The following is a 239,490-nucleotide window of genomic DNA, read 5'->3' as shown; positions in this document are numbered from 1 at the left end:
CCAGCAAATTTTCTCCAATTATTCCACAAAAATTTCCCAAACATAATTTTTTATTTTTTCCTACTCAAAATCAAGCAAACATCCTGCAGGGACCAATGTCTGTCACCTATTGTTTGGATATTATCAGTGCCTTACATACTTTATTTATTATTTGTACCTTGAAGTCCAAACTAGGGCACATAATATTGTAATTACACATTTTTTCTGTGTAAATTCTGGGGCCAATTTAGGATCAACTGGTCGGTATTTGGCCCTTTAACTGAAATGTGTTTGACACCCTCATTAATCTATGGGAGCAGAAGCAGTGGATTTTAGGGTCTTTGTTCACAATCTGACTAATGATAATATAGTTTTATTATCATTAATATCAACATCATTGTTATTACCACACACACACACACACACACACACACACACACACACACACACACACACACACACCACACACACACACGTGGCCTGTCTGATAGGTCACAATAGTTGCAGTGTATAATAAAGGCCACTAGGTGTCAGCAAAAACATACCAGTATATATGATACAACAGAGGAGGTGTTCAAAACCTAAAATGACATGCTTTGCAGCACATTTTGGAAATGATAATGTAGTCATGGTTTAGTTTATCTTGATTGGACAAATCATGGCTACAGGAAGTCTTTTGGGCACCCTGCTTAGTGTCCGGAGGTTGTTTTGGCTTCTTGGTCTTTTCAGGTTTTTACTGTTTTTCTGACATACGTGTCGGGAAGACAACGGTTGACTGTAAAGGGTTGTTGGAATTATAGAATAAAATAGAAAATTGGACTGCAGATACTGGAAATAGATTTGTGTTAGTAAGTGTGGGTCTTTGGTGTCTGGTGTTGGTCTCTCTCTAGTAATTCATTAATTCATAAATATTTGTGTTAAAAATGCTTGTTTTAACAAAGAGGGAATTGATATGTAACTAGAATATTTGCATTTCCTCAAGAAAATGCAAGTGAGGATGCAGGTGCTGGCCCGTGTCATTGAACATAGCATTAGCATTAACCTAGCATTAGCCTAGCATTAAACTACCGTCATCATTAGTTAGCATTAGCCTAACATTGGTATAAGCTACCATTAATACTAGCTAGCATTAGCACAAACTAGCATTAGCTAACATTAACATTTGCTACCATTAACCTAACATTAGCTTAGCATTAACCTAATATTAGCATTAGCTAGCATTAGCATTAACCTTGCATCCATCTACCTATAAAAGCAAGGGAGGTATGTGTATGTGTGGATGTGTGTGTGTGTGTGGAGCAAATATCTTCCCGACGCGGTGCGAGTTCGACCTGAAACTTGGTCAATGGTTTCCAAATACCCCTTGTGTGTGTATCTGTTATTTTGGAGTAATTTGATCATTTCAAAATTATTTTAATTTTATTTCATTTCTGGACGGCCCCGAAATGAAACCTATTCAACTTTTGACCTCAGGGTGTGAGGGGGTGCTAGCGCACCATCTATATCTATTTCACTGCACAGCTCACTTCCGGTGCGTGCATGAGCTCCCGTGGACTTCTCTTTTCTCTTTTGAGAAAAAATACTTTAGTGACTGGTGGTGGTAGTGACTGTAGTGTTGAGTCAGATCAGTAAACGGTGCTACATAGTGAAGCCCGCCTGTTGATTACTGCAGCTTCACTCAAGACACATCAGCCACTACACCTAACTACTGAAAATAGATAAGTTTAGTGAAAGTTAGGCAGGCACACACACATTAAACGACAACAAAAAAATATGAAAATGACTCAAAATACACTAAACTAAATAATCCCACATGAATGCATACTTCCGACGGGTACTGTACATTACAGAAAAAAACACCAATCGTTTAAAAAATATATTAAAATGAGTCAAAAAAAAAAACCACATTCATCATGTGCATGTCTCATAGAATTAAACCAGGGAAATTGCACACGATATTTTGCTTTGCACCTGCAAATATACCCCTTTATAATGCTACAGAGTATGTTGTTATTATTATGCCCATAATTGACAACTCTTCTTAAGCTCCCACTATATGAATACATACTTCCGACGGGCACTGTACTGGGCTTCAAAAAAACATACATTTACAGAAAAATACAACAAAAATATGAATATTATTATGTGATATTATTTAGAATTATCCCAGTGATTCCAAACTTCCTTTAAATCATGGGTCATGGAGTCCACTTTCTCCTTCGACTCCATCAGCGCATGCAGGGACATCATATCACAAATTATCTGCTTCGTCAGACAGAGGAATGTAACTTTTTTGTGAGTGAATGGGACCACAACACGACTCCACGATGATTATCATTTGTTCTGCGCAAGGGTGAGTGTTATACTAGCAAAGGTCACAAGTCAGAGTAGGTGTACGCGCACGGCTGATGCGCATGCATGTGAGAGTGCCGGTGTCACGGTCTGAATGTTTTTGAATGCTACGTACTGAGATGTAGCCGTGCTGGATTAGCCATGCTCAGGGATTGCTGTACTGATTTTAAAAAATGCTTAAAACAACATATCAGTCAATCATCGATAAAAAAATCAACCAATAAAAAAAAATATGATTGTCATGATCAGATTTATATGAATACAACAGCTTATTATTGTAAAGTTACATCAGGTTAACTGTTATTTATTGCAATGTATATTATAATCCTGTTTTTTTGGAAAATAAATAATTCCTTTTCAAAATGCTAAATAAATAGTTTCACTTGTACGAATTTATGTCTTTTATCAGACTCTACCTAAACTGCCGCATTGGTACAAACTTTATTTATCAATTCATCATGCACATGTCCCATAGAATTAAACCATTGAAATCACACACGCTATTTTACTTTGCACCTTCAAATATACCCCTTCATAACACTACAGAGTATGTTCACCTCTTTATACATCCAACCTTCAAACACATACTAATTTGGCCATAATTGACAACTCTGCTTAAGCTCACACATGAATACATACTGTCAGGATGGGGTTTTATTTTGGAGGGCAGGCAGGAGATCTTGGCCTCCCTCCCAGCAGCCTTCTCCTGCTGATTGGTCTCCAGCTGCAACTGATTAACTGCTGGGTGTAAATGGGGAGGCTTTGCTTCAGGTCAGTGCTGAGATATTTACTTTCGTTTCATGCTAGCTGATACCACTTGTGAACTGGGCTCCGTTTTCATGCCAGTAACTCCTGGATTGACAAGTGTTTTTTCCCTGCAGTTGGACGTTCTTACCCTTGCTTCGTGTTCTTGGTTTGCCTTTTTGTGTTTTTGATCACCTCTGCGTCCCTGGACTGACTATGCCTCAGAAAACAATAAATATTGGAATTATGCACCTGAGCTCCGCCTCTGTCCCTACATTTGGGTCTGCACCTACACATGCTCATGACACATACTTCTGATGGGCACTGTACTATTACAATAATATTTTATTTGAACATCAGCGCCTTTTAGGTCACCCCAAGGTCAATTAACAGTACATAATAAAACCACAACAGCGGGGGGGGGGGGGCATGTGGGAAATGATATTTTAAATAAGTGGGCTTTCAGTCCGGCTTTGAATTGTGAGAATGAGTCCATGTTCCTGAGATCCAGAGGTAGTGACTTCCAGAGCCAGGGAGCAGAGAAGCTGAAAGCTCTGCTCCCCATGGTGGCAAGGTGGGCTGGGGGAGTGGACAGATGAATAGAGGAAGAGGATCTGAGGGAGCGAGATGGAGTGTGAACGTCATACCTGTCAAGTTTTGGATTTGAAAATAAGGGAAATTTTCTGGCGCCCACTACGAGCCGTCCCACCCGCCCAACCAAGCTCCAGTATCCCTTATATTTTAAGATAGGTGTACAAGGAATCTAAAATAGCCACTTGTCAACCACTTACTAAATACAATTATGTGATTAGAATCTGGTAGGTCAACCTTTATTAACATCGAAATGCTGTGCACATTCCTACTAGGGCAGGGTGATATGAACCAAAACTCATATCTCAATATAATTTCTCAAAATGGTGATATATGATATAAATCTAAATAATTTTATCAAATGAAGTCTGACCAGAAAGACAATTCTAGGTTAAATTTGCCACAAAACGCCACACAGGGACATTTATTAACAAACAGCTGCACAATATGAGCACTCAGAAATTAATCTAACTGAGCTTTACATGTTGTTCTGAGAAGTAAAAGCAGCGACTCCTAAAACTAGTATTTTGATACATAATAAGCTATTATATATATATAGATAAATGAAATATTGTAGTTTTCTATATCACCAAAATTGAAAACTCGATACATCTTGAATCTCGATATATCGGCCAGCTTTAATTCCTAAATTATAAAACAGCCTAAATAAAAACATCAAATGTGTATATGCAGCACATGTGTTTATTTAATATACTTACAGGTTATATGCGAGTCAACACATTTAATATTTACTGTTAATTTCACGTTGCTTGTCTTTAAGTTTGACATTAACATTTTATTTTCATTATATATTTTATTATAATTTTTCATGCTCTCTCATGTGGTTCTCTGGTATTCACTAATGACTTATTAGACACATTTATTACAGACTTTACATTCTTTAACACTTTTTTAAAGCAGTGTATATTTGTGGAGCTTGTGATTGGCTGATTTTTCACGATGACTTACGTCATTCCTTCCCCCCTGGTAGACGTTAAAATCTCAGTTACTAATCTTACAGAACGTGTAACTGTGTCCCATCCTGCTGCTCTTTAGGAAGATAAACTCTCTGTCACATTTTACAACGTATTTACACCAGTTCTTTGTTTTTTTCACCAGAACATCTTCATTCATCATCTCTTTTCTGAGTTGTTTCCAGGTTGGTTGCTGCTGTCGGCACTAATCTTGCGAGAGCTGCCACCAAGCCAGGCCATTTCAGGTGCAGTTCTCGAGAGGCTAGTGATGCCGTTCAGTTCAGTAAGGCATCTTTGAATTATTATTACATTAAAATATGGGATATTTACGGGAAAATAATAATACGGGAAGATGGCGAGAAAGAGGGGTAAAATACGGGAGTTTCCCGGCCAAAACGGGATACTTGACAGGTATGGTGAACGTGGATGAGATCAGGTTGGGGGGGGGGGTCCAGCATTTTGAGAGCGTAGTGTTCTGGGGGGATTGTATGGCACTACAAGCTCCTTGAGATAGACTGGTGCCTGTCCTGATGTGGGAGATAGAGGGGGTTTTGGTGATGATGCGGGCAGCTGAGTTCTCAACTAACTGAAGTTTATGGAGGGATTTACTGGGGAGACCAAAGAGAAGGGAATTGCAGTATCAAGCCAGGAAGTGACGAGACGCTGGACAAGGATTGCAGCTGTGTGAGGGGTGAGGGAGGGGCGGAGGCGATTAATGTTACGGTGGTGAAAATGGCGATATAATTGATGTAGGATTTGTAAGATAGAGTGCTGTCGAGGATGACACCCAGACTCCTAACCTGTGGGGAGGGGGAGACAGAGGAGTTCTCCATTTGGATGGAGAAACTATTGGATTTGGAGAGTGTTGATTTTGTTCCAATGAGGAAAACCTTTGTTTTGTCACTGTTGAGTTTTAGGAGATTATGATTTAACCAATGATTTAACTTCTGTGATACAGTCGGTAAGGGATGGGGGGGTTTACTGGTGAGGTAGGGCTGGGTGTCATCTGCGAAACAGTGAAAATGAATACCACATTTAAGGAAGATATTGCCTACGGGGAGGAGATAAACGATGAAGAGAAGGGGCCCCAGGGCTCAGTCCTGGGGCCCTGTAGTGACGGAGGAGGGGTTTTATTTAAAGGATTTGAGCTGGATGAACTGAGTGCGGTCGGAGAGATAGGATTTAAACCAGTTAAGGGGGGTGTGGATCATGCTGATGGAAGCTAATCTGTCCAGAAGGGTGGTGTGAGAGATGGCGTTGAATGCCGCACTCAGGTCGAGGAGGATGAGGATGGTGAAGAGTCCAGAATCAGCTGCCATGAGGAGGATGTTGGTGATTTTTACAAGTGCTGTTTCAGTGCCAAGGAGGGGCGGATACTGGACTGGAACTGTTCATAGAGGTTATTGTGGGATAGGTGAGAAAGTTGGCTGGTGACTGTTTTTTCAAGAATTTTACTGATGAAGGGGAGATTTGAGATGGGGCAGAAGTTATTGAAATTGGAAGGATCAGCACTGGTTTTTTTTTTCAGGATTGGAGTTTTTGTTGCGGTTTTGAAGGACGAGGGAACAGTTCCAGTGATGAGCGAGGAATGGATGATGGCAGATATGATGGGAATCAGAGAGGGGAGGGAGGCTTTGACCAGTAATGTGGGGAGAGGGTCCAACTGACAGGAGGATGGTTGGGACTGGAGGATGGTTGAGACTGATGGATGGGGTCTGAGATTTCAGAGGGAGTGTGGAGTTGGAAGGTGGAAACGGAATGAGTAAAAGGGAAGAATTCTGGTGAGATAGGGAGAGGAGAGTTCTGACTGAGGTGGTGATGAATGTTCTGGATTTTTGAGGTGAGAAATAACATTAGGGTTTCACAGGATGTGGTGGAGTAGAATTGGGGTGTCAGTGAGTCGGGGGGCAGATGAGTTTATTGAGGAAAGAAAACAGAGACTTGGAGTTACCTTTATTTGAACTGATTAACTGTTGGATTTAGGGGGGGCGGTAAACAATTGCAATGATGGTGGGAGTAGGTCCAGAAAGGTCCCATACTGTGGATTCAAATGACAGACACAGGTGAGACTTTGATGTTCTCACGGTGAATCATCGCGAGACCTCCGCCCCGGCCTGACGTGGTTTGCAGGCGTAAACAAACCCAGGTGGAGTGGATTCAATGAGCTGGGAGAAGTTGTTTCCTTGTTGCCATGTCTCAGTTTCAGTCTCAGCCTTAACATTAGCTTAGCAATACCATTAGCTGACATTAGCCGAGCATTAGCATTAACCTAGCATTAGCGTTTGCCTAGCAATAGCTACCAAACAGCTAAATATTTTAAAAGTTAAATGATTGAAATCCATTTAAGAATGGCTGAACCGCTGATGTTCAAAACTGAATCCGTTAAATCTTAAAACGCTAAAATCAAAATTAATGGGGAAACAAATTATTACAAAATCGACAAAAGTTACAAATCACAAAAGTACAACCACCCTTGTGCTGAATTTTTTGACACGTTTTGATATCTGAAAGGTAGGGTAGGCAATTTTCAAAAGCTAGCATGATTTTGAATGTAGCCTCCCTGATGGCTCCGCCTTTACCCCTCCCCCCTCCCCTCTGTGCTCCATCTCACTCACATGCATGCGTACAGCTGCTGCAGTAAAGGAGCTCAGCTGATCGCTTGTGTTGTGCAGAAACTTTGTTGTCTCATGTCTCATTCAGCAGTAAGTAAACAATAAACTTTACCATTATATATTGTCATGACCTGGCTTGTTGAGCCATGAAAAAGAAAAGGAGGTACACAGTAAAGTAAGTTTAAAGGGTTTAATTACAATAAACCATACAAACTAAACCAAAAGCAGGACAAAGGCCAACCAAGCAAAAACAAGGAGCCACCAGAATGGAGCAGAAAATCAACAACCCCTGAGGACGTGACAGTGAATCTTTAAATAGTCCATCCACTGGTGACTGGCCAGGTGCTCCCAGTCAGTCTAACGAGGCTCCGCCCACCAGTCAGGTACCTGCAAAACAAATCACAACACCACGAAAAAGACAAAACAGGCCCTACAAGGCAGGAGACCGTCACAATATGTTAAAAAACGATTTCAGTGTGAGCTCGTGCATGCGAGGGGTCGAGAATGAGCAGGGATGACGTGATTGGTCAAAACTTTATTTTTTTCCATTGGTCGAAGTTATTACAGATTTACAGCTGATACAGATGATGGATTTTCTTTGTTCATTTTTCAGAGCACATAAGATCTTAATTTCTGTCAGGACATAAAGACAATTTCAACCAAAAACATAAAAAGTGTATCTGGAGAAAATCGGCTACCGTAGCTTTAATTGTCAAAATCGGTCAAACACTGAAGGAGTTGAAACGTGCCAAAATTATGTGACGGAAGGAAAAAATGGATAACAATAGTGAGGAATGAGATGCCTCCTGCATCCTCACTAATTACATAACTCTCTTCTGGTCAAACTGCCCTAAGCAGGCCAGATACCATCGCACACTGACACTCAACAAGGTCTCTGCCTGAGGAGGCTCCACAATGTTATGACTACCGCTATCAGCAGCATACATAACCCTGAGAGCACTGAACAGCAGTAGATTCACTGAGGCACACACACTTAAAGCTTGTTTTACCTCAGACTCCCAGACCGGTCTGTTCCCCAAAACCCTTAGACCAAATAAACCCTGTGTCAACATCTGACCAGCAACCCTAAAGCTTGACTCCGTCTCATTCATCCAAACCACCAACAATCACAATGCAGTGATGTAGTTATAGACAGAATATATAAAATTAAGGATGGATGGATTGTTAAACTGGTCAACTTTCACTATTAGATAATGACATGTCACAGGGTTATAAGAAACAAACACTAATGAAGAATGGTGCATATGGTAATGAAGTACCAATTTAATGTGGAACTAAATTGAAGCTGGATGGTGAGAGCCTCCTTGTACCTCATTCAAGGTTGTTTCTTCTTTACATTGGCTAATTTCAGACAAAGATAGACAAAGAGGTTTTTCGAGGTGTTCCTGAGTCCAGGCAGTCATTTATTAAATATGTGGATCCAAGGATAAACAGCAAATAACAACTTCAACAACTTTATTTTCAATTCAAATGAACAAACAGCACATTCTAACAATGCGGAGAAATAACAATAAAACAAGTTCAGGATGCAGGAAGACAGTGTCCAGACAGTAGAACAGAGGTGTACTGTACTGCATGTGGAGATATAGGAGAATAAAGGGAGAGAAGTAGTAACCCCAGGCCTATAAAGATACACACTGCCATGGCTTTTATATTTCACAACTTCTGGCATTGTTTGGCTTCTGAAATCATTTATGATACAAGATGAGCTCTGATATCATATCTGGAAACAACACACAACAGTAGTCATTCTGCCTCGAGATGGTGATGAACAAAACTACTCAACTACGCACAAAATACTGCTTTTTCTATTAGATTGTATATGTACAGATTTAAAGTGACTTAAAAGAAAAGTGCACAATCATGTGTTCTGCTGCCAAAAGAGGACGAGAATAGTTTGCATTTTCTGTACATATCAACATATTTGCTGGATTTAAAGGTTTTTAAAGTAAAAGCTCACAGGCCAACCTCATCAACCTTTCTTTGACGCACCTTGACCTCTCCAATCAGCAGCGTCGTCTCATTAGCAGAATATACACAAACTGATGATGTTCCTACTGTGAGCAAAACGCAGACAGAGCCTGACCCCACTGTCAACCAGTGAACCAATATTATACCGCATAACTTCAATTCACTGTACAACACTCTTTACACCAGAGATGAGCATTAAACAGTAGAGAACAAAGGGCTTGTGTACTTTTAGATTCATTTTGTGTATTTTTGTTGTTTTGTAATTTTGTGAGTTGATGTTAAATTTGTAGTCCTCTTGTGTGTTTTGGGGGTCATTTTGTGTTTTTTTTTGTTGTTTTGTATATTGTGTATTTTTGTCTATGTTTTAGGGGAACTATGTATATTTCTGTTGTCACTGCGTGTTTTTTGTATTTTTTACAGTCATCTTGTTTGCTTCGGGAGTCATTTTGTGTATTTTTATGTAATAATTTTGAGTCATTTTGTGTGTCTTGTATTTTGAGTCATTTTGTTGTCTTTTTGTGAGTTTTTCTATCCAGTTTTTGATCATTTTTTGTTGTCCCTTTGAGTAATTTCTGTAATTCTTTTGCAGTAGCTTTGTGTATTTTTGTCGTCATTGTGTATATTTTCTTTGCTCAGTTTGTATATTTTTGTGTTTTGGGTGGAATTTCTTTTGTCACTGTGTGTTGTTATTTTTGTGTACATTTGTAGTCATCTTGTTAGCTTTGGGAGTCATTTTGTGTATTTTTCTTTACGTCGTTATATAATTTTGGAGTCAATTTGTGCAACTTCTGTATTTTGAGTCATGTTTGTTGTCTTTTTATCTGCTTTTCTGTTATTTTTGTGTATACTTTGTCATCTTGTGTGTGTTATCGAGATATTGTGTATTTCTGTTGTCCTTTTGTGCAATTTCTCTAAGTCTTTTGGAGTGGTTTTATGTATTTTTGCTGTTGTTTTATGTATTTTTCAAAAATTTTGTGTGTTTTTGGAGTTATTTTGTTTGTTTACTTTGAGGACCACACAAAATCAGACCAAGGGCCGCATGGTGCCCCCGGGCCACCAGTTGGCCATGTCTGCTTTCCAAGCTGTATATTAGCATATTAGCCTGGTGCAGCTTTGAGATACGTAAAACATCAAACTGTGGGGTCTCTCAATAATACTCTTTAAGTTTAGGATCTGAAAATAACTCCTAAAATATACTGTATCTTATCTTTGTATGAAAGATACTGGATCTGTTTGGTGTGAATCTGAAAACACTGTTTATCTGATAAAGCTTTGCACTGACTAGCACGAGCACATGGAGGGAAAGCAGGCTCGCAGCTGCATAGAGGCAACATTAGTATTAATCAAACAATTATAGCAGCGACACATATATAAACACATGATGAACCTTAGTGTGCAGCACTGCAGGGTTAAACATGACATTATCTATAGATATTCTAGCACTTTGGAACATTTCAAGGTGTGATTATCACGTCTGCACATAAACAGCTCTACCTTTATTTGTACCTCTGAAACAAGACACTATGTAGCATACTTCTCTTAGTTTCCCAAACACTCATAAAGTGCTGGCTGTTTTTCAGTGGTTTCAGCTGACTGAGTCCACATTCAGGGCACTTCTCTTCCCTTCAGACATTTCAAATGCTTCCCACGACCACTTTGACTTTAGATCCTGGCATTACTTCTGCTCCATCTGCTGCTTGTTTTCTATATTTCTGATGCCTTTTTGTCACTTTTAACGGGACACGTTGCAGGCACATGTAGGCATCATATGGATTATAAGGAGAGGCCTGAGAATAACAAAAATTCTGTACCTGTATTTACATGTGATGTATCAACTCGGTCTAAAGCAGTGGTTCTCAACTGGTCAGATACTCAATGTCATCCCTTAGACACAAGCCCCAACTAAAATCTACAACATTTTTCAAACTTTTTAATATATTCAATACAAAGATGTTGCAGTTGGAACTAGAAAAGGTATTTACTGTAGTATTTAGTAAATAAATCCAATATGTAAAGCACTGTAAAGTACCCGTTGAAAATGATAGATGGAAAAAATATATATTTTACTATGAATTACCTGCCTTTTATTAAAAAAAGAGATTTTTAATAGTTTTTAATCCAAAATGCAAATAGGAGGAATATAATCTATTTTTTGTCTTAATTTTTGAAATGAAAATCATTGAATAAACAAACTACCAAATGATCTCCGTCTATTGTTAGATATTGGTAGATTTGTTGATTCTCCACTGCATGAATAAATCACCTTCAAAATAAAAGCACATGTCCGTGCAACTGTATATTATGCAGCCAACATGTTGAGAATCCCTGCTCCAATGTATGCATTACATTTGTAATCATCTTGTTTGCTTTGGGAGTCATTTTGTGTATTTTGGTTGTCTTTTTGCATGTTTTTCAGCTATTTTTGTGTATACTTTGTCATCTTGTGTGTTTTTGAAAAAAAAATTATATTTTCTTTGTTCCTTTGTGTAATTTCCGTAATTTTGTAAGTCATTTGGAGTAGTTTTGTGTGTTTTTGCTGTTGTTTTGTATATTTTTCTTTGTCATTCTGTGTGTTTTTGAAGTCGTTTTGTTTGTTCACATTGAAGACCACAAAAAATCAGACCAAAGGCTGCATGTGGCCACCAGTTGCCCATGTCTGGTAGATTTGTTGATTCTTATTTGCAGGAAAATAATAAAAAAAAAGTGCAAGGTCTGTTAAAGGCAACTGTAAATTGGTGCGCAACCCACATGTTGAGAATCCCTGCTCTAATGTAACATTAGCTTGTTCAGTTGTGATGAAACAGGCGTTCGGGGGCCCTAGTGATGTCGTCCCTTTGGTGCGGCAGTACCTCGTGTGTCTGTGGAGTGGGTGAAGAGTGGCAGGTTGATATCCATCACCACTGCAGCCTCACTGGGGCTTCACACAGGAAGGAAAAACAAGCAGAGCACAGAACACAATCAGGTCAAGGGCTCTGATTGGTCGGTGAGGTCGTATTCCTCTGCTTTGATTGGCTCCATGGCTTCTAAGGAGCTGGACAGGCTCTGTGTGTTGTCTTCGTCCTCTGCCATCACGGCCTGTCTCCTCCGCCCCCCTCCCTGCTGCTCCCTGCTCTGTGTCTCCTCCTCCTCCTGCTGCTGACCCTTCCTCTTCCCCCCACCCCCCCTCTTATGTTCCCCCACTGTCCACATGCTCTCCTCTTCATCGTCCCTGCCCTGTGCCTCCCTGTCAAAGTCCAGCAACTCCTCCATCATCTCCTCGATTTCCAGCTCTCCATCAAGCTCCTCCTCCACCTCGGACCTCAGCTCCCCCATGCTCTCGGTTCGGTTGGTGTCATCAGTCTCCTCCTCCTCCCCGAGGACTCTCAGTCTTTCAGGGGGCTCACTGGCCTGACTCTCTCCAAACTCCAGGATGGTGGGCAGGTTTCCCTTCTTGGGACAGCGCTTCCTCAGGCTGAGCAGGAAGGGCTGTGGCAGAGAGAAGATGTCCACGTTGTTACCCAGGTCGATCCATGTCACACTGGGGAAACTTCCTGGGTCCTGTGGTGCAAAACATACATGTTCTAATAATAACAGCACTGTCAGCATCTGTTTTCTAATCCTACTTTAAACAAATCTATATTCTTTCCAATGAATGTCTCCATATGACTAACAGCCCAATTGCACTTCATTTTCGACCCATTGTTTAGGAAAAGTGTAGGTGTACTCATCATATGCTGTCATACTAGTAATGTAACAACATGTGTTTATTTATACACACTAACTCTTCAAGTAATTCTGCAAGTTAAACAATTGCCCTTGTCATCCTTCCACTCTATGGCATCACATTAGTTTAAACTCTAAAAAAAATCCACTGTGGACCAATATTACTCACAATAAGATTCAGAGTTAGAGCCAAACTTGAAACCATGGAAGGAAATAAACTCATAATGAACCCCGAGTTTCCAAAGTGATAATAAGAGGAAACAAAAAGATGTTGTTTTCTCACCATTTGTTAATCATGGCCAGAGAGTTATCTGTAGGTTTTATTTAACTCCCAATTTTGTACTGAATCTTATTTTATCTGAAAAAATATCTGACTTATGACTCAGACATTAAAAAAATGAGTGCTACCAAGAAAGAACCTCTGGTGTTCCTTGAGAACCAGATCAAAATTGTTGTGTGCACCCCTGGTTATGATAAATAAGAGCCTTATTTCATAACCAGGGTGTACACAATGTTCAGAAGTGTGATTTGTTAACCTTAAGTGTACAATACAAATGCCTAAAGGACTATATAGTGAAGTACATTAGATTCTAGTGTTTGTTCAAACAATAACATTACTAAAGCAGATTCCATATACATGATCCTGTGTTTAATAGCTTTGCAGCCAGTGAATCGTGCAACATAAATACTTCTTACTTTTAAAAGTACTTTTGAGTTCATTTCAGAGCCGATCAACTTCCTCTTCCTCCCGGACATGCAGAGTGTCACTGCGTTCCCCATTTTTTTATGGTTTTACCTCACCATCGCTACACTATCCATGAGTTCCACACATGCTCTGGTCGAGTGTGCACTAATGGAAACGTCAACTCTCGTACGTAGCGGCATTTTCTGTCTCGTAAACGCCTTTCATCCTCTCCCTCTGAGCTCTGCTGAGCATGGATGATCTCTCATCCAAAGGTACGCTGCCCACTCCTACATGTCACCTATTATTTTGCTATCTGGCTCACAGGCTGGGGGTATTTTGTGGCCACCATCCGTATTGCCAATTTGGATATTTTGTCAAAACTTTGGTTTTATTTCACATAGAAGCATGATCGGACTAAATGATATCAGCAGAATTAATTTTAATCGACTAAATCATTTACAGATTGAGAAAAATATAATATAAATAATAAAATATGAATATTTCTCCCCAAACACTTTGTCAGAGGGCTAAAATAAATAGTAAATTATGCTTTTAAATGAATGCTAGCTCTGAACGTTATATGTTAGTGGTGTAGACGATGACGTCCTCACCTTCAGGGCGTCAGTCAGCTCCTTCAGTACAGCTCTGGTCAGCCTGTTTCCATTTAGAGCCAGAGTCTCCAGGTGTGGTAGAGAGGCCAGTGTGGGCAACAGGAGGAGGAAGGCCTCATCTGTCAGCTCAGTGAAGCCCAGCTCCATGCTGACCACAGTGGACGCATGGTGCTGTAGGTGTGCACACACACGCTCCATGTCACGAGCTGTCAGAGGGATACCAGAGAGGTCCAAGGCCCCACTGGACGGAGGGGCCGCCAGCACGGCTTTCAGACTGCACACACACACACACACACACACACACAAACAACATGTGGTCAATCTTTCATCTCATAAACCTTTTTCACTCATCTCTGAGGATTATTCTGAAGGAACACACTCATCTGCAGGTTCATGGATGTGTTCCACATTTTGAGAACAACTGATACAGACTAATCTTGCTATTGTGGATCATCTTACACCATGACAATGGAATGAGGTCATCATACATGATCACTATCAGCAGACAGCTGAGTGTTTTTATAAGCAGGAATAGCAGCAGGACTTTATTGGGAATCTAGGCCAGGGTGGTCCAAAGCAAAGCAGAAAGCAAGGGTCAAATCCCCCCCCCACCCCCGAAGTATTTTTAGAACCTGGTGGAAACTGTTGAGTTTGACTTTACAGAAGTACATCACCCAACGACTATTTGGGTTAAGACGGGTGGGACACAGTAATGAAAGTTAATTAATTACATGTAGTTATTTAAGAAAACAGGAATACCATGTTTGTTTAAACAAGTTTTTATGACAGTTCAATGATGTTTGTTTTTTTTTGTTTTTTTTACTTTGCAACATACAGTACATACAAGACAATGATTGTTCACAATAACTGTGGAAGTGAACGTGTGAGTCTGTGATTATCTCAAGCTAATCTAAAAGATCAACGGACATATCTTAGAGGGAAAAAACATCATCATCTTTACTTCATGACAAGTGGAAGGTTAAATTCTTTTCATTAGCCAAAATACAACCGTAAGTGCTATCGGTCAAAAACTGCGTTGGATTCGATCTTTTTGAAGAAAAACGCATTCCATGGTCCATCAAAGCATGGTAAAAAAATAAATAACCTTGATTAAAATCCTGCATTAGGTTTGGTATCCAGAAGATGATTTAGGAAGAAATATGTAAGAAAAATAGATGTTTTAGAGGTTGCACCTGCTGCTCGAAGTTTCCTGGAAATGAACTGATTACATTACACATACTGTATATAACATTATGGAAAAGAAGGGTTCACAGATTTGATGCCCTTAATCAAGCGGATAATGAAGAGAAGCAGATGAGTGATTTTGTCACCAGCAGCACGATGCGTTTTCTTTAAAACCTTTACTCCAAGTTGTCAAAGAGCAAAGGAACAGTTTTGTGACGTGAACAAAGCCACAGTGGTTGCTGGACTTTCTCAGGAACATTTTTAGGCAAGTTTAAGTTTATTGTTGCATCACAAAACCACAAATTATTCCAGAATTCCAGCAAAGTAGCACGCTCAATTTTTTTTGGTAAAACACAAACATTTTGGTTCATATACAGTACACCTATATTTGATTTGTTGTTCCTGTTGATTGAAACTTACACTAGATCAGTGATTCTCAACTGGTGGGTCGGGACCCAAAAGTGGGTCGCAGACATGTACTGGGTGGGTCATGGACAGCTGGTCAAAAATAAATTAATACTTAATATCTCTCATGTTTGACTTGTCTTTTATTTTGAAAGAATCTTTTCTTTTGACAGACATGCTGTGAAATGCATGTTACACAGGAAAATATAGAGATTTATGGTTTAAAAAAGATTATGTACATGTGTTTTCAACAGCTAATTGAGAAAAAATTGATTTTTGAAAGCTAGCATGATTATGAATGTAGCTTCCCCGACAGCTACGCCTTTACCCCCCTCCCCTCTGTGCTCCGTCTCACTCACATGCAGAAGCAGACCTCAGCTCATCGCTTGTATTATGTAGAAACTTTGTCATCTCATTCAGCGATAAGTAAACACTAAACTTTATCAATAAATATGTCAAAAAACATGACTAAAAACTCTGTTTTAAGTCCGTCACCGGTGACAGGGGTCGAGCAGGGAGACAGGGAGACGTGATTGGTTTAAAAAAAAAAAAAACATCTTTTTAAATTGGTTGAAGTTATTAAAGGTTTACAGCTGCTAAAGAATGACAGCTGTTCTTTGTTCCTTTTTCATAGCACAAAATATCTTCAGTTCTGTCAGTACATAAAGAAAATTTCAACCAAAAACTTAAAAAGTGTATTTGGAGAAAATCCCCTACCCTACCTTTAAACTGAAAAAAAATAATTAATTATGCAATTCCTGCTTTTTTTTTTGTAACATGCAATCATCACGTGTCAAAAGTCAAGTAAAATAGTAAAGTGCTTTTAAATCCAATTAAAGCAAACAGAGAACACAGTTCACACTCCTTCACTCCAAATGTAAGTATGTAAGTAAGTATTAAATTTGTATTAATAATGAGTGTAAACAGCTTACCTTCTTTTTTGACATAGTTAAGGCCGACATAAACTTGGTTAAAAAATGTGTTGTGTGTGTGTATTGTATACAGGATGTATTGCTTTGAATTTTCTTTAATTTTATTTAAAAAAAAAAGAAAAAAAGGGGGGTGGGGGGGTCATTAAAAACACCACATCCAGACAGGACACATTGAAAACATATTCATTATGTTCATACATAGAATACATACAATAGACATTAGATTGTTTACTATGCACTTATTACCAAGACAAATTTATTAAATAAATGTCTAACAAAGTCAGAAACATGAATAACTAGTTTGCTGTGCGGATGCTCCACTCGTTCCAAAAAAGGAGTGAAAACGCATTACTCCCCAACCGAACCAGAAAGGAGAAAGAAATGGTTAGCCAAAGTCAGCAGGAGCAATCTAAAAAAAAAAACTAAAATCAGGATTATGACAATAAAAAATCTGTGAGGCAATCATATTCAAACACTTCATTTGCACCTTTGCCACAAATAACACAACTGAAAAGCTTATTGTTTGATAAAAAGAAGATATGTGGCCTATGTGGGTAGATAAACTGTGTGAAGTAAACGCTGTGTATATGCTAATGATCCCTTCATTTTCCAAGAAGAATTTAGATGTTTTTTCTCTTTTTTTTGAACATGAAAACAACATTAGTGTATCTCACAATGAAAAAAAAATAAAAAATTAAAATATAAAAAATTAAAATAAAAATAAAAATTTACTAGTTTAGTGGGGATAATCCACTAACATGCCTTAATGCACACGTTAATGGGTTTAGATACGCTGATAATAATAATAATAATAATAATAATAATAATAATAATAATAATAATAATAATAATAACGTCTTACCCTTCAAAAGTGCATCACATCGCTCTAGCTCCATTGGTTACAATAGTAAACTGATCACTTCCGTGAACAATTGTGAGGCTCCATGAACCGCCGTTGCTGTAAAAAAACTGAACGGAGGTGTCGCACTCTCTCTCTATACGGATCTGAGCTGGGCCGGCCACACTCGCTACAGTATGTTATGGAGCAATTTTCAAGTGTATTGTGCAACCTCTAAATATTAGTTCATTTTCATAAAATTTGGACCCAAATAATCTGTCAGGATAGGGAAACAAATACAGGGTTCTAAGCTAGAGAACCCCCCCCCCCCCAATTTTTTTTGGACCACCCTCCTGTATATGTATTATAAAGGGATTATTGAATATCTGCCGATCCCATTAATTTCTAAATTTGTGTTTTTCCTCTACAGAATGTACATAGATTGTAGAACTTGTTTTTTTTTTTTTAAAGTTATTTAAGTAAGTAAGACAACAATATAGATAGACTAAAGATAGACCTTACCTCATGGAAAATTCCATTAAATGTTTATAGGGGAGAACAATATACTGACAGACATCTTGGTTTGTAAAGACGATCTTTATGAAATTTGACTTGGTTATTTTGAGTTGGTTTATCAATCATCACCCCATCGAGTTTTATCTGGATCGGATCCGGATTCTGCATTTTTCGAAAAAATGGGGGTATCCACACATTTGGACTAACTTTATCGTTATTAATGGGGATAGAAATTTCTTCCAGGCCTTTAAAGTGTGAATAATGATGGCACCATGATCAGGATCACTGATCCAGATAACTGACAATATATGGCTTTTCTTTAAGCTCTCTGAGGGCTCGTTACAGTTATAAAATCACAAATACACTACCGGTCAAAAGTTTTAGAACACCTTCAAATTTTCAGTTATTTATTGCAATTCAAGCCGTGCAAGTCCAATGAATAGCTTGAAATGGTACAAAGGTAAGTATTGAACAGCCAGGAGTAAAAAAAAAAATGGTTTGGTTACCCAAAACTGAAAATTAATGTACATTTTAGAATTATACAAATAGGCCTTTTTCAGGGAACACGAAGTGGGTTAACAATTTAAAACTGTTCTGCAGCAATGAAGGTTGTTGAATCAGCCTTGAAAGCTGGTGCTACTAATTCATACATGTGTTCCAACTTTTCTTGATAACTTCCAACTCCCTCTGTCTGCATAAAAGCAGTGTTGCACTGAGTCAAAAGTTTAGAATACATTTTGGTCTATAAATTGATTCCATTATTTCTTTTTCAACTCAAATTACTCAAATTTGTTCTAAGCTTCCATTTCAGAGTGCAATGACACAATAAACTGAATAATTTTCTGTACAAAACTGTATACTGTAACTATATCCACTTCTTCCTGCCCTCACAGTGGCCACTCTGGAACGAGCAGAGCGTCAAAAATAAACCAACTTCAGCCATGCACATTTTAAATGCACTTTGATAGACAAAAGGGAACAAAAAAGCAGGACCCACATAGAAATGGAGCCATGACATTGTTACATATTCTCAAGGTGAAAATAAAAATAAAACAAAGTTATTTTGGGCATAACAGTACATACTGTACTTAGAATCTCTTAGATGAGCTGAATAACAACATGTCCATTTTGTGGGAATAAGATAAATACATTTATGTATATAGTAATAGTCTGCCAAAGCATATATGAATATATGAATATATACGTATGTACATGTACTGTATGTATATATGTATGTACTTGTACAACCGGACGCATGTGTGTGTATATGGATATATGTATAATTCTCTACATAACCTTTTCACATTTTATCACACTTATAACTTAATGTTAGTTTTGCACATCACAAACGTAGTTATTCTTTAAATATTTATTCGTTTTGTGTGTACATCTTTCTATGTCACACTTGCTTTGGTAATATAAACTTGTTTCTCTGGCCAATGAAGCTGTTTTGAACTGAAGTGAAATTGAATTAATAACAACTTAATTTGGTGAATGAAGAAACACATGCTGGGAGCAGTGAGAAGGAGAATTAGTAAAGTGGGGAAAAGCGATGTACATGGGGGTGGGGGTGATTTGGTCCTAATGGTGACCATTATAACTAATGAATCATCACTACTATTGCTGTTCATTTTGGTGGCTGTGTGTGCTCTTATTTCAATGATTCTTCAGAAATATAGCATGCTGACTGACCCTGTACTTATACAAACCACAAATACATCAGATTATGGACCAATCACAAACAAACACAAAATATGGAGCTAAGAAAGCATGTTGTTCTGCTGATGTACGAGAGATAACGACTTCTGTTTTTCTAAAGCATGAAGAAGCCCCCAATTGGTTTGTAAGTGCTTTACTTGTATGGAATTAAATTAAGATGCCAATCTAGTCAGTGAGACAAAGTTAATGAACTATCTCACTCTGCATTACATCTATCTTGATTTAGCTTGTTGCTGTGGGTGTTTAGAGTCTTGTGGAATAATGAGTGTATTTTGCACTGAGTTTGGGAACAATGTTTAACATATGTGTGTTTTTTTAGTTGTCTACTAAAGACCCTGATAAACCTTAACAGTGTGTACTACCTGTTACTAATGTTTTTCTTTATATTTCCATTCCCTCTTTATTTCAGCTGTCAATGAATATATACTTTTCTTTATTTTTGATTAAATTAATTCCTGCCAACCTGAACCACAGCAGTACTACAGCTGTCACTACTCTGTGGGGTTAATGGTCTCATACAGTGAGCCAGGAGCTTTGTGCAACAACAAAGGCTTTTTAATTCTCTTCCAGTGTAAATGTGATAATTAATTCACAAGCTAGAGAAGCCATGCCATTGGTTGGGATTCAAGAATAATTGGCTGCTTTCACAGTTCATCTTCCCAGTCAAAGCCCTTTCCATCCTTCATCACACGCAGAAAAGTCTCACTTTGACATATTTCAACAATTATTTATGTGGCATTAACAAGGAAAAAGGTTTGTGGCACACAAACATTTACTTTACCCTATTATCACTTTTAATTTAGCACAACCCTTTTACAGCTATGGTTTGTTCCATCCATCCATCCATTTTCAAACCCACTTGCTCCTGTTTTACAGGGTCGCAGGGTCTGCCGGTGCCAACCTCTGGCTCTCATTGGGGGTACACTCTGGACAGGGCGCCAGTCCATCACAGGGCAACACAGACAAACAACCACTCACTCTCATTCACTCTTATGGGCAATTAGAGACTCCAATCAACCTTACAGTCATGTTTTTGGATTGTGGGAGGAAGCCGGAGTACCTGGAGGTAACCCACACAGCACGGGGAGAACATGCAAACTCCACACAGAAAGGACCCAGGTGTCCACCCCAGGGCTTTAACCCAGGACTTTCTTGCTGTGAGGCGGACATATTATTCTACTATGACTATCTGAAATCTGACACTCGTAAACGCCTTTCCTCCTCTCCCTCTGAGCTCTGCTGAGCATGGATGATCTCTCATCCAAAGGTGCACTGCTACCTCCTACATGTCACCTATTATTTTGCTATCTGGCTCACAGGCTGGGGGTATTTTATACCCCCCACCCCACCCCCCTCATCCCGACACGCAGGGTTGTCCCGTTTGGTCCGGTTAGTTGATTGTTTTATCTCACCGTCTCAACATTATCAATAATCCACTCAGGTCCATACATGTTCTGTATTAGTATGTGGAGCTGTGAGCTGCTGGACACGTCACAATATCACTCTGTAGTGCGATAATGGTAAATGGTAAATAGACTAGATTTATATAGCGCCTTAAAACCACACTGAAGCAGTCCCAAAGTGCTTTACATATCAGCTCATTCACCCAATCACTCTCACATTCACACACCAATGGGACAGGACTGCCATGCAAGGCACTAGTCGACCATTGGGAGCAACTTAGGGTTCAGTGTCTTGCCCAAGGACACTTTGACACATAGTCAGGTACTGGGATCAAACCCCCAACCTCTCAATCAGAAGACGACCCTCCACCACCTGAGCCACGGTCGCCCTCCTTTGCTGAGTAGCATCAGTGGCTAATCTCTTATCTGAAGGTGTACTGTTGCCATCTTCAGGGCACAGTTGATCACTACAGCACCCCACAGCTTAGATATTGGTGAAGGACCTCCGCCAGGGTGTTTTCTAGTAATCCCCGTGAAAAAAACGCAAATGACGAGTTATCTCGTCAATGGCACTGAGCGTTTGGATTTGAAATGACGTGTTATCTCGTCGATGGCACTGAGTGAGTTAAAAAGAACTCTTCTTGTGCATGTCTCAGAGTCAGATTGAAAAAAAAAAATACAAACAACAATTACAACAACAAATCAGTCAAGATAGTCAGTGGAGATGACTAGACATGACTCAGAAAATTACTTTACTTGTATATGTGATTTTTAACAACATACAGTTATTAGTCTCTGATTGCTTTACATTTTTAGCCATCTTTCTATTGAGGAAACATGCAACTGTATATCCAGGCCAACCACATGATTAAAGAAGGATAAAGATAAGCATATACTAAACAACCTGCATGAGTTATGATGACCAGTGTTCATTTTGTTGACTAAATATTCTTGTCATAGTTTTTGTCGACTACAGTGATAATAACTATATGATAAAAATGCATACAAAGAAAAACTACATGAAAATACATTTCTGTTTTCATCTACTAAAAAAAGTGAAACTATAATTTCGTCACATGGGATGAAATCCAATCACAAATCATGTGATCATGTGGTCGTACACTTTGATTACATCAAATCTGTCCCATACAAGGCTGTTTAATGGTCATTTTTATGCTTTATATTTTAGTTGACTTTAATTCATAACAGATTTAGTCGACTAAAATCCTAATGCATATGTGTCAAACTCAAGGCCCGGGGCCCAAATCCAGCTCTTTTAGACCTTTCAATTCGGCACGAAGGAGAAAGTATAAAAAAAAGACAGAAAAAACATGAATTATTGTGTAAGTTACCAAATAATTCAGTTATACATATCTCTGCCCTTCTCAATACACTAAATTAATGAAACGCTACAATATTTGGAGGATTGCAATTTTTCCATGATTTTAGCACACGACTGCAGTCATTTTAAATCTCAAATTGTTCAAAGGACTCAATTTTCATGAAAATATTTCACGTAATTTCCCCAAATTATATAAAAATTTGTCACAAAATCAATAAAATTTAAAATAAAATCCTGCAGGGACTGATATCTGTCACTTATTGCTTGGATTTTGTTGGCATTTTACATACTACAGGGCAGATTCACTGAAGGTTTAGGGGTATTAAAACATGTGCAAACCCCAGGGAATCAGGACTGTGCGTCACAATGCGCCCTCAATCCATTTAGTGCGTTTACCTCTGTAGGAACACTGATTGATGGTCAAAAGGTGGTAAAAACACCGTCGCACATTTGGAATTTTATCACACTTTTATGACTCAAAAACAGACAATGGAAAAATGGCCCAAGGAACATTTCTTCAAACCCCAGCCCTTCTTCCTACAGACTCTTTGCTGACACTCATCCTCCCCAAAGAACAGACATTCCACATAGATAACAGGGATGTTACCTGACACCCTACACCAGAGACATCTCTTTCAACATGAAGATTAAAAAGGAAGAAATAAAAATAAAACCTATACACCATTCAACACTTTAAAGGCAGAACTGTGATTTAAACTAATTCCAGACTTTAACCATTTTTCTCTCCAGGAAAGACTCATCGTGTGCCTCCATCTGACATGTTTAATCACTAATGTAATCATCTTTCAAGGGAAATGTTTAAAACCCTTCATATTCCATGATCATTGATCAAAGTTTTTTTGTCTTTTGTCATGCTTAAAGCGAGAAATAATTCAAATCAGTCATTTAAGGGATAATCAATTGAAAGTCCTTTTCAAGGGTTCATATAATCTGCACACACCCATCCTCCATTTTAGCCTGAACATGGTAACACCCTATCTAGTTTTATGACTCTGTGTTTAAAAAGCACATGTGGGATAGCCCCACCATCTTGTCTTCTTTACAGGAAAGTTGAGACTCCCGCTTCTTTCTGCCAACCAATCAGGTCTCATTCACTTCTGTACTGCAGATGTGTTTTAACCAATCAGAAAACCTCTTGATATGTTTATAAAAGGCCTCGCTCCCTCTTATCATGTGCTCTTACCTCTGTCTAGTCCTCCTCTTTGCATCTGACTTACACAGTCAGAAGTTTTTCAGTTTAGTGATGCAGAATTTTTGAGACATTGATTGAACTTCTCTGCAGTCAGGAAGTGGCTACCAGCCACTTCCACAATGACTAACTTTAAGTTTTATCTCCATTTTTTAAATTAACCAAGCAGTTTTTCATTTTTGGAGCCAGTACATTTCTATAGCCTCCCAAGAGTAACCATTAACGAACTCTAGCATTTTTGATTTGAGAACTTGTTAAACTGCCCATCAACGTCCAGGAGTGGTGCCGTGTAGGAGAACCAGAACCCCAGCTAGGCGAATATTAATTACCCCTTGTTCCCCTACACCTCTGATGAAGTAAGTAGGCGGAGCTCATCAGGAGTGGGAAAAAATGGGAGGGGGAAATGCCATTAAAATTAATACAGTGGGCGCAATGCAATTTATCAAGTCTGGAACTGTTTGTGGTGATTGTTTTAGCATCAGAAATTAGTACGACTGACAAGTAGGTGCAAACACACACACAGAGATCCGTTGCAGTAAATGTTGACACAAAACACAGCGAAAATGGAAAAAAGGCTCCAGTTAACCTTTCTAGTATTAGATAATTATTAAATAAAACAATAGCATCAATGGTAGATCCATAGGACTGTTTCTGTCCAAATCTGCCTGTTTTTCATGGAGGGGGGGGAGAACATATAATTAGGTCTTAAAGTAGTTTTAAAAACAAAAAACAAAAGCATTTTTACTTGTTTATTTAGTTTTCTACATTATTAAATGTTTGTGCAGCAGACAGAGAAGTCTATCTGCTAGGGATGGGCGATATTGACTAAAAAATTGTCCTGATAATTTCTGGTATTATCACAATAATAAAAATCAAAATAAATAAAAACTATAAAAAAAAAAAACTAATAAAAAAATTTACAACTTAGTGTAAACAGGTTCCTTACAAATGCAAATAAATGTGAATACATCAACACTAGACAATAGCTGATGACTCGGAGTTCATGAGCTGATATTTTATGGAATATACAGTATTAGTGCATGTAGCTCACTATTACTGTTCTTGTATGTAATTTATATTTCTTTCCTCACTTGAAATGAAATAATTTATCTAAAAAAAATAAAATAAAATAAAGCACATGAAAAGCACAAATAACTCCAATAGTGTTTTTACTGCTGATGAATCTTGTTTATTTCATATTTGATAATGAGTTACATAAACTTATGGTTGATAAATATCTCTGATTTCCTATAATTAAACCAGATCAAGCTGATGATTTAATCATTCAGTATATTTGCTGTAACAACCTCAATAGTTACATTAATCTAATGTGACCAGCTTTGTCTGTGAACATGTGAAATATAATTTTTAAAAATTGTGTTTCATAAGTTTGGACTGATGAATAGTGACATTATTTATGCTAACATTTATTTCACATGACGTGTGACATGTTTAGCTTTTATCCTTCCATAGTAAAGTGCTAAATCTGAGAGGAGAGGTTAGCATTAGCTCTGTGTGTCGGTGTGTTAGCATAGCATAGCATAGCATAGCATAGCATAGCATAGCATAGCATAGCATAGCATAGTTAGCTTTAGTTGAGTTTCCAATTCATAATCGTTGCTACAGGTTCATCTCTGTCCCTGTGTTTGTGGAACTTTGGGTGGACATGACGGAGGAACTTGAATGTGTTCCCTTTGTTGGATGGTTGTCTGGTTTTAACCAAGTAGTGGTCCATGATGTATCGCAGAACGGCAGCTTCAGGTAGCCGTGACGATCACCTCACACACACAGACTGTGGTGTGTGAGGGGGTCGGTGGTGCACACCATGGAGGCTCCGCAGCAGAGTTTCCATCAACGACGTTAAGCTCCAGAGAATAATAATTTGTCAACAAACGGGGTAGTTTTGGCCCGTGGAACAAGGTTTTTTGGGGCATTCTTGGCTAAATTGAGAGACAAACGGCCCATGGCCCTTGCTAGTTTCCGACATGTTAATTTATCGTTTCTATCATGGGATGACATATTCTTACCGGTGAGAATAAATTATAAACGATAAAATATCGCACATTCCTACTATCTGCCTCCTCAAATGTCATTGTGTGTTTCTGTGCACTCACCTCTCCACATTGAATGAGCAAAATGCTCATTTAAATAGAGGCGGTCTCCACCACTTCTGCATGTGTGCTAATCATTGTTGTAATCCTAATGAATTCCTCGCAGCAGGTGAGGAAACTGCATCACCAAAGCATTTAGGGACGCACCTGGTTTACCACTCTTTATTTCAGATCTTAGTGAATCCGCCCCTTTATGTATCATTTATTCATCTAAATGCAAACTTGAGGACAAGCTTTCTCAACTGAAGGTGCCAGACTCCTCCTGCAGGTGGATCACAGACTTCCTGTCTGACAGGAAGCAGCATGTGAAGCTGGGAAAAACCATCTCTGCTTCCCGACCCATCAGCACTGGATCTCCTCAGGGCTGTGTTCTCTCTCCTCTGCTCTTCGCTCTGTACACCAACACCTCCTCTCACCAGTCGGTCAAACTCCTGAAGATGGCGGACGACACGACCATCATCGGACACGTCTCCATCAGAGATGAGTCCGCCTACAGGTCAGTCAGAACAACCTGCAGCTCAGCATCAACTACAAAGTCAAATTCCTTGTGCTGTTTTAAAACTGTACTTGGCAAATAAACCTTTCTGATTCTGATTTAGTTCACTAAAACAAGACTATAACTGAAACAGTCATGAAGATTACAATTTCTGTCAAAATTAGCACAGATGATGACTGTATCCTCATTATTAGCATGAAGGCAATTTGATCCATGCTGTGGGTGAACATACACATTTCCATCGGTTTTAAACTACTTATTCACAGACTCAGCTGCTCAGTTGATTGGATGATGCTTAAGTTAATATACCATTGTACACGAAATAAACATATAACAAAGGGCTGTACAATTTGAAGCTGTTCAATTTAAATAATAAAAAAAGAAAAATACGTAAAGCAAACAGGCTTCTCGCAAGAAGTGCAATCAGCCAAGGAAATAGCCAACATAGAAATAATTGCCAATCATGGCATCATACAGTAGCATGAAATGTGAGCAACTAAATACAGAAATCCAACTTATTGGTAAATTATGCGGGACAGCTCTCAATAACACACACACACACACACACACACACACACACACACACACACACACACACACACACACACACACACACACACACACACACACACACACACACACACACACACACACACACACACACACACACACACACACACACACACACACACAAAAATGTTGTTAAGCTAAGAATTAATCGGCCACAATGATTAAGTCCGTCACACACAGGCGAGCTCCCCATAGTGAAGCTGAGTTTCTGACACATATGTAATGACAATATGATATTAATGCAAGTACACCCTATGTAGCTTTACGGCAGTGAAGCGGGTGCTCATGTGGCTGTGAGCTGACAGGGGAAGCTACAGGAGCACCCCCCCGTCAAACCGTCTGCTCCCACCCGCTGGCTCAGGACGAGGCTGTGGCCAAAGCAGGTGCTATTGCTAAGGGTGTAACAATACATGTATTTGTAATGAACCGTTTCGGTACAGGGCGTTCGGTTCAGGTACAGGGTTATGCACGGGTGAGTTTCCGGAAAGGAAGTAGCCTGTTTACTCGTGATCGACCAGTTCATCGGCTGGCCGATTTAATCGGACGATTTTTGCATGTTTTACGTGTATCAGCATCAGCCGATGCACGCTGCTGCGTTCGCCGATCCACTTTATAAACAGAGCGGCTGCTACAGGGCTCCGTGTTGCTGCAGACAGAGTGCAGAGCCCCTCCCCCCACTAGCAGAGCGTGAAGCAAGCTCTTCAATCCCAACAGGTTTTAAACTAACAAAGCATTTTTTAACTGTTTAACTTAGCAGTTCCGTGGGTCCACGTGTTGTCGCACTTCTAGTTAACAGTAGCTGCTGGAGGTTTGGTGTGTGTGTGTGTGTGTGTGTGTGTGTTTCTTTTCCTCTCTATCTGCTTCTCACTCAGCGCTGCGCTGAGAAGAAGTTTTTAACTTTGAGAAGCAGTTTGTTACGTGTTTGAATATTTATTCCTGTTAATGTTGATGCAACTTAAGAACAGAAACTTGAACAGTTTGTTAACGTGATGTCGAAGCAATTGCTTAATGCTCATCCGACAACACGTTACTTTCCTCTGTTAATTTATGTTCTGGGGTTGTGTTGGAATGGACTATTATTCATGGTTTCTTTTTGTGTTTAATACTATAATTATGTATCTTTATACTCAATAATCCTGTTAATAAAATATATTTGCAGTCAGGCCAACTTATTTGTCAAAGCTATTTTTTGGACAACGACAAACAGTTTTCTTTCATAATATTTCATGAGGTGTCTCACTCTATTTTTTACTTGTTCTTGTTCCACATCCCCTGTTTTTATTATTTGTTAAATATTTTTTACTTGGTGTCGTTCTACCTCACCTTTGTCAATTTCAACAAATGTTCCTTTTTTTATTAAAAAATTGAGACTTGTACCATTTGTCATCATATTTGTGTAATTTTTATGATGTAAATTGAGGGAGAAAATGTACTACAAACTCCAAATATCGGCTCCAGAAAATCGGCAGTCCATATCAGTCATCGGCTTAGGCTGATGTAAAAAAATCGTTATCAGCGTCGGCCCTAAAAAAACCCATATTGGTCGATCCCTAGTGTTTACTTCCTGCAGCTACATCTGCAGCCCGTGTACGTCATGGCTAACGCTAGCAAGAAACCAGAGCTGGAGGACCCTCCCCTGTCACTAAAGTCTCCTGCTTTGGAACACTTCGGGTGAAATACTGCAACAGAGAAAGACAAGTCCTGAACTCAGTTTGGACGAAGAAGGCTTGGTCAAGGTGTTCTGTGAAGCTGAAGCAATTATTAACATCCGACCAATAACAAAGGCATCAACAGATCTCAACGATTTGGAGGCGTTAACTCCCAACCATCTATTGCTACTCAAATCTCAGCCGTCGTTACCACCTGGATTGTTCGAGGGGGCTGACATCTACGCTCGTCGTCGCTGGAAAGAAGTGCAGTACATGTCTAACCTGTTTTGGAAGCGCTGGTTGAAGGAGTATCTTCCAGGATTACAAGAGCAGCGGAAATGGAATTTAACTTAAAGGAACTTTGTACCTGGAGATGTCGTGATGCTCGAGGATGAAATGGCACCGTGCATTTCATGGATTACAGGAAGAGTTTTGGATACTGTTTTGGACAAAAATGAACCAGTGCACACACTAAGAATTAAAACTAAATCGAGCGCTTTAGATCGTCCGATTACGAAGGTCTGTCTTCTGCAGGAAGCAGATGAGCAGTGAAGATTGTTTGGATTATGAACTTTGGTTCAATATGGATTTACCTGAATGAACTGGGACATTTCCTGACTATGACAGTGGACATCTCTACTAATTGGACTCTAACTCTTAATGAGTTATCACTTTTGTGCACCTTGATGGTGATTCTGTCTCCTACAAACTAGTGGTGATGGGTAATTATTACCATGTATTAATTAGGGGCCGGAATGTAGGAGCCGTACGGGGTTTGGTTGTTCCTCACTCGTTTATAAATGAGGTTCATACGTGTGAATGGGTATCGTGCATGCAGTTTGAGTACTCACCCTTTTGCACCACGGTGATTGGGTGTGGCATTGTGGGAGCAGTTTATATTAGTACGTGTGCTCACCTGTAGGTGTGTTTAGTTTTGGCTTACATCATGCTGGTGGGGTGAGCTTGGGAGAGCAACCTTCTGTTGACCGCATCATCCTGTGATCCATCAAAAATCTGCACTGTCATGAGATATCTGTAAGGCAACCAATGCATGCTACTACAGTAAGTGCCTATGTCTCCAACGCGATCTGGAACAATAAACCTCACAACTCTGTGCAATTGTTTGGCGTGCGCGTCATCACTGTTATATCCCTCCTTGCTTAGCCTACCGTGGCATGGAAAAACTGGCTTTTAGTCCATATGCCACAACTGCCGCCATTGGAGTCTTTATAGCAGCGGATAAAAGCTGTTAACAAGCTGTGAGGAGCTTATTTTTTATAATATTTTATGTATTTTTTGTTCGAGATTATTATTATTACCAGGCTGCACTTTACAACAGTATAGTATGTTTTTTCAACTTTATTTTCATAATCTGTATAATGTTAAATACATTGTTGGTTTACTAATGTTTTGAATAAACAAGCAAATTTATGTTTTGCATTTTGTTCCATACTGTACCGAAAATGAACCTAACCGTGACCTCAATACCGAGGTACGTATCGAACCGTGATTTTTGTGTATCGTTACACCCCTAGCTATTGCTGCGGCTGGCGGGAGGACGGTTTTCTGCCACGCCCTCGTTGTACCCGCACCTTCTGGCTCAGGTCGCCACAGCTTCACGGCAGTAGCCAAAGCAGGTGCTCCTGCAGCGAGGCCAATGCTGGCTGTGCAACGTTGGGCTGAGCGGGCTGGGCCCTCGGCCTCATGGGCTTACTTAATTGCTGCAGGGCACAATTACAACAACAGCTCTCTTACCCTTCTTTGTCTTGTCCTCCCCAATTCCTTTACCCTTTTCTTCCCCTCCCTCTGATGTATCACCGCCCTCTCATTTTGCATGTTTCCTCTAAGAAAGTCATGCTTACCCTTGCTAGTGATGATCAAACTTATGCAATGTAATACATTAAAACATTTATTTCTTCCAAAAAACACATGCACAGTGATTGCAAAGAGACGATCAACCTATAATGGAGAATGAGGACATAGTTATCAAAAAGAAAAGAACACATTTCACCCAGCAACATGAGGTCACCCCTCCCATGGGAACATGAGTCACATTCTGATGACAGTTGGTGAAGATGGAAATGGTAAAAGCTCATCCTCTCCAAACACTGTGACATCATGATATTTAGCCACGCAACAACGTGAGTGCTGGAGCTCTATCTGCGATCACACTCATTATGGGGTATATTTGATAAAAAAAAAATAAAAAAAAGTATTCAACTTTACTTTCAATGTCTTTCTACCCTTTCTTGAAAGTCCAGCATTTTATTAAGATAATAAAACCAACAGGGTCATTTATGAATCAGTCCCACATTATGTATGCTTGTAGCATGAGTTAAATCATCTCACCTTTTGGTGTTCATTATGATTTGGAATCTGGTAAATCTTTTTTTTATAACAGGCTTCTCAGAGTTTCTTCTTATGTGGCTCAGTGAACAAAGGCATTGATGAAAAATCAAGAGAAAGGCTCCCTAATGGCTCACAGGCTAAATTGGGTGAGAAATGAGAAAACAAAAGCTTGGTTGGCAGGCTTCGTAATTTTGTGCTTTAATATTTCAAATTTAGAAAAAATGATCATCCGGTAAATTTTGGGGATGTAATAAAAGGACAGTTATCTAAGATGAAGCGGCTGGCTTTAGATGATTCCCCTCAGTGTTTGGAAAACACAACATGTCCAAGGAGAAATGAAGCCAGTACAGGAGGTCAGAGGACGAAGGACGAAAAGGGCTATATCTGTACTGTATCTCTCTTCTTACATTTTTTATTTGATTTCATTTCATTGAACATTTTTATTGCTTTTATGAAGCTGGAAGTGCAGTCATATGCTCAGTAAAAGCTTTTAATACCTGATTATAAGATGTGAAGATCACCCTCTTCTGGCCAGAGACAATTCACAAATATAGAAGATTAAATTATGATTGGCTGAGGAGGATGTCACTCATGTTTATGAGCAACCAGTGAAGTGTTTAAATGTAAAACTAGCAGTATTTGTAGTGATATATATAAATACATATATAAATATAAATTGACTGTGGATATTGCATAAATACAAAAGCGGATTAGGGCCAATCATTTTGGGCAAAATCGAGAATAAAGTCAAAATGTCGAGATTAAAGTTGAAATTTTGAAATTCAAAGGTTTGCTAATTAAGTCAAACCTACAGAAGCTGATGAGGGCCAGTTCAACCTTTTATGACAACAAACAGCAGATCGTGGCCGTTTACAAAATGCTGTGTATCGATGAATGCGCTAAACTATACTTTAAGATTGGGTTTAATAACAAAGAGATTATTTCTCATTTAGCTTATAAATATGGCGTTGTAATCACCTTAAAGACTCTGAAGACTGTGTTTTTGGTTCCGGTACCAACAGCTGCTACGAGTGTTTGTTCTTCTGTGGCTATTGAGGAGCCGTATATACGGAAACACTTTAGGGCCAGTTTGATAGAGACTGTCGTCATATGGTGAATTGGCCCGTAGATTTTACCATATTAGCAAACCTTCAACTTTTATCACGATATTCTATTTTGAGTTTATTCTTGATTTGCCCAAATTTATTTCCTCCATCAAAATTGGCCCAAATCCTCTTCCGTACATAAACAATGTGCAGCTGTTTGCAAACAAAAGTGCCATTGTGTTTTTTTGCACCAGTGACTTTCAACCACAATCATCTTTCTGGTAAAACTTTGAGAAAACAAATATATAGCAATATTGTTATTGCCATGTGTGGGTTAAGACCAATGTGGGTCTTTGGTCTTTGTTTCCAACTCAACATGATCTAATCTTAAAATGTCTGGGAATTTATGTTCACAGCATCTTATTCTATCCCTTCTCCTTTCACACAAACACACACTTAAAGTTAAATATAGCAAGGAACCAATATCACACCCACCTGAATAAAATGAGGCAATAGAAAGAGAAAGAACAAGATAGCACAGGTGGGCAGCTGCCAATAAATCTGTTGTTGGAGCAGCAGCACTCAGCCAGTGAGAGGAGAATGAGACGGAGGCTAGACCACAAACAAGATGTTTACGTCTACGCAGCAAAGTGTCAGCCATGGCCATAGAAGCATTGTTGATCGACAGCAGAATACTAAGTCACCGTAATAATGCTTTAAACCCTAGGTTCCCAAAGTGGGGTCCGCAAAATGTCATGAGTTTACGTGAATAAAAATGTAAAACAACGTGACAACATTGGAAATAGAACAGTGGTCAGGAGCCTCCATGCATTGCCACAAATTACACATTGGCGTCTGTTAGACTGCCCTCTAATGCAGTGGTTCTCAAACTTTTTTAGCTCAAGTACCCCTTACTTTTGAATGCAAGTACCCCCGTATGTCTGACTACAACCATTTGTTAAGAATACTATGAAAAAACATCTACAGAGCATAATGATGGGATGAATGAGTGATAACACGTTTTAAAGAACCTCATTTTGTAAATAATTGGAATCAAATAGTATTTAAAGCTAGGGTAGGTGATTTTCTCCAGATACATTTTTTAAGTTTTTGGTTGAAATTGTCTTTATGTCCTGACAGAAATGAAGAAGTTATGTGCTCTGAAAAAGAAACGAAGAAAATCTGTCAACTGTAGCAGCTGTAAATCTGTAATAACTTTGACCAATGGAAAAAAAATCCCTTTTTTTTAACCAATCACGTCTCCCTGCTCGTTCACGACCCCTCGCATGCACGAGCTCACACTGAAAGCGCGTCACTAATGACAGAGTTAAAACAGAGTCTTTGGTCACGTTTTTTTATATATATGATGGTAAAGTTTAGTGTTTACTTAATACTGAATGAGACATGAGACAACAAAGTTTCTACACAATACAAGCGATGAGCTGAGCTCCTCTTCTGCAGCAGCTGTGCACATGCATGTGAGTGAGGGAGCATAGGGGGAGTGGCGAGGGGGGTAAAGGCGGAGCCATCGGGGAAGCTACATTCAAAATCATGCTAGCTTTCGAAAATCGCCTCCCCTACCTTTAATCAAGATCACTTTATTATTTTGTGTGTTTTCTGTGTCATTTTGTGTGTTTTTGGTGTCCTTTTGTGTATTTTGCTGTTGTTTGTCTGATCTTTTTATTATTCAGTATATTTTTTTTTATTTTGTTCGTTTTTGTTGTTTTTGTGTGATGTTGGTATTGTTTAAATTATTCTCAGTGTGTGTGTTTTTGGTGTCGTTTGGTTGCTTCATTGGTTGTTTTGTATGGTTCTCTGTTATTTTTGTGTATTTTGTTGTGGTCTTGTATATTTTTCTCTCATTTCGTGTGTCTTTGTTGTCGTTTTGTGTATTGCTGGGGGGTATTTCATCAAAGTGTTCTCAGTAGAGCCAGGCTTATGGTTTAAACCTGGTTCAGCTAAGCCGTCCGTGACCATGTCGGTTTTACCCATTTCATCAAACTCTTCTCAGCTTCAATCTCCCTGGCTGAGCCGAGCCAGCTGATAGTGTTTAGCTTAAGTGAACGTCATCATAAGACCCACGAGACCTCACAGATTTAATGATTAGAGAGTGATGGCGCATGCGCTGCAGCTTTTACGATGAATGAGAAGTCATTAGGAACCAATGCTGAGACCAAAAATCATATTAATACATTTACCATGATATTCTGTTTAATTTGCTTTTAAAATACCGTATTAAAGTGGTATTTAAAAAAAAGTATAACAGAAGTCTTTTTGACTTATTTTTCTTTTTGTAGAACTTTGAGTGTTTTAAAGCATCACTAAATGACTTCTTTAATAATGATGACGTGGTTTCATGAGAGTGCGTCAGCAGCTTAAGCCAAGCCTGCTGCTTAACTCTGGTCGGGAGCAGGTTTGACCCACGGACTGCGTTACCATGGTAACTAAGGTGTTTTCTCGTTGATGAAACCGCTGTTCCAGTTAGAACGCGGCTGAACGGAGCCGAACTCTCAGGTTAACCCTGGGTTTAACCCTGAGGTGGGTTTGATGAAATACCCCTCTGGTAATAGTAAATATCTTTTTTTTCTTTTAATGCATGTGTTTTTGGTGTCATTTTGTGGTTGTCTGTCATTTTTATTTTTCTCTTATTTTGTGTGTATTTGATGTTGTTTGGTGAGTTGCTGGTAATATTCAGTGTGATTATCATTTTTAACTAAATATAAACATAAAACCTCATCTTTGTAATGCTTTCATTTGTTAATCTTCTCTCTGTCTCTCTCACTAGCTGGGTTTCCAATACAGATATTCACAAATAAAAGCGATATTTCTAAATGTCGACAAAGTATAGTAGCACTTTGAACGCGTTTCCATTGAAGGTTGTTTTAGGGGAGGATCCTGGTAACTCTGGTGAAATCTCATCCTGTGAGACTTCTCTACAGGAAGATGGACGCTCCAGACCTCATTAGAACACTCTGCATTTCTTTGTTGTTTCACGTCTAATGTGGCACTAATCATGATTAAGTCTAATGATAAGAAATGTCCCGGTCTCCTCCTCTGTCTACGCGCCATGTTTTCTTACAGTGGTCATGTGACCAGGTACGCCACGCTCTGTGACGTGTATTTGTGTAAAAAGTGTTTCCATTGAGCTTTTGCGACACATTTCAATATTGAACAACTGAAATACCTCCTCATAAAAGTGTCAAAACCTTTTAGGATATTTGAGGTTATTTTTTAAATTCAGGTGTTTCCATTACCAGTTTTTATTGCGTTATTTAGATTTTGCTCTCTCTCTCTCTCTCTCTCTCTCTCTCTCTCTCTTCCTCTCTCTCTCTCTCTCTCTCTCTCTCTCTCTCTCTCTCTCTCTCTCTCTCTCTCTCTCTCTCTCTCTCTCTCTCTCTCTCTCTCTCTCTCTCTCTCTCTCTCTCTCCCTCTCCCTCCCCCTGTAGTGCCATACCCCTTGTTGTACACGTACCCCAATTTGAGAAACACTGCTCTAGTGGTGATAGAGAAACAAACTTAAAAGCACAAATATGGCATGAGCTATATTTCTTTGTGCTAGCCAAACATCCATGCCCTTTACAATTTTGTTGCACTGATTGCAAACATGGGTTGGACTAAATGGAAAAATAATGCAATGGTTTAAGTCCTACTTGGAGGACTGAAGTGATTTTGTAAGCATTGGAAACTTTGAATCTGACAGATTACCAATGTCCTGTGGGGTTCCTCAGGGCTCTGTTCTTGGACCTCTTCTGTTTAGCCTTTATATATGTTTCTGTTAGGACACATTTTACAGAACTGTAAGGTTGATTATCAGAGCAATGCAGATGACACACAATTATATCTATCACTGAACCCAGATGACTATGGTCCCATTGAGGTGTTGTGTGACTGCTTAGAAAAAGTAAACTGCTGTATAAGTGAAAACTTCCTTTAACTAAACCATGATAAGATGGAGGTGATTGTCTTTGGTAACAAGGAAAAGAGGACTGCTATCATCAAGTATCTTGAGTCTCGATCTTTAAAAGCTAAAGACCAAGTCAAAAACCTTGGTGTTCTGATTGACTCAGATCTGACATTCAGCAGTCAGATCAAATCAATCACAAAAACAACCTTCTACCACCTAAAGAACATTTCCAGAGTGAAAGGTTTAATGACTTAGAAAGATCAGGAGAAACTGGTCCATGCTTTTATCTCCAGCAGACTGGACTATTGGTCTTCTGACAGGAATCCCCCAAAAGAGCGAGTGGAGTGGAGACCACAGTTCACCCTAAACATGGTAATGCTGCTTTTAGTTGTTATGCTGCAAAGAAGTGGAACAAACTGCCAGCAGAGCTGAAGTCAGCATCACATGTGAACATTTTTAAATCAAAGTTGAAGGCACGTTTTTTCTCTACTGCGTATGATTGAGAGAGAGATTTTTGGTCATGTTGTTGTTGATGATTTTAAATGTTTTTACTGATGATGTTAAATGTTTTGTTGCCGACTTTAATGTTCTTATTGATTTTAAGCTGTTTTCTGTTGCAGTTTTTGATGTAAAGCACATTGAGTTGCCTTGTGTATGAAATGCATCATACAAATAAATTTGCCTTGCCTTTGCCTCCATGTACTAGTGTGAAAGTGGATTGTCAGCTTTACCAAACATAAAAACAAAATACAGAACAAGGCTTTGAGTGAAAAAAGAGTTAAGACTCAAGTCTCTCTTAAATTTAGTCTGACATTGCAGCGTAATGTCTATCTTCTCATTAAAGTTGTAGTGAGTTGTATTTCACACTTTCAGGGTGATGAATATATGTATGTGTGTATTGCATTTTTTTTAATTACATATTCCTCCACGGGATAGGTAAAATTCAGAGACAAATTTTACTGTAGGTGTATATGACCTTACATTATTATGTTTCTTAAGTGTACAGGAGTAGGGGTACATGGCTTCAGGTTAAATGTCTGAAGAGGTACGGGACTGTAAAAAGTTTGGGAACAAACCATATAAATCTATAAATCATATCAATAGATCAACATCTGCTGTGTAGTTTCATCCAGATATGCTAACATTTTGACTTGTTGAATCGAGATACAGTAAGTTCACAAACTGTGTATCATCTGTGAGGAGGAGGATGACAGGTGTGGCCCAGAGAGGGTTAGACACTCATATGTGATGTCATAGAAATTATGGAATAAGCGATGCAAGATGTCAGCTTACTTTTCTTTATTCAATCATACTCGTCGCTCTTTTCCTAGCCTGCACATCTTCTGTTTATTACTTTCTATGAACAACAATAACTGCATTACTCACAACACACACATATAACTACATAGAATCATATTTATACAAACACAGCACCATGAAACTAGACACATCAATAGACCTAGACATAGTAAGAGACCTTAAGCAAAATTAAACTTTCATTTTCATCTCATCTCAACTCAACTCATAAAAATAAAAATCCTACTTCTGTCATCACCAAAAACAAACAAATGAAATGAAAGGGACTATCTTGGATTTACAAGCACACAGCATGAGGAAGAACTGACAGGGAAGCAATAAGAAAAGGGAGGGAAAAGAAAAAAAGGAAAATAAATGAAATCAAATTATAAAAAGAGGGTGAAGAGGGAAAACAATCACAAATATTACAATAAAAGTTGATTAAAAAACATTGTCATGATTTTTTGTTGTTCTCATGATTGTCATCCTTACTATCATAATAATGTTGTTATTGCTGTAATTTTATCATTCATTCATTATAATTTCTGGAAACATTGAACACATTAATGTCATCTCTGATTTGATCTTGTTTAAACTTCTGTTATGGATTTCTTGTTTTGTTGTGTTTTCTACTGTGATGCAAAATAATATAAAATGTATGACACCTGACAACTGGACCACTGCAAAAAGGATGTACGCTGTTGCCATGGTAACAACACAGCGACGAGGGTGCAGGTTAATCATTAATTAAGCTACAAAACATATGCGATTGTTGTTTCTAACTATAATGAGGACGTTGTGATAGTAACTGATGCTGGTTTAGAACAGAAAGCTACAATGAGAGCACATCATTTTCACATCCCGCTCTAATGTGTGTTCCTGATGTTGTTTCTGCATACATGAGGCCACTAGATAGTAGGATTGTGACAATATCTCGATACAGCGATATATCACGATATTTTGTTCGCAAGATTGATTATGGATCGATTTTTTTTTAAATTTTCATTTTTCTTTTTACTAAAATGTACAGATAGGTCTACACAGAAATGTTGTCACTGTTTGTTGAAGGAACCAATATATATATATATATATGTACTGTATGTTTTGTTTACAGAAAGCACTATTGGAGATACTTATTTGTTTATATTGGTATGTTGACACTTATTTACAGAAATGTTGCACTAAAATAGTGTCACTGTTCATAGGACACCTTTTCAATTTATTGTCTTCCACAGATATAAAATAAAAAATTGTATTTTTTCACTAAATCTTTTTTTTTTCTTGTTATGTCAGATTATCGTAGATTGATTTCTGACCAATATATTGATAATCGCAGTATCGTCATACCTTGAGATAATCGTTATCGTGAGCTTTGTATCGCGTATCGTATCGTGAGGTACCCTGAGGTCCCCACCAATTCATTTTTCATTATGTAACAAAAACATGAAAAACAAAAAAAACACTCATTATTTGATATTTGTTTCCAAAACCAAAATGAAAAAACAGAAAACGCCTTGTTTTTCAAATTCCAGCGCTTTTGCTTCGGTACAGAAAATGAAAAACGGAAAACGAACACCTTTATTCATTTTCTCCATTACAGATTGGCCAATGTATGTGACCCTGAAGTGTACTCTCATGCGACGCTAACGGCTATGCTAACGGCAGTTCGGCATGACAATCTCTGCTGCTTCCAACTGTGCATCCGAAACGTGTCCTTTTCGCTTTAGCTGGTGTTGGGCACAGAACCTCCTCACGGAGATTTCGGAGGATTTAGAGACTCCTAAGTGTTGCAGAGATAAAGATATCGCGGAATGTGTAATGCTTCACTACCGGGTCACGTACTTTGGCCAATCGATAATGGAGAAAACAAATAAAGGTGTTCGTTTTCCATTTTTCGTTTTCTGTACCGAAGCAAAAGAGCTTGAATTTGAAAAACGAGGCGTTTTCCGTTTTTTCATTTTGGTTTTGGAAACAAATATCAAATGAGTGTTTTTTTTCATTTCTCATGTTTTTGTTACATAATGAAAACAAATGAACGAATGATACACAGACTAGATAGTGCGGTATAACCCTGTGATTGGAATCGATATACATTATATCCAGCCAAGCATTGTACCTGCAAATGGCTTTGACAGCATGAGGTCATTGAGCACAAGAATCATCATCACTGTCAGATTCACTTCAAGACATGAATGTCAGGCATTACTATACGATTAAATACGACATCTGTCATATTAGATTGTTGCTCAACTGTATTTTAAAGAAAATGTCTAACATACAATCTGATGTTGGACTGTCCACTTATCAAAGGTGGACCAACCTTGGGTCCATCGTAGAATAAGTTCTGTTTACGTGAGTGTAGAAGATGAATGAATGAGATACTGCAACTCAAATCACTTCATTTGAGGTTTCATGATTACTAAGTGTATGAACCATTTGTGAAATGACCCAATAGAATCATCTTCAGGACAGAGAAAACAACAGTTTAAAGTGAAAACATGTACTGTATATAAAGAATAAACAGTACGAGTGTTGTTTTTATGATGCATCTCAATGCTGGGACGTAACATAATAGATTATAGCGTTCTAATGTTACATCCTTATTTGCTGCAGGATAATAAAGTTGTGAAGCTCAAAAAAACTTTTTGTGAGCAACGACCCTTTGAAATGTAGAAGGAGTCCAGCACAGCACGATAAAGAGATGCAAAAAACAAGAAAAAGTGATAAAAGAAATATATTTAGTACCTTAAAAGCGAGAAAATTGGAGAACCCCACATTTCACTTTCTGTTAAAGAAGCTTTGCTATGAGCTAAGCTAGCCAAACTGCACGTACATGTTAACCACAGACTTCTGTCGTTGGACTAGTATCGAACAGTGATGCTACATTAACATAGTGACGGAGTTTGCTGCTCATGAGTCTCACCCCCAATTTCCACCGGATGTTAAATTGCTACGTATCAGCAATGGAGCTGATACAGTATATTTCCACTAAGTCAATGTGTCAATTTCCACTGCATGCATATGCAGTCAAACACAGCTGTTTAACTGCTCCGTCAGTCCCGAATCCTCCACAACAGATACGCAGACCTATTTTTAACGGAGAAAGAATGTACACATTTAGCAAAGATAACCTGCGCGGAACAGGAAAAAGTGCACAGACACAGAATAAAATATTTATATATATATATATATATATTTCCATCCATTTTCTGACCCACTTGCTCCTTTTCATGGTGGCAGGTGTCTGCTGGTGCCTATCCACAGCTTTCTTCATGCACTAGGCGGGGCCAGCAGTGGATTGTATTTTACATATAAATATTGACCTTCTCTATGGTTGAATCACAATAATCTCTACAAAAGTGGAAGATCTACACGGCAGGACTGAGTGGATTTCCTTCTCCTCCTCTCCAAAGACACAATGAACTTGGCTTTGTTGTTCTCTTTGTATTGACTGCAACTCGCTATATCGCAGGATTGCGTGAATAAGCAGGATGTCCTGAGTCTTTGCTGCAACGCATCACAGACGGAGGCGGAGGGGATTGATAGACTGTTTGCGCTGCAGTTATGCAGCAGAGACGTTACGGAGTAGTTAGACATCCAGTGGAAATCTGGTGTCACACACATGTTCAGACTCATTGTCATGTAAGGAACAGAACTACAATATCATACATTACAGCACAGCTGTGTTAAATGATTAATGTTTTGTGTAAAAGACCATTTTCACATCAATAATAAGTGCAGTTGCCTGCACTAGTTTTTATTGTGGTCATTTCATTTATTGTTAAGTGTTTTATAGCTTTCACATAATCTTCTTTTATGAAGATGCAACATTGTATAACGTTCTGAAAGGTGTAATGTAATGTTAGTATTTACTCTTGTAAAGGCTTTTTGCTATCCGTTGTGTTCAGAGAACACACACTAGAAGCAGCAGCTGCAAAAGTGTTGTTTTCATTTGATAGAACATTTTCACACAGATACAGGGAGGCCCAGTTTAATTATTTTCATTTAAAATATAATTGAAGTATGACTATGTTGTTTATTTTTGAAGCACTTTCTAAATAATAAAGAATAAAGATCATACTTATGACTGTTGTATTTACTAATGGAAAAGTAACCTAGGGCAGTAATGTAGGAAATAGAAGATAACAGATCTTTCTGCATCTTGGAATCGAATCGATTTGTGAGACCACTGAAGATGTAGTGCTGGGCAATATATTGAGTTTTCTATTATGGTGATTAAAAAATTACAATACTGCCTATATTGATATGGTTTCTTTTGTATTAAAATACTTACATGAGTCGTTGCTTTTGCTACTTCTCAGAAGAGCATGTAAAGCACAGTTAGATGGATTCCCAGTGTGTCCTAACCCAGACCTTCTCCTTAACAAACCACACTGTAGAACTCACTCACACATGCTGTCCCATAGAGAAAAAGGCAAAAGTGGCACATATTGTGTTAATAAATGTGCCTTTGGCATTTTGTATCAGCAAATTCAACCCAGAATTGTCAGACTTTATTTTAATTAAAAATAGTCAGATTTATATGGTACTGTATATCAACATTTTAAGAGAAAATATTGAGATATGAGTTTTAGTCGACATCACCCAGCGCTATGACGATGCACATCTCTGATTCAAAGCTCTTAATTTAAAAACTATTCCATCCAGGTAATGCAATTTTTAATGCAACAAAGCACACGCATGATGAATGTGTCTAATTTCTAAGTGCACTGACATTCTGTGCGCTCAGACCTGCTGCTCCACCCATTCAGCTGTCACCGCCTCATTTCAAACCAATGACATCACTTATTGAGGACATTCAGGGGAGCTGTTGTCATGCAGCCACGCAGGCTCCAAAGATCAGCTGGTAATCCTGTTTTTCCTGTTCACAAACACAATTACACGTGTGGAATAGACCACAACAAATATCTGTGTCCTTCTATTAAAGCCTGTTTTTCTCTTCATTTATTGAGCCACAGAATCATTTACATTAGTTTCAAACTGAGGAGCTGCCAGATTGGCCTGGATGTGATTATGAACCTTGTGTCCAGGAAACTGTCAGTAACACAGCGACTGAACCTGTCACATCAAAGAAAAAACCACAAGAAATGACCGTAAAGGATCAGCCATCCCAGAGATTATTAAACATTTGCATATGAAGAACTAAACTATTCTCTTTTCCCCTGGGCTCCACGTGAACACAAACATTTAAGCTGTGATAACCAAGGCCCTGTTCATCAGTGATGATCCCATTCATGTACTACATTAGAAAGCTGCTTCACTTCACTTTTTAAATGTTGTTCATTTTCAATTTAATGCTCTAAAAAGCAAGTGTTTTGGTGTGAGTGAAGATGCATGAAAAATCATTCACTTCCACAGAGTCAACAGTGACAGGCCACATCTGGGCTCTAATTCTCTGCCGCTCATACCCATCTGCTGGGTTTTGGTTTCTGCAGCTGGATTTTCAGACACAACATAAAGTAACTCACGGTTCCCAGTGCTTCCATTCCTGCTCTGCTCAAACACTCCAAATGGCTGTGGTGTCGTCAGAGTACTTTTGTAAATGGCAGAGGAACTGAAATCTGAGGCACCCTGAGGTGCTCCTGTTCCACCAGAAGCAGCAACGAATGCAGATCTGAGTTAGTGAGTCAGAGATAAGTATTGATAAATCCAATGCTATGCCTTAGTGGTCCTGCTCGCTGGGTTTTTAAGTGGGTTATTTGTGGCCTCTGAACTAACATGACATAACAGAAAGGCCAGAATCAGTTAAATAAATACCACATTGTTTTATTGTTAGGTTAGAAAGCCTTAGGCTGTGTTCAAAATGGTACACGCCACACCATGTGCTATAAACACAATGACCACGTTTACATGGGAGATCTAATTCCTCTTTAAAATGGACTAAAAGTTAATTTCTCTTTAACTTGACCTTGTAAACATGTAATTCCTAATGCTAATTTAATTACGAATTAAAGTTAATTCTGAATTAGGTGGCTGGTTCATTCCGTTTTTAATTCCGAATTAGATAATTCCTCTTTCTTGTAAACACTTTACTTGCCTATTTACGCTTTAAGTTAATTTCGCGCTTGTGCTAATGACGTGCGGGTTACGACATAATCCAAGATGGCGGCAGCCAGAACTCCAGCCTAGACACTTCATAGAGCCTTAAAAAAATGTATATAATGAAAAGAGTGGATGGACGGAGGCATAAACATGCAGACTTTCACACGGACTTATTAAACACACATGGACCTCAGTAAACATGGTAAACGGAACAGGCTTCACCAGATGGTGTAAATGAGTCCCAGTACTGCATTCACAGGCTGTAATATCACAAAGTTTATCATTTAACCAGTTGTTAGAGCTACTATCTTTACCAGGGAGCAACTGTTTATTCCTGGTGATTGTTTTCCAGACTTTTACTGGGCTTTTATTACCAGTGATTAGTTTTTATCTTCCTTCCACTCCACGGTCCAAACTGAAACCGTATGTTATTGTTGAGCTGCTGCTTCAAAACTACAATAAAAATAAAGGTGAAAACAGTTCTCATGTGTGGTGTTCTGTGTTATTGCCGACATTAAAAAGTGTGTTTTTCCCGATCGACGTGATACGTCACATTCTCCCCCTGACCAATCAGAGCCTTCCCAACCCCCCAGACCTAAAGTGGAATTAACTAAAGCCGAGCAAACCAGTTTTACATGTAAACCTCTTTCGGGAATTACTATTTTCATGTAAACACAAAGCAGAACACTTTAATTCCGAATTAAAAAAAACATCATGTAACCGTGGCCACTGAGTATATACCGTCTACGTCTACTATATGCTATATGGTTAGGATGGTTAAGATGATGAGCACTTTTACTGAAGTATACTCCTAAGTTTCCATAGATGTATTTCAAATTACGACAATAACCTTGATTCTCCACCTTTGAAAGTTCTGTAAACATTTTAATCGAGAAATTGACCAAGTAGAATATCAACATGTGATCATTTGATCCATAAAACTCACAGAAAACACATTTCAGATATTTTTGGAGACTCTCCACTGTGCTACTGACAAAACTTTCGATTAACTTCAAAACAAGTGTCCTATTAACAAAAGTGTTAAAAACTAATGGAAGACAAGAAGAGATACTTCAAAAATATGTATAGTATACATCTGGCTATTTCTCGCATACTCAATCTTTCCATACTATCTAATGTAAATGCACTACGTACTAATTTTGACGTCAGACTTGGTATGAGTAGTACGTTAGGATGACATTTGGAGCAAAGTCTCAGTCCTGACAGAGAAAAGTCTGCACTGTGTGGTCATACTAAATATGTTCCAACAACCTTCAGCTCATGTGATGCATTTGTGAGGAAAAAGCTTCTCTAGCAGAACTGTATGTTCTACACCTGGCACCATCCATCACATGGCCATCTGTACAGCAGCAGAGCACAGCCCTGTCAGCATTATGCTGGGGCCTCGCCTCTGGCATGGAAAACAATGACATCATTTTTCTTTTAAAATAGATGCTTAAAATCATGGTGTTAAAAACTGCCCAAACTCATAAAAACATGAATGTATCCATTTTTAACTGCACATCCTGAACATGGTTATTCTAGACTTTAATAAACCTGAGAGATGTAACAGAAAAGTGGGAGGAAACCCTCAGCACTAGACAAAACATGAACCTAGATTACATAGACCCTGTGCCAAAGTTCAAGCAAATCTGTGAGGTAAGGCAAATTTATTTGTATAGCGCATTTCATAAACAAGGCAATTCAATGTGTTTTACATGATCAAAAAGTACAACAAAAATCATTAAAAAAAAGTTTTATTTTGTATAGTAAAAACATTAAATACACTAAACATTTTTTTTTATCAACTATAAAAGGATTAAAAATCTCCCTCTTAGTCATACACAGCAGAGAAAAAGAAGTGCATCTGACTTGGATTTTAAAGATGTTCACATGTGATGCTGACTTCAGCTCTGATGGCAGTTTGTTCCACTTCTTTGCAGCATAACAACTAAAAGCAGCTTCACCATGTTTACTGTGAACTCTGGTCTCCACTATCTGACCTGTGTCCATAGATCTGAGAGACCTGCTGGGTTCATACCTGACTAACATCTCACTGATGTATTCTGGACCAAATCCAAACCAGCAGCAGAACTTTAAAGTCTATTCTGAGGGTGACTGGGAGCCAGTCTTTAAAACCAAAGTAAATCACACTAAACTGGTAATATCAACAGCAGATAGAACTGAATGTGATTCATAATGCACAATACACTGTATATTTGACTTTTCTATCTTGTACATATAAATCTTTATTACTTTTTAAATTAACATTTGTTATTATACTTTTCTTTTTATTTGTTTGGTTTTGTTCTCTGTTTCAAATCCAGTGTTGACAGCAAAGTAGGAATTTCAGGGAAACTTTACTGTGCAGATGACAAACACTTTGGGGGTATACTACAACGCTAGATAATCATATCCTGGATTTATCTCCATTAGCGGGCTTCACCTAACCAAACATTCCCTGTCAGAGTGAAGTTGTCCTACAAATCTATAAATCTATATCTTTCCTAAAGGATGCCATCAGTAAATGAAAGGATTGCATTTATCCATTAATAATCTTTCTTTCCTGAACACAGCTTTCAGATCTGCACCAACCAGGATCTTCTAAAAATAGGCAGGTTGTTTTCTAAGAAAAATGACTGATCAGGAGGCGGGGCTTTAGCACTCGCTAGGATCCTCGTCAGAACAAAACCTGGCCCCGACCAGGTTAGTCGTTCAGCCTAAGTTACCATGGTGATTTAGTTTTGTAAGATGTGAGCGAGCTTTGTAGGACAGCACACACTGATTTAATCCCGGATATGCGCAATAAGAGGTAATTAGTTTAGTAGCATACTCCCTTTGAAACTTGAAATGCATAGAGTAGAATCAGAATCAGAATCAGAATCAACTTTATTGGCCAGGGGTGAATGAATACACACGAGGAATTTCTTTTGGTGACCTGTGCTCTCTCAGGTAGTGTAACATTAAATAATAACAATCAACTAGAATAAAGAAAAATAAATAAAATAAAGAAAAATAAATGAAAAAAGAAGTATAAACATAAATATAAGAGTAGTTAGACTAATATGTGCAAAGTAAATAAAAATAACAAGATAATAATAATAGTAATAATAATAATAATAATAATAATGAAATAAAATAAAAATACAATAATAATAATAATAAGATAATAGTGCAGTAGTGCATTGATGAGTAGTGCAAATAGGTGAACATTTAAATGAAAAAATTATGTCCATGAACATTTTGCAGTGACAGGTTGTTCCAGGGTTGATATGTTTAGTTCCAGGTTATATCACAGTAACAGAAACAGGTCTGACACTCTTTGACTGTTTAGTGTTGATCAGAGTGACAGCCTGGGGGAAGAAACTGTTTTTATGGCGGGTAGTTTTGGCGTACAGTGATCTGTAGCGTCTGTCGGAGGGGAGGAGTTTAGACAGATTGTGTGCAGGGTGTGAGGGGTCTGCAGTGATGTTACCTGCCCGTTTCCTGACCCTGGACAGGTATAAGTCTTGGATGGAGGGCAGATCAACACCAATGATCTTTTCTGCAGTCCTGACTATCCTTTGTAGTCTGTGTCTGTCTAGTTTGGTTGTAGATCCAAACCAGACAGTGATGGAGGTGCACAGAACAGACTGAATGATGGAGGTGTAGAACATTATCAGCAGCTCCTGGGGCAGGTTGAGCTTCCTCAGCTGACGCAGGAAGTACATCCTCTGCTGTGCCTTTTTCCTGGTTGTGTCTATGTGGGAGGACCACTTCAGGTCCTGAGAGATTGTGGATCCCAGGAACCTGAAGGAGTCCACGGTAGCCACTTTGCTATTCAGAATGGTAAGGGGGGTGAGTGGGGGGGGATTTCTCCTGAAGTCCACTGTCATCTTCACAGTCTTGAGTGGGTTCAGTTCCAGGTGGTTCTGACTGCACTAGAGAGCCAGCTGTTCCACCTCCCGTCTGAAGGCAGACTCGTCCTTATCCCTGATGAGACCGATGACGGTGGTGTCGTCTGCAAACTTCAGGAGTTTCACAGAGGGGTCCCCTGAGGTGCAGTCATTGGTGTAGAGGGAGAATAGCAGTGGGGAGAGAACACACCCCTGAGGGGCGCCAGTGCTGAGTGACCGGGTGCTGGATGTGATGCTTCCCAGCCTTACTTGCTGCTTCCTGTCAGTCAGGAAGTTGGTGATCCACTGACAGGTGGAGGCCGGCACTGTGAGCTGGGTGAGTTTCTGGTGAAGGATGTCCGGGATGATGGTGTTGAACGCAGAGCTGAAATCCACAAACAGGATCCTAGCGTAGGTCCCTGGGGAGTCGAGGTGATGCAGGATGTAGTTCAGTCCCATGTTGACTGCATCCTCGACAGACCTGTTTGCCCAATAAGCAAACTGCAGGGGTCCTGTGATGTCCTTCAGGTGGCTCAATACCAGCCTCTCAAAGGACTTCATGACTACGGACGTCAGGGCAATGGGTCGATAGTCATTAAGTCCTGTGATGGCAGCTTTCTTTGGGACTGGGATGATGCTGGAGCTTTTGAAGCAGGATGGTACTTCACACAGCTCCAGTGATAGTATTGAAGACCCGTGTGAAGATGGGGGCCAGCTGCTCAGCACAGGCTTTCAGGCAGGAGGGAGATACTCCATCTGGTCCTGGAGCCTTTTTGATCTTTTGTCTCTTGAATAGCTGGCACACATCTCTTTCATTGATCTTCAGGGTAGGTGGGGGGTCAGAGGGTGGGGTAGGGGGGGAAGTGGGGGGAGCAGGAAGGGCAGAGTCCAGGTGATGGGCTGATGCTAATGAGCTGGGGGGTGGGTGAGAAAACCTGCAGTAAAAGCTATTCAGGTCTTCAGCCAGTCTTTTGTTACCTGCAGGGTGGGGGGAGGGTTTCCTGTAGTTGGTAACCTTACGCAGGCCTTTCCACACTTCTGAAGGGACTTTGTTTGAGAAGCTTTGTTTTAGCTTCTCAGTGTAGCACCTCTTGGCTACTTTGATCTCCCTGGATAGTGTGTACTTGGCCTGCCTGAACAGGTCCCTGTCCCCACTCCTGTAGGCTTCCTCCTTAGCCTGACGCAGCATCCTGAGTTGAGGTGTGAACCAGGGTTTGTTGTTGTTGTATGTGCAGAAAGTCTTGGTCTGCACACACATGTCCTCACAGAAGCTGATGTAAGATGTCACAGTGTCAGTCAGTTCATCTAGGTTGTCTGATGCAGCTTCAAAAACACTCCAATCAGTGCAGTCAAAGCAGTCCTGTAACTCCTGCTTTGACTCCTCTGTCCATTTCTTTACAGTCCATACTACAGGTTTAGCAGATTTAAACTTATGCCTGTAGGTGGGGATGAGATGAATCAGACAGTGATCAGAGAGCCCCAAAGCTGCACGGGGAACAGAGTGATATGAATCCTTTATTGCAGTGTAGCAGTGGTCCAGTGTGTTAGCACCCCTGGTGGGACACTTTATATGCTGTCTGTATTTAGGGAGTTCGTGGGTTAGATTTGCTCTGTTAAAATCCCCGAGAATGATAAGCAAAGAGTCTGGATGTTTTTTCTCCACGTCTGCTATCTGGTCAGCCAGGTGCTGTAACGCCTCTGTTACACAAGCCTGAGGTGGGATGTAAACACCGACCATGACAAACGAGGAGAACTCCCGCGGAGAATAAAACGGTTTACAGTTTATGAAAAAACTCTCCAGATTAGGGCTACACGTCTGTTTCAACACTGTGACATCTGTACACCAACCTTGGTTAATGTAAAAGCATATTCCGCCTCCCCTCGTCTTCCCACAGAGCTCTTTTACACGGTCCGCTCTGAGGAGCTGAAAGTCCGGTAGATGTAAAGAGCTGTCCGGGATGAGTTCACTGAGCCAGGTTTCAGTAAAACACAGGGCGGCGGATCTGCAAAAGTCCGAGTTTCTAGTCTTTAGGAGCAGCAGTTCATCCATTTTATTTGTCAGAGAGCGGACATTTGCCAGGTGAATGGATGGAAGCGCAGTGCGTAATCCCCGCTGCCTCAGTTTTACGAGCGCGCCTGCTCGTTTACCCCGTCTGCGTCTGCGGCGTCTCCTGCAAATTCCATAGAGAGCTGCTGCTCCACCGGTGAGAATCTCCGCATAACTTTCTGGTTCAATGAGAACCGGTGAAAAAAGATCAGCAGAGGACTGTCCAACGTTTATTAGTTCTTCTCTGGTGAAAGAGACCAGAGAAGGGGAGCAAGAAACTACAAAAAAGAAGAAAAACGCAACAACTCCGAGAGAGCGCAGTACCGAGGCAACCATCCGCGGCGCCATCTTGGTAGAATGCAATACTATTTGCTCCTGTCTCTCCATTTGCACCCTGCTCGCCAGCTGCAGTTGTTGTCTTTGTGTCACTGTGTGATGAAATATCCTGAACTAAAAATTATTGACTTTGTTTAATGAGAGGATATCTTAAACTGCAACTTTATCGCTGAATGTTTTGGTAACAGAGTTAGTTTTATCTTGTTGAGCATAAGGGCAATATTGACCATAAAATAACAGTAATTATGAAAAAGGTAGTGCAGGTACTGAAAGAAATTGTATTTTTTGCCATCCGTTAGGGCTGACAATAAATCAACAAATCATCCAAACAACTTCAGGCAATAAAAAGCAGTGGATTTATTATAGGGTACAGTGGAAGTGGAAGTACCAATTTGACACAATCTCTGACTACTGCAGGTAGTTTTAAGAACCCGTTTCTTCTCCATTTTCCTTCATTTTATAGAAAATGGGTCTGACTTTAGCCCCCACATTTATGTGAGCACACACAAGCCTGAATTAGCTTAGAGGCAGCCCAATGATTATAGGCCCTCTGTTATTACAGGAAAGCTAGTAGCTACACGTATGACCTTGGGACCTTTTTACACAGCATCTTCATTGGCGACAAAAAAGGAAAAAAAAGTCAAACACAAATATGGTTGGAATAAAAGCCAACAAGAAGAAGTAAGATGTAAATATTAGTGTATGTGTGTAGAAATAATTACACTTAGAGGAAATTATGTTCAGTCCCTCGCCTGAGAATCAAACCCAGCATGGACTTTCAAGCTGAAAAAAGCCAAATCTTCTTCTCTGAAAAAGCTTTACAGCATTTATTTGCTTCTATTTGTTGAAATCTGAAGAAACAAGAAGAATTAGTATTATTTAACAAACCATGAGGAAGGACAAGAGGCTGGAGTCTCCTGCTCATGCTGATCACACACTACTGCTGATGGCAAATTAAATCCCAGAGAGGACTTAGCAGCAGTGCTCACTTCACTTCAACACCATCAAACACTTGTGAAATTACTGGGACAAAAAGCACACAATACATGATGAACACACAACCATTAGTGAGGAGGTAGATTCACACGTAATCCTGTCATGTTGATTGGAAAAATTAACTATTGTGTGTGTGTATATATATATATATATATATATATATATATATATATATATATAATATTTCAATGTTCATATTATAATAATGTAGTACCATCCTATTAAATGTGAGCTATTGCTCTCAATACACTATCTGTTCATTCAATATTTCACATCACTTAGTTTAAATGCATATTGACAGTGTGCGTGTGTGTGAGTGTGAGTGTGTGTGTGTGTGTGTGTGTGCGCGTGCGTGTGTGTGCATGAGAATGGCGTGTAAACTGGTGATTTAAACCACAAAGCTTAATGAAGCCTGTCTCTCCTTAGGCTAATCACACTGACTGAGTTCATATCGTGCAGATTCCAATAAAGATGAATCCAATCTAAAAATACACAATACCTTCAGACAACTTCATTATTATTTTCATCATCTTCAACAGCGGTGGATGAAGTGACCCTTTGCTAATCCTGATCCTTCATACTTCATACAATCTTCTCTACATAGCCTGCTCTTTGAATTCTCTTCCAGCAGAACATGTTCTATCAGGTAATCCATCCTGAATGCCAGAGTACACACACTCTGGTACAATATACAATGTATTTTTAATACTACTATATTCATATACTGTACATCTGGTGCACACACACAATCCGTCACAATGTGGAGATACAAACCAGTTAACAGAGAGCCTGAGGTCCATACACATTTAGAGCCCCCCCCCATCATAGATGTTTATGAAGATAGGACTCGTTCAGCCCTTAAAGGAATCAGCCACTGTTTTTATATCAGAAAATGCTTCTTTTAATGTGAAGGATTTGATAGATTTCCTGATTATTTCTATGGACAGAAGCTGTTGTAGTTGTGTGGATTTCTACTCTGTCTTTCTCACTGAATGCAACGTTGTCATCCTCTGCTCCACTGTGTGTACCTAATTTAAACAAACAACATGAATATTATCAGTGTTTTACCATTTTACAACTCAAACTAAGTTACATGTAGACTGTGTAATCAGAGCGAAGGCCAACTGGAATAATGTACTGTTAGCCACTCCCATCAGGTCACATAGAACCTACACATTGAATAAAACCATCACATCCTTTTCTAAGAGTATTGTGTAAAAAAAAAAGGAATTCATGAAAATGTTTAAATTGGTAAACAATTGTGCATTTTTATTCTCTCCATATGATCGAAAAATATTTAGTCTCTTTACTGTAACACAATGTTTGATTTAGGGTTTTGTAGGCTTGAAGGAACAAAACACACAAAAAGAAAAGGTGAACATCTGCAAACACATCTGCTTTCTCCCACGAGACAGCAGTGAATCATTCTTACATTACGTCCACTGTTCCATGACACTGAGCAGAAACCCGCTCACACTCTACTCTTCACTTATCTATACATACATACATACACAGATTGTTCCTGTCCAGTAAAAATGAACACAAATCAACCTAAGTCAGTTAAACCCAGAACACAATGATCATTATTTACTGGGTAATAAACAGCAGACTAAGTTACAAGTAAGAAATTCACAAATAAATGAGTGCCTGACAATATTTTAATTACTAAATAATATATTACTGCAGAGGGGGAAAAAGGCTTATTTTTAATTGCGTTACTCAGAAGAGTAAAGCCAAGAATGTGACTTCATACGCTGCAGTGAAAAAGCATCTCCCCCTTCCTTATTCCTAAATATTTTTGCATATTTATGACACTTAAATGTTTTGCATCATCAAACCAACCAAAATATCTCACAAAGACAACCCAAGTCAATACAAAATGCATTTTCTAAATGATGATTTTATTTATTATTAAAAAATCCAAACCCATCTGACCTGATGTGAAAAAGTAGTTGCCCCCTATTGCTAAAATAAGATTTAACTGTCTGTAAATCTGAGTTTGACTGGTCACTCCCAGGCTTGATTACCGCTATGACTGTTGAATCAAGAAATAACTTAAATAAAACCAGAGACATTGAAGTAAGCAACAAGATCTCAAAAAGAAACAAAAAAGTTTAAGAACAAATCTATCAATTAGAAAAAATGAAATTTCCAAAGCTGTGGGAGTGCGTTTAGAGCCATTATCCACACATGGAGAAAACTGGGAACAGTGGAGAACCTTTCCAGGAGTGGTCGACCATCCAATGTGTGCAATCTTAATTCATCCAGGAGGTCCCAAATAATCCCAGAACGCCATCCAAAGAACGGCAGACCTCACTGTCCTCAGTTTAGATCAGTTATGACTTAACCATAAGCAAAACAATGGGAGAGTTCTACAGTGAAAACCACCGCTGACAAAATAAACACTAAAGCTTGTCTCACATTAGCCAAGAAACACCTCGATGATCCCAAAAACTTTTGGAGAAATATTCTATGGACCGACGGGACAAAAATGAAACTTTTTGGAAGCTGTGCGGCTCGTTACATCTGGAGTAAAAACAACAACATTTGAGAAAAAGGACATCATACCAATAAGCAGAGAACGTTCATATGTTTAAGAACAGGCTTTTCAAATTAGCTTTTAACTAATTATTTATTCATTTTAGGATTATTATCTTTCATGCTTTTGCTGTCTGTTATCTTTTATGTTGTTTTGATAGTTGTGCTATGTTTTAGGATTAATATCCCAGTGTTTCCTCTGCACTGGGGGCTGTGATGGTGAATTGCTTCTGATGTTTTGCTGTGCTGGGCGTTCTGTCTCTGTGCCCTGTACCCACGGTCTGTGTCCTGCTCCTGGTGCAGACGGCTCTGTGTGATGTACCCAGCCATGTGTCATTGTCCTTATTTTAACCTGTGTCTGTGTGTGGTGGACGGGGTTTGTATGGGGTGGGTGTATTTTTAATTATGTAAAAGCACTTTGAGCTGCATCTGTTTCTATGAAAAGCACTTTTTTATAAATGAACATGATTGAACTATTGAGCATGGTGGTGGCAGAGTTATTATCTGGGGCTGCTTCACTGCTTGAGGACTTGATGTGATTGATTAGAGTTTTTGCCCTTTGCTTGAACACGATTCGATTTGAAAAACTTGGTCATTGTGTCAAAACTCTAAACACAAGAAAATAATACACAACACTGGGAAATAAACTATTCACATTTATGTCAAACTAAAACTCTGCGATCATAACCTAACAATCCTTTGTCAAACAGTCACTGTGGCGACAATATGATACACATTTCTATCATATAATTACACTTTCAAATGAGCCTATCTAAGGCCTTTTTGTAGCTGGCTGATTGTTGTTCAATATTGTCACTAAGTATTTTCAGTTGTATACCTAAGTATTTTCAATTACCCAATGTGTGTAGATGTGTTTTGAATAGATGTGTTTTCCCAATGGTACCCTGAGATTTCCTTTTTGTACTAAGAGTCTGTAGTGTTCAGGAGTAAGTGTGTTACAGAATAGCAGCTAAAGTACAAAGCAGCAGTTTTGTTTGAGGCATGGTTACACGTTGTTTAAGGTACGGTAACAACAACTTGAAGTTGTGGTACTTTTTGTTTAACCATTGCTTGAATGGTTTTTACCCATTCAAGCAACGGTTACAAACTGTAAACAATGATTTGTGCCATCCAGCAGACAATCCTGAAGGTGAACATCCAGCCATCAGTTTGTGCCTTAAAGCTCAAGCTCTATTGGGTTTAGCTGCAAGACAACGAACCAAAACATAGCAACAAATCCACCTCTGAATGGCTCAGATGAAACCAAAAGAAGTTTTTGGAGTGGCCAGGTCAAAGTCTGGAATTCTATCCGATGGAGATGCTGTAATGTGACGTAAACAGGAAATTCTTGCTGAAAAACCCTCAAATATGGCTGCGTTAAAACGGTTCTGCAAAAAAGAGTAGGACAAAAGTCCTTCACAAAAAACAAAAAAAACTTCATTATTATAAATTATTAATTAATTCATTATTGTAATTACTTGATTTCAGTTAATGCTGCAAAGGGGGACCCCACCAGCTATTGGGTTCAGGGGGCAATTACTTTTTCACATCTGGTCAGATGGGATGGATTAGTTCCCCCTCCCCCCCCCTTAATAAATAAAATAATCATTTAGAAACTGCATTTTATATTGACTTGGGTTATCTTTGTGAAATATTAAAACTGGTTGATAATCCAAGATTTAAGTGTGATAAAAAATACAAAATAATGAGGAATAATGAACAGAGTTAATGTGTTTTCACAGCACTGTATATATTGGATGATATTCCAGATCAGCAGTGCTGTTCTAACAATATAAGTGAAAAGTACATGAGCATGTTTGGGCATCACATTATATAAACTGTCTACCTCCCATAATATGATGCAATATGATGTAACTAACACAGAACAGACAACTTCACTTAAACTTGTGCTCAAAGTTCCCAAGATCCCATACATTCCTACTGATGAGCCGTAATAACAAGTGTACAGTGTCTCTAGTGGGCATGTGCCAAAAGAAGAAGGGGACAAACAACCATTTACAGTACAGCCATTACACTGTTTGTTTTATTGATTGTTATTTGTTTGTATTAAAAGTGCGTAACCTTTTTCTGGTCCTACTTGTTTTGATACAAGTACATTTTTCTCACACATGGCGACTCCAGCGGTTTTATTTTAAATCTCAGTGGAATTTCTTTATTTAGAGAGCGGTGGCTCAAGGGTTCAGGAAGTCAGCCTATGAGCAGAAGGTCACTGATCAAAGCCCCTAAGTCCAAAATGCTTCCCAGAAGCTGCTCAGAGATCGGTTAAAAGCATGGAAAGAATTCCATTGACACGTCTAAAATGTCAAGTACAAGCGTTTCTCCTCTTTTCCCCCAGGACTGGAACAGCCAATAAGAGCTGATGTTTCCAAAACCCTTTGAAAGATTCATGTGATTGTCATCACTATTGAGTGGATCTCAAATCTGCTTAAACACCTGTCAATTTATCCTAGTCCAAAAATATCCACTTTAAAGATCCAAAGGGGTCAGAACGTGCCACATAAGGAGATAATCAGCATTAATTACTTCCTGACCAGCCTCCGATTTTCCATTTCAAATTTTATTTCATTCCATTTCAGGGTTTACCCATTTCTAGGTCACGCTATTAAACTTCCCGAAATTGTACCAAATATGCTAATCAAGTCAACTACTGTTATTAATTTTAAATTTGATATGCTTCAGATGATTTACAAAAATGAGACGCTGAAATCATGTGGTATTACACTGCAAAAGCGACGTGAGACACCCATTTTCTGAAGGAAAAATAGCACGTAAACATGTGATATTGTCCTAAAACATATATGTGGGTCGGGATTTAAATAAATAGAGAGAAATAAAGAAAAAAAGGTTTGATTGTTTTTTCTGTTTCAGAACGTGAATTCTGTCTTTTTTTTTTAATCTGTTTTTCACAATCTGGAATAATTGGAGGCTCCACCTGTATAAATAATAATATATAGGTGTAAACACACTGGCCCAGTTGTCAGTGTGAAGTTGACACAGAGAAAAGTGAATGCATCTCGTACTGGGTGAGAAAACACACACTGACACATCACCAGATTCAATGGCCTTCCAAAGAGGCAGTGGAAGATAGGAAGTTTATGACACTGAGCTGTCAACATAAACATGGACACGCACGCACACACTCACCAGGCCTGAGGTTTCCTCTTGAGCAAACCCTGTCTCCTCCAGTGAGAGTGGGGGCTGAGATGGTAGGTCAGCTGTCGACACACCTTCTCCATCGCCCCCAGAGAGTCGCCCTCCTATTGGACACACCCACACCCACACCCACACCCACACACACACACACACACACACACACACACACACACACACACACACACACACACACACACCTATCAGTCCTGCTGCTGTATGACAGGAGAAACCCTTCACACAGTTGTAGGAGAACAAGGGTAGTTAATAATGGGTTATATGAATGAGAATATTAATTATGATTATTAATATTAGCTCAATGAATTACTGGGTGCCACCTCTTTAAAAAGAGGAAATATGTCTAAGTTTCTCTTTCGACTAAACAAAGTATTAAATCAGGGAAGTGGATTCTAACAGCAAGTCTACACTATCATCACAGCTTTAATGAATCAGAGGAATCAAAGATCACAGTTTAACCTTTAATTTGCATAATCCAGTAAGAAACGAGAACAATGCGGTAATTAAACCATGATGAAATGCATTTCTAAGTTAATAAAAGTGAGGATTACATGTAGTAAAGTGGATCATTATTCTAAACTAATCTAGACTAACTATTGTAAAATCAAAGAATAAAATCATAAAACAGCGAGGGAAGACAGACGGGGGGAGACGGACAAACACATATGTGGTGGATTGTGAGTGGAGTGTAAGTATGGGGTTGTATTGATGTTTAAGTGAGTCAGTTCTGCTGGTCCATTGTTCACTGGTCCATACTTTGAGATGCAGTCTGGTTGGACCTGGAGACGTTCTGGGTTTGCAGGAACAACGTCTGTGTAGCAGTATAGCTGCGCTGGCGTGCCGCCGTTGAGTTCTGTTTCTTTAAACAGCAGTGATTCTATTGGCCGATCCACAACCCCTTCTGGGATGATCGCAGCCGGTTTCAGACTAAGAGGGACCACGGTTTGGTCCACGATTCAGATGTTGGAAGGTCGGCTTTCAGGCACGTTCTTTTGCGTCTTAGGCTTTCACTGCGAGCAAGGTTCTTAAAAAGTCTAACTGATGCAACTACAAATAAAAGAAAAATGAAATGAAAGACTGGAAACATGAGGGAACACGTGTGAGCTTGAACGCCCGCGTCCAAAACTAAAGTTTCGGGCAGCACATCTTTTTTTAAAAGAATTTGGAGACGCCTTTTGGAGGAGGTGTCTTGGTTGATCATTCTGAGATCATATCGGTGATTGGTCAATGTCTCTGTTTTCAGCTTGTGGGTGTGTCTCAAGTGTGGGTGTGTAGTGGAATGACATAGACAACAGAGGGAGGTCCTAAACATAAAAGAATGCCTAATAATTAATTCCACATATTTCAAAACATCTTTTCAACATCATATCTTAATATATCATCTATAATGAAACAGTTAGATACCAGACACTGAAAAATAGCATAGTTAGTACTTAATAAACCTGAATGTCAAAATTCAGGTTAAGGAATTTTCTTTATCATATGGTTAACATTCAGTACCTTGAACTAAGCTTTGTGATGTTTTCTAGTATTTCAAGCACCTTTTAAATGATAAACATTTTAAAATAACATTCTGTTGGTTATTGAAATACATGAAACGAGTGGCATCGGACAGACAATATTTGCAATTTCAATTTCTGCAGGAACCCGTAACAATAATCCTTTCTTTTGTGACTTTCCAGTCAAGCACATGTTCTTTGTTCTCATTTGAGCAGGAGAGCTAGTGTTATTCCGACGTCCTGTGTGACCAGTGGTTTGGGTTCTGGAGGTGACAACATCTGCAGGGGGTCGGAGCCCAGAGTTTGAAAACTTAGCATGTAAACATTGACTGACTGTTTCCTTTTGATCGTAATGTAGCAGAGAGGTGATATAGGAGGAAAACTGTTCTTGGATTCTCCTGTTCTTTTGTTCGGACAGGACGAGGGAGAAGATCCCCCTGTGGGGCACATTTGCATTTCACAGTAGGAGACAGACTCTCTGACTCCATTGACTGGTGAAACGAGTGTCCTAAGTCAAAGATCAACTTGGAGGGTTTGGTTTCCTACACAGTCTACCAAGTGTCTGTGAGGACGACTGTACTCTGTGGAGAGGTTTTAGTCTAACTATAGTAAAGAAAAAAACACAATTATTTGTTTATTTATTTAATGTGTCACACCTTTTCTTTACTATAGAGAACATACAGTACGTATTGTAAAAGGCATCTTGCCTAAAACATACTCCCTTAGGGCTCTATTACAGGGAAAAGCCACGCAGCCGCACAGATTCTGGCAGAGTGCTATTCTCCACCTCCACAAGTCTGTTACTACATGTCTTCATCTTAGATACACAGTCTGGGTTAAATTCTATTAAATGGCACTGCACTGTGTTGATTTGAAGGATGGCAAGGGAAACAAAAGTTGATCTCATGTAGCTTTTATTTTTGACTCCCGTGCAGGGTGGATACAGTGAGCCTGACAGGACGCAACGGGTCGAGCTGGGTTTGGACACAAATTTAGAAACAATGCTCGGTTTCGGGCTCAATCACATCAGTGCCATAAAGCATTGAATATCCATCCATTTTCTGACCTGTTTGAACCTTTTTTCAGGTACGCAGGGATCTGCTGGTGCCTTTCTCCAACTCTCATTGTGCTCAAGGTGGGGTACACCCTGAACAGGACGACAACACACACACACACACACACACACACACACACACACACACACACACACACACACACACACACACACACACACACACACACACACACACACACACACACACACACACACACACACACACACACACACACACACACACACACACACACACACACACACACACCTCTCCTACGGGCAATTTAGAGACTCCAACCAATCTCAGAATCATGTTTTTGGATCGTGGCCACACAAGCATGGGAGAACATGCAAACTCCACACAGAAAGGACCCAAGTGTCCACCTCAGGGCTTGAACCCAGGACCATCTTGCTTTTAGGCGGACATGCTAACCACTAAGGCCTTTACAAATTAAAAGTGTGATACACGTAAGAGAAACAAGCCTAACTCTATGTGCGTACATAAAAGTGGTTAAGCACAAGCAGGAGAATAGAGCCCTGAGAAAATTAAAAGAAATAATGGGAATAACGGACATTTTCTCAGTCAGTGGTGAATCAAGGTCCACAAATACACACGAGTCAATTTCACTAAACAAGACAAAACCCACTTTCTGGGAGGTTTATTAACACATCTGATGAGGCAGTGCTCGCTCTGTGAGTCGGGTAAGTTAATAAAAGGAGAAAAAGTAGCCCACGGGTGATGCAGCTGTTCATTCATTTTTTTACATTAAAAAAGCAGCTAGTTTTCCTTTATTGTCAGTTATTCACTGACAAGGCTCTATTTCAATTACTTCCTTACCTTTACAAGTAGGAAAATGTTTTTTTCTACTGTACCAGTTTTGAAGCCATACATTTAGAATAGGGTAAATCATTTTAAATAATCCATCTTAAACATAATTAGAAGACCAATAGGTACCGTAAGATTGTAGCGGATCATTTCATACATGGTGGGCATTGAATGTATCGGGTTTGACTTGTTTCCCTGATGGTAAAGGAGAGACATGTGACCAGACTCTCCCCAGAGATACATTTATTTTTTTTATTTATTCAGTTCATTTCGACATGGTTGCAATCACAGAAATTCACTTTGACATTCAGAGCAAAATTACATCATTGGTTTTTTTTTTGTTTTTGGTCCTTTTGCATGCCGGAAAGGGCGACGGAAAAAAGCATTTTGCTTATCCAGGTCCGTCCCCTGAACACATAATTTTACATCAAACCTCGTTTCTTCCCTAGTCAAACATTCTTATCTTCTTCATACCATAATTTCATCTTTTCATTAACGTTTTTTTTTTTTTTTTTTTTTATGTGATGTGTTCTCGTCTGCAGTCATTGTTCCTGTTGTTATTCCTCCTCACTGTCCTTTTTCTCTGTATCTCCTCGAGCTTTCTTTTCCAGTCGTTGTTTACGTTCCTCCAACTCACCAAACGAAAAGTTCTTCTTCTTTCGGAGTAACTTCATATCCTTGGAAAGTCGCCTCAGCATACGATGCATCAGAAAGGCACATGCACATACACATACCCCCATCATTAGCAGGCCAAAGATCATGACCCCTAGCAGATAGATGTCTTCCACATCTTCCACTGTCAGCAGGGAGAGACAGAGCATCTGGCTTCTCCCTCGTGCATCCATGACATATCCACTTGGGTATGTGTCCTTTGGACACGCTGGTTCGTGCTGTAGTAATTGCCTCGTCGTGAAGATTTTGTCGATGGCGCTCAATGACCAGTTGATGAGTTCCATGCCGTCGCTGTAGAGTTCAATGAAGAGTTGACTTGAGATCTGTATGCGTGTAGAAATATCCTCCGTGTTTTCTCCTTAAATCCTTTCAGATTTACGGATTGTTGTGTCTCTGCGTCAAGGCTATTCCAGAGGTTCATGGCTCTATACACAGTACTATGTTTGCCAACGTTCGATTTGACCCTGTCTGGTCTAAACACATTATTATGTCTGAAGTCGTAGGAATTTTGATTGTATGAGAAACGTTTTTGTATTTGACGTGGTAGTTTTTTAGATGAAGCCCTAAATGCGTGTATTTGTGTGTTGTAGTGTATTATTTCTTGCAGTTTTAGGTATTTTGCCTTCTCGCATAATTCGTTTGTGTGTGCGTTGTGTGGTACTTTATGTAAAATTCTTATAGCTTTTTTGGAGTTTAAATAGTGGTTCAAGATACGTTTTGTAGTTATTACCCCATATTTCGGAGCAGTAATTTAAGTGCGATGCTATGAGTGAAGAATAGATTGTTTTAAGTGATTTGGTATGTAGGATTTGTTGAAGCTTCCATAGGATGTAACTGCTTTTGGCAACTTTGTTTTTAACTATTTGTATATGTTTTTTCCAGGTCAGCTTGTCGTCCATCCGAACTCCTAGTACCCTATATTCTTTTACTTCTTCTATTATTTCCATGTTTAGTTTCAGTCTTATATCTGTTATATTGTTATTTTTCTCTTTCCGAAATTGATGAATTTTGTTTTACTGACTTTTAGGGCTAGTTTATTTACATCTAACCATGTCTGAATTTTTGATAGTTCTTCATTTGTTGACTCTATTAAAGTTTTAATGTCTTTACCTGAGCATAGGATGGTTGTGTCATCTGCAAACAACGTCAATTTGAGGCAATTTGAGACTGTCGTTTATGTATAAAATGAACAGTTTTGGCCCTAAAATTGAACCCTGTGGCACACCACATTGTATGGTTTGGCATTTTGATGTGTGTTCTTCAAAGTCAACATATTGTCTCCCATTTGTTATATAGCTTTTAATCCATTTTATGAAACCATGCTGTGAAGGGTTCCTTTATTTACCATCCTGCCAAATACCTTTATTTTCTTATCTTTCAAAATAAATGTCATGATATTGATCCACTAAAATCCCTTGAGAATGTTTCCATGGATGTGTTTTTTCTTATTGTTTCACTTTCTTCTACAGTTATCCAATACCGCTTTGAGTTTTACATTAAAATGCAGACTGCTCAGGTCAGTGTGCATAGTCATTTTGTCAAGTCAAAATGCTAGATTAAGATGTTTTCAAAGACCATCTTTGCCTTTGAAAACTGATCTGCCCCTCCAGGTGGTAAAAACTAAACAGCTCCTATAACGTCTGAACTGAGAGAAATTAAGCTAAAAACCATCATGTCAGACAAACATTATTTATAAATATAATGACCTTTATTTGACTACATAAATACATAAAAAAGAAGATACCTTTAGCTGTATAACAAAAAGTGCCAGGCTCGCCACCACCGCCCTGTGTAATGTCTATTGGTTTTTGCGGACCCAATCTTGTAATGAAATCTAAAATATTTTTGTGTGATCATGCGTTTAAAAAAAAAAAAAGGCTCAATGGTCTCACAATATCACAAAGCCAATATTTTACATTTGAATGTTTTTAACATAAACAGGTGAAATATGTTTTAAAGTATAGTTAAAAAGAAAAGAAAACAAGTAAATCTTGTTTTGTTCCAGTCTAATGATTTTTTTCTTACATTTTTAATCTAAAAATAGGCAAGACCTACGTATTTGGTAATTAAAAACTGAAAGAGTTGGCAAAAATGACAACCTGTTTCTGTATTTCTTGACAAGTTTGTTCTTTTTACTAATGAAATTGAAAGTAATAATGCAGGAAAAACCGAAGACTGACCTTGACCTTAAATATGACCTTGAGCGAAGGTCAAGGTCACACATTGAAAGGAAACGTTGTTCAATGGTACCAATCTGAGCACTGTATCTCAATTTGTGGTCAAGTTATAGGGAAAAAAGTATTTTTTTGTGACGTCATGAACTTTGACCCCAACCAATCTTTTTACTGGCAGGTTGTACAGCTTCGGTCCAAGTAGATAAAATACTCCACTTGAAATGAGCTTTTCATAAATGTAAGCAACAAACTTGTACCATAAATCTTCATAGAGATGTATAAAATTTAGTTTTTTGACACTCGACACGCACTTCACCTTGACCTTGACATTTTGGCTCCAAAAAAGGTCGACTGCACATCATTGACATTGCCCCTATGAGATGAACATTTTCAATCGCTAAATACAATATCATTGTTTCGGAAAAAGTAAAGGCAGATTTATGATGACTCCTCTCAACCTTTTTCGTTCCTTTGGTTTTAATACTAAACACAGTCCGTGGATTAATTTAGTTCTGATTTGTTTTCATAGCATCCTTAAAAACACCATAGCAACAGGAGAAAGTGTATGTTGAAACGAACTTCCACATAAACCAATGTTAGGGTACATTTCTCCCTAGAAATGTTATCAAAATGAAGCTAAAGCCTCAAGCTCTCTTAATAAAAAGCATGTTTTCAGTGAAAGAAACATTTGCCATGTTTTTCCTTTCACAAACAGGACTGACTCTGCGGTCACGTGACCTGATGTATTCTCTATTCTTACACGCCTTGGAGTGAGACTGGGTTTCTAAAACAGAAACATAAGGTAACAGAACAAAGCAATTTTAAGCTGATTAGAAAAGCCTATTAAAACAAAACAAATGATTAACAGTAATTTAAAATGCTGCATAATTCAATGGTGTTTTCAGATCTGATTAAAAGCACTTGAGAGTTTGTGCAGGACTTTGGTAATCAGGAAGTTTGTTCTACAACTGTGGAACTTCCGAAGACAAAACTATTTTAAGGAACACCACTGTGTATTTATACTTGTTCACTTCACTTTCAACCAATGCATTAAGTTTGTATTCATTTTTTTCCCACAAGCATTTTCTAGTTGAACAAGTAATAAAGAAAATACATTGACGAATATAATTAAATCAGGGCTTTCGCCTTTATTGGTTAGATGTTTTTTTGTTACATATATGAAATAAATTTGTCCTCTACATTTAACCAATCCCTGAGGGGCAGTGGACAGCTATGTTGGTATTGGTACTTGTTGGTACTTGCTCAACATCCCACAGAGATGGCTTGGGTGAGATTCAAACCGGCGACCATCCGATTACTCATCAAGTATGAGATTATACTGTAGTTTAGGGCAGACTTCGTGCAGTGACTTATTCAGGATGGCGGCACAGTAAGCATATTGCTGAAACGCGCCGAGGCAGATCTACGTACTCAGATCTATAGTATAAAGATGGTGACAGCAGGCTGAACTATGGCCATCTCCAAAGAGAAGTAAAAGCAGTATTGCTAGAATGATTAACGTTGCCCATCCACCTAAGGGTGAACTCAATACCTAGAGATAAATGGTATTGTTCCTACATAGATGTTCCTTAAAAAGCATTATTGTTTTGCACAAACACCTTAATGGTATGGTACAGTGAACGTGGTCCCATTGTGTCAGTAACGCAGCATGAATTGATTGATTCTGGGAGAAACATGTGAGCTAAGATGATTAGAAGTGGCTGCAGGTTTCTTAGCTTCCATACCCTGTCTTTTCTGTCTGGTGTTATTCTCCATCCTTCTACTGTCGCTCTGCCTCCTTCTGCTTCCCTGCCGTCCTCTGGGTCATTACATTATTGATACAAAACACATCCAGAAGCCTTTTGAGTCTGCAAAGAAAACGTGACCACCTCTTCCACTGTTCCTTGGCACGTCTCCATCTTTCTTCTTCCTTCAATTCATCTATTCAACTTTGTTCTCGACCTCTTCCTTTCAGGCTAGCCTATATAGCCTGGGCAGGAAAAACAGAACTATTACTTTAGTCATTGTCAAAATTATATTTCCTGCATGCTCTGAGAAATTACGGCTCAACTCTTTCACTGTTCTGCAGATGAATCGCTGCTTTAATTTAATTCCATGGCTTTCGTTTCAGCAGTTGTGAACCGATAGAAAAGGCCTGGAGGCAAGGCTTGATTTAAGAAAGGCTTGGTTGTGTGTTTTATTGGGTTTTCATCGAGTAAAATACAAATAACAAATCATAAGGATGTGGTTAAAAAAAGATAATGAAATAGATGCAAAAACATGGACTGGCTGTTTGTTTAAAAGCTGCTCACAAGACCCTATCATAGCTAAAATGTGTTTGGGATTAAATATGGGCAACTGGCGGTCCGGGAGCCCTCCCTCTAAATGTGTGCAGCCCCCAAAGTAAGCACACAAAATAAACACAAAATGAGAACAGTAATGCAAAAACTGACTCCAAAAACTAGCAAAAGGACAACAGAAAACACACCCTCCACAGACAAACATGTAAAAAAATGACAAATGTATAAAAATCAAAATGTAAAAATCAGAAAATTACAAGAAATTTCAAAAAAATATATGCATATAGACACATAATACATACACATACTGTATATATTTTAGGTATGCACCAAAATGAAAACTCTTGGTCGAAAAAGGAAAATGAGAAAATCAAGGCCGAAAACCAACATAAATTATGATGCCAATTATTAGTACCATTACATTTATGGCTGTGAGTGTGTCCTAAACTCACTAAAATTAAAGCATTGCATAAAATAATAAATCAGCTAATGACGACAAAAATACACACAGACAAGATAAAACCAAAATGACAGAAAAATAAACAAAAAGACAAAATAAACGCACAAAATGACAACAACCAGAAAACTAAGAGAGAGTAAAATATACAGTGGGGCAAAAAAGTATTTAGTCAGCCACCAATTGTGCAAGTTCTTCCACTTAAAAAGACGAGACCATACGTACCTCAACTATGGGAGACAAAATGAGAAAAAAAGGCCACTCCAGGACCTTGAAATGCTTCTTACGAAGCCACTCCTTTGTTGCCCTAGTGATGTGTTTGGGATCATTGTCGTGCTGAAAGACCCAGCCAAGTTTCATCTCCAATGCCCTTGCTGATGGAAGGAGGTTTTCACTCAAAATCTCACAATACACGACCCCATTCATTCTTTCCATTACACGGATCAGTTGTCCTGGTCCCTTTGCAGAGAAACAGCCCCAAAGCATGATGTTACCACCCCAATGCTTTACAGTAGGTATGGTGTTCTTTCTTCTCCAAACGTGACGAGTTGAGTTTTTACCAAAAAGTACTATTTTGGTTTCATCTGACCATATGACATTCGCCCAATCCTCTTCTGGATCATCCAAATGCTTTATAGCAAACTTCAGATGGTTCTGACATGTACTGGCTTAAGCAGGAGGACACGTCTGGCACAGCAGGATTTGAGTCCCTGGCGGCGTAGTGTGTTACTGATGGTAGCCTTTGTTACTTTGGTCCCAGCTCTCTGCAGGTTATTCACTAGGTTCCCCCATGTGGTTCTGGGATTTTTGCTCACCGTTCTTGTGATCATTTTGACCCCACGGGGTGAGATCTTGCGTGGAGCCCCAGAACGAGGGAGATTATCAGTGGTCCATTTTCCATTTTCTAATAATTGCTCCCACAGTTGATAATGCAGATTCAGTCTTTCCAGCCTGGTGCAGGTCTACAATTTAGTTTCTGGTGCCTTTGACAGCTCTTTGGTCTTGGCCATAGTGGAGTTTGGAGTGTGACTGTCTGAGGTTGTGGACAGGTGTCTTTTATACTGATAAAGAGTTCAAACAGGTGCCATTAATACGAGTGGAGGACAGACGAGCCTCTTAAAGAAGAAGTTACAGGTGTTTGACAGCCCGAAATCTTGCTCTTTGTAGGTAATTAAATACTTATTTTACAGAGGGATTTACCAATTAATTCATTAAAAATCCTACAATTTGATTTTATGGATGTTTTTTCTCATTTTGTCTCTCATAGTTGAGGTATACCTAAGATGAAAATTACAGGCCTCTCATCTTTTTAAGTGGAAGAACTTGCACAATTGGTGGCTGACTAAATACTTGTTTGCCCCACTGTACAATTTGACAGAGAAATTAGCAAAAGTAGAACATATTAACACAAAATGACAAAAATCTACACAAAAATTACTCTGAAATCACAAAATTACAATAAAAACATACTAAATGACAACAGAAATACACAAGACAAAAGCAAAAATGCACAAATTTAAAGAAAAACACACAAATCGACCAGAAAATAACACAAAAGTACACTAAAAACACACAAAACAACATTGACAACAGAGAACAACAACAAAAAGGCACAAAATTACTACAAAAACCAATGAAAGCTTTTATTCTTTCCTGTATTAATGCTCATATCGATCATTATTCTAAATGCTGACATGAATATTGTTATGGTGGCACTTGGATCACAATCACTTTTTTGTTGTGATAAAAATTGCCCAACTGTGTGAATATATTTAAATAATATTGTGCTAGTTTTATGGATCCAGCTATATAGAAACATATATATATATATATATATATAATACATATAATTTTTTACACCTTTATACTTTGTCATATTGTCTTTTCCTTATAGCCGTAGATCATTTATCCCTCAGTGTTGCCTCTCCAACCAAATGAGAAACAGGGCCAGAGGCCAGGACAAACACACACACATTGTCTCCTGAGGTTTGGTTGAAGACTGCTTGTTACATAAGTTTTAGAGTGAGGGAGGAAACTGGAGATCTCCAACAAACCGGCTGGGAAAGACCAATCTGACATCTCAACCACGCACTGCATTGTGGGATCGCTTGAAGATCACAGTAACCAAAACACGGCTTTTAATAATGACCAACACATGAGTATTGAGGATTTCTAGTGCTAAAAAGTACAGCAGTTAAAAAACTTTAGTAAAGAATTAGGGGTAAACAGCTGGTGTGCAGTCTGTGTCCAAAAGTGTCTGATTGGTCCTTCAAAATAAGAGCAAATGTCAGCTGCTAAAAATGAAGACTGCGTTTACACCTACGGATCCTAGAAGGGTTAAAACGGTCTAGGATTCGCTTGCTCCGATAGTCCGCCTCATTTGGACAGTGTGGACTCAAGAGATGGGGATTGCGAATTCCATCGTGGCCCTCGCTTGGCGGAGGAGGCCGACTCCCTGAGGGGTGCAGGCCGAAGCCATCTGCAGGGGAAACGAGGAAGACCCGGACTCCCCGGAGTGAGCGGAGTGGCCCTTGACCCCACGGTAACGAATGACGCAGTAACACAAATACTTTCAGTTGATTCTTCTTTGTTGGTGTTCGGCGGATTCTTCTTCTGTTTAGTGGACTAGGTATCGAAAGTAGTTTGAAGAAGAGTTTAATTCTGTAAATGGTATCAGAGTGTTAATAGTTAGTACTTGCCGATACCAATACCAACCTTTTACTGCCATATCGGGACCCCTACCGGTATCGATACCAGCCTTCAGCAGATGCTGAGTCACCTCCCCCTATGCTCACGGTCTGTTAACCCATGCACACCATCATCCATTTAATTACATTTTTGTCCACGTTTGATGTTTTTCAGGATGTGGTCTTTTGGTGAATCTCTAAGTACTGTAATTACAGCCGTGTGCAAAGCATTTCTCTTGTTTACATTTACTGAGGTCATAAGTTAAGTACGGTTTGTGCCATCTTTAATGGCAAAATGTGTACCAGGCATAATCACAGGCATGGACCTCGTGAGATACCCTTAGGCCTGTTCTAACAGCAGCACTAGTCACCAATGAGCTCCGTCTAAAATTACTGCCAGGCTTCAAACTCACAAAGATAAATACAGATGTAGTCACTTCTTTAGTAGAGTTTCATACTGCTGCACTTGACACGTTTTTGTATAAAATTAATGAAACGTTGTGACAAATGTTTTATAGTCTCACAGAGAGGATTTTGTAGCAGATTTGCTGTTTGGATTGTGTTAAGATATTTTCATATATTTTAATATGGTATTTTAAGAGTGGACTTTTTTTGGCTTCATTTAATCAAAAAGACATAATGTCCTTTATGCATTATATCATTTCAAAGTGTTCTGAGAGGACACTGGACCTCTGCTGCTTCTCTTGGCTCTGTATTAGAGAATCTCCAGATGCGGGACCCTCTTTTTCAGCCAATTCAATATATATTTACAAACAGTGTGCTCCACGAGCTGTTTTGAGCGTTACTATTGTCTTCCCGACAAAAGACGATACATTTTTGCATCCTATCGTAGTAAAAGTGCAATGGCATCAATTTCCACTGGATGTGTAACTGCTGCACAACAGCAACGGAGCTGATACGTTTCCATTAAAGTCAACATGTCAATTAACACAGGATGAATAAGTGGTCAAAGCTGAGTAATTACGGTCAGTCCGTAGCCTTCGGCAACATATACACAGACCTATTTTATTGGATGCCGGAACAACGCTGCATTAATTCAGCAAAATATGCTTGTGTGGGACAGGAAGTAGTGCACAGACAGAATAAAACATCCATTTCTTTTTTAAACAAAATACTCGTATTTCCATCCATTTTCTGACTTTCCACTTGCTCCTTTTCATGGTGGCAGGGGTCTGCTGGTGTCTATTTCTAGTTTTCTTCAGGCACTAGGCGGGGCTACAGCTTGGACAGGCCAGCAGTGGATTGTGTTTCACTAATAAATATTGACATTATTCATGGTTGAATCACAATGATCTCCACAAAAACAAAAGAGTTACAAGGCAGGACTGAGTGGATTTCCTTTTGCTCCTCCCCAAGGACACAATTAACTCTTTGTATTAAGGATGTGAAGATTAATCGAAACAAATCGATACCTTGATAGTGTTGATCAGTACATATTATGAGTGAAATCGAAACGCATCGATAAAGTCCATGGTTGAAAATCCATTGATTTTTTCATCCATCCATCAATTTTCTGACCCGCTTGTTCCTGTTTTCAAGGTTGTGGGGGCGATTTTTTTCAAGTCGTATTTCATTCTATCCTGTGTTTCCGAGGCACATTGAATGCACCATCACTGCTTTGTGCTTTGTTTTGAACACAGACTGAATCCAGGAAGCACATTTCTATAGGGTCTTTATTGTAACAAAACCATTTGCGTGTGCATAATATAATGTGTGTCTGTACCTTGATCCGTGTGTGTTTTTCAACCCGTGTGTGTAGAATTAGGATTTGTAAACAAAGTTGTCTGTGTGTAATCCATTCTGTGTGTCTCTATTGATATCCGTATGCGTGTGTGATCAAACGGGGACATTCTATTGGCCGTCTCTGTGCACGCAACTTTTGGAACACATTTGGCAAATGCAATCAGTAACTTTTAAACTTGTAAATTCTGCAATACCACTAGAAACCAGCAGTTGTCGCTGGTACCAAGTTACAGACTCTCCAATTGGAGGCAAACTTCCTAATACTTTTACTTCAGAGAAAAGGAGGGTATATGATGCGAGGAAAACTAAATTTCATAATACCGATGGTACACAGTAGGAAACCACTTAAATGAGCAGCTCAGGGAATGTCCAAATAGAAAACAATTTAGGAAAATATTTAAAGAAATTATTAGTTATAAAAATGAAGGAAAATGAGTTGGTTTAGCTGAAAATTTTGTTGCTAACATATTGTTTAAATTTGTGAAGATATATGTGCTTGTGTTATGCAAGAAAGTGGATAAAACCAAAGGAAGTAAGCTATTGTAATAAGACTTTGGGAGAGGAAGTGGGAATTAATAAGTGTTAAACCTCATCCCACTCCTTTTTGAGCAGCGGTGAATTTTCTGTGTTTGACTATCAATGTTTTCTGTTTAACGATCAATGCTCTTTGGATTATTGATTTATGTTGTACATACTGTACACATTTTCAATTTGTGCTAAACAACTATATATATATATATATATGTAGCAACTAGGAGTGTGACGATATCTCGATACGGCGATATATCACGATATTTTTCCGCACGATCGATTATCAATATGCTCACGCTAAGTATCAATTTTTTTTTCCTCCCCAAAACCTTTTCTGCTTTTTCACTAAAATGTGCAGGTACATCTTCACAGAAATGTTGTCACTGTTTGTTGAAAGAACAATATACTGTTTACTGGAATATTGCACTATAATGGTGTCACTGGTAAGAAAGACCATGTTTTGTTTACAGAAAGCACTATTGGAGATACTTATTCATTTACATTGGTATGTTGACACTTATTTACAGAAATATTGCACTAAAATAGTGTCACTGTCATAAGACACTTTTTCAATTTATTGTCTTTCAGAGATATAAAATAAAAATTGTATTTTTTCACTTTTTTTCCTGTTATGTCAGATTATCGAAGATTGATTTCTGACCAATATATCGATAATCTCAGTATCGTCATATCGTGAGATAATCGTTATCGCGAGCTTTATATCGCGAATCGCATCGTATGGTACCCAGAGGTTCCCACCCCTAAGAGCAACAGATATGCATCACAGACTGAGGTGGTGGGGATTAACGGACAGCAGTAGTGCAGTACGCAGCAGAGACGTGGAAATCCCGCGTTTGTCACAACGGTTACACAACAAAGCAAGCCAAAGAAGTAACACTGACGTAGAGAAGCAACAGTTAAAAGGCAGAGCGGGCTCCATGGAGGTCCATGGAGTGACCGCACGCAGTCCGCCCCACCAACTGGTGTCAAAAAAAAAGTTTCTAAAAGCTCTATAGTTTACAAGGATACTGGTGAATTCAAAACAGGGAGGGTAAGGGGGGAGCGTGGTTGATTCCATACAAGTCTCACAATTACAGCAGCCCTAATATGAATGTAGTGCAGACATAGGTCTATTGGCTCACTAAAGGAAAAGTCCCTTAAAATTGTGAGTTTGTGTAAAAGTGTAGCAGTAAAGAGACGCACAGGACTTTGACCAACATGCGCTCTGTGAAGCTGGGAAGATGAGTAAACAGTTAAAATATTGCCACAGCCTCAAAAACACACGAAACATGTTTTACTCACGCCCAAGAATTCACAAAGAAAATCCATATGGTGTGCAAAGACAGAAAAACCAAAAACATTCACATAATAAAGCATTTTGTTTTCCAAATAAAAAACGTACCACCCATGAATATAACTCAATATTTATCCTTATAAATGAAACAATGAAAGATAAACCCTCCATGACAATTATACGACTGTCCAACTACTTATGTTGAAGCACACCTATGAAATAAATTGTGATTCCTATAGTACTCTATGACTTTAAAACTAAAGCACACCCTGATTGTTTCAGCTGTGGTGAGTACAGCAATGAAGTGAAAGTGTGTGACTGCGTAGTAAACATTACTACGAGTCATCATCATCTACAAATACCTTTTTAAGGTAATGTTTGGATTTACTAAAGGCAAAGCTGCCAATCTGGTCAAAATGACTTGAAACAAATTCATTCATCCTCTTACATTTTCACGTGGAACTGTGTTTGATGCATGATTCATGGAGCTCTTAGTGCACGTGGACTGACTAACACTGTACGCCTGACGAATGATTGAAGAGATGAAAAGTTACGTTTGAAATACTGAGGTGTGATAAACATGCTGCATTCTCTCTCTTGTAGCTGTGTTTCCATTTCAGATTCTCTCAAAATGAAAACAACATTTCTAAATTTTGACTAAGTATAATTGCGCTTTGAAAGTGTTTAAATGGGCAGAAGCTTCTTGTGACTCCTGTGAAATCTCATTCCTCGAGACTTTTCTGCAGGAAGATGGACGCTCAAACATTCCTTAAAACACTTTGCATTCCTTTGTTATTTTCTGTCTAATATGGAAGTAATAATTCAAAAGTATAATGCTAAGAAGTGTGTCTGCCTCTTCTTTTGTTCACATGTACTGCACAGAAGTGAAAGTAATGGATTGCAAGTACTCACGTTCCAAGTTCCAATTGTGGTAGATTTGGTCCCTTCCTTTTTAAGTTTATACATGAGATCTTTACTGTATTCAAGGGAACCGCAGCAAGATTTATTACCCAAAAAAATGTGGGGGGTGAAAGTAACTAGTAACTTTTTTGACATGTATTTTTTCTATTTGTGTAACAAAGGTGTGACTGATTGTATTATATAAGCCTGTTCATTTCATTTGTTACACTGATGAAGGTCGTTGATCCAAGTGTGCAGATCTCTTTATCGAAACGTCTGAAAAACCTCCTCATGAAAGTTTCAAACTTTTTTGCAACATTTTTTTTTCTAAAATGTAGGAGTTTCCATTACCAGTTCTTCAGAGGGTAATGGACAATTATCTGCTCTGCATCATCCATACCTCTGACACACATGGCGTTCACCACAGACACATGACGAGTGAGGAATAGCATTAAACAAGCCGCACTTAGGGCCGGATTCACAAAAGGTTTAGAGGTATTAAAACGCGTACAAACGTCACTCCACGGGCTAATAAAGGGTACAAACCCCAGGGAATCAGGAGTGCGCGGCTGTTGCACGTCAAAATGCGCCCTCAATCCATTGAGTGCATTTCCCTGTCATTAATATGTAAAGTAGGCGAATCTCACAAGGGGAGCAAGAATATGGGAGGAGGAAATGCAAATAAATTACTGCAGTAGGCGCAATGCAATTCATCAGAATGTTTTAGCACAAGAAAATAGTACGACTGACAAACAGGTGCAAACAAACATGCAGAGATGAGCTGCAGTAAATGTTGACAGATGAAAATCCAGTGAACCTTTCTCGTATAAGAAAAATATGTAAATAAAAGAATAGTCATTAACAGCCACTGAATAAGAAAATGCAGAGTGTGTGTGTGTGTGTGAGAGAGAGAGAGAGAGAGAGAGAGAGGAACAACTGGATGCGGCGGAGCCCAGTGGCTGGGGTGCAGAGGATGTTGTGCGCGGAGATCCAAAAATGTCGGACGCACCGCTCCAATGAGTTCCTGTGTTTTCATCTCCATGTTCAAATAAAACTCTTGTGTCGCGTTAATGGCAGGAACGTCAGGCCAGAATCAGCTGAGCAGTTGAACATTTGTACTTCTGTGCACTCACCTCTCCACATTGAAGGAGCTAAATGTTCATTTAAACAGGGTGGTCTCAACCTACTAGTGGCACAATGTTAGTGAATTCCCCACAGCAGGTGAGCAAACAGCGCCACCAAAGGAATTAGGGACGCACTTGGTTTACCACCATTAATTTCAGATCTTAGTGACTCCGCGCATTAGGGTCACAGTGTTCGAGCAGAATGAACTGTGCTTCAATGGCACCTCAGGCCTTCAGACTCATCTTCATCACTTCTCCTTCCTTGTGCATTATTCATCCAGTGGAGCTGCAGTCACACTTGCTTTCTTTCTCTTTTATTCAATGACAAACTGGTCAACATGAATGACCAAACACAAAGCTATCATGGCTTCCTCAAGGGCACGCACTGTACGCTACCACTCAGAGTGCACATTAGTGTGACAGCGTGTTTACTGTGCTATTTACTGTCTTCTTCCTATTCTGCTTCCCATTTTGTGTAAACTCTTGAGTGTTTGTGTGTCGCCTACCGTCTTAGGGCAGTGCACATATCTTGCCAAGCTGATAATCAGGTCATGTGTGATGGGATCCACCAGGTTTCTGAAGCTGGCGTAGCGATACAGAACGTCATCCAGAGATGTAGACTCCATGCCCAGGTCCTGAACACACATGCAACAATAATGTCATTATACTCATACATACATACTGTATAGTGGCAGGCATCCTATTTCCAAAGCACATAATAATCACAGAGGAGTGAAATCTAATACCTGCTGACACAGTTTTCTAATACATTAAAGCATAACAACTATCTATGACACAGGTTCACGTTTTTCAACTGTTTCCATGCTGTTATGTTAACCAGTCGACATCCCCTGAAAGCAGTCATTTAAAACATGTTGCACAGCTTGCTGTTGACTGTCTGCCTCAAAGGGAAAAGAAAAACTTGTCAAATTTAAAGCCGTATCAAAGCATTCAGGCATAAACCCGTTGGCAGAACGTCACGCATGAACCACCATGCTTTGATATCTCAAATGTCAACATGAATGACAAATCCAGCAGGAAACACACAGCAGAGGATTAGACAACAGCGGTGTGAGAAATGCTAACAAAGATGGGAAATGACTGTACTTTATTTACAGTGACGGTGCAGTGGCAACTGGTGGCAAAATATTTGAGTGAGTGAGTGAATAAGATCACTGGGATTGTAGTGCTTTACAAAACATTTATTTTCCTTACAATTTTTGTATAATGTATGTAGTGCTGTACAATATGGAGAACATTTTATATCAGGATATATATAGATTTATATCCTGATAACGATATGTATCCAATATAGTATTTCTTCCTTAAAATTACATGAAATGAATGGAAAATTGCTATTCATTATATATTTATTATATGTAAAAGTTTACTCAAAAAAATCCCAAAAAGGTACTTCTTCTTTAAGAATCTTCTCAGTGAAAGAATATTTGTTGCTACTTATAATGTTGTCACGTGTTCTAATTTGTAAGTTTGTATGTGGAAACGCCACCAGGGGCACAAAAACCAACACTAATGACCACTGCTAACATTTTAAATCGTACCTGTAGTGAATTTTAGTTGCAAGATCATATATGACAATAGAGGGTGTTTTTCTTGGAAGATGCATATTGGCTGTAGTGACAGTTTGTAACAAGAATAATTGATGATATATCAGTATATCGCACAGCATTAAATATATGTATGGAATGTAGCCCAATGATCAGAGTTTCTTCCAGTTTTACTTTAGAAAACAGATGAGTCCAAAGAAAAAAAATATTTCAGCACAAAGAAGGAGTAAAAAACTTTGGAAAACTAACAAAATATAAATGTATTCAGGTGTATCAGTATTATGCTTGATATTTGATCATGAAATAATGATCATGACCAATTTTATTTTGGCTTTCCTTTGCGTTCAGAGTAGCAGGGCTCTATAGGCTTGGCTTTATTGTGACAGAGCAGGTAGACAAGCAACAGCCACAATCAGGTTCTGTGGGTTTATCTTCTTATTTCCATGATGTTTATAGTGATGTTAGTTGACATGGTTGTGAGGTCAAGTCCCAGTGGGGCTTTTTTTCCATGTCTGTCCCACATGTCCCTTGTTTTCTCTCTGCCGGTTTTTGTTCTGTTGGTTTCATCACCCCCAGTGTTTATCTTTGATGGAAAACATACATAGGACTCACTCCCGTCCCCACACAGGTGTGCCTAGTTACCTGATTGCCTTCCCTCACTTAGGAAACAAGTAAGCAGACTGCAAAGGTGCAAAGCTAGCATAATTTGAGCTAGCAAGACATGGCCGAGTTCGAAATGTCATATTAACGTACTACTCATGCTAAGTTTGAAGTCAAAATGAGTAATCACATTAGACAGTATGAAAAGATAGAGTATGCAAGAAATACCCAGATGTATAGTATACTACCACCATAGGTGCATGAAGAAAATGTTTCTGCACAAGGCTCAATTAAAGCTTTAGGACAACAAAAGTAAATTTCAAAACACACATTTAAAAAATGCTGATAAAGTGCCATTGATTGTCTGAAAAATTATTGCACAGGATTAGTGTTAGTAATTGCACTGGGTTTGTGATAAATTTTATATTATTGCACAGTAATTGTATTAGACGTATTTAGACAGTTTGAGAGTTTTATAGCCTGAGGAATGAAGCTGTTGCAGAACCGTGTTGTTCTACACTCAAAGCTGCGGTAACTCCTGCCAGAGGCCAGCAAAGAGACATGTCCATGGTGTGGGTGTGTGCAGTCTTTTGGCTCACGACAGACGGCGTTTCGCACCCAGGTATTTGATGGGAGGAGAGAAGTCCTGATGAATTTCTCTGCTATCCTCACCACTCATGGAGGCTCTTCCAGTCTGCAGCTGAGCAGCTGAGATACCATACCCATGATGCATTGCGAGCGGAATGTAAACTCATCCTGGGACAGGCTTCAAGCGAAAACTCAAATATCCCCTTTTCAAAACAAAACCGCTTTGTAAATAGGGCTTTTGTTTTGAAGTTAACCGGAAGTTTTGTCAGTAGCATAATCCAAAATCTTGGGAAATGTGTATCCATTAGTTTTATGAATCAAATGACCACATGTTGATGCTCAACTTGGTCACTTTCTAACTTAAAATGCTTTCAGAATTTTCAAAGGTGGAGAATCAATCGAGATATGTAGCCTAAGTGTGCTTCAGGGTGGTGTCGTTGTAAACATCAGTGGGAGTCATCCTAATCATGGTATATACAGTGTATACTCATTGAGTTTGTAGTGTATAGTACGTTAGTGCCATTTCCAATACAGCTCTTCTCTAAGCTCCACCCCCGTATGCTCCCGTCAGTACTTTGTCCAAAGCCACGCCCCCACAAGCATCTGATTAAACAAATTAACAAAGCAAAACAACTCTTTTTCAGGCCCGAGATGTTTATTTGTACTCGATATTTCCGGGAACGGTGGGGAGTAGGGAGAGACAGAGGGGGCATGAAGGCATCTGATTGGTTCTTTCCATTCAGACCCAAGAGCAGGGATTGGTCAGAATTTTTACAGGATTCCAGCTGCTACTAAGGTCTGATCCTTTTTGTCCCTTTTTCCAAATATTATAATGTAATGACGACTCTCAGGATGGAAGGACAATTTCATCCAGTATAAGAACAAGCGTTTCTGAATAAGATTGTGTACTTCACCTTTAGCGATGTAGTTGAGTACTGAGGAGATGGTTACAGAAATTCTGCTCATGTCTTTGATGTCTTGGGTTCTTTTTTCTTGTGTCTCTTTAAATTATTTTGGTTTCACGAACTTTGTTTTACTAATTAGTCTTGGATTTTCAGTTTCTGTAAACAATATTTTAGTTGCATTGTTTCTTCGTCCTATTCCCTCTGCATTTGCCCACCTCACCTCTCTGACAGCAGCAGAATGGGACACTTAAAGACATATTTCTTCCAGATCATATAAAACTACACTGGTTTAGTCAAGACTTAAGACGGGCCTGTGATACTCTGTTTTTAGCCTTGTCATCTAATAAATGCTACTCAAGGAGATACAATACATCTAGTTAAAAGAACGAAAGAAAGTATGCAACTTCAAATTGTGAAAGCCATGTTCCATGATCACAGAAAACAGAAGTAATACACATAATTCACTTCCTGAAACTGATATGTCCATCCATCCATCCATTTTCAAACCCACTTGCTCCTGTTTTACAGGGTCGCAGGGGTCTGCCGGTGCCAATCTCCGGCTCTCATTGGACGCTGGGGGGGGTACACCCTGGACAGGGCGCCAGTCCATCGCAGGGCAAAAACTGATATGTCAATCAATTTATTTATATTATTTAAAAAAAAAAAAAAAAAAATCGATCAGATATTGCAATATATTGCAATAGGGAATAGACCCTCACATGCATTTTATAGAACAAAATAATGCATTTACACACACATTTCAACCCTAAACACCCACATTAAATGTCAGCTCCCGTGCAAAATATGATGTAATGACGCAATATGACAGAGTTCTCCTCCCAAAATGAAAAGCTGTAAAACATGGACTAAAACCTCACTGACATATTAGAGGAAATATCATGCATTTAGATGCAATTACCCACTATAAAATATCTAGTCATGGAGAAACTTCACGTGAAGTCTTGCATGATTGCAGCGTGTGTAAATGGCACAAATGCAGCAGAGAAATATGAAATTAATATTAACTCATTGGCTGCCAGCCATTTTAAGAACAGATACCCCCCTCACTGCCTGACATTTTAGAGCATTGTGACTGATCTTTTAAGACCCACAGAACATTTTGCACTATGACTGTAAAATCTGAAACCAGATTCTGAAGGAATAAACTCTCTACTTTCATCAGTAAAAAAAAAAATTGTTTATAGATTGTTTCTTTCTTCCGTAGTCAGCAGTTGAGTATAGGTAGGTTTTACACAAACCGCTAGCTTCTGATGGCAGAATTACAATTATTTTACAAATATATAAAAATGTACAACTACAATTGACATTTGACAAAAATATATGAACTTATTTACAGGTATGTATGTGTATCGTGTGTGTGTGTGTGTGTTTACCCCTACACTGAATAGTTCAGCTTACTGTGGTAAGTTGTAAAACACTCCTGTGTGAAAGGGAACAGGCCTTGCTGTACAGTCGTGTCTCACAGGGAACGTGAGCTGGGATTAGACTGTCGTGTGACAGGTTAGTTTTACCCTACTGATGATGTATTTTTGCAATATTAATCCTGCTCGTGAAATGCGGCGAGTCTCACTGCTTGGCCTGGGTTGTTGATCTATCACGATCGCGACACTCTCAACTGTCAACTTAGGTCAACACATGCTCTGCTCTTCTCGGCTATATAAGCTTATCGTGGCTAATCTCTCAACCAAAACTGTAGTACTGCCACCTACAAGGCACCAGTTGGTCTGATATTCATGTGAGAGCTACGCCACAGTGTCTCCTAGCAACCCTCGTTGAAAAACATAATTGACGTACATATACGTCAATGGCAGTGAACGATTGGATTTGAAATGAGGTATATGTACGTCAATGGCAGTCAATGAGTTAATAGTCAACTCAGTTACCGTATTAAGCATGCTTGGCATGATTTCAGGAAATTTAAAAGACAATATTGACATCTGAAAGGGAAAGCAGATGAAACAGAAACAAAACTGTAAACTATAAAATTGGAATAGGGGACATTTTGAAACAGAAAATCTCAGGCTCTAACCATGTGTAGGGATATCAAAAGAAAAGAAAAAAAACAGCAAACTAAAAAAGTTTCTTCTAAAGTAGATCAACATTAGCCTCAGTGAGACTGAGCTGCAGTGCTTGTGGTCTTTGAGTGTCTCTATAGAGCTTTAAATGAAAGAACACTTTAATCACGTGTTGCCTCACCTCTTTATGTCCCTGCAGGAGTTTGGAAGACAAGGTCAAGTGAAAAATCAGAGGTTATGTCACACCTCCCAATCAATGCCACGCACGCACACGCACACACACACACACACACTAATGAGTCCGTATCTCTGGTCATGACACACAAAATGTTTTCTCTTTAAATAAATCTATACTTCATCCCCCTTATTCATCATCTGTGTTTTATTGCATCTATTTTCACGTCCACCGGCCTCGTCATCCATGATTTTGGACCAGAGGAGAGTTAATATCTCCAGCAGAAAAGCAAGAGCGCTGACCCTGTGGGTTCACAGAAAGGATGAGGCTGAGATAGAGGCTCCATCTCCTACAGAGAGCGATGACTCATTCCATGTTGCCTATTGCTCTGCGTAGGAGGGGCAAAAAAAAAAAAAAAAAAAAAAAATGACAACAGCTTCCAATGAATGGCACATCTACATATTAATCAGTCGCTGTATTTTCAGAAAAGGGGGCATTAGGTGCAGTGCATTAGAGAATTCACCTGATCAGTTCAGCAACAGCTGTGTGATGGCTGAGCCAAATATTATGTCCATAAGGTGTTTGTTATAGTCCAAAAGACCAACTATTCCCAGTAAAAAGAACTAGATGAAAAAATAAACTCAAACTGTCTGACAGTTGTACAGTGAATTATTTTTGTGTTTAACCATTATGGCTGAGTGTTTTTCTGCCAAGGACAATAAACAGTTGTTTCAAAACTCCTGCATTAATGTGAGAGATGTGCACCTACTGTACTTTAACTCAAAACGTTGATTGGGGTCCTGTAGGTGATTGTGTTTAGGAAATAAACACTTGTTAGTAACTGTGATACAATGGATGTAAATGTTATCTATTTGAGCCATAGTTGGATAATGCTTATCAGGACAGTGAGTGGTTACATTCTAGTGATTCTGAGGGAAAAAAAATGTGGCTGGAGCTCAAGATGACAGATTCTACCATCACATGGTCCAGATGACAGCTGTGCTCCATCATGAAAAAAACTATTGTATAGAGCACAAACACATTCCGGACCAATTGGAAGGCTGCATTACATCTACATCAAATCTGCACGGATAAGTTTCTCTGAGGACCAGCACCTGATGATGACCAGAGAAACAGGTTGTCCCTTAAATCCTAGTAACTCCACAACACGCTAAAAGATTTTAGATCAATCACAGTTAATCAAATAAAACCCACCATCCTAAGTAACACAATATTTTGATAGGCTCAGCATTTAAAAAGATCCTCCACTGTTTTCACAAATGTGGCTTAAAATCTTTGAAATTAGCTAATTAGATCTATGCCTAACAAAATGCATTACTTTGCACCATAGTCATTTTATTAACTTTTAAAAATGGGACTATTTTTAAAAGTTTTGTGTTCCGCCATCTTGAAATCATGTGATTGATGATGTCACAAGGCTCCACTGCCTGTAAACGTCCCATTGTTTCCTATTAATTGCTCTAAATAAGCAGGAAAATCTAAAGATGCTGATGTAAATCTTTTTTGTTTACCGAAAGAGAATAAAAACAGTTGTGATCCGAAAAAAATCTGTGACCAAAGGGGGGGCGACAGTTCCAACTCTGCGGTTAGGCAGTCGACAATGAAGCAGAGAATAAGAGCTCTCCTAAGGGGCCTTTACTCCCTCTTAAACAGTGTGCGGCTGTTGCTCTGATGACTGAAGTTAGCAAGTAATCACAAACTGCTGAAGACACACAAACCCTGGGTGGGGGTCCTTCAACAGTCCGTGATTTCTTGCTCACTTCCGCCATTAACTTGCAAGCTATATGCTCTGATAAGGGAGTGTAAAGGTCACTAAGGAGAGCTCTTCTTCTCTAATTTAAAGTAAATAAGATGAATATGATGCAATAAAGCATTTTTTTAGACATAGATCTTCTCATAAGTACATTTCAAAGGTTTTAGTAAAAACAGTGGAGGATCCCTTTAATGGTCACTACAGGTAATGATGAAATATAAGCTTTCCAAAGCAAACCGCTCCATTTTCAGTGTGTGTGTGTGTGTGTGTGTGTGTGTGTGTGTGTGTGTGTGTGTGTGCCATCTGAAGTGTTTTCTGATCAGAAGTAGAAAATGACAACAAAGTAATCAAGACTGATTTTATTTAACCTTTCCTATTTTGCATCCGAAAAGACTGCATTAATAAGATGGTGCTTTCACAGGTTATATATGACAAGCACGCACACACACACACACACACACAAAAGGTAAATTGAGCTGCTGACGTCAGAGTGTTGCTGTGAACTCATGTACTCTCCAACAGAGAAGCACACAAACATGGCAGCCACTGCACTGCTATGTCTGCACTGAGTGCTTTAGAGCAAACTCCAATATGAGGCCAATCAATAATATTCATAAGGCTGGGCGATATGGACCAAAATGGCGATGCACAATTTTTAATCTGTGTGTGTTTGTGTTTAAGCAAAAGTTACGGGCAGTGTTTACATTTGGTCCCACCAGATTTCTCTGATTTTCCTTTTTAATAAGGCTTTTGTCGTGCTTTTGTCTTGCAGACAAAGTCAACATTCTGCTTCTTGTGTCCGTTATCTTGTGAGAGTGAGACTAGTGCAGAGCACAGCTTGTGTGAGAGAGGCTGACAGGGTAGAATAAGTAGTAGTAGTGACTCTTAAATCTATTATTTTACGCAAAATACATTTTAAAAATAAAACTGTATCGTTATCTGTGTTATTGTCATTCTCTATATTGCCTAAAATAGATATCTCAATACATCGCCAAATCCAAACATGGAAACTAGGCTTGGGCAATATCCAAATTTTGATACCGGTATACCGCCTCCCTATTTTACCACGGTATACGGTATTACCGTGACTAATGAAAAAATATGACATAAGGCTCAGGGTTACGGTTTAAATGATCAAACTGCAATTAAAAAAAGTGAACCTCCCTTACCGGTATATTTTCTGAACACTCTTAGCAACTTTTTTCTCAATATAGACTAGTGACAAATGTATGGACTTGTGTTATTGGAGATTTTTCTGGTGTTTTGGGTGGATGATTCCCAAAACCTTTGGGAAAATATTCTGTGGACTAACGAGACAAAAGTTGAACGTTTGGAAGGTCCGTGTCCCATTACGTCTGGCGTAAAAGTAACAACATTTCAGAAAAACATCATCATACCGACAGTAAAATATGGTAGTGGCAGTGTGATGGTGTGGGGCTGTTTTGCTGCTTCAAGACCGGGAAGACTTGCTGTCAGGGTTTGGAAAAATTATAATTTTTTAAACGATTAATCTAGCAATTATTTTTTTGATGGATCGATTAATCCAACAATTCAATTTTCCAGTTCGATTAGACTCTATTCGATTATCTCCCATTAATTGACTAAAAGTAATTTATACATGTTGATTTACACATCTAAAATGAAAATAAATAAAAAAAAACATGAATTACTTAACATTGCAATATATGTGTATTGCTCTTCAACTCAAAATTCTAAAATAAAGTTCAAGTAGGAATATAAAAGTACTATAAAATAATGCATTTAGAGTAAGAGGTAGCATTCAATAAAAAATAAAAAGGCAGTGGGAGCCAGCAGCCTGTGATGATGTCCTTCCTGAACCAACAGAATTTAGTAATTATGTTGAAAACACCGAGGCCTACCTTAATGAGAAAAGTACATCTTTTACTTCTTCATTCACATGAAAATAACAAGAACCTAAAGTAATACATTCTGCCACTCACATTTTTCTTGAACTCAAAATTCCAAATGCTAATACAGAAAGAGATTTTCCAATAACTAACTTAAATAAACTTTCCTTTTACCTTAAGAATAGTGTGTGTGTACATATTTTGCATCATTGATTACGGACTTGGGTTCTACAGCAGGACGATGATCCAAAACACACCAGCAAGTCCACCTGAGTGGCTGAAGAAAAACGAAGACTTTGTAGTGGCCGAGTGAAAGTCCTGACCTCAATCCTATTGTGATGCTGTTGCATGACCTTAAAAAGGCGGTTCATGCTCAAAAACCATCCAATGTGGCGGAATTACAACAATTCTGCAAAGATGAGTGGACCAAAGTTCCTCCACAGTGTTGTAAAAGACTCATTGCAAGTTATCGCAAACGCTTGATTGCAGTATTTGCTGCTAAAGGTGGCCCAACCAGTTATTAGGTTGAGGGGCAAACACTTTTTCACACAGGGCCATGTAGCTTTGGATTTTTTTCTTTCTCATTAATAAAACCCTTCATTTAAATACTGCATTTTGTGTTTGTGTTATCTTTGACTAATGTTTAAATTAGTTTGATGATCTGAAACACTGAAGTCTGGAACACATGCAAAGAAGTAAGAGATCAGTTTGGGAGCAAACACTTTTTCACACCACTGTAGAAGGTTGACATTGCCGCTCAAAGTTTGTTTTCATCTCCACCATAAACACTGGCACTACAGGGGGTACTTGAGAGAGAGTGGACATTAAATGATAATCATAATAATGAGGATGGGAATGATCTTGATTAGAACATGAACTAAACAGTCTTGGTCCCAAACCAGGCGGGAAATGATAAAAACTATAGAAATAAACCTAATCCGAAAGCATTAAATACTGATTCATTTCACTCAAATGTGTGTTATCAATCATTAATTCCATCATTATGCTCTATAGTTGATTTTTCACAGTATTCAGAGCAAAATTTTGTAGTTGGACAAATGAGGTACTTGGGTTCAGAAATAAGAAAAAGTGGGTACTTGAGCCAAAACACTGCTGTGGACGGATGCATAGACATGTTTTTACTTCATTCTTACTATGATTTCTTGTGTTTGGCTTCAAAAACTCTACCAGCACATTTCTGGTGTTTTCACTGAAGTTGTGACAAAACAACGCAGATGTTTATTTTGGGGTTTAATGTACATGTGAAGATCTGAATCCGCCCAAAATTGAATGTCTTGCGGAGTGAGATGATATGACTGGGAATGCCAGGAACAAACTAGAACAAAAATATTTGTCAAGCCAATCACCGTCCTCCGTCTGACAGAGAAACACAACAAATCATAATCGTTTGATTCAACTTCAGGAAATTACAATCGTAATAATCATTACGATACGTAGAACATTTTTAAAAGTATAATTCTCTGAGGGCCAAATCTAGTGAAGTGAACCTGAAGTTGGGTTGTTTTTTTTTTTATCTTTGTCCAAGTCTTACTTCAACGCTAAAAGTTATTTGTTGAATTGGTAAAGGGTCATGATGAATGTAGTTATACGGTTACTCATGTTACGTATCCTGTAGGTCCTCCACAAATAAATACTTACAGACTGTATAGACAAGAAATAACATTTTATTCAAAAGACTAATTCTAAGACGTGCTTTTCAATATTAAATGAGGTATTACAGTATGTGGGACCCGCAGTAAAATTGAAACACACACAGACATGCACGCACACGCACGCATGCGCACATTAGAGCTTTAATTGGGCCGACTCGGTCCAAACCTGTCTGGCCTGAATGAAGCCGATGTCTCTTTAAGCCCGAACACGTTTCAACCCAACAGTATTTCCATCCATATGCGCGTGCATGTAGAATGATCTATTGTGAGTTATAAACATGACAAGCAGCTTCATGTGTCGCTACATGCTACGTCTGGGTGAAGCTACACTGTTTATAATGGACAGTGCAAACAGGCAGCATCGGGGCAAAGACGGGAACATCCGAGCAGATTGCCTGTATTAAACAGATGGTACGGCTGATGTATGTGTTTCTCAGTTATGCAGATTAAAAAGAGTTAAAACAACCTGTGCACGCCTGGAAATCCTGTTTGTGTCCAAGTGTGCAACAATAATTATGACGGTACTAGGGATGTAACGATTCACTCAACTCTCGATACGATTCGATTCACGATTCTGGGTTCACGATACGATTCTCTCACAATTTATTTTACAAAATGGGACTGTAGACAGATGATTGAAAAATAGTCCTTTATTTTTATTTGGGAAAAAAACTGTACTATACTGTACTATTTTCCTTTTATTTTTCATTGTCAAAAGAATCCCTTGATAAACTATTCAAAACAATACAGTTTAACTAAAAACAAATCTTGAATGAAATAAATAAAGGAATAATACAAATGAAGAAGCAGCCTATTAATTTAAATTCTGGTTCTATAATAAACAATGCAAAACTGCATAATAGTTCTTTTTCTTTTTAAAAGTGCAACTGATAATGTATTTTGTGCCTTAACAATTGGACTTTCAAAAAAAAAAAAAAACCACTGCCCTGTATTTACGGCAGATATTTGTTTGGACCAGGAGAGGGCGCTGGTAACCCAGTGGTTGGTTGGCATGCAGCTAATCTAGCAGTGAAGAAGAGATGCTATGCTAGCAGACAGAGCTAATAGAAAAATGTGACTCTTACAGATATTCACATAATATTACAGATATTCTTTCTGTGCTAAAGGGGTAAGGAATCATTTATGAACATATTTAAGAGTAGAAGGCGGCCAGAAAGAAAGTAGTTGCAGATTCCGCCCGCCGCCTCAGCGTTTGGACAAATAGGATAAATATGTTTAAAAAAAAGTACTGCGATTCAATTTTCAGAAAATCGATACCAATCGTAATACCTATGAATCGATTTTTAACTGCCTTATGATTAATCGTTACATCTCTAGACGGTACCGATGAACGTTGCTGAAAGCTGGACGTAGAAGGCAGCCTTGGCTCCCCAGGGGAGCAAAATTACAACATCGGGGCCCCCACACTCAACAGCACTGACGAGAACCCTGATATCATCCCTACTTCAGCCATCATTAGGTTGGTTTTATGTTGACTCCTACAGTAGGAGTGATGGTTAGCAGATGGCGCCAAAGATACAAGGTTAATCAGGACCATTTACGGTATTTAAGATGCGTACCAAGTTCCTGTTCTTCCACAATACATTCATGTGTTGTCTTCATCTGTGTATGGGGAACAGAGAAAGCACCATATTTCTGAAGATTTAAGGAAACAACGGGATTTTAAAGACCGGAGTAAAGCTGCTGCTTAGCTTGGCTGAAAGGACAAGCCTTGGCTTTTTATAGTGGTTGGAAACCAAGGTGCAGTTTTAGCTGAATATTGATCCATGAAGCTGAAATAAGACACTTCCAGAGATTAACTCAGAAACATTAGACCTGGGAACCTCTGAAACAGCCAGCTCCAATGCAAAGAAAAGATGTATAGCAAAAAGCATTCTATTCAAAACACCAGATCACAGCAAAAAGAATAAACACAATCGTCTCATTTTGTCTCCGACTGTCAGTAGAATGACGCCACACTGAGAATAGCCCACACATCAGAATCTATGGCTTTGGGATTTAAGTAGGAAGCAGTCTTAAATTGTGACCTTTTTGCTCACAAAAACCAACCGCCTCACAGCTGACATATCTACCCTTATGTAAGAGATAGAATCACTGCTAAAGTCTGAGCTGGCATTAATTAACGTTATGAAAATGGTTTGCATTGTCTGCAGATCAAGGTAGCTGTTTAAAATGCTGACGTTAAAGATAAACAGTTACCAGTCAGTCCAATAGATAAAGGTTGCCGTAAATGGCCAAAATAATGGCCATGAATATAAATACATGTAATTACCATATGACCTCTTACTAGAGAATGTTAGCTTTACTTATTACATGGTCATTGTATCTGTGCTGTTTTCCACTTCAACGTCACCTCTGCTTTCACTGGCTGTCATTTTCTTTGTCCAATTTACTGTGTCGGGTCTTTTTGTACCGAAGCATCCAGACTAAACAATCACACCAATATTCTGTGGCATCATGACTGGACTTTACAACCTCCAATTATGTGCTGTTTGAATGCTAATAGGAAACAATGGCATGTTTTTTTTATTATGCAGCTCATAAAAATTTGACGACCCAGGGTGAACCCTGCACAACAACAACACATGCTAACGAGAGGACCAGTTTACCAGAGCTTTTCAATAAGTCACCAGAAAAAAGAACATGACATTCTGGTTGTGAAATGAAAGAAGCCATTCTGAACCATTTCATTTAGTTTTTTTTTTTTTTAAGATCTTGCCCCAATATGACATGGAATTAAGCACATTTTGGACAATATCACAAATCTACACTATTTTTCTCCTGAGAACAAGTGACTGAATGTCTAACAAGTGTAAAAGACGATTATGTTTTATTCTCTTATTTGTGATGTGGTAACAGAGCTCCAGTGAATAGGCCGAATATTTAGCAGAGTTCACTGAAAATTTGCACAGTTTTCTTTACTTCTACTACTCAACCGAATAAAACATGTTGTCAGGAAGCTTTTTGTTAACTTTGTTACCTCATCTGGCCTAAAAAAACCTTTATCTTCCCAAAGGTTTGTCACGCAACAGATCGTATTAGTTTGTTGGGCGACCAAATTATTAAAGTTTGATTTTCTGTTTTAAATTTAAATATGTTAAAACATTAAAAGGATCCTCCAATGTTTTTACAAGTTTTGCCTAAAATCTTTGAAATGTACTTATTAGAAAATCTATGCCTAACATACTCATTTAATTGCCTTTTAAAAATGGGGATACTTTAAAGTTTAAGCGCCTCTTCCGCCATCTTGAAACCACGTGATTGATGATGTCACATGGCCCCACACCTGTAAACAACCCATTATTTTCTATTGGAGTGAAACATTCAGCCTGGTTTTTACATCATTTAGCAGCTTTATTGGTCAACATGACAATGTGTGCCACTTTTGGTTGCTCTGAAAAAACAGAAACCATTATAATCATGGACCGTTGAATGATTCCCATCCAAAAGGACTTCTATCCTCAGGGTTTGTGTCTTCAACACTCCGTGATTTACTCGCTAACTACAGCCACCAGAGCATCAGCCGTGCACTGTAAAGGTAAAGGTCCCTTAGGTAAGCTCTTCTTCTCTGCTTCATTGTTTACTACAAAACCGCAGAGTTGGAACTGTTGCCCCCTGCAGTCAGTTTTATTTTTCGGGTCACAACAGTTTTAAATTCTCTTGCGGTAAACAAAAGAGGTTTACATCGGCATCTTTAACTTTTCCTGATGAGTTAAAGCAACCAAAAGCAGCACAAGTTGACATTTTGACTGAATAAACTGCTAAATGATCTAAAAAGCAGGCTGAACGCTTCACTCCAATAGGAAACAATGGGATGATTACTGGCAGTGGGGACATGTGACATCATCAATCATGTGATTTTAAGATGGTGGAACACAAGCTCTAAAACTGTAAAGTAATCCCATTTTAAAAAGGAAATAAAATGAATATGGTGCATAATGCATAGATCATCTCATAAGTACATTTCAAAGACTTTAGCTCAAACTTGTTAAAACCGTAAAGGATCCTTTAAGATGCATGTGAATAGGTGAACGCAGCATTTCCATATGTGATCTATTCTCAGTTTACACAAATGCTGATACAAACAAACAGAAAGACACTGATGGAAATCTGCAATTCTAAACTACATGTGTTAAAAACCAAGAAGCATCTGTTGTGAGTCATCGATGGATTAACGACAAAGGCATGAGGGTTCTGTAGAGAACGCTCGATGAGCATGAAGAATCTAAAGTCAGGATCAGCTTTGGAGTTTAAATTTTATAGTATTTTTTTGTTTAGACACTGAAAAATAATTAACTTTTCTTCCACATTTGGCAAAACTGGGTGAATTTCTTAAGGACTTTTCATTTCATTCCAAGGCTGTGTTCTAAATGTCCTACTAACTTATACTAAGTCTGACGTCAAAATGAGTATAATAATAATAATGCATTGGATTTTATATAGCGCTTAATCATAGACACTCACAGCGCTTTACAAAATGAATGCATTATTCATTCACTCCACACTTAGAGGTGGTAAGCTACTATTGTAGCCACAGCGGCCCTGGGGCAGACTGACGAAAGCAAGGCTTCCATAGTGAACCATCAGCCCCTCCGACCACCACCAACACTCACACACACACTACATTCATACTAGGCAATGTGGGTGAAGTGCCTTGCCCAAGGACACAATGACAGATACCACTGAAGCGACTGTCCCCCACTGTGGCCCCTGGAATTCTCAGTGGTCTCCCATCCAATTACTAACCAGGCCTGCTTAGCTTCAGAGATCTAATGGGATCGGGCAATGACAGGCTGGTATGTACTCAACCGTCCCATGATGCATTGCGAGCGGAAGTATATAGTATGTTAGTATATATGTGATTGCAAATCCTGGAGGGCTGCAGTCCTGCAGCTTTAGATATCCTGCCTAAATCTGGTAAATAGAATACATTCCAGCTTTGCAGAAAGGAAGAAATAAAACCAGAGACAGATCCATGTGGTTCCAATTACTCCCCAACATGCCTCCATACCCAGAGCAGCAGATACCTGTCGGAGGGTCTTCAGCATCTCCGTCGCCTCGTCCTGTTTGCCCTGTTTGGCCATCAGCATCATCTCCTGGATCATGCCAATGCGCCGCTGGTACGGAGGAGGCGGTGCACCGCCTCGATTGATCCGGTCCCCTGTCCTCAGCATGAAGGAAGCCAAGATGTCCCCTCGCTCCTTGGAAGGTGTCCGCCTCCAGCTGTGCTGAGGACTGGCCCCTCCAGCATCCTGGCCTTTGGCCTGCTTGGCCCCCATGGTGCTGCTCTAATGAAACCTAGACCATCCCATCCACACATTCATCAATAATCATCTAAAATACTGATGGTGAAGATTAGAGCAGGTGCTCACGAGTCACACCTTTGCTGGATCACGTGGGTTTGAGATGTGAGCATGATGAAAAACACTCAGTAGTACCAGTGTCCACAGGCTCAAAGAAAGCTCCAGAACCATCCACTGATGTGTAGCCTCTCAGCAAGAAGGTTGCTGGTTTGACTCCACCTGGGGCCTGGTGTCTCTGTGTGGAGTTTGCATGTTCTCACAGACCCTGCATTAGTTTGGTTGGATTGTCCACAGTGGGTGAGGCTGATCCGGACTGGTGCTGGCTCAGGTCGGGTCCATGGTGACGGATGCAGTTTGCAGCATTTCTGCACAGTCAGCACTCCTCCAACGGCCCGTGCACAACTTCCCCTGCAGCAGCAGCAGCAACGACGTCTCACTCTGCTCCGTGTTTTGCTTCGTGCAGGACAACGGGCTGCAGCATGGAGGAGGGCATGGCTGTGTTTACGTCTGCTCCCAGTGCTCCCAGTAGTCCAGGCTCTGCCTCGTCCTCACATCAGCCCCTCCACAGCTCACCCTCCTCCCGCAGAAGTTACGTCGGTTGCTGTCAGTCCGGGGCTGTAGCTCTGCGGTGGTGTCCGTGTCGGATGCTGATGATGATGACGATCAGCTGATGACGGACGGGAGCGCGCGGCGCTTGCACGAGTCCTCCCAGGAGGCGCGAAAGGCTGAAGGGCGGAGAGCGCGCGACGCGTCCCGCCTTGTTTACGGTTTTTTTTTTTTTTTTTTTTTAATGAAGTCAAACCAGTACAAACTCATATTCTACATTAAAAAAAACACTACACATTACACTGTGAGCTGTGTTATATGATGACTCATCAAAACACATATTATTAGATCTCTAAAAGACATATTGGGACAAACAAAAAGTGAGCTGGAAGATTTTATGAAGACTTAAAAAGTAAAATAAATGAATAAATACATTTTTTTAATTATTATTACTAGGGGATATTTTTTCAAAATATCTTTCTTCTAATCTTTGAAGCAGGCAGTAATTATCTTTTTAATTTAAATGTTTTGAGCTTCTGGATGTAATTAATTAATTTTCTAAAAAATTTAAAACTAAAAACAACAAACTAGGGTTGGGAGATACATCAAGATATTAAGATATATAAAATTTTCTATTTGGGCGATGTAGAAAATGTCGAAACCCCTAAACAAGCCACACTACACAACTCACTCACACGTGCTGTCCTTTATAGCAGAAAAAGACAAAAGTGCCACATATTGTGCAGCAGCAAATTTATCCCAGAATTATATTTCTGGTCAGACTTTATTTGAATTAATATTAGCAAGATTTATATCATATAGTGCCATTTTGAGAGAAAAACATTCACCCAGCCCTACATTAATTAGCTACTGTCTTATTTGCTAAACTGGAATATTATGTCTATATCTGCAGCTGAAATGATTTCATTATTTGGGTCACAGCTTGTGTGAATAAAAGGCTGATGGTGAATGTCAAAGACCAATGAGTTCAGAATCACTGAGTTAAACAACACCTCATTCATTCATTGTCCTGAAACAAATTAAGGGGTGAATGTAACGTGTACTAAACTGAAAAGTGGGGGACATTTGAGGTTTCACCAATTGTTGAAGAACTCCTGCACAGACCAGAGCGAGTGCTGCCAATACTTTAAGAGAAGTTATAACCCTATGACTTCTGTTTACAGGCCTGAGGGTATGAATCAGTGACATTTCTCTTGTTTTAAGTTAACTTTTGCCAAGTTGTTAGCTGTTGTAGGGGCTCAGTTTCCACTTAAATAAAGATGAAAGATGTCTCTGATAAAAAACAAAACAAAAAAACTTTGCCTGGCAATGGTACGCAACATTTTAAGCCCTGGTCATCAAAACTAACACGAGCAACTGGTGGCATGCCCCAAAACAAACACACATAAAGTGACTCAAAACACACAAAATGAATGACAGAAAAATACTGTACACAAAATTATTCTAAAAAATAGCACGCAATATGACAGAAAAACAAACAAAATGATTGTAAAACATAAAAAATAACACATAAAACGACAGAAAAATACACAAAATGATTCTAAAAATCAAAAAATGTTTCCAAAACACACACGCACACGCACGCGCACACGCACGCGCACACGCACACACGCACACACGCACACACGCACACACACACACACACACACACACACACACACACACACACACCAGACATACAACAAAAACACATAAAATAACAAAAAGTCACACAAGGACAAAAATATACAAATCGTTTGGTGTTTGTGTTTTGTGTGTTCACATTGCTCAGTATTCTAAATGCTGACATTATGGTTGATGATGTGGCCCTTGGGAATCAGACTATCATATTTTTGTGGCCCTCAGTGTGAAGAAAGTTGTGCATCGTTGCCTTAAAACATGTCTTATAAAGCTAATAAAGGATTTTTGATACGCTTTAGAGCAGATAGGAAGGTTCACGTCCTGCAGGCCTGTTTGTTATCTGTCACTATTGTTGTGATCTACTTGTGATCCAAAGCCAGACAGAAACTTGGCAAGTTAGAAAACACAAAATGGCCAGTGTGAAAATATGGACAGGCTGTGAAAACAAGCAGACAGATTTACAGCTGAAATAAAGACTTAAGATGACTCACAAAAACCTTCCACTAAAGTCATGGTGCCATACATCACAATCAGAATGTGGGATGTCTGCTAAAAACCTAGAACATCTTTAACTGAAGGGACGCATTGCTCATCTAAAGTGAGCACAACAGTGACCCCTGGTGGTACTTAGTCTTCTGCACCTAAGAACAATAAGATCTAGTATTGCTTATGGTTCTTTATGGACAGAAGCTGTGCCTAGAGTTCACCTTTCAATGATCACCAACGTTAAATACAGCTCTAATAGATAACTGGAACACTTTCACCCTTTATGAATATTAATTAACCTTTCAACTCTTGGTTGCATGAAGTAGGACTACATTTATTTATTTAAAAAACTTTACATTACACATTTTAATGCAAAGTGGTCCAAAAGACCACAAACACCACTGTAGACCTGCTGTTTAGAGCTTCAGACCCTTTAGTCTATAGCAGTGTTCATTTTAACACCAACTTTTGATGGCAGTGGCTATCCGCACATATATGTGTCAACATACCGACATTCTACCCGTACGTAGCGCCCCTCATTGGCCAGTTTAGGTAACATGATAGGTCACGTGACTAAAACGCTACGTACTTGTACTTCTGTTTGTTATTAAATACGTAGATTTTTAAAGCTCGTTACGGACATGTTGCGTATTTATGAATTGTTGTATTCATACACAGTGCACTCATTGACCAGTACTATTGTTTGCTATTATTACGTAGATTCCTAAACTATGTTACAGACTAACTAACTAACCCAAACCCAAACTCTAATCCTAAACTACGATACGGACTAACCCTAACCCTAAACTAAGTTACGGACTTACTAACCTAACCCTAAACTACGTTACGGACTAACCCTAACCCTAAACTAAGTTACGGACTTACTAACCATAACCCTAAACTACGTTACAAAATAACTAACCCTCACTCTAAAGGCAGTGGCTATCTCCACGTAGACTTATCAATATACCGACATTCTAAACATACGTAGCGCCCCTCATTGGCCAGTTTAGGTAAAGTGATAGGTCACATGACTAAGACGCTACGTACTTGTACTTCTGTTTGCTATTAATACGTAGATTTTTAAAGCGCGTTACGGACATGCTACATATTTATGAATTGTTGCAGTCATACACAGTGCACCTATTGACCAGTACTACTGTTTGCTATTATTACGTAGATTCCTAAACTGTTACCGACTAACTAACCCAAACTCGAACTCTAATCCTAAAGTACGTTACGGACTAACTAACCCTAACCCCTAACCCTAAACTAAGTTACGGACTTACTAACCGTAACCCTAAACTAAGTTATGGATTTACTAACCTTAACCCTAAACTAAGTTACGGAATAACTAACCCTAAACTACGTAACGGAATAACTAACCCTAACCCTAAACTACGTAACGGAATAACTAACCCTAACCCTAAACTAAGTTATGGATTTACTAACCTTAACCCTAAACTACGTTACGGAATATCTAACCCTAACCCTAAACTACATTACGGAATAACTAACCCTAAACTACGTTATGGAATAACTAACCCTAAACTACGTTACGGAATAACTAACCCTAACCCTAAAGGCAGTGACTATCCGCACATAGACGTATCAATATACCGACATTCTATCGTACGTAGTGCCCCTCATTAGTCAGTTTAGGTAACGTGATAGGTCACGTCTACGTACAACTAGCCACTTCAAATTTTGAATTAGAGTCATAGTATCTTGACTTAAATGCAACTAAGCTTTAGACACAATTTAGTCATCAGAACTTTCAGTTATAGTCACCTAAATGACATTAAGATTTTGGTCGACTAAATCTGTTAGAGATATAATCAACTAAACAAAACACGTTAGAGCACTTTTATAAATTATTCAATAACTGTTGATCAACCTGATATTGGATGGTATTGTTTGCAAACACACTGACAAATTTGATGTAATCAACATGTAAGACCACATGATTGAGAGTTCTGATTTAATTTTTTCATATGACAAAAATGTAGTTTAGTTTTTATTAGTTGATGAAAATATCAAGATTTTTGAGTTTTCATTTATGTGTGTTAGTGTGTGTGTATATATATATATATATTTGCCATAGTCTTGTTATTGTCACTTAAAGTTTTGTTAACTAAATTAAAACTGTATTCCAGTCATTACAATAATTTCCCTCAAAAGTCATGATTTCTCAATTTTTCCTGTTTCTAACACGTTTATAGGACTTTTCCTTTAATGCCAACATACCCACAGGAATAATTAAACAGTGATTGATCATTAATGGTTGACAAATGTTTAAAATAAAAATATACATATTTGAATTAATCCTTTTTTTTCTCTGTCACATGAAAATAAACAGTTTGTCTCCTCAACTGACATTAAAGGCCTGTCAGATTCCTCTCTATAGATGAACTATTAAACTGAACGGTTTGGGAAGCAGGATCAATGCAGAGAAATAAATACTGTAGTATTTTATAAAACTAAAACCAAGTCCTTTTTTTCACCGAGGTAAGGAGATTCTTCAGAAGCATGGTTTAAATTTGAATTCTAAAGGCACTCAGAGGTTTTTCAAAAGGTATATTTATTCATTTTTTTTTATTACATCTTTATTTACATTAGAATTCCAACCATGGCAGTTGGATTGAATTATGATAGTATTTTGTCCATATTTAATGTGAGAAACTCAAATGATTCACAGCCTTAGAGAGAGACCCTGGTGTGTCTACATAAAGTAAAGCACAGAGAATGGTTGGTATTTTATCACACCAGTTTACAGTTCTACCACTCAGCTGAGTTTAAACAGTCTTTAGTGAATACGGTTCCTCCTTTGTCTCAAAACTAAAAGAAACCAGGCAACTTTGAAAAGAAGCATCCCTATAAAACAATAAACAAAAAAACAGCTTATATGTGGCACAGATTTAATAATTATTTTGGGTTGAATATGAGAATTAATTGGAATTAATTTAGATTTATTTACCTGACGCTAACGGAAGAGCAAACTTCACCAATTCAAAAAAAGAATGCAGTGAAGCAGGGAACCTGAACATTTTAAGCTTTCATTAACGCCCCACTGAAGTCCTTTTTTCTGTCCAGTAGAAAAAAAAAAACTAATTAAAAACACACGACTGTGCGCCCATTGAACAAACTGGTATTGTCCTGCAGAAGTTTTGATAAGAATCTGGATTCTTATCAAAACTTCTGTTAAAAACTGTAGAAAAGACTAACATTTTGCACAGATTGGAAGATTATATTTTAATAATGATATTTAAGTTTGGCTTTGAGTAGAAAACATGACTGAGACTGGTTTTCCCGGCTCAGGCATCATTAAGGTCACCTTTCTCAGTAGCTCTGAGGTCCTACTTTTCATTACGTTTTGCATGACCAAGTTAAAAATGAACCAAAAGCAGAAATGAGAAGTTAAAAAGGAAGACACGCCACGCAGGACCTGGTTGATTATAGCACACCTGAGGCTTTGGCTTTAAACGCTCTGTATGTGAACCTGGAGCTCTGCACTAAATGCATTTAACTAAAATAAATATACACACAGCCAGGTGACTGATTTTAATCCTGCTTGTCACAACATGATCAGCTGACCTCAGGCACCTACTGAGCATGTGTGAAGGTGCACAGGACTGCTGATTGAAACTCTATGAGCTCACACCAACTGTGGCGTGAACTCTGGCTGAAGTGGAAGGTGTGGATTATAAAGAGAACACTGTAGTTTTTTTCCTCTGCCAAACCAAAGCCATGCTAGCGCTAGCGTGGCGTTCCCTCTGAGGGCGGAGCTGTTGTTACAGAGTCCACAGCAGCAGTACAAAGATGGACTCCAGGGTGAAATAGAAAACTTAAAACGTGTAGCCAGCAGGAGGCGCTTTGTCGTCTTTGTTGCTCTCCAGAGAGAAAGGAGGAATGCGAACGTCAAAGTGTGAGCCGTCAGTCCTTTCAATACGAAACGTCCCCCTGAAGGTTAGGAAATAAGAAACAACGTCAATGTTACCTCAACCACAGGATTTCAACACCCTAAATTGCCAATAGAATTCACTCATCTCCACTGTAAACACTCTCAGGAAAGTTTAGTGAATTGCATTATGGGATATGGAGTCCTGTAGACTTTTGCATAGAAGTGTTTTTACTTCATTCTTAACATGATTTCTTAGCCCTCATTGATCAACCGTTCATACGTTTAGATCCGACTGTACCACATGCGTTTGACCATATTCGCAAAAGCTTCGATATTTATCAATTCTGACGTGATCGTACGCTACGATCAGATCTCGCGTCAGGTCTGACCTCGTGTACACAAACCTGAGTGTGTGGATTTGTGCTGCAGCACAGCAAAATCTGATAAAGTATAAAACAAATCTCAGCTGTCATTGAAGCATAAGCAGACACACATTCAGAACAGATCTAAACGTTTATTAAAGGTCTCATATCTATGTATGATATTTACCAGACTGTTAGCCTCTGAAAAGTCACTTTCTGAGCAAATCTACAACAGGCTGATTTGCGGCCAACTTATGCATATTTATGAGTGGGCGTGTCTATAGACGGGACACTGACTTCCTCTTCCCCGCACGGTGACGTAGGACCAGAGGACGGCCCTCCCTCCTCCCACCCACTCCGTAGCCGAGCTCATGCTGCTTTATAAACACAAGACAGCGTGGGGGCAGGGCGTTCGCCGGTACATACGTAGACTGTAGAAAATACATACATAGCACTGCGCGAAGGACGCTGACATTCTCACCTTCGTGGGCGTGTCTGTTTACATGTCAATCACAGCAGAGAGCTTCCTGGAGGCGCGGCTTCTCCAGCTCAGTGCCGCGTCAAATTCATCATCAAAGTGGGAACGTGTCATCAAATTGGAGCGAGGTGTTTGGACTCGCCCTACAGTAAGAAAGGAGCAAATCACCCTCTAACTAACGATTGAGGGAATCAATGAAAAATTTACTTTGGGCATGTGTGTGAAGCCCTAATAGCACTTTATCATGTTTAAAGCACAGAAAAGTCCATTTAGCTTAACATTTGCCCTTTAAAACAAATTGAACAAAATTTATTTTAAAAAGCCCACGTTATGATTGATAACACTTTTTTGGTTTTCCTTTCACAAAATACTGTATAACCCCGCTGGTAAACTCCCACACACACACACACACCTCTTTTAGCATTAGCTCTTTTAGCATGTCCCGTGTCCCAGGGGCTGGAGGTCTTCCGTCTTTCCCCGTTAACGGAGCCTCCGTCCTGCGTTGCTGGTGTTTCCTGCTTAAAGTATGGTGCTAACCCAAATCTCATGACATGTCCAGTTTTGTCCTTGCCACAGGTGAAAGTCAGTAATGTCCGAATCCGGAATGGAAACATCAACTTAAAAATATCAAAAATGCCTTAGTTTGAGTTGAATGAGCGGTGATTCACTGAGGTGTTGAGACACCAGAAAACTTCTACATACAACGTTGGCGTTTCGCCCATAGCCACCCTTATGTCTGTTTTAGCACCAGAACATTCACTGTAATGTAATGTTGAACCCATACGCGCGCGGTCCCGAGGCAATCTATCTCCGAGTACGCAACAGAGTCAAAGCTTGAATACCAATAAAATTTAACACCTCATGAAATCGCGATTAAGACTTTTTAAGGGTCTTAATTTTCCCTCAATTGATTATCAACTTTTAATACTTTTTAAGTCTGGAATCTGCAGGCCTTGGTGGTATCAACACCTGTATTTAATGATCTGGATGGGCTAGTAAAACACCTCTAGTATCTAATAAGATATGAATATGGTATAAAGCTGCAGTAATGTGTCAGTAAACTCACCACATGTGACCACTGGGGGCTTGTAGAGACACATGGCTGCTGTATTGAAAGGCTGGCTGCTCTTTAGACAACACTGGCTCCTGTTGGACAGAACACACATTACAGTGAGTCAAAGTCATCCTGTATCATTTACAAACAGCTGAACATTCATTTATAATGGCGGCATGTTTACAGTGTTGGTTTAGTGATGAACAATATGATCGGAACATTATAACTAACTGATAATATACGAGGAATCGCTTCTTTGATCAACTCATCTATGTAGACGCCTCATTGCCAGTGGAGAGGCGGGACTAAGCACTGCCATCTTGCGTGTGTGCAACAGCCTGCAGTAGTATTTGAGATCATTGAGTACCTCTTACCTCCATTGATTTATAAAGTAGAATTATTCACTGAATTTACACATTTCCAAACCGTTTGATTTTTTTTCCTCATATGTAGTTACAACAAAGAATGATTAGTTCTTGTAAAAAATGCCACTTTTACCTCTCAAATACAAAATGTAAGTAAAAAGTAGGTGTTGTGAGTAAAAAATGCTGCAACTATACTGTTTTGTTTAAAAAAATTAGTAATCCATAAATATGTGTTTTAAGAACGTAAGTTTAGGTGTTTCTCTTATTCAGCACAAGGAATTAATACTGTTACATTATTTTCAGTTTTGTCTTATTTCTATTAGCCAGCAGGTCAACATAATAAAGACTAATGAAAAAGTACATCTGTTAATTCTACAACAGAAAATAGTGATAATTGCAGAGATAGATGATCTCTGCAATTAGATTTTGGGGATAAAATATGTCCGCTATCGGCCAATATGTTGTAAAATATCTGCCAACAATCCAATATCGTGCATCCCTCATGTTAGTGCAGTGGTTTTGAATCTAAACGAAGGAACTGTTCCCTGAAAGCTTTATCAGTTCATGTTTATACACAATTTATTTGGTTACAAATCTAAGCCTGGGGTGATTTTTTGCTTTGCTCAAAATGCTTTTAGTTTTAATGAATTCATAATTACACTTAAAATTGTCATTGTAATTAACCTTTTAATAAACAAGTTCATCATTGACATGTATTTGGTAGAACACGTTTTTAGTGTGTGTTTTGACCTCTGCTGAACCCCTGGGGTTGTATTGAACCTTTGTGTTAGTGGTACACAATTTACACATAAGAACATCAGAAGAAAGGATTCTAAAGGACTTCTTAATGATGAATAAATATGTATAGGTGACCCTATATGAAACCAACATGGCTAAATGAGTTTGGTCTCTCACCCTGCCAACGACGCCTCGTCCTCGAACCGTCTCCAGCGTTCCTGACAGACTAAAGATCCTCCAGTGTCGCTCCCTGAGCTGCACCACTTCATTGCCCATGTTCTCCAGACGAATACAGTAGCGCCACTGGAGACACACCAACATGTTTTCACGTCACACTTTGTCTCATATCTGGACCAGATTTGATTACTTTCAACTCACCCAATAAACGTGGGAGTTCTGGGCCTCCTAAGACCATGAAGAAAATGTTTAGAAAATAGAATGAAAAAAAATATGAGTTTCAGTTGAGTAACAGAATTAAAATTGAAATCATCAACTCTGTAATATGAAAGATTAAGGTACCCTCATTCCCATGTAGAAAGGGATGACAGTGACACGGATGTTCTCGGTCGTCTCTCTGTGGACGTCTGACAGCTCTAACCAGGGGTGGTTCTTCTCCTGCCACGCCTTCAAAGTGTCTCTGGTTGTGAACGGTGGAGCTGCAAGAGGCAGAAAAGGAACAAAAACACTGAAACTCATGGGGAGGAAAACACAAATATAGTTTTATTCACACATCAATCATAAAGTAGTAAAAGACTGAAAATGTCACTCAAAAGTTGGTTTTTAACTCCACTATTAAGATTCTACGCATCAGTCTAGAGCTGGGCAATATATCGAGATTCACTATATATTGAGTTTTCTATTTTGGGGGGAAAATTACAATATCGCCTATATAGGGTTCCTAAACTTTCAGTCTAATTAAATTCGAGACTAAGACTAATTAATGCCATTTGAAATAAGGATGCACCGAATATTCGGTGCCCGAATATATTCGGCGGAATATTGCAAAAAAAAAAAGCCACATTCGACCTTTGGTTTTGTGAGTTAAAAACAAGGCTGAATAATAGCGTGTGACGCAATCAAACAACGTGCAGTGATTTTGAGTCGGAAGTGTGTGCGCGTCACCGCGTAAAAGTTGGAAACCGTCCAATTCCACAAAAGAGTCCGTTGTTTGCGCTTTAAGCCACAAATCCATAAACATCCCCATCGTTTCCTCCTTACACTACACCGGGTCTCGCTGCAGAAACTGGTGTAGCATTAGCATGGAGTGCTAACAGCTGATGTGTGTAAACAATGGGTCCGTGGCTCCAAGCAGTGACTCCCAACACGATCGGCAGCAGAAAAAGTACTGCAGTTTGGGTGTCCAGTAGTGTAGTTTGTATTTACATATATGGCAATAAAGTATATTATGTATTCTATATTAAACCACAGTGTTTGTTTTAGCTGTAAGATAGTTGGAGAGGGAGGAGCTCACAGTCTAGGAGGAATAACAAAGGAGGGAGGAAACAGAACTTTTTTAACTTTCTCCCTCTGAATGAGGCTAAATGGATGTATATGACTGTAGCAAAACCATTAGAAACCTTTAATGCACTTTAGATTTTTTATTTTAAATGCATGTTTTGTTTTATTTGAAGGGCTAATATAAATGAAAAACTTTATGATTTTTTTTATAAAGCAAACTCTAACCCTATGGAATTTTTTTAACCCCTAATTGTGTTTACTGTGAAGTTCGACTTAAATTTAAGATCAAATGGCAAAAAAAAGTCTCAAAAAGTCTTGAATTTAATTTGACTGAAGCTGTAGGAACCCAAAAATCAATCTATATATTTTCCTGTGCAACATGCATTTCACAGCATGCCTGTCAATAGAAAAGTTTCTTTCAAAATAAGACAAGTCCAATATGAAATATTAAGTATTTATTTATTTTTGGCCAGCTGTCCGCGACCTACCCAGTACAGGTCCGCGACCCACCAGTTGAGAAACGCAGGTATACAGTATAGCATCATTTTGAGAAAAATATATTGAGATATGAATTTTGGTCCATATCGCCCAGACTTAGCGTAGAAGTGCTTTTACTTCGTTCTTAACCTGATTTCTTGTGTTTGCCCCAAAAAAGTCGACCAAAGTAACTTCCCAAACACATTTCTGGTGTTTTCACTGAAAGTTGTAGCAAAACTATGGCTGAAGAGAGATCAGAATGTGACAGAAATTGATTGCCTCACAGTGAGATGAAATCACAGGGAACAAACTAGAACAAAAATGGCACTAAGCCAATCACTGTCCTCCTGGTCTGGCAAAGAATACAAAGCTTGAAACTTTTCCAACAATGTCAGTGTTTATACAAAGACGGTGTTTAAAGTGGAAATCTAAACAAACTTTTGAGCTGCAATTTCAGCTTTTTACCTTTTTTTTTTTTAAATCAGAATCAAAACATAATCTCCAGCAGTTTTAAAAGAATCTACTGCTTGACATGAAATAATTTAGGAATTATAGATTAACATTACGTGTAGATATTGAAAATGAATAAAGTACTGAGAAAAACCTGAGTGGTTTGAATAGAGAACGGTAGTAAAAAGCCTGACTGCATGGATTAAAGGACTTACCTTTAGAAGGGTTGAACATGAGGAAGCGTTCAAACAGTTCGTGCTGGATGGGGATCTGCTCTGTGGAGTTATAGGGTAAGATGTCCTCATGGCTCACATAGTCCAGCCCTGTGGAGGAAACAAGGACAAAGACACATTAAAAGCATTGAATAGGTTACTGTAGGTGCAGGCACAATAACCTCATCAGAACAGTAACAGTTCATGTTCATTTGATTTGCTTGTCTTAAAGCTTTCTTTTATTTTTCTTTTGATCAAACATAAAACATACCTGGGATGGCGTACAGGGCTCTGCTGTCGTCATGGTTAGCCAGAAACGTTACAGCCTCAGTCTGGGACCTCTGAGACTGTCAAACACAGCAAACACTGATTCAACCATATATATATATATATATATATATATATAGTCATCAAAAGTCTGCAGCGTCACTAGACACAGATCTCCAAACTTCATGTGATCCTCAGCTTAGCTCCAGAGCTAATAAAGCTGCAGAGGATGGACTGTCAACACATTAAATCCTATGATTTAATAAAGAGATGTCACCCAAGTTCACATACGTGTGAGTGAATACTTTTTCATTTGTGTATGTCAACCAACATCTAAAGTTACTGAACAGCATGTGAGCAGTATTATATACTGAACAAAAACATGAACACACCTCTTATGTTTTTGCTCCCATTTTTCATCTAGAAAAAATATCTAAAACAGTTTTTATACACAAAAGATCCATTTCTCATAAATACTGTTCACAAATGTGCCCAAATCTGTGTTAGTGAGCACTTCTCATTTACAGAGATGATCCATCCCACCTCACTGGTGTGGCATATCAAGATGCTGATTAGACAGCATGATTATTGCACACTAACACAGATTTAGACAGATTTGTGAACAATATTTGTGAGAAATTGGTCTTGTGTGTATATGGAAAATGTTTTAGATCTTAATTTCTGGGGGCCTCATTTATAAAAGTGTGCCTAGGTAAGCACATTTCAGCTGGTGTACGCTAAAAACCAGGAAGAGAAACTCTCAGACTTATAAACGAAGGCGCACACTCGTCCCACGCCTGTTTCCATTTTAAATCACAATCAACTCGAAAGCTTTCGCACGTGAGGAAACAACTGGCTCCGCCCATACGGTGCCTATAAAAGGTCAGGTAAACACCATAATCAATATTCACAAATACAAATTTCACAGTCGACCAAGGGGGAAAACAAACAAATTAAACTAATTTAACTCAATGCAAGGTGGTGTTATTAATTGTTGAGGTGGACACACGCAGGAAAGCGTAATTTGGTGATGGTGCGCTTTACGAATGATAGAAAAGCAGATTGTGTTGCGTTGCCTCAGAGCGTCAGACTGTAACTGAGGTGAAAAGAAATGGTCAGAAATAAAAGTGGAGGAGAAAATGTGTATCACCCTCCATAGGAAGAACGTCTGTTCAACAGGGTGAACCGGAGCTCAGACAAAAAGCTGGAGGATCACTGAGGAACCTCTCTGTGTTGTAATGGAGGTGGAGGGGACACAGATGCACTATATGTGCCAGAAGTATGGGATTAAATCGTCCTGCCTACAGGTGTTGCTGGTCTCTGAAGATCCGCTCCCTCTGGACATCCCCGTGCTCCTCGTCCTCCAGCAGTGCCAGATAAGCAACTGTCCGTCTTTATGCATTGTGAGTGCGTTCCTTTTTATAACAGCTACAGGCGTTGCAGCCAATTGATCAGCAGTTTTCTGCAATGATGTGATTTCAATTACAATTATTATTAATATACAACTGTATTTGTAAGCGCGTGCACGTCACTCACTCCCTGGGGTGTCAGTATATTTTTTTTCCTCCTTCGTTTTTGCAAATATATCCTTCATATATAATATGTGTTGTGAAATGTGCAATGTTCGATTAAGTCACAGAAAATATCAATTTCACAGAGCTGTTATTAATTTCATCCTTCTCCTGTTGGGGTCGGAGTTCCCCGTTTCTCATGATTTTGTGCGTACGGCAGGGTCAGAGCTGCTGTGGAGGTGCCCACATTATCTCACCAAGGTTGTTTTTTATAAATCCCAAACGTTGCTTACAGGTGGCGTAAGCTTTCTTTTTCACGTACGCAGCGTTTATAAATGAGACCTCTGCTCATGAAAAATGGGAGCAAAAACAAAAGTGTGGCGTTTATGTTTTTGTTCCGCATATACATCAACATCTATATACATGCATCAAGTACGTGACAAGAGGTGGACACATGCACAACTTGCCCTGACATTTAGTGTGAACACCATTTACTTAACTCATTGGCTGCCAGCCATTTTCAGAACAGATACCCCCCTGACTGCCAGCCATTTAGAACATTTTGACTGATCTTTGAGAACCCACAGAATATTTAGACTATGTAAAATCTGAATCCAGATTCGGAAAGAATAGACTCCACTTTCTTTTGTTTTTGTTTCTAGCTTGTTTTGATCTTCCGTAATCAGCACTTGAATACAGGCAAGTTTCACACAAAATGTCAGTTTCTGAACAAAAAGCTGAGAAAACAGTTTTTTTGTGAATAAACCTGTCAGTGACTTTGAGGCCATTTTTTTGCTTTAGTGACACCTCAAACATCTGAACATTGGTTTCCTTCTATAAAACAACAAAAACAACACAGACCAGGCTTTTGATGGCAAAATTATTATCATTTTGCTATCTTGGTCAGATTTTTATGGTGCCCTTATAGTATGTTGGCCTCCCCCCTCCCACCCACGAACGCAACTTCCTCCTCCTCCCAGACATGCTCAGTCGCACCATTCAGCCCAGGTTGTTGATCGTCTTATCTCACAATCGCGACACTTTTAGGACCACACATGCTCTGCTCGAGTGTGCGCTGCTGTGAGCTTCACCCGCTTCTCTCGTAGCGCTATTTTCTCCCCATCAACTCTTTTCCTCGCTCTCTGCCCTCTGTCCATAGCAGCTAATCTCTCATCCAAAGTTGCAGTGCTGCCACCTACATGGCACCAGTTGGTCACTACATTATAGTACAAGGCTGATATTAATGGGAGACCTCCATCAGTGTCTCCTAGCAACCCCTGTTGAAAAATAATTGACGTACATGTACGTCAATGGCAGTGAACGATTGGATTTGAAATGCCGTATATACATACGTCAATGGGAGTCAGTGAGTTAATGATGACTTAAACAAATACCTAGTACTCAATGTTAAAGAATCAGAAGATTTGAATGACGCACCAACTATACCTAATACACAAAATCCAGAAGGTTCACCTGGAATTAAAATGTGACAAAATGCTGAAGCCATTGTTCTTAATGCTGACTTACTATGTGAGGGCAGTCCCTGGTGTCGATAAGGACTTGGTAGTAGGTGTGAGTCTTTCCTTTCACCTCCTTGGAACCATGAGCTCCTGGGGGATCCGGTTTGCTGTAGGGCAGAACCACCACACACTCACTGGCCACGTTGGGAGCTTTAATTCCTCTTTAATTCAGAATAAAAGTTAAATCCTCTTTAAACTGACCTTGTAAACACTTAATTCCAAATGCAAATGTAATTCCGAATTAAAGTTAAATCCGAATTAGGTGGATGGTTTATTCCAATTTAAATTTTGAGTTAATTAATTTCTCTGTCTTGTAAAAGTGTAATTCTGCTTTAAGTTAATTCTGGTTGTTCTGCACATGCTCAGCCAGTCGCGATGATGCGCAGTGATGACATAATCCAAGATGTCGGCCTGGACTGGAGCCGAGACCATTTATTTAATAAGAGCCTTAAAGACATGGATATAATGAAAAAAGTGGATGAATGGAACAATAAACATGAAAACATTCACACAGACATCAACAAACAGAGCAGACTTCAACGGACGGCAGAAACGAAAACCCGGAGACGGAGTAAATGCATTCCTGTACTGCATGCACAGGCTGTAATATCACCATGTTTATCATTGTACCAGTTGTTAGAGCTACTATCTTTACCAGGGAGCAAATATTTATTGTTGGTTATTGTTTTACGGAGTTTTACTGGGATTTATTTACTTTTAGTAGATTAGTTCCTATCTCCTCAGTGGACCAAAGTGAAACAGTATGTTATTGTCGAGCTGCTGCTTTAAAACTACAATAAAAATAAAAGTGAAAATAGTTCTTATTATGTGGTCTTCTATGTATTATTATGTGACTTAAAATGAATGCATGTTTGTAACACATTCGTTAGTTTTCATTGGGAATACATTTTGTTTATATTGTATCGTGAGTACTCTGTATTGTGAGCCCTATATATCGCATTTCACATCGTATAGTGAGAGAACTATTGTTACACCCCTACTATTAAGCATGCTTGATACGAATTAAGGAATCTTAATAGTCAATAAAGTCATCTAAACAGAGAAAGATGATGAAACAGACACAAAACAAAATAGTACAAAATGGCAGAGAACAGTGTAAAGAAATGGGTGAACAGAATTGGGAATGTTTAGAAATGGAAAACTAGAGCCCCTACAAAAGTAGACACAAGTGCAGGGGCGTGTTTATGTGTGTGAGGGTTCACCTGTCTGACATGGGAGGGGTGACGTCTCGGTCATAGAGTCTGGCATGCCAAGGAAACAACACAATCCCTCTGTAGCCAAACACACTGTGGAGGAAGAGCTGACGGCACAGAGACAAGATGAAAACATAAATAAGCAGGAGATTATACAATAGAGCATGTTTTTAACAGCACAAGTTAGATGGGATTACAGTCACTGGACAAGATCACACTATTGTGATCCATCTCAACTTGAATATGGATAAACATCCGTTTATTTACGTCCATAATATACTCAGTATTAGGAAAGTATTATGAAATATGTCATTTCAACACATTTTCAGGACATCCCACACACACTGTAATCTAAAAGAAAATTTTGAGATTTTTCCCAATTGTTCCGTGATTATTCAACAGGCACACTGCACATTTTTAGTGGGATCGGATGAATACTTTTTGAGATATGACTAATTTAGGGGATATGTGTAAATTTTATCTCAATTTTCAGCTTCCAATACCTCAGGAACTACACCACATAGGAAACTGAAATTTGGTAAAATATTACAGCTCCATCTACTCTCTCAGAATACACAAAAATATCTGCTATACGTCCTATGTGGTGGTCATTCCAGCCGGTCAAAATTGGGTAAAAAAACTTAGCATATTCAGTAAACAACATATTCAGTAAACAACTTAGCATATGACTCAGCTCCCTGTAGATTGATCAGCTTTGAGCTATGAACATAGACTGTTCACATCACTAATGATTAGTCACATACCTGCATTGGTTATAGAATGACCATCTCTTAAAATCCAAAAAAAAAAATACCTTTTTTTTTTTTTTTACTGTTTTCATTGGGCCATAACTGCATATGGAATGTAAGAAAAATCTGATCTCTGTTTTAATTTATAGTATAAAGATTACCCTTTCTTAGGATATGAAACTATTTTTCTAAATGCGACTTCTTCATTTTTATTTTGGACCCCAACTTTGAGTTATTTCACCACTCGTGACAAACATGAAGCCCCCGTCCTTTGATAGGCGTGTGTGAACACTTACCTGTCCTGTTTCGTATTTGCCATGCTGCTTCACGGCCTCAAATACTCCCACAGTTTCCAAAATCTTCCCCTCAGGCCTGTTCCTGCCAAACACAGGCAACACCGTTACGCGCCCAACCACATGATGTGAGCAACAAAACATTACAAAGAAGGCATAATAAATAATATCACACAGGGGTTAACACAAACTGCATATACAGTAAAAAACAAGAAGTTTCAACAGGAAATCCTTAAGTTGTGTACAAAAGAGTTTCAGGGATTTTCCCTCCTATAAAATCATTGTGAGGCACTTCTATAGGAAGGAAAATCCTCCACATCTAATCCCAATCACAAGTTTGACACGATTCAATAAAACACCTCCACTTGTCAGATGTTAATAATCCACAGGACCTAATCTCCAAGTATTCACACACACGCGCACACACACACACACGACAGCTGGTCACTTCGAATAAATAACACGCATACTTCAGCTCTCCCTGCAAAGCTAATCTGCACAACAGAGAGATAAAGAGTGGAGATTAATGGGGTGGATATAAAGAGTGAATAATATTACATAGTTATGATTATTAAGGCTTGCATGTAGAAAAACAATCACTCTGTGATGGGCTGGTAGAAAAGTAAATATGCTTGAAAAATATTATATTAAGAGGATCAATCATAGCTCTGCGATGTTGGACAATAAATATTGGTTGTATTTTCACTGTACAACCTGCCAAAAATCATCTTTGCCAGATATTGGCAAATGGCACTTTAAAGAAGGGGCCGGATTCCTGAGCCTTTTAGATGTCTCCCTGCTCCAACACACCTGAATAAACTCAATGCATCGTTATCATGCTTCTGCAGAGCATATGTAGTTTGGAGCTTTACGTTTTGTTTTGCAGTTTTGTTACTTTTCTGATTGGCGCTACAATGTCTATGGAGTTTTGTTATCAGCGTCTCAAATATTTCACGGAAACACACATGGTATTTATTTATTTGATGCACGTGCACGAAGGAGATGGATGTAGACATTTATCAATTTTTGTATCATTTTGTGAGGTTGTTGGTGAGAAACTGCAGTACTTGAGAAAATTGGAGAGTTCTTTCTCGGAGTGTACCGAAAGAAATGTTTCATTCCTGATACGATCGTGATATTGCAGCCTTGTGTGAAGGTCAATATTGACCCAATATCAGCATGAATCATACATACCTTTATTACTTACTGTCATGGGGAATGTTTGAAAAGGTTTGATTAAGTGATATTACTCAAACAGAAAACAATAATCGGCAACAGTAAGTGAAAACTAACCTCAATGAATCCATTAAAAACTATATGTATGACTTTGGAGATTTTAGATGCATATATTCCGATACAAATTTTTTGGTGCTAATATCGGAACAATATCCATCTCAATATTGTTGATCTCTCTATACTTAAACGCACAGGAACATTTCTAGCCTCTGCAAATTTCACAGTATAGTTTAAATAAATTGGTGAATTTGTAAATCTTCATTATTCGGTTATTACCCCAACAACAAAATGTAAAATCTTTGTCACTTCCCAGGCCAAATTGGATGATTTAAGGACCGGATTTGGCCCACGGGCCTTGAGTTTGACAAAAATCTTCGGTTTATGAGGACGAATAGTACTCAGATTAAAGCCATACGTTGACAAAGGACAACTAGGCTTTATTCAGGACTGCATCCTCTTTTGGTCATGGTCCAGGTTTCAGCGCAACTCTCTGGGCTAAAGTGTAGCTAGCCTGTTAGCTTAGACAGGAGGACACTGGCTGTGTCTCTTACCGTGACGACATCAACCTCCTGGGCTGAACCACGTTGGGAAGCCCACAGGCTCTGCATTGTAGCCGTGGTCTAAACGCGTCCAAAATGCAGCTGGTATCAGCGACGCTCAGTATTCTGTGAGCTGGAGGTCGACTGTATTTACTGACACTGCTCAACAAGCCGCGGCGTAGCGCAGCGGCCGCCATGTTTTCCAGGCCTGACGCTGTCCCTCCCCCCCTCACCCCTAAAAAACTTTATTTAAAAACGTGAAAAACAAAACTGGTTAACTTTACCAAAATATGGATAAAAAAAGACACATTTATAGAGAGAAAGGGACATCATAATTTATTTAATTTAATTTTAGCTATTATATTTAGCGGTTTAACTCCACTGTTTAACACAATTTATTTTATTTTATTTATTTATTGTCTCAGTGGCTCACAATAAAATTCACTTATCTATTTTATTTATTTATTTTTTTCTCACTGTATCGTGCACCACGACGCTGTCTCTTAATTTCGTTGTACTTTGTGTATAATGACAAAAATAACTGACACCACGACTCTCGGAAATGGGCAAAATCTAAATAGCGCAATAAAGTTAAAAACTGCTCATGTAAACACCCAAATTTCTGAAAAAACCCCCTCAAATATAGCAAATGTGTTTTTACGCCTTTATGAGGAGGTATGTGACAGAAGAGGAGACAGGTGTCACGTATGAGTTTGCATCGTGCTCTAAATGTATGTGCGCATGCGCACATATTGAAAAATTGTTTATTTAATTTCAAAGTTAATGTTCAAACTTGACACTGACACACTTATTGGCAATACACTTAAAAAAGAATATTACTGCCGTATTAGACAGTAAACAACAATGGAATGCAGAGTGTGGTTGTTTTTTTTAAATTAATTAATGCATTTTTATATTAATTTAAAAATGTATTTATTTAAAAAAAAATCCTTATTTATGTCTGTCCTACAGTCATACTTTTTACACTATTTTCCTATGTTAGTATTTTTTTTTGTTCCGTCTGTATGCTCTTCTATTGTGTTGCTGCAACATGAATCAATAAAGGTCTATTCTATTCTATTCTATTCTATTCTATTCTATTAATATAGCATGGGTTGAGTGATAACATTAATATAACTGATTAAAAGATATATTTAAATGGTGTAGTAAAGGTTTGGAAGTGTATGACACAACCTTTCCATCTACAACAGTGAATATGATTGTAGAATGACTCACCTTTATTTACTAGTAACTCATTCAGTATAACACTCACATAACAAGCAGCTTCTAACTTCAGCTATTAGGACTGAATACCTTGAATTTCCAATCCCCCCAAAATATGAAGAAATACACTTTTAAATATTGAATGAAGTTTACCCTTCAAATGAGTTTATCCAAAATAAACTTAAATTTGATTTAAATGAATGTCACCTTTGTGAAGTCAATATAGAGACAAGAGAGCACACTCATTTTTGAATGCATAACAATCCTTAACCTTTGGAAAGCAATACACCAATGGCTGTCTGTCAAATCTGTGAACATAGATATTATTCTCATTCAGAACCATACAGATTGGAAATTTTCAACGAAAACCAAAAAAATGAATTTTTGGTAAATAGCTTTATCATTATAACCAAATCTAATCGAGCATGGTATCTCAAAATCCCCCCATCACGACCTGGTTTAAAAAAAAAAAACTACTTCATTTTTGTTGTTATAAAGTATGAATGACGTCAACACTACCCACGATTAATATCTTTGTTTGCTTATTTGTTATTTCTGAATATAACTTATTGTAATCGTTATCGTAATATTGTAATCTTTTCTATAATGTTAATATTCTCCTTTGTTTCTGTTATTTCTAGTCTGTATTTCATTTCTTTTTTTTGTATATTTTACCCACATATGCTAATGTACTTTCTGTAATCCTTATTTAGTTGCTAATTCTTGTATTTTTAGGTTTAGAATATTTTACGACATAGTGCAATTTTCACCCAGTTTGGAGGTAGAAATATCACTATATTACATTTTGTTGTGATTACAGATTATATCACTGTATTATTTTTTGGTTTCAAATAAAACCTTTTTATAAAGCAAAAAAAAAAAAAAAAAGCTACACTAAGTCACGTGGAGGCATCTTCATCGTGTCACATGACCTTCAGTATGGCAGCTCACCGCAGTGTTCCTACACACAGCTAAGCTAAAGCTAACGATAAACTCGACATTTGTCTTTTTGAGTAAAGTCAGTGTTTTTCTCAGGATAAATGAGACCTTAATGCGTGCTGGGACAGTTGAATTCATTCTACATGATGGCTGCTGCTTTTGTCGTCGGAGAGAAATTCCGAACAAAGGTTTCAGAGTTGTTAGAAAACACGGAGTGTTCTTTGCCTCCAGCATTGAGAGAACAACTCATGGATTATGTGGAAACATCTGAGAAGAAAATCCTGCCTTTCAGCACTGCGAGGACATTAAAGAAGTATCTGCAGAATGCAGGTAAACACATAGTTATTTAATATTATAAAATATTAAATGTCATGCAGTTGAAATAATCAATAAATTATTATTGCCAATGCAATGTCAATTATTTTGTGCCTCTAACTTTGTGAATGTGAACTTTCCAATAACTAAACTATCAACATGTGCCTATGATGGAGACAATAAAGCCTTTCACATCCTACCTTAATACTAATATTTGTGCTTGATGGGTTTGTCTAGTTATAATGAGTAATATCTAGATAAAACATATATATATATATATATATATAACAAATAGACTATTAACTTTTTTTCTATTCCGGTAAGCATTAGTAGAACATAATCTATAATTTACAATAATAATAATATAGATAAGAGCTATGGGCAGCATTTCTCACAGTGGGGGCTGGGCAAACAATTGTATCATCTGAGGGCCACGTTATCAAAAGGAAGTGTCTCCTAGTACGTAACACGTATCCATATACCAGCATTCTATCCGTACGAAAGATGACGTTACTGGAAGTCACATGACCATTCCGTGCGGTTCAGGTTAGTTAGTCTGTAACGTACTTGACGTATTAATACAAACGGAAGTACAAGTGCGTAGCGTGTCATTGGCCAGTTTAGGTCACGTGGTGCACCTATCATGTTACAAAACTGGCCAATGAGGGGCGTTACATACGGATAGAATGCCGGTATATTGATACGTGTTACGTATTGATAGCCAGTAGGCTTGCACTGTAGCTGTTCCCTATCAACGTTCTTGAAGCCAAAATACAGTGCTTGGGGCGCTTCCATCTTGCAAATTTGACGTTATCTGGAGCCAGAGTTTGCGCAGTAGAGTCCAGCGGGAGGAGCCCTGGTAACACGCCCCGCCCATTTAGCGTACTGCCCTGATGACTTACGCAAGCCCAGCTACACCAGGAACATGAGTATCTTTCCCTGTGGAAATTCTACCAACGGCTTGTTCAGATCATAGAGGTTAATACAAAACCACAATATATCTCAACTCAAATATCTAGTTAAATGGCGTCTCGGCTTTACTGCATGACATAACTGCTATTCACAAAGAGAGCTATGCAAGACCTGCGGCTGTCAATCATCGTCATATATGACGTAAAATCTCGTTTTTGAACTTTAAATAACTTATTTAAAATGAACTTCACAGAGAAATGAGCACTTGAACACAATGATAATAACTAATGATCACAGCACAGTTTAGGTTTGAATTTTTTTTAATTTATTTATAATTATAGTATTTACTTTACAGTTTGACCCACATCCCATCTGTTATCATTGAGGAGGCGGGGTTTATGACCTATACTGCAGCCAGTCAGCAGGGGGAGCTCTAAAAATTAAAGCTTCACTCCACCAGGGAGATTGTCTTGTCCATTCTTTTTACAGTCTATGGCAGGTGTCTGCAACCTGCGGCTCTGGAGCCACATGTGGCTCTTTGACTCGTTTGCAATGGCTCCTTGTAGCGTTTAAAAAAATATGGTATTGATGATTAATGACAATAACTTAAAATAAAATTATGATAAAAGAATTGGTTACCCTAAAAATGAATCACATTGTGCAATAACTTTGCCACCATCCTACTTCACCTCCTGCAACATCTACAGATCATCAACTTTCCTGCACCTGTGGCTAACCTTAAGTTTTAAATCCGTGCTAAGATAACTAAACCAACAAAAACTCTATTTTGGAAGAAAATAGAGATTTTAATTGTGTGGGAAAAGATTTATTTAATTGCCAACATGTCGGCTTAATATGCATAATGCATGCTTGATTTGTTGCAAGAAATTAGCTATTAGCATGTGTTGACCGACATGATCACTCACATGTCATCAAATTCAAGTTATTTTTTGTAGCCCTTCAACTCCATTAACTCATAAAATTATTTTATATTATTTTACTGTATAGAATCTTAACACTGTATTGTCTTTATTGAGAATGTTCTTTTTTTTTTTGGCTCCAGGAGGACTTTAATCCAGGCGAGATTAGGCAAAATGGCTCTTTTGAGAGTAAAGATTGCAGACCCCTGGTCTATGGGATAGATAGATAGATAGATAGATAGATAGATAGATAGATAGATAGATAGATAGATGCTTTATTGTCATTGACGGTGCACTCAGAGAATGTGGAATGTAAACATCACACACAATTAAATAAGATATTGTAAAAAGAAATATTAATATATAATACTCAGCACACTATACGTTGACATCATAGCAGCAATATGAATATAAATGTAAACTGTCCTATTGGATTGTCCAATAATGACTAATTTATTAACACAGGAAAGATTAAAGGCATTTTGTTTGTTTGTTGTTGTTTTTAGTAATTGAGCAAGTTTTACTTTTGAGTGTTGTTGTAATTTTATGTTTTCTGCCTTTTTAAGAAAAGTGTTGCATGTTTTTTTGTAGTAATTTGTGTGTATTTTTGTTGCCATCTTTTGTGCGCTACCAGTTTTATTAGGTGTGATTTAGTGTATTTTTTATTGTCATTTTTTCTTTAAGTCATTTTGTGTTCTTTTTTGTCATTTTTTTATAATTTGATGTTTTTTTACAGTCATTTTGCATGTGTTTGTTTTTGGTGTACTTCTCTGTATCCTTTTTGCCACTTTGTGTGATTAGGTTCTCATTCTGTTTTTTTTTTTTTGTTGTCTTTTATGTATAAACTTCGGTCACATGTGGCCCCTGGGCTGCTAGGTTCCCATGTCTGCAATAGACACTATAAGGAAATTATATTTAATACAAACTAAATAAACTCATTTACAAATAACAGTTAAACACTTGTTGTAATCAAAATGCCAGAATGTAAAATTGCTATTTCGTTTGTTTTGCCTTTTCCTTTGCAATTTTTTTTAGTGTCTACTAAATTTCCTCATTCTAAATGTGAGAAACGTTCCTTCTGTCCTATTAAATACAGAATTCTCACAGTTGTGTTGCTGTGCTTCCTCAGGTCATCCTTTCTACCTACATGAGCTGCTGGAGGACAGCTCGCTGCAGTTGGCTCAAGTTGTGAAACCGCCTAGAGTGAGTGAAGTTATCTTTTTCACATTTTCATTAATTGTGGGAATTGTTCCGACCATATTTTGGCCTGCTACCACTCTGCCAGTTCTTAACCGATCTACACCATTCAAATGTTACGCCGCTGTGCTTAGTGACAATACTGCTCTCAAATTTGTAAAATGTTATCATTTTTACTTTTATTGTAATACTATGTTTTATGCTTTTTACAGTAAGATCAAAATGTTCTTCTCCTTAGTGACAATTATGATATCTAATTTGTAAAATGCTACCTCTCTTACTTTTAATGTAATTTTAGGTTTTATGCAAATTTAGCTGCTTTTGTAATTCTTAAACTCCTTGGTTAGGCCTGTTAGTGTGAGCTGTTTCTCATTAACTTTGAGGGAAACTACTGTTAAAGCTTTAATTCTGCAGGTACAGCTACAATTTATTGCTTAAAATGTTGCTAAAATTTTTCTTATGATTATACTTTTAGTGGGAATGCTTAGCATTTACTCCTTAGTTTGCTTCTGCCTTCCTCGCAGCAATCATCACAAAGAACCTGGTTCAAATCGTGCCCTGCACAATGTCTATAACTTTGACTCTAAATAAATATTTGTTAAATCCTCAGTGATTTAACATAATACTGTTAGTTCTCTGTGAATACAGCCTCCAAATATCTTTTTTTTTTTCTTTTTCTGGGCCCTCCCCTCGGGAGATTGGGTGCGGGGGTGGGAGTGGGGGTGGTGGGGTGGATGTCCGTGGAGGGCCTTGGGGTTGCGGGGGGCGGTGGCGGGGTGCACCGGTTCCTCGGCTCCTAGGTGGTTTCCCGGGTGTGTATGTGGGGGGCAGTGGCTGCCTCTCGGCTTGGTGTCTTGGGGCGTCTGGGGGGCTGCTCGGCCGGGGGGGGTTGCCTGGGCTCCCTGGCCCCCGCTCTTTCTGCTATTCTGGCTGCGTCCTCAAGTCCGGGGCAGCGCTTGGGTTTGCAGTGGCGGTTTCTTACACACATCGGTCTACGATGCACTAGCATGCCTTGGACTGGGGGATAAAACTTGTAGTGGGCTTAACTTTAGATACGTTGATCCCAAATACCTGTTTCAGGTATTACCACTCACTCCTTCCCTCTGTCCACAGCCACCACCATTATAGTTAAGCCTCACGCCTACAACTTCACGTCTCACTCTCACTTTACAGTAATCAACTCTTCCCCACTCTTCCATTTCTCTACCTTGAATCTCTCCTCCCTGCTCTCTTCCCCCTCCACCTCCCTCCCACCCCCTCACCCAGGTGTAACACTGCCCTCTCTTTTTATATTCTCCCTTTAATAAAGCGTTTCTTACCCTTCCTTAGGGAGGGCTGGTGATGGTCACAATTATGCAATAAAATAATGCAATTTATTTAATTGCAATAACAAAAAATGCATTGCTGTCTAAAAAAGATTGCACTTCTTGTAGTGTTGACCTTTGACAGCATGTGCAGACAAGTAGAAAAAAAACAGCCTCCAAATATCTATGCTTTTGGTAATGTGTACAAATTTGTCTTGGCATTGAACACATAAAACCGAAGGAGTTGCCAATTTTGTTTTCTTCGCATTCCCACTTGTTTTGACGCAGCAATGCAAATTTGTCTAGTTTTACACTGGTTTGTGTTTTCATTTCAAACAGTTCTATATTGATACCAACAGACTAGGCTAAGGTTAGTCATTGATTCTGTCTTTGAGCTGTTGAAGATTATCTATTGAATATTGGCTGTACTATGTTTGCTGATCATTGCTGATGTGAGTAAACCTACACAGTGACGTCTCTCTTGTTCTCCCTATAGAACCCAGAGCTGGTCGCACGCCTGGAGAAGATAAAAGCCAAAATAGCCAATGAGGACTACAACAGGATGACGCGCAATGTTAACACTCAGGTACATTATTGGGTGATTCTGTGTTTATTGTCACAACAATTTAGTAAAATGAAATTTAAGATACAGATACTGCACTTTAATTTAATCCATGGGAAATACTCCATATTTAGGTTTAGATGTAAGATTTTTGCACTCATATTAAAGAACAAGATTTTGAGCACATACTGAAAATGTATCTGCATTTGTTCTTAGGAAATGAGCAGAGGTGGAACACTAGCAGACATTGGACGGCAAGGCAAGTGTTTGTGCACGTGTCCCACATGCACGGGACCCCTGAGTAGAAACAGTGGTTTAAATGTTTCCTCCGCTCTGGTCCAACAGTGCGTTCAGTCAAAGCAGTGGTCGTGACTGTGTTCAACTTCCTGGTGACGGTGGTGGCAACCTTTGCCTGTTCCTACATGGGAAGTCAGTACTTGTTCAATGAGATCGCAGCGGTAAGACAATATAATATATATGTATATATATGTATATATATATATATATATATATATATATATATACACACATAACACCAGTTGGGGTCAATTATAATTATAATTGTGATTGCGTTATTGATAAGTAATTACAATTATGGCATAATTGTTCATTTAAAAATCTGTTGCTGTCGTAATCGTAAATAAACTAATTGAGTTCAGATAATTGAGTTTGGAATTGTAATTGACATGAAAATATTATAAAAATTGTCAATTATAATTTAACGTAAAATCTGGGTAACCATGTTACAGTTCTATATGTACAGTTATACTGTACATATAGTAACAATTATTAAAATATGTTTCATATCAAGCTTTCCCACATTTTACCATTTAAAAATGAACATTAAAACCTATATATTCATTGATTAGGAAACCTAACAAGGTAATCAATAGATAGAAAAGAACTTAGATGATAGATATGTTTTTAGTGTATTTTACAGCTGATTTAGAACCTAACAGAAAGCTAACACAAGATAAATTAAAACTTTTACTTTTACCAAAGTCATTCAAGTATCTGTACTTGAAGTACTGAAGATTAGTACTTTTGCCAAAGCTGTTTCTATCCCTTGTACACCATTATGTTTTCCCTACTGAACCCTATGGAAAACCAGGTTCTCCTCTGACATCTGCTTCCAGCGCGTCTTATCAGCTGTGATCGCTGCTTCTGTGGTTGGGCTGGCCGAGCTCTACATCCTGGTGCGGACCATGGAGGGAGACCTTGGGGAGCCCTAGCAGTCGGTATGAGGGCAACAGCAAACTTCACCTGTTTTCAATGAAGAACCATGTCAACCACGTCAGTTATCACATTTGTCCCAGAGCTGTATTTTAAAATTTCCTTCACTTTATTCTCATACAAAAAAGGAAGAATCTATATTATTCTGAAAGCACTTAACAATTCCACATTTTTGGTTTAAAATTATAATTGTTTATGACTCATTTTAGTATAAGGATATATAAGACACTGGTCCCATTAAATGGATGTTGTAGCATTGTGAAAAAGCACCTAATACAGATGATATGGGTCAGTCCACATGGTTACTTGAATGCAACATTGAAACTGTTGTTGTCTCTTACTTATTGTTTGGTATTTATTTAAATTGCTGCCTAACAGTCCTCTTGTGTTGCTTTGTCATATATTAAATTTGTGTTGTGCATTTGTGTTAAAAAGGTAATAAAATAGTAAGAAATGTAAACCTCTCTGGCCTTTATTGTTTTATCCTATAAATAACTGCACCTTTAATTTTATTCACACAGCAACAATCGTGTTGAATGCGAATTTCAAAGTGTTTTCAATGCTTTTACTTATACATGCTAACATGTAGTGTGTAGCATTTCACGTTTTGTTGATTATTTATTCATTAATTTTAGAAAATTAGTTTCTACTTATAATTTACCCTTTTTTTTAGGAGTTTTTCTGTTAATCTTAAGACTTTTTAAACTTTTTAACCAACAATATATGAACAGTTTAGAGCGCAAAAGAAAAGCTTAAAACAAGAATAATGATTAATACTAAAATGTACCAAATCATTTTTAATTTACTATGGGCTAACTATATACAGTATATACGCTGTTACAGAGTGCAACTCCTTGAAAACAATTACAGTGTAGCAAGAACATTAGGCTTACTAACTACCAGGGGTGAGAAAGTGCTTTAATAGATGCAGCAAAGCCTGCATTCTAATTTGAATAATCACCGATGATCAGGTTGATTTAATCATGGAGGCCAAAATCTTAATCGCGAATAAAATTCAGCCTTATTATCAATCAATCAATCAATCTTTATTTGTATAGCGTCAAATCATAACCAATGGTATCTCAAGACACTTTACAGTAGAGCAGTCTTAAGGACGGACTCTTCATTTTATGGATACACACATATGCATATATACGTATATACACATACATATGTTTCCCACACCCAACATGAATTCATCATGGCGGCAAGGAAAACCTTCTGTTAAGCAGCAGGAACCTTGTGTGGATCCCATTCCTATGATGAACAGCCATCCACGTTATGCTGTGTTGGGTGTGTGCAGAGGAAAGGGTGGAGACAGAGTTGTTGAGACTCTGTAACTCCACACTGAGGATCCCACGGACCTGCAAGACAAAAGCCAGAAGGAGTACAGGAGCAAACACACAAGGGAAGAAGCAGACATAGAGGGAGTGTTTGAGAGAGGAATGGGACCCTCTCCGGTCCCTCTCTAACCTAAATGACCTCTCTCTTAACGCCCTCTCCAACCTCTCTCCAACCGAGCATGCCAGACCCCCCCCCGGCAGTCTATGCCTATTGCATCTTAATTATGAGCTATGAGCTGGTTCCTAACTAAAAGCTTTACCAAAGAGGAATGTTTTGAGCCTAACCTTAAAGGTAGAGAGGGTGTCTGCCCCCCGAACCGTGGTTGGTAGATGGTTCCAGAGAAGTGGGGCCTGATAACTGAAAGCTCTTCCTCCTATACTACTTTTAGAGACGAATGGAACAACGAGTAGTCCAGCATTTTGAGAGCGTAGTGTTCTGGGGGGATTGTATGGCACTACAAGCTCCTTGAGATAGACTGGTGCCTGTCCATTTAGGGCTTTATAAGTGAGAAGAAGAATCTTGAATTCTATTCTATATTTTATGGGAAGCCAATGCAGAGAGGCTAATACAGGAATAATGTGATCTCTTCTCCTAGTTTTAGTCAGTACACGTGCTGCAGCATTTTGAACCAGCTGAAGTGTCTTAAGCGACTTGCTCGGGCAGCCTGCTAAAAGAGAGTTACAATAATCCAGTCTAGAGGTAACAAAAGCATGGACTAGTTTTTCGGCGTCGCCCTGAGACAGGATAGATCTGATTTTAGCAATGTTACGGAGATGAAAGAAGGCAGTTCTTGAAGTTTGTTTTATGTGAGAGTTGAAGGATAAATCCTGATCAAATAGAACCCCAAGGTTTCTAACAGTTGTGCTTTGTGCCAGAGTAATGCCATCTAGGGCAGTTAGGCTAGCATAGGTTTCTCTAAGGTGTCGTGGGCCCAGTACAATGACCTCAGTCTTGTCTGAGTTGAGAAGAAGAAAATTTTGGTCCATCCAGGCCCTAATGTCCTTTAGACAGGCCTCAAGTTTAGATAGCTGATTTGTCTCACCTGGCTTCATTGATACATACAGTTGGGTATCATCAGCATAGCAGTGAAAGTTAACAGAGTATTTTCTCATAACATTACCAAGGGGGATCATATAGATACAGAAGAGGATTGGACCTAGCACAGAGCCCTGAGGAACCCCGTAGCTTACTTTAGTGTACACAGAAGACTTATTATTCACGTGTACAAACTGGTACCTATCAGATAGGTAGGACTTAAACCAGTTTAGGGCAGTCCCTGTGATTCCAAGTAATTTCTCTAATCTCTCTAGTAGAATATAATGATCTATAGTGTCAAAAGCTGCACTAAGATCTAATAAAACCAGCACTGAGAGTCGTCCTTCATCTGAAGCCCAGAGTAGATCATTAGTTACTTTAACTAAAGCAGTCTCTGTGCTGTGTTGAGCTCTAAAACCTGACTGGAAGTCCTCGAACAGGCTGTTGTTTTGAAGAAATTCACAGAGCTGAGCTGCCACAACTTTCTCAAGAATCTTTGAAATAAAAGGAAGATTAGATATAGGCCTGTAGTTTGCTAAAGTGCTGGAATCAAGAGTAGGTTTTTTGAGAAGGGGTTATTACATGGACAGTTTGGGAATAAAACATTGCAGATCAGCGTTTCTGTTGTTTACAATGAAAATACTTCTAAATAAAGATGGAAAAAACCAGCCTGTCATTGCCTTAGATCTCTGAAGCTAAGCAGGTCTGGGTCTGGTTAGTAGTTGGATGGAGACCACTGAGAATTCTCGGTGACATCTGTCATTGTGTCCTTGGGCAAGGCACGTCATCCACATTGCCTAGTATGTGTGAGTGAGTGTTGGTGGTAGTCGGAGGTGCCGATGGCGCACTATGGCAGCCTCGCTTCCATCAGTCTGCCCTAGGGCAGCTGTGGCTACAATCATAGTTTACCACCACTAAGTGTGGAGTGAAAGAATAATCCCTTCATTCTGTAAAGTGACTGAGTGTCTATGAGAAAGCGCTACATAAAGTTGATGCATTATTATTATTACGACAATAACTTTGGTTTGTTGTGAATGAAAACAATGTATCTTGTGTCAATTAAGTTGGAGCAATTAAGTTTTTCACTGATCCTTTCTTCAGATATGATTTCATATATTTGTAAAGTATCTCTGGTCAAAACCTGTCATATCATTGGAAGGATTAAAATATGCAACTACATCTGAAATACAAAAAAAAAAAATATCCTCTAAGATCTTAGATGTGACACCCGGATTAAGGGTTTACTGAAAGATTATTTGGTATTAAAGATGATTGTGATATGCTGAGATCTCTGTCCAGTGCTAGATGAACAGGGGACTCTTTTTCTCTATTTTTCATCCTAATGTAATATTTCTAAACTTAAATCCAGGCTGAATTACACGACCAGTAAGCTGATAGACCCTGAGCTCTGGCTTTAATTTAGTTCTTATTTTTCTTTTCCCCTTTCCCTCGATTCATCTAAACCTCCTGATACTTACTGTAGGGAAAGATATTAAGAATATATTTTGACTTAAAAACAATTATTGCTGTCGTGGTATCTGACCACAATGAATCATTTTAATCATGATGTTTGGAAAGATAAGCATTAAATATATCAGAGCTCAGCTCAGAGGAGGAAAACACGAGCTGGCATCTGTGAAGACAAACATGTACGATCAGTTTTTACAGTGAGGAATACACGTTACACGGTGCGGTAGACGTTAGCAACAGTTGGTTTTCTGCATGTAGGGAGATTGTGAATTAAAGTTCAGACCTTTCAAATAGTAAAGACTAAATGTAGAGGCTCTAAATTAAGTTTGACACGTCTATCTGCGCCCAACACTCCTGAATCTAACGATAATGATAATAATCATCATGCAGCGCCACAGAAAACCTGACATCAAGCCACACTTTACAATCAGCTGTAATAATTCCACTAAAGTACAATGGGCCTTATAGTACTACAGTATTTACAGTAATATTCAATCTTTTTCTAAAATCTGGATATTTCTCACAAATTATCTTTCAGAATTCTAGTAAATTAGTAGTAGAAGTTTATTTCTTCCGTCATTATAAACATTTAGAGCACATGTCACATATTTTCAGACATCTTGTACATTACAATAAAAAAACATGTACTTTAAATATTTTAAGAACTAAATGATGCCTGACCGAAGGGGTTTAGGCTGAAGTCATAACTTATACTGCCTAACCCCATTTAGAACTGTGTTACCAAAGTTACATTGCAAACTTCAATAAAATTTGTTGCAAATTCACAGAATTTTGATCAAATGCTTAACATTCAGTGTATTTTAAGTGACTTACAATATTTCTCACACGTGGAGGTTCATTGGGGAAGCACATTTTTCACAAAAACATGGATTTTACTAGTTTGGTTAACAGTATTTTTCAACATCGCGGTCGTGACACCATGTGGGGTCGCCTGAAATATCTAGTAATTGATGAAAAATTATTAATTACAATTATATTTGTAATGAATTATTATTGAATTATTATTCTTGATGAATAGTAATGAAAGAAAAGAAATGGAAAAAAGGGAGACAAAATTGTCCATTATACAAACATGATGAACTCATTCTAGAGAAACAAATGTCTTTGCGGTCACAGAAATTAGTTTGATCCTCAACTTATTCCATGAAATACGTTGGAAAACAAAGTGAAGATCCTGCAGGGACTGATATTTGTCACTTATTGGTTGGATATTGTCAGTGCTTTAAATACTTTACATACATATTTTTATATCAGTGAATGTGTTTTATATTTGGCCCTTGATTTACACACAGGGAGGATGAGAATGTTTGAAAACCTCCAGAAATGGTTGTATTGTGTACATCAGTGGTTCTCAAGCTTTTTAGGCTGAAGTACTCCTTTTGTCTGACTACAACATCTGACTAACACATTTTAAAGAATCTCGCTTTGTAAATAATTGGAAAGAAACAGTATTTAGCGCAGTGTTTCCAGGCTTATATATATATATATATATATATATATATATATATATATATATATATATATATATATATATACTGTATATATATATATATATATAATTTATTTAATATGCATTTTAGTTGAACTGTTGTTGAATGGGGTTGCGAGTCCAAGGTTGAAAAACAAGAGTGATTTAGTGGCTCCTTAATAGATGTATTTCTAGTTTTATATCACGCCTGCGGTGAGACCAAGACTGACACTTCATTGGTTAATTTTCCACTCTCTCTCTCACCGCGTACCCCCATTTGAGAAACACTGGTGTACATGAATCAGTCCTAACAACGTGACTTGGGTCATCATCTCTGTTAGAGGTTCATTTATCTACCTATAACCTTTGTTTTGATAGATATTTTCCCCTCAGAATACCAAAAGGTCAACATTCCAAAATGCAAGTCACAAAAAAAGAACCTTTTTTTTCTAATATCTAATTCACCATTCATTTTTATGTTCAAATCATTTTATTCAGTCTTTTCTAATATTCTTATTTTTCGAGGTGAGATCATGGATTTGGGGTTTTCATCAGCCATTGAAATGAAGATTTAAATCATATCTTGCATGAAGTAGTACATCCTTACTCTAATAGGACTGTAAGATCACTGAGTATTGTTTAAATCAGGATAATCTAAAATCACTGTGTCTAGGTCTCAGTATATGAATATATGACAAGAATGTAAACAAATGTGATGCATGCACAGCTGCTTGGAATAAACATCTGCACTCATGTTACATAACTGATAGATTATTTTTCTGAGTTGCATTTCTCTGATTGTTGTATACAATATTGTGTATACTTCTGAATTATTTATAGAGAAACATTGAGATCTGTATGTATTTCTGAACAACTTATTATTGGAATTGTTTGGCCAAGAAAATAATTTAGTTTTCATCATTTCAGAAGTTAGTAATGCTATGAAAAATTATTGATTCATGATATCTCATGTTTTTTAGTGACAATTTAAAAATTGATATTTCTCCCCAGTCATTCATTTTTTTTTTTTTTTTTACCATGCCTGCATGTTTCCACACTACATGTAGTGTAGTGTACTTTCACGTGCAGTTGAAATGTATTGATTCTAGTGTATGATTCATATTACGAACAAGGAAAATAAGGACATTAAAATCACAATAATTGCACAATATGTAGCATTGCAATAAATTAAAATTGCTATATATTTTTTAAAAAAAAGGTAAGTATTGTGATAAAATTAAATTCCTGCATGAATCTGATCCTCGATTTAATGTTTGCCATTTTAATAAAAAGCTATTTGGTTTATATCAGATTAAAGAAGGTCAGCTCAAGCCTGAGTGAAAAAATTCAAATTATGTTTTACAATTCAAACGTTTTTATGAATATTTGTACATTGATCTATACATTATAAAAAGAACCAAACAACAACAACAACAATGCAACAATTCCTTAAAACAGTTTTATCGTATTGACAGTTCAACAGGTTTAAAAACACAGAATTTATTTTTACAGAAAAAGTATGAACTGAAGCATTCTCTCCAAACATGGAGATGTTTCCAGGACACATTGTTTTTAAAATCCTTTAGAATTCTAGAAAATTGGTGACGATGGCAGCGTTGTAGATCAGGTCTGAGATGTACCCCATGGAGGTCTGGGCTCCCATCTGCTGATGCTGGTGATGATGGTGTCCCTGGCCTGGAGTCACCTCCCAGTACGTGGTCTGATGGTTGGAAGGAACTACCTGGTCCACTGAAATGTGACCTCCCCCCCCAGATCCAGGTCCGTACACAGCTTGATGGGCCCCAAAAGGAGCCAAGTTCTTCAACGCCTGATAGGAGCGGGAAGGGGTCAGGTGCAGAGGCTGCTTGGACTGGTAATAGGATTCAGAAAGAAAACCAGTGAGAGCTGGTCCCAGGTGTTGCTGATGCTGGTGCCGTTGACGATCCTGGTCCCACTGACGAGACTCGGAGGATTTGGAGCAGCTGGGCGCCTGCTGCTGCTGATGCAGGAATGAGGAAGACGGGGGTGATGAAACGGGGTTGCTTAGAATCTGGAACCAGTCGGAGCACATCTGCTGTACGTCTTCAGAGGAGGGGTTCTGATCAGGTCTGAACATGTCAGTCAGGGTGTTTGGGGGAAGGATTGTGGAAGTTACAGACGATGGAGAGGGCTCCATAAAACTTCTGCCCTCTAGGAAATGCTTGGTGGACTTAGGAAGTCGTCCACTCTTCATGCTTCTGGCTCGTCTGTTCTGAAACCAAACCTGAACACAAGGACAAAGAGTTCAGAAATGTTGCAGCTGCTCTTATGATAAATGTTTGGCTTCTAACTTCTATTTGGGTTGTCGCTTAAAGACGCTGGAGACAATCATTTTTCATCAGAAATTATGTGTCGGGGGGATTTTCTGTTGTTTTTTCCTTTTTTAATCGGTACAGTCGTAATAATTGTTGCACACTTGGACTTCCAGGCGTGCATGGGTTGTTTTAACTCTTTTTAATCTGCATAAGAGGAACACAAATGTCAGCCGCACCATCTATTTAATACAGGCGATCAGCTCGGATGCCCGTCTTTACCTGAGGACCCCGAGGACCCCTGCTACCACTTAGCTGCCCTCAATGCTGCCTGTCTGCATCCTCCGCTTGGTAACCGTAATAAACATCCTCTATAAACATTGATCTTCAACCAGACATAGCGTGTAGCGACACATGAAGCTGCTCGTTATGTTCATTACTCACAACGGATCATTCTACATGCACGCGCACAGATGTGAACACTGGTTGAAATGCGTTCAGGCTTAAGGAGACATTGGTTTCATTCCGGTCGGCTATGTTCCGCCGTGTTTTCTTTTTTCGACCTAATTGAAGTTCTAGTCAGGGGATTCACTTCCAATCCTCGAGGTCTTGATTCCTGAGACTTTTATATGTGTCCCTGCTCCAACACACCTGAAACAAACGAATGGCTCATTATCTGCTTCTGTTTCAACCAGGTGTGTTTAATTAAGAAATTTCCCCCTGGGATTAAAAAAGGAATTCTGATTCTGATTCTAAAGGATAACAAATAAATATATACAGATAAATGCAGCAGGTAATATTGTTTTTACGGAGGTGGTGAAGGGGGGGCAGTGGGGGACTAGGACTGTGTTCATGAGCCTGGTGGCAGAAGGAAAGAAACAGTTTTTGTGTTTGGAGGTTCTGGTCCTGATTGCAGCCAATGACCTTCTCTGCAGAGTGGATGATTCGCTGCAGTCTGGCCTTGTCCTTGGCCGTAGCTGCAGCTGCAGCGTACCAGATGTTGATGGAGGAGCAGAGGACGGACTGGATGATGGAGCTGTAGAAGTTCACCATCATCTTTGTTGGCAGGAAGTACATCCTCTGCTGAGCTTTTTTGATGAAGGAGCTGATGTTCAGCTCCCACTTGAGGTCCTGAGTGATGATGGTTTCCAGGAAGCAGAAGTACTCCACAGAGCTCACTGTAGAGTCTCCCAGGGTGAGGGGGGTGAGGGGGGCTGGGTTCTTCCTGAAGTCTGCTATCATCTCCACTGTCTTTAAAGCGTTGAGCCCCAGGTTGCTCTGACTGCACCAGGACATCAGCCGGTTTGTCTCCCACCTGTAGTCAGACTCGTCTCCATCAGAGATGAGACTGATGATGGTCGTGTCGTCCACAAACTTCAGGAGTTTGACCGACTGGTGAGAGGAGGTGTTGGTGTACAGGGAGAAGAGCAGAGGAGAAAGAACACAGCCCTGAGGAGATCCAGTGCTGATGGGTCGGGAAGCAGAGATGGTTTTTCCCAGCTTCACGTGCTGCTTCCTGTCAGACAGGAAGTCTGTGATCCACCTGCAGGAGGAGTCTGGCACCTTCAGCTGGGAAAGCTTGTCCTGAAGGAGAGCTGGGATTACTGTGTTGAAAGCAGAGCTGAAGTCCACAAACAGGGTGCTGGTGTAGGAGCCTGGGGAGTCCAGGTGCTGGAGTCCCACAGAGATAATCTCTATAAATGCAGCTCTAAAATGTGCTCCAAGGTGCAAAATAATAACAGGGTGTAATTGACATGTGGTGAGTTCATCACTCTTTCAATTTGATTTAGTTGGACTTAAAAAAATAAATATTTAACTGAACTAAAATTGGTGTCAACTGCCAAATGTTTTTACATTTTTTCCAGTTATTGTGAATTTACTAAATCAGAAACTAATTGAGGCATTTGATCTACATTAACAGCATTTCAATATATATATATACGTATATATATATATATTTTTTTCTTCTATTTATTTTATTTTTTTTGAACTTTTCTTCAATATACATTTTGTTGTATTATCATACGTATATATAATTTGTTTTCTTTTAATTTTCTTGGATAATTCTCTTTTTCCTTGGTTTTAAAAGTTGCAAATGTGTCACTCTTTATTTCTGAATTGTATAGACTAATGTACTTTTTTTTGAATTACTAAACTAGAAAATCAAATGTTAAAACAAAATTTCTTAAGAAAATACAAAGTTTTTACAGGGAAACTAAATTTTGTCAAGCTTGTTTTATAAGACAATAAACAACAGTAGGCCTATGTGTTAAAAATCTAGCTTAACAAATGGCTACTTTGTATTCGTCACCATAACATGGACAACTGTCGGTCACATGCAGCCCTCAGGCTAATTCTGTGGTTCACCCAAAGTAAACACACAAAATGACTCCAAGAAGACACCAGAACCACAAAAATGCACAAAATAAAGGAAAATATACAAAATTACAACCTAAAACATACAAAACTAACAAAATACACAGCAATATACAAAATCCCGTAGAAATAAAAAGAAAGGCAACAAAAATACACAAATAATTTTGAAAACACAGATAAAGTCATTCAATGGCCACAAAAACACACAGAACACACAAAACAAAGACACAAAACACAGTAAGGACAGAATAATTCTCAAAATTACAGAAAAATACAAAGAATGACAACAAAAATACACAAAATGGCTCCAAACCCACACAAACCAACAACAAAAATACACAAAATGGCTCCAAACACACACAAAACAACAACAAAAATACATTAAAATGACAAAAACAAAATGACAACCAAAACACACAAACCGTTTATTATTTGCTGTATTATTAATAAGATGGGTCATTATTCTCAACGCTGACATGAATGTTGATAATGTGTCCCACTGATCAGACAATCACATTTTAAAAATGATAAAAGTTGACCATCATTGAGACTCAAAGCAAATGAAGAAATTAAAAGCTTCAAGTAAAGCAGGGTTTTTCAACCACTGGGCCGTGGCACATTTGTGTGCCGTGAGAGATCGTCAGTTATGCCGTGGTAAATTATTCAATTTCACCCAATTGTTCTAAAAATCACTTTTGAAAACTAACTAATTATTGTCTGCAAATATGCCATAGTGCTGCTGTAAGCCCCTCCCCATCCAAAAGCGACATAGTAATAAAATACATAATAAGTATAACAAAAATATATTTATATATAAAACATAAAATAATATACATTTTTTTTTTTTTTTACTTACTTTTATCTGTCCCATCACGTGTATCAAGTATGCAAATAATGATAGATGTAATGTATATATATATATATATATATATATATATATATATATATATATATATTTTTTTTTTTTTTTTCATTTGTATTCAAAACACTTTGATAAGAAAGACTGTATATTTTTAATATAGGCTACAAAGTATAGCTGCACAATTAATCACATTTTAATCGTGATCATGATTTTGGTTGAAACGATTAAATTAACCTGATCATCGGTAATATTTACACTTAAAATACAGCTCTGCACTCTGTAATAGTGTATTTATTCAGTTAGCCTTTGGTACATTTTAAATTATTGGGTACATTTAAAAGATTTTTTTTTAAATTAGAATGCCATTTTAAATCTTATTTTTGCACTGTAAACTGTACACATATTGTTTGTTTAAAAGTAGTGCCCTAAAAACACAGATTTTCTCTAATATGATTATTAATTGTGATTATAATCGTAATTACAATATTGATCAAAATAATCGTAATTATCATTTTCGCCATAATCGTGCAGCCCTACTACAAAGTTTTTTTTAATTACATTTTCGGTTGGTGGTGTGTCTTGGGCATTTTTTTCCAATGAAAAGCTGCACAATGGCTCAAAAAAGGTTGAAACCCCCTGAAGCAAAGGACCATAACACCACTATTTATTCAGACTGGTTTTAGTAAAGCCTGCCTGTGGGCAAAACAGAGACAAACCAGTACTTCGGGAATACCTTATAATGAGAGGAAAACCACCTTCGGTCTTTCATGAATAGTGTAATAATGTATGAAGGACTATGCAGAACTTTACACAAGAACCAGGATCTTTTTAAAACAGGAGGTGAATGATTTCCTCACCTGGATCTTACTCTCGGGCAGGTGGGTGTGGACGGCCAGCCGCTCTCTGAGGGTGATGTCCGGGTAGGGCGTCACTGCGAAGGCCTGCTCCAGCTCAGACAGCTGGGCTCTGCTGAAGATGGTTCTCTTCCTCTTCCTCTGACCCTCACACAGGCCGACGGATGCGTCAGGGTCCGGGGTGGACACGGAGCTCTGCCCGGGGACGTCTGACCGCAAGAACACCGACAGACACCAGAATAAGAGGCTTTGTTTTGTTTTTTCACTTTAATTTGTCAAATATTGAATCCAGTTATTATTATGACATGTTAAGGTTTAATTTATGTAGACGACTTTCTTTCTTTTTCTTTTTTTTTCAGGAAATTTGCTTTAAAAGTAAGGCAAAATACAACTTGTTCAGGGATTTTACTTTGAAAATCAATTTACTTTGAAAGTAAAGTAAAAAACAATTTCATTCACTATATGTGCTTTGATATTAACTTTACTTTAAAAGTAATTTATTTTTAAAATACAATACAATTCTTTTTTAGGAAATTAACTAAAAATAATAAATGCACTTTGAAAGTAATTTACTTTGAAAGTAAGAGACTATTTTTTTTTTTTCAGGAAAAAAACTGTCTGAATAAATGAAACCTTAACATATATTTTTTTTTCATTAAAAAGAAAATAAAAGGAACTTGCTGTATTTAAAAAATATTATAATTGTTATTATTATTATTATTAACAATAATAATAATAATAATAATAATAATAATAATAATAATAATAATAATAATAGTAATAATAATTCCTTTTTAATACTTTAAATAGTATTTTGAAATCCCTATGTTAAATATTGTTGTACAAATAATTAAAAATTGCTATATTATTCATCTGTACAGTAATATGGTATTTCTATATTTTATTTACACAAACTATAATCTATGGACACTTTTTAAGTGAAAACAAAATTAAATTAAAATAATATGTTGACACGAGTTAAAAACAGTGTAATAAGCTCACCTTTAATGTGCTGCTGCCCTTGAAACAACATCTTTAAATCCATCATGTCTTTCTGCTGGTTGTGCTTCAGGATGGGGAAATCTGAGTCCATGAAGAGCTGATCCATAACTTCCACTAACATTCACTGCCTGGGCTTCAATAAAGCTGACGGTTGAGGAGTCAGAAGCTTCTTATACAGGGGAGGAATCCACTGGGATCAGATGGGATGGGAAGCACTACAGCGCAGAGCAGCAGCCACAGCAGAAATCCAGGTGTTACACATGGCTCTGATCTTTTGTTACTCCCATTGTTTTCATGCTGGATCATGAGTTCCTCAGCTGCACAGAAAGCCCACAGAGTTTGTTTTCTATGATCAAACTTGTTTTTTTATCTTCTATACATTGATCCTGTACATTAAATATATTAAATTTAGTCACTGGTTTTTCTCCCCAACTGGGTCAGGGAGCTATTTATTTAACTGGACTCATAATGACCCCTTTTTCCACAAAACAACGCGCTGTGAGATTATAACACTTTATAATCTTTGTTATCTGCCTTATTCTCCTGTCCAGCTATTCACTTCAAACCCTACAGTATGTGTAATCAGAGACCATTGACCAACACGAGCCAGGTCTGGGTGGTAAATTCATAACAAATGAAATGATTAGCACATACAGAATACTACCAAATCAAAGTGAAATAACTGCATATATCAGCCATTAATGTAATCCTTGGGTAAGGGATGCAATTAATTTTTATCCATATTGATACTTATTTAAAATGTTAACAAGATAAATATTAGAGAAACATGTTAGTCAGTGTAAAATGTAGATTGATATTAGGGCTGGGCCAATAACAGATTTTGCTGGACTATAAATTGTTCTATGATAAACGATATTATTTAAAAATGTTTTTAGACCAAATTAACCACTAATATAACATATCATAAAAATACAAATACACCCTTTCAAATGCAATTAACTTGTATTTCTCTTTAGTCTTTTTTTTTAACCATTGTAATTGGTTATCCGGGGCTGGGTCGCGGAGGCAGCAGTCTCAGCAGAGATGCCCAGACCTCCCCATCCACGCACACCTCCTCCAGCTGTTCTGGGGGAACCCCGAGGTGACACTAGGCCAGCTCAGAGACATAGTCCCTCCAGCGTGTCCTGGGCCGTCCACGAGGCCTCTTCCCAATAAGACATGCCTGAAACACCTCCCGAGGGAGGCGACCGGGAGGCATCCGAAACAGATGCCTGAGCCACCTCAACTGGCTCCTTTTGACGTGAAGGAGCAGCGACTCTACTCCGTGCTCCTCCCGAGTGACTGGGCTTCTCACCCTATCTCGGAGGGTGCGCCCAGCCACCCTGCAAAGAAAACTCATTTCGGCCGCCTGTATCCGCCATCTTGTCCTTTCGGTCATTACTCAAATCTCATGACCATAGGTGAGTTTAGGAACGTAGATCGATCGGTAAATTGAGAGCTTTGCCCCCCGACTCAGCTCCCTCTTCACCACAACAGTCCGATACAGCGACCGCATCACTGCTGACGCCGCACCGATCCGTCTATCGATCTCACGCTCCATCCGACCCTCACTCATGAACAAGACCCTGAGATACTTGAACTCCTCCACTTGAGGCTAGGACTCTCCACCGACCCAGAGAGGGGAAGCTGCCTTTTTCCGGTGGAGAACCATGGCCTCAGATTTGGAGCAATCAATCAATCAATCAATCAATCAATCAATCAATCAATCAATCAATCAATCAATCAATCAATCAATCAATCAATCAATCAATCAATCAATCAATCAATCAGATTGATGGAGGTGCTGATCCTCATCCCGACCGCTTCACACTCGGCTGCAAACCGCCCCAGTGCACGCTGAAGGTCCTGATTTGATGAAGCCAACAGAACATCATCAACTGCATTAAAATAAAATGGATTCTGTCTATGTTAGCAAAAAAAAATGCACTTTAATAAATATCACAAACAAAAACATTAAAATAGACCCTGTCTCTGTTAAGAAAAAAAACACCTCAAATTCAAAACCACACATAACCAGATCAATAAATAAAATGGTTTATCAAGTCTCCCTCAAAAAACAAAATTGCACTTGTGATAAATATTAAACATTGAGGCACAGAGGTATATAAAATAGTTGTACATTCCTTAAAAGACAACACTTCCAATCCAGTTTGAACCTTTGTTAACAAAAATGCCATCGGCCCCGCCTCCCCGTTTCTTTCTGTTCCCTTTTCTTAAACCGTACAGAGTGGACCAAATAGTTTCTGGTTTACTCCGTTCATTCTGCTATAAAACAAACATGGTCAGGTGTTGATTGTGAACCCCCAGGTCATCCAGCCTGTGTGGAGGAGAAAGACGAGGAAAACAAAATACTTAGACTTAGTTTGGTTGCTAGCCCCGCTCGGCATCCCCGCTTCTGCTTCTGATCACACCGCTTACGTCTCCTCTGCTGGCGGACACCGCTGGTACGAGGCTCCGCTGCTTCACAGGCCACTGGGTGTAGCCGGCGTAGCACTCCAAAGCTACGTAGTAGGTCCAGAGTAACCTAAATCTAAGATTGCCTGGTGGTGGTATACTATTTTAGAGTAATTACGCTGCAGGTTCACTGAGAATTTATTAGAACTGACTGAGTTATCTAATGTTTAATATCCGTTGCTAACACTAGCCTCTGCAGCCAAATATGCAAACATATGGCAATATACTGAGGCCGGCAACTTTACTGAGTTAATTTTATTTTATCGATTATCGGTCCAGGCCTAATTGATATATATTGAGAAGGTTGTGTATTTTCTTCATTGTGGCTCTGTATATCACAACATATAACAGACAGTGTAGAGAATGTGTCAAACTCAAGGCCTGGGGGCCAAATCTGGCCGTCTAGTGCAGTGGTTCTCAAACTTTTTTGGCTCAAGTACCCCCTTTCTCTTATTTCTAATTTAAAGTACCCCTTTTTGTCCGACTGCAACACTTTACTTATTTAAAAACAACTATAGAGCATAATGATAGAATGAACGAGTGATAACACACATTTTAAAGAATCTAATTTTGTAAATATAAGTGGAAATAAACAATATTTAGTGCAGTGGTTCCCAACCTCTTTTGGATCGTGACCCCATTGTGATAACAAGAATTTCTGGTGACCCCAAAGACATTTTTTTCTAGAATTAGTCTTTGATCATGTTTGAGCTCAGATTTAGTATTTTAGTATGAACTAGATTTATATTTCACAAAGTGAAACTATAGAAATACACTTGTTTAAGATTGTGTATTTGTTAAATAAAAAAACAATAATTAAAACATTTCAAAAATCTATTTTCATTTTTTTAGAATTTCAGGAGACCCCATTTAAACTCCAGGCGTCCCCATATGGGGTCCTGACCACAAGGTTGAAAAACACTGATTTAGTGGCTCTTGAATAGATTTATTTCTGTATTTTTTTTTAATCATGTCCAGTCATCTCACACCTGGTGTGGGACTGACACTTTATTTGTTATTAGTCATCTCTTTCTCTCTCATGTTCCCCCCCGCATTATTAATAAATAATTTAGTTGTAGATACCTCAGCTGCTCCAAATTCATACATTCAATGAAACTCCACATTATTTGCAGGCACTCCATATTCTCCCGTCAAAATCTGTCGGAAGAACTCTCACTTTTTCTAAAATGCTGCAATTTTTCACAAGAATCCCACAAAATTCCTCTAAATTACACAAAAACTGTGTCACAAAATGAAGAAGTTTTAAAATTGGAGATGCTGCATGGACTGATGTATTGCTTACTTACTGCATACTGTATATAAGTTATAATAAAAGTGAAAAATAGGCTCCAATGTTGAAATTCCTTCCCCGTGCCCAACATTGATGACCCACGACATGAGACCAAACTGCTCCATATGTCAGAGTTTGACACACCTGGATTAGACTGTAACATAATGATGACTAAAGGGAGTTATGTAGGAAAGGAAATAAACTACTCAAGGTTCCAAACATTCCACACTCGGTCCCTTCAGTGCTCACTGCTGCTGCATTTTCCACAACATTCACTTGATTTAAATCTAAATACTATTAGTTACACCTGCTGCACTTACAGAGCTGGTAGTTTCATTTCAAACTCATTAATATGGTGTGAAGAGCTGAAAAGCAGAAAATCGTTTATTATTTATGAAAGTGCAATATTTCTTCAAATGATTAATAAAAGAAAGTCTCTCTTTGCACAGTTGCCGTACGGACAACCCCCCGTGCTATTGGTACGGTTACCGAAGTATATGTATGTAGTGTCTTAGGTTTAGGTTTAGGTTATAACCCCATCGCAACAATTTTTATGGTTAGGGTTAGGTTTAGTCTTAGTCATGTGACCTAAACTGGCCAAATAGAGGCGCTGCGTACGGATAGAATGTCGGTATATTGATACGGCAACCGTACAGATAGCCACTGGCTTATTAAATGTTGTACTTTGAAATAAAGTTTGTTTAATGTATTCCTGTTTGTGGGAAAGATAAACTATAGAGGTGTTGGTTCCTTTGAGGATTACTGTACTTTACTGTACTGTTATATTTGATCACAAAGAAATCACAAAGTTCCCTGTTTTCCAAGTCACAACCCATAATGTACATTTTAATCTATGCGTTATGTTCTATTATGTATTTGCAATATTGCTTTAGTACAGGATGAAGGTCACGTGCATAAATCAGATCAAGTTTGTAGATCATCTAAAAACAGTGAAGTTTGACTTGTGCCTAATCCAGATAATATATACTGTATATACTGGCCCGTGATAATTCATTCTTCATTTACTGAAATCAATGATGGCATCATAAATTTATAAATGTCCAAACACATTGACTTCTGTAGGTCAGATCAACGCCTTCACCTGCTTGTATTTTATTTTCTTAATCCATATTTCCTGCTTTCAATGCACCAATGTTCACTTTAGTCATTCTTGGACACAACTTTGACTCTATTTGTTGAATTTTTTTTTTTTGAAAACTCAAAAACACACCTGGTTTGCCATTTAAAAACACATCATGCACTTTATTATCTTGTTGTCACTCTTTAATATCCTCATTATTTCTCAATCCTCAGGAACAAATATTTCCTCTTTCGTGCAAAAGATTAACATTGACATACATGTTGTGATGTGAATACAAATGATACAGTTCTCTCCAAATTTATGCTTACTTGTATTTTGTTATAGTGAGACTTTACACACATCAACAGATTCACTGTATAAACACAAATCATTTATCCTTTCATTTGTGTATCGATTTTATACCAGTGTTCATTTAGATGCAGTTTTAGTCGTAGTCTTTTGACTTAGTTTTAGTCCAAATTTCCAATTTATAGTCTATTTTTAGGCAACTAACTGATATTAAGATTTTAGTTGACTAAAGCAGTTACAGATATAGTCGACTAAAATATAAAGCATAAGAGTTTATGCATAAAATAAAACCATTGATCAACCTGATATGGGATAGAATTGGACTTTGGACAAAATAATGGTTGAAGAAAAATCTATATAATTTGACTTGGTTTCTGTTTAGATTTTTTCTTCTTCTAATTATTCATAGTCTAGTTATTGTCACTTAAAAAAAAACAAAAAAAAAACATAGTCGACAAAAACTATGACGGAAAAGGTTTTGTCAACAAAATGAACATTGGTCTCTACTTTTCCACCAACAGTAGGAGACTTCTTCTCAAAGTTCTCTATTGTCCAAGTTGTTCTGCCCTTTAGCTCCAGAGATGCAGCAGTGACAGCAGATGAGACTTTGACTGAGCATCACTCAAACTTGCGTAGATGGTTGTACAGAGACTGGACGTAGGTGAAGACGCACATCGGGTCCGGTTTGTGACCCATGATCATCATGTCCTCCACCTCGATGAGCCGGTCACAGTTTGCCTTCGTCCTAGAGAGAAAAACACACACAGATATGAGACCTTTCTTCATGTCATTAATACCATCTCCATAGTTTCATATGCTTTTTCATTTGTGGAACAGTGGACTCTACTAAACCCTTAACTGTGTCTCAAACATTGGTTCCCCAAGGCTTAATCTACAAATTTAAAATAATGACTTGAATTTAAAGTGCAATTTATTTAAAAAACAAAAAATACCATGCAACTTTTATGTGATTACTTCAATAGTTAGTAAATATGGTCTCTTTTGTTAAAATGTAGCTAATTATTGTCTCCTATTGTGTGAAGTGTGATTAAATGGCCTCTACATAATAATCCTGTTTTAATAAATTACAAGAAAATATAGTATTTTATTGAGTAATAGTAGTTAGTTTGTTGTAAATTTGTCAAAAAAATAGTGTGCTACATTGTGCTCTGTACGCCCAGGGGTACACGTACCCCTGTTTGGGAACCACTGGAATTCAGTAGCTGTAGCAACAATGTGTGGACGGATTGATGTTGTAGAAAAGCTCACTGGCCATTAGGAGCAGTACATAAAGTCACATGACTGGTGAAAAGTTATGAATACAAATCCATCCATCCATCCACCCACCCACCCATCCACCCATCCATCCATCCATCCATCCATCCATCCATCCATCCATCCACCCATCCATCCATCCATCCATCCATCCATCCATTTTCTGACACACTTGCTCCTTTTTCAGGGTCGTGGGGGTCTGCTGGTGCCTATCTCCAGCTTTCTTATTCAACATTAGGCGGGGGTACATCCGGGACAGGGCACCAGTCCATCACAGGGCAACACACAAACAACCATTCACACTCACATTCACTCCTACGTTCCAATCTAGAGACTCCAATACACCTAACAGTCATGTTTTTTGGATTGTCGGAGGAAGCCAGAGTAACCGGAGAAAACTCACGCAAGCACAGGTAGAACATGCCAACTACAGAAAGAACCCCAGTGTCCACCCAAGGGCTTGAACCCAGGACGACATTTATGAATACATAAATGAATAAAAGTAAAATATGGAATCAAGGCAAGGTGTCAAACTCATTTTAGTTCAGGGGCCAGATATGGAGCAGTTTGATTTCAAGTGGGCCAAAGATTTTATGCAGTAAAACGAGTAATTTCAACATTATTCTGCCCTAGTTTAAACTTCTACGTATACATAAAATATCCAACCAATATATGATAGATATCAGTCCCAACAGGATCTTTACTTTACATTTCCTAGATTTTGTGACCAATTTCTATTTAACTAAAGGAAACATTACGTGACAGTTTGAGGAAAATTGAAGGATTTTGTAAGAATTTTGAGTTTTTTCAACAGTTTAACACTAAAAACTAGTGCAATCATGATATAAGCAGCACAAGTGCTGAGTTTCATTTACACAATGATTAATGTTTCTTCTGTAATTTTTAAGTTCTCCTGCGGGACAAACTGGATGCTACAAAGGGCCAGATTTGGCCCTTGAGTTTGACACGTGTATTAAAGGAACCAGAGTTGGTGTTATGTGGTTAGCTGGTGCACCTCGCTTCTTGTGATCAACTTCCGTGTGTGTGTGATGGCTGATGTTGGTAGCGCTAAGCAGTGTTTGGAATAACGCCGTTTAAAATAACGGCGTTCGGTAACAGCGGTTTTTTTACAGTAACGGGGTAATCTAACAAATTACTTTTTACGCTGTTACAACGCCGTTAACGTTACTGAACACACACACACACACACACACACACACACACACACACACACACACACACACACACACACACACACACACACTACAGATTTGATGAAGCAGCAGAGATGGTGAGCGTGGAGCAGTCTGATGAAAAGTTGGCATTTTTAAGGTGACGATACAAACACTACTTTAAATTAATTGTGAAGTGTTCATTATATCCAGGAGTGAAAACTTTGTTGACATCCGTTGTAAGAAACTCAAATTTAATGAAGCACCTCATGACACACGCATCTAAAACATCTGAATTCTTTGACATAAAGCAACTTTTTTTTTTTTTAACAGTAACGTAAATAGTTACTTTCTTTGCTAATGAGTTACTTTTATTATAGAGTAATTCAGTTACTAACTCAGTTACTTTTTGGAACAAGTAGTGAGTAACTATAACTAATTACTTTTTTAAAGTAACATTTCCAAGTATTAAAACATGAAAATCATTTTTTTACTGAACTTAGAAAAGCTGTGTCATTATTTTTGTAAAAGTCTCTAATCATAATTTTTCTAACATCTATTGTTTGACTTGCACCACCAACACAGTCGATAGTCACTTACCAGTTTATTTGGATACTACTGGGACTTTAATGCCACAAAACCAAACTCAAGTGAGCAGCTTTTTACTAAAGACTGATGAAAGGTGCTGTCCCATGATGCCACTTTGTATTATTTTATTATTATATTGTCACACAATGTATCGTCCCACCTTTATTCCTTGGTTATATCTTAAGTAAACATGTGAATGTTTGTTTAAACAATGTTGGTGAAATACTAATATAGTTTTTCTTTTAAAGTTGTACAGTATTAATGTGAAACAGCACAACTAGAGGCAGCCATTACCCGTCTGATGTATTATTCCATCTCTGATAAAAACATGTTTTTCTGTGAACAACTTTTACATGCAGGCCTCTGATGTAAATCTACAGTCTGATATGATTTGTGATCTGATTAAGGAGGTCAAATCTAAAGCTGCCACTGTAGATTGATTCTTTGAGACTTAATCCTGTTTTTAAGTCAAGCCAACTCAAATCTAGTGGACGAGATAACCGCTTCTACATCAAGTAGTTCTGTTAAACTGTTTATGATATATAACGTGAAGGTTTGGCATGTTGTAAATACAGGTTGGTATTTTCCTTTGCTGCGTAAACAAAAACAATTCTTGCTGAAAAACGGCACATTGACACTTATTCAGTCACACCAATTTGGATAGAAGCACATCTGACCATCCATCATCATCCATCCATCCATCATCATCCATCCATCCATCATCATCCATCCATCATCATCCATCCATCCATGCTTATTAAGTTGCAATCCTCTTAATCCTTTCCCATCTTCCTCAGGGCAAAGGTTGTTGTACATTAGATAAATCATTCAGTCCATCCCAGTTGTTCCACAGACAGACCATCACATACATTTACATCTATTGTCAGTTTAACATGCTTTTCAACAGTGGGAGAAACTCAGGCAACATACACATACTTAATGTCTAAAAATGTGATAGAACAGTGTTACCCAGGAGTGAGCAGGGCAGCTATACAAGATCTAAGTTGTATTACAATTCTGACATATTAGCCTGTAGTAGTAGGCCAACAAAAACTAAAAACCTAAAATGTATCACTATTAAAGTGCAAAAGCTGAAGAGAAACCAAAAGGAACTGTTTACAGCTTGTAGGTTGTGCGCCCTCTGGTGGATGCAAGCTCCAATGCATCAGCATTGTCAAAATCTGCTAATGCTAACTTCTACTGCTCCATGAAGCAGCCCCACATCCAGCTGTTGTATAGTCTCTATAGTGTGTTTGTATATGTTATATAGTCTGGAAGCACTCTGAAGTCTATCATGGTAGGTAGACGAGACATTTTATCATTAACTGTGACAGTGTTTGGTGTTTTTTTTTAAAGAAATTCTTCTTCTTGTCCTAATCACTACCTGGCTTTTCTGTCTTTTAGCTTATATATATATATATACAATTTTTTTTAAAGTACATGTTTAAAGCTACAGCTAGCAGCCTACTTGTTACTAAAAGAAGTTATGGGAAAAGGAATAATAACGTCAAAAATGTTAAAAAAGCAATACATCAAAGCTTGTTTACTCCTCCCTGCAAGCTGCAGGTTTAGCAGTAAAATGAAAAGAAAAGTCAACTTAAATTAAACATCTGTGCCTGTTTTAAACTTAGTAGAATATGACCAGAGATTGGCAATTTTTATATGTGTTTGTCAGATCAGAGGGCAACACAAGGCCAGCCCTAGACATCTTGGGGCCCTAAGGGGGATACCTTTTCGGGGCCCCACACTGCTAATTATGGCCAGTAAGGAACACAAATAACTGATTTCTTTAAATCCAGGCTGAGAACACAATTGCTGTCTGAATGTTGTGAGTGTAACTTCTGCTGGTCTCCCTTGAAAAAGAGGTTTTCCTGGATAAATAAAGGTTAAATAAATAAAAAACAAAGGCAGATACCTTATTCTGTTATAAACCAAATTAATATTTTTTTCCCTCTATGAAGATGATGGCCATAGTATAGTAACTGCTCCTCTAATGTCTGAATGATCGTCATTGTTGACATTAACTCTGATGAACCACTTTAACCTTGAGAGTAAATAAAACAGAAAGTTAAACCCTGATTTTAACTGTATTCATAAATGATCATTTTCAATAAGCCAATAATACTTTATTTGCATAAGAAATTCCTTCAAATACACTTCTAACTCTGAACTATTCTACTGAGCAGAAACACAATGACGAAGGTAATAACTGCAAAAAGACTTTTTTTTGTTTGTTAAAAACAAGTAAAGTTAATAATGAATATGGATAGAAAGAATAAAAACAGTCATTGCAACAACATAAATATGAATAGTATTTATAAAGTGGTACATTTAATAGTTTAATAAAAAAAAGTAGCCTCAAAAGAAATGTAAAAAAAAAGTCTAAACACACAAATGAAAACCAACATTAAAATATTGTTTAGAACATTAAATTTTTTTTCATCTCCAACCACTTTTTAAATTATTTTTTCTTCTTCCTAAGAACTAGTTTGTTTTTCTTGTGTTTGAGAGGCAAAGTCGTTTATAATGTAATCACAGGAAATCTGGCTTCCAACCTTATGGTTGATACTGATAGTGACGTTGACTGTGTTTTTTAAGGATGGGGGGTGTTAACAAGTATAGCGGTTTGCTGTAAATAACAGGTTAAAGAAGTGTGATGGACAGCCATTGTGTGGGGGGCCCCTGATGGCCGTGGGGCCCTAAGCAGCCACCTAATCCGCCTAGTGGGGCAACATTTACAAAATTCATGTCAGCATTCAGAAGGACTATACGGAATAGAAAGAAAGGGTTTTGTGTATGTTTGTTGTTTTGTGTATTTTTCGTGTAGATTTCCTTTTATCGCGCTAACTTCCGGGATTTAATCAGCGTGTGCTGTCCTACTGTGCTGGCTAACATCTTACGGGGCTAAATCACCATGGTAACTTAAACTGAACACCTAACCTGGTCAGGACCAGGTTTTGTTCTGGCTAGGATCTGAGCAAGTATGAAAGTCCCGCCTCCTGACCAATCAGTTCTCTTAGAAAATGACCTGCCCCATAAAAGGAGGATCATTGTGTGAATTCGTCGCTGTGTGGATCTGATGTGACGCTGACAGGAGAGAGAATAATTATCCTTTCATTTACCTTTTGTTTTTGTTTGATGGACAGATAAATAAAATAAGTCAGCTGATAAAACGTGCGAGCATCGGGCGCTTTCAGACTGATTAATTAATTAATTAATTAATTAATTAATTAATTCATGTATTCTGTGGTGATGCAGAGAGCCTCAGTCCTGTAAGATAATATAAAATACAAATATTGTCCACCTTATGACGTAGGCTGATCTGTATGAACGCAGCATCAGAGTAAGGGTGCAATGATTAGTCGACAAAAATAGGTAACATAATCTGTCACCGACAAATGTATTTGTCGACAATTGTCGGTTTCGTCGTCGCCGTCTTCTTCAAGCTGTGGGCGGAGCTGAACATTGTTTTTTCATGAGGAGTGACTCATCTCACCTTCTATATATCTGTGGTCAGAGCTGTATGCACGTTACGGACGATATATCGGTAACAATATGTCGCTGTTACCGGGAGCTCAGCGCTGTCGACGCCGCTAACACACGTAGCTCTGCTGGTCACAGTCACAGTCTACCTGAAGCTGTGACGAGCAGCGACACATCACGTACCGCTACTCGGTTCAGACCAGACACTCACCCACCAAAGTCAACCAGTCTAACTTCCTCCATCCAAAGTCTCACAAACACACATGGTGACGGTGCTCTACTAAAGCATGCTAAGCTAACCTACCGACACATAAGACTGGGCTAAGAGCTAACGCTAACCATTGCATTAAAGGAACAGACCAAGTAAAATCTATACAGCTTACTCATTAAGAGCCACCGATTTATTAATGGTCAGATTTAACACTTGTATGGAACGCTAACATGTTACATGTTGTGTGAAATAAATGTTAGCATGAATAATGTTACAATTCATCCGTCCCAACTTGAGAAATGCAATTTATTTAATTATATTTCACATGTTCTCAGCTGGTCCTATTAGACTAATGTAACTATTGTGATTATTACACCAAAATATTCTGAATGATTTAATCGTCAGCTTGATCTGGTTTAATTATAGGAAATCAGAGAGATATTTATCAACCATAACTTTATGTAATTCATTAGTTATAAACTAAACTAGAATCAGCAGCAATGGTTTATATTAAACAGTAAAAACACTAATGTAGTTATTTTTGCTTTTCATGTGCTTTTTATTTATTATTAATGAGGAAATAAATTATATACACAATAACACTAATGGAATGACCAATATTCACAAACTTTTAAATGTGTAAATGCTATTACTGAAGCAGATTCCAGTGCTGATTTATTAAATTTATAGTGTTTGTAAGGAACCTGTTTTATTTATTGTTTTTATTTGTCATAATTTGCCCCAAGCCAAATTTAAAAGATTGTAGCAACATAGAGCAAGTAAAAGTATTTGTCATCCGATTAGTCGACTAATCGTTTCAATAATCGATGACTAGTCGACTATTAAAATAGTCGTTAGTTGCAGCCCTACATCAGAGCCACAGACAAGGTGAAAGTGAAACTGAAACTGATCAGAGTGTCTGTTTATTCTCAGTTTATAATTATAATAAGCATTAAAGGGGACATATCATTTTAGCCCTTAAATGCATTTTGTTGTATATTTAGAGTGCTTAGAAGTACAGAAAAAATCAAATTAGTCTCTTCAGGTGCTCCGTAGATATCTTTATATTCTGTTTTGCTCATATTTTTCAATCTGTTTCGATTTTTCTATTCTCTATTACGTTTTTAAAACTATTACATCACAGTATTTGCAGCGGAACTGCCAAATTAGTACATCAACTCCAGGCCCAACACTTCGAGCAATCCACCATTTTTATTTCTCGCTTTTATTTTGTAGTCCAAGCTCAAGGATGCCGAAGTTACGAGAGGATAAGTCAAAATGTTCGGTTGTTGGATGTAGTAACCCACACGCTTCATTACACCGTCACCCAGCATCAGAACCTTTTTAAAGTGCCTGGTTGAGTTTTATTTTTCACAGAAATGTACCCACATCTGTGGGTAAGGTCATTTTTGTGTGCGCGAAGCACTTCAAGGATGACTGCTTCTGCAACCTCCACCACTATAAAGAAGGATTTGCCGAAAGACTTTGTCTGATTGAGGGTTCAATTCCTTCTATCTTTGGAGATGACAAACAGAGCACTTCGGTAAGCTGTAAATAACGCTAAAAAGTGTGATGATCAGACGTTCCTGTCATTGTTGTTAGCATTAGCAGTTGCACCGTCTTCAGACTTCATATGTTAGCGCTGTGTGCTCGTTTTAGATCCTTGATGATATGGCCTACGTGATTTAATTTAAGTCTAAAGTTTTCATTAGTCATTTTATTTTGCCGTTTTTTTCTCCGAAAAGACTGTATTAAAATGCATTTCGTGACGTTAGCTTGGCGCTAGCGTTAGCTCGGTGCTTGTGTTAGCTCACTTGTTAGGGTTCTGCAGGTTCATCATCTTAATTTTCATCTCGCTCCGCCGGGTCAGACTCTGGCTCAAACATGTAAAGCTGGATGGACAAGTCTTCTGTTGTTGACATTTTGTAAATAACGTGTGAATAAAAAGTTTATGCGCCGCTACATAGTCGTATCTCTTCTATCAAACTACAAAAATGGCCGAGCAGGGTGGAGTTGAACCGAGTGTCACCTGAAGAGGGGGCGGGGTATGAAGTGTGTCATGCCCTCTACCTCTGGCATCTCCTGAATTGGTCCGTTGGCACCATCTGGTGGTCTCCATTCATCACTGTCCGGACTACTCACCTCTGATCATCAGGATTGCTTCCAGCTGCGGCGGGGAGTGGTCTCCCCACCTGCAAGTATTCACACCACTACTTAAGACATCGGCAGACCACAAACCAACGCCAAACCATAAACAGTGTTCACTTTGACCCTCTCTGCCGATGGGATCTCTCCTGCCTCCTTCCCACCTGCAACTACCATCACCTCTGAAATCCCTCAGCTCACTCCACCCTTCAGCTGGTTCTTCCCCACTCCTGTGCCAGGCTCCGTCGTTTCTTCCGTGTTGGCTGCAGCTCGAGCGTCTCCGTGTTCCTGCCCATTTGGGGTTCAGAGGTTTTCTTTGTTAGTTTAGCCCATTCTGAGTTTATGCCTTTAGACCTAGGATTTTGTTTGTTCGTCAGTAGTTTCCTGATCGTTTTTATTTAATCTTAGTATTGGGTCTCCCTCAGTTTGCTCAGCACTTCTTTAGTTTCTCCACCACCCCACTTAGGGCGCTGGTAGGTTTTCTGTTATATTCTGTTTATGGAATAAATCATTTAATTGTATCTGTGCCTCCTGTTGTGTTGTCTGCGCTTGAGCCTCAGTTCAGTCCCGTGACAGTATGGTTTGGCCATAATGAGCTCAGCAGACCGCACTACAGATGAGGCCTCAGCCGCTCATCATGCTGTAGTTAGTCATGAAGCGATTCTAGGCCGGCATGAGGAGCTACTCAAGACTCTCGTGTCTAGCGTTAAAGCTCTAATCAGCCAAATGTCTCACCTGACTGGTCAGCAGTCCGTGTTAGCATCTTCACTAGCTGCGTCAGGTTGCCAGCCTACCCCCATTAATGCCCCCGAGACGACGGTTGTAGGTTCTCCCTCTGCTCTGGCCACAGTAGGCCGTGAACCCACGGTTCCGGTTCCTGAGCGCTATGCTGGAGATCTCGGCTCGTGCCAGGCCTTCCTGACTCAGGTTTCACTCGTCTTTGAGTTACAACCGACCTCCTACGCGTCCGATAGGGCTAAAATCGCATATCTAATTGGCCTTCTACGAGGGCCTGCACGGGACTGGGGAACAGCTGTGTGGGAGAAACAGGGGGAGATCTGCACCTCCTACTCCCGCTTCTCTGCAGACATGAGGCGCGTCTTCGATCACCCAGTTCGGGGGCGAGACGCTGGAGATCGCCTCATGGCCCTGAGGCAGGGGGTCCGCAGTGTTGCAGAGTACTCCGTGGAGTTCCAGGCCCTTGCAGCTACCAGTGGGTTCAACGATCCGGCCCTCCAGAGGTCATTCTATGGGGGACTGTCCGAGGCTCTGAAAGATGAACTCGCCACCAAGGAGGAGGTGGGCAGCCTGGAGGCCCTAATCTCCCTCGCCATCCGGCTTGACAATCGCTTGAGGGAGAGGCGCAGAGAGCGCTCACACTGGAGGGACTCTGCACCCTCCCGCCGACTGAGTCCCACTCTCCAGCCTGCTACGCCCACACCGTGCCCTGAGGCTGCCTCCGAGGTCATGGAGGCACTTCATTGCTTCCTGCCCCAAGGGACCAGCAAAAAAGAGGGCTCACTCGTGACAGGGAGTCTACGAGTGAGTCGGACTGCTTCCACCTCCCCTCATCTGCTACAGCTACCCGCTACACTCAGCTACCAGAACCACTCACTTTCTGTGACCGTGCTGGTGGATTCTGGGGCCGAGGAGAACTTCCTGGACTCGGCCCTCGCCAGGCAGCTCCACATCCCGTCAATGCCACTGGATTCTCCCGTAGAGGCCCGTTCTCTCAACGGCCTCCCCCTGGCCACGATCCGCCGGAAGACAGTTCCTGTTACCCTCCGGTTAGCAGGTAATCATCACGAAACACTAACTTTTCACTTGCTGGAGCATTCTCGCCCACAGTTGGTGCTGGGGCACCCCTGGTTGATTAAACATAACCCCTCTATTGACTGGTGCGGCAGCCAGGTTAAGTCCTGGAGTACTGGGTGTCATGCTAACTGTCTCCGTTCAGCCCCATCCCCTGCTCCTGTAAATCCCAGGCCAGACCCTCGGCCTCCAGACCTGTCCGGCGTTCCTGAGGTTTACCATGACCTAGTTCCAGTCTTCAGTAAGGAGGATGCCCTATCCTTGCCTCCTCACCGGCCCTACGACTGTGCCATTGAGCTCCTGCCTGGAGCCACCTTGCCCTCTGGCCGTCTGTACAACCTCTCTAAACCCGAGCAGGCTGCCATGGAGACATACATCAGGGACGCCCTGGCAGCAGGTATCATTCGGCCCTCCACTTCTCCGGTAGGTGCGGGATTCTTTTTTGTGAATAAGAAGGACGGGTCCCTGCGACCCTGTATTGACTTTCGGGGCCTAAATAATATAACCGTGAAGAACAAGTACCCTCTACCTCTGATAAACTCTGCCTTCACCCTTCTCCACGGGGCCAAAGTGTTCTCCAAACTAGACCTGAGAAATGCTTATCATTTAGTGAGAATAAGAGAGGGAGATGAGTGGAAGACGGGTTTTAATACCCCCCTGGGACACTTTGAGTACTTAGTAATGCCCTTTGGCCTCACGAATGCTCCCGCCGTCTTCCAGAACCTGGTTAACGATGTGCTCCGGGATATGATCAACCGCTTTGTGTTTGTCTACATAGACGATATCCTGATTTATTCCAGAGACCAGGAGGAACACGTCCGCCATGTCCGCTTGGTTTTGGAGCGCCTGTGGAAGAACCGCCTTTTTGCTAAAGCGGAGAAGTGTGAGTTTCACATTACTACTGTATCTTTCTTGGGTTTTGTCATCTCCCCAGGACGTGTGATGATGGACCCGGCCAAGCTATCGGCTGTCTCCGAGTGGCCCCAGCCAGAGACCCGGAAACAGTTACAGCGTTTTTTGGGCTTCGCTAACTTTTACCGCCGCTTCATCCGTGATTATAGTAGGGTGGCAGCCCCTCTCACAGCCCTGACCTCCACCTCAATTCCCTTCCAGTGGACCCCCAAGGCCGAGCAAGCATTCCAGTCCCTCAAGGTACGCTTTACCTCTGCTCCTATCCTTGTTCAGCCAGATCCCCACCTTCAGTTTGTGGTCGAGGTGGATGCATCTGACTCCGGGGTTGGGGCCGTACTCTCCCAGAGGACCCCATCTGACCAAAAGCTGCATCCCTGTGCCTTCTTCTCTCGCCGCCTGACCCCAGCAGAACGGAACTACGATGTGGGGAACCGGGAACTGCTGGCGGTCAAGCTCGCTCTAGAGGAGTGGCGTCACTGGCTGGAGGGGGCAGAGCACCCATTCATTGTCTGGACAGACCATAAGAACTTGGAGTACATTCGTTCAGCCAGGAGATTGAACTCTCGGCAGGCCCGCTGGGCGCTGTTTTTTGGTCGCTTCCAGTTTTCCCTCACGTATCGCCCGGGGTCCCGTAACATCAAGCCGGATGCCCTGTCTCGTCAGTTCTCCTGCGACGAACCCTCTGGTGACCCGGAATCTATCCTTCCCCCTGCTCGTCTTGTCGCCTCTCTAACCTGGCAAGTGGAGGATCAGGTCCGTCAAGCACAGTCCCAACAGCCAATCCCAGGTAACTGCCCGCCTAATGTTCTCTATGTTCCTGAGTCTGTGCGTACCCAGGTGCTCCAGTGGGCTCATACCTCTCGCTTCGCCTGCCACCCTGGGGGCTTCCGGACCACAGCCATCCTTCGGCAGAGGTTTTGGTGGCCCTCTCTCGAAAGGGACACTCGGGACTTTGTCGCCACTTGCCCCACCTGCTCCCGGGGCAAGACCCCTTCCAGACCCAGCTCGGGTCTCCTTCAACCACTCCCGGTGCCCTCTCGGCCTTGGTCACACATCGCTGTGGATTTCGTCACGGGGCTACCCCCCTCTGGAGGTAACACGGTCATCCTCACCATTGTTGATCGTTTTTCCAAAGCAGCACACTTCGTCGCCCTTCCCAAACTCCCCTCAGCCAGGGAGACGGCATCCCTCCTAGTTGACCACGTCTTCCGGTTGCATGGGATACCAGCAGACATTGTCTCGGACCGTGGTCCACAGTTCATCTCCGGAGTCTGGAAGGCCTTCTGCGCTGCCCTGGGGGCCACCCTCAGTCTCACCTCGGGCTTTCACCCCCAGTCTAATGGCCAAGCGGAGCGGGCCAATCAGTCTCTGGAGACGTACCTCCGGTGTCTGGTCTCCTCCAACCCCACTGCCTGGGTTGAGCATCTGGCCTGGGTGGAGTATGCACACAATTCACAAATAAACTCTTCTCTGGGGATGTCTCCTTTTCAGTGCTCCCTCGGCTACCAACCTCCGTTGTTCCCCTCCCAGGAACAAGAACTCTCCGTTCCCTCTGTTCAAGCCTTCGTCAGCCAGATCAAAAGGGTCTGGGACAGGGCCAGGGCCGGACTTATACAATCAACTGAGAGGATGGAGCGGCAGGCCAACCGCCGTCGCTGCCCGGCACCAACCTACTCTGTGGGCCAACGAGTCTGGTTGAGGGCCAAGGACCTCCCTCTGAAGGTCGAATCTAGAAAGCTGGCACCCCGGTTCATCGGTCCCTTCCCCGTGGAGAGGATCATCAGTCCGACAGCGGTACGTCTCACCCTTCCCAGAACTTTGAAAATTCACCCCACGTTCCATGTCTCGCAGGTCAGGCCCGCCAGGGACTCCCCCCTGGCTCCTCCTGTCCCCCCCCCCCCTCCTCCCAGGATGGTGGATGACTCGCCCGCCTACTCGGTTCGGCGCTTGCTGGATGTCCGCCGCAGGGGTCGCGGCCTCCAGTTTCTCGTGGACTGGGAGGGTTACGGGCCTGAGGAGAGGAGCTGGGTCCCCCGCAGTCAGATCCTTTGCCCTGACCTAATCAGGGATCTCAAGCGGCGGCGTCCTGAACGTTTTGGTCGTGCGCCTGGAGGCGCACGTAGGAGGGGGGGTACTGTCATGCCCTCTACCTCTGGCATCTCCTGAATTGGTCCGTTGGCACCATCTGGTGGTCTCCATTCATCACTGTCCGGACTACTCACCTCTGATCATCAGGATTGCTTCCAGCTGCGGCGGGGAGTGGTCTCCCCACCTGCAAGTATTCACACCACTACTTAAGACATCGGCAGACCACAAACCAACGCCAAACCATAAACAGTGTTCACTTTGACCCTCTCTGCCGATGGGATCTCTCCTGCCTCCTTCCCACCTGCAACTACCATCACCTCTGAAATCCCTCAGCTCACTCCACCCTTCAGCTGGTTCTTCCCCACTCCTGTGCCAGGCTCCGTCGTTTCTTCCGTGTTGGCTGCAGCTCGAGCGTCTCCGTGTTCCTGCCCATTTGGGGTTCAGAGGTTTTCTTTGTTAGTTTAGCCCATTCTGAGTTTATGCCTTTAGACCTAGGATTTTGTTTGTTCGTCAGTAGTTTCCTGATCGTTTTTATTTAATCTTAGTATTGGGTCTCCCTCAGTTTGCTCAGCACTTCTTTAGTTTCTCCACCACCCCACTTAGGGCGCTGGTAGGTTTTCTGTTATATTCTGTTTATGGAATAAATCATTTAATTGTATCTGTGCCTCCTGTTGTGTTGTCTGCGCTTGAGCCTCAGTTCAGTCCCGTGACAAAGTGTCTCATTTGCATTTAAAGAGACCGCACCAAAATGAGTTGCTCTTAGAAGCACATCAGAAAAGGGGTAGAAAAGGGGTCTGTGAAGCTATAATAATGAGGAATTCAGACCCAAGCATTGCAGTTCCACTTTATATAGACCACAACTGTATGATTTATATGTAAAAAGGAAGGATTTAAAACCATGATATGTCCCCTTTAACACTCTTTAATCCCTGCATTCATTCCATGCTGTGTTTACTGTAGCAACAGTGTTGTTTTTGGTCTGAATTATGAATTTAAATTCTTCATATTTTTAAAGAATTATTCCTCAATTGTGACGTAAATTGCTCTACACAGTTCCTCTGTGACTGTGATTGGTCTGACGCTGTAATCTCCTCCTCCGTCACAAGAGCGCGCACGTAGCCATGCTGTAATCAACACGCTTAACTTAGCGAGTTGTTGTAAGTTGATTCGTAGGACAGCTTCTCTCTGACGGAGAATGTTTTGATAGGTGAAGCCCGCTAACAGAGATAAATCCAGGATATAATTATCTAGCTTCTTCGTACAGGCCCTTTGTGTGTTTGTTGTTGTTTTGTGTCTTTGTATATTTTGCTGTCATTCTGTGGGCATTGGTGGAGTCATCATGTGTATTTTTATTTCTTTTATGGGTTTTTGGAGTCAGTTAATGTGTTTACTTTGGGGGCCGCACAAAATTAGACTGAGGGCTGCATGTGGCCCTGTTGCCTTTGTTTGATGTCGACCTTTTATTTGGATCTAGTTTCCTTCTGCCATGATCATCATCTGCAGACAGTATATCACTCCTCTTACTTACTCTGCAGTTCCAAAAGCGAGCTCAAAGTTGTGCTTGCGGTTGGCTGGTGAAAGAGAGCTGTAGTCAAACTGGCTTGGGAAGAAGGAGTGGACCAAAGCACAGAAAGCCATCCCATCACTCCAGCTGGATGAGAAGTTCTGAATATCAATGTTCTGCCAAGAAACAAACAAATCATGACAAACAAGTGTTCGCTACAACTTGTAAAGCTACTTCATATTATAGCCCAATTATTACATATCATTACATTATCATGGCTAAAACTTTGATTCCTCTTCCCACTTGCTCTTTGAGTGAGGAATAATCTGATGGCTTTGCAGTTTTGGTTTCATTAGTATTTAATGTAGTCGAGTGGGTCGTTCAATAACCAAAGGGTTGGGGGTTCGAACCCTGCTCTATCCAAGTCTTTATCTGAGTCTCCATTACAGATTTTTGCAAAATAAAAGCAATGTTTCTAAATGTTCAAAAGAGCAGAAATTACATCATAATTTGTAATGTGTATTTGCGGAAAGTGTTCCCATAGCCCTTTTGCGACACATTTCAATATCAAAACGTCTGAAATACCTCATGAAAGCGATATTTGAGTGTTTTTTTTAAAATTCATGTGTTTCCATTACCAGTTTTTATTGCGCTATTTAGATTTTGTGTATTTCCAAAGGTAAAGTAAAGGTAATAGAAACACAGCTATTGTCGTTATGTTTTTTTGGCAAGGCACAACACCCACATTGCCTTGTAAGAATGGGATGATTTGTGCATGAGTGTTGGTGGTGGTCAGAGGGGCTGTAGACGTGAAATGACAGCCACACTTCTGTCAGTATGTCTCAGGGCAGTTGTGGCTACATTGTAGCTTACCACCACCGGTATGACTGATGTGAGTGACTCGTGTGAATGAATAATGGTTTCTGTAAGCGCTTTGAGTCTCCTTGAAGAAAGTGCCATATAAATACAAGCCATTATTATTATTATTATTAATATTATAAATGTGGCTTTTTCCAACATCCCCTCAACATACAGACAATTCTTTTGCAGGTTGACACTGTGCTAACAAACAAAGATGATGCTAACATGCATTATAATATCAGTGTTGTCCTGAACTATTGGAAGTTGGGATGAAACTTTTACCAGGTAGCCAGTAGTCTTGAGGCGGCACCACTCTAGAAGAATCTGCTTGATTGTGCTGGCACTGGAAACCCCAAAACTCTGAGATCGCTTCAACTTGGGTTTGGATTCAACCTGTTTATTTTGACTGAGGAGAAAATACCAAAAAATGACCACTTTTGAAACAATTATTCCCAGATGTGATAAATGGAATCATTAATTCATCTCACCTGTTACTAGTCTCAATGTCCAGTTTTTCTAAGACTGGTCTACGAGACTGAGTGCCGATGTTACGAGGCAAAGTCTGTGACCTCACCAGCTCCCGCCTTCGATCTGATACGCGGCCAAAGGATCTGTTTGGGGTTACGCCGCTGTTGGTCAGAATAATACAGATGTCAGATAAAACAGAGTCATTCCTTTGTGAAGAATCCGTGTACCTTTCGTTCTTTGGTTATGTCATTTCAAAACTAAATTGAAAATTAAAAAAAAAAAAAAAACGGGTTGGTTTTATTAATTTAAAACCAGAAACAGAAAAACCAAAAACCAGACAAGCAGAGTTTTTTTGTTTTTGTTTTTTTTAAAACTTGTTCTGTTTGTGTGATATTTACGGGGACATTAGAGCGAGAACTGAAGTCCGCTGGACCTCACTTCCCAGGTCCTGGACCAGATCTCCTCACACAATAGGACTGTTTAGGATTCATTTCGGCAGTTTTCTGGTCCTGCTCATGTTTTCATTCGGTCTGTGGATGTTTTAGCTCATAAAAAGCTGCTTACGCTATGGTTTTGTTTTGCGGTGTTACGATCCAAAGAGTATCCAAATAAACTGGTGACTGACTATTGACTGTGAGGCTGAGGTGAGGAAAAATAGATGTTAGAACTTCTACCATTTGACACTTTTGCAAAACAAATTACAGCTTTTTTTGAGGGCAGTAAAAATGTTTATTTTGCACATTATAAATATCGCTAACAGCAGTCGTCAACACACAGAAGTTGATCATAAGAAACGAGGAGCACCAGTAGATTCATTACACTACCTCTGGTTCCACATATGTGCATGTTTTACCTGACATCCATTTTTTGGTTTTGATTTAATTATGTATTATGTATTAATAACTTTTCAATTCACCAGTAATGTGACTTATGCGTTGCTTCTATTTATGTCTAGAGTGGGAGCAAAAGTCTGCCCAGTCACCAGTTTATCTGGATACTATTTGGATTGTAACACTGATCGATAAAGTTGGCAGATATTCACAGATTCAGACTTCCAGCATCAATAACTCTTTAACAAAACGTCATCGACACAAATTACACCTCTGCCATCAGTGTGAGGTGAACAACATGATACAAGATCATTTTTATCAAACGCATTAAAAGTCCATCTGTGGGTCCCCTCTGTGTGGTAAGATTAAAACATGAAGCTCTCCTCCTCCTTCCCTTGTAAATCCAAATATCGCACAAACAGAACCAGTTTGCTGCTTGTTTGGTTTTTGGTTTTTCCGTTTCTGGTTTTAAATTAATAAAACCAATTTTTCAATTTGGTTCTGAAATGAAATAACCAAAGAATGATAGGAACAAGGATTGCGAAGGAAGAAATAAATGAGGAATTACATATTTTGTCTTTCACTCACTTATTCTGCTGTGGAAGCCCAGAGTAGCTCACAGACTTCACAGGCACTGAATGGGTCTTGTCTGTAAATGAGGCGAGTCAGTGGTCAACCTGTGATGTATGCTTTTATTCAAAGGTTTGTCAGCACAGAACCTTTAATGCGGGTCTTTCAAATGATCTGGACATCAGTCAATTTCTTTCTTTCCTCACCTCACACAAATACAGACCAGATGTATTAACGTAATCAATAACCCTGATACATGTCATGATCAATAACCCACATACATGTAAAGCTACAAGCTCAATTGAGGTTCTCTGCTTCCTTCTCAGCAGACTGCTTTGGATGCCAAAGACATGTTTCTCTATCTGACTCCCTTGTTCTTCTGGTGGTTTATCATCTACAATTCCACTTCTTGACCATTTGCTGTCTTGTGGTAACCAACATTCTGACTTCCTTGGTCTTTGTTCTCTTCTGATTCCTGTTCCAACAATCATTGTCTTTACCTCTTGTCAACTCCTTTTTACGATGCTGTGTGTGTGTGTGTGTGTGTGTGTTCACACATTTCCTAAGTCTAGTTTCCCAATAATGATTCTACACATTCTACAGGTTACTGTTCTTCTAATGAAAAAGATCTTACCCTGAAGAGCTGTGGCAGGTGTCGTGGTCTTTGTTTCCAGAGAACATTCTGAAAGCACATCAATCAAAGTGAATCTAAGATTGGTATAAAGTATAACAACAATAAATAAAGTTATATCATGATTAAATTGCTAGCTACCTAGCTGAATTGGATACTGCTCTACTGGTTGGGGATGAGGTGCTATCATTGACAAGTATGGAGAGGAGACCTCTGGCATAGGTGAGGAATGGGAACCATTGAGCATCCTTGGAGCCACAGGAAGCTCAGCTGTTTTGGTCACAGCAGTGATGGGAACGTGAGGCATCCTTGTGGCGAAAGGAGCAGCGTGCTCTTGTGGACATTCAGTGGGTGGAGAGATCTTTCCATGCACCAGAACCAAATGCTCTGCTCAGACAAAAAGGAAAACTGATGACGGTTCATAAAGATAAATACAAATACAGGAATTATTACAAGTCACTGTAATCCAGGAGCTACTGGCTACTCTAGTGTATGCTTTCCAACATGTATTTTGTAATAGTTTTAGCATTGAACTGATAGTTAATCCTGACCATTTATTGAACTCAGTGTGATCTGATCACCATATATGACCATGTTTGCTCTCGATCAGGTTTTTTTTTCTTCTTATCTGGAAAGGAAACAGACTAAGATACAGGATGTATGAATCCCTCTCCATACTCAAAAAATTACACTCAGGCAAGAATTAGTGTCTATTGAAAGAGCTCACGTCACAAAACCAGGAGTGAGCGCTTCGTTCTGTAAATACTTCTCAGTGATGTCCCTTTCTGTTGTAATGTTTTCTTCTGTAAAGGCTGTAAATCAAATGAAGCACATCGACAGAGTTGGAAGTTGTGTTGGAAGGAGGAGGAGTGTTTACAAAGTGAGTGTGTACGGTAAAAACCAATGTTTTTGCCTTGCAATTTACACAGTCATCGTGCTCTCTCTCTCTTTTTGCAGCTTGACGACCTATGATTTAACCGTCACTTCCCATTTTTTTGTGTAGTTTACGGCTACTCCAATCGTTCTAATCAAGAAAAGGAAAATAGATTTTATAGAGTACCAAATATTGTCGCTCACAAGGGTAGAAATGTAAAAAGCTCACAGAACAACGCCTAAAAAAGTGGATTTTAAACCTACAACTTCTTTTTACTTTTACTCGAGTCGATTTTTACATCAGTAACTTTACTTTTTACTTTAAGTAAAATGTAGCCAAATTAACAGTACTTTACTTAAGTAGATTTTTTCTGTACTCTTTCCATCCCTGGACAAGATATTGGATATTGCCATTTTAAATAAAATTTAAGACCAACTTCACATTTGGGGGGAAAAAAAGAAACATCAATTAAAAAGGATTTGAGTAAAGTTTTTCCAGTGTCTAGTGCAGACGTGCAAATGGTAGCCCCCAAAGTAAACACACAAAAATACACAAAATGACAGTAAAATACACAAAAAACAGACTAAAATCATCAGAATAACTCTAAAAACACACGATTAAAAAAAACAAAAAAAAAAAAACAAAAAAAAAAAAATAGCCAGAAATCTATAAAACAACAACAAAAATACAAAAAATAAAAACCATTGTCGTAGCAAATTATCTAATAATGTTCAATGATACATTTATATTTGTCATGTGTGTATGATTAAGGGGATAATTTGCTTTTTAACTCTGTGCCTGTTTTCTCTTCTTCTTCTTCTTCGTCTTCTTGGGGGTAGCCATTCTCCTTCACACATCTTATCTTATACATATCAAAAGACTCAAAACACACACACACACACACAACCACACACACAACCACATACACATACAACCACACACACACACACAAACACACACACACACACAACCACACACACGCAACCACACACACACCAACACACACACACACACACACACACACACACACACACACACACACACACACACACACACACACACACACACACACACACACACACACACGCACACGCACACACACACACACACACATCTAACTTTCACTGACCCCCCCCCGGTCCCTTCTTTTGTTGTCTGTGGAAGGAGGAAGGTGGGTGGGACGGTGGGGTATAAATGTGTGGGAAAAGGAACTTTTGGCCTCTTCTTCTTCTCCTGCTCTTCGCGCCCTTTCCCCTGGCCAGGGGAGACCAATGCTTCGTCCATCCCGCTTTGTACCTTTTCATTTAGTTTAGATTAAATCATTTTTTATTACTTTATCATCTCTCCTGTCTGGTCTTCATCATTTATCACCACAGAGTGTGTTTCCAAGTCAAAGATGAGGTAACCGTAAATTTCACCGTAACACCATCAAGAAAAATGTTTGTTGGACAGACAATTTTGGTTAAATTTACATTTTGTTGAAAGTTGCTACATCTGCACAGAGTCCCTCTGCAACCACTTCACTGTTTTGTGTTGGTTCCGCAGTCGTGATTGCAGGATGTTACGGTAAATTATACATTATTTTAAAAACCAATGTTACCATTTATTTTGAAATGTGGAACTACATACAATCATCTAAAATGTAACACTTTTGAAACATGGATTTAAGACATTTAATGACAATGAAGGCCTAATTTTGAAATTCATGAATTTAATGCCTTTTAAGACTTTTTAACGATCCCTGTATTTGTAATATGGTGTTCCCAATGTTATTAACACTGACATGATAAGCATAAAACATTCTGTAACATTCTACATATATCTGACCTAACCTGCCACACCTCTCATCTCTAGTTTCACCCCAAGATGACTGAAATGTAACACCACTAAACTAAAAATAAATGATGAATATGGATGAATGTGAGAGTGTTCTGACACATTTTGCTGCTCAGTGCTCACCTGTCACAGCAACGTGTTTATTCTCTTGTCCAACACTTGCATGGCCTGGGTCCACTTCTGTCAGATCTTCTCTGTCGATGCTCTGAGACACACATGGACATGATTAACAACACGTCATTCATGGTCGTCTCATTTCCATGAAGAGCAACATACTGTATGAAACTAGTCACTGAATGATAATGTTTGTTGACATTTGAATTTCATCAGTTTGTGTATGAAGAGTCAAAAGTGTTGATAAAGAGTGAAGTTATTGTGCTTTTCAAAGACACTCAAATGTTCTCGAAGGGTCTTTCACTTCCTTCTTGACTCCAAAGTCTAAACCAGTGTTTTTCAAATGGGGGAGAATTATTTAAATATTACCAACAACACACAAAAACTACAACAAAACACAAAATAAGAGAAAAATATACGAATAATAAAAAGACAAACTCACTCACACACACACACACACACACACACACACACACACACACACACACACACACACACACACACACACACACACACACACACACACACACACACACACACACACACACACACACACACACACACACACACACACACACAATGATGATAGAAATTATCTTGAACTGAAAATGACTGAAAAATGAAAGTAAATGAAAGAAACTATAGAAATAAATGCATTCCAGAGGCACTCAATACTGTTCCATTCCACTTATTTATAAAAGAGGTTCTTTAAAATGTGTTTATCATTATGCAATAGTGCAGAGATGTTCTGTACACTTTAAAGTTAGCTGTTAACACTGTTGTCCTGGGTGAGAGGGTGGATGGTGCTCTGCTTTGTGTGTCCGTCTCCCTCTCCTGTGATAAGACGATAAAGTGCTTTTTTTTTTAACCAGGCGCTGCTGCCAGTGACACACTTACTGTACATACTGCAATAAGGATCTGTATCCAGACATTATCTTAAGTCTATATGTCCCTGTAGCTCTGACACTCTCTTCAAACACAATCAGCAACATGAAACAGCTAATTACCTTCCCTCCCTATACATGGAGCTGCTGACCAACATAGATTGTAGGTCAGGCTGTGACTTACAGTGAGGCTCCTTTAGACAGACATTCCATGTTCATGTACAACCGTTTGGCTGCGTATCAGCACTACTCAGGATATCACTGAGTTGGTTTTGTTTATTGTTCAGCATCTTTTGTGTTGTCTCTTTGAGTTGATCTCTTCATGGCTTATACTCAGTATAATGCTGTACGATATAACGATATATATCATTGTGCAATAAAGAAAAAAAAAGTCTACCGTACGACATAACCCTCTATCGCAGTGTTGGGGTGGGTACGCGATGGCACTACAGGGGGTAGAGAGAGAGAGAGAGAGAGAGAGAGAGAGAGAGAGAGAGAGAGGGAGAGAGAGAGAGAGAGAGAGAGAGAGAGAGAGAGAGGAGATAGCTAAAGAGATTGGACGATCTGAGCAGTCCTCGCTCTCCTGCCTCTGCTTCGCTACTCTCTTCTCTCTACCGCTCTTCTCTCGTACTCTCCTCACCCCACCTTAAATCATTACGAATCTTGCGTTTTACGTTTATTTTTTAGTGAAAATAGATAATGATGATGGAAATGATCTTGATTAGAACATGAACTGAAAATACAAGTCTTGGTCTCAGACCAGGCGGGAGATGACAGAAAATTATTTTAAATAGTTTGAATATAATTCTTTTTAGGAGGTGCTAAATATTGTTTCATTCCACTTATTTGCAAAACAAGTTTCTTTAAATTGTGTTGTCACTCATTCCTTTGATCATTATTCTTTATCGTTGTTTTTCATAGTATTCATAGTAAATTATGTAGTCGGAGCCAAAAAAGTTTGAGAACCACTATCGTTAGATATACTGTGTGTGGTCTTGGTCCCACTATGTTGCTAAAATATCATCAACCAGATTAATGTAGTTGTAATAATTGTTGGTTTTTGTCCCCCCAGTAGCATTTCCACAAACACATTAAGTACTATTTATTTGGGGATTTTTTTTTTCAGTTTATTTTTGTATATAATAAAATATATATCATGAATATCAATTTCCATTAATTTCATGTAATACTACAGTACATCAGGATGTATATTGTTATCAGGATATTAATCTACCTATTTGCTGATATCAAATGTTTTCCGTATCACACAGCACTACTCAGTAGAGCCAAAAACACAAATCACAACCTGGTTTTAATCTTTTTGACCTCTTGCCCTCCAGGAGGCGCTACAGGTCAATACGAGCCAGGGGAAGCAGGCTGAGGGACAGCTTCTTTCCAAGTCACAATATTGAATTTGAACTGGCGCTAATTTACCACTTCTCGCACTTCTGACCACTTTTATTTTCCCGTGCAATACCAATTTTCATACCATTGCATGAACTTACTCATATCTGTGCAATATTTAACTTTTCATTCAATTCTAATCAGAATTTGTTTTATATTGTTATTTATTTATTGTGTGCTTTTACATACAGTTTTTTTTACATTGTTTTCAGCATTACAAGCTTTTTCTATTTCTACTTTAGGTTTGGTAGTTTAGTCTGAATTTGTGAGAACTGTTTTGGTATTTTTGTGAATCTTTGAGTTTTATTTCTTAGCTGCCTCCATGGAGAGACACAATCATGTGGTTGGGAGAGTGTACTGTAACATCTGTACCCAGTACTGACTGGAAGCTCCCAAATCCCAATGGGACACAGCACCAATGGTCATAGATGTGACGATACCAGAAGGAACACAAGGAACTGGAAAAGTACCAAGGGCTCTCGGAACAACTGGAGCAGATGAGGAAGGTCAAAGTTCATGTGATCCCCATGGAATTAGGATCACTCAGGGCAGTGACCCCCAAACTGGGAGTACTGGTGTCTCTAACAGATTCCAGGAACAACATCTGAAGCTTCGTTCTAGAAGTGTCCAGTGCTCGGAACAGATAAGATACTGAAGAATCCTCAAAGTCTCAGACAAACATACCACCCCAAGAGGGTCCAACCAGCTTCCATCTCACAACCCCAACCTGGCACAGGTCAACAGTGCAAAGCTCCAGGCGCTTTTGTGTTTGTTTTTTTTCAAGGTCAGTCCCAAACTCCATGAGGAGTAGAGAAGATTCCTAAACATAAAGAAATTCTGCTTCTGCCTGCCAAGCCTGGGATTCTCATCTCACAACAAACAGCAGGTGGGACTTCAGAATTGGACAGAGCCTGTAGAGTGGTGTGCCTGTTTGACAAGGCACACGATGAAACAGTTCATAAAGTTGATTTGTTTGTCTGCTGTCTTGATGATGTCAGCTTGTCACAGCATGTGCTTTGCCTTTACACATAAAGAGGAAAAAAAACGAGGAAAGCAGGTGTCTTTTCATTGCAAGTGCTGGAAAATATTCTTGATAACAAAAACATTGATGAACTTCTAATTTTCACTATGGTTGCAGAGATAACATTGTGCATGTAAATGCCACTTTAGAAAGATTATTAATTTTAGATCATTACCACTGTACACCTTTGGCCAAGACCCTAAACTGTAAAATGATCTCACTGGTGGGAGGGTAAAAAGTAAAAACCCCCAAATGACTTTGTTGAAGTTTGACAGTAATCAACACCTGCAATTTTATGTGAGGCAGATAAAACCCACAGCATACAGCGGACATACAGCTAACGCTGATGTTAGCATGTCTGAACTGGTAAAATTGATCTGATTTTGGTACAGTGTGGAATACAAATGACCTTTAGCAGCATCCACACGCTACAATTAGAGACTTAGGGTGTTTTCACACTCGGTCCGAACTCATAATTTTATTACCTATCTCTGGAGAGCAACTTTATTTGACTTTTAGTAGAGATTTCTCTCTGCAGAAAAACTGAAACCTGAAGGATAATGGGCCAAAGCAGTTGTTCTTTGACAACATTAAACAATGGAGCAGCAACAAGTTACCATGTTTTTGCAACGTCGCTAGCTCTCCTGATCACCCACAATACCGCATGCTCTATGTTATCATCGATACTTCCTGTGTTTGATTCGCTTAGAGAGCGGTTACGTTCACTGCACTCCTAATTGCTCTAGACTTTGATTGGAAATGTTCCGAGACCGACAAAAACATCTGCTCTAGACTTTGTTTACATGTTCACACCACCAAAACAAGGCGGACTATCCAAGCAAACAAATCCTAGAGTGTTTCAACCACTCTAGGATCCATCGATGTGAATGCACCCTTAAAGCTGCAGACTGGTAAACCACAGCGATACGCAACCAATTTAGTTGCATCCTCAGCAAGCTCACCCACAGTGAGATCATCAAGCCCCTGGAGCGAGCCTCGACACTTGGTGCTGGGAGGCGACATAAGCGACCCATGGCCGTTTCGGTGTCAGGGCGGGAAACTGTCCGATGATGGGGAATCAGCCCCGAAAGAGTGGGGCAAGAACGTGGCCCGCTGGTCCTCAAACCATCAAAGGCCCTGCTGCCCGTGAGGCAGGAGATGACAACCGGACATTCTTTAATGGTCCTTCAGCAGGTTCACCTCACGGAAACTTTGTTATGACTTTTACTTCCTGTACTTTTTCAGCGCTCCAATCGGAAATCAAATCCAATTGGGAAAATGGGCCGATTAACCACCTCTAATATGCAGCTTCTAAATCTCATTCCTTCTAGTATAGTTCATACATAATAGTCTCTCAGTTGTGCTGTCTATGTATTTTGGGTTGAGTATCCCTTTAAGCAGCAGGACGACAGTTTTGGAGATGAAGCAACACACATGTTGTTGGTGATTTACTCAGATTGCAGCAAAAATTGCTGCATGACACTGAAGTTGAGACTGCCCTGTTTAAAAGAGAATTTTGCTCGTGTTACGTTTTCAACATAAAGAATGTAGGAGAGCTGAGGGGCCTAAAGTACATTATTAAACTGAAGGTGTTAGTGGACAGACCCAAAATAATATTTAAAATATGCAGCAAAAGAAAATCTGATAAAGATGAGCTACTGAAGTTCTAACTCCTCTCAGTTTTGAAATGAGAACTTATTTGTAATGTATTGTTTTTTGGTTCTACTGCTGATCCAAGGATCACTTCCTTTTAGTCATGCTCTTCTACTTTCTTTCCCTCACACAGACACCCATGCTCATACACAAACATACACACATGTCTACTGGTAGAGTGTGTGGCTGAAATCATCCAGTCGGAATGCTGGTGGGTTGGAATCTCAGAGAAAAGGGCTTAACATCAAAAAGTAGATACTTAGTGGAGGGACACTTAATTCCTGCACAGATGTTACTTTAAGGTGAAGAAAGAGTGGAATTGTGGGAAGAAAAACAGAACAAAAAACAAATCTCAATGTGGTCTAAAAGTACAGGCAGAGAATCTGACATAATGATGATGTGACTGAGCTGGATTCAGCACCTCATGTTGCAGAGGATAATGTCAAAATATGCGCATAGTTTCATGATCACTAATAATAACATTTATATGCATATAAAAATAACTTTACATAACAGTTTTTACATGAGAAAATCCTCAAACCTCATCTGAACCTAAATGTGCTCAAGTACAAACCGTACTAATAAAACACACGCACACGCGCACGCACGCACGCACGCACACACACACACACACACACACACACACACACACACACACACACACACACACACACACACACACACACACACACACACACACAACACACACACACACACACACACACACACACACACACACACACAAATATTCAAAAACATGCAGTCAAGCAGACCTGAATGAAATAAAACAAAATAAGAACTTGATACCACTGCCAAACCTTAGCTCATGTAGAAACGAGCTAACGGAATGGACTGCCTAATAGTTACTTCATTTCTCCAAATTTTACAGTTGCTTATGTAGAAAAACATTTTTCCCTTTGCTTGTGTTGTGTGACCCTCTTTGACCCACCGGCATCAGAAAACTTTACATTAAACTGTTTAACCTTCAATACTGTGATAATTTTGGCCCAAGTACCACCTTTCTCTTAATTTTGAATGCAAGTCCCCCTTTGTCCGACTAGAACATTTTGCTCAGAATTCTGTGTGCAACTATAGAGCACAATAATGGAATGAATGAGTGATAACACACATTTTAAAGAATACCATTTTGTAAACAAGTGGAATGAAACGGTATTTAGTGCCTCAATATATTTATTTCTATAGTTTTGAGGAATTTCGGTCATCTTCCACCTGATGTGGAACCAAGACTGACTCACGTATTTTTAGTTCATGTTCTAATCAAAATCATTTCTATCATCGTTTTGTGTTTTTTGTGTCATTTTGTTATCGTTAGTCTGTTCTTTTTATTATTTAGTACATTTGTCTCTTACTTTGTGTGTTTTTGTTCTTGTTTTTGTGTGTTGTTGATATTATTTAATTCTCTCTGGGTGTGTGTGTTTTTGGTGTCGTTTTGTATGTTTTGCTATTTTTGTGTGTGTATTTTCTGTGGTCTTGTGTATTTTTCTCTCATTTAGTGTGTCTTTGTTGTCGTTTTGTGTGTTGCTGGTAACAGAAAGTATTTTTCTCTCTTAGTGCATGTGTTTTTGGTGTCATTTTGTTTATTTTTGTTGTTTGTTCTTTTTATTAGTCAGCATATCTTTTTCTTAATATGTGTGTCTTTTGTTGTTTAATAAGTTGCTGGTAATATTTAGTATAATTATCATTTTTAACTAAAAATAAACATTTTGAAACCCCTTGCTTTTATTTGTTAATTTTCCTCGCTCTCTCTTGAGTACCCCCTGTAGTGTCATTGCGTATCCTTAGGGGTACAGTGTACCCCTAGGAGGGTAGAGAACCCAAATATCCTTTTTTAACAATGAGTTAGCATTTATTAGTTCTGGGCCATGTATATTACATTTTGTACAAGACAAAGCCTGTATATTAGCCAAGGCTTCACTTCAAAACACTGGATCTGACCATCAGCTGGATGACATAGTTGTATTCTCAGAGGGACTTTAGCTGACAGGTCCAACTTAAGTGTTTTCAGAGTAAAGTAAGGTTGAACAGTCTCACCAGCCAGTCAGTTATTAATCTCCACAGAGACGATGACTGGAACACAGCCCATCGTCTGGAAATCATTAAAAAAGGCCAGGGGTAGCCAGGGAACGGCTGCATACCTCTGTTCGACCCCTCCCCACCCTGAGAACACACACACACACACACACACACACACACACACACACACATTCGCCCTTTCTTGTTTTTCCCAAACCTATCAAAACAACAGATAGCTCCCGTGAGCTCTATTTCAAACACTATTGCATGCTCATGCCCTACATAAGTACATCATACTTTTTTAATTTTTCAAACTGGTTTTTGTCTCAATCAAAACTGTCTCTGATAGCTACAAAGAGGAGGGGGTTCGGTGGGTTTTTCTCCAACAATCAAACCTTCAATGTCCTCCCTGCCATGCAAGTAAATTACCTCGACTAAACTAAATGAAAACGTAAAATTTACTACAATAAATAGTAAAGCTCAGACCCTTTTATCCAAAGTCAAAATATTAATGTAAGACACATGGAACGTTGTTGTTCCTTTAATGCTAAAAACACTAGTCTAAATGAGTAAAGCAAAGTACAAATATAAGAATTTCACATGCAAAACAATCAACATTAATAATAAATTAGTTGAAAAATAACTAAATGTTTACTCGTAGCTCAGTGGAGGCATTAGGCCTTTGCTCCTTATCTTGGTGCCACTGCCAACTGATGCTGCCTTTAGCTGGGGTTCCATTACAGATTTTTGCAAAATAAAAACAATGTTTCTAAATATCGACAGTATAATTGCGCTATGAACATAGCTGAAGGCTGTTTTTGGCATGAGCCTCGTAACTCCCATGAAATCTCATCCCGTGAGACTTTGCTGCAGGAAGATGGATGCTCCAAACCTCCTTATAAAACTCTATATTTCTTTATTGTGTCAAGTTTAATATGGCAATAATAAGTATAATGCGGTCTCCTCTTCTGTATACACATACCACGGCATGTTTTCTCGGAGAGAAGTGGTCATGTGACCAGCAATGTCAGGTAACTAATGTCATGTGACCATGAACGTCACGTTCTGTGACGTGTATTTGCAGAAAAACTGTTTAAATGCCTCCTCATGAAAGCGTAAAAGCTTTCAAGCAATATTTGAGTGTTTTTTCCCAAATTCAGGTGTTTCCATGACCAGTTTTTATTGCACTATTTAGATTTTGCGCATTTCCAAGGTTAATGGAAACAGCTTTTGTCTCTTATGAATGAAATACTGGTAACTATTTCTCTTCTTTAGAGATTTTTTAAGAGTCTTGTATGTGTTCACACACTGTACAAACACTAGTACAGTGGTTCCAAACATTTTTGGCTCAAGTACCCCCTTTCTCTCATTTCTGAATCCAAGTACCCTCTTTGTACGACTACAATTTGCTTAGAAAACTATTCAAAAACAACTATAGAGTATAATGATGGAATGAATGAGTGATAACACACATTTTAAAGAATCTCATTTTGTAAATAAGTGGAATCAAACAGTATTTAATGCAGTGGTTCCCAAACCTTTTTGGATCGTGACCCCATTTTGTTTTCAAGTATTTCTGGCGACCCAAATTACATTTTTTTCTAGAATTCGTTTTTGATCACCTTTGAGCTCAGGTTTTTACAACTATATTTATTGTATATATAGTAGTATAGTGTAAAGTGTAAGTATGGAAATACAGGTGTTTAAGAATGTGTATTGTTTTAATATCTATATAAAAATAAATATTTTTAAAAACTTTTCTGAAATTTCAGGCAACTCCACATGGGGTCCCAACCCAAGGTTGAAAAAAACTGATTTAGTGGCACCTGATTAGATTTATTTCTCTAGTTTTTATCATTTCTGCTGATATCATGTCTTGTGGGACCAAGACTGACACTTAATTTGTTAATATTCCTCTCTCGCTCTCTCTCAAGTACCCCTTGTGGTGACATCGGGTACCCCTAGGGGTACATGTACCCCCATTTGAGAAACACTGGCATATGTTCTTGGTGCTGTTGGAACAGCAAATGAAACTTTTTGTGTGTCATGTTGTTGTTATGGTGGAGGTGTGGTACAAAGTACAACCAGCGAACATGTTATACATAACAGTTTGTCCAGATGACAATCAGACATTTGAGAAGCTTCTCATTCACTGTGAACCTTTGAAGACACAGACAGACTCCAGTGTGATGTGACTTTGTGTTTTGTTCTGTGTGCTTTGCTAACAGTAGGGGATCTCCCACAGCAGAGACTAGCACAAAGATCTCCTTGTGTTGTTCAGCTGTGACCACCTGATTTCTCAGGATATAACATTCCTTTGTTGTATCATCTTTTAACATTTTCACTTTTTGTATTAGTGAGTTGCTTCCTTTTCATATCGAAAATGAGAGTTTGTTTATTTATCAAGCTATCAAGAGTTGACTAGACTTCTACTTTTTTATTTTTAAATTAGATTCTAAGTCAGTTAAGCATAATAATTTAACCTGTATAAGGTTTATGAAAAAGTGTCCAGGCCCAGGCTGGTTACCTTGTGATAGGAAAGTCTTTAGCACACTAAACCCTGTACCTTAAGTGAAAGATTGTAAAAAAAAAGGATGTTGGATGAAGGAAAATGACGGTAATATAACAGTGTGTGCATGCAAATTAAATTCTGTCAACTGGGTTAAGAATTACTATATCTCGATTATGCATCTGAGTAACCTGCAGTCCTTAGCAATACTCATGCTTATAATTGCTATTGTAATTCTGATTAATCAGGATAGTTCGTTCTGGTTTGGACACAGCTGACAAATTACACGTTTTTTATAATTTATTTCCGTTTCATGTACATTGAATATAATCCATATTACTTTATACTATTCTTAGCCACTTACTTGGGTTCAGGCTGTGGTTTCTACCTATCATGTTTATACTTAGATTCTTTATTATGTAGCTATACTTAGAGCATGAGATTTTTTTTAAATTTTAATTAAATTAATTGGTGTTATTATTTATTTATTTATTTTTTTCATTTACATTTACATTTTGACAAACCTTTTATTTTATACAGATGCCTTTGTGGAAAATAAATTTTGTTCCAATTGTGGTAGATTAGGTCTCTTCCTTTTTAAGTTTATACATGAGATGTTTACTGTATGCAAGGGAACCATGGCAAGATTTATTACTAAAAATAAACATGAACACTATTTAATTGAGCTACTTTTTACTTGTACTTGAGTATTTTATGTATGACTTTAGTAGCAAATGTAATTCTGTATTTACGATGTATTTCTGACCTTTTCTACAAGGCCTCAAAACCTAAATACTTTATAAAAGCCTTGCACTGAGTAAAGCATGAATTTTATGAAAAAGAAGAGCATCATAGCATACCAGTCTTGAGTCTGCAAGCTGTGAGTTTTGGTTTGGTAAGTACAAGTAAAGGGGATTTGATTCTGATGCGGACCCTGTATTGGCTCAGTGCTGAGGCAGAACAAAGCCCTGTGTCAGCAGTAGGAGCCTGGATTGGATGAAGGTGAAGAACATGTGCTAAGTTCAGAAGTTGAAGAGGTAAAAAACAAAGCTTTATGTGAACTGTGTATGTTTACATTGTAACTAAGGATCTTTTGCCACTTCACTTGTCATGAAGCAGTTAATATTCATGGTAAAGTACCACATACATACTCACATACTCACATTGGTCTTACTGGACACAGCAAATGTGGCTCGACTGGAGTAGTGTGCGATGGAGGGGCTGCTGCTTGATACTGGGCTGGTCACTATGGAGGTAATTCTCGAGGAAACAGGAGGGGGGCTGGAGGTGGGGAAGGAGAACGATGTGGTAGGAGGGGGTAAAGGGATGAAATGGCAGCTTTGGTTGCTGGAGATATGACCCTGGCTTCCTGAGGTAGAGGTTTGGACGTGGAAATGAGCCTGGCTTTGGTTGCTGGTCTGATCCTTTCTATGAACCATCTCCTTAATCTCCTGATGGTTTCCATGAATGCCATTGGTTGGACTCCTGACGTTGTTGTTCAGCATGGAGCTCCTGTCACATGTGATGCTGCCAAGGAGCTCCACCTGGTGAGTGAGAGCCTCCAGCTGACTTCTAAGCTGCTGGTTCTCCTGCTGAAGCTGAACCACTGCCCCCCCGAGGGGCACGCTGATGTTGGCCATCTCCTCCAAACGAAAGCTCATTCTGAGCTTGAAAGTGCTGACATCTGAGTGAATGTCTCTGATGGCACCCTGCAGAGTGTTCTCAAAGCGACTCAGAGCTTCACACACTGTCTCCCCCTCTGGAGAGGACACCCGTGGGTGACACACGTCCCCCATCTCAACAATGTTTGGGGCTTCCATCAGCACAGCTGTTACAGTGGGTGGGCTTCTTTCAGTCATTCAGACAACCTCTCATTGTGTAAGTTAATGTCTGAAGGAGAGATCCACTGACCCTTGAGATTTAGTCACTTTAGTTTGTGTACTCAGTGAAGGGGGTGGGGCACTCAGACGAAAAAGGTTAAGGGGTGAAAGTTTGCAGGAGATGCTGGTTTCCTCAGCACGTTGACTTCTTACAAACACAAAGGAGAATTTTTGATTTTTAAGTCCTTTTCTGGAGAAAACAAGCACAGAAAAAGCACAATAGAGAAAGAATGTATTCATTATTTCTCTAAAACAAAGCAATGGAAAGAAAATACAATTCTAAATCATTTAGAACCTTTAGACCAAAAAGTGAAACACGCCTAAGTGTTTAATAATGCACATGCTGAGGTAATGTTCACTTACAGCTGGAAGAGGCTGACCTCAGGTTGTGGCTCCAGTGGATGATGAAAATGTTGAGGGAAACGCTCTTTAAAGTGTGTGAGTGCTGCTCCTTACTGCCGGCAGGCTGGTTTATGTCAACTCTCAGTCAGAGCATTCCTCTATGCTGGCTCATAGGTGGGAGGAGACGGATGAGGATAAGGGGGAGACCTTATCCTCATCCGTCTCCTCCCTTTCGTTCTCTTATCCTGACAGAAGAGCAGTGGTTCCCAAAGGTATACCTGCAGCAAGTACATGGATTAGTCAGGTTTAAGAAAATGTCAATATGTATTAGGAAAATGATGTGCAACAATGAATAGCAGAGACATTGTTAATAGGAGATGGAATTGAAACTGAATTTCAATTTTCCTTAGATTTTATTATTTTATTGTAGAAGAGAACAGATCTTGGATCCAAAATGTGTATTTATTTACCACTATTTCAAACTCAATATCTAGGCCTAATGTCGCTTTCCGTTTTTGGCTCAAAGCAAGAAGGTCTGCTTTAATAATGACAATAACAACATCAATTATACATTATTGATTTATTTATTTATTTAAAAGCACTTTCCTAGAAACTCAAAGACACTTTACAGGTTAAAACAACAACAGCATTACAGTGACAAAAAAACGAAATCAGAAGAAAGAAAGAAGATCAGTAAAAAAAGAAAAAAAAGAAGTGTCCCAGGCGGAGAAACTGTGTTTTCAACAAATACTCCTTCCTCCTTCATTTCACAATCAGAAAACATATTACGTCAATTAGAGTTTCCTATATTGCTTGTAGCAGTTTATCATCTTCATCATCATCATCATCATTCTTCGTTTCAGACTCAGGAGCCCATTTTAAAAGCAAAGACACAATTAGTATACACAAGATAAAAGTACATGATGAAAACAATTATTTTACAAGACAATTGTACCAATGTTACCACAAAGATGAACAGAGCTGTGACGTGGATTTGTCAACAGGAGGATGATGGAATTTAATCAAAAGATTTCATTTAACATTTTCTGTCCACATGGAGAATATTGGCCTGGGCATATAACAGTCAACATTACCTGTACAGTTCTCATCATATTTCATTTGATCAGTAATAAAATGACCTAAACATTATATTTCACTGCTCACACTCAACACCTGTCCTGCCAGGTAAAAATAAGGAAAGTTTAGGTCCATATCAGCTTTTGTTCTGCATATCAAAACCGTTCTCTTTGCACCATTGTATTTCACATCATATGCTAGTCCGTAATCAGAACATACAGTATATCCAGCAGCTGCTGAAATCCAGTGCTGCTCGGGGGAAAAAATAGCCAAATCATCAGCAAACATGTGGTGATTGATTATCCTGCTACCAAGCACACAACAGGTTCTGCAACCATTCAGTTGTTTGAATAGATTGACCATGTACACGTTAAAGAGTGCAGGAGAAAGCAGCCCCCCCACCTAACACCAATGCTCACTTTATCACCCCATTTGACTAGTAAATGTTTGTGTGAAATATTTGTCAGTCCATTAGTTGGCTATATGTGAGTTTACCTGCTGCCTTTTGACCATGATCTGGAGATTAATAGAGACAGGCCAATGTTCAGTTATTGTCATCACTTCCAAAAAATAGAATGTGTTTCCAGTTATTCCAAATATTTGGTTTCCAAATGGAGTAAGAGGCAGCAAAAACCGTGACAATGTAGTAAGTAAATCACCCATGGTGTAATTATAACTACTTTTTTGAACAATAATCTGTGCTAATCACATTAGAAGTTGAATAAGTAATTTTGAGTAAGCCCTTTGACACTCCAGCAAAAATGTATCTACAGTATAAAGGAAGCTGGGTTTCCATCACAGATTTTCACAAAATAAAAGCAATATTTCTAAATGTCGACAAAGTATAATTGTGCTTTGAACGTGTTTCCATTGAACATTATTTTGGGTAGGAGCCTCATAACTCCTGTGAAATCTCATCCCGCAAGACTTTTCTGCACCTAATATGGAGGCTCAGAATCTACTTATAACCCTCAGTATTCCTTTGTTGTTTCACGTCTCATGTGGCATTCATAATTTTCAAGTATAATACTTACAAATGTCTCAGTCTCAGTCTTTTCTGTTTACACGTACTGTGTCATGTTTACTTTGAGAGAAGTGGTGATGTGACCAGGTACTTCACGTCATGTGATCAGGTATACGTCACATTCTGTGATGTGTATTTGCGGAAAAAGTGTTCCCATAGCGCTTTTGCGACACATTTCAATATCGAAACGTCTGAAATTCCTCTTCATGAAAGCGTCAAAATCTTTTAGTGATATTTGAGTGCTTTTTCGATATTCAGGTGTTTCCATTACCAGTTTTTTTGTGCTATTTATTATTTATTTATTTTTTGAACTTGTCTACACATGCTGTCAAAGGTCAACACTACAAGAGGTGCAATCATTATGAGACAGCAATGCATGTTTTGTTATTGCAAGGAAATGAATTAATTTATTTTATTGCATAATTGTGACCATCACCAGCCCTCCCTAAGGAAGGGTAAGAAAAATTTTATTATAGGGAGGATATAAAAAGGGAGAGCAGTGTTACACCTCGGTGAGGGGGTGGTGGGGGAGGGGGCTGTCAGTGCATCGTAGACCAGTGTATGTGCAAAAACCGCTACTGCAAATCCAGGTGCCGCCCCGGGCCCGCAAATGCAGCCAAGCAAGCAGAAAGAGTGGGGGCCAAGGAGCACCAGGCAACCCCCCCATGGCCGAGCAGCCCCCCAGACGCCCCCGAGATCCCAGACCAAGAAGCAGCCATCGCCCCCTACATACACAGCACCCAGCGCACAGCCCTGCAGAACCTTTTTGAGCTATTTAGATTTTGCTCATTTACAAGGGTAATGGAAACGCAGCTACTGTCACAGAATTATTTCCCATTTCAGATATTCACCAGTATCTCTCACTCTCTGTGGGTGTATGCATGCGTGGTTGTGTGTGGATAAATGTTGCATTTCTGTCTCAGGATTGGGTTGCACATGTTGTGAAACAGCTCATTAACTTACTCCATCATAACTGTGTATGCTGGTTACAGACAGTAAACATTAACAAGAGGGCTCTGAGTTCATCAACAAGGAGCAGTCTACGTCACTGCTGCTGTAAACCACACAGACCACACAAAAGCAGTAATGACGTAAACAGGTCCACATTCCTTCAAACTCCTAAAGACGCAGACACACATGCACACGCACACATACACACGCACACACGCACGCACGCACGCACACACGCACGCTGGTCGATGTTTTTTGTGGGGTACTGTATGGAGACCATTGGTTGAGATGATAAAAAGAGCAAACAGACATTATTTTCAGAATGGTGCCTTTCCACAGCTTGTACTTAATAATTTGAACCTTTGTGTACTCACAAAATGGGGCCTGAAAGATGCACAAAACATTTTCCATTCAAAGTTTCTGATTTATAAAAATAAAGTTTGTGTGAGAATGTGCGTTAACTCTGACCCTGACGCACAAATGTTTTGGAGATGTGGGGAAACGATGCGGTGAGTTGAAGCCAGATTCATCTACATTTAATGTTCTCACATATCCGATTTATAGATCCCATAATCATAAAAACCTAAGCCTGCAGTGTTCCTTTAGTAAGGTCTATGTATGCAAATATATCCATATTAAGGCTCTGAGTAAAAATGAATGCATGTACAATGTACGCAAACACAAACATGCTACAATCAATCTACAATCTGACAAACTTGGTGCACGGTGGCATCAACAAATAATTCCCTCACCCTGACACACAGCAGTGTCTTCAACAGACTGCAGTGTGATAAGCGGTTTGACACGCTGCACACGTAACCAACCTGCATAGCGCGGAAGAGATAAGCTGTACCTGTGTTTGTGCACACTATGTGGTGGACGGCAGTCCTACACCTTCCCAAAATGATGAGTTTCAACTGGGAAAGTGGAATGTGGTGTGGGCTCAGGTGAGCCATGTAGCAGATGTGCTCTGATGGTGCCATGCCTCTCTATCTCAGACCATCTATTCCACGTGACATTTTACACTGTTTGATGACTGTAAATAACTTTGTTTTCATATATTAGTGATTCCACCACTGTGACTACCAAATCTTTTTCTGGCCTCCACTCAGCTCTTCCTCATTCTAATTTTCTTTTTCCTTGACGCTTATAACTTGAAGGATCATAAAATTCCATTCGTTAGTAGGCTCGTTTAAATGCAAAAAACATTAATGAGATCCTTTGAATTGACCATTTATGGTAGAATATGGGTGTGTCAAGGACAGCATATGAAGTAATTCACCTGCACAATTTTCTAGCTTGGCAGCGATATATAAAGGGAAAAGTGTGTGGAGTTGTGCTCTGCATGGTTTTATAAATCAGCCTTTTTTGGGCACAACACATTCTCAGATTTTTGGCACATGTGCACTTTTGGTACGGATTCTACACAACGCTTTATAAACAAGGGCCCTTGACTTGGAAGACAACTAGTCCACCAGGCTTTAAATCTCTCCCTGTTCAAACACTTCTGAAATAGCTCTGCAGAAAGTCTGCTAACAAGTCCCTCAGCTGTGTCTGAGTTGGGGAAAAACTATAAGACCTCATCCACACTCAGCCAGGTATCTTCTAACAAATATATTTTTCTACGGTTTGGCCGTTCATCCACACAAAAATGCAGGATAAGGTAATTAAAAATAAAGCTTTTTGAAAACTCTGACCAAAGTGAAGATTTGGGAAACATCACGGGGACTGTGCTGGTCCTGATGTTAGTGCAGGTTTCTCTGATGTGCGGTCGCTCCCTGTTGCGATGGGGAGGGAACTCTGCGGGCCCCACTGACGAAACCCACCCTGCGGCAGCCTCCGAGCCATACCGGCCCCAAGGAGCACGGCAGCACCCCCCCACTCTCCAGGAACAGTGGGGCACCAGCCACACCCTCCAGCGGTCCAGGGGGCGACATCCGTCGAATGCAGGTGTCCCGAGTAGCCGCGCGCTGTCTGCGCCATCTGCTCTTCCTGGTGGCCCACTGTATGGACAGGGTGGGCTCACACCAGACAGGTCTCTGACATGGACCGGGTGTCAAACATTGGTAGGCAGGTGTGCAAAGCTATTACAGTGTACTGTAATGCATATATACTGTATATATATATATATATATATATATATATGCATTATATATGCATTCCCCAATGCATTAAGCTGCCAACCACAGAGAGTGATGTCCATTCACTTGTGAATAGCACATTTATGCGGTTTTGTGTGGATGGATTTTTTTTTAAACGGAGAATGGTCGATATACGTTTATAAAAATACCCAGCTCGTGTGGACAAGGCCTTAGTGGACTTCCAACCCATTTATGAGCATCATAAAATGGGTCTAGAAGGAGGTCCAACTGGCTGGGGGCCTGAAGTTATCACTGTCATGTGGTCCTTCCACATTAACATCAACAATGGTTGTTGGCCCCATAAGGAAGAGCATGAAAAAAAAGAAAGAAAAATTTATTTAAAAAATAAATTAAAAAAAAAAAAAAAAGAAACACTGCAGGTATATGAGTATCTAAACAAGGGATAGTCTCACCACTATCAGGTGGTGTTACTGGCTGTGACGCTGGAGTTCCCACTGGATATGATGAGTATTTTCAGGGTTAACGCTGGTGCTATATCTTCACTTCTACTGGCTTCATCCTCCACCTGCAATCGTATTCTGTGGAAAAAACATGATTAAGATTCTCACAGATTGTTACACATGGAAAGTTGATGCATAGAAGGTCATGTTATTCATTCCATTTGGAAGGATGATGATGACCTCATTGCTGATCTTTGCCAGATGGAGCAGCTTCTCCTGGAGCCAATATCATGACCCAAAAATGTTGCTAAAGTTGCTCTGGTTTAACACAGTACACATAGTAGCCACTTGCTTACAAAGCCTTGTTGTGATGAGGGCCAGAGGACATTTTGTTCCACAGTAGTTGGCCAATTCTCTGATGTTCTAACCCTAACCTCCAGAAAGGTGTCAGGCTTTGCAAATAAATATTTTTTTCCAGCAACCCACAAGCCAATCTCTGCCTGACCAGGAGCTCCAGAGAGTTGACTATCGTGGGCGTCATGAGTGTTGGTACTGGGCTGCCTTGCTTGAATTGAGTTACTACTCGTGTAAAGTGTGTGCAGAGTTTTCTTTCCAATTCACTGAATGTCCAGTCTATTTCTTAATGAAGATTATATGTCTCTGGATAAAAATACAGATAGTGTCATACCTGCAACCTTGTCCACTTTGTGTTGGTTGAGTGTTTTTTTCCCCTCAAAGCTGCCTTTGACTGCTCTGGGACCTAATTGGAACTAAAACGTATTACAACTTTTGGACCTTGTCAGTAGGCAAGGTAAGGGCAGTAGGGCTGGAACATTGCACTTGTCTTCAGTTTTTTGTCCCTCATGGGTGTAGCCAATACTATTTTTTTCCAGTTTGCAGCATGGACCTGCTGAAACTCTGTGGCTCGCTGCACCAGCTTTCTGTTATCCAGTGTTATGCAGGATTAGGTCCTTGGCTCTGAGGTTCTTGCTGTTTTTGCATTTCTCAGTTTTATATCAAGTAATGGGGTCAGAGACAAGCAGGTTTCACTGTTCCAGCCAAAGGCGGATCTTATGGCTTTAACAATCGACTTTGGATCAATCAAATGTATACATTGCGTTGTGTTGGTAGTTAGTCCAGTCCATTTCAGACTCTCCAAAAACTTTCTGCTACTCTTTGAAGCCTTTAAGGAAGCAAAATGTTTGGCAACATCTGGTTTCTTCCTTTTTAAGCTCTAAAGGTGCCAGCCCATCCTTGCCACTGGTTTTAAGCCGCACAGATTGTAATGTTTCCTGTCATAAAATGGCTAACCATACTTTCTTTGGGATGGAAAATGGGTAACCTCATTTCCAGTATCCCAATACTCCATTATGGCAGCAACCACCTTCATGTGTCTGTACATAGTATGATGCCTCGGAGTGTGAGCAAAGGGACCATTGTCCTCCAAACTGGAGCTTTGCCTGTCAGAGAGTACATTCAGGAGCAAAGTCCAACCAAGTGACACGTTTGTATGGTGTACGAAGACTTATAGCTCCAATTGAGTGGATGGTAAAAGCCTTAATTACATTAAAACACTCGTCTTTGGAACTTCAATTAATTTATTAAAACACTGTTTCTACTTTATTGTCAGACATATTCTCAATTTATGTAAAACTTCCAATTGGAAAGCCCAGATGCAGTACATACTACCATTTTTAAAGGATTTCAGAAAGACAACTTTAATAGATACATTAACCTAGATAGGACATGTTTGGCATTTGGCTATTGTGCAGAACAAGCAAACATCTTGCCTGGACTTACTATTAGGGGTGTTAACTTACAATACAAAATACTCACGATATGAAATCCCCAATAAAGAGTAATAAATGTGTAACAAATCTTTGTTCAAGAAAAGCTATTTGACTGTAAAAGTGTGAGACAGTGTTTAGCTTCACAAATAACTAATTGTTTTTATTATTATTATTATTTCTCATTTCTCTAACATAAAAGTTTTGAAAGCTCTATTATGGACGTGCCAAAATAAATCCAAAGATTGGCTAGATTGGCACAACACCACCCAACAGACAAGTTTGCTTTTATCCAGATAAACGTGCACTGACCGCGGTGTTCACTCTTTTGTTGTTATTTTTTTTGGTACATCACTACACACAACCGACTTATGAATCTCGAGCATCCGTGGTGTCTGCCATCTTGTCAACACTGCAGCCTCTGAACTGCTATGGGAAGCAGGAGGGTGAATTGTCACTGCACTGTTGCGCTCCTTTAAAACCTTTGTACTTGTTTTTTTTCATGAAACTTTCAAATTTATATTGCCTTCATTAGAAATGAATGAGCTGGTCCTAATTATACACATTTTTAAACAAGTAGGTTTAACTTTTTAATTTAAAAGTGCAGAAAGTAGGGGCATCTTATTCTCAAACTGGGTGGTAGTTTTATAAGCGAGGAGCCTGATAGCTGAATGTTCTGATCTCCATTCGACTCTTAGATAGGCTAGAAATATCCAGTAAACCATCAGACAAATTATTCAACCTGGTCAGTATAACAGTAGCAGGTCTTTCAGATCAACTGGAGCTTGATTATTCAGATCTTTGTATGTTAACAGGAGGGTTTTATACTTTACACTTTATAATAAGCCTCTGAGGTGAGACCAATACTGGATAAACATGCTCTGTGTCCTGTTTGTACCTGTTAGTACTATCACTGCAGCAGTTTGGATCAACTGGAGACTTGCTGGGACATCCTGACAGTAAATATTTACAATAATCTAGACCAGATGTAACAAATGCATGAATCAGTGTCACTCTGAGCCAAGTTGTTCCTGATTTCCTGAGAGATCTTACGAAGGTGGAGAAAGGCACTCCTTGATTCTAAAACTGCCATTTGTAGAACTCCACGAATAACTCCACCGAACAATGAGGAGAGATTAACACGAACAAAGTAAGTTCTGTCTGATAAGTAGCTTTTAAACATACTTTTCTTTAATCCTAAAAACACTTTCAAGTCTTTGCATCAATAAAGACCAGATGCAACCATGGTTCAGGTGGTAGAGGGGTCATCTTCTGATTAAAAGGTTGAGTGGTCGATTCCAAAGCTATGCCTGTCCAAGTTTCCATCCATCCATCCATCCATCCATCCATCCATCCATCCATCCATCCATCCGTTCAAATCATGGTCAAATCTATCAAATGCTGCACTGAGATCTAAGAGGACCAGAAATGTGTCCTTTGCATCAAGCTATAAGAGATAATTGATTACTTTTACTAAGGTGGTCTGTGTGCTAGATATAGACTCATAAACTGTTCTTGTTGAGATATTGCAACATTAAAACATCAATATATATTGTTGATGTGTACAAGTGGTATTGCATTTTGTTTTGTTTGGAGGAGGGGGTGTTGATGCAAGCCTTTCCATCCCTGCTACATCTGTCCCAAGCAAGTGTGTGTTTTCATTTGCAGGACACTTAGTCAATGTCCCAAAGTCTCAATTGCTACCAGAAAATGTGAACAATATTAGCATATTGTTGGAAAAGAACATGTTCATATAATAATGGCTTAGATTTATGACACTTTTTTCAAGGAGACTCAAAGCGCCTACAGAAACCATTATTCATTCACACCAGTGACTCACATCAGTCATACTAGTGGTGGTAAACTACAATGTAGCCACAGCTGCCCTGAGGCATACTGACAGAAGCGTGGCTGCCATTTCGCACCAACAGCCCCTCTGACCACCACCAACTGTGGGTAAAGTGCCTTGACCAAGGACACAATGACAATGACTTGGATAGAGCAGGATTCAAACCCCCAGCCTTTCGGATTATTGGAAGAGCCACTCGACCACTGAACCACCTTTGCCCTAAATCAGGGCTGTGTAGATTGATCTTGTTTGATGTCTTTTAAAAACAGCTTGTTATACAAAGTTAATGCACAGATAAGATTTTTTTTTGAAGAAAGTGATGATAATGACATCATTAGGTTTTAATTTTATACTGGTTTGATTTGTCAGTCTATGTTCTATTTGCCGGATGGAACTTTGAAAAAAAAAAAAAAAAATTTTAGGAGGATAATAAGATAAACAATTTATTTTTCAAACTGCATTTTTTTGGTCTTTTTTCCTTTTCCAAATATATTGTCTCATAAATTTATTGTAAGCCCAGTATCATATATCGTCCCTTGAACTTAGAATTAGTAGATAGACACATAATTGACTTTTCAATGATTCATGGTTGGAAGCAAAAGGAAGTTGGGATATTGGTCTTCTGTTCTTTGTCTTCTTCTTGCAGATCCTCAGCTCTGTTGCAGGATATTGGTCTGTAATTGGTTCAATGACTTGGAAGAAGAGTGGGCTTTTTAAGGAGCGGTTTAATTACAGCTGTTTTAAAAGCCTGTGGCACATAACCTGTTACTGAGGATGCATTGATCCAATTCATCAAATCGGTGCTGATGATCAGTGGAAAACATTAGCATTAAAGCTGATATCCGGAGTTTCTGAGAAATCTATGTTTATGTATGATTCTTTTTAAATTCGAAAAAAAAATAATCTAACTAGTCTTTTACTATGGTCTACTGCCGGTGGTCATTCATATACATTAATGTATATAAGTCCTGCCTTCGTCCTATAGACCCCTATACAAATGGAAACGAGTGCCGTGATCGCCCAGCCAATAGGCTTCAACTTCCTGTTTCTGAGTCTGTCAATCAAAGTGAATGTGGAACTGTGCACAGAAACAAGGTCGCGCGTCACAACAGCAAACAGGTAAATATGATTTTGGCTCTTACCTGACCCATAGACATATATCAATATGACCCGATACGACCATTTTATGTTCCTTGATACACGTGTAGAAACGTAGAGGTGTGGCTTCTGGTAGATTGGCAGAGACAGTCGGAGGAAGTGAGGCTGTTTAGGGTGGGACATCGAGACGTTTCTCAGAAACTCCAGATATCAGCTTTCATTTTTAAAGTCAGCTCAGATAGACCAATAGGAGTGAAATTGTGGAGGTGAAAATCTTTCTGTTACTGCTGTGCTTAAGGGAGCACATAACTTTGTAATTGTTGATATCTTATCTTTGAGAAATTCATGAAGGTTAACAAGAATAGAAGACTACAGAGCTGTGACTTATGGTAAACCTGGCTACAGTGCTAAATAGAAACTAGTGATAGGTGTAGTAAAACAGTGTTGGTCCTCGAAGCTGGAGCCATCACGGGATGAGGACTGTGGATAGAGCCTCAGCAAAGCTCAAATGAGTCCTCATGATCACAGTAACTCATGAGAAGAAAACCCTAACTACAAAAGATACCCAACAGAGCTTAAAACCATGACCTACGACTGACCAGACTAAAATAACTCAAAGTACAACAGAACAAGTAAAAAACCAACCACATGCTATGACAGTAATGATTGAGAATTCTGTAAAAGTTTGCATTTCTCTCAAACATAGGCTTTTGTGAATCATAGGCTGCCTAAGTGGTTAAACTGTCATTGATTAATCCAATGTGTACATGGCCCTTAAGGCTGCAACAGGCATCTTATTTGCATTAACAGAGAATAGGACTGTATTTCAATAGATTTGTTTTATTTAGATTTGTAATCTCCACCCCTTTCATGTGCGTAGCGAGGCTGTAATCACTTGGCTTAAATTAGCGTGTTGTGATCATAGGTGATCGACGTTTGTAATACAGTAGTTCCTTGTTTATCATGGGGTTTACGTTCTAAAAATAACCCGCAATAGGTGAAATCTGCGAAGTAGTCAGCTTTATTTTTCACAATTAATATACATGTTTTAAGGCTGTAAAACCCCTCACCACACACTATATACACTTTTTTGAGACAGGAATTAATATTTCTCTCGTTTAAACACTCTCAAACCTTTGTAGATTTTAAAACATAAACCTGTTTTCAAACATACAGCACTTCAGTCACACTGCTAGTGATCAGACAGAGTCTTTGTTGACGATGACGTCAGACCGTCAACACGGACACTGTTCTATTTACCCATTCAACCATGGAGTAGAAGCTGTGAGTGACCACCTGAAGCTGTATGACATGGCCTTTATAACCGGGACCGGACTAGGAAGGATTAGGTGTGGAGGAGAAACAGCGAGGAGGTGGTAGTAGCAGGTAAAAGTTCTCTCTGTAGCACTGAGCTAGGCTAGCATTAGCCACTATTAGAGAGGAGAAAAAGGAGCGCAGCTCCTCGCTTCAGCAGGCAGTGGAACTCACCGAGTTGGATGTGTCGCTGGTACCTAAGTGAAGCTGGCCCCCCACCCCACGCAAAACTCTGTAAAAATAGTCCCAATCGTTTGTTTGATTTTTCTCTAGCTTTTCTTGGTGCTCTGGTGAAGGCTTTTACTACTCACCATGATTTAAAATCTTACATCGGTGAGTGTTTTGGTATCTTACAAGGAAAGCAATCTGCAAAACTGCCTCCTTGTTTTGTTCGAGTGGATGTGACACACTGCATTAAGATGATTTGCCAGTGGGAATGCCTGAAAAGCAAAACACCGTGCATAAAACATTTTTCTGTTAGGGTTATGGCACAACTCATCTAATCACAGTCACTGGAGCATGCAGAAGAAGTGCTACTTGCTCTCACTGTTGTGGCTCTCAGTGAGGCAGAAGTCAGCGACAGTTCTGGAGTCCCTCTCACATCAAAGATCTGTAAAAAATACCTTTTTTTTTTTTTTTTATTTGCAGAACTTTATTAAGGCATTAGAACAGAACCTTTTCAATAACGAGGCTTTTTAGAGCCTTACAAACAAACAAGACAGACAATCACCAAGTCTTTCAGGCCAAATCATCCTCACCCTTCTCTTCCTAAAACTCTCCCTCCTTCTCAGCCGTGGCATCCTGGTACTGCTGGTACTCTGACACCAGGTCGTTCATGTTGCTCTCTGCCTCTGTGAACTCCATCTCATCCATGCCCTCTCCGGTGTACCAGTGGAGGAAGGCCTTATGCCTGAAAGCCCTCTTTGCAGAAGTGTCGGTCGTACTTCCAGATGGAGAAGAAAAAGAACTGGGAGAAGCTGATCCATGTGATCCAATCCAGACCGACCGAAAACAATGGGTAACCAAAATATGGGAGGACAGCAGGTTGCTTGCCAAGGCTGATGGTGTTCGAGACAATTTCCACTATCTCTCTGAGATCATTCCGCAAATTATGAGACTGGTGAGCTACTTAACCACTGTGGACAGGAGTGATAGTCCCTTTCTTCCAAGCCACTGCCATCACCACAAGCTCAGCCGCCGTTGAAGTAGATTAATTACATTAAGCATGGCCCTTTCAAACATACAAAACTACCTACAAGAGTGGATTGATTCATCGCTTGCCATCTTTCCTACATTGAAGGGAACATGCAGATTTGTGCTGCAAAACACGAACAAAGCGAAGAGGATGAAACTTGTGAAAGAATGTCTGAAAAAGCAGAAAAAGCAGCACTCATGACTGCAGAAAGCAAAAAGAAAAAGGATGCCTATCCTTGTGAAGAGCCTGATGCTGCCATCACAGTTGATTGCAAAGATGAAGAACCAGTGGAAAACTGGAGAGGCCTTGCTGTTCCACCCAAAAAAAGAAAAAGAACTTCCTACCTCTCTCCGTGTCCTGAATGGCTCCATGCAGGTCCATCTGTGAAAGCAAAAAGAGTTCATGTGGGATCATTAAAAATGGAAACAACCAAACAACCCGCAGAACTCGGCAAATCCAGCGTCTCTTTGCTTAACACGTGTGCATTTGATGCTTTTTGCGAGTGCCTATGTTGTGCTGACTGTGACAGTTGTTCTTTCAAAAATGTTGTTAGCAGTGAAGTGTCTGACAACCGAGTCCTCCAGCTGGTGAAAGCCTTGGCCACAGAAGGTGTGACCCGACGGACATACTCACAGAGAGCAGAGCTGCTGACTGGGATGTTTAATGTTGTCCAGTTGAAGTCTGGTGTCATCCAGGTTGATGCACAGTGTCACATCTCAACTGTGATTGTCAAGACAATGAGGAATATTGCAAGAGTTTTTTTCACAAAACAATGTTCCTCACAGCATTGTCAGAAAACACCAGGATTTGGCCACATGCTGCTCTTTACACCAAAGACTGAGTAGGGGGATATACTATTAAAATATGTAATCCCTCTGTGGGTAAATGCCCATTTGTATCATATTTTGTAACGAAGCAAAGTATGCCATTTACTTTACATTTGTTTGGTTTTTATTTATTTTTGTTTACATCCTTTCCAAAGTTTTAATCTGCGTTTCTTAATGTTAGATATGCTCAGTGTTCCTCATTAAAATGTTCAATTCTATCCAAAAACAAAAGACACATCAACAATAATACAAAAAATAAAAATAAGATAATTCGTTCCACATCTATCATCTGTTGGCATAAACACAAGATTCACTGTTAAGGCCACATACTGTATTTCTATACCAGCAGATGAATACATAATACAATACATCAGTACAAAAGCATAACAAAAGGAAATGAAAATACAAAAACAAATAAAAAACATTAGCTTTTGCAACACACCCTCACCTACTGTACTGCAGCTTATATTACCACCGACACGGGATCTCTGTCCAGTCCCTGGCCTTGTACTGTACACACTGGCTCACGCATACCACTGCCTATCTCATCCGTGAGATCACTCGACACAACAGTAACCTGAACAGAGCCCGTATAATCAGTAGGTTCATAAAACTTAAAGTTATAATAAAGAGACATGACACTTACGCTACCACAGCCTCTGGCGTCCTGACTGCTCACACAAAAGTTTGCCTGGTGTCGCAGGTAAGGTGTAGCAGAAAAAACGATAATTCTTTCAGCACAAACCAGCACTAATGCAACACTAACAATTGAGACCATATTTGTTCATTTTGGACGTTGTCGGGGGGCTGCGTGAACTTAGATTGACCTTAAAAATATCTTTTAATATCTTAAAAACTATTTTTTTTCCCTGCACAAACCAGCACTAACGCAGTACAAACGATTGGGACTATTTTTACAGAGTTTTGCGTGGGGTGGGGGCCAGCTTCACTTAGGTGTCGCACGTGGGTGAACGCAGCATTAGCCAATCAGGATGCAGAACACAATGCGCATTCATACGCTGTAAAAAAAATTCATCCAAAATTGCACTGTAAAAGAAATCAGCGAAACACCGAGGCAGCGAAAGGTGAACCGCGATATAGCAAGGGACTACTGTACAGCTCCTGTCTGACAGGGAATGTTTGGATTAATCTCCATTAGCTGGCTTGAACAAACCAATCTAGATTCATAGTATACCCCCTTAGTGCTTGTGAAAAGCACAACTGATGGATGTAAACAGAAATTAGGATAATATGATCTTTTGTAAAGAGGCATAGCTATGATTTAAGTGAGTCTTTGAATGCTACTTGGCACATAATCTGACAAAGTTGTCACAAGTAAACACTTCATTAGACTTCAGTCATAGCATATACACAATGAAAACCTCTGTTGTAACTTAGTGACTAAAACAAAAACCAAGACTAATAGTTAACACATGTTCTAATATTTTTCTAAGCAGCCTAAAATATGTGTCGTGAACACACACTGATAACTAAAGATAAGTGAAGAGGTGAACGAGACTGTGCAACATGACATCATTCTGAAGCTCTGAGCTAAAGTACATCTCGGTCATATCCATCAATTGTTCTTTCCCAGAAATGTGCACATGTACACACAAACACACGTTACCATACCGATCTTTCAACTAGCCTACCAGAGAGGCCCTGATTCCCGATCTTGCATTACATCATTTTTTCCTTCACAGGCCGAGGAGCCACATGTGCACACACACACACACACACACACACACACACACACACACACACACACACACACACACACACACACACACACACACACACACACACACACACACACACACACACACACACACACACACACTTATTAGAGTACATATATTTTACTGAGACATTTCCAACAAAGTTAAAGTCATTCAGCATATTATTACATTGACAGAAGTGAACTTTTCTACAATCACATAAAACTGTGTTCATTGATAAATAAATCAGCATAGAAAACAGAGAAACATATTAAAAGAAAAATTAATTTCCCCCCATCCTTACAGTTTTTTTGGATTGCTTCCACACTAAAATTAAAAGTAGTACACTATTAGCAAAACCTTACACTCAAGAAGCAAAACATCAGCCCATATTTGCACAACTATAAGCACATTGTCAACCTCACACTTGCAAAACTCTACACACAGTGATTTGCAAAACACTAAACACACTTAACATACATTACACACAAAAATCTATCATGAAGTCACCTCCTTGCAATACCAAAGCACTGACTGCCAAATTACCACACCGTCCAACCAATTGGTTCAACACAGTCATCAGGTGTACAAACACACGTTTGCTTAATTGTAGACACACCAATCAGGTGTGTAAGCCCTATAAAAAGCAGCAGGTTAGTTCATTGGTCTTCAAGCACAATGGAAAGAGTTAGAGAAAGAGTCAGACGAGCAGAAAGAGGAATCAAAAGAGGAAGAGAAGGAGGCCATGCTGGAGGTAGAGGAAGACAAGAAGGTTCTCAAAGAGGACCAAATCTGACAAATGAGATCCGCGCAACACTGGTTGACCACGTTGTCAACCACGGCCTGACGCTGAAGGAGGCTGGACTGCGAGTACAGCCAAATCTAAGCCGATATACAGTGGCAAGTGTGATAAGAACATTTTGACTGGAAAATAGGTATTGTAAAAATATCATCATATCAAAAACATCTGCACGGTTTCAGTAACTGCTTACAGTACTGTAATCTATGCACTATCAGCACTTCTGTTACTTTTTCCTGTGAAATTACTTGTATTGTATACTGTTGTTTTTTTTTCTTACATAGGATTGAAGGTTGGGAACGACAAGGGGGAAGGCTTCCCATGTTCACAGAACAGCAAGAGAGGGAGATAGTAAACATGGTTTTGGCCAACAATGCAATAACACTCAATCAGCTCCAAGCTAACATTGTCAATAACCACGCCATATTCACCAATGTCCATCAGGTCTCTACATCAACACTGGCACGCATCCTAAAAAAGAACCATATTCAAATGAAGCAAATTTATCTAGTGCCTTTCGAGCGCAATTTCGAAAGGGTGAAACGACTGCTGCATGATTATGTAGAGGTATGTATTCACTTTAGCAGTGTGATCGTGCATACTCTCATAATCTTTTAATCTACTGTAATATGTATACTAGATCTACACTGAACTACACAATTTTCTTATATCTTCCATCATACTCTCCATTCATCAACCCTATAGAGGGGTTTTTCTCGGCATGGCGGTGGAAGGTATATGACCTCCGTTTCCAGGCTGAGGAACCCCTCATCCAATCCATGGAGGAGGCCTGTGACCAGATGGAGGTAGCAGCAATGCAAGGATGGATTCGTCATTCAAGACGTTTCTTTCCAAGGTGTCTTGCTAATGACGACATTGCCTGTGATGTAGATGAAATTCTCTGGCCAGATCCAGCTAGATGAAGAAACTGTCTAGTTTTTTTTTTTTTTTGTCACATTTTGTTTCAGTATTATGAATCTCCATGGCAACATTTTTGGCATGTTGAGAAATAAATGAGTTTCTTCAGTCTGCAACATTGGTCTTGTGTCGTGTTTGGTGAATTAACATTATATTTCAACTTTGATAGTAGCCTACTCTAATCATAGGGAAGTAGAAGTGTTAAAAGTGTTTTAGGTTTATCACAGCAGAGTGTAACTCGTGCAAACAAAGTACAGTAATGTGAAATGTGTGTTTCATATGGTAACAAAGTGTATAGTTTTTACAAGAGTGTTTAATTATGCAAAGGATCTGTAGTGTTATGCTAATTGGGTGTGTGGTTGTGCTAATTGTGTGTAGTGTTTTGAAAACACGGGCCCTGTTTTGAAAATCGTGCTTAAGCAATCCAAAAAAACTGAAGCTCCTGGAGACAATTTTGTTGTTTTTTTTTTTTAATAGATAAAGACATAGCATAGGCCTCAGGTCAATAAATTGAAGAGCATTTATGGTACTCGTAAACAAATGTAGAAGATTGAAATTGCCAAAACAAACGTTGGTTTTCAATTGCTTTGTTGATAAATGTTCATGTGACTTGAGCTTTTGCGTATTGCATTGTGGGAATGGGAACTCTGTAGAAGAACAAAAAGATGGTGCAGAAGTGGAAAACTTTAAGAATTGCTTTTTGCTTCATTCTAACTATAATTTATTTTGCTTCTTTGCAAGAGAAACAAGAGTGCTTGACATAATTTTTGTTCAACTTTTTTCAACATAATTCCTGTGATATGACGCCACTTTGCATTTGGAGTGATGTCATAATTAATGCGACCCCCAAAGTAGACCAACAAAGGGCCTCCAGAAATGCACATAACAGCTTAAATAAACAAAAGCTCTAAAAAAAAGAAAAAATGACAAAGTATTTATGAGGACAACAAAAATACACAAAATTACTCCAAAACATACAAAAAATGGTAACTACATTAATAACAGTAAATAAAATACAAAAACAAAACATACTTTTAAATAACACACAAAACGACAACAAAAATATGCAAAAGCCTTTCCTATGTTATTGTTAGGTAATTATTCTAAATGTTGACATGAATTTTGACAATGTGGCCCTCAGATGACGAAATGCCTTTTTTGTGGCCCTCACTGTCATAGAAGTTGCCTATCTCGTATAAACACGAAAGAAATAGCGAAACAATGTAATGTACAAACAATACAATAGATTCATTTGAAACACTAGCCGCAACTTACGAACTTTTACAGTTTTTACAGCTAAAAAGTTACCTTACGCAACATGCAGAGTTGAATACAACAACAAATTAATTAGTGTTTGGTCCAAAATACAAAGAAAGCCAAAGGAAATCTCTCCAACATTTATAAAATGTTACAAAAGCAATGTTTAATTGAAACTAAGACAAGAGAAAATGGGAATAAGAATTATACGTTAGCATGGAGGTAGAGGAATGGAAAAGCTCCTGCATGGAAACCTATAAATGACTTTCTCCAAACACTGGACAGAATTGCATGGAAGGTGAGCATGAGGTACTTTATCACACCCTACCAATGTGAAAAATACTCTGCTCAAAGCACTAAATGTTGGAGAGGGTGTGGAGAGGAAAAATCTAATTATATACATATGCTTCTTACATGCCCTACTCTGAGCAAATTCTGGAAAGAGGTTGAGAAGGTACTGACAAATATCTTCATACTACTGTAAATCAAAATCTGGAATTACAAAACATTTTGGGAATACATTTATTAATATTAATAAACAAGGCAGATATTCCACTTTTTAATGTTTTGTGTGTTGAAGTCATGAAGCACGTGACAAGGACATGGAAACAACAAATGTCACCCAAAATAAATCTTTGGTTGAGAACGGTAGAACAAAAATAACATTAGCGATAACTTGCAAAAAATTTATACAATTTACACTAAAAATAGACTAAGTACAATTCCATAATTTCATCAAAAGATGTGACAAAAGGCATCAACAATTTCCATTTATGTATGTCCTCAATATATTATTTTTTTCTGTTTTTTTCTATTCTTTGTTCTGTTTTGTACTCTTAAACAACAAATGCAGTCTACTTTTGATGACAGTTAAATCTAAATGACAGTAAAAATGACATTTTGTTTGTTAATTAATGCAATAAAGTATGTATAAAAAATGGTCCAACTGATATTATGCATGTGTATAATATCACATGCATAATCAGTGTTGGGAACGTTACTTTAAAAAAGTAATTAGTTATAGTTACTCACTACATGTTCAAAAAAGTAGCTGCGTTAGTAACTGAATTACTCTATAATAAAAGTAACTCATTACCAAGGAAAGTAACTATTTGCGTTACTATTAAAAAAAAAAAAAGTTGCTCTATGTCAAATAATTCACATTTTTTAGACGCGTGTGTCGTGAGGTGCTTCATTAATTTTGAGTTGCTTACAACGGATGTCGAAAAAGTCTTCTCTCCTGGATATAATGAACACTTCACATACACGTTCTTGCCTTTGACCACAATTCATTTAAAGTAGTGTTTGTATCATGTGATATTATTATATACCATTATATTTTTAAAATGTATGAGTAAAATTGTATTCTGGACGAGCTCTTTGTCATTTACCACTTCTATCACATGTTTTCCTATGAACAGAGAGCAAAAGGACTTCCCACAAGGCCATGATTAAGCTCTTCCAGCATGACCATCTCCATAACCATGTAAGTAAGGTCTAACTGATGGATGTGATGAAAAAACACTAAAAATGTTTTATATCAAATTTGACTGTTTCCAGGACCCCAACCAATGTGTTTCAAAGGTCAGTCATGATACAAATGACATGTCTGGTAACTCACGTCACAGGAAGGTGACCTGTGGTTTACCAGAACTGTTACTGTGTGGCAGCCAGCCATGCGTCTCATAACATGTCAGGCACATTTGATCACACATAACCCTCAGACTGAGATAGACCTCTTCTTATCAAAGGGCTTTGTTCCTGAGCAAACATGATGTGTGCGGGAACCCTCAGGCTCTGTGAAAGCTCCTTATGTCCGGAAAGAGTCCTTCCTGCTGGACACATTGACACTCTCGACTCTCTGCCAAAGTGGTGTTGCACAATTACCCCTCAACCCCTGTTTACCCTGCTGCACTAAGCTTTTACTGCCCCCTAGCTGTTGTAAAGCTAAAGTGTTGCCAGGTTTGGCTCAAACAAAGTGTGTTCCTGCAGTGCTTCACCTCCCACATCTTTAACCCTCCACTCTGAGCATTATTATCACCTCAGTTAGTAGGCCTAAAGGTACATGCAATGCATTGTCATGTGCCTACAGAAAAGAGCAAACCTCTTGTCTTTGGAAGAATGTATATATTATATATTAACCCTAGCGTTGTGAAGAGATTAAAACATTGTGATCTGTAATGAATTATTCTCTGTTTTATTCTCAGCTAACAATAGTTGAGAAAAGCCCTATACTTGAGGTATTTTCATTTAAATTAATTACATTATTGTAGCAGATCAAAAGATTGATATATGCTGTTATAAATAAGTGGCTTTATTGTTTTTAACAGACAACAGAAGCAGATGTTGTATTTGAGTCTAGTCCCAAATGCTGCTTGCAACCTTAGTTTTTTTTTTTCCAAGGGGATGCTGCAAACCGCCCCGCCGGCCCCCAGGCGCACCGACCAGGCACCCCAGAGCGCGCCAGATCGCTTTTCCTTGATGCCGCCCGCGCGATGCGCCCCAGACAGCCCCGCCCCCCCCACCAAAGGGCCCAGCCACACCGCAGAGCCCGGCTCACAGGGCGCCGGCCAAGCCGGGGCCACCCGGGGCCGCACCCTCAGGTATGGCAGGGCGCGACCCGTACCACCTGCCCCGGAAGACCCCCGCCAGGACCGGCCCAGCCAGCTGGCCAGACCCGCCGGACCCAAAGGGCACCACCGCAGAACAGGGAACCCCCAAGGGCGAGCCCCGGGGCCAGACCTCCGCCCCACCCCCCAGCCCACGAACAGGCCACAACCCCCAGACGGCACAAAGACAGCTGCCCAGGTCCCGCCCCCCACCGGACAGCGCAAGCCACGGGGCAATGCCCCCCCCCCCCCGGGGCAAGAGCGACCGGCGGCCGCCACCACAGGAGAGAGGGACCCCAATGGCACACAACTGATGCAGAGCAGCAGCCCCCAGCCAAAGGCGCAAAACCCACCCACCCGCCAGCCCGCAGATAGCAGGACAGACCTACCAAATGGCCGATACCGACCTCAACCCCTGGAACAGCTAGAGCCGCCCCCCAGCAAAGAGCACCACCCCGGAGCGCCAAGCAACCCCGCCCCAACCCCGGCGCAGACGCCGGCACCCCCAGCGCGCCCACCCCCCACACCGGCGCGGCAAGCCGCCCGGACCCACACGCCGCGACGCATGCCCCCAAGGCAACCAGGAGACGAGACAAGCGCCAAGCCCCACCCGCACGGAAGGGGCACCCCCACGCCCCACCAGGCCGGCACCGCCCGGAGAGACCCCGCAAAGGGAGCCCCCAGCAACACTCCTCCACGCCCCCCAGAGACCCACCGCCCCGCCACGCCCGACCGCACCCCCCGATCCCCACACGGTAGCCCAGCCATCAACAGAGGGGCCGGGCCCCCACCCGACAGGTCCAGATGTGTGAATTTACCCACCACCCTGTTATGGTGCCTCTCCATTCCCCAATGGAGAGGCACTTCCCTATCCCCTGAGTGAATGTATGTGTTTAGTGAATGTATGAAGTGCTATTAAAAAAGGGTGGATAGAGGGGAGCGGTGCTCCCCATCCAGCCTATGTGTATGTATGTGTATGTGGTGCAATAGCTCCGGAGGGTGGAAGTGGTGGTCCCACCCTCCGGGGGGTGGTGCAACCTTAGTTTTAACCACCAGAGAGAAAAGGAGTGCAAATACTCATTATTTTTCATTACCATTATTTAATGGAAATATCATCTTTAAATTCTATGTACTCATTTCAAATGAAGCAATACATAACACTCCTGTCTCTGACCCAATGTGACTGATATGTTTTTCTCTGTGTTTGTTTTGTAGTTCAAAAAGCAACCTGAGTGTTTTGCGTGAGGGGCAACGATCTTCCACACCTGTGTCTGCGTGGGGCTCTGAAGAGAAGGCTCCTCCAACGTTGTTGCGGGCCATGTCACCCACAGCCACCGACACTGTTTCCGTGGCATAGTGGGTGTTGAGGCCCACAATGTCCTCTGGTCCACACAAGTCTAGGTGGCCTCGCACCGACTCAAGGAGGAGCCAAAGACCACAGCACACCTCATGTGAAAGATGGGCTCCTGTCATTTTTAGAGGAGCCTATCCCCAAACCAGACAGTGAGTTGGATGAGTGCTACCACTTTGCTATGAACCTCATTCCTCAGTGAAATCGTTTGGACAGAAACAGGAGGCAGCAGGCTAAAATAGGAATTTTTAACTTCCTGCAAGACATTGAGAGCACTGAACCCCAACAAACTGGCTCGATTCGACCTCGAAAAATCTTCATGTTGCTGCCTGCGTTGGTTCAATGGATGGACCCAGTGACGGCAGAAGCAACAAAGCAGCTGTTCTCCTCCTAGAAACAGGCACCGAAATGCACATAATAATGTAGTTTATTATTGTTTCTTCGGTAATAATAAATCTATTAATAATGCATTAAATGTTATTCTGACTCTGAGGTGAAATGTAATTTGCAGCCATTTGGTTTGAGACATTTTTTCCATTTCCAACAATAACAACAACAGTTAGCTTTATTTACATGACCATGTACTTTCCAAATGACAATTATAATTCAAAAAAATGTTTAGTTACTATTTGTTTCATATATAAATAAAAATATTGCACTTGCCCATGGTTGAATCACAAAAGCTGAAAATCTTAACAGCAGAACCAAGTTAATTTCCAGATGCTGCTCTCAAATGACACAAAGTTAATTCGCATGTGATTGTAAGTGATCTTGCTGCAACAGACACACAGCAAAACCAGAGACAGTAGGGATTGCTGGACAGCAGATGGCGCTGCAGTAACGCAGCGGGGCAGTTACGGAGGAGTAAAAAATCCAGTGGAAATCCAGGGTGAGAGGCTCAGAGCTGCTCCACACACACATGCAGCCGATCTCAGCTGATCAGAGCAGACAGACTCCACATTGCAAATTAATTGTCTGTTCTCTGTCTCCACCTTAGATAATGTTTCTCTTAGTTTTACAAGCTATTTATCCCGTCTGTTATTACTCTCTCTCTCTCTGACTCAGGGCAGACTGTGCACGGGCTGAATGCGCAGTCCGCTGCATACACCGAGACAGAGGAACCTCCACGGACTCTGTTCCTCCAGAACATGTTTGTGCCTTTATTCTGTTGCTTCTCCACCTCAGTCTTCCGTGTAACCGCTGTGCCAAAAGCCACGTTAGAGACTTCAGCTGGAATATAAAGCCATGGGACTTTCACTACTCTCAGATCGGGAATGCGCTTTGACTTTTGAGGAGCAGCTCAAGCAGCCAATACACTTAAAACAGCTCATGGGATCATCCTGTTGATAGAAACATCTCTGATTGGCTGAGCTTTAGAAATACAGGGGCCTGATTCTCCTGTATTTCTAAAGAGGAGAAGAGATTCACTGTTCACTCAGAACACTTTAGATTACAATATGCTCTAAGACGATTATGGATTTTTGACCAAATAACACCAAAAATAAATTGCATATTGCAGCTTTAAAGCTAATATCCGGAGTTTCTGAGAGGACATCTCGATGTCCCGTCCTCAACAGCTCCACTTCCTCCCCCTGCCTCTGCAATCTGGTTTTTGCCTTTTTTTTTTATCTCTTCTTCCTCCCCATCGTTTGTTATCCCATTTCTAATCTGAATAAGGGGCGCCGCCCTGGTGGCGAACCACAGTTCTCCCGCTCCTGTGCTCCCATGTTTATGATTGTCTTTTCATGTTTTCTTGGACGGGATGAAACTGAAATGTGATTTCGTTGCTCTGTAACATGTGCAATGACAAATAAACTCATCTCATCAAAATAAATGTTCTAATTTTAGTTTTTATTTCTAGTTTGTTTTTCTCTCTTTCTTCTGCCCCTTCTAACATTCATCAACATATCTGGCCAAATTTTGCATAGTTTCTGAAGTGCTGGAACCCCATGTATCACATAGCTACATTTAAACGTTGAGTGTCCTCACTGAACGTCCTCCTGTGTGAACCATAAACACATTTCAATGGGAATTTTGTGACATTAGAAAAAAGCTCTCCATACTGTCGTGGTAACTGCAGTTTCATTATAGAATTTGTAATTTGTTCTTGCAGCTTACATCATACATTACATCACTGGATGAATGGACACCGGTGGAGAAAAGTAAAGTCAAAAATTCCTTCATAAACAAATCCTGCATCAGGGCCAACACTGTAAAGTAAAAAGCCTGTTCAGATTGTATAATGATAGTAATGTCAGAATTGCTTTTGCTGTTGTTAAATGTTAACTGCATTGTAATTGTTACCATTATTACAGCCAGCTTGAAATACTCATTGTCATTTTAAGTAACAATTGAGTACTGCTGTTTTGAATTTCAATAAAGATTCAGCTTCAGAATACTTTATTCATTTCAAAAGGGAAATTTCTTTGTCGGCTCATCTGGTATTTGCTATAGAATTATGAAGCCTGATGGCTGTGGGTACAAAGATCTTCTATATCTCACCGTCTTGCAAGAAAGAGGTCCACCACGATGTTATGAAGTGGATGATCCGTATTGTTTAGAATGATAAATCCAGTCAGGTGGGAGGAGAGAGTCACATGATTGAAATCACCTGATATCATTATAAGTGCCTGAGGATGTTTAGTCTGTATCCTGGCAACCATTTCATGGAGAACTTCACATGGAACTCCTTATTTGTTGCAGCATTTGAAGTGTGTGTGTGTGTGTGGTAAATGGACTGGACTTGATTTTATATAGCGCTTTATCACCACACTGAAGCAGTCTCAAAGCGCTTTACATATCAGCTCATTCACTCTCACATTCACACACCAGTGGGACAGGACTGCCATGCAAGGCGCTAGTCGACCACTGGGAGCAACTTTGGGTTCAGTGTCTTGCCCAAGGACACTTCGACACATAGTCAGGTACTGGGATCGAACCCCCAACCTCTCGATCAGAAGACGACCCACTACCACCTGAGCCACGGTCGCCCGTGTGTGTCACATATTGCTCCAAAGTAGCTCCAGTATTGCCCATTTTCTTTCCAAAGGAGAAATGAAGGAGCCATTAAAAACACTAAATTGAGATTAGCAAGGTATCTCCCACAAGTATGACTCCCTCCAATTATTCTGTCTCACCTATTTCTCCTAGTGAATTTTAGGAGAAACATTTTAGACAAAATAGAAACTAAAACGAGGCTGAGATGAGAATCTCACATTTGTCTCCCGAGCTGTAGAAGAGCAAGCTTTGAGCAGTAAAATTTTTCTCTGGGAATCTGCATCATCATGTAGTGCAAAAAAGGGAAAGAGAAAATGGTTAAAAGAAAAGAGCTTCAGGCCAGAGCATTAGGTAGGCCCCTGACAAAACAAACAGAAAGACACAACAGGCAAACAAACACACCCGTCTGGTTCTAATGAGATCATTTAACTTCATCTGATTTGTGTAAGTACTTTTTAGTGGAAGTATGTAGGTGGGTGCAGCCAGAGTACACACATACTCAAGAGCAGTAGGTATGTCCCTGACTGAACAAACAAGCTCAGTGTCCATCAGAGTGAGAGGTACAGGTGAGTACCAGATGTGATTGGACTTAATTCAACCTATTAGCCTTTCGACTTCTATCCTGACACGTGCTATAGCTTGTGTCTTCTCTGTGTCCTCTCTTGTGAATTGGGATGAATGCTTGAAGGGTGGGATGATGAGCTTTTTTAGCCCTTAAATGCATTTTGTTGTATATTTAGAGTGTTTAGAATTACAGAAAAGTTCAAATTAATCTCTTCAGGTGCTTCATTGATATCTTTATATTCTGTTTTGGTCATATTTTTCAATCTGTTTTGATTTTTCGATTCTCTATTACGTTTTTTGAACAATGACGTTACAGTATTTGCAGCTGAACTGACAAATTAGGACATCAACTCCAGGTCCAACACTTCGAGCAATCCGCCATTTTTATTTCTCGCTTTTATTTTGTTGTCCAAGCTCAAGGATGCACAAGTTACAAGAGGATAAGTCAAAATGTTGGGTTGTTGGATGTAGTAACCCACACGCTTCATTACACCGTCACCCAGCATCAGAACCTTTTCGAAGTGCCTGGTTGAGTTTTATTTTTTTATGGAAATGTACCCACATCTGTGGGTAAGGTCATTTTTGTGTGCGCGAAGCACTTCAAGGATGACTGCTTCAGCAACCTCCGTCAGTATAAAGAAAGATATGCGGAAAGACTTTGTCTGATTGAGGAGACGACGAATAGAGCACTTCGGTAAGCTGTAAATAACGCTAAAAAGTGTGATGATTAGACGTCCCTGTCATTGTTTTGTTAGCATTAGCAGTTGCACCATCTTCCAATGTTAGCGCTGTGTGCTCGCTTAATTTTTGTCTGTTGTTGACATTTTGTAAATAACGTGTGAATAAACATTTTCTGCGCCGCTAGATAATCGTATCTCTTCTATCAAACTACAAAAATGGCCGAACAGGGTGGAGTTGAACTGAGTGTCACCTCTGCAACCTGAAGAGGGGGCGGGGTATGGAGTGTCTCATTTGCATTTAAAGAGACCGCACCAAAATGAGTTGCTCTTCGAAGCGCATCAGAAAGGGGTAGAAAAGGGGTGGAGCTATAATAATGAGGAATTCAGACCCAAGCATTGCAGTTCCGCTTTATAAAGACCACAACTGTATGATTTATATAAAAAGGAAGGATTTAAAGGCATGATATGTCTCCTTTAAAGAGTATTTGTTGCTCAAATTAAGCAGTGTTATTATTTATGATGTTCATTGTTCTATGATATATCATACAACACTCACTACATGTGCTTTAATATGTGAGATACACTTTAACATGGAGGGATACACTTGCTGGAACTTGTAGGATAGAATAAAAGGATCCATATGGATTAAAAGCATTTAAAAGTCTAACAGATTATGGCTTTAATAGAATCTAACAATGTTCGCTGAATGCATGCACACTGGCAGTGCTGTGGTGGCTAGGGGACACCAATTTTGTTGGAGAGGTGGGGAAGTAGATTGGAACAACACCGCTCAATCCACTGCTTTTTATCCAGACAAGTGCACACCGAGTGCAAGGTTTGCTCGTTCTCTGTTCCAGCCAGCTTGTTCTCTCAGTGCATCACTACAAACAACAGACTAGTGAGTCTATGCAGCGCCCGCGGTGTCCGCCATGTTGTAAACAAAGCTCTGCGCTGCTACGGGATGCAGGAGGGTCAAATGTCATCGGCTACTGGTCCTTTAAAACTTTTTTGCTTGGTTTTATTTTGTGAACCTTTGAAAATTATTTCACCGTTTTTAATATTTCTCAGTCACTGTGTTTTTTGGCTTTTAAAATATCTGTATATTATATGAATTATATAAAAAAATGGGAAAGCTGTAATGAGAAATTTTGATCACTAGGGGGAGCAATGCCCACCCATGCTCCCCGCAAACTGCGTATGCATTCATATGTATTTAATGAGTTTCTGTCACACAAATTCAGAATCATGATTAACTATAGCAACCACAGACACCATCCATCCATCCATTTTCAGACCCACTTATTCCTGTTGGTCAGGGTCGCAGGGGCAACCACAGACACATTCAGCTTAAAGGTGCCAGTTAACATGGTCATTGGATACGGTGGCTGGGAAGTGTCAGGTGAATGCATTTACAGAAACGAACACAAATGCAAACAGGTCACAACACGAATGCAAACCGGCCACAATGGAAGTGTTTCCGACGGACCGGTATTACAGTCGGACAGTCGGACGGGTATTATGATATGATAGCCTGATATGAAAAATATAAGTGTATCCTAATCAACTTTCACTTACTTTCATACGCGTTTCGATGTCTTCTTCTTGTTCTTAACTGTTCTGGTGGGTTAAAAACATCCGCCAGTAACGTGTCCGTCTGTAATACCGATCCGTCGGAAACACTTCCGTTGTGGCCGGTTTGCATTCGTGTTGTGACCTGTTTGCATTTGTGTTCGTTTCTGTAAATGCATTCACCTGACACTTCCCAGCCACCGTAATTGGAACACCATCAGACATATCAATGCAACATTGAATCAAATGAGTCTGCCAGAGAAACATAAGTTTTCAGATTCAATAACAATTTCCTTGGTTGCACACAACTGCCTAGATTATAGTTATAAAAGTATGAAAATATGAAAAGACCAATTTTCTTCCCCTGCAAAAATACCACATGGTTTTTTATGAAATAGATGATGCCTAAAAATGCTTGTATCCCTTTATCTTTTAAACCGTTTGTTTTGTCCATTTTGTGGAGTGAACGTTCAACCCTTCCTGTCACAATGTGACTCATATGGCAGAGATGTTGGGTTTTTAAGGTGTCTTCAAGATGAAGGTATATTTTGTTCTGACAGTCATTTGCTTCAAGATCATGTAATGCTGTATTGGTAAATGGTAAATGGACTCAATTTATATAGCACTTTATCACCACACTGAAGCAGTCCCAAAGCGCTTTACATATCAGCTCATTCACCCAATCACTCTCACATTCACACGCCAATGGGACAGGACTGCCATGCAAGGCGCTAGTCAACCACTGGGAGCAACTTAGGGTTCAGTGTCTTGCCCAAGGACACATAGTCAGGTACTAGGATCGAACCCCTAACCTCTCGATCAGAAGACGACCCTCTATCACTTGAGCCACAGTTGCCCTATTGAAGAGTATTGTCTATTATTGTATAATGTTATGCTTGAAGGACATTGAAAGTCCACATATGGAACACACTTCAAAATGTGTGTTTCAGGTCCTGCAGCTGTGGTGGAGGATGAACTCATCCATAAGTGTTTCAAAGAGGGCCTCAGATATGAAATAATCATGGACTTACTGGCAACTAAGCACAACATATCTTTGAGCCTTAGCGCTTTAAAACGCAGACTACAGGATTCAGGCCTGACCAGGAAGGACAATTACTCTGAACTGAAGGGATCGGGCCAACTGCTAAGCTACCAAGCAATGTAGCAGACTCTTAAACAGAAGCACTCCCTTATAATCAGAAGAGATGATGTGATGCACTTAATGGAAGAAATGAATCCATCAGGAGTAGAAAATCACTCTAGACACAGATTTGTCCAAAGAGGATACTACTCAATGTGTCAGGGGGAGGTGATGGCGTGGACCCACATGCAGAGCGATATGGATGAAGCAGGCAGGTGTCGTGTTGATAGTAGTCCATATAATAATAAAATTCATAAGTCCAAACAGACACAAGGAAGCAGATGGGAAACTGGGATCAGGGAACAAAACGCCACAGGACACAAGGAGGTTGATATAAGACAATAACCCAGCCACATTCACTGTTCAAGCACTCAGCTAAACAGTGGAGGAGGCCTGATTGGGAATGGGCCACACCTGGGTGGAAACATGAGGTAGCTAATCAGTCACAAGCCAAGCACACAGACATCACTGGGGGGTGGAGCCACAAGCAGGATTTCCTGAAACACAGAAACAAGAGTTATCACTAGAAAACTGAATAAACAAAGACTCAGAACACAAGGGCTAAACTCAAACTAAACAGAACCTGACACAATGAAGCCTGGCATGTTGATAAATTAAAGCCTTTTGGAATAGCAATAAGTGGATGTATTGACGGCTTCTCCAGTAAAATCATGTGGTTCAAATGTGGAAAGTCCAACAATGAACCTGAGATCATTTCTACAAACTATATGCAGTGTGTTGCAGAATTTGAAGTGGTTCCAATGCGCCTTCGTACAGACTGCGGCACAGAAAACAGTCTGATGTCAGCACTTCACTGTACTTTGAGATCTGAGCATCCACATGAATTTGCAAGAGCCAAAAGCCACATGTACGGCACTTCAACATCCAACCAACGCATTGAAAGCTGGTTTTCTACTTCCGGAAACAAAGGTTTTAGTCTCATTTAGTTTTCTGACAAGGTTTTTTCACATCCCTAATAATAATAAAAATATCTTGGTGCAACATTATAGTAAAATGTGATTTCTGCCTAGTAGTCAATTTTAGATTGATCTGTTTGCGGACTTGAGGAAGAGGCATCTCTTTAATGGCAGTTGTGAGCATACAAGTTTGGTGCGGTACTGCTTCTTGGGTGTCCTACAGCAAGAACTGGATGAGTACAAGCAGCTGTGGAACACACACACTATTCGTCCTGTTCGCCAATCCCAGTGCCCATCTGGTAAACCAGAGGCTATGTACCATGTGCCTCACAGGTGAGTATTGGATCTCTATGTTACAATATAAATCTGATTATTTGGACTTATTTCAATAGGATATTACCACATATTATTATTATTATTATATTAGCATTCATACCAATTAAAGGCATGGTTGGTAATTTTCGAAAACTAGCATGATTTTGAAAGTAGTATTCTCTCCGTGCTTCATCTTCCACCACCACCTCCCCTCTTTGCTTCCTCAAAAGCCGTGCCCCTCACCTATATGCACTAGGGCCATTGGTTCAGAAGCAGATTTCAGCTCATGCTTTGAGTGTGGGCTCATGCATGCACGACAGGCAGTGCCGGCCCTAGCCCTTTGGCGCCCTAGGCAAGATTTCTTTTGGCGCCCCCTTATATGGCGTTTTATTTTACCAAGTAATTGATATTTACATCATTGCCATATTATTATTATCAGAATAATTTCAAAAACTTGCATAGTGGTCTTCACCAAATCCACAAAGACGCTTTACATCAGGAGAAAACATGAGCAGAATTCCTTTTTTTTGACTTTTTATTTCATTTTAATAAAAGGGTTTCACATACACATATAAAAGAACACAAACAGGTAACTAAAAGCCAATTTAAATATCTTAGTGACAAATTATTAATATTATTAGAGTAAGGCATTGCACAAAAACAAGATACAGATAAAAAAATAGATAGATCGTGGTGGTTTGACTCATCAAGTACTCTTTTAAATTGAAATACTTATGACTAAAATGTATTATTGACATTCACATTTTGTGAAAAGATGCAAAACCTCCAGATTTAACATAACAATACTGAAATTGCAGTAATGAACACACATCATTGTAAACAATTGCAGATCACAGAGGTATTGCACAAAGAAACTATTTAGTAAAAATAGCTTCATTTTCTGGTGGTGCATTTTAAAGCAGCTTTAACCAACACAAGCTAAAACAAGCCCCATCCATTCTATTCATCCTGCAGTCCAGACTAACAACATTGTTCTCCTGGTTTTCCTGCCAGTGGGTCATCGATGACATCGTCACATTTTCTCAGTGAATCTGAAGGGGGAAAAATAGAATATGAACCCACTAGCTAGTCTATCAATCAAACCAAGTCATAGGATATGCATGATGTGATTAGAAATTTATAAAAATTTAGATATTTATAAATAGTATAAAAGCTGTACAGATTTAAGATGTAGCACAAAGCAAATACAAGTAGATGAAAGTCATTTATTATTTATGAAGTAGATTTACATAGAATACTAATACAACACAAGTTTACTTATAAAATACAGTTTTAATAAAAGTAAAAGGTCTCGACTAAATTAAAAATATTAACATTCTTCTTAATCATTTATGCGTTTATAATATGTTTACCTATCTATAGATCATGTTAAGTCATTTGTACATATATATTGGTTAAATAAATAAGGCCGCCTGTATAAAACACAAACTGTGATGTCACTCCTTACATGTACATAATCCATAGTTCTCCTAAAATGATGTTAAACTACAATGTAATAAATTAATAGACCGCTGTTGCCATGCATTCAATGTTTTTCTTAAGCTGGTATTTTATCTGTTTCTGTTTACCCATACCTATCAAGTTATGGATTTGGAAATAAGGGACATTTTCTGGCGCCGACTACGAGCCGTCCCACCCTCCCAACCGAGCTCAGTATCCCTTATATTTTAAAATAGGTGTATAAGAAATCTAAAATAGCCACTTGTCAACCACTTACTAAATACAATATGTGATTAGAATCTGGTAGGTTGATCTTTATTATCACCAAAACCCTGTGAACATTCCTACTAGGGCTGGTGATATGGACCAAAACTCATATCTCAATATATTTTCTCAAAATAGTGATATATGATATAAATCTAGATAATTTTATCAAATAAAGTCTGACCAGAAAGACAATTCTGGGTTGAATTTGCTGTTGCAAAATGCCACACAGGGACATTTATTAACAAACAGCAATATGTGCACTCATTAATCCATCTAACTGAGCTTTACATGTTGTTCTGAGAAGTAAAAGCAGCGACTCCTAAAACTAGTATTTTGATACATAATAAACTAGTATATATATATATATATATATATGAAATATTATAGTTTTCTATATCGCCAAAATAGAAAACTTGATACATCTTGAATCTCGATATATCACCCAGCTCTAATTCCTACATTATGAAACAGCCTAAATAAAAACATAAATGTGTATATGAAGCACATGTGTTTATTTAAATATACTTACAGTTTATATACAAGTCAACACGTTGCATATTTACTGTTAATTTCACATTGCTTGTCTTTAAGTTAGACATTATCATTTTATTTTCATTACATATTTTCTTTTAATTTCTCATGCTCTCTCATGTGGTTCTCTGGTATTCACTAATGACTTATTAGACACATTTATTGCAGACTTTACATTCTTTAACACTTTTTGAAAGGAGTGTATATTTGTGACGCTTGTGATTGGCTGATTTTTCATGGTGACTTACGTGTTCCTTCCGCTGTGGGAGACGTTAAAATCTCAGTTATTAATCTTACAGAACGTGTAACTGTGTCCCATCCTGCTGCTCTTTAGGAAGATAAACTCTCTGTCACATTTTACAACATATTTACACCAGTTCTTTGTTTTTTTTTCTGAGTTGTTTCCGGGTTTGTTGCCGCTGTCAGCACTAATCTCGCGAGAACTGCCACTCAGGCCATTTCAGGTGGAAGTTCTCGCGAGGCTAGTGACGGCGTTCAGTTTAGTAAGGCATCTTTTAATTATTATTACATTAAAATACGGGATATTTACGGGAAAATACTAATACGGGAAGATGGCGGGAAAGAGGGGTAAAATACGGGAGTTTCCTGGCTAAAACGGGATTCTTGACAGGTATGTGTTTAGCACTAGCTGCTAATATGCCTTAGCATGGTCGCTCTGCTAACTTGTTTGACTATCATGGATTCATAAATTGTCGTGGATCTTCAAACACTGGCTTACCTCTGGCTTTTCCACATTTTTCCTCCTCTTCTTTCTGTTTTTTTGTTCCCTGAGCACCAGCTCATTAGTTTGGTTGTTTAGACATGATGCCATTTGCAGCAGTAGTAAACAGTAAACAACAGATCAGAGCTGCCTGGGGAACTGTCAATCGATTTGGGGGGGCGGGAATAAAACTATTTTTTTAATTTTCATTAAAACTAGACTTGCTAGTTATTAATAATACTACCAAGTTTAGAATGACAATAATATCAGGGCTTTCATTGTTTAATTCATTAAAAAAATATATATTTTCATTTACAATGCCTTGTCAGCACTCATTACCAAAAACAACACAATGGAACTGTATGAATCAAAGAGAACAGCTAACAAGTCGGCCCTGAACTACTCATTTGCTATGTGAGAAGCACAGACCAAAGAAAACTGGAGATCTTCTTATGCTTCTGCACAGGTTCAACAGTGCTGTGCAAAGACACAACTGAAGTAATGTTTAATCAGTTACGTGGTTTGTGGCACACATATGGAGCAGTTATTGAGTTACCATGCACCTACAGCTCTTACCCTGAGTTTCATGCAGAGCTGGATGGCATTGTCTGGTGATGGCTTTACAGTGGATATTGTGTAGTGAATGTATGAATGTTTTTGACTTAAACTTATGGCTCACACTTTAGTAATTAGTAAATACACACATACAATATGTTTGTAGTTTATGGTAAATGTGGTGCTTTCATTTACTTGGTTAAAAGGGTTATGTATTAAGGTCCTGGATCAGGTCACGTAACTTTGCTAAATTTCCCCAGCTTCCTTAAAAGCTATGATGAACACAAAGATTCATTGTAATGTAAAGGGATACATGTGAAAACTTTGAAATTTGCTGCATGAGAACATCCTTTGCAGTCAGACAATATGTTGAAAAGGATTTTTTAGAGCGGGTTCAACTGTGGTGCAACTAATAGTTGTTTCATTGCCAAGTTTTCTTGTTTTGTAACCAATGATGAAAATATTTTTCTGCTTTTACCAATAGAATTTTCACAGAAATTCATACTGTACAAAACGAATATGATATCAATCATGAATTAGCACATGACTACAAATCTATAAAACATTGTACTACTTTACTACAGTTAAGATCACATGATTTATTTGATCTTAACTCATGTTTCCTGAATCTAGTCAGTGTCATCATAAAGCTCTGCAGAAAGCCTGCTAACGAGCAGCTCAATGGAAACAGGTGTGTTGGAGCAGGAACACGATGAAAGCATAAAGGATTGCAGTTCTCTAGACCAGGGTTGTTCACCACTGATCTAAATAAAACACATCACTCAAGTCTTCTCCAGTCTATTATTGTTAGGGATGTAACGATTCACTCAACTCCCGATACGATTCGATTCACGATACTGGGTTCATGATACGATTCTCTCACGATTTATTTTACAAAATGGGACTGTAGACATTTTTTTTTTTACTGTATATTACTGTATTATTTTCCTTTTATTTTTCATTGTCAAAAGAATTCCTTGATAAACTATTCAAAACAATGCAATTTAACTAAAAATAAATCTTGAATGAAATAAATAAAGGAATAATACAAATGAAAATGAAGCCTATTAATTTAAATTCTGGTTCTATAATAAACAATGCAAAACTGCATAATAGTTCTTTTTCTGTTAAAAGTGCAACTGAAAATGTGTTTTGTGCCTTAACAATTGGACTTTAAAAAAAAACCCGTTTTTGCACTGATTTACGTCATATTTGTTTGGACCAGCAGAGGGCGCTGGTAACGCAGTGGTCGGTTGGCATGCAGATATCTTGCAGTGAAGAAGAGATGCTATGCTAGCAGACAGAGCTAATAGAAAAACGTGACTTTTACAGATATTCAAATAATATTACAGATATTCTTTCGGGACTAAAGAGGTAATGAATCATTTATTAACATATTTAAGAGTAGAAGGCGGCCAGAAAGAAAGTATTAGCAGTCTCCGCCCGCCGCCTGCACTTGTGGATTGCGCCCTCTGCTGGTTAAGAAAAGTACTGCGATTCAATTTTCAGAAAATCGATATCAACCGTGATACCTATGAATCGATTTTTGACTGCCTTACAATTAATCGTTACATCCCTAATTATTGTATTATTATTTTATTGAACTTTAGCTACTTAATTTACTTTGACTCTTTCCTTAATCAGGATCATGTGTGAGATTTATCTGTTTTCTTCAGATGTATACACAGGTAGTTTCAGCTCAAATTAGAGGGAGGATCTGATCTCGTATCTCAAATGCAGATACAAATCCAAGGCTTTATAAGCATCGACTGGAAGATGCAGCTGTGACTCCACCATAAAAATGTTGCAGATGTTGTAAATGTCTGTCACATGACACTGCTGGCCGGAATGTACAGTTACTCAGACAAGACTGTACATTGGCTCTTTCTGCTGAGGAGATGCAGTCATTGGTTCCGTAAAGCTCTGGGAAAATGTACTTGATTTTGGGTTGACCGCTTGTTACTCTGTCGTTCTGTGATGGTCTGATGACATGGGAATTCCACACACGTGTGGTCTCATCTAAGTCATCCTACTAAAGTTCCCCTCGGGGATGAATAAAGTATTCTGAATCTGAATCCTGTAAAAACAGAGTATGAGGCAGTAAGAAAACCAAATTATATCAGTCAACACATCATCAACATCAGTTAGTTAATCATTAATCATTGCAGCTGGTGTCCAGCAGGAGAAAGCTGCTGGGAGGGGAAACCAAGAGTTCCTGCCTTCCCTACAATAAAACCCCAACCTGACAGTTCTAATTTTGCAAAGACCTTTTTTTTTTAAACTCTTTCTCCAGACAATATGAACTTCCACCATTTTTGGAGAGAGCCACTTACTTTCCAATTTTTGCGATGCCTGTTTTAAAAGACGCAATTCAGAGTTACACCAGGGGCCGACCCTTTTTGGACATAACGTCTTCTTTTTAAGCGGAGCAACAGCATTCAGAACTGTGTGCACTGTTGACAAGATGATCTATTTCCTCTGTCGTTAGACATTGATAACTCCTCTCTGTTATAGATAGATAGAGATATCATATGGATCAGAGGTAAGCAATGATGGAACTCAATCTTTAAATCTAGCTACAGCTTTTTCAGACAGTGATCTACTATAGTGTACTCTTCTTTAAGCAGGCTGATATTCTAAATTCTAAATTCAAAGGATAACAAAAAGTGATCCGAAAGAGTAGAATTTTTAGGATACATTGTCAGATGATCAATATCTAAACCAAATGTTAGAACAAGGTCCAGGGCATGATTAAGATAATGAGTTGGTTTGTTCTCATTTTGTGTGAAGCCGATTTAATCTAATAGTGAGGTAAATCAATTATTTAGGTTGTTGTTTTTTATCATCAATATGAATGTCACTACTACTATGATAGCTTTATCAGTGTTCAGCACCAGATCAATGAGAAAGTCAGAGAATTCAGAGAGAAACTAGGACAACGGTAATTTATAACCAGGAAGATGGCCTTTTCTATTTTAATTTTGGGATTACAAATTTCAAGAGAAAGGATTCAGAATGAATCAGCACAGTGTTTACGGGGTATATGTGCTCTGTGCTTTGAGTAAAGGACTTATTTATGGAAGTGATGGTAGCTGTCCGTTTATTCTCAGCTAGTCATGCGCGTGTAGAATTGTGAATCACACACTAAGTTTGATTTTAGCATTTGTGCTCCATTAAAATTAGGATGACACCGTCTCTTTTGAATAGATCAGCACATTTCCAAAGTAGATCGAAGTTATCAATAAATGTGAAATTATGGAGTTTGCAGCAGGATTGTAAGAAGTTGTGCTGCTGTAGGAGGTGACTAAAGCATTCTATACCTCTATTTCATGAAGGAAGAGGACCAGAGATGAATACTGATTTCCCACATGCCTTTAGAACGTTAAAGAGAAAGTAAAACTCTTTCATGGTTAGTATCGATTCGCATCGGATAGTATCATTTGTCCCTATGTAACACTATTTTAGTGATTGTTGCTGGCAGCGTGAGTAGCATTTGATTAAGTTTGTCTTAGACGGTATGAACTGTAGCACCTGGAGTGTGTGATGGCATTAAATAATCTGCTGTTTCTACTTATTGAATCACCATAATGAGTGTAGTTGGAGGGAATAACATGTTAGGAGTGTGTGTAGGCTTGTTTTACTGACCCGGAGAGGTCGTCAGCGGACACTTCACAGCTGGTTGTGGTGGAGTGACCGTGGATGGCTCGCACTGGAGTAGCTGTGTGGGAATATCTGGTTGTGCTCGGGTGGCTGAAGGCTGCAGAGAAGTCTCCGTTATCGGCTCGGTTGGCGTTGAAACGGTTCTATGTCTGACGGCAAAGAGGTTGCTGATGTCCGCAGGGGATCCCCCGAGGATGACTGGCGTTGAGGCGGGTCGGCGATAGACAGAGTGGAGCGGTGATTGTGCATGTAGGTAGAGTGGCTCCTTACTGCTGCTCTAAGAAGTTTACAACAAGCTGTGGAGGAGAATTTGGGCCAGTGAGAATTTGATCCAGGTGGTGGTAGAGGCGTTTTCCTGGCTTCATTTTCAGTTGGCTTAATTGGACTGAGTTTGTCTCCATTTTCATATGAAAGAGCTTCAAAGCAATGGAGAATAAGCGGAGGAGGGACGCCATTTTCCATGTTTCTCTCCCATCCACGAACAACAACATCAGCCCACAATGGCAGGCGTGGTGTGGAACAGGACAGTCCTGGACCCGGATTCTCCCAGGGAACTGTGTCATTGTCACATGGAATATTATGGAGGGAGACTGACAGCGCTACTGACTGCTGGACAACGCTGTCCGTATACTTGGTTCATTAGAAAGGTGTTGAATCTCTTCCCGTAGTTTGGTAATTTATTTGTTGGCTTTTAGTAGCAAAATGTTGTTCTCTGACAGCAAGTGAGGAGCAGTGTCCCACCGTTTGTAGATTTTGAGGCATTCACTGAAGGGTACGACCATCTTACAGTCCAGTGTCAGCAATGCACTCGATATAAGGAAATGGAAAAATAGAAATGGAAAACACTTTGGTACAAAAGCCTCTCCATAAGTGAAGTCTGTTTACCAGTGTCACGAACCCACGGCTTCCCTCCTCCGCCCGATCCCCCTCAGGCACACACGTCGGTCGCGGTGAAAAGTCTGTTGGAGTGTGTTTGTGTGGCTGCTAATGCTGGGCTGAAAGTGTTGAAGTGTTCAGACGTGTGTTTTACTCAGAGGACGGCTGGTACCACCTGTAGGAGATCTCAGCTCACAGAGCTTTGATAAGTAGTGAAAAACAAATTTGAAAAACTGTAACCTTCAAAAAATGTGTAAATGACACATGTCAACAGCAGCTCAGTTCATGTGTGAATGTATTGTAATATTTAGATAATGTACCTAACAAATCCTTAGAATTTATCATTAGGTTTTAAAGTTGTTGTATGAAAAAAAAATTAACTTCCTCAAATGTCAGTGCTTGTGTGCACTTACGTCTCCACATAAATAAGCAAAACGCTAATTTAAATAAGGGCGGTCTGCACCAGTTCTACTCGTGCACTAGCACCAGCAGGTGAGAAAAACTGTGTTTCTAAAGGATTTAAGGAAGCAACTGGATTACCACCCTTTATTTCTGAACTTAGTGAATCAGCCCCTGAGTGTGTTCCTTTTTGTAACAGCTACAGCTGTGCAGCCAATGAAGTGATAAGCAGTTTTTCAAAATGATCATGTGTTTATAATTACAATTATTATTTATATAAAACTGTATCAGTCCCTCCCTGGGGTCACTGTATCATTGTATATTCACTTTCTTTGTTTTTGCAAATATGTCCATCATATATGATATTGTAAAATGTGTAATATCTGATTAATTCACTCAAATTTATGAATTTCACAGAGCCGTCTTTATTTTCATCCTTGTAGTGGGGTCGGCGTTTCCTGTTTTGTCATATGATTGTGTGCGTACGACAAGGTCAGAGCTGCTGTGGAGCTGTGCACATTATCTCACCAAGTCGTAAGCATTATTTATAAATGACAAAATCACAAAAAAATTTAACAAAACATGAAACTACATGAAACAAAGACTAAGAACTAAAAGCGGACCATGCACAAGGGCTAAACACAGCACAACACTAAACAGACCCTGACACCACCTTCACTGCAGTGTTTAACACTTCTATATATTTCCAATTCTCAGGCACACATATTTGAGTTGCATCATTTGATTTGTATAATCAACATTTTAACCTTCATTTTTCATCACAAACTGCGTCAAATACGTCCAAAATACCCCCAAAAAACTAATGGTTAAACTTGGAATTCTACTGTCATCTGCAGGTTTGGCAAAGGCAGCACGTTGCCTAAGAAACTACTGTGTTCACAGAATACATGTCTGAAAAGAGAAGTCGTTATTTACTTATTTATTTTAAATCATACAATAAAACCAAAAAAAAAACAACAACTTTATTTGGCAAAATTCCTCCACACTTTGAACAGCACTTATTTGTGCTTGGATCAAATAATATGGAAGTAAATATGAATAATCTGATTTTGTAATCAATTTTTATCAATGTTTTTCGCTTCAAAGTTCTTTGTAAAAAATAAAAAAAAAAAAAAAAAAAGTCAACACAAAAAGAACATATAAAAATCAGTGATAAACATTTTGATTCATATACTGATTTACACAAATTTACTTCCATATTCCTAACTTCAAAGGTACCAATGACCACTTTCATGACATTACATTAAATTTGGATCTAAAAAATAAATAATTGAATAGGTTTTGAAACTATTTCAAATACAACAATGATATTTTATATTAGAATAACTGTTTCTTTATCTACATGTCTTTGCTGTTACAGTATGTAGATGAGTAACAGTTGACTTTGCATCACTTGTTGAAGTGCCTGAATTCAAATACTGATCAGTTGTGTTGCTTCTCAATGAAAGTAAAATAAAGGGATTTTATTCTAATGGGTATTTTAGGAAAACCTCCTAACAAGTCAAATAAATGGTTGGATCCTTGGCACACAGTGGCCACTTATAGTAGTTGTTCACATAATAATAATGATATGGAACCATCTCAGTTTTCCATTTTAAATAGATGAAATTCGATTTTCAATGAGATTAATGGGCAAAATATCTAAACAAACAACAGAGGTGACAAGGTGTATTTGAAATATTTAAGGCCCAATGAGAGTAGTACAGCAGTACATCTGGAATTCTCTTTTCTTTCTTTTTGTCATTGTGCCTGTAGCTAAATAACTTAACATAATAAGATGCCATTGACTGGTGTGTTTCTGCAGTGCCTGCCTTCGTCCTCCTGGTGGCAGTGTGACTCCAGCTCTGATCCCCTCTTTGTTTTTCCACTATTCCCCCTCTTTATACTCTTCTAAACATCTATAAGAAGAGAGAACAACAGACATAGAGAAAAAAAAAAAAACATGTATCCCCGGGTTAAAATAAATAACCTTTCACAGTTAATTTAATTGACTGTTTTGTACAAAATTGAGGTAATTCTGCCTCAGCTGCGAAAGCAAACAAGAATAGCATTGCCACTGCAATCAGTTTCCACACAAACACAAGTTTCAAACAACTTTAATCTGCTTTTTTTTTCTCTTTGCAAAGCGATGGCGGAAGTTTGTTCACAAACTGTTGTAACATCTCTGCAGATGACTAGCAGTGTACTCACAATGGGTGTGGGATGATGGGAACAATATCAAACATTAGGCACAAGTTACAGACAAACTTTGGCTAGTGAGCTGAAAAAACACTGACATGTTAACTAGCCAGGCATGAATTAGGGTCTCTAGTTATCTTGTGCATACAATTTAACTAGTTGTACCCAGAAAAAATAACAAGTTAACTAGTAACACACATTTTACTCACTCGTAAGCTATTGGAGCAAAACGTATTTTACCAGTTGACCAGTGACATGGTGTAACTGCTTTATATCTCACATAGTAAAAGTGTAATGCACGACTAGTTAACTAGTTAGTGATACAAAACTTTTTCCATATATAAAGAAAAAAGTAGACTACTAGTTAACTTGTGTATTTTTACATGCAAATTCACAATAGACCTGTACTATAGTTAACTAGTAAGCAGTTTATTTACTTGTTAGCAAACTAGTGACAATGCTTTCAACAGTGTTTACATTAATAGTTTTACATGGTTTCTCACTTGCTCGTGTTGCCTCTGCACAATAACAAGTGACTGTATATAAATATGAATATTGCTTTTCTTTTTGCAATGTTATGTGCAGTGCATATTTCCTCCTTATTTTCTTATTATTTCTGTTACTTTTAACCTTTTTAAAAGCCTCCTGTGGACAGGTGTTGTGAAATAGTACATGTGCTAACACACTCCAAACAATACATCTGGTTAACTAATGTAATTGTGATGTCCATATCCAATAAAGGGAATAATTATAATGATGCAATTCCTGAAACATGTTCACTAGTAAACTTGTGAAAACAAAATCCGCAGTGGTGTTCGAGTTGACTTTTGGACCTGGGAGCCAATGAGATGCCTCAGTGCATGCTCCTCCCATTTTGTAGGCCAGGCTACCGGACTCAAAACGCCACTCACTTTGTTCTTGTTGTTCTTGTGTACATTAGTTCAAATCACTACTCCTCTGTTATTCATGAACGGATTGGGCTGAGATTTGGTAAGTATAATTTATCGATGTGTACGCATCAAGGCTCGAGCCCGATTTTTGAATTGGGGCCCAGGGGGGCTCCAAAAGAAAAAAAAACAAAAAACAAAAGTCGATTTCTCATTTATTTGCGAGTCAAATATTACGACGGTGGGTGGCACCGAATCATTGGCATATACCAATATATAGATGGGGCCCATTACAACGTACATGTCATGGGAGCACCAGGGGCCCCCATTTTTCAAGTTACTATTCCACTGTTAGATGGAATGCAATTTGGTATGAATACTCTATGAATGAATATGATGAGACGCTCTGAGCCCTTTTTTTTTAAATGGGACCCGGGGTCCACCCCCCATTTCTGGTAATTTCCAAATTTATGGGAATTGTGTGATATAGTGTTTCAAAGGCAATTCAACGTAGATTACGATTATGCCTCGCACAATTTGAGTAGGGGCCCGAGGGGCCCACCCCCCATTTTTTGGCAATTTCCAGTTGTTTTCTCATTTATTTGTAAGTCAAATATTGCGAGAGTTAGTGGTAAAGAATCATTGACACAAACCAATATAGGAATGGGGCCCGCTACTCTGTATATGCCACGGGGCGCCATTTTTCAAATGACGACTCCTCCGTTAATGCTTGTTGAATCGGGCTGTAATTTGACATGGATATTCTATGAGCGGATGTCAAGAGCCTCTCGGAAACCTTTTTGAAAGGGGGGGGGACGAGGTCCGGTATCGGCTCTGTATCGCTTTGACACCGATACCAGAATCCGACATCGATGTTGCACGTCCAATGCTAGTTTTTTTTACTCGGTGGAACCAAGTCATTTGACTGAATTCTCGAGAAGGTGGTACATGCTGTTCGGCGCGGAGACGTTCGGCGGGCCCGGCTGTAGTTCATCCGAACTTGTTAGTGAAAATTATTTCGATAACTAATTTTTCCTACACTAGTAAACTAGTATACACTTAGGCCTACTAGTTCACTAGTGCTGCTGCAAATGGCTTTACTTAATACTTAATTTTACTTGATCACTAGTAAAGATGTTCATCTAGTAAGGGCAAAAAAAGCTTGCACAAGTTACTAGTGAGCATGTTGGCCTTCACTAGTGAACTATGTCTTGTTTAATGATTGACTAGTTAACATGTCAGGGTCGTTACAGCTCACTAGTGTTTGTTTTTTACTTGACACAGGATGCCTCTGTGGGGATCTGAGAACGCTCATTCTTTCGGCAGTGTTTACACTGTACTCGGTTGACTTTTATGACTTACCAATTTTTATTACGCTATTTAGATTTTGCGCATTTCCAAGGGTAATGGAAACACAGCCATTGACAAATGCCAGCCAATGACGCAGTGATGTGCTGTCACTATTACAGGTGCAGAGACAAAGCCTAGTTACTCGGATCAGCCAACCATCATAGGGAGAAGAGTTCAACTTATACATCAGATGTTTTTCTACATGAAAGCTTGAAAGTCAAATGGTCAAACTGACTTTGTCCTTCAACCACATCGTAGATATACTTGGAAATGAAGGTAAATTAAGGCAATGCAGTCTGGAAGGATCGACAGATGGATGATAACACAGACATTTATCAAAGATTTTGATTAAATAAATAGACTTCTAATGTGTATTGATAAAGTTTTGAAAATATATCAGGTGATGTTCCAAGCTAAGATTAGCTACAAATTGTAGTTAATCAAGTTTTTGTTCGCACTGATCAGGCCAATGGCTAAGTTTCAGTTTGATCTACATTTTATTTGAACACAAGTCATATTTACATTTGTCAACCTTCTTGTTCAGTCTCCCTGCATCACTATACATACTGTCTATATCTGAAGACAACCTTCTGTCCTAAGAACGCAGCCACTAACTATGATAAACAAAACCAGAAGACAGATGTAGACAAAAACACACCAAATTAATATTCAATAATTTTAATAGAATAAATAACTTTTTCATAGTTCTTTAAATAACAGTCACTAATCAATAAATAGGCACAAATCATATGAATCAATATATAGAACTGATTCATCAATGATTCTACATTAACACTTTATTTGTAAATAAACTTAAACTGTAGTTGTGGTGTTTTTTGTCTCTTGATGTTGTAGAACATGGACAACTTCAAGGTTGACAGAGCAACAGCCAATTTATTTGAAATTCAAATGATTTTTAATTAGTCAGTGAAGCAAATTGTATTTGATGATTTATATCATCACACTGTGGGTCAGGTAGGTTGTGTATGAAGAACATCACCAGGTGGTAGCTGATGAAAAATGACAGTGGAATGAGACCAGGATGTGATCTCAGCACTGCAACAAAGAGGCTGAAAGTTCAGCCTCATGCATAAGATAAGAAGGGGAAAGATAATGAGTGCAAAGGAGTCAGAACATTGGGGCTCATTGCTGCTAGCTCTTAGCGGTTGGCCATCAGTCCTTGTGCATAGGTCAGGAGTTGTTTGAGCGCACAGCTGTGAAGATTTTATTTATTTGTTTATTGAGATGAGTAGCTGGTTTTTCCTGTTGGTTTGTTATTCCTTTTGATTTACTTCCTGTTTGTTGAATGTTTGATTGATTTAAAAGATCTGGGTGAAGCGGTTTCTCTGTCTCTTTCTATCTAGTTCCAGTAATTTCAGTTACTTAGTGGGCAGAACCATCAGTAGATGACTAAGAAGTATGAAATACGCAGCCCAGTTTCACAAAGTTCCTGACAATGACATGAAATGGACTTAGGATTTTTCATGAGTGGCATCACATTTACGTGCTGCACAGCACGATATTTATTTGGCACATTTTTTGTTTGTGCTACTCTTCACAAAATGTTGTGATGCTGCCTGGTAGGGATTGCAAAGCGAAGCATTTTAATTGGAGTTATCACCTCAACCAACATATAGCTGGAAATCCCCAGGGTGCCACCACAACCCGGTTAACAGCGCCCCTACCTACAAACATTTTTTCAAAATAAAAGCAATTGGTTTTACAACATTTTACTTAGTTATTTGTTTATTTAATTAATTAACAGGTCTTAATTATGTGAACTATGGATGAGACCCTAAACAAAAAAGCAGTTTTTATCCTATTTTATTATTTTTGCTTCATGTAATTTATTTATATATTATAGTTATTTTAACAACAATTTCCTCCTTTAACAACTTTAACCTCTTCCTAACAGTTTCGATGTGTTTTTTTTTGCATATCAATTTTGTGTATATTGGTTACAAACAGGTTTTTTATTTAGATTATTGGGTACAGGAATTGATGAGGGGAACATAAAAAACTTTCCTGACCCTAACCCTAATCCTGATCCACATCCCCCCTCTCTCTCTCTGGGATATTGTTGAAATTCAAGATTTATTAAAGTATAACCCAGAAAAAAGCCAACTAAGAAAAGAAGATTGATTGTACATCAGCCCCAATACATTACATATTTTTATGTTGGAGTTTCAAGCACACACACAGAGGGTCCTCTCTTATAATTAAATTATTTTTAAAATTGTATTAATTTAATTTTTTTTAAATTATATTATTATTTTTGACTGGGCAGTTCAATTAACTCAGCAGTATTATCAGAATCAGAAACATCTTTATTGGCCATGTATGTTAAACACATGGAATTTGACTTGGTGAACTGTGCACTCTCTGAACAGTAAAAAAATATAAACAGTAATTAAAGACTAATATGTACAAGACTATAGGATAATATAATAATATAATATAATAGGATAATAGTGCAGTGGTGAATAGTGCAAAAGAAGGATAACATAAGGTGATTATCTTTTTCAGTATTTCCATTAACGAGTGTGTGTAAATGGACATTTAAATTAAATAATATACGTACAGTATATGTACATTCACAGTGACAGTTTAGTTCAGAGTTATTTCACAGCAACAGGTCTGACACTCTGACTGTTTAGCGTTGATCAGAGTGACAACATCGTGTAGTATACATGGAGTCACGAGAAGCGATTAACACCTCACAACCAGCTCCCGATAAGCAATCGTATGGTCGCAAGAAAATCGAACATGTTTGAAATCCCAGTTGCCCCTTGTGAGGGTATCGCACTGTTGAAGCAGTGCCAAGGACTGGCTTACCTCTCACACTGCACAGTAGGACCGCTGTACAATCGACGGACCGTATTGCCAATGTCTGTCCAGCTAGTTCCTGGTCCATCACATCACTGTCTATTCACTTCCGGGTTCTTCTTCTTCTTCCTCTTCCTCTTCCTCTTCCTCTTCTTCTTCTTCTTCTTCTTCTTCTTCTTCTTCTTCTTCTTCCTCTTCTTCTTCTTCTTCTTCTTCTTCTTCTTCTTCTTCTTCTTCTTCTTCTTCTTCTTCTTCTTCTTCTTCTTCATCTAATTTGTACATTACATTTCCGGAAACAAGACCCCGACGTGTCGTGTATGGACGTACGGTGTGAGCAGTCATGTTGTGTCAGAATGCCGATCTGTATAGTGTGAGAACATAAGTCGTGAGCTGCGCACATTCGGGCTCTGCAATTGAGTCCCAAAATTTGAGCTGGAGCTGAGCACTATTGAAAAAAATAGTGTGCTGCCTTTAGTTAAGTTGTGAGTACATCAGTGTTGCCACTAGGGCCGGGGCAACACGTTGACGTAATCAATGACTTAACATGCGCAGCGCATTGACGCGTTGTTTGACCAAAACAAAGAATAGCGGGAGAATAACGCGAGTGGCTCCTCCGAGTTTCAAAAGTGAAAGGCAGTGAAGACACGCACTCGTTCGTCAAAGGTAGCTGTTCCCCGTGATGGCAGCGCGTCAACGGGACAAGGAGGAAACACTCGCCGTGTCATCAGTGGCAGCAGCAACACACACACACACACGCACGCACGCACGCACGCACACACACACACACACACACACACACACACACACACACACACACACACACACACACACACACACACACACACACACACACACACACACACACACACACACACACTATTCTTAAGGTAAAAAGAAAGTTTATTTTTTGTTGGAAAATCACTTTCTGTTTTAGCGTTTTCGAATTTTGAGTTCAAGAAAAATGTGAGTGGCAGAATGTATTTTTTATTGAATGCTACCTCTTACTCTAAATGCATTATTTTATAGTACTTTTATATTCTTACTTGAACTTTATTTTGGAATTTTGAGTTGAAGAGCAATAAACATATATTGCAATGTTAAGGAATTCATGTTTTTTTTTTTTTTCTTTTTCCATTTTAGATGTGTAAATCAACATCTATGAAATACTTTTAGTCAATTAATGGGGAGATAATCAATAATCGCATCAGGTCGAATCGAACTGGAAAAAAATGAATCGTTAGATTAATCGATGTATCAAAAAAATAATCGCAAGATTAATCGTTTAAAAAATAATAGTTTGTCCCAGCTCAATGCTCATTTTTAAATGTTTGTACATGTAACGTACAATAGCTATGCCAGTGTAGTTATCCCACCAGTGATGACAGTTGGTACGCAGTTCTGCCTCCAACAGCTGCTTTCACTGGACAATTGTGAGCCGACTTGCTGAAAAATCCACACAAGTGCTCTGCCGTATTGACCACATCCTCAGCTTTAAATGAAAAAATAGAAGCCTATAAGGTGGAAAATACCCTGGCACATCTTCAGAGGTGCAGTGTCTTGCATTAGAACATTTTAAGCACAATACAAGGCTCAGTGTCATTGTTATGGACGATCATATAAAAGTACCTCAGTCTGAATAAATCTATGCTTGCTACATGTTTAGAGTTCAGGTTGTGTCCAGACATGCTCCTCTCACTCTTTCTTAAACTTCTTAATCATCCTTCTTTCCCACTGACATATTTCTGTGCATGAGTGCATTTCGTGTGTATGAGTGTGCGTGTCACAGTGCTTGCCTGTGAAACAGAGAGCATGTCCGTTGGAGGTGTTGCTGTTCTCGCCTTGCCTGCTGCCTCCAGCTGTGTGTCTACCGCCCCCCACAGACGTACTGAGGTTACCCCACGCAGACCTGTTTAATTGTCTGCCTGTCCTCAAGCCTACTGGTGAAATTCCTGCAGGACAAGGGCGACAACTGCCATACACACTCACATGTGTGTGCACATGTAACACACTAACGGAGTGGAAGCATTAAAACATGAAGAGAAATCTCACCTTCTCTCCGTTAGACGCCGCTTGCCACACATGGTGAACGCGTGTCCCATTAAATTGTAATTGCAACAAGGAACCTCTCTAAAGTCATCTAAAACAAATGCGGAAAACTCACTGACATGTTTAGAAATAAGAGCTCGATTGCACTTAATGAGAAACCCATGGTTTATTGATGATTAAACAAGTGCAAATTTTGTAATATGTGACCATTAATGTAAACATGCTACATGTTGTGCTGTATTTTTTATAAATGAAGCCACATGATTTGTTGTATTGTGGGTCATATGGAACTAGTATCATGACACGAACAAAAGCATAATAAAATGAAAATTTGCATTAGTAAAATTTATGAAGCCTATAACATTTCAACAGACATTGAACTCAATTGAGGAATTGTTATACTCTAATGTTTTGGCAAAGTCAACCCATTTAATATTGGGTATATGGGTTCCCAAAACCCCTCAAAGACAAGATATAGGACCATATATAAGAATGATCGTCTGTAACTCCCTGGTAAATGAAGCTGCTCTGCTGGGTTTCTCCATGTTTTCATTTGGTCAAATGCTGCATATTCCAGCCCTTTAATGTGAGCACTGATCCAGATTGGAAACCCGGGGGTTAATTTTTCAAGTTGATAACTAGAATTGTAATACTGCTGATCTGCGATTGCGAATGTCTGAATACATTTCTCCAGGTCTGCTGGTGCTTATCTCTAGCACTCATAGCGCTCCGTCATGGGGTACACCATGGACTGAGCACCAGCCCATCACAGACAATGACAATTCCAATTTAATAAATTTGATTTAGTGAAATTAACAATGCTGTGACATTCTGTATTAACTCAGCTATAAACTGGTCCATATTTTTGTTTATCATTTTTGAGTAGGGTTGGGTATCGGTTGGGTTTTATCCAATACCGGTGCCTACTCTGTATTTTTTTAAATGGTTCCGGGGCTTAATCAGTGTGGTTTCACTGAAAAACTGAAACCTCACACACTTTGTCAAAAAACAATACCCTTTTATTTTCAGGGCCAAATTGACACAATATTAACTTAAATAATATAGATACAAGTAACATATGGAAATAATAAACAACATTTAAATGATATCAAATAAATTAATACTGTATCAAACAATATAAAACTGGAGATGAATATTGATATATAATAATTTTATTTGTCATTAATCATTATTAGCCTCTTCTATATTTTTTAAAGCTATAGGGAGTTATTGCAAAAAAGTCAAAGAGCCACATTGCAGCAGACCCCCGAGCTAGCATATACATACAATCTTTAGCTAGCCTATCTGTTGCATTCTTGTATAGATGCAAAACTGTGCCTTCTAAATCTGGTGTTAAAACTTAGGTTCATTTTGTCTATAAACACGACTTGTTATGAGCTTAACATTAAGAAGAAAGTCAGCGGACACTGAGTTGAAGTATAGACAAAGCTCATATGTTGTTGTCACATGTTGAATGGCAACAGTATACATATATATATATATATATATATATATATATATATATATATATATATATATATATATACAGTATATATAAGAAATGGGGCAGATTTACTAAGATCTCAAATAAAAATCTGCAAAATCTGTTGTGTACTTAATTACACCTGCTGCACCGTACCTACTAACATTGAAGCACAAATTGATGTGCCTGTATATGTGGTTTGGACCTCCTTAATAAAATTAGTATTTTGCATGTTCAAAATGTAGAATGCATGAGAGCTGAAGGAAAGCAGTGAAGAGTGGCAGGTGCATGTGAATGTTTGGAGAAGCTTCCTGGAAAAACAAAGATTAAATAAGTTTCAAGCAGAAGATGCAGCTCAGGTCTCCCTAAACTCTGCCATCTGCAGGAAAACTGGAAGGCTCTGTGGTACGCTGAGGAGATGTGAGCTTTACCTTTGTTTGTTCACTTTATTGCTTATTACTGCTGGAAACCATATCTCCATTGTGCAATTTAAGTCATTTTACATCAATAACAAGCAGCCCTGTACCGACAGGGTTTTCCTGTCACTTGTAGTGATTCAAAAAGTGTCTTGTGAACGCAAACCAAGCAAAATCAAAGTGTCAAGATTATCAGCTGTTCTCAGCTCCTTTGGCCACTCAGTCCAGTGTGGCCAAACCTAGAATCCAATGTGAGATTTTAAAGCAGACTTTGCTGATGAATATAGATCCCAACCATCTCATGGTAGCTATCAGTATCAGGACCAGCATCAGCCTAGAGGATATGTGGGAGGTGTTCAAATCAGGGATGGTTATAATAGTTGTTATCGAGTCGATGCTGATGTGTGTGTGTGCGTGTGTGTGCCTGCATGCGTGCGTTTGTCTGTATACATTTGTGTGTATTTTTGCACTTCCATTCAAGCCCCTAGGCTGGCCCCGTAGTAATTACACACTCCACTGACTGGACTGGGAAGGAAATTGAAGGACTGGCTAGGAGGCCCCAGCTGCCTCACTATCCTTCCCATCAGCTGCTGCTGATTGAGCTTGTCCAACACACACACACGTGCAAACGCGCACACACGCCCACACACACTTGAAACTAATCATGCCCATACTTGCACATCTTTGCTATTTTTACTTTTGCATACACAAGCACTGTTTTACCATTTTTCTTTTACTCTCACTCTCTCATTCAATCTCTCCCCCACACGCACACACATACACACAAACACACACACGTGCCACAAATCTCAGAGGAAATTTCGCTTTCTGTTCTGGTAAAGAATTTCTTATGGAACCTAGCGTATTTACCAGCCCAGACAAATAATAGTGCAGGTCTGAGCAAGTGAGAGGTTTGTGTGTTCATGCATGTGCAGAGAATGTGTGTGTTACTGAGTTAGGGGTGGCAAAATGAGGCCAGCAACTTCCATGGTATTTTGGCCATGCACAGCGCTGCACTTTGTGTGCCTTGTACTGAAACACGTTATAAATCGGGGTAGGGTCTGGTGCAGATTGCAGGCATGTTTCGTTTTCATCTGCACACACAGGTTTTCAAACATCTGCATTTTTACCACAGTGGTGGTAGTGTCAGTGCGGAATGCCACTTGAGGTTCACCACAGGTGTTGACTTGAGGTTCCAAAGCAAAGGATCCTGTCTGGCCTCCCACTTTTCAGCTGATGTTCACCGATTCATTACTATTACTAAATATTTTGGTAAGTTTAAGCCCATTTTAATATGTTGCAGGCAGAAAATTGATACACACACACACAAACAATTGCCCTTAGGAGTGAATGAGAGAGTGAGTGGTTGTCTGTCTATGTCGCCCTTTTGGGTGTACCCCCGCCCAGCACCCGATGATAGCCGGAAATTGGCACCGGCAGACCCCCGCGACCCTGATAAAAGGGAATTAGCAGGTTTGAAGATGGATGGATGAAAGTTTTTATAGGTTTAACCAGTTTCGTTTTTATTTATTTATTTATTTTTTACTGTTTTTAATAGATTTATATAATAGGTCAAAATGACTTCAACATATCAATGTAATAAAGGTAACAAAGATATTATGAGGGTTAAAGAGATGCTCAAATTCAATGTTTTGTCACACCTGATCCTAATTCAAAAAAGGTCCAAAGGCCAGAAAGACCCAGGGTTTCCCCCAGTGCTTTATAGGCCTGGCAAACCGCCTTTTGTTACCTATCCGCTAGGCTAAGCGTCATTCGTTTATTTATTGTAGTTTTTTATGCACCAAAACAGTGATACAGGGATCTCCAAAAGTGTAGGTAGCTCTGTCTGCTAGCATAGCATCTCTTCTTCACTGCTAGAATAGCTGCATGCCAACCAACCACTGGGTTATCAGCGCCATCTGCTGGTCAAAACAAAAATCTGATGTAAATACAGTACACTGACTAAAATTGAATATCTAATATGAAATAATTAATAGCTTTCATGCTTTTCATGTTGTAGGTTTGTCAATCACTAAAGCATCTGACTTTCCTGGTTTTACCCCTTGGCCATGTTCTCTTTTTTATTTATGTGAATTTATTTTACTTTTAAATGTGACCAACAGTGGCTTGTTTTAACATTCACTAGGATTTAATTTAAGTCAAAACAATTGATATTATTTATTTTAATTGTTTTTTTTGTGTTTTTAAAGATTATGCCTTGCATTCTCGACTGGTGCAATTCAGCACACCATAATAGAAAAACCACTATAACTGTCAACATTCGAACAGTCTCATATTTGATCCACATGATGACTGTTCAGTCCTAAACAAGACTCAATGTAAAAATTACCCATCATGCTTTGCGATCTCAGATAGCGCCACTTTTAGCGGCGTCCAACGCTAACAGCTCCAGCGAAAAGACAATGTGGTGTGTTGTCCTCAAAATACTGTTGGATGAACCAAGACAGATGGGAGCAGGTGGCTAATTGATTAAAAACAGGCTGTGATCAGTGGGAGGGGCCTATAATGTCACTGGAAAATTCACATCAACATATACTGGGTTTTTAACACATACTACTATGTAAATTAGCCTTCCAACTGGTTTTACTGTTTTTTCCTGTTCTACTGCTAAGCTATTGCTAGCTAATATTAATGCTGGGTAAATGTTTTTGCTAGGTTAAAGCTAATGCTAGGTAAATGTTAGTGCTAGGCTAATGCTAATGCAAGGTTATTTCTAATGCTAGGCTAATGGTACTCTTAACTCAATGGCAATGCTAGGCTTATGTTAATGCTAGGCTAATTCTATTGCTAGGCTAATGCCAGGGTATTGCTAATGCTAGGCTAATGTTAGCCCAATGCTAATGTTAGACTAATGCTAGGTTAACTAGGCTAATGCTAAGCTATTGCTAGGTTATTGCTATTGCTGTTAATTCTAATGCTACATTAATGTTAATGCTAGGTTCACAATAATACAAAGCTATTGCTAGCTAAAGTTAATGTTAGGTAAATGTTATTGCTAGGTTAAAGCTGATGCTAGGTTATTGTTAATGCTAGGCTAATACTATAGTTAGCCCAATGCTAATTCTAGGCTAATGTTAATGCTAGGCTAATGTTATTGCTAGGTTAATGCTTTCTTTAGGCTAATGTTAAAGCATTTAAAATGCAATATATCAGCTGTTTTTCCACCACTTTGCACCAAATTTCCTCAAGCCAAACGCAAATCCCCAACTTTGGGATACGCGACCTTGGGTTACTGACCCCGGCCACTTCTTCGGACAAGTATGGGAATTTTTTAGAGTGAAGTAAAATGGAAGTATTGCCAGGGTCTGTTATGTTTTGTTTTTGTGTAGCCCTTTTGGTCATTTTGTTTTTGAGTCTAGCTTCTTGGGTCTATACAACAAAGCTAGATAATGACATCCTGGATTTATCTCCATTAGGGAGTTTCACCTAACCAAACATTCTCCATCAGACAGAATCTGTCCTGTGAATCTCGATTACAACTCGCTAAATTAAGCGAGTTGATATTATCCACGCTACGTGCGTGCTCTTGTGACAGAGGTGGAGATTACAATGTCAAACCAATCAAAATTACATCGCTCCCCTGTCCTTCTATAGTAAGACAATCATGTATCTTGTTTCTTCTTTTATTATCTGATGATATTATTTTCAATGCTGCTATACAATATATCTTGTTTTTGTACTACCACTAACTTATTGCTCTTAGTGTGTATTCTTCAGCTAATTTCAGACCCTCACGAAAAGAAACTTACTGCCTTCAAATGGTGTATACCCCAGGTTCCCAAAGTGGGGTCCGCAAATTTTCATAGGGGGAAATGAATAAATAATAGGAAACTAGAATTAGTTTTTGATTTTTGTTGTTGCCAGGATTAGTGCACAAAGTGATGCGCCAGCTCAGATATTTTTATACTGCATTTTATTTAAACTAGATTTATATTTCAGAAAGTGAAGGAATACGGTTGTTCAATATTGTTTGATGTGTATGGTGTTATAATTTGAAGAGGAATAATATTTAAAACATTAAAAAAATATTTTGATTCATTTTTTGTTATAAATTAGACTTTTCAGAGGACCCCATTTAAAATCCAGGTGACTGCAATGGGGCCACGACCCCAAGGTTGAAATGTTTGGTAAGTGTGCAGGAGTAGGGGGTACATGGCTTCACATTAAATGTCTGAAGGGGTATGGGACCACTGGTGTATACAGTTGTAAAAAAAAAAAACAATGTTTGGTACTTAATCCAACTCTAATTGACACGCTTTTCTTGTTAATTTCTTTATATACAGACACATCGCAGTATTTTGGCAGATGGAGAGACGTTGACGGGTCAGATCTGTGAAGCAGACACTTATAAATGTCCCCTCTGCTCGTACAAGGCTGCCAGGTGTATGGTAGAGTACCATATAAGAGGGCATTCATTTGTGAAGCATGCAGGTTATTGTCTTCTGTTTACTATCACTCATCCACTATTTGTATTACTTTACCTGAAAGAAATCACAATTTACATGATCGATTCTAAAAGTACAGCTTGTTATACTCGTTTCATCTGTCTATTTTAGAATTCAAAATCAGGAAGTGTGGCTTGCAGTGCAGGGATGGAACACATTTTCACTGCTGTTACTACACAGCAACAATCATCAACTGAGCTTAGCTTTTAAAACATCTAGCAAATCATCAAAAAAGTCCAGTAAGTTGATCCTATTCTATTGTTCTACTTTATGAATTTCCCTTTTGTGGGATGAATAAACTATTATCTTATCTTATTTTAAAGCAGTACCCTGTAGTAGCAGCGAAACCACAGCAACCAGCAGCCCTCCAACAGCACACTCTGGCATCTTCGGCGGACCTTGTGGCGCAACCAGCAGCCCTCCAGCACCACCCTGCAGCAATCTCACACCCTGTGACCCACTTGCATCCACCTGTAGTCCCCTCCCTTAAACCAGTGGCTGATCTGCAGCACAATGTGGCTTGCCCTCAGCTGCCAGTGCCACCCTCGGCACCTTCGTGATGACTCACAGAAGCTTGTTTGCCCGCAACAGCACTCGGCACCAACTCCACAGTCTCTGGCAGTTCCCCAAAGCCCCTCAGTGCTACCCCCAACCATACATGAATCCAAACCTCGAGGACCACACACTAAATTCCCATGTCTCACCATTCAAAAAAGGCAAAAAGATTGTTACCTGTCCCCATTGCAAATTAGAATGAAATCGTAAAAACTTCAAAACATGTGAGAAGAAAGCATTCAATTATTAATGATTTGGTGTCAAGTGTAAGGTTTTTAGCAAGTCAGTGTGTTGATCTAAAAAATGGCATCTTTGGTGGAAAAATCATTCTGTGGTCCGATAAGACCCATACATGTTGTTAAAAATAATTGCGGACAACTCAAAAAGTAATGTGAGAGCTTGATCAATGTTAACTCAATGCTGACTTGTGTTTATGCATTTCATATTCAAATGTGAATGTCAGGGCAATGCAGCGAGTCTACAGTGGATCCTTCTTCCGGTGTGGGTCCCTGGACATTGGACACTTTGTGTAAATACATTTATATCATCTCGTAAAGTCTATTTACAGTAAATAAAAAATAATAATAATATTCCCCTGATTGAAGAACATTATTGATTAAAGTTGAATTATTTTTAAGAATTAATTTGCATAAAGGCTATATCATTATTTCAGTATTAAATGTCAAACATAACTTGCCATATTTGAACACATTTGACAGATACTCAAGCCACAAACTAGAGAGATGTTCTTTCTAGACCCTTCCATGGCAGGGGCTGGAGAGATGAAAGTCACACACAACCCTTCAGGTTTTTTATGGCAACTTGTTTCAACACATCACTACAGTGGTGGTTCATTTTACACTTGTCATTTTTTTTTTGTTTATTAATTTTTAAATTATTTTTTTTAATCTATTGCTGTGTTTTCTTTTATTTACATATACATTGCACACCCTTATTGATGCATTAAATGGATGGAAGTAGAGCTATAGACTGTGGGTTTTATACAACGAGTGTTGAATTGTACATTACTTGCCCATACTGTGTCACAGAAGGATTGCTCAGATCTTATCCCTGGCCCTTGGAGGACACTTGGTTGGATGATATTCAGGTTAATAAAAGTATTTACGCATTCATTCATTCATCTGTGCGTAATTCAACAGTGCCATTTGCTTGCCATTGTTTAATTAAAGTATCTTATTGCCTCTCAAAGCAAGGCATTTCCAACAACTGTGGGGTGTTCGTTTTAATGGTAAGATCTAGAATATTTAGTGTATTATTAATTTGCCTTATCGTCTTAATTAGTTAAAGTTAAATATGGTGTGTTTGCTCCATCAAAAACATTCCTTTTTTTTTCTTTTTTACTATTGTTATTAGTTTTCTGAAACCATTTTTTGCTATATACATTAGTAACTAAAATAAAGAGAACTAATTGAGCTGGATCCCAGTGTGATATGCTTTGGTGGTGTGGTCATAATGCAGCTAATTTTATCTATAGTAAACCTAACTACTTCTTGGCTTCCAGTACGCGCTGTACATTTTAAAGAGAACACAATGTCATTTCAGTGAGGTATGTGGAAATAATGACACACTTGACATGTAAATACAAGTCCTTTTTGATGACATATTAACCCATCCCTTGATTCTTTTTTTTTTTTTTCTTCTTCTTCTTCTTCTTCTTCTTCTTCCCATTGGACAATATGTAGCAAATTAGGTTATGGTGGTGCCTTGTTCTCCTGCAGAATTTTCCCATGCCATAAGGGGCTTTAAGAACACTTTCAATGACATCCTTTCAGATCACCAGTATTACTATAAAATAGACTACATGAAGGTTTTCATGTCAAATGTGAGTCATTATCTGTCCAGGTCTGAAGAAGACAGGTTGCAGGAACGGAAAAGGCGGAGGCAGCAAAAGGGACTACAGGTGGTTATTGTTTTGTGATAAATCAGTACTGCTAAAATACTGTGAAAAGATTCAAATCTGACCCTTGCACTTTTCAGGATGTAGAAAACATCCCACCAAAAAGATTTTCACCATGAGACACTTGCATCCATCGCTGCAGAATCAGGTACTATAGAGACTGCACATAAGAACACACAAGACTATGTCACTCAGCCTGTTTTGCATCTATTCCTCATTTTGCAGAAAATCCAAAAACTGTATGTTGTATCTGCTACCATACTGCTTGACAGACAGCATTATTGTATATGACATGATGCCTTTGTGTTTTCTTCCATCCCAAATTGAAAATGTTTCAAGTGAGTCGAGTACTGTTTGCTGGGTATGTAGCCTGAGTTTTGTTTTTTCATGATCACCAACTATTGTGCTAATGATAATTGTTGTTTGTCCTGTTTATTACAGGAAGAACGTGTGTTTCTAAAGGACACTGTTGAGGCAGGAAAGTGGTGCAGCAAGGAAACGTTCAAAGTAAAAGTGTCTCTTCCAGAGATACAGTTGGGCAAAAAAATATTTAGTCAGACACCAATTGTGCAAGTACTCCCACTTAAAAAGATGAGAGAGGCCTGTAATTTTCATCATAGGTATACCTCAACTATAAGAAAAAAAATCCAGAAAATTACATTAGGGTTTTTAATGAATTAATTGGTAAATCCCTCTGTAAAATAAGTATTTGGTCAACAAGTAAGATTTCTGGCTCTCACAGACCTGTAACTTCTTCTTTAAGAGGCTCCTCTGTCCTCCACTCGTTACCTGTATTAATGGCACCTGTTTGAACCCATTATCAGTATAAAAGACACCTGTCCACAACCTCAAACAGTCACACTCCAAACTCCACTATGGCCACGACCAAAGATCTGTCAAAGGGCACCAGAAACTAAATTGTAGACCTGCACCAGGCTGGAAAGACTGAATCTGCAATAGCTAAGCAGCTTGGTGTGAAGAAATCAACTGTGGGAGCAATTATTATAAAACGGAAGACATACTAGACCACCAATAATCTCCCTCGATCTGTGGCTCCACGCAAGATCTCACCCCGTAGGGTCAAAATGATCACAAGAACGGTGAGCAAAAATCCCAGAACCACACGGGGGGACCTAGTGAATGACCTGTAGAGAGCTGGGACCAAAGTAACAAAGGCTACCATCAGTAACACACTACGCCGCCAGGGACTCAAATCCTGCTGTGCCAGACGTGTCCTCCTGCTTAAGCCAGTACATGTCAGAACCATCTGAAGTTTGCTATAAAGCATTTGGATGATCCAGAAGAGGATTGGGCGAATGTCATATGGTCAGATGAAACCAAAATAGAACTTTTTGGTAAAAACTCAACTCGTCTTGTTTGGAGGAGAAAGAACGTCATAACTACTGTAAAGCATGAAGGTGGTACCATCATTCTTTGGGGCTGTTTCTCTGCAAAGGGACCAGGACGACTGATCCGTGTAAAGGAAAGAATGAATGGGGCCGTGTATCGTGACATTTTGAGTGAAAACCTCCTTCCATCAGCAAGGGCATTGGAGATGAAACGTGGCTGGGTCTTTCAGCACGACAATGATCCCAAACACATCACTAGGGCAACAAAGGAGTGGCTTCGTAAGAAGCATTTCAAGGTCCTGGAGTGGCCTAGCCAGTCTCCAGATCTCAACCCCATAGAAAATCTTTGGAGGGAGTTAAAAGTCTGTGTTTCCCAGCGACAGCCCCAAAACATCACTGCTCTAGAGGAGATCTGCATGGAGGAATAGGCCATAATACCAGCAACAGTGTGTGCAGACTTACAGAAAACATTTGACTTCTGTCATTGCCAACAAAGGGTACATTACAAATTATTGAGATCAACTTTTGTTATTGACCAAATACATATTTTCCACCATAATTTGCAAATAAATTCATTAAAAATCCTACAATGTGATTTCTGGATTTTTTTTTTCTTAATTTGTCTCTCATAGTTGAGGTATACCTAAGATGAAAATTACAGGCCTCTCTCATCTTTTTAAGTGGGAGAACTTGCACAATTAGTGGCTGACTAAATACTTTTTTTTTGCCCCACTGTGTTTCTGATGGACAGAGAAAACTGCAAAAGGGGAATTAAAGAACTGCAGCAGAATGATGGGCTCGATGAGGAGCAAAACCTTATCATCGCAGAGCCTTTTATTTGTTTCTTTGTGTTGCAAAGCGACTGACAGATTTTGCACAGAGTTGGTGGACAAGAGGTGTCTGAAAGTATTTGCTTCTTTTGATAAGATGGATTATTTACATTGGGACGTGAGCTTGGCCTTAGTCTTGTAGTTCTGACGGCCTTTCTATGTTCAGTTTTGCTTTGTTTTTGATGTATTAATGTTCTTAAGTTTGTATAATAAAGATATTTCCAAACTAAATGTTGCAGAATACACACTTGGTTATTCCTTACTCCAGGACTTTAAAGTAAGGATATTTTGGAAGAGAAGCTTGCATGTGAAGTTTATATAGCTTAATTGAGGAGAAGTAATAAACCATACACTTGAATGTGTAGTGTAAGGCCAAATCAATTCTAACAAACCACTTTCTGTATTCTATTCTATTCTATTCTATTCTGTGTTGCTATGTCTAAGAGGCCAATAGGTTAAGCTCAGGATGTCAATGTAGGTATCCCCCTTAGAGAAACAGTCTCAACTGTTCAAGGAGGCAGGAACATGTGTATCTAATGCAATTCAGAATAGAACCACATACAGGGCCAAGTACAGGTTTGTGACTATGCTTAAAGGGGACATATCATGGTTTTAAATCCTTCCTTTTTACATATAAATCATACAGTTGTGGTCTTTATAAAGTGGAACTGCAATGCTTGGGTCTGAATTCCTCATTATTATAGCTCCACAGACCCCTTTTCTACCCCTTTTCTGATGTGCTTCTGTGAGCAACTCGTTTTGGTGCAGTCTCTTTAAATGCAAATGAGACACTCTATACCCCGCCCCCTCTCCAGGTGACACTCGGTTCAACTCCACCCTGCTCGGCCATTTTTGTAGTTTGATAGAAGAGATACGGCTATGTAGCGGCGCATAAACTTTTTATTCACACGTTATTTACAAAATGTCAACAACAGAAGACTTGTCCATCCAGCTTTACATGTTCAAGCCAGAGTCTGACCCGGCGGAGCGAGATGAAAATGAAGATGATGAACCTGCAGAACCCTAACAAGTGAGCTAACACAAGCACCGAGCTAACGCTAGCGCCAAGCTAACATCACGAAATGCATTTTAATAGTCGTTTCAAAGACAAAAACGGCAAAATGAAATGACTAATGAAAACTTTAGACTTAAATTAAATCACGTAGGCCATATCATCAAGGATCTAAAACGAGCACACAGCGCTAACATATGAAGTCTGAAGACGGTGCAACTGCTAATGCTAACAAAACAATGACAGGGACGTCTTATCATCACACTTTTTAGCGTTATTTACAGCTTACCGAAGTGCTCTGTTCGTCATCTCCAAAGATAGAAGGAATTGAACCCTCAATCAGACAAAGTCTTTCGGCAAATCCTTCTTTATAGTGGTGGAGGTTGCAGAAGCAGTCATCCTTGAAGTGCTTCGCTCACACAAAAATGACCTTACCCACAGATGTGGGTACATTTCCGTGAAAAATAAAACTCAACCAGGCACTTCGAAAAGGTTCTGATGCTGGGAGACGGTGTAATGAAGCGTGTGGGTTACTACATCCAACAACCCAACATTTTGACTTATCCTCTCGTAACTTCAGCATCCTTGAGCTTGGACTACAAAATAAAAGCGAGAAATAAAAATGGCGGATTGCTCAAAGTGTTGGACCTGGAGTTGATGTCCTAATTTGGCAGTTCCGCTGACGTTATTGTTCAAAAAACGTAATAGAGAATAGAAAAATCGAAACAGATTGAAAAATATGAGCAAAACAGAATATAAAGATATCTACGGAGCACCTGAAGAGATTAATTTGATTTTTTCTGTGCTTCTAAGCAATCTAAATATACAACAAAATGCATTTAAGGGCTAAAAAAGTGGATTTAGCATGATATGTCCCCTTTAAGGAGCATAAAACCTTAAGAAATTTCTGCCACAAATATATACATTTTATTTTTTAGCATAACTATGTTGTATGTCTATAAAATTATTTATATGGCATAATTTATTTATTTTGAAGTAGATTTTTTTTTTAACTGTATAAGAATTACACAGCATAGTAGGAAATTTCCGCCACAAATATATACCTATTTTGTATACCAATAGAACTATGTATTTATTTTGAGGTTTGGCCATAACAGATTAGCTGTTAACATAAATCTTTAAAACTAATTTACGTTATGACAAAAAAAATATTTATGGAACTACAAAAACATATTGTACATACACATACAAATGATGGTGTACTGTATAAATATTGTAAATTGGTCAAGTTGTCGCAAATCTCTATACGGCTCTGGATTCAGCCAATAGCATGCCGCGTGTGCCACGTTGAGCTCCGCCCCTAACTGCGGGACTACAGCCAATAGCATGCCTACATTGAGAGCGTTGAGCTCCCGCCCCGAACTGCAGATTGCAGTCAGGGGTACTTGTTTAGCTCTGATACTGCGGTCATACAAATCAGCCTAAATCACAAGGTGGACAATATGTGCATCTTCTATTATCTTACAGGACTGAGGCTCTCTGCATCACCACATAATAATAATAATAATAATAATAATAATAATAATAATAATAATAATAATAATAATAATGCACTGGATTTAATATAGCGCTTTATCATAGATACTCAACGCATTTTACATTGATGTGCATTATTCTTTCACTCCACACACAGTGGTGGTAAGCTACTATTGTAGCCATAACTGCCCTGGGACAGAGTGACAGATGCGAGGCTGCCATCGGTCCCTTCGACCACCACCAACACTCACTCACTCACCACATTCATACTAGGCGATGTGGGTAAAGTGCTTGCTCAAGGACTCAATGACAATGACTTGGCTAGAGTGAGATTCAAACCCCCAACCCTTTGGTTATTGGACGACCCACTCCACCACTGCACCACAGTCATGAATGAATGAATGAATGAATTTATATATGTCTGAAAGCGTCCGATACGCGCATGTTTCATCAGCTGATTAAAGTAGGTCAGTCCATCAAATAAAAATGTATATATTCTATAGGATGTCATTGGGTAAATGACAGAATAAATATTCTCTCTCCCGTCAGCATCACATCAGATCCACAGAGACGTGTTCACAGAATGACCCTCCTCTGAATGGACAGGTCGTTTTCTAAGAGAACTGTTTGGTCAGGAGGTGGGGCTTTAGTACTCGCTCAAATCTTAGCCAGAACAAAACCTTGTCCAGACCAGGTTAGGTGTTCAGCCTAAGTTACCATGGTAATTTAATTCCTGAAGACATTAGCAAGCATTGTAGGACAGCACACACTGATTAAATCCCAAAAGTTAGCGCGATAAGAGGAAATCCAGCTTCGTAGTATAGGCCCCATGTGTTAACTTCTTTGTGCTTCCCAAGTTTTCCTGTCTGTGTCTCCACTTCCCAGTGATATCTGCGTGTTTGAATTGTAAGTGATGTTTTGCCTTCAGGTGTGGCCTCCTCCACTATGCTGACTGCTTGGACACAGAATGGCTGCTGGTTCGTTGTCAATGTTACCCTCCTCATGTTCTGCTGCGTTTTGTTCCTTGCTCCCAGGTTTCCTTGTGCCTTTTTTGATTTTGTTTTTAGTTGCCTTGAGAATTCAAAATGGACTGGTATTATCAACGTTATCCCTGCCTGCTGCCTCCATCTGTCTCTGCTTTTGGGTCCTGCAACGCCACAACCACAAATCGTGACAAGTATAGGCAGGACCACATAGGTTTAACCTTCCATCTGTCCCTTCTCAAGCATTGCTGGAACTCTTATTTTTTATACAGTGAGCAATTATTGTGAATATTGTTTGTTTTTATGTTTGAGATTAATAAATCAAAGAGTAGAGTAAAATGAAAAAAATCACCTGCAAAATGAGTTCCACAAATATTATACATCACTTCAACGAAGACTAAAAATGTCATCTTTGATGGCTGACCAAAAAACATTTCAAAGCTCGCTTTATGAATGTTTGCGGGGATTGGGAAACACACCACACCTTTAGGTCTGAGCAACAACAGTCACTTTACGGTAGCTGTGATAAAGTCCCTTCATCCTTCTCTGCCTGCCCTTCCTTTCTTTACACGAAGCTGTGTGGGGTGTTGAGAAGTGTGTGTGTGTGTGTGTGTGTGTGTGTGTGTGTGTGTGTGTGCGTGGGGGGCATGGACAAGGGGGATTGTGTTTGTGTGTCAGAGGCCGAGGAAAGGGAGGCTGTGTCTTTGAGCATTCGGCCCGCTTGCCTCATCTCGCCTCGGCTGCCTGGCTCTTTGAAGCTGTCCGATGACCGCACAGGGCAGCATCAGCGCAGGTGGGGGAGGGTGAAGTGGGGATGGTGGGGTGTGGGAGAACATCATTTGTATACAGCTGTTTCTTTCATCTTGCCTGGCTCCCCTTCTCCTCCTCCCACCCATGCTATCTCTCTCAGCCCCCTCAGCCTTCCATTTCTCTGCTGCTGCTGCTTCACTCTGTCTTTAAGACTCCTTCAGGCTCTTTGAAAAGACTTGTTTGCAGCCGCCGGGTACCACGGCCTACAGCCAGGAAAGCCACGGCAGGTTACAGGAAGCAGAAAAAATCATAAAAGGCATCAACACAATGACGATCAGCATCAAATAGTTTGGATTGTGTGATGTTGGGTCTGCCTCTGGAGGGCTGTCTCTTTGATTTTCGTCCTTAGATTCCTTCTGTATCACAGTATCAATATCTGCACCTTCTATTTGTTGAATCAGAGCAGCAGCTAAAGAATTCATTGCATCTACTCAGTTATTCTGCAGTAGTTCTATTCAAAGCAATTCTGACAAAAGTTATTTTGTACAAGGTTATCTGTGGCAGTCCACACTTGAGTGAAAGAAAATATTGTATTAACAAATTATAATGAATACCAAAACCTTTTTAAATTTTGTAGCAGAAGCCACACTATTTCTATATGTAGTGATGTAAATTCAATTACAGATACATTGATAGAAAGACGTGCTAACTCAAAAAAGCAGATCACAGGACTGTAGAGTAGTGTTTCTAAATCATGGGAATGTTTACCCTTAAAAGTCCCATGTCATGCTATTTTTCACCCATCTCCATTTGTTCTAAGAACCCCAAAAACATAGTATTTGAGGTTTATTTTCCCAAACTCGCCTGTTTTCCAGAATTTTAGCCTCTGAAAAGTCACTTTCTGAGCAACTCTACACAAACAGGCTTATTCACGGCCTTCTTATGCATATTCATAAGCAGGTGTGTCTAGAGACGGGACACTGACTTCCTCCTCCCCGCACGGTGACATAGGGTCAGAGTGTATGTAGTGTTGCTTTTTTCAGGGAAGCTCTGAGTTGCTGAAAGTAAATCACATTCAGGACACTGTCTCTTTAAGAATGTGGAAACAGCCCCGTGAGCTACAGCAGCAGCTGATCTCTGCTGAGGAGCAACTGAGAGTTAGTTAGAGAAGAGAAACGCATGCAGTGTCTCCTCAAACATCTCTCAGTGCTTCAACACTTAGAACTGATAGAGTTTTCCAGGACAGACAGAGATCTGCACTGAACCTCTGACAGAAAGCCGTGTAAACAAACACTATAACACACACACACACACACACACACACACACACACACACACACACACACACACACACACACACACACACACACACACACACACACACACACACACACACACAGCATTATAAACATGAACAAAATTGGGTAGTTAAATACCATCTCAGACGGCGTCTGACTTCTAGAAACACTTTCTTTCTGAAAGCATGTCGACGACTCGGTACATGTTGTGTAAGGTTTCAATAGAGACCAGCTCATCAAAACCCGCCTTACGTTGCTTCTGATTGGTTCATTCTTGTGTGGTGCCTGCTGTGGTTGGTTAGATTTAGGCACAAGGAGACATGGATTGGTTATCTCGGTCAGTAAATCAGAGTTACTAAAGCTATGGCAAGCCGTGAGGAACAAAGTTATTTATCATGAAAAAAATAAAAAGAATACTGAATGGGGAATAATAAGCATGAGAAATGTCAAGTGTGGTGTGTGGTGTGAGAATGCGTCATGATTGACTGCTCTGTAGCCAGGTTTCAACCCAGAGATGGAAGTCACTCATTTTACAACAAAATATGTTAAGAGTTGGATCAATCAACAGCACTACTTCATACCCAAATACATTTGTATTCAGCAAAAAAAAAAAAAAAAAAAAAACGGTTTTGGGGTTTAGTTACTCTTTAAGGAGCACACTGTGGGGGGCATTGGGAAACATTTATTTTAATAGGAACCATTGTTTGTTAAATTTGAAGACAACATTTCCACAAGCCATGAAAACAATTTTTCCCTGACTTTCTGAGGAGGGCCGAAAAGTATGTATGAATATACATAAAGGAAATAGCTAAAACTCCTATAGATACAAGGTCTCTTGATCAGAAGATCTCAACTCATGAGTAGGGACACAAAACTGGATCTAAGGCAAAAATGTATGTGATTTTTTTCCTATAAATTTTGGAAGTTTTACCACATAATCTTATATAGTATTATTATTAATCACCACATATAACTTGTCAATTCAGGCACAACAATTTCACATTTCCTCGAGTTATCTTCTTTTCTTCTCAACGTCTATCTACATTTCGGTTCATTAAAATTTTCATAAATGACCAGACCTAACCCTCAGACCAGGTGTTTATTAAGAAGAAAGTAAAGGATCAATTTTGCGCGTCTGTTTTAAAAGCTTGCTCACATGGATTCATTTCCGTATTTCTAGTCGTGTGTTTTTTTCTTTTTGCCTGTTGTTTGATTAGTGTGTAATAAAAAAAAAAAAATGCTAACCATCATATACAGTATAATTATCTATTCAGAAATAGATAGGCTGCTGAAATTTGATATTTTTGTAATGTGGATTTTAAGAATGTAATATTGTATAAGAGGAAGAATACCAGACATTCACAATTTTTAATGCCAGCATCAGTAAACATTTTAAGATAACTAAGTAAGTTTTTTTTTGTTTACAATAAAGATTGGAAAAATATACAGATAAGGATAATTTATCAGTAAAATTAGCCAATTTTTTTTAAAAAAGAAATAAATATAAGATTATGGTATGGACAAAAACAAAGGTAGAGGATCTAATGACCAGAGGATCTGATTCCAGATTTAACTTCTTATTTAAGGCGTAATCAAGGCTTCATCTCATAATCATAACTTTTTTAATGACCAACATTTGTATCATTCTCAATTTATAGTTGTGGATTTAGATCAATAATGACTGGTGTCTTAAATCTGATAATTATAAACTTCATAATATAATACAACCATAACTTTTAGTCATGAATATGACTCATCTCAGTTTTTTTGGTCACATCACAAAATTTGCACTCAACTCATCTCTGGTGGCGTGTGCAGTGGTCGTCGTAGCGACAACATTAGTGCAGCCCTGCACATTATTGTTGTCCTGTTGAACATATTTGGCATCATACTGCTCACTGTTGTATTTACAGAGGTTGTGCAGTGCACAACAGGCTGAGATCACTGTGGTTATGTTGTTCATGGAGCAGTCTTATCTTATCAGACATCATCATTGTCCCTTGAGAAGCCCAAAAGCCCCCTCCACAGTCAACCGAGCCCTGCTGAGACAGTAGCTGAACGTCCGCTGTGCAGGGGTTGTGTGCTGGTTGTCATCAAATGGTTTCATCAGCCATGGAAGTAGTGAATATGCTGCATCCCCCGCTATCATGGGTGGTTCGTCCACATTTTCAAACCTCTCTGTGATAAAAGGGAACAGTGTTTAAATTTCCACCCCCCCTTACATACAACGATCAGCTACCAAATACTCTCGCATCATTAGCTCTGCCGGGCCAACCCACATTGATGTCCTACAAACAAAGGCGATGGTCAACCTCACCTTACAGAGCAAAACCCTTTGTGGTTGTAGTACTCTGCTGGTCTTTTGTTTGGAGCTGGAATTCCAATATTCTCCATCATTCCATAAATAACACTAAGGCATTGAAGGAAATCCCACCATTCTCTGAAACCTTGAATAATGTCTTTAAAGCCATCTTCGGACGGTGATGGGCTGTACGGGGGCAGCATCCTTTTAATAATAACTACTGCAGTTACTGTTGCAAATCATGTTGCTTCAGACCGATCAATTTCAAATAAATGAGAGATTGTCCAGAACACCACATTTGTGGCCAGTCTCCAGATACATATTGTGATGTGTTGCTCCACAGTCAAAGGTTTTCTAATGGGGTTAACTGCCTGTGAAGGTGTGGTGTCAGGATGTCACACAGCTGGTAGAATGTGGTTGTTCTCATTCTGAAATTCTGTTGCCATTCACAATCTGTCCAGCAGGTGATAAATAAATAATTGTCAAGTGATGATATAAAGAATAACTGTACGATCACAGTAGTAATAATAATGGATTACTGATAATTTTTTGTAGTATGCTCTTCTATATGCCATCCATCTGACCCGCTTGCTCCTTTTTTCAGAGTCATGGGGGTCTGCTGGTACCTCTATCTCCAGCTCTCATTGGCCGTTAAGTGAGTAATTGCAGTGATGGCCTTTGCCAGTTGGTTGTCCATTGCTCTGCTGCCGATACACTCAACGCAACAAAAGATATGAATACAACCGCATGTGTGCAACAACCTAGAGTTGCTCGCAACCTAATGCCAGGTGCATTTCGCAAATGAACGTAATGGCGTACTTAGTGGACAGGAACCAGGTGGAACGAGGACACAGTATGAGTGCCCCCTACAGCGCACCGGTGGGGGGAAAGGGAAGGGCCTCCAGCTGTGAGCTTGGAACTGTCTGAGTCCGCATTGTGAGTGCCCCTTTAGTGACACTTCACCATGTTACAAAGTAAACAACCGGGTCAATGGATGAGTATGCAACAAAGGCCTTTATTCTAAAACTAAATATAATTGCAACATCTCTCAAAATGTGCAAATGTATTGTCACAAATAGTATTGTTTGTTCTAAACTAGGGGTGCCGGACTCCAGTCCTGGAGGTCCGGATTCCTGATACTTTTAGATGTCTCCGTGCTCCAACACACCTGAATCAACTCAATGCCTCGATATCATGCTTCTGCAGAGCTTGATGACAACACATTGGTTTCAAAGAGGTGTGTTTGAACAGGGAGTCATGTACAAGTCTGAGGAACCCGGCCCTCAAGGACTGGAGTCCGGCACCCCGTAACTATAATAAGAGAATTGTACGTGTTTAACAGTAGATGTGCTTCTCTTCAGTCTTAGTCAAAGTTTTGAGACACCTGACAATCTTTCTAAGCACACACTACATATTCACAAACAACACACACTCCTTGATGTGTCACAACTACAATTAGCAGCAATTAACACTAGCTCGTAGAACACCTGTGCTTTAAGCTCTAGCATCTGGATTGAATGATGCTGCAGTATTATCAGCATAAATATGAGACTGCTGAGCCCGTCCCAAAGGTACTCATGTGTCCCACGAGGGTCTGTGTCACAGACAGCCTTTTTTGGCATCGTGCCACAAAACCAAACAATGAACAACCATAATCTATTCATCCATTGTCTGCTGCTTTTGTTGTTGTAAAGTTTCCTCTGTGCTGTGAATGATTTGAGAGACTGCTCTCCACATGCCGAGTCGTTGTTGTTTCAGTACTGATGTCTGACTCACTAGGCACAGAGGGCGAGATATTGATTGGCTGTCGGTGAGCATGCAAGGCAGTGCTTTGAAGGAGAAATAAAACATTGAGACCTTATAGAGGACGGAGCAGCTTATATACAACAGGAGAGCTGAAGAGGCAATTGAGAGAGAGTGTGTGTGTGTGTGTGTGTGTGTGGAGCACAGATTCATTCAAAACATGGAGTTCTAAGCTATGGAATCACAGGAGTGCCAAAATTAAAAGAAAATGCATGTGGAAATATAAAGCGAATCAATTCTATTTGCGTTTTGACATTGCTTTTACTTCATGACTCAAGCGGTCAAAGTAATGACCCGCCCACAGTAAAAGATCTGATTACACATTTTTTAATATACTGTCACAGATTACAGTTACATGTTTTTTGTATACTGATTACGTAACACTGTTACTTGTAATCCGTTACTCCCCGAGCCTGCTAATACATAGCGACTGCAAGCAGGAATCATGTGAACAGGTATCAACTAGTCAGTCTGGACAGAAAGACGGGTCATTACTTTGACATTGCTTTTACCGACCGCTTGAGTCATGAAGTAAAAGGAAAAAACAAAGACAAAACAGAAAAAGTAATGACAAAATGGAAAAATAATATACTACATTTGTATATTTTTTCATTATTGATTCTCTTTATATTTCCACATTTTTATTATTGATTCTCTTTTTATTTACAAATTTGTATTATTGGTTAGCTTTATATTTCCACATGCATTTCTTTTTAATTTTGGCAGTTCAGTGCTTCCATACTAAGCACTGGGCAACAGCAAGCAATAGAAAAAAGTTACTAGTCCTTTTGCACTTTGAGTGTTTTGTGTGCAGACTTACTTTTAAATCCACACAATTTGGCTTAATTTTTGTAAATTAGTTCATTAGCCTGCTGCCTTCATCTATAATTTTCCTGTTGTCTCCCTGTAATCTTGTCCCAGGGAATTTGGCATCATGGCAACACATTTTGTGGTGTGCCCCTTTGCCTCACAATAAATTCCACTACCAACATAGTGGTAACTTAAGCAATTTCCCCCTGGTATTAATAAAGGAATTCTGATTTTGATATCCTTACACAATCTTTTTTGTGAGTAATATACATTTTTCCCATCCAAACAATAAATATGTTATATTGCTTATAATATGCTTAATTGTTACCATCAACAGACCTGCCTAAGTGAGAGAATGATGAACTTTTATTGTGGGAATTATGTAGAGCAGTGTTACACCTGAGTGAGAGAGGAAATACATGGATAAATTGTTTTGGGAGGACGGAACAAACAAAGGCATGTGTTGCTACTATTGTGGAGTGAAGTCAAATCTGCTGTGCAGGTTTAATGACATAATGTGTTGTGAGCATAATCAGGAGAAACATTCCAATGCTCATCGCCTGTAAATATAAAAGTGAACACAGGGAATAGATGTCAATTATTCAGTG

The 239,490-nt window shown here is 39.2% G+C and overlaps 5 protein-coding genes and 1 long non-coding RNA gene across 8 annotated transcripts; 2 read left to right on the top strand and 4 right to left on the bottom strand.

Moving 5' to 3' along the window:
* Nucleotides 1-9,790: 9,790 nt before the first annotated feature.
* On the bottom strand, nt 9,791-90,728 carry lrrc75a (leucine rich repeat containing 75A). 2 transcript variants are annotated; one of them, XM_028464429.1, is made up of 6 exons: nt 90,129-90,728; nt 89,775-90,045; nt 74,046-74,174; nt 56,234-56,346; nt 14,243-14,516; nt 9,791-12,781 (listed from the first exon to the last, which is right to left on the bottom strand). In XM_028464429.1, the coding sequence occupies exons 2-6, from the start codon at nt 90,024-90,026 to the stop codon at nt 12,203-12,205; spliced, it is 1,347 nt and encodes a 448-aa protein (XP_028320230.1). In that variant the 5' UTR covers nt 90,027-90,045; nt 90,129-90,728; the 3' UTR covers nt 9,791-12,202. The 2 variants fall into 2 exon arrangements, with proteins under 2 accessions (XP_028320230.1, XP_028320229.1); XM_028464428.1 differs by having other exon boundaries at nt 89,775-90,728.
* Nucleotides 90,729-95,285: 4,557 nt separating this feature from the next.
* On the bottom strand, nt 95,286-109,766 carry poldip2 (polymerase (DNA-directed), delta interacting protein 2). 2 transcript variants are annotated; one of them, XM_028464431.1, is made up of 11 exons: nt 109,560-109,766; nt 107,776-107,857; nt 106,740-106,837; nt 105,524-105,623; nt 102,490-102,565; nt 102,222-102,329; nt 100,141-100,277; nt 100,000-100,026; nt 99,799-99,924; nt 98,531-98,610; nt 95,286-96,683 (listed from the first exon to the last, which is right to left on the bottom strand). In XM_028464431.1, exons 1-11 carry the CDS (start codon nt 109,742-109,744, stop codon nt 96,569-96,571), a joined length of 1,134 nt encoding a protein of 377 aa, XP_028320232.1. In that variant the 5' UTR covers nt 109,745-109,766; the 3' UTR covers nt 95,286-96,568. The 2 variants fall into 2 exon arrangements, with proteins under 2 accessions (XP_028320232.1, XP_028320233.1); XM_028464432.1 differs by having other exon boundaries at nt 107,776-107,851.
* Nucleotides 109,767-111,703: 1,937 nt separating this feature from the next.
* vma12 (vacuolar ATPase assembly factor VMA12) lies at nt 111,704-118,613 on the top strand. Its single transcript, XM_028464436.1, has 6 exons — nt 111,704-112,040; nt 114,987-115,060; nt 116,855-116,944; nt 117,137-117,179; nt 117,266-117,378; nt 118,057-118,613. The coding sequence occupies exons 1-6, from the start codon at nt 111,854-111,856 to the stop codon at nt 118,150-118,152; spliced, it is 603 nt and encodes a 200-aa protein (XP_028320237.1). The 5' UTR covers nt 111,704-111,853; the 3' UTR covers nt 118,153-118,613.
* A 6,460-nt stretch (nt 118,614-125,073) lies between these two features.
* On the bottom strand, nt 125,074-130,982 carry LOC114473984 (homeobox protein SEBOX-like). The gene is made up of 3 exons (XM_028463811.1): nt 130,877-130,982; nt 129,878-130,083; nt 125,074-125,754 (listed from the first exon to the last, which is right to left on the bottom strand). Exons 1-3 carry the CDS (start codon nt 130,980-130,982, stop codon nt 125,074-125,076), a joined length of 993 nt encoding a protein of 330 aa, XP_028319612.1.
* Nucleotides 130,983-135,725: 4,743 nt separating this feature from the next.
* On the bottom strand, nt 135,726-169,296 carry smtnl (smoothelin, like). Its single transcript, XM_028464427.1, has 10 exons — nt 169,155-169,296; nt 168,075-168,981; nt 157,416-157,497; nt 154,724-154,969; nt 154,586-154,633; nt 153,970-154,030; nt 152,572-152,712; nt 152,366-152,489; nt 151,247-151,398; nt 135,726-136,777 (listed from the first exon to the last, which is right to left on the bottom strand). Exons 2-10 carry the CDS (start codon nt 168,768-168,770, stop codon nt 136,651-136,653), a joined length of 1,677 nt encoding a protein of 558 aa, XP_028320228.1. The 5' UTR covers nt 168,771-168,981; nt 169,155-169,296; the 3' UTR covers nt 135,726-136,650.
* A 33,103-nt stretch (nt 169,297-202,399) lies between these two features.
* On the top strand, nt 202,400-224,014 carry LOC114473972 (uncharacterized). Its single transcript, XR_003675325.1, has 3 exons — nt 202,400-202,522; nt 223,614-223,761; nt 223,887-224,014. It is a non-coding gene; the product is annotated as an uncharacterized LOC114473972 (long non-coding RNA).
* Nucleotides 224,015-239,490: the final 15,476 nt, after the last annotated feature.

Source organism: Gouania willdenowi, chromosome 13, assembly GCF_900634775.1.
Source record: "Gouania willdenowi chromosome 13, fGouWil2.1, whole genome shotgun sequence".
NCBI classification, from domain to species: domain Eukaryota; kingdom Metazoa; phylum Chordata; class Actinopteri; order Blenniiformes; family Gobiesocidae; genus Gouania; species Gouania willdenowi.
This window is presented reverse-complemented; position numbering and strand designations above follow the sequence as displayed.

Bases quoted from the DNA above. Each gene is read 5' to 3' on its own strand.
- lrrc75a (XM_028464428.1), bottom strand. From the start codon at position 90,026: ATGGGGGCCAAGCAGGCCAAAGGCCAGGATGCTGGAGGGGCCAGTCCT. The intron at 56,347-74,045 runs GTAGGCGACACA...TGTGTCCAATAG, and splicing joins ATGTGCACTGCCCTAAGACG to GAGGGCGACTCTCTGGGGGC. The intron at 14,517-56,233 runs GTGAGTGTGTGC...GTGTGTGTGCAG, and splicing joins AAGAGGAAACCTCAGGCCTG to TCTGAAAGCCGTGCTGGCGG.
- smtnl (XM_028464427.1), bottom strand. From the start codon at position 168,770: ATGACTGAAAGAAGCCCACCCACTGTAACAGCTGTGCTGATGGAAGCC. The intron at 157,498-168,074 runs GTGAGTATGTGA...TGTGTGTCTCAG, and splicing joins CTGTGTCCAGTAAGACCAAT to AGCATCGACAGAGAAGATCT. The intron at 151,399-152,365 runs GTAAAAGTTTCA...GTTTCTTGGCAG, and splicing joins TCAAGACTACTGGCTACCTG to AACATTGATATTCAGAACTT.
- LOC114473984 (XM_028463811.1), bottom strand. From the start codon at position 130,982: ATGGATCAGCTCTTCATGGACTCAGATTTCCCCATCCTGAAGCACAAC. The intron at 130,084-130,876 runs GTGAGCTTATTA...TCTTGCGGTCAG, and splicing joins AGGGCAGCAGCACATTAAAG to ACGTCCCCGGGCAGAGCTCC. The intron at 125,755-129,877 runs GTGAGGAAATCA...CCTTGTGTTCAG, and splicing joins TGCCCGAGAGTAAGATCCAG to GTTTGGTTTCAGAACAGACG.
- poldip2 (XM_028464431.1), bottom strand. From the start codon at position 109,744: ATGGCGGCCGCTGCGCTACGCCGCGGCTTGTTGAGCAGTGTCAGTAAA. The intron at 102,566-105,523 runs GTAAGTCAGCAT...TGTGTTTGACAG, and splicing joins CCAGGGACTGCCCTCACATA to TCTCAGAGGTCCCAGACTGA. The intron at 96,684-98,530 runs GTGAGTTTACTG...CCTAACCTTCAG, and splicing joins GCCCCCAGTGGTCACATGTG to GGGGACGTTTCGTATTGAAA.
- vma12 (XM_028464436.1), top strand. From the start codon at position 111,854: ATGATGGCTGCTGCTTTTGTCGTCGGAGAGAAATTCCGAACAAAGGTT. The intron at 117,180-117,265 runs GCAAGTGTTTGT...CTGGTCCAACAG, and splicing joins AGCAGACATTGGACGGCAAG to TGCGTTCAGTCAAAGCAGTG. The intron at 117,379-118,056 runs GTAAGACAATAT...ATCTGCTTCCAG, and splicing joins TGTTCAATGAGATCGCAGCG to CGCGTCTTATCAGCTGTGAT.